The sequence below is a fragment of the Pan paniscus genome, chromosome 19, assembly GCF_029289425.2.
Source record: "Pan paniscus chromosome 19, NHGRI_mPanPan1-v2.0_pri, whole genome shotgun sequence".
Classification (NCBI taxonomy): Eukaryota; Metazoa; Chordata; class Mammalia; order Primates; family Hominidae; genus Pan; species Pan paniscus.
Genome location: NC_073268.2, coordinates 98,090,420 through 98,339,214, shown reverse-complemented (window position 1 = coordinate 98,339,214; position 248,795 = coordinate 98,090,420). Strand labels below are relative to the sequence as shown.

The 248,795-nt window shown below is 55.1% G+C and overlaps 12 protein-coding genes and 1 long non-coding RNA gene across 25 annotated transcripts; 7 read left to right on the top strand and 6 right to left on the bottom strand.

Annotated features, from left to right (window-relative positions):
- Nucleotides 1-28,034: 28,034 nt before the first annotated feature.
- On the bottom strand, nt 28,035-36,770 carry SLC25A10 (solute carrier family 25 member 10). Of its 4 annotated transcripts, none has more exons than XM_034943122.4 (11): nt 36,532-36,770; nt 34,003-34,122; nt 33,463-33,577; nt 33,314-33,362; nt 32,996-33,037; nt 32,192-32,235; nt 31,975-32,045; nt 31,556-31,648; nt 31,187-31,264; nt 29,166-29,222; nt 28,035-29,077 (listed from the first exon to the last, which is right to left on the bottom strand). In XM_034943122.4, the coding sequence occupies exons 1-11, from the start codon at nt 36,622-36,624 to the stop codon at nt 28,976-28,978; spliced, it is 864 nt and encodes a 287-aa protein (XP_034799013.2). In that variant the 5' UTR covers nt 36,625-36,770; the 3' UTR covers nt 28,035-28,975. The 4 variants fall into 4 exon arrangements, with proteins under 4 accessions (XP_034799013.2, XP_008954750.3, XP_034799014.1 ...); XM_008956502.4 differs by lacking the exon at nt 36,532-36,770 and adding an exon at nt 35,555-36,473; XM_034943123.3 differs by lacking the exons at nt 28,035-29,077; nt 29,166-29,222 and adding an exon at nt 29,268-29,487 and having other exon boundaries at nt 36,532-36,760.
- A 4,889-nt stretch (nt 36,771-41,659) lies between these two features.
- MRPL12 (mitochondrial ribosomal protein L12) lies at nt 41,660-45,907 on the bottom strand. The gene is made up of 5 exons (XM_008956500.6): nt 45,604-45,907; nt 44,749-44,935; nt 44,463-44,546; nt 42,140-42,274; nt 41,660-42,055 (listed from the first exon to the last, which is right to left on the bottom strand). The coding sequence occupies exons 1-5, from the start codon at nt 45,675-45,677 to the stop codon at nt 41,939-41,941; spliced, it is 597 nt and encodes a 198-aa protein (XP_008954748.1). The 5' UTR covers nt 45,678-45,907; the 3' UTR covers nt 41,660-41,938.
- Nucleotides 45,908-46,253: 346 nt separating this feature from the next.
- Nucleotides 46,254-47,066, top strand: LOC129394419 (uncharacterized). Its single transcript, XR_008621658.2, has 2 exons — nt 46,254-46,391; nt 46,539-47,066. It is a non-coding gene; the product is annotated as an uncharacterized LOC129394419 (long non-coding RNA).
- HGS (hepatocyte growth factor-regulated tyrosine kinase substrate) lies at nt 47,055-65,376 on the bottom strand. 2 transcript variants are annotated; one of them, XM_003831112.5, is made up of 22 exons: nt 65,174-65,376; nt 63,588-63,672; nt 62,890-62,965; nt 62,232-62,324; nt 60,275-60,398; nt 58,868-58,920; nt 58,360-58,428; nt 57,530-57,654; nt 55,566-55,644; nt 55,395-55,493; nt 55,182-55,277; nt 54,294-54,332; nt 54,080-54,223; nt 53,924-53,983; nt 53,143-53,356; nt 52,628-52,800; nt 52,410-52,550; nt 52,159-52,333; nt 48,557-48,690; nt 48,349-48,468; nt 48,032-48,118; nt 47,055-47,668 (listed from the first exon to the last, which is right to left on the bottom strand). In XM_003831112.5, exons 1-22 carry the CDS (start codon nt 65,208-65,210, stop codon nt 47,558-47,560), a joined length of 2,334 nt encoding a protein of 777 aa, XP_003831160.1. In that variant the 5' UTR covers nt 65,211-65,376; the 3' UTR covers nt 47,055-47,557. The 2 variants fall into 2 exon arrangements, with proteins under 2 accessions (XP_003831160.1, XP_063455557.1); XM_063599487.1 differs by having other exon boundaries at nt 47,055-48,118; nt 65,174-65,333.
- Nucleotides 65,377-65,457: 81 nt separating this feature from the next.
- Nucleotides 65,458-68,107, top strand: ARL16 (ADP ribosylation factor like GTPase 16). 2 transcript variants are annotated; one of them, XM_055101412.2, is made up of 5 exons: nt 65,458-65,585; nt 65,684-65,741; nt 66,151-66,264; nt 67,134-67,249; nt 67,402-68,107. In XM_055101412.2, the coding sequence occupies exons 1-5, from the start codon at nt 65,524-65,526 to the stop codon at nt 67,571-67,573; spliced, it is 522 nt and encodes a 173-aa protein (XP_054957387.1). In that variant the 5' UTR covers nt 65,458-65,523; the 3' UTR covers nt 67,574-68,107. The 2 variants fall into 2 exon arrangements, with proteins under 2 accessions (XP_054957387.1, XP_063455560.1); XM_063599490.1 differs by lacking the exon at nt 65,458-65,585 and having other exon boundaries at nt 65,715-65,741; nt 66,602-67,249.
- Nucleotides 68,108-75,357: 7,250 nt separating this feature from the next.
- CCDC137 (coiled-coil domain containing 137) lies at nt 75,358-82,577 on the bottom strand. Of its 2 annotated transcripts, XM_003831114.5 has the most exons (6): nt 82,388-82,577; nt 81,430-81,563; nt 78,841-79,069; nt 77,468-77,550; nt 77,139-77,218; nt 75,358-76,800 (listed from the first exon to the last, which is right to left on the bottom strand). In XM_003831114.5, exons 1-6 carry the CDS (start codon nt 82,567-82,569, stop codon nt 76,591-76,593), a joined length of 918 nt encoding a protein of 305 aa, XP_003831162.5. In that variant the 5' UTR covers nt 82,570-82,577; the 3' UTR covers nt 75,358-76,590. The 2 variants fall into 2 exon arrangements, with proteins under 2 accessions (XP_003831162.5, XP_063455558.1); XM_063599488.1 differs by having other exon boundaries at nt 75,358-77,550.
- A 53-nt stretch (nt 82,578-82,630) lies between these two features.
- On the top strand, nt 82,631-84,251 carry OXLD1 (oxidoreductase like domain containing 1). Its single transcript, XM_003831117.5, has 2 exons — nt 82,631-82,770; nt 83,703-84,251. The coding sequence occupies exons 1-2, from the start codon at nt 82,711-82,713 to the stop codon at nt 84,084-84,086; spliced, it is 444 nt and encodes a 147-aa protein (XP_003831165.1). The 5' UTR covers nt 82,631-82,710; the 3' UTR covers nt 84,087-84,251.
- Nucleotides 84,252-96,524: 12,273 nt separating this feature from the next.
- On the top strand, nt 96,525-102,646 carry PDE6G (phosphodiesterase 6G). The gene is made up of 4 exons (XM_003831118.6): nt 96,525-96,706; nt 99,838-100,042; nt 101,428-101,468; nt 101,964-102,646. Exons 1-4 carry the CDS (start codon nt 96,601-96,603, stop codon nt 102,038-102,040), a joined length of 429 nt encoding a protein of 142 aa, XP_003831166.5. The 5' UTR covers nt 96,525-96,600; the 3' UTR covers nt 102,041-102,646.
- A 1,700-nt stretch (nt 102,647-104,346) lies between these two features.
- On the bottom strand, nt 104,347-115,490 carry TSPAN10 (tetraspanin 10). Its single transcript, XM_034943115.3, has 4 exons — nt 115,279-115,490; nt 110,319-110,460; nt 107,462-108,099; nt 104,347-105,195 (listed from the first exon to the last, which is right to left on the bottom strand). Exons 1-4 carry the CDS (start codon nt 115,284-115,286, stop codon nt 104,802-104,804), a joined length of 1,182 nt encoding a protein of 393 aa, XP_034799006.2. The 5' UTR covers nt 115,287-115,490; the 3' UTR covers nt 104,347-104,801.
- An 81-nt stretch (nt 115,491-115,571) lies between these two features.
- On the top strand, nt 115,572-195,724 carry NPLOC4 (NPL4 homolog, ubiquitin recognition factor). Of its 2 annotated transcripts, XM_034943113.3 has the most exons (17): nt 115,572-115,769; nt 122,877-122,957; nt 130,402-130,514; nt 139,299-139,475; nt 142,220-142,268; nt 143,663-143,757; nt 145,671-145,794; nt 147,765-147,944; nt 152,054-152,140; nt 155,164-155,235; nt 156,239-156,365; nt 163,364-163,524; nt 180,509-180,580; nt 183,485-183,580; nt 185,065-185,181; nt 186,991-187,093; nt 193,196-195,724. In XM_034943113.3, the coding sequence occupies exons 1-17, from the start codon at nt 115,755-115,757 to the stop codon at nt 193,351-193,353; spliced, it is 1,827 nt and encodes a 608-aa protein (XP_034799004.1). In that variant the 5' UTR covers nt 115,572-115,754; the 3' UTR covers nt 193,354-195,724. The 2 variants fall into 2 exon arrangements, with proteins under 2 accessions (XP_034799004.1, XP_034799003.1); XM_034943112.3 differs by lacking the exon at nt 193,196-195,724 and having other exon boundaries at nt 115,603-115,769; nt 186,991-188,321.
- Nucleotides 195,725-196,970: 1,246 nt separating this feature from the next.
- FAAP100 (FA core complex associated protein 100) lies at nt 196,971-212,500 on the top strand. Of its 4 annotated transcripts, none has more exons than XM_034943109.3 (9): nt 196,971-200,475; nt 200,589-200,713; nt 201,438-202,393; nt 203,279-203,435; nt 204,935-205,290; nt 206,733-206,869; nt 208,490-208,606; nt 211,000-211,086; nt 211,444-212,500. In XM_034943109.3, the coding sequence occupies exons 1-9, from the start codon at nt 200,311-200,313 to the stop codon at nt 211,573-211,575; spliced, it is 2,232 nt and encodes a 743-aa protein (XP_034799000.1). In that variant the 5' UTR covers nt 196,971-200,310; the 3' UTR covers nt 211,576-212,500. The 4 variants fall into 4 exon arrangements, with proteins under 4 accessions (XP_034799000.1, XP_034798999.1, XP_034799002.1 ...); XM_034943108.3 differs by having other exon boundaries at nt 197,795-200,475; nt 204,935-205,704; XM_034943111.3 differs by lacking the exon at nt 200,589-200,713 and having other exon boundaries at nt 200,339-200,475; nt 204,935-205,704.
- A 143-nt stretch (nt 212,501-212,643) lies between these two features.
- Nucleotides 212,644-227,803, bottom strand: FSCN2 (fascin actin-bundling protein 2, retinal). 2 transcript variants are annotated; one of them, XM_055101983.2, is made up of 6 exons: nt 225,921-227,803; nt 223,176-225,464; nt 217,752-217,908; nt 216,089-216,210; nt 215,563-215,802; nt 212,644-215,477 (listed from the first exon to the last, which is right to left on the bottom strand). In XM_055101983.2, the coding sequence occupies exons 2-6, from the start codon at nt 223,999-224,001 to the stop codon at nt 215,272-215,274; spliced, it is 1,551 nt and encodes a 516-aa protein (XP_054957958.1). In that variant the 5' UTR covers nt 224,002-225,464; nt 225,921-227,803; the 3' UTR covers nt 212,644-215,271. The 2 variants fall into 2 exon arrangements, with proteins under 2 accessions (XP_054957958.1, XP_003831170.1); XM_003831122.5 differs by having other exon boundaries at nt 215,563-215,730.
- An 11,737-nt stretch (nt 227,804-239,540) lies between these two features.
- Nucleotides 239,541-242,451, top strand: ACTG1 (actin gamma 1). Of its 2 annotated transcripts, XR_010110737.1 has the most exons (7): nt 239,541-239,692; nt 240,066-240,194; nt 240,284-240,523; nt 240,800-241,238; nt 241,318-241,499; nt 241,592-241,946; nt 242,096-242,451. XR_010110737.1 is itself a non-coding variant. In XM_003831125.5 (6 exons), the coding sequence occupies exons 2-6, from the start codon at nt 240,072-240,074 to the stop codon at nt 241,733-241,735; spliced, it is 1,128 nt and encodes a 375-aa protein (XP_003831173.1). In that variant the 5' UTR covers nt 239,541-239,692; nt 240,066-240,071; the 3' UTR covers nt 241,736-242,451. The 2 variants fall into 2 exon arrangements, 1 of the variants encoding a protein (XP_003831173.1); XM_003831125.5 differs by having other exon boundaries at nt 241,592-242,451.
- Nucleotides 242,452-248,795: the final 6,344 nt, after the last annotated feature.

The following is a 248,795-nucleotide window of genomic DNA, read 5'->3' as shown; positions in this document are numbered from 1 at the left end:
TCGCCCCCACAGCGGCTCCCGGTTCCTTCCCCTGCAGAGCAGACGGCGGCTGGAGTAGGGGCCAACATGGGTGACATGGGTGGACCGGCAGGGCGGTCCCTGGGGTGCCCTTTAACTCTTTCTGTGCCACATCCCCGGTCTCTGGCCAGTCCTGTCGCGCTAAGGCCCCTCCAGCAGCGCTGACCCTGGTCCCCCACCTGCTGGTCCTGCAGCCGCGGGGCGCTCTCTCCTCCGTCCCACCCGCTCCTTCCACACCACCTCCTTTCCTGGGAGTGGAGAAGCCCCAGCCAGAACCCCTGCCTTCCCCAAGAGGCACGCTCAGAGGGACATTCTGCCCTTCCTCACTCCCCCTAGAGCCAACATCACACCTGGCTTTGGGGCCCTAGAACCTCAGCCCGCGCCCCTCCCCTTCCACCCCCAGCCATCCCTGCTCTGTGCCCAGTGATCTTGGGGTCACCACAACCCCATGGCGCCTTGAGGCCTCACCTTTCCTGGCCTCTCAGCATCCTGGGACACTGATGGTCATGCCTTCCTTCTAGAAAGTTCTCTCCGAGGCTGTGGCTTCCAGGATGAGCACTCTCCTCCTCCCACTTCCTCCCCTTCTCCTTCCCCCTCCTCCCTTCTCCCTGGAGAGGTCTTTCTCCAAGCCCCAGTCTTCCTCCCCACCCGGAGCCCCTCCCGCTGACACTTGTCTGCAGTGCCTGTCTCCGCTCCCGCTAGGAAGCCTCCCCTCCGGCATCTCCAATCCATCTCTGGGTCCTGCTCCACCTGCATTTCCCTAGACCTGTCCTGGCCACCCTCACCCTGGGACACCTCCTGCCCGTGGAGAGCTCCTCTGATAGGTGCCGTCCTTGGTCTTGGGGGTCCTTTCTCCCTAATTCTACTTCTGTTTTGGGGGCGTGGGAACCCAGGGTCTTAACCTCAGCCATTCCCCCTCCCAGGGGCCACTTCCCTCTGAAGCTTAGCCCAGCTCTGTGACCCCCACAGGCCTGCCCCCACCTGGTCCTCACTCCCCTGCATAGCCACACTGTGGGGGCTCCATGCTTCCCAGCCCATAGGAAGCCCTGTTCCCAGAGGGGGCCATTCTGTTTTAGTTGGAGCAGTGGCCAGAGGCAAAGGTCAGAAGGCAAAGGTCATAAAAGTTTATCTCTACCTGCCAGCATCTGCCCCTGCTACCGCATCTTCTCCCCTCTCCACCCAAACCCTCCCTCAGCTCCTGCCCCCACCTCTCCAGAGGCACAGACAACAGGGTTCTGATCTTGGGTCATGGTGCTCCCCCTGCCAGCCTCAGTCCGAGACCTCTGTGAATGGGGGTGATGGCTAATGGGATGAGGGGAACCACCTCCTGGTGGCTGCAGGGACTGGGGTGACGGTGCTGTAGGCTCTGCCTAAGTCAAGTGCCATGGGGCTGAAGAGACGGCGCACCGGCCCTGGAGAAGAGTCCTCCCTGCCCTCCTGTGTCTGGCCTTGTTTCCTGGAGGACACGTCCCCACGGGGCAGAGGCCCAGCAGTCCCAGGTAAGCGCTGGGTGGCCGGAGTCTGGTACCTGCAGGAAGAGAAGTAGAAGAATAAATTTGGAGTGTGTGAAGGGGGCAAAGCCTGAAAGGTTCGGACTCAGTGTGGGGAGGGAGAGGGAACAGATGGGGTGGGGCACCTCCCCTGGGCTGGGTGACCCTTATTTATATGACTGAATCCATGACAAGATTGTTTGCTTGACCAAACTGTAGTCCGGCTTCAGAACCTTCTCGCAGGCTCATCTGCATTCTGCCTTATAAAATCCAGATTTAGCAAGAACTCTGCTAAGTCAGTTTGGCAAGAAGCCTCCATCCCCCCATATCTGATCAGGGTCCTCAGCCTCCGCCACCCCCAGGCGATGTCTGCTTACCTTGCCTGCCTTCAGCAAGCTTCCTTTTACCTGGGTAGGGTCCTCAGTTTCTGCCACCCCCAGGCGATGTCTGCTCACCCTGGCTGCCCGCAGCAAGATTCCTGTTATCTGGGTAGAGTCCTCAGCCTCCGCCACCCCCAGGCGATGTCTGCTTACCTTGCCTGCCTTCAGCAAGCTTCCTTTTACCTGGGTAGGGTCCTCAGTTTCTGCCACCCCCAGGCAATATCTGCTCACCCTGTCTGCCTTCAGCAAGCTTCGTTTTACCTGGGTAGGGTTCTCAGCCTCCGCCACCCCCAGGCGATGTCTGCTAACCCTGCCTGCCCTCAGCAAGCTTCCTGTTTCCTGGGTTTAGCCAGAATCCTCCAGACAGGTGTTTCGTGCCAGTAAGTTTCCACCCACTGACCCCGCCCTGCTCCTCAGATCTAAATCCCCACTTGCCTGTGCCACATTGAGAGTTGAGCCCAGGTCTATACTAAAATCTTTTTTCCCCTATTACAATAGTCCTGAACAAAATATGTGTTTCAACTACTGTCCAGTTCTGGTTTCCCTTGACATTGCTGAGACATATAAACAGAGGGCAGCTGGGAATGGAGGGGGCAGGGCCTTCCCATGCAGCAGTGGGGGTGGGGGGACCTGCCCTCCATCCAGTCCCCAGGGTCCTACTCATTGCAGGGGGCCCTCCTGGAGGTGTCCTTGGTCCTGTACTGCAGGGTGGGCTGCAACGGGGCTGGGGGCAGGTCTGCACCCCCCACCCCTGAGATGTGGGTTTGTCTATCTGTGCTGGGGATTCTGGAGACGGCACCTGCAGAACTTAATTTCGGTGTCCGGCAAGACTTATGGAGCCCATACTGCCTGCAAGGCTCGGTGCCTGCCAGCGAGACTCAGAAGCCCCACCCTGGAGTTCTGCAAGGGGCTGATGAGGAGGAGGGATGAAAGCGACAGCCGGAAGCCAGGGCGGAGGGACCAGGGGTGGGAGGGGAGGCTGCATCTGGGCCCAGAAAAACGTGGAAATGCAGGAAGGGAAACAGGAGGGTGGTGGGGCTGCCCCTCGGAGAGAACTTCTGTGAGCATTAAAGGGCATTTTTTTTCCAGGTGTCTTTACTGTGCATTAATACATTTTTACTTTGATATAGTTTTGTAACCAGCGTTTCTCAGCACAACCTATAACACAAGCATTTCCTCACATTAATAAGAAGGCCCCTCCACATCACTACCCAGGGGCACTTAGTATTTGAGGGTGTGGGATGGTCAGGTTTTACTCAACCACTGCAGGACTAAGAAAGGCACAAACCTCACGACAAAGCGAATGGACCTCCACACTGCATCCTAGCGCCTTTTGCCCTTAGATGTGAATGCAAAGCAAGACCTCTAGGTATATGAGAGAGACCAATCACTTGGGAAAGAGGAAACTGGAGGAAACAGAGCTACTGCAGGGAACAGAAGAAAACTTCAAGAACATTTTAACCACTCTGATTATCCTTAGAGATATGAAAGGATGATGCTCCCATAAAAACTAGAACTGAATGCTTTGGAAAACAAGCAGAGCGCAGGAAGAGCCCTTGCTGGCTGCAAATAGAATATCTGGAATTTAAAAAATTTAATAGAAGGGTTGGAAAATTGAGTTGAAGAAATCTCTCAGAAGAAACAACAAAAAGGCTGGGTGTGGTGGCTCATGCCTGTAATCTCAGCACTTTGGGAGGCCAAGGCGGGCTGATCACCTGAGGTCGGGAGTTTGAGATCAGCCCGACCAACATGGAGAAACCCTGTCTCTACTAAAAATACAAAATTCGCCAGGCGTGGTAGCACATGCCTGTAATCCCAGCTACTTGGGAGGCTGAGGGAGGCGAATTGCTTGAACCCAGGAGGCGAAGGTTGCAGTGAGCCAAGGTTGTGCCATTGCACTCCAGCCTGGGCAACAAGAATGAAACTCCATCTCAAAAAAAAAAAAAAAAAAAGAAGAAGAAGAAAAAGAAAAGAAACAACAAAAATCCAAGAGGAATAAAAGATAACAGAGCATGGAGGGTTCACTAGAAGGTTGAGGCTGGGCGCAGTGGCTCACGCCTGTAATCCCAACACTTTGGGAGGCTGAGGCCAGTGGATTACTTGAGGTCAGGAGTTCGAGACCAGCCTGGTCAACATGGTGAAACCCCATCTCTACTAAAAAATACAAAAATTAACTGGGCGTGGTGGTGGGCTCCTGTAGTCCCAGCTACTTGGGAGGCTGAGACACAAGAATCACTTGAACCTGGGAGGTGGAGGTTGCAGTGAGCTGAGATCGTGGCACTGCACTCCAGCCTGGGCAAGAGAGCAAGGCTCTGTCTCAAAAAAAAAAAAAGAAAGAAAGAAAGAAAGAAAGAAAGAAAAAAAAAAGAAAGAAAGTTGAGTGTCTGAGGTTGGGTGGAGTGGCTCACACCTGTAATCCCAGCAGTTTGGGAGGCCAAGGCAGGAGGATCCCTTGAGCTCAGAAGTTCAAGACCAGCCTGGGCAACATAGCGAGACCTCATTTATACAAAAAAAAAAAAAAAAATACAAATTAGCCAGGCATGGTGGTACATGCTTGTAGTCCCAGCTACTTGGGAGGCTGAGGTAGGAGGATTTGCTTGAGCCCAGGAGGTGGAGGCTGCCGTGAGCCGAGATCGTGCCATAGCACTCCAGCCCAGGCAACAGAGCAACAGCCTCCCGAAGTGCTGGGATTACAGGCATGAGCCGATGCACCTGGCCGGTTTATTTGATATTTTTATCCATACTAGTAGGTGTGTCATGATATCTCGGTTTTTTTTTTTGAGATGGAGTCTCGTTCTGTGGCCCAGGCTGGAGTGCAATGGCGCGATCTCGGCTCACTGCAACCTCCACCTCCCAGGTTCAAGTGATTCTTGTGCCTCAGCCTCCCGACTAACTGGGATTACAGGCGTGCGCCACCATGCCTGGCTATTTTTGTATTTTTAGTAGAGACGGGGTTTCATCATGTTGGCCAGGATTGTCTCAATCTCTTGACCCATGATCCGCCTGCCTCAGCCTCCCAAAGTGCAGGGATTACAGGAGTGAGCCACCGCGCCCGGCCTTTCCTAGGGTTTTCGCAGACTCTCTTTATCAATTTGAAAATGTTTCCATCAATCCATAGCTGCTGAGAGTTTTTATCATGAATGGATGTCAAAGTTCATCAAATTTTTATTTCTTTTTTAATGAGATGATCTTATAGTTTTTCTTTCTTAGTCTATTGCTATGGTTGAATTACATTGATTTACAAATGTTTTACCAACCTTGGATTTCTGAGATAAATCTCACTTGATTATATATATATATATATACATATATATATATCCATATTTGATTTTCTAACATTTTATTAATAATTTTTTGTACCTATGTTCATTAAGGATATTTATGCAATTTTTTTTTCCTGTAATAAGGAAATGGCCCGGTTTTGGTACCAGGGTAGTGCTGATCTCATTAAATGAGCTGGAAAATGTTCCCTCTTTTTCTATGTTTTTGGAAGTTTGTGTAGAATTTCTTTTTTTCTTTGAGATGAAGTCTTAATATGCTGCCCAGGTTGGTCTTCACCTCCAGGCTTCAAGCAATCCTCCTGTCTTGGCCTCCCAAAGTGTTGGGATTACAGGCATGAGCCACTACTCCCAGCCCTATTTGGTTTTTAAATACGTGCATGTGTTATTTTCATAGTATTTTTTTTAAGTAAAGAGAAAAAAGAGCACCAGGTCACTCCTTGATGGAGTGCACTGCACTCCAGCCTGGGCAAGAGAGCAGGTGGAGAGGTCAGTCTAGCCACAGACAGGCCTGGGAGGAGCTCCCTTTCTCTGGAGATTGTGCGAGGAAGCCCAGCCTCTGACCCGCCCTGCTGGGAGGCACCCCTTGGACTCACTGCTCTGTCCACCACAGCCAGTTCTGCTGGCCAGAGGCAGAGATTTAAAGCCACCTCTGAGGAAACTCCCCTGGCAGCTGGGCTCTTCAGTTGCGCCACCAGCCCCTGGGCACCCGGACCTGCCCCAGCATCTGGATGGCTGGCTGGGGAGAGGCCGTCACTCTGCATCTGCCCCTGCCCCTCATACCTGCCCACGTCTGGAGACTGGCTTGTTCTGGCAGAGAATACGTATGTCTATGTGTCTATGTGTGTGTCTGTGTGTCTCTATGTGGGTCTATGTGTGTCTGTGTCTGTGTGTGCCTGTGCTTGTGTGCGTGCCCGTGTGTGTCTCTATGTGTGTCTTTGTGTGTCTCTGTTTGTCTCTATGTGTGTGTTTGTCTCTATTTGTGTCTGTGTCTCTATGTTTGCCAGTGTGTGTCTGTGTGTGTATGTGCCTGTCTCTATATGTATCTGTGTGTCTGTGTGTCCCTATGTGCATCTGTGTGTGTGTCTCTGTATGTAGGTCTCTATGTGTGTTTGTGTGTGCCTGTGTGTCTATGTGTGTCTCTATGTGCATCTGTGTCTGTATTTTTGTGTGTCTATGTGTGCCTCAATGTGCATCTGTGTGTGTCTCTGTGTGTGCGTCTGTGTCTATGTGCATCTATGTGCATCTGTGTGCATCTGTGTATGTGCATTTGTGTGCATCTGTGTGTCTGTGTCTGTGCATCTGTGTGCATCTGTGTCTGTGTCTATGTGCATCTGTGTGTGTCTGTGTGTGTCCGTGTGTGTCTGTGTGTGTGTCTCAATATGCATGTGTGTGTGTCTGTGTGCATCTGTGTGTGTCTCAATATGCATCTGTGTGCATCTGTGCATGTCGGTGTGTGTCTGTGTCCATCTGTGTGCGTCTGTGTGTGTGTGTCTCTGTGAGCCAATGGACTATGGAGAGTTTGGGCCAACCTTGGTGAGTCCCTTGGCCTGAGGGGCTGCCGTGGGCCTGAGCCTTGGGGCTGGGGCGGGGGGCTGAAGGCGCTGAGTGAGGCTGGGGGACACGGCCTCCAGAGGTACTGAGACCCTGGGTGCGGTGGAGCTGCCTGCAGAGCCCGGGGTCTGAGTGTGCCCAGCCCAGGAATCTGCAGGGAATGTGGCTCTTGACCCAAACTCTGTCTCTCCTTCTGTCGTGTGTGTGTCTGTGTGTCGTGCGTGCGGTGTGTCTGCCATGTTTGTGTCTCGTGTGTTGTGTGTGTCATGTATGTCATGTATTGTGTCTGTGTAGTGTGTGTCTCTGTGTGTGCCCCACGTGTGTTGAGTGTGGATGTGTCATGTGTGTTGTGTGTGTTGTGTGGTGTGCATGTGTGTGGTGTGTGTATCGTGAGTGGTGTGTGTGATGTGTGTATGTGTGTCGTGTGTGTATAGTGTGTGTTTATGTGTTGTGTGTGTTGTGTGTGTTGTGTGTATTTGTGTTGTGTGTGTGGCATGTGGTGTGTATTGCGTGTGTTCTGTGTGTGTGAGATGTGTGTTTGTGGGCTGTGTGTGGGGTGTGTGTGGTGTGTGTGTGGTGTGTGTGTGGTGTGTGTTTTGTGTGTGTTGTGTGTGTGGTGTTTGTGGGTGTGTGTGTGGTGTGTATTGTGCATTGTGTTGTGTGTGGTGTGTGTGATGTTTGTGTTTGTGGGGTGTGTGTAGTGTGTGTGTGGTGTGTGTGGTGTGTGTTGTGTATTGTGTGTGTTCTATGTGTGATGTGGGGGGTGTGTGTGGTGTGTGTGTGGTGTGTGTTGTGTATTGTGTGTTTTCTGTGTGTGGTGTGTGTGATGTGTGTGTGGGGTGTGTGTGGTGTGTGTGGTGTGTGTATTTGTGGGGGGGGTGTGTGCGCTGTGTGTTTGGGGGGTGTGGTGTGTGTATTTGTGGGGTGTGTGTGGTGTGTTTGTGGTGTGTGTGGTGTGCGTGTGGTGTGTTATGTATTGTGTGTTTTCTGTGTGTGGTGTGTGTGGTGTGTTTGTGGAGTGTGTGTGGTGTGTGTGTGTAGTGTGTTTGTGGGGGGTGTGTGTGGGGGTGTGTGTGAGGTGTGTGTGTGGTGTGTATTGTGTGTTTTCTCTGTGTGGTGTGTGTGATGTGTGTGTTTGTGGAGTGTTTGTGGCGTGTGTGTGTGTGGGGTGTTTGTGGAGGGGGGATGTGTTTGCGGGTGTGTGTGTGTGTGAGGCCCCCGCGTGTCGCTCACTCCTTCAGGGCCTCTTCGGAGCAGCAAGGATGCCAGGGCTCTGGAGGGGCTGCCTCTCCCCCAGAAGGCCTGGCCAGGGCGAGCCTCCAGGGCTGAGGTGCGAGGGGCTCCCGTCCAGGCACACCCGAGACCCAGTGCAGCGAGGTGGGGGAAGGGTGTGTCCCTCTGGCCCGGCTGCAAATCTGATCATGGGCCCCCAGCGACGGTGCCAGGTGCAGGCACTGGGGTAGGCAGCCTCGGAGGCCCCTGGTGACCAGGACTCTCGCTCCAGCCTCTCCGGCCACCTCAACCCTGCACGCAGCAGGTGTTCCCCAATCAGGGCACCAGGATGGACCCTCGGCCGAGATGGGGCTGGTCAGAGACCAGAATGTGTGTGTGTGTGACCCGGGTGTGGCCGCGCCTGGAGGTCCATCTCTGTGGAAGGCTGGGCTCCCCTCCCCGTTTCACAGATGGGGCGCCCAGGGATCTGGAGGTGGCTTGCCAGGGAAACCCTCAGACCCCCTGGAGCCGGGTCCTAGGGAAAGTTTGGTGGGCGCTGCCCAGCCTGGCCCTGGCTTGTGGGAAGCAGGCTGGACCGAGGGACTCAAAGTCGTCCTCCCATGGCCGCCCCTCCTCTCCCTGAGTGAGCCCCCCATCCTCCTGCAAAAGGGGAGGTTGTAATGAGGGCACCTGTGTCCCGGCATCTGCCTCGCCAGACACTCTCACCCTGAGCTACCATCAAGGTCATCAGGCTCTGCGAAGTCACATTAGGCTGCATCTGGCGAGGCTCGATCAAATCAGGCCAGTTGGCGGGATGGTGGAGGTGGACGGGGCCAGGCTCCGATCAGCAACAGGTGCGGGAGCTGGGGGTCCTGGGCAGCGCCGGCGGGGAGGCAGGGGCACAGGGCAGGGAGGAGCAGCGCGATCCCTGGATTCCCCACAGGGTGCGGGGGCAGCAAGGTCTGATGGGGATAGACGAGCCTCAGGCCCGGGGCTGTGAGGGGAGCCTGGGTTGGGGGGGGTGCCCAGAGGGGGCAGGCGTGGGTGCTGAGGGGTGGTCTCAAAGCCCCTGGTGCGGGGTGAGGACCAAGATGTGTCCTGGGTTCCCTGTGGCTTCAAGGAGGGGCTGGGGAGGGAGGCTGGGGGAGGGAGGGGCTGGGAGGGCTGGAGAGGGTCCCGCAGGAAGCCCGGGAGAGGCCAAGCCTGCACTGTGCAGTGGCCCCTGGGACCTCCAGACTGTCCAGGGCCAGGAGCACCACTGGGCTTCCTGCCCCCCGCCTCCCGCCCTGCCTGCCGCTCACGGCCTCAGTGCTCCCCCCGCCAGCGCGGTGGGTGTTTCTCCACCAACTTCCCTGCTGGGCATGGGGTGGTGGCAGCGCACGGCTGTAGGGCTCACCCGGGATGGCCTGGCCTGGACCCAAGTGGACGGGACTCACCACCAAGCCTGGTCTCCCGCGTTTGAGAGGTGCAGGGGTGTCACCGAGACTGAAGGCGAGAAAAAAGCTCAGGGCAGCCGGCAGCAGCTCAGGGCCTCCGGTGAGATCCAGAAGGCCCAGAAGACCCAATCGCGGCGGTGTTCTCTCCTCAGAATGTGTTTATTGAGGTCCTAACCCTCATTTCCTGAGAACGGGGCTGTATTTACAGATATGGCCTGTAAAGAGGGGGTTACAGCGGGTCCTCTTTCCACATGACCGCTGGCCTTGTTTTTTTTTTTCCTTTGAAATGAAGTCTTGCTCTGTCACCCAGTCTGGAGAGCAGTGTCACGATCTTGGCTCACTGCAACCTCCACCTCTTGGGTTCAAGTGATTCTTCTGCTTCGCCTCCTGAGCACCTGGGATTACAGGCACCCACCACCACACCCGGCTAAATTTTGTATTTTTTAGTAGAGATGAAGTTTCACCATGTTGGTCAGGCTGGTCTCGAACTTCTGACCTCAGGTGATCCACCCGCCTCGGCCTCCCAAAGTGATGGGATTACAGGCGTGAGCCACCGCGCCTGGCCCACCCCCACCCCCACCCCCATCCCCCACTTTTTTTATTTTTTGAGACGGAGTCCCACTCTGTCACCCAGGCTAGAGTGCAATGGTGCAATCTTGGCTCACTGCAACCTCCGCCTCCTGGGTTCAAGCGATTCTCCTGCCTCAGCCTCCCGAGTAGCTGGGATTACAGGCGCTGGCCACCACACCTGGCTAATTTTTATATTTTTAGTAGAGACGGGGTTTCACCATGCTGACCAGGCTGGTCTGGAACTCCTGACCTCAGGTGATCCGCCCGTCTTGGCCTCCCAATGTGCTGGGATTATAGGCATGAGCCACCACGCCCGGCCTGAGTAGTGTCCTGAGAAAAAGAGATAAGGGCCAGGCTCAGTGGCTCACACCTGTAATCCCAACACTTTGGAAGGTCGAGGTGGGAGGATGGCTTAAAGGCAGTTGAGCCTGGGCAACATAGTGAGACCCCATCTCTACAACAAAATTTAAAAAATTAGTCGGGTGTGGTGACACATGTCTATGGTCCCAGCTACTTGGGAGGCTGAGGTAGGAGCATCACCTGAGCCTGGGAGGTCTAGGCTGCAGTGAGCTATGGTAACACCACTGCACTCCAGCTTGGGTGACAGAGAGAGAGAGAGACCCTGTCTTCAAAAAAAAAAAAAAAGAAGCGAAAAGAAAAAGAAGAGAGACTAGGACACAGATACACACAGAGGGATGACTCTGTGTGAGGAGTCAGGAGAAGAGGGCCATCTACAAGCCACGGAGAAAGGCCTCAGGAGGAACCAACTCTGCAGACACATTGGTCTCGAACTTCCAGCCTCCAGGACAGTGGGAGAATGGGCTGCTGTTGGAGCCCTGTTCTATGGCACCTTGTTACAGAAGCCCCGGAAACAAATGCAGCTCCACCACAGCATTGACAGCGAGCCTCATTCCGAAAGCCAGAGTGCAGACGGGGCCAACCCTCGGGCCCAAGCTCTGATCCCAGGGCGGTGGCGTCTGGTCTGCCTCCCGTGTTGAAGTCAGGGCCCCGGTGGCAGCAGGGGATGGGACGCTATGACCTGGACGCGGTATTTGGGTAGAAGCCTCTTAGATCCCTGCCCTCTGTTCCCTCCGCAGTGGCGGGAGTGGCTCCCACTGCCGGGACCTTGCAAAGGTCTCACCTGAGGCAAGTGTCCGCCTTAGGGTCTGCCCCGTCCTCGTCCCCCGCAAAATTCTAGGCCAGTAACTAGGGTGTTCTGTCCCTGCGACTGGAGGGTGTGGGTTATTCTGCAAGGAGCTGTGGCCTGGCAGGACGGGGAGGACGGGTGGAAATGGAGATGGAGGATGCTGGAGGGGAGGGCGGAAGAAGGCCCGCGTGGGGCCTTTATTGATTGAAAGGAGCATTTTCTGGCCGGGCGCGGTGGCTCACGCCTGTAATCCCAGCACTTTGGGAGGCCGAGGCGGGCGGATCACGAGGTCAGGAGATCGAGACCATCCTAGCTAACACGGTGAAACCCCGTTTCTACTAAAAATAGAAAAAATTAGCCGGGCGTGGTGGCGGGCGCCTGTAGTCCCAGCTACTCGGGAGGCTGCGGCAGGAGAATGGCGTGAACCCAGGAGGCGGAGCTTGCAGTGAGCTGAGATTGGGCCACTGCACTCCAGCCTGGGCGAAAGAGCAAGACTCCGTCTCAAAAAATAAATAAATAAAAAAAGAAGAAGAAGAGTGGGTGACTCCTTGCCGACATTCCAGACCTGAGCCTGGTCTCAGGCAGCCACACAAGGAGAGAGGAAACCACACAGGTCACTTGTGAGCTGTGAGTATGGGCCAGGCACAGCGGCTCACACCTGTTATCCCAGCACTTTGGGAAGCCAAAACAGGAGGATTACTTGAGACCAGGGGTTTGAGACCAGCCTGGACAACATAGTGAGACTCTGTCTCTACTACAAAATTTTAAAATTAGGCCAGGTGTGGTGGCTCACGCCTGTAATCCCAGCACTTTGGGAGGCCGAGGCAGGCGGATCATGAGGTCAGGAGATGGAGACCATCCTGGCTAACACAGTGAAACCCCGTCTCTACTAAAAATACAAAAAATTAGCTGGGCGTGGTGGTGGACGCCTGTAGTCCCAGCTACCTGGGAGGCTGAGGCAGGAGAATGGCAAGAACCTGGGAGGCGGAGCTTGCAATGAGCGGAGATTGTGCCATTGCACTCCAGCCTGGACGACAGAGCGAGACTCTGTCTCAAAAAAAATAAAAAATAAAAAATTAGCCAGGTGCAGTGGTACGTGCTTGTGGTCCCAGCTAATTGGGAGGCTGAGGTGGGATGATCGCCTGAGCCTGGGAGGTCAAGGCTGCAGTAAACCATGATCGTGCCACTGCACTTTAGCCTGGGCAACACAGAGCGAGACTCCATCTCTAAAAAAGTATTAAACATAGGCCAGGTGTGATGGCTCACACCTGTAATCCCAGCACTTTGGGAAGCCAAGGCGGGCGGATCACCTGAGGTCAGGAGTTCGAGACCAGCCTGGCCAACATGGTGAAACCCCGTCTCTACTAAAAATACACAAATTAGCCGGGTGTGGTGGTGGGCGCCTATAATCCCAGCTACTCGGGAGGCTGAGGCAGGAGAATCGTGTGAACCCAGGAGGCAGAGGTTGCAGTGAGCCGAGATCGTGCCACTGCACTCCGGCCTCGGCGACAGAGTGAGACTCTGTCTAAAAAAAAAAAAAAAAGACAAGATGGCAATGCCCATCATATCCTTGTTAAATTCATGGGCACAATTCCCACAAAAAACCAGATGAACCCTGGCAGATGCCATGGACAGCCATAAACTCAGGGGAGCAGCAGCCACACAGCAGCGGCTGAGCCAACTTGCTGTCTTCCCTGGAGTGAGCTACGCAGCGCTGGCCCATAGTAGGTGGAGACGGACCTAGTGAGCATGTTCGTCCCAGCCTGGCTCAGCAGGGCTGGAAGCTGGCATTCGCCTGGAGCCCGCTCAGTCTGCAGTCCCTGCCCCGCCCCAGAGTGTGTTAACGCTCCTGCCGTCACCACAATTCTAGTGCTTGAAAAGCCCAAGTATCAGTTGAGATATTATTGGTTGTAAGTCATTGGAAACTCAACTGAAATGGGCTGGAAAGACAAATGGATCACATCACTAGATGATTTGGGGAGCACCCGCAGGAGCAGCTGACTCGGGGGCCGGGCTCCCTCTCCGAAGTTCCCTGTGCTCCGCCCACCGCTGTGTTGGTTTCAGCCCTAGGCAACGGCCACTGTCTTATCATCTGCACCGCCTGCGACTCACACCCCTGGAAGTTAGGAGAGTCTCCCCTCCACCAACCGTCAAACCAAAGTCCCCAGTTGCCAAAGACCAGCTCAGCCCAGGTCACGCACCCTCTGCAGCTCAGCCCGTGTGACTGAGAAGTCCCAGGAGAAGGAAGGGGAAGTAGGTGTCTCCAGGCATCACGAAGCCTGCTCTGCGGGGCTACGTGTGTAGACACAGGCTGGTGGAACGCCTTGCCGGAGAGCAGGGGTGGATCCAGGGAGGTTCCCAGGTCCCAGCTCCACTCTTGGCTGGAGGAAAGGCTAGGAAGATGCCCTCCCGTCTGCAGGATGGCGCGTGTGACTCAGCAGGGACAGAGCTGCCTTTCCGGGTGCCTGGTCCCACAGGGGAAGCCCCAGAGTCTCCCCGGGGAAGGGACTGCAGTGAGGTGCCAGTAAAGCTCAGACCCCTTGGGAAGCAGTGAGCCTTCCCAGCAGGGTCAGCGTGCCCTCTGCATCACACAGGGAACTCCCCCCAGGAGGTCCTGAGCCTGCAGGAGGGGACGGCGGGCCCTGGGTTCTGCCTGACCCGGACTCGGGGGTGGGTGGATGCCCCTGGAAGGGTGGCCTGCAGAGCCCCCAGTGACTGGGACTCTGGGGACCGCAGGGGCTGGGGCTGAGCTGCAGCCAAGAGACCTGCTGCGGAAGGGGGGACCCCTTGCAGACAGCCCATCACTGCCCTGTTCCTGCCGCCAGGTGTGGCCTCGGTGTTGCTCCCGGGTCCGGGCAGTGGTGGCCGCTGCACCAGTTCCGTCACTGGGGGCTCTCGGGGTTGGGTGCTGGGATAAAGGCAGGCCCCGAGCTTCCGGGATCATGGGTCTGGAGTTGTCCCTGGAAAATAGAGCTGGACCCCGTTTGTGCCCTGAGGGCGGGTGACCACACATGATCACGGGGCAGGAGGGTGGATTGCAAGCTGAAGTGGGTTGGAGAGACCCTGGAGGGGTTGGAAGTCCCATGTGGGAGACTCAGCTGAGCCTCCTCTGCACCCTGCCTGCAGCTGCTTCCCCTGCAGTGCCCACCCCCCGAGCCCTGCCAAGTCCCAACGGAGCCCCACAATCATCCCCCAACGTTACTCACCTCAGGCGGCCAGAGTCTCCCCTCCATACTCGAAGCTGCCGGGGTCTCCCTGCTGCAGACTCTCCCTAGCAGGGACCCAGATAGACGGACGCTGGTGGCTGGACAGATGGGCTCCCGGGTCTAGGTTGCCCAGCCCAGCCCCTCTGTCTCCAGCGTGGGGTCAGACCCCGGGAAGGATGCTGTGGCCTCCATCCTGTGGTCGGCCTGTCCTTCCAGGCTCAATCAGACGTCACCCCGCAGCCCTCCTGAGTCGCCCGGGCCTGCCATGCCCTCCCCGAGGGGCTGACGAGGCCTTTGCTCTGGCTCTGGCATCCGCCCATCGGCCCAGTGCCAAGTGGAGTCCACATGGTGCCCGCCCAGCACCGGCTGATGGTGACGGTGACGGTGGTGACTGTGCAGGGCCGTCTGGCCTGTGGAAACCTGATCCTACCCCTGGCCCCGGGGCCGGCTAAGTCCCCAAAAGCCCAAAGCCGGGGTTCTAGTGCTGCTTGGGCCTGGGCTGCCCTCTCACGGAAGCTCTGTGGGCACCTCCTCTGTCAGGCGGCCGCCTGGGCCGGATCTGGACCCCAGAGCCGTGTCATTGCGTATTTGCCAGACCATTCATGTCCCAAGCAAACTGGACAACACCGTCTTTGCCACCTCCCCTGCAGACAGCCTGCAGCAGGCTGGGGTTGGGTGGGGAGGACCCTCCAGCAGGACAGGCCGCCCCCACAAACCGAGCCTGATCACCCTGACCCTGTTTCACCCTGGACAGCCGAGGCCTCCCCCAGGGCTGGCTTGGCATAAAGAAGCCCCCACGCCAGCCCTGCCGGGCAGCATCCCATCTGTCCAGGCTGCACTGGGCGCTGGCACCCTCCTCACCCTGCCTGGCTGGCCATGTCCCAGCCCCATCCCAGCCCCAAGCCCTCCTGAGCCGACAGCGCCACGTGGCTGCCACCCAGAGGTCACTCAGGGAGTGACAGGCCACTGGCCAGCCGGGTGGACCATCCACCCCACCGCCTCTGCCGGTTTCTCCTCACTCACCTGTTCACACACTCATTCATTTGCTCAATGATTCGTTCATCCATCCTTCACAAGGCTGGGTCCTTGGCAGGCGGGGCACAGAGGAAGAACAGGCCTTGTGGCCACAGGGACGCAGCCAGAGAAGACACACCCAGCCCTGCTCCCCTCCAGCTTCCTAGTGGGGACACAGCCGATGCCTGTAGTTCTTTTGGATTTTTGGTTTTTCTCGAGACGAAGTCTCACTCTGTCGCCCAGGCCGGAGTGCCCTGGCGTGATCTCGGCTCACTGCAGCCTCCACCTCCTGGGTGCAAGCGATTCTCGTGCCTCAGCCTCCCGAGTAGCTGAGATTACAGGTGCGCGTCATCACAGCTGGCTAATCTTTTGTATTTTTAGTAGAGATGGGGTTTCACCATCTTGGCCAGGCTGGTTTCGAACTCCTGAGCTTAAGTGATCCGCCCGCCTCGGCCTCCCAAAGTGCTGGGATTACAGGCCTGGGCCAATGCGCCCGGCTTAGATGCCTGAAGTTTGCAAAAACAGATAATGTCACAGAGAGGGGAGGTCAATGGAGGAAGCAAACTGCCCCCTGGATGTGTGGGGGGCCCAGGGCAGACAGGAGGGGCCACGAGGGGCAGGAGGAGGGAAGAGCGTGGGACCCTGAGCAGGGCAAGGGCCAACAGGTGGGAGCGGGGCGGAGATGCACAGAGTGACTTCACATCCACTTCTCGGGTGGAGGGCTGGGGGCCAGGCAGAAGGTAGAGCCCGCATCTTCAGAGACCTCCTGGGCCGCAAGGAGGAGGGGCAACAGGTGAGGATGTGGGTGTGGCCTGGGCAACAGGTGAGGGTATGGTATGGCCTGAGCGGCAGGTGAGGTGTAGCCCTGGCCTGGGTGGCAGACGACATGGCCTGGGAGGAGGGTGGTGGGGCAAGGCGCTCTACACGTCTCTTTCCTGGGTCCACCTGTGCCCCAGCGTTCCCCTGACCCCCACCCCAGGGCATCCCAGGAGTCTCTGGAATCACGCAGAAGACTCAGGACTCTTCAGCTTTTACAGGCAGCCTCCCGTCCTCTGGAGGCTTCCCAGGGGAGGGGCCGCTGGTGTTACTGGTTGGAAGGTCTCGACTGTGAGTTGTTTAGGTTCTTGTGTGCAGAACAAAGAATTGAACACGCACAAAGAAAGCAACAAAAGAATGAAGTAACGAAAGACAAGACAAGCAAAAAACGGAGTGACGAAAGCACAGATTCATTGAAGACCACAAGGTGCAATTCACAGAGAGGCAGCGGGCGGAGCAGGCGGCCCCAGAGCCTCTGTGGCAGTGCTCCCCAGGGTTTTTAGGAAGCCAGGAGAATTTGGTAACACCCCAGGTGCCCTTTAGAGGCCTCCAACTGGTGACTCCTTATGAAGGACTGGCTCACAGCCAATCAGAGGCTGAAGTGGAAACTGTCTTGTTACCATAGGAGTGAGGCCCAGTGTTACCCAGAACCGGCTGCCTTTGCTGTTCTCTTGCTCACGCCTCAACCCTGGGTCACCCCAATTATTCCCTCCTCTCCTGCCTCACTGCGAGAGAACAAATCAGTCAATGCTTCAACCTGTGTCTCACCTGCAGAGAGGCTCCCGAGGCACTCGTCCTTCCCGGCAGCCCTGCCCTCTTGTCTTGCCTGGCCCTGTCTGCGCCCCAGTGCATGCCTGAACCCCCATGTTCTCCTTTGTCTCCTGCGTCTGGGCCCATGGGGAGCGCCCGGGCAGCCGGCAGGTTGGGGGGAGGGCGCGATTCTGCTTCAGGCCCCGCAGATTCTCCTCTGCCCCAGCGGGCGCACATTTGGGCACCAAGACTGTACTTCTGCGGGGCATGGATCCGGGGGAGGGCAGGTGTCTCTCTAGGCCTCAAATCCAGGCCAGGAGCAGGGGGCGACTGGGCTGAGAGTGGGGAGCACCGCCCGGAGCACCAGCAGACAGTGGGCGTCCTCAGCTGTCACCCCCTCCCTCCATTGTCTACTTGGTTGCCTGGCTGTTTTGTTTTGTTTTGTTTTTTTGAGACGGAGTCTCGCTCTGTCGCCCAGGCTGGAGTGCAATGGCGCAATCTTGGCACACTGCAACCTCCCGTTCCCAGGTTCAAGCAATTCTCCTGCCTCAGCCTCCCAAGTAGCCAGGATTAAAGGTGCCCGCCACAACACCCAGCTAATTTTTGTATTTTAGCAGAGACGAGGTTACACCATGTTGGTCAGGCTGGTCTCCAACTCCTGACCTCAGATGATCCGCCCGCCTCCGCCTCCCAAAGTGCTGGGATTATAGGCATGAGCCACTGCGCCTGGCTCCTGGGTGTTTTTTTTTTAACGGCTTTACTGAGACATAATTCACATACCACACAATTCAGAATGCGTCCAGCTCAGCGAGTTTCTGCATCTTCAGAGCTGTGCAGCCGTCACCGCAGGCGGTTTTAGATCATTTCCTCATCTCAGAAAGAGCCCTCCACCCTCCAGCTCCCGCCCCCTTCCCGCATCCCTCCCTCCCCAGCCCTAAGAGCTGTCTCCATAAAGTCGCTGAGGATGCCCCTGTAAGTGCTGCTACACAGCATCTGTCTGCTTATTTCACACAGCACAGTGCCCAAGGTCCGTCGGTGCTGCCGTGTGGATCGGAACTTCATTCTAAGGCCCAAGAGTCCACTGCATGGGCGCAGGACCCCCTGTGTGACCAACCTCTGTTGATGGACACAGCTGTTTCCGCCTCTCTGTGATTATGGATGTGCTGCTATGCACAGGCACGCACAATATTTTATGTGGACTTTTTTTTTTTTGAGACAGAGTCTCACTCTGTCACCCAAGCTGGAGCGCAGTGGCATGATCTTGGCTCACTGCCACCTCTGCTTCACTGGGCACAAATGATTCTCCAATCTCAGCCTCCAGAATAGCTGGGACCACAGGCACAAGACAACGATGCCCAGCTAATGTTTTTTTTTTTTTTTTTTGATATGGAGTTTCATCTTGTTGCCCAGGCTGGAGTGCAATGGCGTGATCTCGGCTCACTGCAACCTCCGCTTCCCAGGTTCAAGCGCTTCTCCTGCCTCAGCCTCCCGAGTAGCTGGGATTACAGGTGTTAGTCACCACGTCCAGCTAATTTTTCTATTTCTAGTAGAGACGGGGTTTCACCATGTTCATCAGGCTGGTCTCAAACTATTGACCTCAGGTGATCCGCCTGCCTCGGCCTCCCAAAGTGCTGGGATTACAGGCATGAGCCACCGCGCCTGGCAATTTTTGTATTTTTTAACAAGACAGGGTCTCCCTGTGTTGCCCAGGCTGGTCTTTAATTCCTGAGCTGAAAGTGATCCATCTGTCTAAGGCTCCCAAAGTGCTGGGATTACAGGTGTGAGCCAATGCGCCTGGCCGGACGTCTTCATTTATCTTGGGTCCTCACCTAGGAGTGGCATTGCTGGGTTGCACGGCCACTGTATGTTTAATTGTTTGAAGAACCACCAGCTGGGACGTCTTCTTTACGCCCAAACCTGACCCACTGCTGCCCTGTCCAGGCCCCTCCCAGCTCTTCACTGCGTGACCCAGCTTTGCCAAGGACTCAGACGTGGCCCTGGCCAATACCTCCCACCATGGCTTCCATTGTGTATATTTGTTTATAGAGTCTTGTGCCATCCATATTTTTAAAAATATTATATAATGAAATGTGTATCTTTTCTATAATTCATGGGTTTTAAATTTTGCTATATCTTGTTAAGGGAATGCTCTTTATCAGATCAAGGAATTGTTCTTCTACTACTAGGCTGCAAAGCAATTTTTTTTTTTTTTTGAGATGGAGTCTTGCTCTGTCACCCAGGCTGGGGTGCGGTGGCGTGATCTTGGCTTACTGCAAGCTCCGCCTCCCGGGTTCACGCCATTCTCCTGCTTCAGCCTCCCCAGCAGCTGGGATAATAGGCACACGCCGCCATGCCCAGCTATTTTTTTTTTGTATTTTTAGTAGAGATGGGGTTTCACCGTGTTAGCCAGGATGGTCTCGATCTGACCTCGTGATGTGCCCACCTCGGCCTCCCAAAGTGCTGAGATTACAGGCGTAAGCCACCGCGCCTGGCATTGCAAAGCGATTTTTAAAAATTGCAAATGAGGCCGGGCACGGTGGCTCACTCCTGTAACCCCAGCACTTTGGGAGGTTGAGATGGGTGGATCACGAGGTCAGGAGTTCGAGACCAGTCTGGCCAACATGGTGAATCCCCGTCTCCACTAAAAATACAAAAATTAGCCAGGCATGGTGGCGGTCACCTGTAATTCCAGCTATTCAGGAGGCTGAGGCAGGAGAATCACTTGAACTCAGGAGGTGGAGGTTGCAGTGAGCTGAGATCATGCCATCGCACTGCAGCCTGGGTGACATCGCGAGACTCTGTCCCCAAAAATATAAATAAATTAAAATTTTTTTTAATTAAAAAAATAAAAGTTGCAAATGAGTATTTTTCTTTTTTGAGATGGGGTTGCACTCTGTTGCCCAGGCTGGAGTCCAGAGCCACCATCACGGCTCACTGCAGCCTCAACCTCCTGGGCTCAAGCAATCCTCCCACCTCAGACCCTCAGTAGCTGGGACCACAGGTGTGCGCCCTGTGCACATATGCACCATGCTTGCCTAATATTTTCTTATTTTTTTAGATGGGGTTTTGCTACATTGCCCAGGCTGATCTTGAACTCTTGAGCCCAAGGGATCCACCTGCCTTGGTCTCCCAAAGTGCTGGGATTGCAGGCATGAGCCATGACCCCTGGGCCCTGCAAATCAGTATTGAATTGCACAAAATGCTGTTTCTGTAGCTGTTGAGATGACTGCAGAAATTTTCTTCTTTAATTTTTTTTTTTTTTTTTTTGACGGAGTCTCGCTTCGTGCCCAGGCTGGAATGCAATGGCGCGATCTTGGCTCACCGCAACCTCTACCTCCCAGGTTCAGGCGAGGGTCCCGCATCAGCCTCCTGAGTAGCTGGGACTACAGGCACCCTCCATGATGCCCGGCTAATTTTTGTATTTTTACTAGAGATGGGGTATCACCATGTTGGCCAGGCTGGTCTTGAACTCCTGAGCTCAGGTGATCCGCCTGCCTCGGCCTCCCAAAGTGCTGGGATTACAGGCGTGAGCCACCACGCCCAGCCTCCTTTACTCTTAATGTAACATGCAGATAACATTAGTTAGTTTCCTGACATTGAAATTCTGATATAACCCCTACGTGATCATGAGGTCTGACATTTCTTATATGCAGCTGACTTCAATTTATTAATAGTTTATCTAGGCTTTCTACATCTACAGTCATGAAACAGATGTGTCTTAATTTTCATTTTGGAGTTGAGATCATGCTAGCCTTCTGTGAAAATTTCAAGACACAGATTTTTCTGTTCCATGAATGTTTGGTAAAAATTCACCCGTAAAACCAGCTAGAGTTGGCCAGGTGCGGTGGCTCACGCCTGTAATCCCAGCACTTTGGGAGGCCGAGGCAGGTGGATCACTGGGTCAGGAGATCGGAGACCATCCTGGCTAACACGGTGAAACCCCGTCTCTACTAAAAATACAAAAAAATTAGCCAGGTGTGGTGGCGGGCGCCTGCAGTCCCAGATACTCAACTCAGGAGGCTGAGGCAGGAGAATGGTGTGAACCTGGGAGGCGGAGCTTGCAGTGAGCCGAGATCGCGCCGCTGCACTCCAGCCTGGGCGACATGGCAAAACCCCATCTCTACTAAAAGTAAAAAAATCAGCCGTGGCAGGCACCTGTAATCCCAGCTATTCAGGAGGCTGAGGCAGAAGAATCGCTTGTACCCAGGAGGTAGAGGCTGCAGTGAGCCAAGATCAGGTCACTGCACTCCAGCCTGGGTGACAGCGTGAGACTCTGTCCCCCCCCCCCAAAAAAAAAAAAAAAAAGAGCAGACACCCAAGAGTCAACAAACCCAGGAGCAAAACCAACACCACAAAACAGGCACACACAATACACCCAGGAAGTAAAACTCGGGCCCAAAGCCAGCAGAGCAAACATGAGAAGATACCAGGAAAAGTATAATGAACCCGGTCTCCAGAGAGGCGGCAGCATGTCACAGCCAATACACACCAAAGATCGGCTCTTTCTCCCTCTCCTCATTGTCTTCGCGTCGTCGGCTTCGGCCCGCGCTGACTTGCCTCATGGTCACAAGATGGCTGCCAGCAGCCTCCAAGGCCATTTGCTGCGTGGTTCACGCAGGACAGGAGCAGAGCTTCCGCCGGTAGGGCCCGGAGTGTCGTCCTTGCCCAACCCACAAGCTGGCAGAGAAGCTTCCATCCCGGAAGCTGCAATAAACATCTTACATATCATTGGCCCAGTGTGGGTGACAGGCCCATGCCTAAACCAATCACTGTGGGCCATGCCGACTGGTTTAAACCAACCCCATTCATGCTGGGAGCTGGGGTCAGGCCCTGGTGTCCTTGAGGCCCAAGGACTGGGGTGGGGTGGTAGCTGCTTGAATAAAATAGCAGGCATTTTACTAAGGGGTGGGGGGCAGGATGTCAGATGACCTGAAGCATCACGTGACTATTTATTTTATTATTTTATGACTTTATTTATTTTTCAGACAGTTTAGCTCTGTAGCCCAGGCTGGAGTGCAGTGGTGCAATCTTGGCTCACTGCAATCTCTGCCTCCTGGGTTCAAGTGATTCTCCTGTCTCAGCCTCCTGAGTAGCTGGGACTACAGGTGCGTGCCACCATGCCCAGCTAATTTTTGATTTTTAGTAGAAACGGGGTTTCACCATGTTGGCCAGGCTGGTCTTGAACTCCTGACCTCAAGTGATCCACCTGCTTCGGCCTCCCAAAGTGCTGGGATTACAGGCATGAGCCACTGCGTCCGGCCTGAATTGCCACATGAGTATTTATGCACACCCAAAACAAAATGACCCGGAAAGGTAGAACATAAGGCAGGTACGGTGATATTAACATCAGACAAAATAGAAGTGAAAACAACAATGATTACATAGGACCTAGAAGAATATTCCATCACTGAAAAAAAGAATGGTCTGCCAAACGTAACCGTGTGACCATCAGAAGTGTGTCCACAGAGGCTGGACTGCATCAGGGCTCCCAGGGCACCTCTCCTCACGTCTTGCCATCAGAACTGGGTCACATGGAGGCTGGGCACAGTGGCTCATGCCTGTAATCCCAGCACTTTGGGAGGTGCAGGTGGGTAGATCATTTGAGGCCAGGAGTTCAAGACCAGCCTGGCCAACATGGTGAAATGCCATCTCTACTAAAAATATAAAATTAGCTGGGCATGGCGGCGCATGCCTATAATGCCAGCTACTTGGGAGGCTGAGGCGGGAGAATCACTTGAACCAGGAGGTGGAGGTTACAGTGAGCCAAGATGATGCCACTGCACTCCAGCCTGGGCGACAAGAGCGAAACTCCATCTCAAAAAAAAAAAAAAGAACTGGGTCACATGGTTTGCCACCACTCACCGGCCTCTCCCCTGTCTGGGCAGACTGGTGGGCTCTGTGCCACTAAGATGTTTACCTGAGACTAAAGCGGCAAGCGCAGACACGGGGCTGGATCACGTCAGGAAGGACTGTGAGGTGCACAGAGGGTTGGACAGATCCAGAACCACAGGGAGAACCTTTCACATGCGATCTCAGAATTTACAAGGTTGGCTCAACACAACCAAGCAAGGACATAGAAGATTTAAACATTACGGCTGGGCATGGCAGCTCATGCCTGTCATCCCAGCAGTCTGGGAGGCCAAGGCAGGCGGATCACTTGAGGTCAGGAGTTCGAGACCAGCCTGGCCAACATGGTGAAACCCCGTCTCTACTAAAAATACAAAAGTTAGCCAGGCGTGGTGGCAGGTGCCTGTAGTCCCAGCTACTCGGGACGCTGAGGCAGGAGAATTGCTTGAACCCGGGAGGCGGAGGTTGCAGTGAGCCTAGACTGAGCCATTGAACCCCAGCCTGGGCAATAAGAGCGAAACCTTGCCTCAAAAAAAAAAAAAAAAAAAAGAAGATTTGCACATTACAATTAGCATGCCTAATCAAAAAGTCATGAATACCCAAATTAAGCTGTGTAACCGAGAGACAACACGTGTTCTTTTCAGACGTGCATGCAGCGGTTCACAAAAGTGTAGCGGGTACGAGACTGCAATAAAAATCTCCACAACTTCAGAAAACCAGCTGGGCCATGGCTCATGCCTGCTGTCCCAGGGCTATGGGAGGCCAAGGCCAGAGGATCGCTTCAGCCTAGAAGTTCAAGCTGCAGTGAGCTATTATTGTGCCATCTCACTCCAGCCTGGGTGACAAAGCGAGACCCCATCTCAAAAATAATAATAATTATTGTTATTTTTTGTTTTTTTTGAGATGGAGTTTCGCTGTTGTTCCCTAGGCTGGAGTGCGGTGGCACAATCTTGGCTCACTTCAACCTCCGCCTCCCAGGTTCAAGTGATTCTCCTGCCTTAGCCTCCCAAGTAGCTGGGATTACAGGCCTGGGCCGCCACACCCGGCTAATTTTGTATTTTTAGTAGAGACGAGCTTTCTCCATGTTGGTGAGGCTGGTCTTGAACTTCTGACCTCAGGTGATCGGCCCACCTCAGTCTCCCAAAGTGCTGGGATTACAGGAGTGAGCCACTGCCCTCGGCCACACACAAAAAAAATATTTTTAAAGTATGAGCTTCAGGCTGGGCGTGGTGGCTCACACCTAAAATCTCAGCACTTTGGGAGGCCGAGGCAGGTGGATCACCTGAGGTCAGGAGTTCGAGACCAGCCTGGTCAACATGGCAAAACCCTGTCTCTACTAAAAATACAAATTAGCCGGGCATGGTGGCTCATGCCTGTAATGCCAGCTACTTGGGAGGCTGAGAAAAGAGAATCACTTGAACCCGGGAGGCAGAGATTGCAGTGATCATACCTCCCGGGAGGCAGAGGTTGGAGATCGTACCACTGCACTCCAGCCTGGGCAAAAAGAGCAAAACTTCGTCTCAAAAAAAAAAAAAAAAAAGAAAGAAAATATGGAGAGCCAAGTGATTGATGATAAGGCAGACACTCAGGCCATGGTGGGGAGCAGAACCAGTGTTCCAGAAGCTTCCAGAAGCCACTGGTGCCACCTCCCAGTTACAGGTTTCCCAACCCACACCCTTCTGACTTTATGGGGACTGTTTCCCCTTTTTTGTTTTACCACCTCAGTATGTACTCCTAAATGCTACATTTCTTTTCTTTTCTTTTTTTTTTTTTTTTGGAGACGGAGTCTCTCACTGTCACCCAGGCTAAACTGCAGTGATGCAATCTCAGCTCACTGCAACCTCCACCTCCCGGGTTCAAGCGATTCTCCTGCCTCAGCCTTAGCTGGGGTTACAGGTGCCTACTACCACACTCGGCTAATTTTTTGTATTTTTAGTAGAGACAAGGTTTCACCACGTTGGTCAGGCTGGTCTTGAACTTCTAACCTCAGTATTCTCCCGCTTCAGGCTCCCAAAATGCTGGGATTACAGGTGTGAGCCGCCGCACCCGGCCCTACATTTTCATTTTGCTTCTTTGTTTATTGAGACAGGGTCTCACTCTGTTGCCCAGGCTGGAGTGCAGTGGTACAATTTCAGCCCACTGCAGCCTCCACCTCCCGGGCTCAAGTGATCCTCCCACCTCAGCCTCCCGAACAGCTGGGACCACAGGCGTGCGCTACCACACCTGGCTAATACTTAAAAATTTTCGTAGAGATGGAGTTTCACTAACTTGCCCAGGCTAGTCTTGAACTACTGGGCTCAAGTGATCTTTCCACCTTAGACTCCTGGGTAGCTGGGACTACAGGCACGCACCACCACGCCCATCTCCATTTGTGTCCAAGTTTCTATAAATACATGTTTTCTTTCCTCCTGGGTATGTACAGAGGCGTGGAATTACTGGGTTAGATGGTAACTGTGTTTAACACTTTGAAGAACTGCCAGACTCTATTCCACAGCGGCCACACCACCCTCCATTCCCAGTAGCGCTGGATGGTTCTCATTTCTCCACAGCCTCACCAACACTTCTCAGTTTCTGTCCTTTTGATTTTAGCCTAGTGGATGCTGCCGCATCTGTGGTGGTTTGGATTTGCATTTCCTTAACAACTGATAATGCCGAGTGGTGTCTCCTGTGTTTATTGGCCATTTGTATACCTTCTTTCCCATCCTGTGCCATTAACAACTTTCTTTCTTGTAAGAGTTTTCTTATATGTTCTAGACTGTAGTCCCTTATCTGATATGATTTACAGAGATTTCCTCCCATTATGCGGGCTGTCTCCCGCTTTCCTGATAGTGTCCTTTAAAGCACAGAAGGTTTTTTGTTGTTGTTGTTGAGACAGTTTTGCTCTTCTTGCCTAGGCTGGAGTGCAGTGGTGCAATCTTGGCTCACTGCAACCTCTGCCTCCCGGGTTCAAGCGATTCTCCTGCCTCAGCCTGCCGAGTAGCTGGGACTGGTGTGCTCCACCATGCCTCGGTAATTTTTTGGTATTTTTAGCAGAGACGGGGTTTCACCATGTTGGCCTGACCTCAGATGATCCACCCGCCTCGGCCTCCCAAAGTGCTGGGATTACAGGTGTGAGCCCCCACGCCAGGCGAATAGACTTTTCTTTCCCCACTGAATTGTCTTGGCATCCTTGTTGAAATTTCTTGACAATAAATGATTATTGTGTAACTTTTTGTAAACTATGAAGTCACTTAAAAAAATGCATGGAGGCTGGATGCGGCGGCTCATGCCTGTAATCCCAGAACTTTTGGGAGGCTGAAGGGGGTGGATCACTTGAGGTCAGGAGTTTGAGACCAGCCTGGCCAACATGGTGAAACCTCGTCTCTACTAAAAATACAAAAAGGAGCCAGGCTTGGTGATGTGCACCTGTAGTCCCAGCTACTCATGAGGCTGAGGCACGAAAATCGCTTGAACCTGGTAGGTGGAGGTTGCAGTGAGCTGAGACCTCACCACTGCACTCCAGCCTGGGTGACAGAGCAAAAAGCCATCCAAAAGGAGAGAAAAAAAAAAAAAAGCATGGAAATGACTGCTGACTCAGCAGGGTCCAGATCTCTCCCTGGCCCCCAAGCGTGAAACTGACTGGCTTCTGGCCTTCGGACCAGGTGGCCTGCAGGGCCTGTGGGTTAAGGGCCATGAAACCACAGGACTGACATCCCCTCTGACCTACCCCCACCCTGGGCCTGTGCCCTGGCCCTGGGGAGCTGTGGCTTCTGTGGAGGGTGGGTAAGGAGCCCTGCCCACTGGCCTCCTCTCCCACCCCACCCTCTGCACCCTGCCCTGTGGTGGCCCACTGCCAGGCCTGGCCCTGCCAAACCAGACTGGGCACTTTCATCCCCTGACTGGCACTGTCCCAGTGGGGCTGACTGCAGGGAGGGGCTGGGGGTGATGCCAGCCTCTGGGGTGGCCCCGGTGCCCTGGCATGATGGCCGCTTCCTCCAGGGCTCCCATCAAAGCAGCTCTGAGAATGTGGTCCCTGCATCTGCAGATTTTGGGATTTGCTGACTAGAGCTGCCTTTCTGAACCACCTGGTTTCTCAGGAAGCAGCAGCCTTCCCCCTGAACCCACCCAGCCACTCCCTGGGTGTGAATTTCCAACCTGGGCACTGGGTACCATGTACAAACCTCAGAGCTCCCACTGGTCCCCAGTTCAAACAAAACCAGCTCTTCACAAAATGCACATGGCAGTCAGAGAAATTTGAGCACTGAATGGATATTCAAGGATATCAAAGATTTTTTTTTTTTCTGAGACAGGGTCTTGCTCTGTTGTCCAGGCTGGAGTGCAGTGGCACAATCATGGCCCACCGTGGCCTAAATCTCCTGGGCTCAAGTGATCCTCCCACCTCAGCCTCCCAAGTAGCTGGGACTACAGGTGCGTGCCATGACGCTCAGGTAATTTTTAAATTTTCTGTACAGATGGAGATCTCACCATATCGTCCAGGCTAGTCTCGAATTCCTGGGCTCAAGAGATCTTGCCTCAGCCTCCCACAGTGCTGGGATTACAAGTATGAGAGATCACACCCAGCCCACCATTACATTCTTTTTTTGAAATGGGGTCTCGCTCTGTCACCCAGGCTGGAGTGCAGTGGTGCGATCATAGCTCACTGCAGCCTCGAACTTGCAGGCTTAAAGGATCCCACCGCAGCCTTCCAAGTAGCTGGGACTACAGGCTGTTTGCGCCACTGCACTCCAGCCTGAGTGACACAGTAAGACCCTGTCTTAAAAAAAAAAAAAAAGGGCATCTTTGGGAGGCCAAAATGGGCAGATCCCCTGAGCTCAGAAGTTTGGGACCAGCCTGGGTAACATTGTGAGACCCCAACTCTACAAAAACATACAAAAATTAGCCAGGTATGATGGTGCCCGCCCATAGCACCAGCTACTTGGAAGGCTGAGGTAGAAGACTGGTTTGAGCCCAGGAGGCCCAGGTTAGTAAGCCAAGATCGTGCCACTGCACTCCAGCCTGAATGACAGAGCCAGATCCTGTCCAAAAAAAAAAAAATTAGTGCTTGCTGTTGGTGGAGTCTACAATGTCTACACGGAGTAGCTGGGACCCCACGGAGTCTACAATGTCTGAGACCCTCAACCCCAGCCTCACCGTCTTGTTCCCTTCCCCCCACACCGGTTTTGGTTCCTCCTACTTCCCCAATTCCTTCATCCAAATGCACAGCGAGGACCCTGGCTCCTCCCCAAAAGGCCTTGGCCCGGTCCTCCTTAGGGGATGCAGGGGGTCCTGCTGGTCTGGACAGCAAGGCAGCCAGCGGGCAGGCAGCGCAGGCAGGAATAGATGTGGCAGCTCCCGGCATTTATTGATTGCAGCCCCCACAGAGCACACTGCCCTTCCCAGGTGGGGTGAAGCCCAGCGACCAGGGAAGCAGAGGATGCAGCATCCGCCCCGTCGGACTCCTTGTCGGGAAGAAGGCCCTGAGGAGGAACTGCGGCCCGCCTGGGCCATTCCCCCAGGGAGCCAAGCGGGGGGGCCCAGGGGCCCGAGGGACGCAGGCACAATCCCTGAAGACAGAGACCACCTGCTGGTGAGTGGAGAGGCTTTGGCAAAACTAACTGTTAAAGCCACTGCAGGGCAGGCAGCGGCGGGCGGGACCTCGGTGGTCCTCGACCCTCACCCACAATGGCTCCAGAACCACTCTGGGCCACTCCCTCCCAGGCACTCGCTTGTGGTCTGCGTTGTTTGTTCATCCCACCCAGCTGCGGGGTCTCACGGGGAGTTGCAGCTGCCCGAGGACATGGAAGGTCTGGTCGCTCTCAGCAGACACAAAGTGCAGAGCTAGCACTTGGGTGAGCAACAGCCAGGCTGCACCCACACTCTGCCACCCAAGTCCTCGATGGAAAGTGCTGGAAGATGCTGCTTTGGGCATCGGGGGCAGGAGGCAGGGATAATACCCCTCCCCTGGCCCAGGAGAGGGGAGAAATCAGCCTCTGGTAGCCCCTGTTCCCCTGAGGAGCTGCCAGCGGGAGAGGGGCAAGGCCACGCAGTGCCCAGCCGGGAGAGCCTGGTAGCCAGAGCGGGGGTGGTGCAGCTACAGCTGAGAGGGGACGAGGCCAGGAGGAGCTCAGCCAGCAGGTGGGGGGACAGCAGGGGCCTGCTGCGGAGGACGGGTGGCCACGGCCGGGGAGGTCGTGGCCCCAGGAGCAGGTGCTGGGCTTGGGACTCTTTGGAAGAACCTAGCGTGGCTGGCCTGGCAGCCCAGCCATTCCCACGGCTGGTCAGGATGGCACTTTGATGCCAAAGTTTTTGCGTAGCTGTTCCAGAAACACAAAAGTGAGCACGGTGTGGGGGATGAGGCGGATGCCAGCTGGGACGAGGCCCTGGAGGGAGACAGGGAAAATGAGAGACACAGAGCCCGAAGGGACCCGCTCCCCATTGCCCAAGCCGCCACTGCCGCCACCACTGCACCTTGTAAAAGGCCAGAGGCCCGAGCTTCGCTGTCTCCACGGCGCAGTGGAAAACGCCCTGCAGAAAACGCAGTGAAACAATCCAAAAGGCTGCTTCTCACGCAAAAGGCAACGAAAATCCCCTCCCAGGCACCAGCCAGGCACGGTGGCCTGGGCATTCTCAATGTGGGGTGTGGGTGTGGGTGGGTGTGAGCGGCGGCTGCTGGCTGGTAACAGGTGACCACAGGTCTGCAGGCACCAGCCAGGTCAACGGCCACCCTGCCTGCTCATGCGGTACAACCAGGGCCCGAGGGTGCAGCCCAGGGTCCAGTGGGCAGAGGGGGCTGTGAACAGAACCATGAGAATCAGGGATGCAGCACGGCAGGGTCAGGGAGAAGAAAAGGGACAGAGCCACGGGCTCTGCAAACGTGGAAGCCCCATGGAGTTGGCGGGGGCCCAAGACAGGAGACCCAGAGCACCTATGAGGCACAGACTGCCATGAACCGCACCACCTCTGTTAATCTGTGAAAGAAATGTTTTGGCTGGGCACAGTGACTCACGCCTGTAATCCCAGCACTTTGGGAGGCTGAGGTGGCAGATCACTCCAGGCCAGGAGTTCAAGACCAGCCTGGCGAACATGGCGAAACCTTGTCTCTACTAAAAATACAAAAATTAGCCAGGAGTGGTGGCACGTGCCTGTAATCCCAGCACTTTGGGAGGCCGAGGCAAGCGGATCACCTGAGGTCAGGAGTTCAAGACCAGCCTGGCCAACATGGTGAAACCCTGTCTCTACTAAAAATATGAAAAATTAGCCGGGCATGGTGGCGGGCGCCTGTAATCCCAACTACTTGGGAGGCTGAGGCAGGAGAATCGCTTGATCCCAGGAAGTGGAGGTTGCAGTGAGGGGAAAAAAAAAAAAAAGAAAAGAAATGTGTTTTTTTGTTTGTTTGTTTTTTAAGACAGAGTCTCGCTCTGTCACCCAGGCTGGAGTGCAGTGGTGCAATCTCGGCTCACTGCAACCTCCGCCTCCCGAATTCAAGCAATTCTCCTGCCTCAGCCTCCTGAGTAGCTGGGATTACAGGCATGCGCCACCAGGCCCAGCTAATTTTTTTGCATTTTTAGTAGAGACGGGGTTTCACCATGTTGGTCAGGCTGGTCTCCAACTCCTGACTTGTGATCTGCCCGCCTTGGCCTCCCAAAGTGTTGGGATTACAGGCGTGAGCCACCGTGCCTGGCTGAAAAGAAATGTTTTAAGACAGTCTCACTCTGTCACCCAGGCTGGAATGCAGTGGTGCAATCTCGGCTCACTGTGGCCTGGGCCTCCTGGGCTCAAGGGATTATCCCACCTCAGCCTCCTGTGTAGCCGGAACTACAGGCATGCACCACCAAGCCTGACTAATTTTGTTTTGTTTTGTTTTTTTGAGACAGTTTCACTCTTGTTGCCCAGGCTGGGGTGCAATGGTGTGATCTCGGCTCACTGCAACCTCCGCCTCTCAGGTTCAAGCGATTCTCCTGCCTCAGCCTCCCGAGTAGCTGGGATTACAGGTGCACGCCACCACACCCAGCTAATTTTTTGTATTTTTAGTAGAGAAGGGGTTTCACCATGTTGGCCAGGCTGGTCTTGAACTCCTGACCTCAGGTGATCTGCTTGCCTCGGCCTCCCAAAGTGCTGGGATGATAGGCATGAGCCACCGCACCTGGCCCCTAATTTTTGTAATTTTGGTAGAGACAGGGTTTCAGTATGTTGCCCAGGCTGGTCTTGAACTCCTAGACTCAAGCAGTCTGCCTGCCTCAGGCTCTCAAAGTGCTGGGGTTACAGGCATGAGCCACTGAGCCGGGCCAAGAAGTCTTCTCTAAAAACAAAAACAAGGCAAAGGTATTCAAAGGCACAACCCTCTCCCAAGGCAAGTGCTGTGCAGAGACAGGCAACTAGAAGGGAGGGACACCCTTCCCCGGGTCCCCAGTGCGAGTGTCCACCCCCCGCAGAGGTGAGGGGACTCACTGGGCTGTGCAGCCCAACTGCACAGGCAGGGCCCCACTCACCTCATACTCCCCCTTGGAGTTCATCAGGCGAGTCTTCAGCACATCCAGGGGCTGACACAGGAACGTGGCACATCCACCCTGAGGAGGGGGCTCGTCACCAGAGGCCTGTCAGGTACCCCAGGCACCATCGCCGAATCCCACCCACATGCCAGCCCCTCCACCTGACTCCTAGGGTGGGCCAGGAACATGCTGGCGGGGGCACCAGGCTGACCCATGAGCTCCCAAAGCCCTGGCACCCACTTATGAGCCCCAGGGGGCACTGCCAGATGCCCAAGGCCCCCGCCTCCCCCAGCCCTCGCCCCATCCTGGGTGCCCTCAGCGCCCAAGGCCGGCCCAGGGACGCCCGCCCTAGCCATGCAGGCCACTTACTGCAATAAAGCTGGCGACAAAGTGAGTGAAGATGTTGTCAGAGAGGTACCCGGTGCTAAGGACCAGCTGCTTGGCCTGGTCGTAGCAGGACAGCTGCAGGGGCACAAGGGCAGTCAGGGCAGTAGGGGGGACCCCAGCTTGGGGAAAGCACACAGGGCCCCAGGCGACACCACCTGGCAATGGCCAAGCACCTGCTCCGTCTGTCCGTCCGTGAGGCCCAGACAGGGGAGGCACCTGCCCGAGGTCCTTCACAGGCTGCAGCCCTGACCCACCCGTGCCCCCCACCCTGCCCCACAAGGTCACAGCTGGTGGCTCCCCAGGAGGGTTTCGGCGCCCAGTGCCTTGTTCTATGGCCCCTCTGAAGATGGAGGTCAGTGGTCGCAGGCACCGCCCACACCCACCCCACGCAGGAGGCCTACCTGCCCCACAGTGACTAAGGCCCCTCGGCTGGATGCCATGGTTGCACCCGAGAACAGTCTCCTGAGACCCTCTGCACAAGGAAGGGGTGAGGCAAGGGGTGAGGCCAGGGGTGAGGCCAGGCACCTGGCCCAAATCCCTCGGCGCCCAGTCTTCTACAGCGCTGCCCACCCTGCCTGCCCCCCAGAACCCTGCCTGTGCACAGCACCTGCCCCTCACCTTCGCGAGCTACGCGGTACAGGCCATCCAGCGCATGGGCGTAGCTGCCGGGGACACGGAATGACCACATGAGACTCCCCCTGACCACCGGCTCCCACAGAGGGTCCTCCCAGGCCCCGATGCAGGCCGGGGGTTCTCGAGGAAGCAGAGGCCTCATGGGCCTGAAGATCTCTCCCTGGGAACATGAGGCTGGTCCTGACGTCCCACAGCCACCTCGCCCGCCCCGCCCGGCCCTCAGGGCGGAGGCTCCATCTTTTCCAACAGAGTCCCTGGCTGGGCACCGCTCCTAGCATGCAGGCCTCCTGCCCGTCAGCCCCCGGGGTCCTGGGGGAACACAGTCTGTGCGCACAGCTAGAAGCCAAAACTCCCCAGGGGTCCTTGGAAGGGGCGGGGGAAGTGGCTCACACTGCAGTTGGAGCGGACCCCGGGCCCTGGAAAGACCCCAGGCCGTGGCAGGAGGGCACAGCTGCCCTGAGCTGGGCAGGGAGGCAGCGCCTCCTTCGGGCGTTTCTGTTGCATGCGCTCTCTCCATACCTGGGGCGTTCGCCTCCGCACTCACCACCCTGGGGTGCAAACAGGCCCAGCCCCCAATCCAACAAGGCTCTCCCCACAGGAAGAACCCAAAGGTCCTGGGGGGCAGAGTGACACCCCCGAGTCCAGAACAGCCGTCAGGACCCTCCACGGACCGTGCAGGCACCGCGGCCTGCTGGAGCCCCAGCTGGGTCACGGCAGAGCAGCCAGGGGTCCGCTCCCGCCCGAACCTCCTGCACCCCAACCACCCCGAGAAGGCCGCCCATGACTCACTTGCGCCGCTGACCCTGGGGCAGCTTCACGTCGTTCTGCATCCTGAAACAGAAGCAGGCGGCGGGAGGGGCAGGAGGGGCGGGCGGGCCGAGGGGCATGGGCAGCCCTGGCAGCACAGGGGAGCTCACGCTGGTCAGCGGGGCCCACAGGACAGGGCACGCCGGGGCTCAGGGACACCCACCCTCCTATGCCCAGGACACCAGGGTCTCAGTAGCTTGTTCCAGGCTGACCCCACCCTGCAAGCAGCCCTGGCAGGCCCTGGCCTGTCTGGGGACAAGAAAGCCCCTGGCCTTGCAGGTGGGGTGGGGGAACACCAACCTGACGTTGACCAAGTCTGCGGGCGTCCCCACGAAGCCTCCAGCTAAACCTGCGGTGACACAAACCCCAGAGATGAGCCGTGCTGACACACGGTGTCCTCGGCCGACTTGACCACCCCGCGCCCCTCCCCCTCCCGCCCGGCAGCTCACCGCTGACGGAGCCCAGCAACACCTTCTGGTGGAAGGGGAGAGGCCCCTGGCTGCCCTTGGCCACGCGGTCCCGCACAGTCTCGTAGATGGCGAACCGAGTCAGGGAGTAGGTCATCTGGGGGAGAAGGGCCTGGCTTGGAGGGACAGGCACGCCCCACACCCCTCAGCCTCGCCACCCGGCCCAGCCAGGGATCCCCCTCAGCCCGAGGGGCCACAGGGACCCTGAGGGGCCTTCCCAAGGCCACTGTGCCAGCATGCGGCTGAGCCAGTTCACAAATCTAGAGCTGCACCCTGCTTTCTCACTCCCTGGGCCTCAGCTTCCCCACCGGTAAGTGGCGGTCTCAGGCCCAGCCCTGCAAACTGGGTGGGTGCCCATGGGAGGCCCACCCTGGGGTCACCAGCTCTCGGCCTGGTGGGTCGTTCCTTGCACAAAGTCTTGAAAAGGGGATGGAAGTAGCTTGGATGCCACTGCAGGACTCAGCCCCAGTCTGGGAGCCCTGAGGGGCCATGGGGAGCCCAAGGCTGGCACACACCACGCACCTGTCTGCACAGCGAGGCGCTCAGGCCGTTGTAGAGTGCCAGGATGCCGTCGGTACGCACCACCCGCAGCGCCATGCCCGTCATGCGCAGCTTCACCTCCTGCTGCGTCTGCAGATGCACCTGCGGGAGTGAGTGCTCTCAGACCCCACAGCGACCCCGAGGGATCGGTGCCAGGTTCATCCAGAGAGGGGGAAACTGAGGCAGGAGGCAGTGATAAGGCCTCCCACGGCCCTGCCCGGGGACTCCACACCCGTGCCTGGAACCAGCTCACACCACTGCTTTCCAATAGCAACCACACCAGTGGACACGGAGCTGAGAGTGTCCGCGAGCCCCGCGAGCGCCCCGCGTACCACCTGAGTATTGGCTGCACTGGCCGCAGGGGCTCGCCATTCTCCTTCTACAGATGAGGAAACTGAGGCACGGAGAGGCAACGCACCCGCTGGTGCCATCAGGATTTGGGCCCGGCGAGGAGACCCCAGAGCCCTACTTTTTATCCACCACACCACGTCTCAAGAGGGACAAACGTTTATGGGCGCTCAGAAACGGCGAGGGAGCCTGCAGGACCATGGGAGACTGAGGAGGTAGCCATAGAAAGCCTTGAAAGGCAGCAGGAGCTCAGCAGCAGACAAGGGGACAGAGCATAGCGGCCTCCTCCGCAAAGCACCTAGGAGCTGTGGGCAGGCACTCGGGGGCTGTCAGCCCGACAACCTCCCATTCCGTTGGCCTCCACCACTCACAGAACCTCTGCCTCCTTGCCTGGCCAGCTGAGAGCTCCCGGCAGTAGGGGGATTGGCCAGGGCCAGACAGGAAGGCCAGCACCTGGCCCAGGATCCCAGCTCCTGGGTCCCACCCCCAGCACTGACCCCAAAGAAGTCCTTCCGCTGCTCAGTGTGACCTGCACGTGCGCAGCCCCTGTCACTCACGCCCAGGGTCGGCAAGGATGGGTGGGGACAGAGAGGGGCCTCCCATTGTGCGAGCCCAGCAGAACAGAGGGACTGGGCCACACAGGCAGCAGCCCCCGTCCCGGCCAGATGCGATGGTAGGTACTGTAGGGACATGGGACAAAGTGATCAAGAAGCTTTAAAAGATCTTTCCAACGGCCAGGCAGAGAGGCCTGGTGAGCCGTCCTCAGGAGCACACCCTGACCACAGCGCCATATGCTGCCAGCAGCTGGCTGCTCCCGCCCTCCCAGGCCAGAGGGCAGTCCCGCCTCCCCCAGGCGGTGTTCTGCAGCCAGAGAGCGCCTGGTGGGGGAGGGCCAAGGGGCAGTGGGGCTCAGAGGGCCCCGGACAAGGGACAGCAGCACGCAGGTCCCGCCTTCAACACCCAGATGAACGTGGGAGAGGCCCCGGGGGGGGGGGGCACCTGTGCGGCGCCCAGGAGGAAAGGAAGAGCCCGATGCCAAGGAGGGGCTCCTTCTGCCCATGCCAGCGCCTTCCTGTTGCTGTGGCTGCATCTCACTGGCCGTGGCTGCCTGTGGCCTGGGAGCTCTGAAGGCCTCTCCCAGGACCAGTGAGGTCTCAGGTGCCCCAAGACGCCCACATCTGCTCACCTGGCCTTCACTCAGCGGCCAGCATTGTTGCTCATTAGTAAAGCCAGTCCCCTCAAAGGCTGCTGGAATACAAGTCCCCTGGGCAGGCTGCTAAAATAAAGGTCCCCCAGACAGGCGGCTGCCCAGTGACCACAGCCAGGTTCACAGGGCAGGGCCTGCTGGGCAAACTGTGCAAAGCCTCAGGCCCTTTCTTCTTTGTTCTCTGTGGCAAGACACGGTCAGAAAACAATGCCCCTTGGCTGTCCCTGGGAAACAAGGAGAGCTCTGTCTTATTTTGCCCCACAAGCATTTAAAAAAAAATAAAAAAACGGTGGCTGCTTCTCTGAGAAATGCCCACTTTCATAGGGCCAGGACCACACGCGTGCAGGGTCTCCTGGCATCTCTCCTGGGGGTGTGCTGGTCCTAACATCGCTTCCAGTGCCCACCCAGCTCTCCGAAGGAAGCAGCCCAAAGCCGGGGCATCGGGTCACCCCACTTGCCCAGGGACACGTCCGGAGGTGTGCTAAACACCCTTGGGTGGGGGGCGGCTTGGCCCACACCCTGGGTGTGCTACAGCCAGCACGTCTCTAGATGCCAACACCTGTGCACCTCACAGAACTCCCCCCACAACTTCTAACTAGGCGGAAGGAGCGTTCTTGAATGTATGGAGGTGGGTGGCTCAGAAAGGCCAAGTGACTCGCCCAAGGTCACCAGGTATTAAAGTGTAGAGCTGGGGCTGGATCGCCACCTGCCGAGAACTGGGAAGCCGGCTGGGAAGCTGGGGAGCGCGGCTGCGCCCTGCAGGCCTCGAGCTCGGCGGCCACCACTGGAGGGCCACCCGGGATCGGCCATCCGGACGTCGGGGGCCTCCTCGCCCTCTCCAGGAGGGAGCCCCGGGCGCGGCGATCCCCGGGCGCGTGGGGCCGGGCTGCTGCCTTTGCAGGCGTATCGGCGGCGCCAGGGTCCCATCCGCCCCGCGTCCCGGGCCCCGGCCTCACCTTGAGCAGGTCCAGCGGGTGCGTGCAGCAGGCGGCCCCGCAGGAGGCCAGCCCCCCGAAGTACCAGCGCGACACGCGCGCCTCGGCTGCCATGGCCCAAGAGAGCCCAATCCCGGCCCGACCACAACCCGACCCCTGCCCTACCCCGGCGTGTACCGGCCGCAGCGCCCCGCGCCCCGCGCCCCGCTCCCGGTTCAAAGCGCCGCCCGCGCGCCCGCACCCCGCCCAGCCAATGCGCGCGCGCGCCCCGGGGGCGGGACCGCTAGGCCACGCCCCCCTGCGATTGAGGCGGGCCCGGCGCCTTAAAGCGGCCGCGAGGGGCGCCGAGCGCGGTGGGCCCGGCCTGCGGACGCGCGGGTGCTCCGGGGCTGCTGCGTGGCCGCCTCCACTCCCCCGGGCCCCTGGCGTCCTCCCTTCCCCAGGCCGGAGCGCAGGGCCGAAGGCCACCGCCCGGGGACCGGCCCCAGGCACACGGGACCGCGGCGGGCGCCCTGCCAATCCCCAGGAGGCCCGGCCCCTGGCCCTGAACCTGCACCCGGTGGCCACCCCGCCGCGCAGGCGCTGGCTCGTGAGTCACCTGGCGGGGGCCACGTGTGTGCGGCGTGGGCCCTGCGTCCACACAGGTCTGCAACCCCTGCCTCCACGAGGGCTCAACCCCGGCCCACCTGCAAGAGAACAGAAAACCGGCTTCGGGAGCCGGGCGCGGTGGCTCACGCCTGTAATCCCAGTTAATCAGGAAGCTGAGGCAGTAGAATTGCTTGAATCCGGGAGGCAGAGGTTGCAGTGAGCTGAGATCGCGCCACTGCACTCCAGCCTGGGCGACAGAGCGAGACTCCATCTCAAAAAAAAAAAAAAGAAAGAAAAAGAAAAGAAAAAAAAACCTGCTTGGGGCCAGACTGAATGAAAACTGGGAAAAAAGGCGGTTAGGAAGGACTTGCCTCTCCCTTCCCACACACAGATGCCTGGAAGCTCCTGCTCAGTTCTGGTCTGGCTCTGACCAGACGCCCCAGGCAACCACCCTGGAAGTGGGGCCCCGGGGTGGATTCTGGGGCTCTTGTTCCCAGGAGATGCCTGCCTGCATCTGGGCCCCTGCTTGGATTCCACTTCCCTGCGAAGAACAAGGAGGCGCTGGTGTGTTCCTGGCCTAGGTGCACCTGCTGGGCAAAATGAAATTTAAGTCCCCAAGGCTGCTTTAGGGCTGGGCCACAGGGATGAAGAACCTGCAGCTCCAGCTTGGTCACTGCTGTCCGGCCTCCCCCACCCTCCAGGGCGAAGGGTGAGGGGCACTGGAAAAACAACTCGTGGTCCCTGGAACCCCTCAAGCACCAGAATGTGTCCAGCCCTGCCTCTGCGCATCCAGCGATGCCCTGGCTGTGTCAGAAGCGCAAGACGCACACTTAGGATTTTCAGCTTGGCTGTGGGTTTATTGGGCCGTAACCCCAACGTAGGCAGGCAGGCTATTTGTCTAAATCGGCCAACTGGAGGAGACTGTTTTCTAGACCCTTAGGTGGCCTCTGACCCCAGAAGTCATCAGCAGAAGATTTGGGTTGGGGAGTGAGCAGCTAACCAGAGGCGGTACCCCTGCCAGGAAGTGTGTCCTGGACCTTGGTTTGGTTGGGTCCCTCAGGTGTTGCCCACACAGACCGTAACTACCTGGCAATCAAGAAGGGTGCCAGATGGACACTGGGGGTGAAAACACAGCCACGCCTTGTGGGGAAGCGGGTGGAGGTGCTCAGGAGGCAACCAGGAGAGTACGGTGCAGCACTGCCCGCACCAAGCCTGGGCTGGGGCTCAACAGGAAGCGTGGAGATGGCGCAAATGCACCGCAGGGACTCAGAGGGATCACGCTGGGCTTAAAAGGCCCAGAGCAAACAGATTCAACCGTTAGGAAGCAGGGGAAGTGGCCCGATCTTAATGGAAATTTCCCAGCAAGAGGACGGGCTTCCTTGTCCGGGGCCATCCAGGCTCACACCTGAGTCCCGCAGACTTGGCTGTGCCCACAGCGCCTGTCTCACTCAGTGTAAACCAAGATGAGTTGCATCCATCGGCTCCCGATTACCAAGAATCAGAGGCGATGGATGGAAACCTTGGGGGAAGCAGGGCCTGGAGGGCCAGTGTCCCCTGAGTCTGTGAGACACTCCAGGAAGGAGGGGGGCGGGCCTGGGCTGCAACCTGTCCCTCCCAAGGCCACCTGCAAGACAGGGCTGAAACTGGCTGCTGGCGGAGACCCCCCAACCCACAGAACACTGGCTCCCTGCTGAAGGAGGAACTGCTCCAAAGCAGAAAGAGCAGGGCCCAGCGGGTAAGGAGCGGGAACTGAAGAGCTTCACAAAGAACAAAAAAGGCTGGGCAGGGCAGCTCTCACCTGTAATCCTAGCACTTTGGGAGGCCAAGGTAGGAGGATCTCTTGAGGCCAGGCGTTTCAGACCAGCCTGCGCAACACAGTGAGACCACATCTCTAAAAAAAATCAAAAGATTAGCCGGGCATGATGGCACGTGCCTATAGTCCCAGCTACCTGGGAGGATGAGGTAGGACAATTGCTTGAGCACAGGAGGCTGAGGCTGCAGTGAGCCTTGATCAGGCCACTGCACTCCAGCTCGGGCGACAGAGTGAGATCGTGTCTATATTAAAAAAATAAAAATAGGACAGGTGTGGTGGCTCATGCCTGTAATCCCAGCACTTTGGGAGGCTGAGGTGGGTGATCACCTGGGGTTAGGAATTCGAGACCATCCTGGCCAACGTGGTGAAATGCTGTCTCTACTAAAAATACAAAAATTAGCTGGGTGTTGTGGCGGGCGCCTGTAATCCCAGCTACTAGGGAGGATAAGGCAGGAGAATCGCTTGAACCTGGGAGGTGGAGGTTGCAGTGAGCCAAGATCGTGCCATTGCACTCCAGCCTGGGTGACAAGAGCAAAACTCACTCAAAAAAATTAAAATTAAAAAAGATAAAAATAAGGTTCAAGACCAGCCTGGCCAACAGGGTGAAACCCTGTCTCTACTAATAAAAATACAAAATTAGCTGGGCGTGGTGGTACATGCCTATAATTCCAGCTTCTTGGGAAGGTGAGGCAGGACAATTGCTTGAACCCGGCAGGTGGAGGCTGCAGTGAGCCAAGACTGCACCACCAGCCCGGGTGACAGACTGACACCCTGTTTCATAAAAATAAATACATAAATAAGTAAATAAAACATTAAAAAAATAGAACAAAAGTGCAAGGAGCTGTAGAGGACTGAAGTTTGTGAACTCTGTGAGCTAGAGATGCCGGGAGAGCAGTCAGAAGGTGAGGAATCCTGGAAAACAGGAAATGCATCCAGGGCCAGAGGCTTTTTCAAATGATGAATCTAGAACTGCAGGTCGGGGACTCACAAGGATCCCTGATGGATTCTCAAACGGATCGTAAGTTATGTCGGTAGGCCCAAGGGGGTGGTTGGGGCAGACTGAGCAAGCTCACGGGACAGGGCTCCCCGTCCAGCCTCCGACTGCGGCCTGGCATCCACCGCAGTGTCCTGCTGCTTGGCATCCACAGGTTATTTTGGGGGTCCCCCGGCAGGGAGGAAAGGGCCTCTCGGTGGCTCCTGCGAGTGGCCTGGCAGACGCCTGAGCCAGGGTAGACAGTGAGGAGTCGCGGGCAGAGATTTTGCTGGTCTATCTGGCCTGGGTGCAGCCTGGATGAAGACAGCATGTCTGTCTGACCCCAAGCAGAGCTCGTCCCTGAGCTCAGATGTTCGCTGCCTTCCAGAGGGGAAAGGCAGTTGGGGTCAGCAGGGCACCAGGCAGAATGCACCCAGCCCCAGGTGGCAGTGTCACCTCCTGAGGGAAGACCATTAACCCCTCAAAATGGATACCATGGCCAATGGGGACTTCCAGGCTTGGCTTGGGACAGCCTTTCCTGGGGACAGCAGGTTAGTCAGAGAAACTCTACCAGAAGGCCTTGGAAAAGGACCTGGGCCAGGCAGGGTGTACATGCACAGTGAGCCTGAAACTCCCTGCCCCTCCCGCTCCCCCAGGAGTCCCAGCCAGTGGGCAGCTCCCAGACACACGCTGCCCCTTTCTGGTCCCATCCAAGGGATCCTTCCACCAGGAAAACTGAGGCTGGAGGGCATGGCAGCCTACGGGGCCATCACACCGGGCATGTTTCCCGAAGCAGGTGCGGAACATGGCCTGTCTCTGGCCTCGTTGTGGGCCTACAGCCTGGGGGCTGGCTTTGGTCATGGGCCAGCTGACACAGAAATCCGCTGATTCTCTCCCAGGCTTGGCTGAAAACAGGTGTGCCCAAGAAAAGGCGGCCACGGGTCCTTAAAGCAAGGCCCCGGCCGTTCCAGCCAGTCCATGGGGCCACACCCCCTGTACTCAGCAGTGGCACCAAGGGGTCTGCAGCCCGAGAGTGGCTGCCAAGGGCTGCCCAGCACTGGGCCACACCTCACCAAGTGCACAGTGACCAGTGCTCCAAGCTGACCCCAGCACTCCCGGTCCCCATGTCCACAAGCCCCTCCTGCCGCTTTGCCCAGGTCCCAGGATACCCCACTTAAGGGCCCCAGAGGAATAGCTGACACCCCAACCCTGCAGATGGCAGGTGCATCCCACACCCCTCCCCAATCCCCCTGCGCAGCCCCGTGGCCGGGTTTAGGTTCAGGGGTACTTGCAGCCTAAGCTAGGGGTGGCATCGCCGGCTCCAAGGCTGCCTCGGTTTCTCAGGCGAGTGCTGAACTTCCTGTTGCCTTAAAGAGGGCCAACACTGAAAACAGGGAGGGTTCCCGCTGCCCAGGTCCTCCACACCACTGCCGTCCACCAGGCCCACTGTGGGGTCTCAGGACAGGGCCCTGCACACCGGGGACCCGATGAATGTCTGTAGACTCTCAGATGTCTGCTGAGGAGGCAGGGAACAAGCCTCCCATCCCGTACCAGCCTCGATCCCTGCACTGGCCCCACAGCTCGGCCTGAGCACGGCAGTCCACATACTGCCCGGATCCCCGCACTGGCCCGGCAGCTCGGCCTGAGCACGGCACTCTACACACTGCCCGGATCCCCGCACTGGCCCGGCAGCTCGGCCTGAGCACCGCACTCCATACACTGCCCGGATCCCCGCACTGGCCCGGCAGCCCGGCCTGAGCACGGCACTCCACACACTGAGCTGCACAGTGTATTTTTCTCAGCAGCCACCAGAGGCACATTCACCGGTGGCGCGTCCTGCTGGGCCTCCGGGTGCCGTCACCAGGCAGCAGCCGCCCCTCCCTCCCGCCACAGTAGGTCTGTGCGGCCTGTCCGGCCCCGCTGCGTGGCGCAGGCAATTCTCCCAAACGGCTCCACTGGGCGCCTGGTGCTGGGGGCGGAGCCAGTGACCACGGGAGGGCGGGACCTCGCCCGGGGCCCAGGGACCCCTGAACACAAGTCCTCCGAGCTGGAGGCTACTCCAGAACCACGGTGCCGCCCACCGCCTCCAGGGCCGCCTTGATCTTCTCCGCCTCAGCTTTGGCGACATTGGCTTTGATTTCCTGGGGCAGGGACTCCACCAGCTTCTTTGCCTGCCAGAGAGAGCAAAGTCAGGGACTGGGGGCCCTGGGCCGCCACAACGGAACCTGCCTCGGAACCCCCACCGCGGCACAGACCTGGACGAGGTTGATGCCTTGGATGTAGTTCTTGATTTCCTTGATCAGCTTCACTTTGTCCACGGGCTTCGCCTCGGTCAGGCGGACGGTGAAATGTGTCCGTTCTTTCGCTATGGGGATATCTTCTTCCACTGCCTTAGGGAGCAGGAAAGAAGGGGAGCCAGGTGACAAAGGGCTGGGGGGAGCTAACGCCTCCACTGCTGGGCCACCCCAGTCTAAAGCCCGAAGGGGAGGTGCAGCGGAGGCCCCAGGGAAGCCTGGAGTTGGAAGTCACGTCTCCCAACTCATCAATCCTTAACCAGCTGGTGCTTTTTCTTTTCTTTTCTCTTTTTTTTGAGACGGAGTCTCACTCTGTCATCCAGGCTGGAGTGCAGTGGTGCGACCTCAGCTCACTGCAACCTCCACCTCCTGGGTTCAAGCGATTCTCCTGTCTTGGCCTCGCAAGTCCAGCTGGTGCGTTTTCTCTCATGCTAGTCAGAGGCAGGTCTGCCCAATAACTCTTTGTAACATGCCTCGGACGGGAGCGGTGGCTCCGGTGGCTCACGCCTGTCATCCTAGTGCTTTGGGAGGCCAAGGCGGGTGGATCACTTGAGGTCGAGTTTGAAACCAGCCTGACCAATATGGTGAAACCCTGTCTCTAGTGGTGCGCGCCTGTAATCCCAGCTACTCGGGAGGCTGCGGCATGAGAATTGCTTGAACCCGGGAGGCGGGGGCTGAGATCGCGCCATTGCACTCCAGCCTGGGTGACAGAGTGAGACTCGGTTTCATAAATAAATAAAAACATGCTTCACGGTCCTTCCCTCAATACTCTACTCCCCTCTCGCTTAGAAAGCGTAACTTATGAGACCGGAAAGAACGACACCAAAAGTGCTTTGTAGATAAAAGCAGCGCCATTCCTTTCTCAGCCACGCTGCAGTGCACGTGTGCCGAGAAAATGACAACCCGCCATGGGACTGACGGGCACGCTGCGCTTCTGACGTGGCGCATGGAGACCCAGCACCACCCGAGGGCAGGGGGCTGCGTGTCCCCACGGCCTGGGAAGGCTATTAATAACATCTTCTCCCTCCTCAAAAGCAATCCAGTTTACACAACAGGCTCTACAGTAATCCCAGCTATTCTTACCCAAACGCTCGGCCTGAATCTAATCAGCCTTTAAACTACCTTCCAGTTCTCAGGCATGAGTGATGCTGCCCCATGGGCACCCCACGCATCTGGAACATGGGACACTCTACAGTACACAACCTGGTTCCCCAGTGGGGGAAAGGGGCTGAGGGGAGGGCTCCGGTGGAGAGGTTCACGCAACCCGATGACCAAACGCAACTGGCGGCTTCAAGTTCGCTGGTTTCCTTGCAAAGACCCAAGGACAGAGCTGCTTGTTACACCCCTTCGCCTGCGCCAGCCCCTACCTCGCTGCTGCTCCCTGAATTGTCAGACACCCTCTTGCCTGGTGACCTTGGTGCCTCCCCGTCCTCCGCCAGGAAGGCCATGCTCTCTTCTACAATGTCTGCCTCCTCTTTGAAGCCCACCTTGAACTTGGAACTCTCCCTCCCACCTTGAGCCTCTTCCCTCCTTTTCCCCACAATGCTTACAATGTTCTATTTGGTATAATTTCTTCCTTTCTTTTTCCTCTTTTTTTTTTTTTTTTTTTTTTTTGACACAGGGTCTTGCTCTGTTGCCAGGTTGGAGGGCAGTAGTATGATCTTGGCTCACTGCAACCTCCGCCTCCCTGGTTCAAGCAATTCTCTTGCCTCAGCCTCCCAAGTAGCTGGGATTACAGGCACCTGCCACCACGCTGGCTAATTTTTGTATATTTATTTATTTATTTATTTTTATTTTTATTTATTTATTTTGTTTGTTTGTTTGAGACAGTCTCCCGGGTTCAAGCTATTCTCCTGCCTCAGCCTCCCGAGTAGCTGGGATTACAGGCATGTGCCACCAGGCCCAGCTAATTTCTTTTTTGTATTTTTAGTAGAGACGGGGTTTTACCATGTTGGCCAGGCTGGCCTTGAACTCCTGACCTCAAGTGATCCACCCGTCTCGGCCTCCCGAAGCGCTGGGATTACAGGCGTGAGCCACCACGCCCAGCCTCTTTCTCCTCTCTCAGCTTAGTGTCTGTTTCCCTCCATTAGAAACATGGTCTCCACATGCAAAGTCGTGCACATCCATGGCAGGGAGTAGGTCCCAGGAGGCTGCAGGAGGCCGCACAGGTGTGCAGGCTGCAGACAATGACGGTAGCTGCAGAACCTGAGATACGGGACCACGGCACATGAGGCCACAGGCGAACTGGGCACCCCAGAAATGCCTCATTCTGCTCAGGACTCACCTCCTGGGCTGCTGCAGCAGGGACAGCCCCAGGCATCACACCACCCATCGGCACAAGCCCGACATCCTGGATCTTCAACGTTTTCTGCAGAGATAGAGAACAGTGTCCACAGCTGGCCCTCACACCAGCCGGAACCTACTGAGGAGGGGCAACTAGCCTGGCATGGACCTTGCACCTGGACAAACACACTTTTGACAATTTACCAAACTCCCAAAATACACCAGGAACAAAACACAGGGGCCCCGAAACTTCCAGCCCCTGGGTCTGTGCCACCCTCTCACGATACCTTCAGGAGCTCGTTGAGGTCTGAGATTTCCAAGAGAGTGAGGCTGGCGATGTCCTGGACGAGCTGCTGTATCTTGGGGGGGTACTCCTTGGGGGCGTTATCCAGGGGTGCACCAGCGAGGGCCTCACACCTCTGATGGCCGCTGCTCCTCATATGTCGCACGGCACAGACACATGGCACCTGTCGCCTAGCCCCCACCCCCAATTAAAACAGACTTGTCAGTCCTGGAATGGAAGGGGCTGCAGAAACCAGGGGGGCAGGACAACTGGGGGACTGGTGGGTACCATAAGCTCAGGCTGGTAATCACTAGCGCCGGAAATTACCTAGCTCCTTGGTCCCAGTCCAGGGTTCTCAGACCTCAAGGGGTCCGTATTGGTAAGATTTGCAAGTTACTTTAAATTCTTCAAAGAGCCTTAGAAAGCCACGTGTTTATTTGCAGCCATACCACTCAAACCTCAAGTTTCTGGTTTGAATGAACTACATCAACCCAGCGGTGGCGAAACTATTACTTAGGTGCATCTTCCTGCGCAAAGCCTCCCAAAACATGGGGCCCCCTGGCCGCAAAACGCCGCACCCACAGATGGGCCTTTGCTGCGGAAAAGGCTGAGGCCAAGGGAGGAGCAGGGAATCGTCCAAGGTCATCTGGGGCCGACCCCGGCGCTTTCCACGGCCCAGGAGGGAAGGGGCGTGCGCACCGGGAGGCCTCCTCCCCGCGCCCCCGATGGGACCCCCAAGCCCGGCCTGGCCGCTGCAGGGAGGCCGGCCCCGCCGCCCTCCTCGCCCGGATCGACCCCTCAGTGCCCGGCCGCCCCCTAACCTGCCTGCCGGCCCGGCCCGCCCCAGGATCCCGCGTACCTGGCAAGGCGGAACGCAGCGGCCCGAAGCCCAAGGCAAGGCCCCCACAGGGGGCGAGCGGCCGCCGGCAGCATCGGTCCGCGGGCTGGAAGGTCACACGCGGTTCCCCGGGTGGAGGCGACGCTCTAGCCGCCTCGGCCGCCGGGCATTCGAGCTGGGGAGGAACGCTCTAGCCGCCACGGCTGCCGGGCATTCGAGCCGGAAATGACGCTCTAGCCGCACCTCGCGCTAGCCTCGTCTCACCCTGAGATTACCCACAAGGCGGCGCGCTGCGCAGACGCAAAAGCGTCGTCTGTGGCGGTAGCTGGACATCGGGCGACCCTCGTCCCGCCGGGTTTTGGGGTCGCGCAAACGAGCGACGGGGGCTGGGGCTCCGGATTCAGGCGTTCTTTCTTCAGCGCTCACGGGTTTCTGTCCGTGCGCGATGCGAGCGAACGTCGCGGTCGAGGCTAGGGCCCCGAAGCCCGCAGTAACCCGCGTCTCCCGCCCGCTCCGGGCCCCCAGTGCCGCCGTCGCGGGCGGAGGCGCGAGGTCTGGGCCTTGGCGCCTTCGCAGCCGCAGGCGACATCCTCTTTCCTAGCTAAAGCCCCAAACGCCCAGGTGGCTTCCTGGGAGAGCACGGCTGAGCCTCCGCCTTCAGATCAGAACAGGCGGAGCCTCCAAGGGCGGCTTGGGCCCAGTGCCTGCTTATCCTGCCCGCCTCTCCACACCTCTTTCCCTGTCCGTTGGAGTCCATTCCTTCCCGGAAAAGCCAAAGCCGCGCTCCCCTAAGAGGCCTGGATGTGAAGGTGAGTGAGACGCCCTGGCCTCTGGGTGCAAAGGCCGGCGCCTGCCGCTTTCAACACTCAGGAGGCGCGTTTCAGCCCCGCTCGCCCCCGGCCACGGACTCGGAGCGCTGAGCCCCCACCGTTCCCATCACCCGACTCCCTTCCCAGGAATGAGGAGCACCCGGGAAGCTTCAGCCACTACACGGAGGCGGCGCCAAGCCCAAACTCCTCCCCAGCTACCGGCGGGGTCAGTGCAGAGCCGCGGAGGGCACACATGAACCCTGGCACGCAGCCTCAGGGAGGGGCAGGCTGGAAATGACCCTGCCTGCAGCTGGGCCATCAGCCCGACCACCTGCCCCCTGAGCAAACGTTGATGCAGGTCGGGCGCGGTGGCTCATGCCTGTAATCCCAGCACTTTAGGAGCCCGAGGCAGGTGGATCACCTGAGGTTAGGCATTCACGACCAGCCTGGCCAACATGGTGAAACACCGTCGCTACTAAAAATACAAAAACTAGCCAGGCGTGGTAATGGCGTGCACCTGTAGTCCAGCTACTCCGGAGGCTGAGGCCCGAGAATCGCTTGAACCCAGGAGGCGGAGCTTGCAGTGAGCGGAGATCACCACTCCAGCCTGGGTGACAGAGTGAGACTCCATCTCAAAAAAATTAATTAAAGAAAAAACGCTGATGCTTTCTGAAATACATTTTATTATCGCTGTACCATTCTGGGGCACTGGAGATGGCAGCTGAGAAGCAGAGAAGCTGGAGACCTGAAGCCTCCACCCTTGGCTGTGGCTGCCGAGAGAGGCCCCTGCAGAGGGAGCCCCAGGCCACACCCAGACACCACAGCCAGTTCACAGTGCGGCCAGAGGGCACAGGCTGCTTGGGGGGTGAGGGTCCCCATTCCTGCCACCTCTCACAGACCATGACCCACAGGGCTGGGGGCTTCCCCTGGGAGAAAGTCCTTCCCTCCCTATGGCCCAGCCCTGGGGAAAGAAAGCAGAGACTAACTCAGGGACTGCAGTAGGCTGAGGACAAGGGAGGTGGGCTTGGGGTGAAGGCCCCCCCTCACTCGCAGAGAAGGGACACTACCGGCAGTAGAGGACAGGGAGGCAGGACGACGGCAGTTAGAGACGAGGCGTTTCAGGTGAACTGTATGTAGTGTTACTCCGGACGTGAGCATGGCCTGGGTCAGTCGAATGAAATGAGCTGGGCCTCGCTGCCCTGTGCCGGCGGCCCCTGTGCCTGCGGCTGCTGGGCCACGGGGGGCTGCTGCTGGGGGGGACCGCCAGAGGGTGCCATCTGTGCAGGAGGAAAGCAGGCATGGCCCTAGTCCTCCCTTCCCCAGCCCAGGGAGGAAGGCTTTTGTCCCAGCAGAGCCACAGACCCACAAGTGCTTGTAATCCATGTCCACTGACTGCAGCTCATGCGGCCTTTGCCTTTCAAGTAAATTCACGGTTTTTCCTGTCTACACTTGCGGACGCGTGTGTCTGCCCTAAGACTTGTGTCCTCATTCCGTCTGCTGAGAAGGGGCCTCGGGTATGCGTCTCCCCCTGTGAGCAGACGTACAGGACAATCCCCACTGGGGCCAGGGGACCCACTGCTAAACCATGAAGCTTGAGGGTGCCCTGCGGGTGCCGCTGTGAGGCCCCGGGAATGGCTCACCTGCTGGTACATGGGCTGCTGCCCCGCGATGTAGGGCTGCTGGGGTGGCAGAGACGCATCCTGGCTTGGGAGGGCGGTCATGAGATTCTGTTGTGAGTAGACGTCAGATGTGAGAGAGTAGCCCTGTGACCAGGCAGGCGGGGATATTTCTGGCTTGCAACAATCCAAAGGTGACCACAGGGAGCACCCAGAGAGTGGAGGGGGAGGAGCAGAAGGGGTGGAGCCCACCCAGTGCCTGCCAGCCTCACCAAAGGACCCTCAGCATCATCAACTGCTCCCCCACCCCGGCCCCCAGCAGGGCCTGGAGGTCACTGTACCTGCATGTTGTAAGGCTGGTAGCCCATGGAGACTGACTGGCTCCCCATGTAGCCCATGGTGCTGGACTGCGGAGGCTGAGCGATGGCCGGGAGGCTCTGTGGGGCCTGGGAGGCCACGTTCTGCGGAGGGAATGAGTGCCATGGGAGAAGGGGCTGGGGCTGGGGCTGGGGCTGGCCCTGGAAGGAGAGGAGCGGCCTTCCTGCATACCTGGTAGCCTGCTGTGGGAGTAGGCTGGTAGGATGAGTAAGCGGGGCTGGCGGTGGGTCCGGCCTGGGCCTGGGGGGCCGCCTGCGCCCCAGTGGCCCCTGCTGGGTACATGTAGGCACTCACCATGCTGGGATCTGTGACAAACAAGACAGGGGAGGTGGTTCAGCCAGGGCAACAGGAAGGAGAGGAAGGGACACCCTACTCTTGAGTTTTACTTTTTTTTTTTTTTTTTTTTGAGATGGAGTCCCGCTCTATCACCAGGCTGGAGTGCAGTGGCACAATCCTGGCTCACTGCAACCTCTGCCTCCCGGGTTCAAGCGATTCTCCCGCCTCAGCCTCCCGAGTAGCTGGGATTACAGGCGTGCGCCACTACGCCCAGCTAATTTTTTTTGTACTTTTAATAGAGACGGGGTTTCATCATGTTGGCCAGGATTGTCTTGATCTCCTGACCTTGTGATCCGCCCGCCTCGGCCTCCCAAAGTGCTGGGATTACAGGCGTGAGCCACCGCGCCCGGCCGAGTTTTACTTTTTTTTTTGAGACAGTCTGTCACGCAGGCTGGAGTGCAGTGGCGCGATCTCAGCTCACTGCAACCTCTGCTTCCTGGCTTGAAGCAATTCTCCTGCCTCAGCCTCCCGAGCAGCTGGGATTACAGGCGTGCGCCACCACACCCAGCTAAGTTTTTGTCTTTTTGGGAGAGACGGGTTTCACCATGTTGGTCAGGCTGGTGTCAAACTCCTGACCTCAGGTGATCCACCCGCCTCAGCCTCCCAAAGTGCTGGGATTACAGGCCTGAGCCACCGCCCGGCCAGGAGTTTTCCTTTTTGTTGTGACTTTTGGAACCAAGTTCAGGTTTCACGTTTCTAAAAAAAAAGGAACATAGGCAGGGCGTGGTGGCTCATGCTTGTAATCCCAGCACTTTGGGAGGCCGAGGCAGGCGGATCATGATGGCAGGAGTTCGAGACCAGGCTGTCTAACATAGTAAAACCCTGTCTCTAATAAAAATACAAAAACTAGCTGGGCATGGTGGCGGGCGCCTGTAATCCCAGCTACGCAGGAGAATTGCTTGAACCTGGGAGGCGGAGAATGCAGTGAGCTGACGTCGCACCATTGCACTCCAGCCTGGGCGACAGAGCGAGACTTCGTCTCAAAAAAGAAAAGAAGATAAACCAACAAGGATGGGAGGAGAATCCTAGAATGGAATGAAATCAGAAAAAATGAACCAAACTGTATTTGAAATGAGTGACATGGTCTGACCAATGGGATGGGATAGTGAATTCCAGTAACTTCTGAACCCAGAATCTGGACTCCACGGCCTCAGGCTACAAATGACAAGAACTACAGACAAATGTTACACTCCAGTTAGAAGGCATCGTCTCCACAGTGGGCCAGGTTAGCATTCTTAAAACTACTTTTTGTGTATTCTAGGGCTGAGCAATTGAGTATATTGAAAACAATGCAAAAGAAAACTGTGCTATTGGATTAAAATTGCAAGTACTGGAATTAACTCATGGATTTTTTTTTTTTTTTTTTTGAGACGGAGTCTCACTCTGTCACCCAGGCTGGAGAGCAATGGCATGATCTTGGCTCACTGCAAGTTCCACCTCCCAGGTTCCAGTGATTCTCTTGCCTCAGCCTCCCAAGTAGCTGGGATTACAGGTGTGCACCATCACGCCTGGCTAATTTTTGTATTTTTAGTAGACAGGGGGTTTCACCATGTTGGCCAGGCCAGTCTCCAACTCTTGACCTCAGGTGAGCCACCCGCCTCGGCCTCCCAAAGTGTTGGGATTACAGGCATGAGCCACCGCACCTGGCTGCACTCACGGTTTTTATCATATACAAAGACGCATGTATTCGCACATAAACAGACGCACCCACAACTGTGCACTTGTATTCACATACACACTTTCCAGCTCTGTCTGCTAACAACCTAGAGCTGTGAGCACACCCAGAATCTCCATCTTGGCTTCTACCCAAGATCCAGACCACCCTCCACTAAAGGGAACAAGGGCTCCTTGGAGAAATGGCTGCTTCCAGGGTTGAGAACATACAAGACGAGCACAGAGTATCTAGCAACAGAAACTCAGGAGCATCCCAAACCAATGGCCCTACGCAACAGAGAAGCCACTGACGCCTCCCATGGCCACACCTGGGAAACTTTGAGCATCAAAGTAACGGGGCCGGGCGCGGTGGCTCACGCCTGTAATCCCAGCACTTTGGGAGGCCGAGAAGGGCGGATCACTCGAGGTCAGGAGTTTGAGGTCAGCTTGGGCAACACAGAAAGACCTCATTTCTACATTTTTTTTGAGATGGAGTTTCACTCTGTTGCTCAGGCTAGAGTGTGGTGGCGCAACCTCGGCTCACTGCAACCCCCACTTCCCGGGCTCAATTCATTCTCTGCCTCTGCCTCCTGAATAGCTGGGATTACAGGCACGTGCCACCACGCCCACCTAATGTTTGTATGTTTAGTAGAGACAGGGTCTCACCATCCTGGCAGGCTGGTCTTGAACTCCTGACCTCATGACCCACCTGCCTCAGCCTCCCAATGTGCTGGGACTACAGGTGTGAGCCACCGCACCCAGCCCTTTTTTTTTTTTTTTTTTTTAATTAGCCAGGCATGGTGGTGCAATCCTGTAGTCCCAGCTACTCAAGAGGCTGAGATGGGAGGATTGCTTGAGCCCAGGAGGTCGAGGCTGCAGTGAACCATGATCATGGCACTCCAGCCTGGATGACAGCGAGACTCTAAAAATAAAGAGTGATGACAGAGGAGTGTCACCTTTGAAAGAAAAAATAAACACGTCTCCACGCCGCTGTGACTGACGACAAGCAGGAGAGTGGGGAGAGTACCTCCCGCCAGTGGAAAGACAACAGCAGAATTAGAAGGCGCTATTTGGCAAACACCGTAATAAACACAGGCAACATTAGCAAAAAATGCTAGACCTTGAGGAGTCCCAGGGTATTTGGAAGGCCTCCCCCAAGAGACATCTGATAAAGGGCAAAACAGTCACTTCACAGTGAAAACCCCTGGCAGACCCCGTCTCAGCCGAACAGCCAGCAATAGGACTGACGGGATGCACGTCACCTCGGCTGCCACTCTGAGAAAAGCACAGCCTTAGGTCACCGCGTGGAGACACCAGACAAACCTGAGCTGAGGACGGTCTGCCGAATGACAGGCCAGTGCTCTTGGGACAGTTGATGTCACAAAACACAAAAGCTGACTGGGGAACACTCTAGATTAAAGGCGGGGGGGGGGCAAATGCCACGCAGCAGGGGGCGTGCTGTTTACAGGACACCACTGGGACAGTCCATGAGGGCTGAGCCTGCTACAGACGAGGATCGGCAGCCCAGCACCTGCTGGTTTCAGGAAATGCTCGCTGTCGCATTCAGGGGAGATGGCAGTACCTGCCACGCACGGACTGAAACACGGCTCCAGCAGGAAAGCCTGTGTGAGCGCGTTTGCGTGGAAACAGGAAAAAGCAGGGACAACATTCACATCGGGGCAACTGGGAAAACCCTTCGCACCATTCTTACTGCTTTTCTGTAAATTCGGCTAAAATAAAGACGAGGGATAAAAAGCATGGTCTCTGCCCCGACCCGTCCTTACCAGCCGCAGTGCCGGGCATGCTGGGGTAGGGGCCAGCGGCAGGGGCCGGCTGGCTCATGTACACGCCGTGCATTGGGGAGCCCTCCACCGAGCCGGCGGGGCTGAAGGTGCTGGGGAAGCTGGCTGGTCCCGAGGGCTGGTAGAGCACGCCTCCGGCTGCGGGCATGGCCTGGAGCTGGGGACGAAGGAGACAGTGGTGAGAGTTGGTCCTCAGCCCACGAGCCTCTGGGTGGCGGGAGGATGGCACATGCCTGGGCGTAGGGCAGGGGGAAGGCGGGCATCTGCGCGCGCATCTGGACCGTCTGCTTCTGCTGCTCCAGCCGCAGCTGCCGCTCCTTCTCCTGCTCCTGCAGGCGCTGGATGGCCAGCTGCCTCTGCACCTCCAGGTACTCCTGTGCAGCAAAAACATGCTGGTTATGCTGCGAGGTCCCCCAGCCAGCCCCGGCCCGTGGCTGGGCAGCCACTGCACCTGCTTCTTCTGCCGCATTATCTCCAGCTTCTGGGCCAGCTGGATCTGGCGCTGGCGCTCTGCCTCCTCGGCTGCCCGGCGAAGCTTCTCCCGGTGCTCTTCGCGTAGGGCACTCAGCGCCCCCCGGGCATCGCGGATCTGTGCCAGCTTGTCCTGCAGCCCCTCATAGTACACTGTGGGCAGACGACAGAGCAACCCTGACCACTCCGGCACAGTGCCGAGAAGCTCCTGGGTGGAACGGACACGCAGATGGGCCGCCCTGTGCCCAACCTTCTGCAGAGGGCTCTGAAGGTGCTGGTCTCTGGGGGAGGCAGGCAGAGGGTCCTGGGCAGGGCAGGGCAGGGCAGGGCATGGTCATCACTGAGACCACCTCCCATTGAGACTCTCTGGAGGAAGCCACGGCCCCAATGAAGGACTCACAAGAGCTCAGCACCCTCAGGGGAGGCCCTGGCCCAGGACGGCGCTCACAACACCTGGCTGCCCCTGAGCCGAGGCCCCGTGGCGCGGGCACCTACGCCTGCGCTCGTCCAGCTGGTTGAGCAGCTCCAGCAGCTGCGGGTGCATGCCGTTGATGGACTGGAAGAGTGAGAGCACAGCCGAGTCATTGGTGATGCTGCGGCCCCGCATGTGGTTACTCTTCATGCGGTTCACGAAGGTGATGACGGCGTTCTGCAGCGCCTTCAGGAACTGCTCGTGGCTCTCCTCAGACTCGCCATTGTGGAACTGTGGCTGCAGGCGGAGCAGGGTTCTGGATGAGTGCGGCCACGCCCCAGCCAGCCTCCCTGGTGGGGCCTGGGATGGAGGCACCCAGCTATACTCAAGCCTGGAGCAGAGTCCATCTGCTCCTTATGCATGCAGCCCCTTCTACAGCCGAGGAAGGCGAGGCCCTGGAGGCGGGGTCCTTGTCCAGCAGCAAGCCCTGGTCAGGACGGAGCTGGCTCAGGGCCCCACTGCCAGCTCCCTCTCCAGGGACCTGTGCTCTGACAGCCAACCAGCCCACAAGCCCCAGGCAACGCCAAGGACTCATCTGATGGTTCTAGGCTGCTCTGGAATATTCAGGTCCATGTTAGGTCCACAGAGAGTGGCCCGAGCTCTGGACCACAGCCTGGTGTAGAGTTTCCATTGGGAGAGGCCACAAAGGGCAGGGCAGGGCAGGGCAGGCCAGGGCCGGGCTGGGGCAGACACCCTTGCTCTGCCACGGCCCTCTGGTTAGGGCAGGCACCTGTGCCACGTGCCTGGCGCTGTGGGCCAGGAGGCCATGTTTTGCCCTGGCCCGTGGAGGGAGCCACAGCTTACCTCACTAAAGGGGCCACCAGAGGGAGGAATGGGCTGAGAGTCTGTCTCCGGGAGGGGGTTCTGGAAGAGAGAGAATGAGTGGGGCCTCCAACCTGTCCCGCATCCACCCCTTCCAAGGGACCCTGCCACTAGGAATGCCGGGAGTGGCCCCCTCACCTCCACCACATTGGTGGGGGCTGCGTGCCCCTCCCCAGGCTGTGCAGCCGGCTCCGTCAGGGGCACGGGCGCAGATGGCGTGGGGCTCTTGCGAGCCTCCTCCTGCTTCTTCTCCCAGTAGTTCCGGTTGAGATACCGTGCGAGCTGCAGGCAATGAGGGGGTCACTCCCAAGGCCAGAAACCGTGAGAGGATGCACCCCATGCCGGGCCTTACCTCAGGGTCGATGTCCTCAGCCAGAGGCGCCGACGAGTTCTGGGGAGAAAGGGGCATCTGAGTCTCACAGGTGACAGAGCCAGTTGCTTCGGCAGGGACAGGGATGTCCCCAGTGCGACAGATCCTGGAGACCAGAGCCGCAGCCTGGGCCCTCCCTCCGTGCCCTCCTCTGGTTCCTGGCATCTGAGCAGCCATCTTTTCTCCTCTTCCAGATGCTTAGAACTCCACAGAGGCTGACAGCACTGCCGTCCTACAAGGCTCCTAACCTTGCTATGGGAGGAACAGGGTGGCACTGGGCCAGCCCTGGGGCCTCAAGGTGGACACTGGACAGCCCCCACGGTCCAGCGTGTGGGGCCCCAGCCGACAGCCCGGAAGGAGGGGAAGAAGGGAAGGGGTGGCTCACTGGGGCAGGGCTGTTCTGCGCCCCTGGGCCTGCAGCGGCCTGGCCACTCCACGGAACCTACAAAATGACTTTCTCAACCTGCTGTCCCCAACCCAACCCCCTGCAAAACAGGCTGCCTCTTCACCCTCTACTGAGAGCGGGGCTGAGGCCAGGGAGAGGTGACGTGATGCCCCAGAAAGCAAGTCCTTCAGTTCCTGTGGGGCAGGAGGGGTGTGGAAGAGACGGGGTCTCACCAGCAAGGCGCCTCCCCCACAGCCTGTCCCATGTCCTCAGTCCCAAGGGCCGAACCAGGGACCAGGAGCAACGGGTGCCTGGAGCCCGTGGGGCTCTGCCCTGATGTCCGCCCGTGTGCTGGGGCTGTCCTCTCTGGGAAGCCCGGGGACCCGCATCCCCCACCAACCTGACTAAATCAGCTCGGGGACCCGCGTCCCCCATCAACCCTACTGCCTTCCGGGAGAGGCAGCTCCAGCCCGAGGGCCGCTCACCACAGGTGAAGAGTATAGGCTGCTGGCGGGGGGCGCTGAGGAGGCCGAGGGCGTGGGCTCCGCCTTGGGGTACGAAGTGTACGTGGACTTCTGTCTCTGAGGCAGAATCAGAAGGGGCGACACTTGGGTGCACGTGACGCCCCTCCGGCCCCACCGCAGCACATCCAGGGGAGCTGGGCCCCTCCTGAGGCCGCCCCGCCCCACCTGGCTTACCAGCCTCTCCTTCTCCTCCGCCTCTGACTGTGACAGCGCCAGGGCCAGCTGCAGCTCCTCCTCCTCCTGCAGGGCCGTCTCGTCCCTCTTGGGGGGCAGCTGAGGACAAGCGGGGAGGGTGAGGGGGGGCCCCGGGGAAGAGGTGCCCACGGGATGGAGGGGGCTGAGTACCTGGGACTGCTGAGACAGGGGGCTGGTCAGGTACTCGGGGGGCAGCTCAGTGGTGGAAGTGGCCTTTCCCTCCGCTTTCCTGTGGGCACAAGGAATGCTGCAGGTCACCATGCGCTGACACCGCCCTGCCCCCGCCAAAGCTCTCAACCACACCTCTGCGGGCTCCTCTAAGTGTCCCCACAGAGTGAGGACAGTGGTTCCACAGCCACAGGTGTCCCAGTGGCCACACTCCAGAGCAGAGCAGGGCAGGACTCGAGGGCATCACACCAGCCACAAGGGCTCGGGTGAGTCCCTCAGGGTAAGCCCCAGTTCCTCTCCTGAAAATGGACATTCAGGACACCAGCCCGGCCTGCGAAGACCTTCCTACGGCACTCGGGAAACCAAACACAGCACCGCCACTGTGGGACGGGCCCCACCCAAGAAGGGGCAAACAGGGCAGTGACTGTCATGCCCAGTAAGCTCTTCCGGGGCGCCCCAGGCAGTCCAAGGGCCGCAGGCTCACAGCATGGTCGCAATTTCAAACCACGCACGCTGACCTTTGACCTGGGGCTCTTTTCTTTTTTTTTTATTTGAGATAGAGTCTTGCTCTGTCGCCCAGGCTGGAGTGCAGTGGCGTGATCTTGGCTCACTGCAATCTCCGCCTCTCAGGTTCAAGTGATTTTCCTGCCTCAGCCTCCCGAGTAGCTGGGACTACAGGCATCTGCCACCAAGCCCGCTAATTTTTTTAAGTATAAAATACTTAAAAAGTAGAGACGGGATTTCACCATGTTGGCCAGGATTGTCTTGATCTCTTGGCCTCGTGATCTGCCCGCCTCAGCCTCCCAAAGTGCTGGGATTACAGGCATGAGCCACCGTGCTCGGCCGACCTGGGGCTCTTTTCTAAGAGAAAAGTCCACACCGAGGCAGACCTGCACAGCCCCCAGCACAGGGAAACGGCAGCAAGTGTGTGTGAAGGCAGGAATGGCGTTGGGATGCCCTGCCATGGAGCCGCTGGGTCACAGCAGACTCACGCGTGTGGGCAGTGGCTGCGACGGACGGGACTTGACGTGGCTCAAGGCAAGTTCTTCTCAGTTACAAGAAGGAAAAGGAACTTTCCGGGCAGCGGCCCATCACCGGACATGGCTGGCTTGGATGGGATGTCCTGAGGAGGGCATGGCCTCACTCCTGGACTTCCCGAACCTAAGCAGGTGGGAGCCTCAGACCTGAACAGGGGGCCAGGTGGCCACGGCCTGACCTCCCAGAAATGTCCACGGAGCGAGCCAGGGAGGCAGTGACACGTTCCAGGAAAAGGGAACCAAGCAGGGAGCACGGCCCACATACAAAACACACGCAACCCAGGCCAGACCCACAGCGACGCTGCTGGGACCATGGCAGAAATGGAACGTGGACCACAGAGCAGAAGCCAGCACTGGGTGGCAGCGCAGTCCCGAGTGACTGCTGTGGCCAAGAGAGCACTGTCCCTCTCAGAGATCACAGGCGAAGACCTGAGTGCCAAAGGGCATGACATCTGCACTCACACAAATTCAGGATAAAACCTGTGTGAACACACGCACGCGCAGGAGAGGGGAGGCAGAGTAAACTCTGCGACAAAACACCGACCGCTGAGGCACCGGCCGCGGCCCCGCAGCTTCTCTGTGCTACTCTTGCAACTTTTCTGGAAGTTTTACTCCGAAAGTTGAAATGCAAACAAACCCAAACCCAAACCCAAGCAACAGGTTTGTCGGGGCAGGACAAACAGGTTTGTCCCTGGAGCCGCAGCGCCCTGTCTCACACACCCACCTGCCCTAGTGTGGGGCAGGGCCCGAGGGCACGCGGCCACCCTGGGTTTCCCTTGCCCTTCCAGCTGCTGTGCTGTGAGGGTCCTCTGGGGTCTGCAGGCCTCAGGCACCATGGCCAAGAGGGACAGAAAACCCAGCCTGGAGAGCCTGCCCCACCTGCAGCCCCAATGGGGGGCGGGGCCTCACCTGTTCAGCTGCTCGTAGCAGGGCTCGCACACGCGCACCTCCTTCTCGATGCCAAACTTGGGGATGGTGGAGTACTTGGAGGAACATTTTCCACAGAATATCTGCCCGCACGCCCGGCAGTGGTGCTGTAAGGTGGCGCGGGCGGGCCTGGTCACAGGCACTGGGGGACCCTGATGCGCCACCCGGCCCAGAACCACCCCGTACAACGCTGAGGCTGGGCCTCACGGGTGGGGGAAGGCAAGGGACAAGCAGAACAAGTGCCTGGGAAGACCCTAAGGCCGGGGAACCTGGACATGCTCCCGGGAGTCTCAACGCCCGCCACCGTTTTGGGGAAAATAAGGTAAGTTAAAAGTAAGGGCAAAGAAAAAATATACATCAATTCTGCTGATAAAACAAGAGCTTTTGTGAGTGCAGTGGGTGCTGGAAGCTGCTGACACCCCAAACCCCAAGCATTGCCGGTTGCCAGCCAGGAGGGGGTTTTGGTGTGAAGATGCCTCGAGGGGTAAGAATCCAGATGGGCTAAGCCACAAAGAGAAGGGGGCCCCACGGCCCTGGCAAGCAGCAGAGTGACTGTGGCAAGGCCTGTAGCCCTAGGTTTAAAACATTATAATTCCAGAGTGAGGCTGGGCCCGGCCCAGGCAGCGGCATCAGGCCCTTACGTGGGCCCTCACTGTCCCCCTCCTGACGCCACACTGCCACCCGCTGCGAGCTGCACTCACCTCCTGAACCACCCACCAGGAAGGAAAGGCCCAGCAGGGACGGTGGCCTTGTGCACGGCAGGGGACCTGGTGTCTGGCCGGGGCTGTAGAGCCCCCCAGGTGGGAACTCACCTTACGGGTCATCACCCCGAACTGCACCCTGCAGCGGTGGCATTCCTCAGCGTCCACCCAGTCTGGGGCCTGAGGAGGGGCAGCAGTCAGGACCACACGCTTCCCGCCCCACCAGCCCCAGAGGCACAGAGCCTCCCCTGCCCCACAGAAGGCAACGGACCCAGAGAGGACCCCAGCACGAGCGAGAGCAATGCCCCGGGCGGCCCTTCCCAGCGCCGTGGCCTGGGGTGAAGCTGCCGAGGCCTGAGGAAGGGACTTCCTTCCTCATCAAAGGTGCTTGTTTTCCTTTCCCGAGCCCCCTAGCCACTCTAAAGGCCCTCAAGCCACGTCTCCACCTCGCCCTGCAGAGACAGCTGCTACGCCTCCGCCCAGGACACACAGGCATCCTCAGGTCCCAGACAGACGAGAGCTCAGCCACCAACCCTCAAGCAAGCCGGGCTCCCAGCACTCCCCTTCACGCTTCCTGAGCAGCCCGACTCCAGAACCCCTGGCGGCCGCCCACACTCACTCTCTCGGCAGCAAACATGGCATCGCTCTCTTTGAATTCTGGAAAGACGTGCCCTGGAGAGATGAAGCCATAGTCACTGCCCGCTCCCACCTGGCCTGCAAGACCTCCGGGAGCCCCTTCCTCACTCTCGGCAGCTGCAACGCAGCAGTGACTGTGCACCCAAGTGAAGGTGTCTGGGGGCACCGAGACAGCCTCCTGCCCCCAAGATTGGGTGTCCCCATGGGGCCTCTGTCCTCACTGTGGTGGGAGACAAGAGCCAGGCCCTGCTGCCCTCTTCCTGAGACACTGCTCCCACTCCATCAGGGCATGAGGCCCCTGCGTGGCCCCGCCTGCTGAGTGGCTCCCTCACCCTCTGCTCTCTGGCCAGGGCTCCCACTGATCCTGAGGACAAGACCTTGAGCTATTCTTGACACACGACCCCAGAAAAAATCCAGGAGAGCTCCCACCCCAGGAAGGAGACAGGAGCACAGACCACCAGCATCCACCACCCCAAAGTTGAGGGTCCAAGGCAGCTCGTGCAGCGCCCCCTGCATTCTTCCCGTGTTCTCCACACTGGTCCTGCCCACCCTGCAGCCACAGGGCAAGCGTCCAACTCCTGCAGCGGGGACGCACCACCCCTGGTGCCTGCCCCATTCCCCACGCTCTCAGCCTCGTCTTCAGCAGACTCAGGGCCACAGAGGACCCGCACAGATGTGAGCAGCCATGCCCACCTCTCTCTCACTGAGTGGGCCCTGAGCACCAGCCAAGACTCCCAAATGCATCCTGAAGCCCCCACCTCTCTCTACACAATCCCCTAGTTCTCCACGGCCACAATGGCTGAGAGGGACCCTTAAGAAACACACCTTGGCTGCCACGGCCTAGACGAAAACCCACCAGAGGCCTCCTGCTGCACTGACAGCAACCCCGAACTCCAGCCCAACAGCCTGGAGGCCCTCGGCGCGCAGGCCTGGCTGCACTCTCCTCCGGCACGCTGGCCACCTTTCTGCCCTGGGGCCTCAACCCTGAGTGTCTGCCCACGGGTGCTGCCTGCCTGCTCACGCCGGCTCTGGCTTCTGTTCCAGTCTCCACACTTGGGACAGCTCCTTCAGAGGCCTTCCCTGACTGCACAGCCCAACCCGGCCCCCAGGAGTCCTGCCACTCTGAAACAGGCTGTCTGCTGCCTTTTCACCTGTCTGTTGTCTGCCATCACTGCCTGCCCCTGCCCGTGGGCCGTGGGTCCAGAAAGGCAGGAGCCGGTCTGAACCCGCCCTCACATGCACGGTCTTCCCTGGCTCCAGGCCACCGCTCTCCTCCCTCCCAACACAGGGAACAGCCCACCTTCCCAGGCCCCTCGCCACTGTGCCTGTTGAGCCTGACTGCCCAGCAGTTCCAAGCCTCAACCTGGTCCCAACCTCAGTCCTGACTCACCCTCCACCTTCATGATCTGGTAGGTGTCCTGGACCACCTTGTACTTGGGCTCGTTCCGGAAGGCATGCGCCCAGGCCTGGATCAGGTACAGGATCTTGTTACGGACGTTTACCTCCACTTGTCTCTGCAGGCAGGGAGGAGGGGGTGAGGGTCGCAGGACACTCCAGGCGCCAGAGGCCTCGGTGTGAGGAAGCAGCTGGCAGACCTCAGCCTCTGAGCAGATGGGGCTGACACAGAGGCCAGAGACGGCCCCCCGAGTGGGGCGTGGGGGCCATGCACCAACCTGTTCCCAGACCCTGAGTTCAAACCTCATGCCTGCCTTTACTTGCTGGAGCCAAACAACGCCGCGTCTCTGTGCCCCTGACCATCTGTCTCTCCCTTTCCCCACGGGACCTGCCCACCCCAGGATCCCCGGTTCCCGTCAGCCTCCAACAGGCAGGACCCGGCAGGCCTGACGGTGGCAGCGTGGTGTTGGGGCTGAGAACACAGGGGTACTGCGGGGCTCTGGCCACACCCCTCCTTGCAGTCACAGCCGGGGAGACGCGGGGGGCAGCCGCTCCAGAAATGCCTCCAAATTCAGAGCGGGCTCCAGACCCCCTGCAGCCATCCTCTCCCCCAGGTTCAGAGCGGGCTCCAGACCCCCTGCAGCCACCCTCTCCCCCAGGTTCAGAGCGGGCTCCAGACCCCCTGCAGCCACCCTCTCCCCCAGGTTCAGAGCGGGCTCCAGACCCCCTGCAGCCACCCTCTCCCCCAGGTTCAGAGCGGGCTCCAGACCCCCTGCAGCCGTCCTCTCCCCCAGGTTCAGAGCGGGCTCCAGACCCCCTGCAGCCATCCTCTCCCCCGGTTAGAGTGCAGCCTGGCCTCGCGTCTAGGGCCCTCTCGGGGACGCCGGCCCGGTGTGACGTGCAGGAGGGCGTGCGATCAGAGGCTGCTGCAAGCAGGCTCCGGGGCACTTGCACCTCAGCCTAAGCTCCTTTCCAGAACTCCTCTGCATCCTCAGCGGCGCCTTCCCTTCACAGCCCTACCTCACCCCAGAGGAGCGAACCGGCTCAGGATCTGCAGCCTGACTGAAGGAGCTCAGGAGCACCAGGGTCGGGCAGGGCCAGACTCCGGCACCTTCCGCCTCTCAGCCAGGACAGGACGGGACAGGAAGCCAGCCAAAGTGGCCAGTGAGGGCCTTTGAGAGGCCTGGCTGTCCACTGGGATCCCCGGGCAGGTTCTCAGCTGTGTGGGTCCAGGGAGTCTCCTATGAGACCCAGGTCTGGCCCACAGATCGGGACAGAAGGGGAGCAGCCTGACCACATGGGACACCCTTTCTCCTTGACACCTGCAACAGCATCCCCGCTGCATCACAGTCCACATCACAGTCCCTGCCGGTGTCCCCAGCACAATCCCTGCAGATGTCCCCGGCACAATCTCCTGAGGATCTGGAGGGCTTTTCCTCCTCTGCCCAGGAAAGCACGAAGCCCTCGCTCTCCAAAACAGCTCTTATCCCCGCCAGACACATCCGATCTTACAAGCCCCCACTCAGAGCCCTCCCAGGCCCCTGCCTGTGGGATGTGGCCAGCCTGCCCTCCGGACCACAGCCACTCTCACACATGATAGCCACCACCTGCCCTGCCCACCCAGTGGCATCTACTCACCTTCCCTAAGACAGCAGGTGCCCAAGCCCTGCCTCCCGGAAGCTTCCCCCAGGCCCCAGGGTCGCTGTCACCTTGGTCCTCCAGACACAGCACCCCAGGCCGGCTCCTGCTAAGCCCTGACCTCCCTGGATTGGGGCTCACGGCCCTGTCTCTCCGACTCATGAGTGCGAGCTTGTGCAGTGCAGGGACCACCGATCTGCACCTGCACATTTTCTGCCACACCTGGTGCTGTTCTGTCATCAGTGCCCAGTAAACACCCGGAGAAGCAAAGGTGCCAGCCTGGGTGGCCACCCGCGTGCCCCCGTCTCACCCACCTTCAGCAGGTCCTTCAGCTCCTCCATGGTCTGCTTGTTGGCCACCTCATCATGAACTGTCTGGCCACAGTTCTTTACCACAGATTCCATGACCTGCAGATGCCCAGGAAGGGAAGGGTTGGGCCAGTGGTCAGGGCAGGGCCCCTCTTCCTCCCGGACAGACCCACCTCCCTGTGGGACAGCAGAGCCCTTCAACAGGCCCGTCAGTGGCCGGTGGGGAACCCGGTGGGACAGCAGAGCCCTTCGACAGGCCCGTCAGTGGCCGGTGGGGAACCCGGTGGGACAGCAGAGCCCTTCGACAGGCCCATCAGGCCAGTGGGGAACCCACATCTGAGACTCAGCAGCCTGCACAGCACCGCTCCGTGACGCCAAGTCTCACTGCCAAGCACAGCAATGAGATCCGCCTTCTGGTGTTTACTCAGGCAGGACCGGCTGAAGAAGTGGTGCCCACTCCCTCCCCTATCTCCTGTCTCTCCCTCAGCGTGACCCTCTCCTAGGTGGCACTGTTCACACAGGCACTCAAGGCTGAGTGGAAACTCTCCTGCTTGATGTATGCCCAGGGAGGTGGGCAAGGCCACAGGACAAACTCTTCTCATGCTGTCGTGACTAGTAGGGGGTAGGGACCCTGGGGGCCACTGAGGCACGGGGGTCTACTTACCTCCAGGGCATACAAGGCGACGTGTGGGTTCTTGTCATTGACTTTCTTCTTGATGGAATTCACAGCATATTTTGCTCTGAAAAGGAAACATTGATAAAAGCAAAGAGAAACGGGAAAAAAATAGTCTCAGCAACTAAGATGAGAAAAGTTCATCTGCTGCCAGGTGCAGTGGATCACGCCTGTAATCCCAGTGCTTTGGGAGGCCAAGGCAGGAGGATTGCTTGAGCCCAGGAGTCTGAGACCAGCCTGTGCATTACGGCAAAAACCCATCTCTACCAAAATATAAAAAATCAGCCGGGCGTGATGGTGAATGCCTGTAGTCCCAGCTACTCAGGAGGTTGAGGTGGGACGATCGTTTGAGCTTGGGAGGCAGGGGCTGCAGTGAGCTGAGATCACGCCACTGCACTTCAGCCTGGGTGACAAAGCAAGGCCCTGTCGTAAAAAAAAAAGTCTGTCTGCCATCTTAGTCTCTGAGAACCCCGAAGCAAATACAAACATAACCAGGTATCTGCAAGCTGTACAGAGAAAACCCCTTAATCCTCCAAGATGTCAAAAAATCCTAGCATGTAGACCATGCAGTTCTCCACATAAGAGCCTAACATGGTCAGCTACGTCGTGGAGACCCAACGGGCACCAAGCGAGCCCAGCTTAGTGCACGGCTGCTCCTCCGCATCAGGGCACAGGCCCCGCTAACTCACTGTGTGTCCCCTTGGCGGATCAGGTCGCAGATCTGCAGAATGGACTCCCAATCTGTCTCCAACAGGAGCTGGCTGGTCGCCTTGTCTGAGAGAGAAAATGCCATGAAAGGGAGGGGTTATCCTGCTGGACGCCCCGTGCAGCACCCCAGCTTGGCAGCAGCTGGGGGGGGACTCTCTCCTTCCCCTTTAGACATTTGGACCAAATGAAAAACCATGACAGAATCCTCCTGAGCGTGCTGATGGGCAGGGAAGTGCCATCCTCCCCAGGGAAGCAGCAAACAGCGTAAGAGCACACGAGGTGCTGGTCCAAGCCCTCCCACAACCCGCGAGCGAGGTAAAGACACTCAGCAGAGAGGCGAGGGCACTGCCGTGAGTCACACAGCTCACCAGAGACAGAGGCTGATTCACTCTTAAACATCAGGCTCGGCTGCTTCTCAACAAAGAACCCTATCACCCGTCCCTTGGAGTCCCCGTTCGCCCAGATGCTCCGGGTTTCAATGGGACCTTAGCTTGGGCAAGGGCTAGAGAGGCCTGCAGTGTAGACTCCAGGCCCCTCGCTCCAAGCCAAGTGCTTTGGAAATAAGGGCAGAACGGGGCTCCAAGGAGGACTCGCCAGCATACCTGTCATCATACCACATCACTGCTGTCTCCAACAACTGGCCCCTCTGGGGGGGCAGCTCCAGCTCTGCCCACATCGCCTTTCCCGGATACAGAAACGATCTAACAAACCAAGCCACGTCCACTTTCTATACTGATTCAGTAGTTAACCTCTGGATTCATCCCTGAAGCACTGACTACCTGTGTGGCTGAGATACTCAGTCTGCTTGCTGGTTCCCTTGGCAAGGAAGGTGTCTCACTTGAAGTCTCCTTGAAAACCCTACTTGACAAAAAGGCAAGCTTGGGCAGCCCATTCGACCACCCAAGCGCCTACCCCCAAACATTAGACGCATTTTCCACGTGCTGCTGGGCACGTGCACATCAACATTCGTTTCCCTCCCAAAACGCGTCAATTCCAGGAGGCTCAGATAGGATCAGCTTTCACCTCCAAAAACGTGAGAAAACGCCTTCCTAAACCATTAGGCACTTCCCGAAGCCAGTGTGGGAACAAAAGGTGGGTCTGGGACCCGCAGCCCCCAAGAGAGCTCGAAGGTCCCAGAGAGAACACTGCCGGCTCCACCCTTCGAGGCCCAGTGTTTTGGGTCAGAAGCCCAAGTGCGAGCCTAACATCCGACTGAGTCACCCACTTTCATGACTCAGGCCTTGTGGCCCACTCGGCCGGGTGCTCGTCGGTCAAGAGGAAATCGGCCGAATGCCCGGGCCCGCGGAGGAGCGAGGTGGCCGAGCGCCCCTGGCGCCCTGCGCGGACCCTCGCAGAGCCCAGTTTGCCAACGCCCGACGGACGCCGACCCCACGGCCGCGCCGAGGGTCCAGGATCAGCGGCTCCGAACCCTGGAGGACAGCGGGCCGGGGAGAGGCGGGCAGGGCGGCCGGTCCGCGCCCCTCGGGCCCTCGGGGCCGCGCTGACTCAGCGCCGGGCGGAGGCTGCGGGCTGACCAAGGCCGAGCCGTCGGGTGGGGACGCGTTACCTAGGAGACGCTCGAAGGTGCCGCTGCCTCGCCCCATGGCGACCTCCAGCCCAAACCCGACGCCGCGGGCGCTCCCCTGCTACGAGCTGGCGCGCCCCCCGACTTCCGCTTCCGCCTTTTCCCTCCAGTGCGCGCACGCGCACGTCACCGCGCCGGCCCTAGAGCCGCGAGGAGGCGGGGTCTTCCGCTCTCCCGCTAACGCTGCGCGCTAATTGGACGCGCCCTTGGAACAATGAGCCCTAAGAACCAATGAGCAGTCCGAAGGTGAGAACTATCCAATGAGAGTGGCCGGTGGGCGGGCCTTGCTCCGGGGCGCCGAGCTACGGGTGCCGGGTGGAGCGAAGCACGGAATGTGTCTCCTGCTGGGGGCCACGGGCGTCGGGAAGACGCTGCTGGTGAAACGGCTGCAGGATATCCTTCCGCGCGGGGACGGGACCGGGGCGCGGGGGGCACCCGGACTGGGGTGGGGACTCACCCTTTAGCTGCTCGGGTCCTTGACCGCTTCGCACAGGTGAGCTCCCGGGATGGGAAAGGCGACCTGGGGGAGCCGCCCCCGACACGGCCCACGGTAGGTGTCCGCCCTCGCGGGTGGAGTTGCGGGGGGTCAGTTCTGCGCCTGGCGAAGAGCTCCGGGCTCCTGTAAGTGCACGCCGAGGCGCAGCGGGTCAGGTCGTGACCTAAGGTCAGCCTTCGGGAGCGGGGGTCGGCCCGAGCTGAGGATAATTGGCGCGGGATGAGGGGGCCTGCCGCCCTCCACGGGCACTTCCTCTCCCCTCGCAACGGGTTCCTGTGGCTGGTCGCCCCCACAGCGAGTCCAGCTACTGATGGGCGTCGGTCCCTGCTCGCCGTCCCTGCGTTAGGGAGAATGGGTCTGCGGGGTTCAGGCCACCGTGTAAGGTGTGGGCACGGTGCTCTTCAGGAGTTCACAACGGGACAGCGCTTGTGTTGTTCTCTTTGCATCGTGGTTTTTCCTATAGGTGGGCACCAATCTTACTGACATCGTGGCACAGAGAAAGATCACCATCCGGGAGCTTGGGGGGTGCATGGGCCCCATCTGGTCCAGTTACTATGGAAACTGCCGTTCTCTCCTGGTGGGTTGTAATCCTATATGGGCTTCTTTTAGGGAAGTGTGTCTACATTTCTGTGACGTCCAGTCCCCAACCTTGCTGTGTGTAGAAAGGGGTTTGGGTTATTTAGTGACTATACTACTCATGGAAATAGGTCTTAGCTAGTGTTGCTTCCTGCTGGGTACCCCGTCTGGTTTCTGGTGCTTGCGCTCCCAGGCCCCCGGTAGGAGCTCACAGAGGGCTTGCTGAGGGCAGGGCTGCTGCTCTGCAGAGAACAGACTTAGCCCTCTGTGTCACTCCCCGGTACGTCTGTGTTTATGTTGGACTTATACGTACCTCTGGTTGGTCTCATCTTGATAAGGCCTGTGCCGCGGATTCCAGTATGGAGAACTGATGGCCACATGAGGACAGAGACGAGTGACACCAGGTCGTCTTCATAAAACTCGATTCCTTCTGCTTCTGCTTCTGCTTGTTCCCAAAGCTTTGTTTAAAGCTACTTTGGGCTGGGCGCGGTGGCTTACTCCTGTAATCCCAGCACTTTAGGAAGCTGAGGTGGGCGAATCACGAGGTCAGGAGATGGAGACCATCCTGACTAACATGGTGAAACCCCGTCTCTACTAAAAGTACAAAAAATTAGCCAGGCGTGGTGGCGGGTGTCTGTAGTCCCAGTTACTTGGGAGGCTGAGGCAGGAGAATCACTTGAACCCTGAACCCTGGAGGCGGAGTTTCAGTGAGCCGAGATCGTGCCACTGCACTCGGAGCGAGACTCCGTCTCAAAAAATAAATTAATTAATTAAAAAATGCAGTTTTGCTCTCCCAGTGCCAGGCCTGTGAGGCCCAGGGGAGGAAGTTTGGCAGCGGGGCATTGCTGCTGTCTTTTTCTTTTTCCCCAGTTTGTGATGGACGCCTCTGACCCCACCCAGCTCTCTGCATCCTGTGTGCAACTCTTAGGTCTCCTTTCTGCAGAACAACTTGCAGAAGCATCGGTGCTGATACTCTTCAATAAAATGTACGCGTCCCTGAGCTGAGAGGGAGCACAGCGGGGGCGGGGGCTCCCTGGGGTTACAGCCGGAAGCATGGCTCGGTAGGGAGGTGGTGCGGCTGGGGGTCCGGGGCAGGTGTGGCTGCCACTGCTCTGATGGGGCACCTCTTTCTCTCCAGCGACCTACCCTGTTACATGTCCACGGAGGAGATGAAGTCATTAATCAGGCTTCCAGACATCATTGCTTGTGCCAAGCAGAACATCACCACGGCAGAAATCAGCGCCCGTGAAGGCACTGGCTTAGCAGGGGTGCTGGCCTGGCTCCAGGCCACCCACAGAGCCAACGATTGACTGCACGGCAGAGGCGCGGCTGGCCTGAGCTGGGGAGAGGTGGCAGAGGGCAGTATGGCTTTGCTGCCAATAGTTTCTTCTCACAGGGGCAGAATAACCCAAAGTAACCCTACATGATGGGGCTCTGTGCTGAGATGCAATGATGCGTAAACTGAGGCATGTGGAGATGGAAGTTGACATCTGGCCTCTGAAAAAAGTGTCCCTAGGGGCCAGGCATGGTGGCTCACACCTGTAATCCCAGCACTTTGAGAGGCCGAGGCGGGCGTATCACCTGAGGTCGGGAGTTCGAGACTGGCCTGACCAACATGGAGAAACCCTGTCTCTACTAAAAATACAAAATTAGCTGGGTGTGGTGGTGCATGCCTGTAATCCCAGCTACTTGGGAGGCTGAGGCAGGAGAATCCCTTGAACCTGGGAGGTGGAGGTTGCAGTGAGTCGAGATCATGCCATTGCACTCCACCTGGGCAACAAGAGTGAAACTCCGTCTTAAAAAAAATAAGAAATAAAAAAATAAAAACCTGTCCCCAGACTGGATGAGCAGGGCCTGCAGATGGCCGAGTGTTCTGTATCCTAGAGTGGTGCTATTGGGGTTGGCTCACCTCCTTCCTGGAGACCTGCTGGACTGCCCCCAAGGCGTATGGACTGCACAGTGCCACTGAAACCTGGCCTCTTGGCTGTAGCACAACCTCCAACCTGCTGAGCCGCTGGTACCCTGACCCTGCATCTGCCACAGACGGCATGAGGCAGGTGAAGTGAGTGTGGTAGTAAGAGCCAGGCCTCAAGTTAGAAACAAGCTGGTGGCCGGACGCAGTGGCTCACGCCTGTAATCCCAGCACTTTGGGAGGCCGAGGCAGGCAGATCACGAGATCAGGAGTTCGAGACCAGACTGGCCAACATGGTGAAACCCTGTCACTACTAAAAATACAAAAAATTAGCTGGGTGTGGTGGCTTATGCCTGTAATCCCAGCTACTCGGGAGGCTGAGGCAGGAGAATCGCTTGAACCTAGAAGGCAGAGGTTGCAGTGAGCTGAGATCGCGCCATTGCACTCCAGCCTGGGTGACGAGCAAAACTCGGTCTCAAAAAAAAAAAAAAAAAAACAAGAGCCAGCATTCTCACTGGTTCACTTGTTCAGTGAACAGGTATTGCCATGAAACGCCCCACAGGTGTGCCAGGTGGGGCTCAGATGAAGCACAGGAAATGGTGGCCGTGCCTCCCATGGTTCCCCAGTGCCCTTCCTTGACTTTGGTTTTCAGCCATGGCCACTTGTGGGAGTGTTGATTGACAGGTCAGTGTCCTGCAGCTGCCAAAACAACACAAATTTGCTCTCTTAGTTCCGGAGGCCAGAGTCCAAAGCTGGGCTTTCACCAGGGTAGTTTTCCTTCTGGAGGCTCCGAAGGAGCATCTGTGCCTTGCCCGCGTAGTGGCTGCGGTGCTCCTCGGCGCGCCTGGGCTGTGGCCTGCAAAGCCTGTTTCCGCCTCCACCTTCACGCAGCTTCTCTCCTGTGCCTCTGTGTTCTCTTACAAGGACATCTGTCGTCGAAAATCCAGGATGATTCCTCATTACATCTGCAAATGCCCTATTTTCCAAACAAGGTCGCTCTTGCTTGTTCCAGGGGTTATAATTTGGACACACCTTTTGGGGGCCGTCATTTGACTACAACAATTGAATAAGAAACCCTATAGTCCTGAGAATAGATGTGAATTTTCTACAGATGTTTTCCCAGCTGGCAGCCTAGGCTCCTTCGGTCATGGAAGGAGCCTCGCACCCACCACCCTCCTCCGTGGCACAAACCTGCTGCACTTTGCTTGTGGGGAAATGGGTCTTTATTCCTGTGGAGGGCTATGTGCGATGCCTGGGAAAAGCTCGCAGCACGACGTGTGCTTCAGGGTGTCTCGGGCTCCAATCTCTGCTTTCCAGTGTGTCATGGGCTCTCAACTGTACACAGCCTGTGTCCTGTTGGATGCCACCTTTTTTTTTTTTTTTTGAGACAGAGTCTCACTCTCGCCCAGGCTGGAGTGTAGTGGTGCAATCTCGGCGACTCACTGCAACCTCTGCCACCCAGGTTCAAGCAATTCTCCTGCCTCAGCCTCCTGAGTAGCTGGGATTACAGGCGCCTGCCACCGCACCCGGCTAAATTTTGTATTTTTAGTAGAGATGGTTTCATCGTCTTGGCCAGGCTGGTCTTGAACTCCTGACCTCGTGATCACCTGCCTCGGCCTCCCAAAGTGCTGGGATTACAGGCATGAGCCACTGTGCCTGGCCTGGATGCCACCTTCTTAGACACCACATGAATCCCCATGCACTGCTCCCCCTGCCCCTTACCACCACCAAACAGCTACTGGACACCTGAGGTCTCTGTCCTGTTAGTACCATGGGGCGGAAAGATACAATACCTTTTTACACCCATAAGGGTGACAGCCAACACACCTAACAAACTACAGGTGAGCAAGAGAAAAGCATTAACAAATTTACTTAATTATTTGAGGCAAGCTCTCACTCTGTCTCCGAGACTGGAGCACAGTGGTGGGATCACAGCTCACTGCAGCCTCAACCTCCCAAGCTCAGTCAATCCTCCCACCTCAGCCTCCTGGGTAGCTGGGATTACAGGCATGCACCACCACGCCTAGCTAATTTTTTGTATTTTTGGTAGAAACGGGGTCTTGCTGTGTTGCCTAGGCTGGTCTTGAACTCCTTGCCTCAATTGATCCTTCTGCTTCAGCCCCCCAAAATGCTGGGATTACAGACATGAGCCACCATGCCCGGCCTAAAAGCATAGCAAATGTATTAGTTTTACATGACAGCCGGGCACGATTGCTCACACCTGTAATCCTAACACTTTGGGCGGCCAAGGTGGGCAGATTGCTTGAGGCCAGAAGTTTGAGACCAGCCTGAGCAACATGGTGAAACCCCTTCTCGACTAAAAATACAAAAATTAACCCGTCATGGTGGTGCCTACCTGTAATCCCAGCTACTTGGGAGGTTGAGGCAGGAGACTCGCTTCAACCCAGAAGGTGGAGGTTGCAGTGAGCTGAGATCATGCACTGCACTCCAGCCTGGGTGACAGATTGAGACTCCATCTAAAAAAAAATAAGTAAATAAAGTTTTACATGACGCAGGAGCCTTCAGCAATAAAGACCCAGGGAAAACCTTTATTAATTACTTTATTTATTTTTGAGATGGGAGTCTCGATCTGTCACCCAGGCTGGAGTGTAGTGGCACAATCTTTGCTCACTGTAACCTCTGCCTCCCAGGTTCAAGCGATTCTGCTGCCTCAGCCTCCCAAGTAGCTGGGATTACATGTGTGTGCCACCACACCCAGCTAATTTTAGTATTTTTAGTACAGACAGGGTTTCACCATGTTGGCCAAGCTGGTCATGAAGTCTTGACCTCAGGTGATGCGCCCACCTCGGCCTCCCAAAGTGCTGAGATTACAGGCGTGAGACACCGTGCCCGGCGTGAAAACCTTTATTCTTATATTTAGGTTTGACGAGTGAACAGGCATGCAGAAATGTGGTTGGACACACAGGCTCTGGCCTAACGTCCGTCTAACTGGTGATGGACACAGTGGGGAAACCCAGCAAGGCCACTGTGCACAATTCCCCTTCCCCTGGGGATAGGGCAGGACCCCTCGGGAATGAGGGTCTTCCAGGGAGGAGGGAGTGACCTTGCTAGGTATTATGGCTGGCTTTGGGAGAGAGGAGTTCTAGTTTCTATGACCTGCTGTGGGGAAAAAGAATTGTGGTTTCTGGGACTCACTTTGCGGCAGAAAAGTGGGCAGGAACCAGGAGGGAAGGACACAGACCTGGCTTCTGAGGCCTTCCAGTCTCCTCTGGGTCAGAGTAGTCTGCATGCCAAGGTGCCATACTTTGGGGTTTAATGAGCCCTGACAGCAGGTCCTTGCAGATTTCACAGGCAACTTGTGATCCCAGTAATTGGGTTTCAGTCCCCCAATTTCAGAGGACTTTAGCAAAGCCTGGTTGAAATGGCCAAGTGTCGGCCAGGCACGGTGGCTCACGCCTATAATCCCAGCACTTTTGGAGGCCGAGGCAGGCAGATCACGAGTTCAGGAGATCGAGACCTGGCCAACACGGTGAAACCCTGTCTCTACTAAAAATACAAAAAAATTAGCTGGGCGCGGTGGCGGGCGCCTGTAGTCCCAGCTACTCGGGAGGCTGAGGCAGGAGAATGGCATGAACCTGGGAGGTGGAGCTTGCGGTGAACCGAGATGGTGCCACTACACTCCAGCCTGGGCTACAGAGCGAGACTCCATCTCAAAAAAAAAAAAAAAAGAAAAGAAAAGAAATACCCACCGTGACTTTTGCTGTGAGGCATGAAAATATAGGGAGGTAGGAGCCTGAGGTGCCTGTGGCCACCCAGCTGGAGGTGGGTGGGCTGCGCTTGTCAGCTTGCTTGGCGGAACGTTCCTTTAGTTGGGAGGGAGTGCCTTTCCTGAAGCAATCCTTGGGCTGGACATGCTGATCCTGAATGAGTCCTAAGAGTACGGGTTTCCCAATACCCGGAGAAAACAGCAAGCCTGTGTTCCCAGCCAGCGCTGGTGGCAGCTGGGTTCCAGGCAGGTGGAGCCGACGTGGTCTGGAGCTGGCAGCCACACTCTGGCACCTCCTTAGGCAGTTTTCAAGGGTGGGTTCCAGCCAGGGAGCCCTACGCAGGCGTGGCATGGTGCCACGGGAGGACTGTCTCGGGGTAGGTGGATAAGGACCCTCCTTGCCTGCTCCTGACAGGCCATGTGCTACAGGCCACTTTCAATAACCCACGTTCTCAAAACCATCAGGTCCCCACTTCGTTGGCACACAGTGTCAATTGGGGTGTCCTGCAGGGTGGGTGAGGGGTGCTGGGGACTCCCCTAGCCTTGTCACCCAGACCCCCACCCAACCTTAGGGTCCCTGCAGTCAGCGGCTGTTCTGGGGTGTAGGGACCAGCCCCACAGGGTCGGTGGGTCTCTCCCCATGTGCAGAGATGAGAGAGTGTAGAAATAGAGACACAAGACAGAGATGAAAGACAGCTGGGCCTGGGGGACCACTACCACCAAGTTGCGGAGACCCGTAGCGGCCCCAAATGCCAGGCTGCACTGATATTTATTGGATACAAGACAAAGGGTCAGGATAAGGACAGTGAGCCATCTCCAATGATAGGTAAGGTCACGTGGGTCACGTGTCCACTGGACAGGGGGCCCTTCCCTGCCTGGCAGCCAAGGCAGAGAGAGAGAGAGAGGAGAAGGAGAGAAACAGCTTACATTATTATTTCTGCTTATCAGAGACTTTTAGTACTTTCACTAATTTGCTACTGCTAACTAAACGGCAGAGCCAGGTGTACAGGATGGAACGTGAAGGCGGACTAGGAGCGTGACCACTGAAGCACAGCATCACAGGGAGACGGTTAGGCCTCCGGATAACTGCGGGCGAGCCTGACTGATGTCAGGTCCTCCACAGGAGGTGGAGGAGTAGAGTCTTCTCTAAACTCCCCCCGGGAAAGGGAGACTCTCTTTCCCAGTCCGCTAAGTAGCGGGTGTTTTTCCTTGACACTAACGCTACCGCTAGACCACGATCCGCTTGTCAACAGGTGTCTTCCCAGATGCTGGCGTCACCGCTAGACCAAGGAGCCCTCTGGTGGCCCTGTCTGGGCATAACAGAAGGCTCGCACTCTTGTCTTCTGGTCACACCTCACTATGTCCCCTCAGCTCCTATCTCTGTATGGCCTGGCTTTTCCTAGGTTATGATTATAGAGGGAGGATTATTATAATATTGGAATAAAGAGTAATTGCTATAAACTAATGATTCATGATTCATATATAATCATATCTAAGATCTATGTCTGGTATAACTATTCTTATATTTTATTATACTGGAACAGCTTGTGTCCTCAGTCTCTAGCCTTGGCACCCGGGTGGCTTGCCGCCCACATGGGGCCAGGCATGCTGGACCCCCCTCGGTGCACATGCCAGAGCCCAATTCACTCCTGAGTCTGGGGAAATTGATGCTGCTGAGGACACCACTGTTCTCAGAGTCGTCTCTGCTCGTGGACTCTTCTCAGCGCAGATGTAGCATCTGGATAGGAATTTTTTTCTTTTCTGTTTTAGAGATGGGGGTCTTGCTCTGTTACAGCCCAGGCTGGAGTGCAGAGACACAATCACAGCTCACAGGCCCAGACGGTGCAGCGGCCAGGCAGAGGTACTCCTCACTTCCCAGACGGTGGGGCGGCCTTGACCTCTCAGGTTTGAGTGAACCTCCCATTTCAGCGTCCCGAGTAGCTGGGACCACAGGCATGGTGCCACCACAGCTGGCCTGAATTTTCTTTAACAGTTTGGAGTTCCCATCAAACTAAACGCTAATCAAAGGATAGCATTATACGGTATGTGAAATTATAACATTAATATTTTTTTCTTCAAAAAAAATCACATCAATAAATGTGTGATAGGTTGGCTGGGAGAAAATCTGGCTAGTCTGGGAAAATTCTTTGTAGGAAAGTTGACAACTAGGGTGCTGCGAGACCTGTGTGTACGAGTAGGTGACCCATCTGGGATCACTGGTTTTGTCAGCACCCCGATTTTGTGCAAATTCAGTTTTCCCTTTATATGGAGAGAACAGCGCTGCCCCATGGAGAGCGGAAGGCCCAGGGAGGTCCATCCATGGCCTTCGCCTCTTAAACATTGACCCTGACATGCCCACATCACCTCCTCCTGAAGATTCCAGAAGTAAAGGATAAGTAAGAAAAGCAGGACGGCACTTTGGGAGGCAGAGGCGGGCGGCTCACCTGAGGTCAAGAGTTTGAGACCAGCCTGACCAACATGGAGAAACCCCGTGTCTACTAAAAAATACCAAATTAGCCAGGCATGGTAGTGCATGCCTGTAATCCCAGCTACTTGGGAGGCTGAGACAGGAGAATCGCTTGAACCTGGGAGGCAGAGGTTGTGGTGAGCCAAGATTGTGCCATTGCACTCCAGCCTGGGCAACGAGAGCAAAACTCCATCTCAAAAAAAAAAAAAAGTAGGAGGGGTGAGCTGGTCTCTCCTGGAACCCCAGCACTGAGGGAAGCCAAGGCAGGCTAATCTTGAGCCCAAGACTTGGAGACCAGCGTGCCACTGCACTCCTGCCAAGGTGACAGCAAGACCCTGCCTCAGAAAAAAAAAAAAAATGCCAAGTACAGTGGCTCACGCCTGTAACCCCAGCACTTTGGGAGGCCAAAGCAGGCGGATCCCTTGAGTCCATAAGTTCGACACCAGCCTGCGCAACGTGGAGAAACCCCATCTATACAAAAAGCACAAAAAATTATTTGGGTGTGTTGGTGAGCACCTGTTGTCCCAAGTACTTGGGAGGCTGAGGTGGGAGGATTGCCTGAGCCCGACAACTTGCTGCAATGTGCTTATGCCACTGCACCCCAGCCTGGGCAACAAAGAGGCCCTAAAAACCACCAGGGGTTTCCCTTCCAGCAGCTAAAACCTGAGAATCCTGGATGCAGTGGAGAGCATGAGCGCTTTCCCAGCCCTGTGGGATCCCTTTGCTTAGCCATACACGGGCCGATACTGACACCCAAAACCAAAGGCACTGAGCGAGTGGGAGTGCCACCCGCTGCTGTCCCAGCCCTTTCCCAGGGAAAGGCCACCCCCTTCCAGCTGCTGCTTGTGATCTGGGGCTGAGTTCTGGCTGCTGCAAAAACAACATCCCAACGCGAGGGCTGGGGCCGCCAGGTCCATCACAAGGTGGGAAACATGCCCATAAGAGGAAAACAGCCCTGACTTTAAATATATATTCTCCAATATAAAACTTTTAACTAAAAAGTAAACTTTAATGTCGAAAGTGCAAACTTGGGGAAGGCAGAAAACATCACACACAAGGCTGTCACTTCACACTTGGAAGGTTGCACAGCGGCCGGGCAGAGGCGCTCCTCACTTCCCAGATGGGGTGGCCGGGCAGAAGCACTCCTCACTTGCCAGACGGGGTGGCGGCCGGGCAGAGGTGCTCCTCACTTTCCACATGGTGTGGGGGCCGGGCAGAGGTGCTTCTCAGTTCCCAGATGGTGCTGGGCTGTCGGACTCCATTGCTGGATGTGTGACTTGGGTTTAAGCCTCTCCCTTCTGCTCTCATCTGGAAATGCTGACAGCCTGGGCATTTCCTCCTTTGGCACTGGAGACTGAAGCCTGGCAAGGCCCTGCCCTCAGCAGGAACTCCCCCTGGGCCCCACTCTGTGACCTCAAGCCCAAGACAGGATTTTTCCTTTACCTTCTTCCAGCCACTTTGGGCCTCCCGGCTCTCTCAGAGCCCTGTTAGGTAGGTGACAACTCTGTTCCCACTGTTTGTTTTTTTTTTCGTGTATTTTTAGTAGAGATGCAGTTTCACCATGTTGGCCAGGCTGGTTCGAACTCCTGACCTCAGGTGATCCACTCGCCTCAGCTGCCCAAAGTGCTGGCATTACAGGTGTGAGCCACCGCGCCCGGCCCCCGGTTCCCACCTTCTTAAGTGTATGTGTTGTCATCATGTTTCACCCCAACCAAACCTTGGGTGGGCAGCCTCTGCAGGGGACCACTCACAGCTGGCCTGTAGTCACGGTCCCCTGCAGAGCCCTGTCCCGATGCGTCGTCCCTGCCCGTGGCCTGCTCTGCCTGATGTGCACTGTACGCTCGGCTCTGCTGACTCCCGGGGGCCTCTGTCACACACTGAGCCAGCCTCATCAGCTGTCTCGGTAGTTGGTGTTCAGGGACAGGGATCCAGCCCTTCCTAAGGTCCACCTGGGCTGAGACTCAGAATGGACGTTCAAAACAAAGAGATGGAGCTGTGAGTGACACCGGGCCCCACGGGCCGTCTGTCAACCAGGCCTTGGCCCTAGTCCGTCGGGCACTCACCCCCTGCAAGATGTGGACCCACTAGTGCCCAACGTGTGAACAAGTAGCTGGAGGCCTCACCCCACACTGCTGGCATGGCCTGCCTCTCTCCTACCCAGGTGTAGCAGCTCCTGGTGCCAGTTGCCCCAGAGCGTGGCCAGGCCCCGGGTGTCTCTCCATCACAGCTGCGGCTCTGGCTTCTTCCGGGAAGTGAGGTGGGGTCGCTCCCCGTGCAGCCGCTGCTGCCGCTGCTTCAACGCTCTGTAGGCCTGCACGGCCCGCTCTCTCTCCTCCTCCACAATCCGCTGGCGGGCCAGGGAGGCGGTCAGAGGCTGGGACACACCACCGGGGCTCAGAAGCATCCGCAGCATCTGCGATCTCCTGCCAGGCTGAGGGAGAGAGGGGAGGGTGAGGCACAGGCTGGGAAAGGAGGGGACACAACAGAAAGCCTCACAGCTTCAACAGCTCTCCCGCCAGCGAGAACACTGCACTCTCAGGCCACACACCAGACAGCGCACATGTTGGCTGAGGGTTTTCTTTTTCTTGACACAGGATCTCGCTATGTTGTCCAGGCTGGTATCAACTCCTGGGCTCAAGCAATCCGCCTGCCTTGGCCTCCCAATGTGCTGGGATTACAGGTGTGACCCACCGTGTGCAGCCTGTCCAAGGCTTCTGTTCCCTGGCAGCACTGGGGGACAAACTCAAGTTGTCCCCATGCCCCACTTACCTGGTCCTTGCTTACACTCCTCCGGGGCCTGGCAGTCAGCTCTGGGGGCTGCAGGACAACCTCACCAAACTTCACCGTGTCTGGAGGAGCAGAATACAACCGAGGACTGCTGCCCACAGCCACTGCACCCCTGACACCCAGAGCCACCACCCGCCCAGCTCCCTCCCACAGGGCTGGGACAGAACACCAACTCATCCAGTGGTCTAACGGCTGTGGACCCCAGGGGAAACCACAGGCGCCCAGTGCAGCCAGGGCTGGTGGGGAACAGAAGGCCTGCGCCCAGGCCCCACCCGGACCACTGCTGACACCATCGCTTTGGGAAGAGCTACCTCGGAGCAACTCCTGCTCCAGCCTGTCTGCCGCCTTTTCCTCCTTTTTCCGTCGGACTTTATCTAGTCGCCGCTTCTGGAACCTGGGGAAGAAAGCACATGTCACTCAGATTCCTAAATTCTCTTTCCACCCAGGGAAGAGGCAGAGGCCGCCCCACCCACAAGGGATCCCCTGTGGCAGAGCAGGGACCCAAGAACAGGTGGCTGCCTCCAAGTCCCCGCTCCCCTTACCACCCCAAAACCCACAGCTGCCCACCAAAGAAGGCTCTGACCCCAACAGGCCCCTCACAGGTCCCCCAGTGGTTCTCAGCTGGGGACGGCTACCTGCCAGGGAATATCTGACAATGTGTGCAGACACGTGGGCAAGGGCTACTGGCACCTTGTGCATGAAGGCTGGGAATGCTGCCAAAGACCACCCAACAGAGACTCATCCAGCCCATCCGGTGCTACTGTGTCTAAAGGGCCTAACAAGTATTGTATATCACGTCTCCCTCAATGTGAATCTGGAAGCTTCACCTTCAGTGACAGCTCTGGAGATCACCGTGGCGCCAGGCTGTATCTGGGCCACGTTTTCTGTGATGAACTTTCATTGGCTAAGGTAACTATAAGTAATACAACAATCCAGAAACAGGGAATCTACAGAGCTGAAAGCAACCTCTCAAACCTTCAAAGCTTTTTTTTTTTTTTATTTTTTTTGAGATGGAGTCTCGCTCTGTCACCAGGCTGGAGTGCAGCGGCACGATCTCAGCTCACTGCAACCTCTGCCTCCCGGATTCAAGCGATTCCGCTGCCTCAGGCTCCCAAGTAGCTGGAATTACAGGCATGCACCACCACGCCCAGCTAATTTTTTTTTTTGTATTTTATTAGAGACAAGGTTTCACCGTGTTGGCTAGGATGGTCTCGATCTCCTGACCTCGTGATCCACCTGCCTCAGCCTCCCAAAGTGCTGGGATTACAGGCGTGAGCCACTGTACTCGGCCAAAGCTTTTAGAGAATTAGGAAGGTGTAGTCTCTTGGACGAGAGACATTCTGTTCTAATGGAAACAGAACCCCCGGGCACGTCACCCTCAGACCGACCCCCTCAGGGCTGATTCCCACAGGGCTAGGGCTTTCTGGTGCTTTTCCTGTGAAAGCAAGGACCAAGCGAGGTCTCCGCAGAGTTCCCAGGTTCCGCAGCCTCCTGGAGGCCACACCCTCACTGGCTCCCAGCTGGATGCTCGGACCCGCCAACTCCCAGGGCTCTGGCTTGGTCTCCCTGAATCCATGCTGCCCCATGGCTATGAAACAGGGTCCCTGCAGAGGGCCGTCATGGGAACCCAATGTCTTCCCTCCGGCTCCGAGGGCAGACCCCTCCCCCTCCCGCCTCCACTCACGCTTTTTTTGCTTTTTTCTGCTCAGACTTCTCCTTGCGAACTGCCTGCACCTCTGGCTGCCGGATGGCCTGGTTCTTGCTGAGGAACAGCACATGCTGGGCCTCTTGCTGCATGCGCTGGATATAGGCCCCGTCGGACTCCCCCTTCCTCTGTTTGAACTTGGGGACTGCGATGTCGGGCTCCTCTCCCTTTGCTTCCTTCTCCAATGTCTTTCTGAAGGTCACCTGGGCTGAGGACAAAGGGAGGCCTCAGAGGAGGCAGGAGGCAGACAGTGGCAGGCAGGTGACCCATGCTCATTTCCCCTCCCAAAGCCACAGGAAGGGAAGACCAGGCTGGCTGGAAGCACCCCAACGACAGCAGCTGAAGAGGATGTAGAATGCCCGGCCCGGCATCCCCGGGGATGTGACCCCCCAGCCCAGTGGCACCTGTCACAGATGTCCACTGCAGCACAGCTGAAAAAGGAAAGCAGAAACAACCTAATGTCCAGCCCTAGGTGGCTGGTTGAATGAATTCTCCTCTGATCACCCACAGACTCCATTGCACAGCTGCCGAAAGAAGCCCAGTGGAGCTACACAGAGAAACGTGGGCAGACCTGCCGGGCGCGGTGGCTCACGCCTGTAATCCCAGCACTTTGGGAGGCCGAGATGGGCAGATCACAAGGTCAGGAGATTCAGACCATCCTGGCTAACACGGTGAAACCCTGTCTCTACTAAAAACACACAAAAAATTAGCTGGGCATGGTGGTGGGTGCCTGTAGTCCCAACTACTCGGGAGGCTGAGGCAGGAGAATGGCGTGAACCCGGGAGGCGGAGCTTGCGGTGAGCCGAGATCACGCCACTGCACTCCAGCCTGGGCGACTGAGCGAGACTCCATCTCAAAAAAGAAACGTGGGCAGACCTACGACATCCACTGAGAACGCAAGCGCAGGACCCCGGGCGAGTGTAGAACACAGGAGGCGGACAGTGCCAGGCAGATGGTTGTGTTCATAAATATGTGAAGACATGCATATTGCCAGGCATGGTGGTTCACACCTGTAATCCCAGCACTTTGGGAGGCTGAGGTGGGCGGATCACCTGAGGCCAGAGTTCGAAACCAGACTGGCCAACATGGCAAAACCCAGCCTTTACTAAAAATACAAAAACGAGCCGGGCATGGTGGCACAGGCCTGTAATCCCAGCTACTGGGGGGGCTGAGGCACAAGACTTGCTTGAACCTGGAAGGTGGAGGTTGCAGTGAGCCGATATTCTGTCTCCAAAAAAAAAAAGGCCAGGCACAGTGGCTCACACCTGTAATCCCAGCACTTTGGGAGGCTGAGGTGGGGAAATCACTTGAGGTCAGGAGTTCAAAACCAGCCTGGCCAACATGGTGAAACCTCGTCTCTACTAAAAATACAAAAATTAGCTGGGCTTGGTGGCGTGTGCCTGTAATCTCAGCTACTCGGGAGGCTGAGGCAGGAGAATTGCTTGAACTGGAACTGGGACAGGGGAGGCAGAGGTAGCAGTGAGTTGAGATTGTGCCACTGCACTCTAGCCTGGGCTACAGAGCGAGACTGTCTCAAAAAAAAAAAAAAACACACACACACAAAATTAGCCGGGTGTGGTGGTGCGTTACCTGTAATCCCAGCTACTCAGGCGGCTGAGGCAGGAGAACTGCTTAAACCCAGGAGGTGGAGGTTGCAGTGAGCCCAGATCACGCCACTGCACTCCAGCCTGGGCGAGAAAGCAAGACTCCATCTCAATAAATAAATAAATAAACAAACAAACAAAGGTGCCAATTCAATGCAGCACGGTTCAGAACGTGCCATGTGCTACCCAGGCCAGTGCACCTCCTCCCTGCACCTTCCTCACCTCTATCTCACTATCCCTTTGGCAGCCATATAACCCCCAACAAGAAGCCTACAGTTTATACACAAATTATAAAACAGCTTTGCTGTAAAACCAGTGCCACGTTTGGGAAGAGAAATGTGTCTATTAGCAAAATATACACACAGTGGACTCCGTTTCCCAACGTGCCCAGAGTGTTACCTCTGGGTTGCAGCGGTGGACATGTGGACACCCTACCCAGACTTGGGGGAGGAAGGCAGACTTCTCAGAGGGGCCTGATCGAATTTCCTCCTTCAGCTCCTGACTCCACCCACTTCTCTCTACCATTGCTTCAGCACTCTTGTCCCAAGAATCATGGCTTCTCCCTGGCCGTAGCCCCACCAGCTGCCAGGTCCACTCTCCCTCACTCCATCACCGCTCGGTGACCTTTTTTTGCTTTAGAGTAAACATGAATTGGCCATGCCCTGCTAAAAACTCTGATGAATCTTCGCTACTTTTGGGGGAAAAAAACGCCGCTCCTTAGCATGGATCCTGAGGCCCCATAACGGGTCCTCCCGCCCACCCCACAGCCTCCTTCCAAGCCTCGTCTGGAACCACAGCGCCACCCGCTGCCAGCCACTGCTTTAGCTTTGGCCACGCTCCCCCACCTTCTGAGCACCGGGTCTTGGCATATTTTCTCTGCCTGAAACGTTCTGAAGTATTTGGGCGATTGGGCGGGTTGAGACACACAAAGCTTCACTGCCGCCCAGTATGGGCCTGCACACACCTGCTTTCTTCCTCTTCTTGTTACTGATCGGGTTTTTCATCTCTTGGCGGCTCCTCATAATCTCCCGGAGCCGGAAAGGGATCTCCTGTTCATCCTGGTTCTTCGGCTTGCAGTTCACTTTCTTCTTCTCTTTGCTGGGAGGAAGAACACGGGGGTGAGACCCGTCCCAAGTAAAGCACAAGCAGAATCAGTAAGAGAAACAATAGTTGGGTCTGGCAATAAAATCTACACGGGCTGGCCGGGCTTGGTGGCTCACGCCTCTAATCCCTGCACTTTGGGAGGCCGAGATGGGCGGATCACGAGGTCAGGAGATCGAGACCATCCTGACTAACACGGTGAAACCCCGTCTCTACTAAAAATACAAAAAATTTGCCGGGCGTGGTGGCGGGCGCCTGTAGTCCCAGCTACTCGGGAGGCTGAGGCAGGAGAATGGCGTGAACCCGGGAGGCGGAGCTTGCAGTGAGCCGAGATCGCGCCACTGCACTCCACACTCCAGCCTGGGCAACAGAGTGAGACTCCGTCTCAAAAAAAAAAAAAAAGAATCTATCTATACAGGGGCCACATCTGGCTTCTGTGGTGCGAGCCGGTCCAGCAGTCCAGGAAGCAGGGATCTTTCCTCTCGGTCTCACTCAGTGGCTGTCCCTGAACCGCTTCCTCACGGGACGCGAGGCCGAAAGGCACTCCGAAAGCCCAGGAGGCCTTTCCGCCCTGACCTCGTCCAGAACCGCAAAGACGGGACACTGGGACGCGGGAAAGGCAAAACCAAGGACTCGCTCGCGCCTCCATTCATTCAACCGATCCTGGCGGAGCGTGGGCCGCGGGCACAGACAGAGGAGGGCACTGAGCCCGACCTGGGGAAGGGGTCCGAGCGAACGCTCCCTAAGGGGTCCCGGGCGGAGCCTTCAAGGCGTCCCCTTCTCTGGGGAAGTGTGGCGGCCTCGCGGGGCAGCGCAGTCACCTGCGAAGCCCGGGCCACGGGGCTGGGCGCTGCTTCCCCAGCGGCTGCACTTGCTGCCGCCCCCGCGCTCGCCGGGGACTCCCAGGACCCGCCTGCACCCTGGACACCGCTGCTCCGCGACCAGCTCCCGCCATCTCCACGCCGGGAGGCTCCCTAGCGAAGCCACTTCCGCCTTCCTGCATGGTTCCGCCCCACCGATCGGCACTTCCGCTTCCTGCGCTCAGCCTCACGCTGGCTGGAGCGGCGCGACTTCCTGAAGGTCCGGGATTGGCCGGAGCGCCCGCCGCTCACGGTCAGGGGTTGCCGGATCCCGTCCGCGGGCGATGCTGCTGCGGAGGGCGGTCGAGGGAGGCCGGGCGGTAGCCGCCGCGGCCGGTGGCTCGGCAAGTACCAGGAGGGGTCTTGGCAGCGCCGAAGGGCACGTCCGAGAGGCCGCTGTCCGGGGGCCCGCACGTACCGGGAGGAGCCCCGGCCCCTCCACCCGCATGTGGGGACGGAGCCGGGAGGATCGCGCGCTGGTCGCCGCCGAAGGACCCCTCGCTCCTCTCCTCCATCGGCTCTTACCGAGTCCCCGCCCCGGAATCTGTGGAGGGGCCGCTTAGCCTCGGGAGAGGAAGCAGCCCGGTGAACGGCCACTTTCCTGTTTCTCGGTATCTGCCGAGCGCCTGTGTGCGAGCCCTCCTGGGCTCTGGGGACTGGCCGTGGACATGGAGCGGATGATGCTCCTCGCAGGACTAGTTAAATAAGTGAAGTTGGTAGCGTGTCAGTCCGTGATCCTGGGTAGATAGAGCAGGGGAGCGAGGGAAGACTGTCTATAGGACATTCACGCTGGGATGAGAGGGGCCTGAAAGGCCTGGGCTTTGTGACAGGGAAACTTGGATAAAGGGTGGTGCGATTCTTCCGGTTGGTCCCTCAGAGGTGGTGGGGCTTGGTTATACTGGTAGAGGTGTTCGGATGGCCAGAGCTTACAGGGTTACACCTCTCGTCTACTGGTGTCCGCAGAGCAGCCATCTTAGCTGGAGGTGGCGAGTGCCTCCCCCACCCCCCACCATCTGCTGGAGTGCACACCCGGCGCCAGGCCCTGATCCTGGCACTTCTTGTGAATCACACCGTGTCATACCCATGACTTCCATTGCACAGTGGGGAAACTGAGTCTAGAGAGGTGAAATAACATGTCTAAAGTCACAGGAAGTGAAAAAGCTGAGGACATGGAGCCAGTTGCCCAATGACAGGAGAGCTGAAATGTCCTCACTGCTGGGGGTAGACCGGGCCTCACCAGCTTCCTGGAGAGTCACATGTTTGTCTGCATCCTCAGGGGGCTCGCCGGTTCTCCAGCCCGGACTGCTGCCAGAGGCTTCCTGGAGGTGGCAGCTTTCTTCAAAGGCACCATCCCGGAGCGCAAGCCCCTGATGGGCGCAGAAAATTCGGGACAGACCACGTAGAGGTGGGCTCCCAAGCAGGTGCGGACGGCACCAGGCCGCCCAAGGCATCGCTGCCACCTGAGCTCCAGCCGCCCACAAACTGCTGCATGAGTGGCTGCCCCAACTGCGTGTGGGTGGAGTACGCGGACAGGCTGCTGCAGCACTTCCAGGACGGTGGGGAGCGGGCCCTGGCTGCCCTGGAGGAGCACGTGGCTGATGAGAACCTCAAGGCCTTCCTCAGGATGGAGATCCGGCTGCACACCAGGTGCGGAGGCTGAGCCAGCCCTGCTGGACTCCCTCCCACAGGACGGAGTCCAGGACGCAGCCGCAGCCTCCTTCCTTCACAGCCCCTCACAGACTCCTTGTGTCCAACGGGAATAGGAAGAATTAGTTACTGACTTCACCTGAGAAAAAAATAAATTCTCTATGGTGGTTTCACAGGAGGTTTTTGTTTTGGGGGTGCTTTTTTTGGCAGTATGTCTGCCAACCAGAATGGCTGCTGATTTGGCCTCAACAGGAGGCTTTTGTATGGTTGTCCATAAGGCCTGTGTTGCATCTTCAAAGCGAGCAGGTCCAGGTGGGCATTATGCACCTCCGGAGCTCTTGGAGCCATCACCCTGCTATGAGGGTAAGATAAGACCCCCGGCCGGGTGTGGTGAAAATAAGACCCCCGGCCGGGTGTGGTGGCTCACACCTGTAATCCCAGTACTTTGGGAGGCTGAGGCGGGCAGATCATGAGGTCAGGAGATGGAGACCAGCCTGACCAACATGGTGAAATCCCATCTTTACTAAAAATACAAAAATTAGCCGGGTGTGATGGCAGGCGCCTGTAATCCCAGCTACTCAGGAAGCTGAGGAACCCAGGAGGCAGAGGTTGCAGTGAGCTGAGGTCATGCCACTGCACTCCAGCCTAGGTGACAAGAGTGAAACTCTGACTCAATAAATAAATAGGACCCCTTTTTGTTGAACAGTCAAATGACAGTGACCCCAGCGCCCCTTCCAGGCCAGGTCCCAGCTTCCCCCAAGTCCTGGCAAAGGCCTGCTCTGGTTGGTCTCAGCGTGCAGCAGAGGGAAGGCCATCTGATCTCATTGAGTCGCTGTGGCAAAGCCTTTGGCAGGCACAGAAGCCCACAGGCAGCCTGGAAGTGCCCATCTGTCCAGCTGCCATCAATCCCTGGCAGGGGTCCTCGGGTACCCTTCCACCAGCCTGGCAGGGGCTGCAGATCAGCCCTCAGTGGCCCAAGCACTACCTGGAACCAGTCCTTCCAGCTCCTTCAGCCGCAGCTCCCAGGGGAGTTGGTAAGAGCAGCAGGACGTGGCCAGGCGTGGCGACTCACGCCTGTAATCCCAGCATTTTGGGAGGCCTAGGTGGGTGGATCACCTGAGATCAGGAGTTTGAGACCAGCCTGGCCAAACGTGGGGAAACCCCTCCTCTACTGAAATTACAGTAATTAGCTGGGCACGGTGGCGGGTGCCTATAATCCCACCTACTCAGGAGGCTGAGGCAGGAGAATTGCTGGAACCCAGAGGTGGAGGTTGCGGTGAGCCGAGATCGCACCACTGCATTCCAGCCTGGGCGACAGCGAGCAAGACTCCATCTCAAAAAAAAAAATACTAAAGTTAGTGGGGCATGGTGGCACACAACTGTAGTCCCAGATACTCGAGAGGCTGAGGCAGAATTGCTTGAACCTGGGAGGCAGAGGTTGCAGTCAGCCGAGATTGTGCCATTACACTGCAGCCTGGGTGACAGAGCAAGACTCTATCTCAAAAAGAAAAAAAAAAAAACCGGCCAGGCGCGGTGGCTCACGCCTGTAAAGCCAGCACTTTGGGAGGCCAAGGCGGGCTGATCATGAGGTCAGGAGATCGAGACCATCCTGGCTAACATGGTGAAACCCTGTCTCTACTAAAAATTCAAAAATTAGCTGGGCATGGTGGCAGGCGCCTGTAGTCCCAGCAACTCAGGAGGCTGAGGCAGAAGAATGGCGTGAAGCCGAGAGGCGGAGCTTGCAGTGAGCTGAGATCACGCCACTGCACTCCAGCCTGGGCGACAGAGCGAGACTCCGCCTAAAAAAAAAAAAAAATTAGCAAGGCTGACATGCCTAAGTTTAGCAATCCTGAAAATGTGGATTATTCCATAAGAAATCTAAGAAAACAAGGAAAGAAAACAGTTCTCAGTGACAGTCAGGGAAACCTGCCATAACCCAGTGGCCTGTTCTCCAATGTCACCTACATGAGTTTTTAATCTTTGCAGATTCATGTGTGTAAGTACAGGACGTGGGATTTGCAACCTTATACGTTCTCCCTGCTCAGCTAAGATGTGATCTACGGCTACCCTATTATCTAAGACAAGCTGAGCCGGTGAGTGAATTCCTCTCTGCTGGGCGGCCTTCCCGACGCACTTTTCTCAGCAAGAATTCCCGAAGTAAGATTCCTCATCCTGTGCTCATGGGATGCCACTCCCCACCAAGTCGCCCAAAGACCCAGGTCCATATTTTTGGTACCCAGGATCCCCAAAGCAAGTCTGCAGACTGCTTAGTTCTGCAGCCTCCGCCTCCTGGGTTCAAAGCGATTCTCCTGCCTCAGCCACACAAGTAGCTGGGACTACAGGCGCGTGCCACCACATCCAGCTAATTTTTTGTATTTTTACTAGAGACGGGGTTTCACCATATCACCCAGCTGGTCTTGAACTCCTGGGCTCAGGTAATCCACTTGCCTCGGCCCTGTAAAGTGCTGGGATTGCAGGCATGAGCCACTGTGCCCGGCCAACTGCTTAGTTTTCATGAGTTGTTAGTGAGAGCTATAAACCAAAAGTATCTGAGACAGGCCTCAATGAATCTACTTATTGATTTATTTGAGATGAAGTTTTGCTCTGTGGCCCAGGCCGCAGTGCAGTGGCGCGATCTCGGCTCACCACAACCTCCACCTTGCGGGTTCAGGCGATTCTCCTGCCTCAGTCTCCCAAGTAGCTGGGACTACAGGCGTGCCCCACAGCGTCTGGCTAATTTTTATATTTTTAGTAGAGACGTGGTTTTGCCATGTTGGTCAGGCAGGTCTCGAACTCCTGACCTCAAGCCATCTGCCCACCTCAGCCTCCTGAAGTGCTGGGATTACAGGTGTGAGCCACCATGCCTGGCCAATTTATTTATTTTTTATTTCAATACTTTTTGGGGAACAGGCAGGTTTTGGTTACAGGGATGAGTTCTTTAGTGGTCAATAAGTTTGGAAAGGTTATTTTGCGAAGGTTGACGACATGCCTGTGACAGCCTCAGGAGGTCCTGGCAACATGTGCCCAACGTGGTCACATGTTGCTTTTATACTTTTTAGGGAGACATAATACACCAATCAATACCTATCATATGTACATTGGTTTGGTCAGGAAAGGAGGGACAACTTGAAGGGAGGGGGCTTCCAGGTCATAGGTAGATTTAAAGATTTTCTTTTTTTTGAGACAGAGTCTCGCCCTGTCACCCAGGTTGGAGTGTAGTGGTGCGATCTTGGCTCACTGCAACCTCTGCCTCCCGGGTTTAAGTGATTCTCCTGCCTCAACCTCCCGAGTGCCTGGGATTACAGGCACCTGCCACCATGCCCGGCTGATTTTTTTTTTTTTTTTTTTTTTTTTTTTTTGAGACAGAGTCTCACTCTGTCGCAGGCTGGAGTGCAGTGGCCCAATCTCGGGCTCATTGCAACCTCTGCCGCCCAGGTTCAAGCGATTCTCCTGCCTCAGCCTCCCAAGTAGCTGGGATTACAGGCACCCACCACCACGCATGGCTAATTTTTGTAGTTTCAGTAGCAACGGGGTTTCACCATCTTGGCCAGGGTTGGTCTTGAACTCCTGACCTCGTGATTCACCCGCCTCAGCCTCCCAAAGTGCTAGGATTACAGGCATGAGCCACTGCACCCGGCATGCCTGGCTAATTTTCATATTTTTAGTGGAGACGGGGTTTCACCATATTGGCCAGGCTGGTCCCGAACTCCTGACCTCAGGTGATCCACCCACCTCTGCCTTCCAAAGTGCTGGGATTACAGGCATGAGCCACTGTGCCTGGCTGGCTTTCAGGCTTTTTTTTTTTTTTTCTTTTTTATTGATCATTCTTGGGTGTTTCTCGCAGAGGGGGATTTGGCAGGGTCACAGGACAATAGTGGAGGGAAGGTCAGCAGATAAACAAGTGAACAAAGGTCTCTGGTTTTCCTAGGCAGAGGACCCTGCGGCCTTCCGCAGTGGTTGTGTCCCTGGGTACTTGAGATTAAGGAGTGGTGATGACTCTTAACGAACATGCTGCCTTCAAGCATCTGTTTAACAAAGCACATCTTGCACCGCCCTTAATCCATTCAACCCTGAGTGGATACAGCACATGTTTCAGAGAGCACAGGGTTGGGGGTAAGGTCACAGATCAACAGGATCCCAAGGCAGAAGAATTTTTCTTAGTACAGAACAAAATGAAAAGTCTCCCATGTCTACCTCTTTCTACACAGACACAGCAACCATCCGATTTCTCAATCTTTTCCCCACCTTTCCCCCCTTTCTATTCCACAAAACCGCCATTGTCTTCATGGCCCGTTCTCAATGAGCTGTTGAGTACACCTCCCAGATGGGGTGGTGGCCGGGCAGAGGAGCTCCTCACTTCCCAGTAGGGGCGGCCGGGCAGAAGCGCCCCTCACCTCCCGGACGGGGCGGCTGGCCGGGCGGGGGGCCGACCCCCCCCACCTCCCTCCCGGACGGGGCGGCTGGCCGGGCGGGGGGCTGACCCCCCACCTCCCTCCCGGACAGGGCGGCTGGCCGGGCAGAGGGGCTCCTCACTTCCCAGTAGGGGCGGCCGGGCAGAGGCGCCCCTCACTTCCCCGACGGGGCGGCTGGCCCGGCGGGGGGCTGACTCCCCCACCTCCCTCCTGGAGGGGGCGGCTGGCCGGGCAGAGGGGCTCCTCACTTCCCGGTAGGGGCGGCCGGGCAGAGGCGCCCCTCACCTCCCGGACAGGGCGGCTGGCCGGGCGGGGGGCTGATCCCCACACCTCCCTCCCGGACGGGGCGGCTGGCCGGGCGGGGGGCTGACCCCCCCACCTCCCTCCCGGACGGGGCGGCTGGCCGGGCGGGGGGCTGACCCCCCCACCTCCCTCCCGGACGGGGCGGCTGGCCGGGCAGAGGCGCCCCTCACCTCCCGGATGGGGCGGCTGGCCAGGCGGGGGGCTAACCCCCCCACCTCCCTCCCGGACGGGGCGGCTGGCCGGGCCGGGGGCTGACCCCCCCACCTCCCTCCCGGACAGAGCAGCTGGCCGGGCCGGGGGCTGACCCCCCCACCTCCCTCCCAGACAGAGCGGCTGGCCGGGCAGAGGGGCTCCCCACCTCCCAGTAGGGGCGGCCGGGCAGAGGCGCCCCCCCCCACCTCCTGGACAGGGCGGCTGGCCGGGCGGGGGGCTGACCCCCCCACCTCCCTCCCGGATGGGGCGGCTGGCCGGGCAGAGGGGCTCCTCACTTCCCAGTAGGGGCGGCCGGGCAGAGGCACCCCTTGCCTCCCGGACGGGGCGGCTGGCCAGGCGGGGGGCTGACCCCCCCACCTCCCTCCCGGACGAGGCGGCTGGCCGGGCAGAGGGGCTCCTCACTTCCCGGTAGGGGCGGCCGGGCAGAGGTGCCCCTCACCTCCCGGACGGGGCGGCTGGCCGGGCGGGGGGCCAACCCCCCCCGCCTCCCTCCCAGACGAGGAGGGAGGACGCTCCCCACTTCTCAGACGGGGTGGCTGCCGGGCGGAGGGGCCCCCCACCTCTCAGACGGGGCGGCTGCCAGGCAGAGGGCCTCCTCACCCCTCAGACAGGGCGGGCGGGCAGAGACACTCCTCACATCCCGGACGGGGCGGCAGGGCAGAGGTGCTCCCCACATCTCAGACGATGGGCGGCCGGGCAGAGACGCTCCTCACTTCCCAGATGTGATGGCGGCCGGGAAGAGGCGCTCCTCACTTCCTAGATGGGATGGCGGCCGGGCAGAGACGCTCCTCACTTTCCAGACTGGGCAGCCAGGCAGAGGGGCTCCTCACATCCCAGACGATGGGCAGTCAGGCGGAGACGCTCCTCACTTCCCAGACGGGGTGGCTGCCAGGCAGAGGCTGCAATCTCGGCACTTAGGGAGGCCAAGGCAGGCGGCTGGGAGGTGGTTGTAGCGAGCCGAGATCACGCCACTGCACTCCAGCCTGGGCGCCATTGAGCACTGAGTTAACGAGACTCCGTCTGCAATCCCGGCACCTCGGGAGGCCGAGGCTGGCGGATCACTCGCGGTCAGGAGCTGGAGACCAGCCCAGCCGACACATCGAAACCCCGTCTCCACCAAAAAAACACGAAAACCAGTCAGGCGTGGCAGCGCACGCCTGCAATCGCAGGCACTCGGCAGGCTGAGGCAGGAGAATCGGGCAGGGAGGTTGCAGTGAGCTGAGATGGCAGCAGTACCGTCCAGCTTCGGCTCGGCATCAGAGGGAGACCGTGGAAAGAGGGGAGAGGGGAGAGGGGGGAGGGGGGAGGGGAGAGGGGGGAGGGGAGAGGGGGGAGGGGGGAGGGGAGAGGGGAGAGGGAGCTCTATCTACCACACAGTCCTTCTCTGAATATCGGCTTTCAGGCTTTTTGTCTTTGGCTTGAAGGTGGGGTTTCACTGGGGACCTGCCCCTATCTGCCTAGGCATTCGACTGCCTCCTGCCACCATCAGGCATAGCTCACTGCAGCCTCAACCGCCAAGGCTGAAGTGATCTTCCCATCTTAGCCTACCAAGTAGCTGGGACTACAGGCAAGTGCCACCATGCCCGGTTCATTGTTTTTTGTCTGTGTCTGTATGTGGAGATGGGGGTCTTGCTACGTTGCCCAAGTTGGTCGTAAACTCCTGGGCTCCTGCCTTGGCCTCCAAAGTGCTGTGATTACAGGTATGAGCTACCATGCCCAGCCTACAAAACAATTTTTAAAAACTTAGCTGGGCATGGTGGTGTGTACCTGTAGTCCCACCTACTTGGGAGGCTGAGGCAGGAGGATCACTTGGGCCAGGAAGTCAAGATGGAAGTAAGTCATGATTGCCTCACTACACTCCAGCCTGGGTGGCAGAGTGAGACCCCTGTCTCTAAAAACAAAACAATCACACACACAATCATATTCATAGTTCAACATGAGCACTTGAAGTAATTAAAGACCCCAGGGCAGCACACAGAATCTGCTTAGCCTGTAGATAGAGAACACAAGAAAAGCCATGGCAAAAAACTACGTATGTCCGGCCGGGCACGGCAGTTCACGCCTGTAATCCTAGCACTGTGGGAGTCTGAGATGGGTGGATCACTTGAGTCTAGGAGTTTGAGCCCACCCTGGGCAACATAGTGAGACTCTATCTTTACAAAAAATACAAAAATTAGCCGGGTGTGGTGGTGAGCACCTGTAGTCCCAGCTACTCAGGAGGCTGATGTGGCAGGATTGCTTGAGCCTGAGGAGATCAAGGCTGCAGTGAGTTTGTTTGTTCTCAAAAAACAAACGAAAAACAGTTTATAGTCTTTATACACAGCCGCTTTGGGAAAGCTCCATTCCTTAACTTGTGCTTGTCTTGGTCTTCCTGTGTGTAGTTACTGCTGTAGAAAAGTATTAATAGCTTCATTTTTTTGTTTTGAGACAGAGTCTCTGTCACCCAGGCTAGAGAGCAATGGCACAATCTCTGCTCACTGCAACCTCCACTTACCGGGTTCAAAAAATTCTCCTGCCTCAGCCTCCCCAGTAGCTAGGATTAAGGCACCTGCCACCACGCCTGGCTAATTTTTTGTATTTTTAGTAGAGAGAGGGTTTCGCCATGTTGGCCAAGCTGGTGTCGAACACCTGGCCTCAGCTGATCCACATGCCTCAGCCTCCCAAAGTGCTGGGTTACAGGTGTGAGCCACCGTGCCCAGCCTAATAGTCTCATTTTGTTTCTTTTCTTTTTTTCTTTTCTTTTTTTGAGATGAAGTTTCGCTCTTGTTGCCCAGGCTGAAGTGCAATGGCACGATCTTGGCTCACTGCAACCTCTGCCTGCTGGGTTCAATCGATTCTCCTGCCTCAGCCTCCTGAGTAGCTGGGATTACAAGCATGCACCACCATACCCAGCTAATTTTGTATTTTTGTAGAGACAGGTCTTCTCCATGTTGGTCAGGCTGGTCTCCAACTCCTGACCTCAGGTGATCCGCCCACCTTGGCCTCCCAAAGTTCTGGGATTACAGACGTGAGCCAACGTGCCCGGCCTAATAGTTTCATTTCATGTAAACATAAGTAACTTCCAAGCAATTACGTAGAGGGCTAAAATTTTACCTGGTATTTAAGTCATCAGAACCGGTTCTGCAAGTGACTGTGTTTTGCATTACTGTGAAGATATGAAAATGTGGTGAACGACAATTTAAGGAGTGTTCCACATCACCGCTTAATTTCTTTTTTATTATTTATTGATTGATTTTTGAGATGAAGTCTTGCTCTGTCGCCCAGGTTGGAGTGCAGTGGCGCCATCTCAGCTCACTGCAACCTCCGCCTCCCGGGTTTAAATGATTCTCCTGCCTCAGCCTCCGTGGCAGCTGGGACTACAGGTGCCAGCCACCACACCCGGCTAATTTTTGTATTTTTACTAGAGACGGGGTTTCACCATATTAGCCAGGATGGTCTCAATCTGACCTTGTGATCCGCCCGCCTCGGCCTCCCAAAGTGCCGGGACTACAGGCATGAGCCACCGTGCCCGGCCTGTGTTCCTTCTTAGTAGGAATCAGCTGTATTAGATTGAATGGAAAAGCACTTGTCACCTCTGGGCTGGGGTCACAAATTGAAACACCTCCTATGTCACATCTTACGGGGTCATGTCTATCTGTGGCAACAAGGAGTCTCCTCACTCACGCTTCATTTGCTGCTTTTTAACTTGACAACCTCCGTTCCCAATAAAAAGTCAAACGTACTTTGGAGTTCTGGTATTCACTTTACTATGTAATAAAAGTAGCCTGTTGGCCGGGCGCAGTGGCTCACGCCTGTAATCCCAGCACTCTGGAAGGCTGAGGCAGGTGGATAACCTACGGTCATGAGTTCGAGACCAGCCTGGCCAACATGGTGAAACCCTGTCTCTACTAAAAATACAGAAATTAGCCCGGCATGGTGGCTTGCACCTGCAATCCCAGCTACTCTGGAGGCTGAGGCAGGATAATTGCTTGAACCCAGGAGACAGAGGTTGCAGTGAGCCAAGATCATGCCACTGCCTTCCAGCCTGAGTGAAACTGTCTCAAAAAAAAAAAAAGAGACCAAGCACGGTGGCTCACGCCTGTAATCCCAACACTTTGGGAGGCTGAGACTGGCGGATCACAAGGTCAGGAGATCGAGACCATCCTGGCTAACACGGCGAAACCCCATCTCTACTAAAAATACAAAAACATTAGCCAAAAAGAGGCTGGGCATGGTGGGTCACACTGTAATCCCACTTTGGGAGGCCAAGGTGGGTGGATCACGAGGTCAGGAGTTCAAGACCAGCCTGGCCAACATAGTGAAACCCCGTCTCTATTAAAATACAAAAAAGTAGCCAGGTGTGGTGGCGGGCACACACCTGTAATCCCAGCTACTTGGGAGGCTGAGGCAGGAGAATCGCTTGAACCCAGGAGGCAGAGTTTGCAGTGATTTGGATCGCACCACTGCACTCCAGCCCAAACAACCAGTGTGAGATTCTGTCTGAAAGAAAGAAAGAGAGAGAGAGAGAGAGAGAGAGCGAGTCTTGACTCTGGGAAACAAAAAATCAGTAACATTTCAAACAAAAAGTCAAAAATATTTATCATAGTCCTTTATTAGTTTATTCTCATTCCCATGTAATTAACTCTTTTTTGTTTGTTTGTTTTTTTGAGACAGAGTCTCACTCTGTTGCCCAGGCTGCAGGCTGGAGTGCAGTGGCATGATCTCGGCTCACTGCAACCTCCGCCTCCTGGGTTCAAGCAATTCTCCTGTCTCAGCCTCCTGAGTAGCTGGGACTACAGGCGCCCGCCACCACGCCCCACTAATTTTTTTAGTTTTAGTAGAGATGGGGTTTCACCATATTGGCCAGGCCGGTCTCAAACTCCTGACCTCAGGTGGTCCACCCACCTCGTCCTCCAAAAGTACAGGGATGAGCCACCATGCCTGGCCTATTTTACTATTTTAGAGTTGAGGTCTCGCTCTGTCACCCAGGTTAAAGTGCAATGGTACAATAATAGCTCTCTGCAGCCTTGAATTCCTGCAGCCACCGATATTTCACTTCTGCATTCCAGCCTAGGTGACAGAGCCAGATCCTCTCAAAAAAAAAAAAAAAAAAAAAAAAGATATGGATTGCAATCTTGTTTCCTCTGGGGCTGAGTGAGGGATTGAGCCATGTGGGACAAGAGGTTTTTGACTTGTTCCATTTATTGCGGCATAACTTGAATCCAGCTGTCCTTTCTGGACTAGTGATTTTTGCCAGTCTCATGGCTAGAGTTTTACAATCAAGGCTATAGGGTCTTTGTTTAGGTCTATTTGGAGCTTTATGTATTTTCATGTGATTGTCTTTGTATATTGTCTGTGATACATGATACCAAAAAAGGAGTACTCATACATTTTATTTTATTTTACTATTTATATTTTTATTATTATTTTTTGAGACAGAGTCTCACTGTTGCCCAGGCTGGAGTGCAGTGGTGCAATCTCAGCTCACTGCAACCTCCACCTCCTGGGTTCAAGCGATTCTCCTGCCTCAGCCTCCTGAGTAACTGGGACTACAGGTGCATGCCACCACGCCCAGCTAATTTTTGTATTTTTAGTAGAGACAGGGTTTCACCATGTTGGCCAGGCTGGTCTCGAACTCCTGATCTCAAGTAATCCACCTGCCTCGGCCTCCCAAAGTGCTGGGATTACAGGCGTGAGCCACCATGCCCGTCCAGGTTTTATTTTTAATGTTTCGAAATTTTCATATTTCTTCAGAGATAGGGTCTCTCTGTCCCCCAGGCTGGAGTGGTTTGACCATGGCTCGCTGCAGCCTCGAGCTCCCAGGCTCAAGGGATCCTCCTGCCTCAGCCTCCCAAGTAGCTGGGTCTATAGAAGTGAGCCACTGTGGCCGGGCGCGGTGGCTCACACCTGTAATCCCAGCACTTCGGGAGGCCAAAGTGGGCAGATCACGAGGTCAGGAGATGGAGACCATCCTGGCTAACATGGTGAAACCCCGTCTCTACTAAAAATATTAAAAATTAGCTGGGCGTGGTGGTGGGAGCCTGTAATCCCAGCTACTCAGGAGGCCGAGGCAGGAGAATCACTCGAACTCAGGAGGCAGAGGTTGCAGTGAGCCGAGATCATGCCACTGCACTCCAGCCTGGGCAACACAGCGAGACTCTGTCTCAAAAATAAAATAATAAAATAAGAAGTGAGCCACTGCACCTAGCTAATTTTTTCTATTTTTTGTAGAGATGGGGGGGTCTTACTATGTTGTCCAGGCTGGTCTTGAACTCCTGGCCTCAAGTGATCCTCCTGCCTCAGCCTCCCAAAGCGCTGTTTGAGAGCCACTGCTCCCGGCCAAGTTATGGGTTTTTATTTATTTATTTATTTGAAACAGAATCTCGCTCTGTCGCCCAGGCTCTAGTGCGGTGGCGTGATCTTGGCTCACTGCAAGCTCCGCCTCCCGGGTTCACGCCATTCTCCTGCCTCAGCCTCCCAAGTAGCTGGGATTACAGGTACATGCCACCACGCCCGGCTAATTTTTTTGTATTTTTAGTAGAGTCGGGGTTTCACCATGTTAGCAAGGATGGTCTCGATCTCCTGACCTTGTGATCCACCTGCCTCAGCCTCCCAAAGTGCTGGGATTACAGGCATGAGCCACCACACCCGGCCTGAGTTATGGGTTTTTAAAGGTGCAGAGGCAGAGGTCACAGGCAAGTCATAAATCAGTACATGGAGGTTGTACACTGGTTTTGCCATAAATAGCAAGGAGATCTTGAAGCCAGGGACCACGGGTCATAGGTGGATTCAAAGGTTTTCTGATTTGGTGCAGAAGCAAATCTTTGTCTAAAACTTTGGGATCCGCAGGAAAGAATGTTAGCTCTGGGTTGTGGGCATGGCCTCCTTCAGGCCCCTCAGGAAGAAATTTAGGTAAGAGAAGGGTGGTCAGAGGCCAGTCCTCAGCTCCCGCTCATCTGAGGTCTGTGTGCCAGCACACCCCTTTGGTGGGAGTCCCTGTTTCTGGAAAACAACTGAGGGGCACCTGCTAAGATGGCATGGTTTGCTTCTATGGAGACTCTCGGGACTCTGGCTTCCATCTGTTGTTCTAAGCTCCTGTGACCTTCTTGTGACCTTCCTGTGGATCGGCTGCTCATTTCCTTCTCTGGGCTGGCTGGGGGCCTGGCTTGCCCTTGAAGGAACTCAACATTGTCCTTGCTTCTGTGCTTGGGAAGACCCACAGGCCCCTAAGCGGGGGGGTCCTTGTTTGGTTTCAGGAGCAGCAGGTGCAAAGGCCCTGGGGTGGGAGGGGCGAGATGTGAGGCCACAGCAGCGGGTGAGGGCCAGGCTGCAGAGGGTTTTGGGGACCATGAAGGTGGGCCCTTCAGAGATCAGGCGGGGTCAGGAAAGGCAGTAGGGAGGCCCAAGACAGCAGACGCTGTGGTTGCTTCCATCTGGAAGATGGGCAGCTGCAGGAGCCTGGCTGTTCAGGGTCACACTTCTCTCCCTGTCCTGGCCCCATCTGCTGGGTGTCCTTCCTTGGAGCCCTTGACAGCACCTGAGCCCCTCCTCCACATCCCCTGAACCTTGGTGGTTGTGCCCCCCCTCGGGGCCCAACAATCTCATTAGGGTGGCACTGAGATGCCTAATCAGCTCATGAAGCAGCGAGATAAAGGCCGGGGCTGGCACCCTGCGGAGGAAGGCCCAGCACTCACAGCACAGCCCCCTGAGACCCGCCCTGCACTTGGTGAGTAGTGGCCAACCCCACTGTCTTTCCTGGCAGCCACTTCCCCCAGTGAGTTAGTGGGGGTCTGCTCATCACCCAAGGGGCAGGGAGCTGACAGGCTTTTACCACCGTGGCTGGGGTCTGGGTCTGCAGAAGCCTACCCGCCACCCTGTTATTCAGAGGGGACTCCCAGCCAACCTCCTCCTCTGCTCCCCCATGGTAACCAGTGCTTCCACCATCCCCAGGCCAGTGATGGTCTGGGAACCTCAGGCCACATGGGCTCAGCTGACCTGAGTGGATGCCAATCACAGGCTGGGTCGGGCCAGGGCAGCGCAGGCAGCGGTTTCCACGTGGATGGCATCTGATGGTTGGAGCTCCATCAGGGCCCAGAGCTGCCCAGGACAGCCCATGTCCCAGGGCTGGGGAAGCAGCTGGACGGGGCCTGTGCTATCTAGGATATGAGGATTGGGTGCCATGGGATCTGAGAAGCTGGGACCACCGGGCTCCTGAGTGCTGGTTTTGCACAGGCTGGTGCTGGTCCCAGTCCCGGGCACAGAGGCTGAACCTTAGTGAGGGAAGGTGCCATGGCAGGGTCCACCCCAATCCCAGGTGCCCAGCACCCCTTGCAGAGCCCGCGTCCCCGAAATGGGCCACCTGCCCTTGCTTTCTGATCACTCTCACGCCTGAAGCTCAGCAAACAGCTGGTGGTAGCCCAGGGCTGGAGTCAGGAATCCCAGCCAAAAAGACCAGGGGCAGGAAAGGGGACCCCAAGAGGTGGTCCCTGGGGCATCCAGTGCGGGCAAGCAGCCCCTCCTGTCTGCGTCATGTGCCTCCTTCTAGAACTTTCCGGCAGCATGTGCAGCTGACAGCAGCTCGATGGGAGATTAGGAATTCCCCTCTGCTGTTAATAGGCTTAGGGGAAGCTGAACTGCCCTTGGCCCAGGTCACTGGGGCTTAGGGCATCTGGGGAGAGGCTGTAGGGAGAGGAGGAGGAGAGGCCGCCCTGTGCAGCAGTGCGGAGACACTGATCTCGTCCAGAGCGGCCGAGGCCCCTCAGCCATGCCACGCCATGCCAGGCGGGTGACCCTGCTCCCCGAGCTGACTCCAGACACAGAGAGGGCCTGGTGATTCCCCCAGCAGGGGGAACACATGCCCAGCACCCTCCGTCCCCGAGCCCCAGCTTGTCCCTCTATGAAGTGGGGTTGGGGAACGCAGGGCTTCACAGCTCAGCACCGAGTCTCTGAGACAGGCCCCTTTCCCAGGGGTGCCGTGCCTGGGGACCCTGCCCCCCATTTTGTGGGTCATTCTCCATCAGCACTGCGGGGTGCCCGTCATGGTGCTGAGGGGCTCAGGGATGCCTCCGTGAGTGGGTGAAGGGAACTGACAGCACCCCAACTGCAAAGCACAGACAAGAGGCAGAAAGCAATAAACCCATCAATAAGAATCAGAGGGGTTGGCCGGGCGCAGTGGCTCACGCCTGTAATCCCAGCACTTTGGGAGGCCAAGGTGGGTGGATCACGAGGTCAGGAGATCGAGACCATCCTGGCTAACATGGTGAAACTCCATCTCTACTAAAAAATACAAAAAAAAAAAAAATTAGCCGGGCGTGGTGTCGGGCGCCTGTAGTCCCAGCTACTGGGGAGGCTGAGGCAGGAGAATGGCGTGAACCCAGGAGGTGGAGCTTGCAGTGAGCTGAGATCGTGCCACTGCACTCCAGCCTGGGCGACAGAGCGAGACTCCGTCTAAAAAAAAAAAAAAAAAAAAGGTGAGATTCCAGCCACAGCTCTGGAATAGGATCCTAGGGGGCTACTTTGGCAGGTATTAAAACTTTTTTAGGCCGGGCGCGGTGGCTCATGCCTGTAATCCCTGCACTTTGGGAGGCCGAGGCGGGCGGATCACAAGGTCAGGAGTTCGAGGCCAGCCTGACCAAGATGGTGAAACCCCATCTGTACTAAAAACACAAAGAAAAATTAGCTGGGTGTGGTGGCGCATGCCTGTAATCTGAGCTACTCTGGAGGCTGAGGCAGGAGAATTACTTGAACCCGGGAGGCAGAAGTTGCAGTGAGCCAAGATCTCGCCACTGCACTCCAACCTCGGTGACAGAGCAAGACTCCGTCTCAAAAAAAAAAAAAAAGAAGAATCAGAGGGCAACAGCCCGGGAGACGCCCACCAGCCTGGAATCAGGGCTAACTCGACGCGTGATGAGAAGCGGCAAATCAGAACCTAAGGACACAGTGGCTGCAGGGCGGGGGTTCAGGGGAAGCCTCCCTGAGCGGGGACCTGAGATGGAGGCAGCCCACTAACCATCAGGAAAGGCAGCTCAGAGGCAGGCTCATCTGCTGGGCCTGGCAGGCCTATTCCCAGCAGGAGCCACAGAGGACTTTCAGCAGAGTAGCAGCTGGGCCAGGTGCGGTGGCTCACGCCTGTAATACCAGCACTTTGGGAGGCTGAGGCGGGTGGATCATGAGGTCAGGAGTTCGAGACAACCTCGTCAACATGGTGAAACCCCGTCTCTACTAAAAATGCAAAAATGCAAAAATTAGCCGGGCATGGTGGCAGACGCCGGTAATCCCAGCTGCTGGGGAGGCTGAGGCAGGAGAATCACTTGAACCCGGGAGGCGGAGGTTGCAGTGAGCCGAGATAGTGCCACTGCACTCCAGCCCAGGCAACAAGAGCAAAACTCTGTCTCAAAAACAAAACAAAACAAAAAAAACCCCAGAGTAGCAGTTAAATGCCGACTGGAGTCACGCTCCCCTGGGGTGGGGAACGCAGGGGAAGGGGCAGGAAGTTGTCAGTGGTCACCCACAGGGAGGTGGTGAGGACTCCAGGCTCAGGACCTGCCACAGGTTGGGAGGCTAGGTTTGCTGCGGATTGTGGGCCGGGGCGAGGGAGGCCAGGACAGGGGAGAGTCCGGAGCTGTGTGTGGCCAGCGTTGCAGGGGGGCATCCACTAGGCAAGGGGAATGGGAGTGTGCGGGTGGACCCAAGCAAAGCTGGCAGGCTGGTTACCCCAGGGCAGATTGCAGGGGCTGCTGTCTGGATGACGCTGGAGCTGGGGGGGCTGGGTCTCAGCCCCTCCACCGGTGGGTTGAGACCCCCCCAAGGGTTGGAAGCAGGAGGGCTGACTGGGACCCGGGCCTGGTCTGCCCCCAGACCGCAGCAGGAGGGAGTCCAGGAGCCAAGGTTGCCGCAGTGTCTCCGTCAGCCTCACCATGAACCTGGAACCGCCCAAGGCTGAGTTCCGGTCAGCCACCAGGGTGGCCGGGGGACCTGTCACCCCCAGGAAAGGGCCCCCTAAATTTAAGCAGCGACAGACCAGGCAGTTCAAGAGCAAGCCCCCAAAGAAAGGCGTTCAAGGGTAAGCAGAGCTGGGGGATGGGGCCTCTGAAAGGGAGGAGGCGGCCCTGAGGCTGCACAGGAAGGGGAGGGCGGGGCAGGGCCTGGGGCCACTACTCTGGGTGAGTGGTCCCAGCCTCACAGCTGGGGTAGGTGGGGCGGTGCCTGAGGGCCTGAGCAGGGATGGAGGAGGGGGAAGGGGAAATGGGGGCTCCTGTCACCCGCTCCAGATGCTACTGCCAACCATGCTTGAAAATACAGCCACTGCTGGCCAGGTGTGGTGGCTCACGTCTGTAATCCCAGTGCTTTGGGAGGCTGAGGTGGGCAGATCACCTGAGGTCGCGAGTTTGAGACCAGCCTGACAAACATGGAGAAACCCGTCTCTACTAAAAATACAAATTTAGCCAGGCATGGTGGTGCACGCCTGTAATCCCAGCTACTCAGGAGGCTGAGGCAGGAGAATCGCTTGAATCTGGGAGGCAGAGGTTGTGGTGAGCTGAGATCGCGCCATTGTACTCCAGCCTGGGCAACAAGAAGAACAAAACTCCGTCTCAAAAAAACAAAACGGCCGGGGGCGGTGGCTCATGCCTGTAATCCCAGCACTTTGGGAGGCCAAGGCGGGTGGATCACGAGGTCAGGAGATCGAGACCATTCTGGCTAAGAAGGTGAAACCCTGTCTCTACTAAAAAATACAAAAAATTAGCCGGGCGTGGTGGCAGGCGCCTGTAGTCCCAGCTACTCGGGAGGCTGAGGCAGGAGAATGGCGTGAACCCGGGAGGCAGAGCTTGCGGTGAGCCGAGATCACGCCACTGCACTCCAGCCTGGGCGACAGAGTGAGACTCCGTCTCAAATTAAAAAAAAAAATACAACCACTGCCACCCAGGGACAGCCATGGCACAATGCACCCAGGAGTGTCCACTCACACATGCGCACACACAGGCATCTCGCTCCCATCAGTGCACCGAGGAGTGTCCACTCACACGTGTGTGCACACACGGGCATGACACTCTTATGTGCGTGCACAAACACGCTCACACCTCCACATATGCACGTGAGGCACACTCACAGACAAGCCACTTTCACAAATCTACACTCAGACCATGCACCAACCACGCACCCCCTCTGTACTCCCCCAGGGCACGCACCTGCCCAGCATCCTGGGACTTGCACCTCCTTTTCTAGGCCTCAGCCCCATGATGCTCTGGGTAGCAGACTCACCCTGGGTCTGTGAAGGAAGCCTCCTCAGACGCACCAAGCCCTGGGAGGTTGGGGAGGAGGCGGGTCTCTGCCCACTGGGCTCCCAGCCAAACGCCTCATCTCCTAGGAAGGCTAGAGATGACCTCGGGCCTCAGGCTGACTGAGCCAGGGCTGGGCCCGGCCATGTCCCTGACTGCTCTGTCCTTGCAGGTTTGGGGACGACATCCCTGGAATGGAAGGCCTGGGAACAGGTATGACGGCTGCCAGTACCAACCCGAGGTCTGCCCAGGTCCCCCCAGGCACACCCAGCACGCCCGGGGCCCATTGCAGCCCACCTCGGCCCCCACCTCCCCTGCTTTTCAGTTAGGGACCCCCAGCCTGTCCATCACTTCTTCCCCCAACACTGAGCTCCAGATCCACTGGATCTAGAGGGTGGGGCTGTCCCCATTTGGGACACTTGCACCAGGTGAGGGGAGGGGTTTGGGAAAGAACAGAACCCCTCGCTGCCTCCTCCCCCTTCAGCAAGCCCCACCCTCCTCTGGTTCCCTCCCCTGGACCTGCTGCACCCACCCTCCTTCCCCCACAGCCAGTGTGTCCCCAGAGGAGGGCCCCACGCCAGCGTCTGCACGTCCCCACTCAGCACACTGTAGGGCTACACCTGGGCTGTGGGAAACAGGGCCACAGGGGATGGGGGGGGTCCCTGGGCCGTGGGATCCTCTCTGATCTGTGGCCCGTTTCTCCCACAGACATCACAGTCATCTGCCCTTGGGAGGCCTTCAACCACCTGGAGCTGCACGAGCTGGCCCAATATGGCATCATCTAGCACGAGGCCCTGCTGAGGTCCAGACCCTCCCCCTCCTGCCCACTGTGCTCTAAATCCTGCTCAGGATTCCTGTTGAGGAGATGCCTCCCTAGCCCAGATGGCACCTGGACACCAGGATGGGACTGCAACCTCAGGTCTCCCCCTACATATTAATAACAGTCACCAGGAGCCCACCACCTCCCTCTAGGATGCCCCCTCAGGGGCTGGCCAGGCCCTGCTCAACATCTGAAGACACAGGCCCACCCCTCAGTCCTGCCCACAGAGAGGCTTGGCCGGTCTCCACTCCCAGGGAGAATGGGAAGTGGACCCCAGCCCGGGAGCCTGCTGGACCCCAGATCGTCCCCTCCTCCCAGCTGGAAAGCTAGGGCAGGTCTCCCCAGAGTGCACCCCAGCCCCCTGTCCTGCCTGTAAGGGGATACAGAGAAGCTCCCCGTCTCTGCATCCCTTCCCAGGGGGGTGCCCTTGGTTTGGACATGCTGGGTAGCAGGACTCCAGGGCGTGCACGGTGAGCAGATGAGGCCCCAAGCTCATCACACCAGGGGGCCATCCTTCTCAATACAGCCCGCCCTTGCAGTCCCTATTTCAAAATAAAATTAGTGTGCCCTTGCCTGTCCGTGGCATATTTGTGCATGGGACAGGGCCTGTGGTGGGGTCACTTGAGCAGGAGCACATGGGGGAAGGGGTGGGCAGTGGGGCAGGAGGGGCTGGCCTGCCTGAGTGGGAAGACAGCCCTTGGGCTCACACTCTAACTGAGCCTTGCTGGTGGCCCCAAGACACGCAATGTCAGGCCATGGCTGGGTCAAGGCAGAAGGCCTTGGTGCACACCCAGGGGCCATAGTCAATGAAGCGTGCAGGTGGCTGGAACAGGCCACACAGAGAAGATGAGACTGGACATGGCTTACACCACACGCCGTGAGGCCGGAGCTCCTACTCCCACCTCACAAGAGAGAAACTGAGGCACAGTGACACTAGCAACTCCCCCAGAGCACCCAGCCAGCTCGTCCTTAGACAGTGCCCACTAAAACTGGCTGTATCTGGGCACAGTGGCTCATGCCTATAATCTCAGCATTTTAGGAGGCCAAGGCGGGAGGATCACTGCAGTCCAGGAGTTCAAGACCAGCCTGGGCAACATAACAAGACCATGTCTGTATTTGAAAATAAGAATAGGCTGGGCGCGGTGGCTCACGCCTATAATCCCAGCACTTTGGGAGGCCGAGGCAGGCAGATCACGAGGTCAGGAGATCGAGACCATGCTGGATAATGCGGTGAAACCCCGTCTCTACTAAAAATACAAAAAAAAAAAAGCCGGGCGTGGCGGCAGGCGCCTGTAGTCCCAGCTACTTGGGAGGCTGAGGCAGGAGAATGGCGTGAACCCAGGAGATGGAGTTTGCAGTGAGCCGAGATCGTGCCACTGCACTCCAGCCTGGGTGACAGAGCGAGACTCCGTCTCAAAAAATAAAACAAACAAACAAACAAACAGAAAATAACAATAATGAGGCTAGGCACTGTGGCTCACACCTGTAATCCCAGTACTTTGGGAGGCCAAAGTGGACAGATCATTTGAGCTCAGGAGTTCGAGACCAGCCTGACCAACATGGAGAAACCCTGTCTCTACTAAAAATACAAATTAGCCAGGCAGGCATGGTGGCCCATACCTGTAATCCCAGCTACTTGGGACGCTAAGGCAGGACAATCACTTGAACCCGGGAGGCAGAGGTTGTGGTGAGCCAAGATCGTGCCATTGCACTCCAGCCTGGGCAACAAGAGCGAAACTCCATCTCAAAAAATAAAAATAAAAAAATACAAAAAATTGTCTGGGCATGGTGGCGGGCCCCTGTAGTTCCAGCTACTCAGGAGGCTAAGGTGGGAGATTGCTTGAGCTAGGGAGGCGGAGGCTGCAGTGAGCTGAGACCCTGCCACTGCACTTCAGCCTGGGTGACAGAGCGAGACCCTGTCTCAAAACAAAACAACAAAAACAAACATGCCCATTTGTAACCAAGATCCCACTCCTGACACCACATCCAGGGGAAGCAAGAGCTCTGCAAGCTGGCCCAGCAGCAGGGGCCCTCACAGTAGCCCCCTGTTCACATGGACCAGTCCATTCGCAGCAAGGGCCAGATCTGACTCTGCACAGACCCTCTGGGATTCCGCTTATGTGAAAGCCCGAAACAGGCCCCGCTGGCCCTGGCAATGTAGTCACTGCAGGGCTGACTTGGGGTTGAGCGCGCCGCCAGGGGCTGGAACTCCCCGCTCGGACCTGTGGTGGTTCACGGTCTTCGATGGGTAAGAATTCCCCACGCTGCCTCTGAAGATTGGTTTCTTTACTGTATGAATGATACACCCAAATAAAACATTTACTATCTCCCCAAAAATGCACTCGGGAGGGAGAGGCCTGGACCTTAGCTCCACCATCACGAGCCCAGAAGGGGTGGCGGCCCCAGGGGAGGGAGGTGCCAGGAGGTGGGAACTGTGCGGCTGGGGTGGGAGTGGGGGCTCGGAGGTGAGGGTCAGCCCCGGGATTTCCTCCGGCCCCGCGTGCTCCTCCCGCCAGTCCCGTGGCTTCGCCGGGCGCCCTGCGTTGGGGGCTGGCATGGGGGACGCGGAGCGAGCGAAGTGAGCGAGCTGAGTAGGTCCTGCGGCGAAGTCACCCGAAGCCCGAGCGAAATCAGGCGGCGGCGGCGGCGCAGGCAGCGCTTTTTAGCCGGGCGGAGGCGCCCCCTGTATCCCTGTGCGTGGCGGTCTCGGACCTCGGGGCGTGCGCTCAGCCCCGGGCGGGTTTGGCAGCGGGCGGGGCGCCGGGGCTGGGGCTCTGGGGGCCAGCGCGGTCCTCCCCGCGCGCTCCGGGGCCGTACGCCGCCCCCCTGCGGGCAGCGAGGGCCCCGAGTAGCCGGACGGCCAGCAGGAGCTCCGCGCCCTGCAGCAGCACCACCGCGATTGCGTAGCCGCCCGAGGCCGCCAGGTTCGCGCGCAGCCACCGCCGGAGCGGCGGGCCGCAGCCCTCCAGGTACACCACTCTCTGAGCTGCGTCCGCATGCAGGCGCAGGACCCCGAAGCCGCACTGGTCGTTGACAGAGGCTCCATCTTCGCGGGGGTCGATGCAGCAGGAGGCGGGAAGGCTGCAGGCCTGCACCCCGGGGGAGCTGCAGTTAAAGTACCTGCAAGGCGCATGGAATCGTCAGTTCTGGCGGGGAGGGCCCGCTCTTCTGGGACCAGGCACAGAGGCGAATGTGGCCTACCCACCTTCACCCTTCCATGGCCACAGAGGCACATGCACACACGTGCATACGCCCTCATATTCGCACACACCTGCACACACGGACACACACAGCACCTGGCTCTCTATAACGTATCCCTGTGCACGGCAGTCCTCTGCGCTTGCAGGTAGGGGTGGTGGCTGTGTTGACTAGCAGGAGGATATTTTATGAGACGGTTGAAGGGGGAACAGACAAGCATTGATAAGAGGACCTCCCTCCGCAGAGGCTGCTGAGCTCATTGAGAAGGTAGAGTTGGAGCAGGGGAGGGTGGATGGAACTCTGGCAGAGGCTTCTGGAATGGTCCACAGGTCTTACTGGGAAGAGCAAGGGCTTGAGAGGCAGTACCCGGCAGTGACAGAAAGCAGGGGTGGGGGAGGAGCTCCCAGGGTAGCTAGGGAGTGTTGATCTCATCACAGCCCAGGTCAGGCAGTCCCCAGGTGCCCTAGGCATCCACTGATGTCTGGGGCTCTGCACACGGGCCCAGCAGACCTGCAGGCTCATCCCCATGCCCTCTCCACTCTAGAAGAGTATGCCCCACTTAGGCAGGGGATGGGGTCGAGGCCAGCAGCCGACGTGGCATCACGACACTCTAGGGGGGCTGCCACCAACCCAGTCACACGTGGCCAAAAACCAACCTATGTGGTGCTTTGCAGAGTCTGGAAGGACCCGCCTGTTAGCCACTGCTGGGTCCCAATGGCCAGTTTTCAGGGTCGCCTATGACTTCATCTCTTGTGTTCAGCTGCCCCTGGATACATGCACCAAGAAGGCTTGGGAGACAGAGTGCATATCGTCTGTCCTGGGTGTGGCATGGAGAGTAGGTGCTGCTTGGGGTGTGCATGCAGTGGGTATAGCTGATAAAACAGACAGCTACCCTCTTTGCAGTGAGCCAAGATTGAGCCACTGCACTCCAGCCTGGGCGAGAGGGAGACTCCATCTCAAACAAACAAACAAACAAACAAAAAGACAGCTACCCTTGAGCAGAATATAAGAAAATCCTGCACTGGCTCCTAAATGCACGGCGTTTAATGACACTCACGGTGGAGGGAAACTATGGAGTCAGATTCCAGAATAATGTCCTGAATTCACCTAAAAGTCATTTTCTTTTTTTTTTTTTTTGAGACAGAGTCTCCCTCAGTCGCCCAGGCTGGAGTACAGTGGGGCGATCTCGGCTCACTGCAAGCTCCGCCTCCCGGGTTCACGCCATTCTCCTGCCTCAGCCTCCTGAGTAGCTGGGACTATAGGCGCCCGCCACCACACCTGGCTAATTTTTTCTATTTTTTAGTAGAGACGGGGTTTCATCGTGTTAGCCAGGATGGTCTTGATCTCCTGACCTCGTGATCCGCCCGCCTTGGCCTTCCAAAGTGCTAGGATTACAGGCGTGAGCCACCGCGCCCGGCCTTTTTTTTTTTGAGATGGATTCTCACTCTGTTGCCCATGCTGGAGTGCAGTGGTGCTGTTTTGGCTGCAACCTCCACCTCCTGGATTCAAGTCATTCTCCTGCCTCGGCCTCCTGAGTAGCTGGGATTACAGGTGCCTGCCACCATGCCTGGCTAATTTTTGTATTTTTAGTAGAGATGGGGTTTCACCATGTTGGCCAGGCTGGTCTTGAACTCCTGACTTCAGGTGATCCGCCTACCTCAGCCTCCCAAAGTGCTGGGATTACAGGTGTGAGTCATCGTGCCCAGCAGAAAAATGACTTTCTAAGTTTGTGGGCTCAGCTTCTCAACTAAGCTCCTGGGTAGTCCTCCTGGCCCTGGCGGGGGGAACAGAGTCACGTTGCACGTTGTGGGGGCCGCAGGGCTGATTGGGGCCCTGAGCCCATGGAACAAGGAGAGGCAAGCACCCCTATACCTTGTGTGCATGACAAGTGTGTGTATGAACATGTTTGAGTGTGAGTGTGTGCCTGAGTGTGAGGCTGTTTTGTGTGTGCACGAGAACATGTTCATGTCAGTGTAGAGGAGTGTGTAGGTGTGTGTCCACACACGTGAAACCTGTGAGCACAAGACGTGCCAGTGTGGATATGCGTGTACATGTGGGTATACGTGTGCATGCATGTGGGCATGCACGAATGAGTATGTACGTGTGAGTGACTGTGTGTACACGCACAAGGGTGTGTGGCCTCTGCGACCCTGTGGTGGCCCTGTCCCTCGCCCACTCCAAGACTCACAGGTTCTGCTGCCAGTCCTGGTAGGAGGCAGCTCCGCAGCACCTCAGCCCGAGCTGGACTTGGTCGAGGAGGAAGCGCAGGTCTGGGTCGTCCTGGTAGTGGGCGATGGCCACACGCAGGGTGTGCTCCAGGCTGTCTTGCAGCGGGCCCCAGAGGGCCACCACCAGGGCCCCCGCCACGGCCTCAAGCACCAGGAAGGCAAGGATGCCCCCGGAGAAGCCACGTAACAGGCAGGTGTTCTCACAGAGGGCGCCCAGGCAGCCAGCCAGGCTCACTGCGCTGACCACCAGCCCTCCCAGTGCCAGCCCCAGCATGGGGTCTGCGGGCAGGGGCCCCCCCAGATCACTTCCCAGAGACCCCTTGACAGCCAGGCCCCAGAGCCCGATGGCCAGGGCCAGCAGCCCCAGCAGGGAGAAGGGGAAGTTGGAGAGGAAGATCAGATACTTGACGCAGTTGCTCCCTGGGGAGAGGGAAGGGGCTGGTCCTTTCCTGGGGGTGCCACTCAAGGCCTGGTGCTTGGTCTCCGGGGGACAGCAGCTGCAGCCCCAGGCCTCCGCCTGGTCCTCCCTGGGCACTGGACCTAGGCAGCCTGAGGTGAGTGGACTGTGCACAGATAGGGGCTTCTGGCCTGCAGTTTCCTGCAGAGGGAAGAGGAACAGGGTGAGACCGCATTCACCCAGACTCTGTGACAACTGGTGAGGGGTCAGGGAAGAGCATGGTGGCAGAGCCTTCGAGGGATGGGAGGATGCCGGATGGCGGAGGGCAGCACTGGAGCTCAGAGATGCGGACAGCCAGGGGCAGGGGGCCCTCAGGGCCGTCCCGCTCGGTTGAGCAGCAGAAGGGGCAGTGAGGGTCCCAGCTCTGGTGGGACCCCACCTTTAGAACAGGGTGATGAGCAGAGCCTGAAAGGCTGTGGTGAAGACCAAGCAGGGCGGTGCTCAGTGAACACACCCACTCCCTCCTGGTCCTATGCGTGGGTGTCTGCGGCCTCCCCGGGTCAGGGTCGCCCTGGCTTTCCCGCAGCACACAGGCGGGGCTGCGTCCCCAGAGTTTGAAACAGCGTCTGCGTGGATCAGTCTGTGTGTGCCTGCAGCATGGAACTTGTGTAGAGGGGCTTCCTCACCAGCCACAGGGGCTGGCCCACATGGCTGCCCTTTTCTTTCCCCTCTGAAACCAGTCCTCACATCCCAGCACCCATTCTTCAGCCCCACCAACAGCCCGCACTGAGTGTGGACATGGCACTGGGCCCTGCTGCCGAGGACAGGACAGTGCCCTGCCCAACAGGCTCCCAGGACAGGGAGGAGGGTGCCCAAGAGCCCAGGGAGACCGTCTGGGGGCTGCAGGGCCTTCAGAGGGGACCCCCTGGCCCACTGGCAGGAAAGGCCTGCTGGTCTCTCTCTGTGGGGGAAGAGGCAGCCCCGCAGGTGCCCAGTTCTGCCGGGAAGAGTTTTTTAAAAAAGGAGAATAAGAAGCTATGGCCGGGCTGGATGTTGTGGCTCACGCCTGTCATCCCAGCACTTTGGGAGGCTGAGGTGGGTGGGTCACCTGAGGTCGGGAATTCGAGACCAGCCTGACCAACGTGGAGAAACCTCATCTCTACTAAAAAAAAAAAAAAAAAAAAAATTAGCCGGGCGTGGTGGCACACACCTGTAATCCCAGCTACTTGGGAGGCTGAAGCAGGAGAATCGCTTGAACCCAGGAGGTGGAGGTTGCACGAGCAGGAGGCAGAGGTTGCATGAGCAGAGATCGCGTGACTGCACTCCAGCCTGGGTGACAGAGCGAGACTCCATCTCAAAAAATAAATAAATAATAAAAAGCAGCCATGGCTGTGTGCTGGGCAAGGATCCCATTCCAATCCTGTTTCACCAGGAAGAAGCTGATCGCAGCGTCAGGCTCTCAGCTCACTGCAGCCTCAAACTCCTGGGCTCAAGCCATCCTTCCTCCTCAGCCTCCTGAGTAGCTGGGACTACAGGCACTGCCACCATGTCCCGGTAATTTTTTAAAATTATTTTTTGTAGGCCGGGCACGGTGGCTCATTCCTGTAATCCCAGCACTTTGGGAGGCTGAGGCCGGTGGATCACGAGGTCAGGAGATCGAGACCATCCTAGCCAACATGGTAAAACCCTGTCTCGACTAAAAAAAATTAGTTGGGTGTGGTGGCATGTGCCTGTAATCCCAGCTACTCAGCAGGCTGAGGCATGTGAATTGCTTGAACCCAGGAGGGGGAGGTTGCAGTGAGCCGAGGTTGTGCCACTGCACTCCAGCCTGGTGACAGAGCGAGACTCCATCTAAATATATATATATATATATAATATTTTGTAGAGACAGGGTCTCGCTACATTGCCCAAGCTGGTCTTGAACTCCTGGGCTCAGGCAATCTTCCCTCCTCAGCCTCCTAAAGTGCTGGGATTACAGGAGTGAGCCACTGTGCCCGGCCCCAGAGGAGGGTTATTTATCACCCCCAAGACCTCAACAAGTCACTAGAAGCAAAAGGACAGGCTGTCAGTGCCTGGTTGGCCAGACTGGGGCCAATGGGGGCCAGAGGCCGTTGGAGGCTGGCTGCAAGGGACATTTGCCTTCACCCCCTCCTGCACCCTGAGCCAAAGATTGCCCCCAAGGCCCTCAGGGAGATCCGGCAGATCCCTTGACCAGAGGCCAGCATGGGGCTGAGAGAACTGTGCAGTGGGGAAGGGGGAGGGGGCTGCCTAGAACCACCCCCTCAACCCAATCTCAGCATTGAGGTGTGGGGTGGCACCAGGGGCAGGGGTGGGTTTGAACCCAGCCCAGGGACTTCCCTTAGGACTTCAGGGCTGGGGACATCTCCAACCTCGGGGCAAGGCCACTTGGCACGGCTCACCTGGGACAGTAAGGGGCTCCTCTCCCCCTCCTCCATCCTTGACGCTGGAACAGAAAGCCCCCAGCACAGGCGCCGGGAGAGGTTCGCTGGCTCCTCTGTGGCTGGGCTGCTGGGCTGGTCCTGACTGCGGCCCTGGGCTAGTCTGTGAACAGTGCAGCCCTGGGCATGGGAATGGGGGAGGTGCGAGCCCCACCCAGATGCCGGAGTCACAGTTGAGTCATGTGAAGAATCACGTTTTAGAGCTTAAGGAGGCCTCTGCTTGTGGAGATATATTTCTCCCCAGCCCTGGCTCTGTGGGTCCCCTAAGCTCAGCGCAGGTGTGACTCAGGCAGGCATGTTTGGGTGCCAGCCTTGTGGCTCTCACTGCAGCCCCCCATGCGGACTTCAGCTCTGCAGGGTCAGCAGCCGCTCCATCAGCTCCCAACCAGGGAATCAGATCCTGGTAAATTGGTTCACAACCCCAATCCCAAGAGACCCATGGGCAGCCCCAGCGCCAATCTATCCCCCGGCTTGTTCACTGCACGAATGAAACAGCGTCCCCCCACCAGATCACCTCCTTCCTTGTTTTTGTTTTTGTTTTTGAGACTGAGTTTCGCTCTTGTTGCCCAGGCTGGAGTGCAATGGCGCAATCTCGGCTCACTGCAACCTCGCCTCCCGGGACTACAGATGTACGCCACCTTGCCTCACTAATTTTTGAATTTTTTTGTAGAGACAGGGTCCTGCTGTGCTGCCCAGGCTGGTCTTGAACTCCTGGACTCAAGTGATTCTCCTGCCTTGGCCTTCCAAAGTGCTGGGATTACAGGCTGGAGCCACTGTGCCCGGACTCAGCCACCAACACTCTCAGCAGTCCAAAGAGGTGGTCTGGGTGGTGCAGCACAGCAGGCAATGTACCGATGGAGCAGGCAGAGGGTTTCAGGCGCGCGTGAGACGCCTGGGTGGGAGCACACCCGGCAAGTTTTAGGAGGAAAGGTCACCTGGCTGTGTGGGGCAAGCGGAGATGGGGGTGGGAGGGAGGTCCATGAGGTGACAGGGCTGGATCAGGTGAGGCCTTGAAGGCCACTCTGAGTCTTCAGATCTTCCTCGGAGAAGTGGGATGTGCTGCAGGTGGGAAGTCGGGGCGAGGACCAGAGCTGCAGGCTGAGCTTCTGGGCTCCAGCTTCCCTTCACCTCCCCAAAGGTGACAAACCCAACCTCATGGGCCCTGCAGCAGCTCCACGGCCAGGGTCACAGTCACAGGGACTGTCCACGGCCTCCATCTCAGTCTGTTCTAAGGATGGGTAACCTTTTTTTTTTTGAGACAAGAGTCTCGCTCTGTTGCTGAGGCTGGAATGCAGTGGCGCAATTTTGACTCACCGCAACCTCTGCCTCCTGGGTTCAAGCGATGCTCCTGCCTCGGCCTCCTGAGTAACTAGGATTGCAGGCGCCACACCTGACTGATTTTGTATTTTTAGTAGAGATGGGGTTTCACCATGTTGGCCAGTCTGGTCTCGACCTCCTGACCTCAAGTGATCTGCCCGCCTCCTCCTCCCAAAGTGCTGGGATTACAGGCGTGAGCCACCACGCCCGGCCAAAGTCTGGGTAATCTTTTAATGAAACGATCATCATCTACCACTGTTATGGCTGAATTGTGCCCCTTACATTCTTATGATAAAGTTCCAGCCCCCCGGACCTCAGAATGGGACTTGGAGACAGGGCCTTTAAAGGCCATTAGGGGCTGGGTGCGGTAGCTCACACCTGTAATCCCAGCACTTAGGGAGGCCCAGGCAGGCGGATCACGAGGTCAGGAGATTGAGACCAGCCTGGCCAACATAGTGAGACCCTGTCTCTACTAAAAGTACAAAAAATTAGCTGGGCATCGTGGCGCATGCCTGTAATCCCAGCTACTCGGGAGGCTGAGGCAGGGGAATTGCTGGGACCCAGGAGGCAGAGGTTGCAGTGAGCCGAGATGGTGCTGCTGCACTCCAGCCTGGTGACAGAGCAAGACTCCATCCCTAAATAAATAAATAAGTGCCATTAGCGTGGGCCCTAATCCAACATCCTTACAAGAAAATTGGGACACATGGTGGGACACATGGAGAGACACGAGGGATGTGTGCACAGAAGAAAAAACATGAGGTCTCGGGGAGAAGCTGCCATCGTCGAGCTAAGGAGAGAGGTATAAGAAGAAACCTGGCTGGGTACAGCGGCTTATGCCTGTAATCTAAGCACTTTGGGAGGCTGAGATGGGTGGATTGATTGAACCTAGTAGTAGTTAGAGACCAGCCTGGGCAACACAGCAAGATCCCGTCTCTACTAAAAATACAAAAAGTTAGCCAGGTGTGATTGTAAGCACTTGTGGTCCCAGCTACTCAGGAGGCTGAGGTGGGAGTATCATCTGAGCCTGGGAAGTCGGGGCTACAGTGAGCCACGATTGTGCCACTGCACTCCAGCCTCGGCAATGAGAGTGAGACCCCAGTCTTTTCTTTTTTTTTTTTTTTTGAGACGGAGTCTTGCTCTGTCGCCCAGGCTGGAGTACAGTGGGGCGATCTCGGCTCACTGCAAGCTCTGCCTCCCGGGTTCACGCCATTCTCCTGCCTCAGCTTCCCGAGTAGCTGGGACTACAGGCACCCGACACCACGCCCGGCTAATTTTTTTTTAATTTTTAATAGAGACAGGGTTTCACCGTATTAGCCAGGATGGTCTCGATCTCCTGACTTCGTGATCCACCTGCCTCGGCCTCTCAAAGTGCTGGGATTACAGGCGTGAGCCACCACGCCTGGCCAAGACCCCAGCCTTAAAAGAAAAAAAAAAGAAGAAAACAAAGGAGAAACCACGTCTACTGACACCTTGATCTGGGATTCTAACTTCCAGGACTGTTAGGAAGTAATTCCAGGCCGGGCATGGTGGCTCATGCCTATAATCCCAGCACTTTGGGAGGCTGAGGCGGGTGGATCACGAGGTCAGGAGATCGAGACCAGCCTTACCAACATGGTGAAACCCTGTCTCTACTAAAGATATAAAAATTAGCCAGGCGTGGTAGCGCACGCTTGTAATCTCAGCTACTCAGGAGGCTGAGGCAGGAGAATCGCTTGAACCCACGAGGCGGAGGTTGCAGTGAGCTGGGATTGCGCCATTGCACTCCAACCTGGGCGACAGAGGGAGATCCGACTCAAAAAAAAAAAAAGAAAAGTAATTCCAAACCACCACCCAGTCTGTGAGAGATTTTGTTATGTTATATTTTCTTATAACTGAGATAATTATTACAGTTAAAGAGATCGGACTTAACTGAACCCATCTTGCTTCTAACCTCCAAGCTGTCCTTGTTCATTCCTGGGTGTAGGCTGAAATAACTTCGGGAGGCGCTTAGTTTATAGTTTAGCTTTGAAACAAAGATGATAACAGCCCTTTGCAAAACAAACTCCCTTCCTACCTGGGGACAAGACTGCCTTTTCAGGACTAACAAATTAGCCATAAGATTAGAAATTATGGTTTAGGAGTCATGTAGCTGGAGGCTACAAGATTCTAAACCTCCCAAATTGCTTCTCAGGATAACATCACTATTAAAAAACAGATCAGTGCTTGAGATATTTTGCAGACTCTGCACTCCATGGATCAGCTGGCACCACCCAGATTGATAAACTGGCTCATATCTTGTGGCCCCCACCCAGGAACCGACTCAGCACAAGAGGACAGTTTTGACTCCCTATCATTTCACCTCTGACCCAACCAATCAACACTCCCTACTTTCTGACCCCATACCCACCAAATTATCCTTAAAACCGCGGATCCCCAGCCGGGCATGGTGGCTCACATCTATAGTCCCAGCACTTTGGGGAGGCCCAGGTGGGCAGATCACCTGAGGTCGGGAGTTCAAGACCAGCCTGACCAACATGGAGAAACTCCGTCTCTATGAAAAATACAAAATTAGCCAGGCATGGTAGTGTGCGCCTGTAGTCCCAGCTACCCGGGAGGCTGAGGCAGGAGAATCACTGGAACCCAGGAGGTGGAGGTTGCAGTGAGCCGAGATCACGCCACTGCACTCCAGTGTGGGTGACAGAGTGAGATTCGGACTCAAAAACAAAAAACAAAAAACAAAAAACTCTGATCCCTGAATTCTCAAGGACACTGATTTTTTTTGAGTAGTAATAAAACCTCAGTAACCTGTACAAGCTGGCTCTGTGTGAATTAAACTCTTTATTGCAATTCCCCTGTCTTGATAAAGTCTAGGCAGTGGGCAGGGACAATATGTTGGGTAGTTACAATGGCACCCTGAGCAAACTAATACAATTACTAACATAATTTAATCAATTAATGAAATTTAACATAGTTTAAAAAAACTGTCACGGTAATTGTGATGTTGTGAAATATGTATACATTTAGTCTTCCGGTTTCCTGGCATCCAACTCCAAAAATCCTTAGAATCTGTGATGTGATGTCTTTTTTTTTTTTTTTTTTGAGATGAAGTCTCACTCTGTTGCCCAGACTGGAGTGCAGTGGCACCAACTCGGTTCATTCTAACCTCCGCCTCTTCGCTTCAAGAGATTCTCCGGCCTCAGACTCCCGAGTAGGTGGGATTACAGGTGCCCGCCACCACGCCCAGTTAATTTTTGTATTTTTAGTAGAGATGGGGTTTCACCACGTTGGTCAGGCTGGTCTTGAACTCCTGACCTCAGGTGATCCACCTGCCTCGGCCTCCCAAAGTGCTGGGATTACAGGCGTGAGCCACCGCGTATGGCCTAATTTTGTATTTTGAGTAGAGACGGGGTTTCACCATTTTGGCCAGGCTGGTCTCGAACTTTTGACCTCAGGTGATCCGTCCACCTTGGCTTCCCAAAATGCTGGGATTACAGGTATGAGCCACCGCGCCCGGCCTGAAATGCAGTTTAAACTCATTTGTTTTTCTTATGTTAAATTTAAAAAATACTTAAAAAAAACACATGAAGGTGTGATCCTGCCTTCCTGAAATTGTTTCTCTACTTACCTGCGCATGGAGAGAAGATTGGAATGCTGTTTCCCCAATTATAATACGCTATAATACGCAGCAGTAGTTATTTTTGGGTGAGACTTCGGATGCTCGCCTTTGCTTCCTTTTTGGACTTTCCTGTGCCGCTAGGGTTTCCGAGGACGAGCATAAGTAATCTCAGGCGCATCTTTCCAAAATCCCCACCTCCAGTTGCAGGGATGGCGGGGGCGGGTCAGCGGCGCCGCCCTGCGCATGCGTTGAGCCGTTGGTGGGGCCGGAACCTGGTTTCCCGGCCTCGCGCCCGAGGGGAGCGTATTGAGCGAGGCACCGGGACGTCGGCGGCTGGCGGAGCCGGGCGGGCGAAGCTGGAGCGGCGGTGGCGGCGGCGTAGGGAGGCCGGGGCCGGGGCTGAGGCCGCGGCCGGGTCTGCGAGGCCCTTGGGGCGGCAGGCGGCGGCGGCCCGGGGCTCGAGCCCGGAGGCAGGAGCAGCCGCCATGGCCGAGAGCATCGTGAGTGCGGCGGCCGGGCGGGAGCGGGGACGCCGGGATGAGGCAGCAGATTTGCCGGCCTCGGCCTGTGGGGGAGGCGGGCCTGCCGGTGCCGCGACTCGGACCCTTTCCCTTCTCTCGCCAGGGCTTTCTCTGTAGTGGCTGGGCCCCTCTCGGGGACTTTCACCCCCCTCGGCTGCTTCCCGTCCCTGTCCCTCCCCGGAGGACTTACGACCCCGGTTGCCCGCCCTGGGCAGGGAAAGGCCGAGCCTTTCTAAGCAGGGAGAATGGATTGTGGCGAAGAGAAACCGCCCTCCTTCCCCACCCGTTTCCCGGCTCCAGGAGACTTCCTGGTCTAATTCCAGGGACTCCCAGCCAGTCCTGCCCCTCTCAGAGCCAGGGACACCTCTTATCCTAATCTCCCTCTGATTCTCTCCTCCTGCTCTCCCCCTTCCCAGCAAGTGCCTTGTCATGAGTCACTAAGGAGAGCAGCTCTGCAGACGGGGACGTTACAGAGCTCCCTCCCCACCAGAAGACCTGGGAAAATGAAAACACAGTAACTTGCCGGCTTTGCTCCTTGCTTGGAAGGACAACTTGACAATTCCTCTTTAAAAGGAATGTTGTAAATGATGTTGATTTCACTTTTTACCTGAAATTGTCGGCCCGGCGTAGTGGCTCACGCCTGTGATGTCAGCACTTTGGGAGGCCGAGGCGGGTGGATCACCTGGGGTCAGGAGTTCGAGACCATCCTGGCCAACATGGCAAAATCTTGTCTCTACTAAAAATACAAAAAATTAGCCGGGCGTCATGGCGCACTGTAATCCCAGGTACTTAGGAGGCTGAGGCAGGAGAATTGCTTGAACCCGGGAGGTGGAGGTTACAGTGAGCTGAGATCCCTCCATGGCACTCCAGCCTGGGCTATAGAGCGAGACTGCGTCTCAAAAAAAAAAAAAAAAAAAAATTGTCACACACTCCGCCTTAACGTAAAAAATATCAGTGACAAATCAGAGAAAACCAGTCCCTCGTTAAGTTGTGAGAAGTTTCTCCCCAAAAGTAAATGTGATGGGAAAAAAACTAACTGACCATTGGACAGGAGCATTTTGGTTAATATTAAGGAAGATTTGGGATTTCTGGCGGAAGCTTAGCAGTATTGGGTGAAGAGTAATGTTCATACTGTAGCATTGTGACAATCTCTGCAGTTTTGCCAGGTGTTGTCTAGAATAGGTCTCCAGGCCCCGCGCGGTGACTCACACCTGTAATCCCAGCACTTCGGGAAGCCCAGGTGGGTGGATCACCTGAGGTCAGGAGTTCAAGACCAGCCTGGACAACATAGTGAGCCTAGGTGGCGTCACTGGACTCCACCCTGGGCGACAGAATGAGACTGTCTCACACACACAAACAAATGGGTCTCCAGGAGAACCGAGCACTTATGTGCAAGGCTTTTCTCTGGTGGTTCCATCATCTCTCCAGTCAGGGGCCCTCTTGGTGCCTCCATGTTTCCCAACCTGGAGATGAGTGGAATGAATATATGGCCCAGGAGAAACTTAGGAAACGTCGACTCCTTTTTTTTTTTTTTTTTTTTTTACCTTATTTTATTTTTTTGAGATGGAGTCTCACTCTGTCGCCCAGGCTGGAGTTCAGTGGTGCGATCTCTGCTTACTGCAACCTCCGCCTCTTGGGTTCAAGAAATTCTCCTGCCTCAGCCGAGTAGCTGGGGTTGCAGGTGCTCGCCAACACGCATGGCTGATTTCTTTTTTATTTTTAGTGGTGATGGGGTTTCACCGTGTTGGCCAGGTTGATCTCGAACTTCTGACCTCGTGATCCGCCCGCCTTGGCATACCAAAATGCTGGGATTGCAGGCATAAGCCACCGCACCTGGCCTTTAAATCTTTTTAATTAAAAAAAATTTTTTATAGAGATGAGGTCTTTACTATGTTGCACAGGCTGGTCTCTGAGCTCGAGAGATCCTCCTACCTTGGGGTCCCAAAATTGCTAGTATTACAGCCCTGAGCTACCATGCCCGGCCAAGAAACCTTTGACTCCTTTGAAAAATAAAATGTGGCCATGCAGTGGCTCACGCCTGTAATCCCAGCACTTTGGGAGGCCGAGGCGGGCGGATCACGAGGTCAGGAGTTCAAGACTGGCCTGACCAACATGGTGAAACCCTGTCTCTACTAAAAATAAAAAATTAGCCGGGTGTGGTGGCATGCACCTGTTATCCCAGCTACTCTGGAGGTTGAGGGAGGGGAATCGCTCAAACCCGGGAGGTGGAGGTTGCAGTGAGCCCAGATTGCGCCACTGCACTCCAGCCTGGGCGACAGAGCAAGACTGTCTCAAAAAAAAAAAAAAAAGTGTTAATCATTGGTGACTTTGCCTAGAAATAGGTTAGGAATTAGCACTGAAACCTTCTTTCAAACTACCTTTGTACTTTTAACTGAGTTAAAATAACCATTGAGAAGTGAAAAGTGTTTCAGACAAGGCCATTTTTTTTTCCCACTAGTGTATAAGGCTAGGCTCTCATTGACAGCATTGGATCTCGTTGAATGTCTCAGATTGTGAGGAATTAAAACACTTCTTTTGAAATTGATTTAAAAAGTTATTTTGAATTTAAGGAAGAGATCTTTTGAAAAGTTTCTCGGCTGGGCATGGTGGCTCACACCTGTAATCCCAGCACTTTGAGAGGCCGAGGCAGGTGAATAATGAGGTCAGGAGTTGAGACCAGCCTGGCCGACATGGTGAAACCACGTCTTTACTAAAAATACAAAAATTAGGGCGTGGCGGCTCACGTTTGTAATCCCAGCACTTTGGGAGGCCGAGGCAGGTGGATTGCCTGAGCTCAGGAGTTTGAGACCAGCCTGGGCAACACGGTGAAACCCCACGTCTACTAAAAAAAAAAAATACAAAAAATTAACCGGGCGTGGTGGCGTGCACCTGTAGTCCCAGCCACTCAGGAGGCTGAGGCAGAAAAGTTAGAACCTGGGAGGCGGAGATTGCAGTGAGCCGAGATCGCACCACTGCACTCCAGCCTGGGTGACAGAGTGAGACTCTTAAAAAAAAAAAAAAAAAAAAAAAAATTAGCTGGGCGCGGTGGCGGGCGCCTATAATCCCAGCTACTTGGGAGGCTGAGGCAGGAGAATTGCTTGAACTCGGCAGGCAAAGGTTGCAGTGAACCGAGATCGCGCCATCGCACTCCCACTCCGGGTGACAGAGCAAGACTCTGTCTTGGGGGGGAGAAAAGAGTTTCTGTGGGTTTAACTGTATCTCACCAGTTCTTCAACTTCCCCAAGAAGCGTTCTAGTCTTATTTTCTTATAAATAGGGAAACTTAAGTTACCAAGAGGCTGTGTGTTCATGTTGTCAGGTCTGTCTCTTCCTGTGTATTTCATTTTGTAGTCTGTGTCAGAGGCTAGGCCAGAACTTTCCATCGTACAAATTATGTTTGTCTCTTGTTAAATACTGGAGTTGGCCTTGGAAACCTGGACTCCCATCTTCTGTGGTAGAGGATCAAGTAGGATGACTTCTTCACCTTAGAATTCTGCAGCCTGAACCATTTAGCTCTGTAAAGAATGGCGGTAACATGCTCTTGTTCCAGAATCATCGTTTGAAGGAACATTCACATGTTCCCCTTCATTAGAACAGAGCTTTCCTTTTTAAGATAGCTAAGTGTTGGCAGACAGATTTTAGAAACAAATAAGTGGAAGTATTTACCTAATGCTATATATTGTGAAAACGTTTTTCTGGGGTATTGAATCTAGAATGAAGTATACTAGACGTTAGAAGTATAAAGAATTGTATTTCTTTTTTTTTTTTTTTTGAGACGGAGTCTTGCTCTGTCGCCCAGGCTGGAGTGCAGTGGCGCGATCTGCTCACCACAAGCTCTGCCTCCTGGGTTCACGCCATTCTCCTACCTCAGCCTCCCAAGTAGCTGGGACTACAGGCGCCCTCCACCATGCCTGGCTAATGTTTTGTATTTTTAGTAGAGATGGGGTTTCACCGTGTTAGCCAGGATGGTCTCAATCTCCTGACTTAAAAGTTGAGAACATATTGGGTGGAGCCTTTTCTGCCAAGTGAAAGTTATGGGAAAATGCAGGACAGGGTTATCCTATTTTAGGAAAATCTAGATTAGGCTTAGTTACTTTACTAAAAGCGGACAAATCCCAGTAGACTCTGAGCCTTTATGGTGTTTTGTCCTGTATCAGTGGAAATCTTTTTTAGACAATGGCTTGTGACAGTTTTCATCTGCATAGTGGTTGAAGAGGATGTTTAGTGTAACACTCGTGGTAACCTCACAGAAAATAGTTATAGAATTTACAAAAAAGGAAATAAGGGAGGCCGGGTGTGGTGGTGCACACCTGTAATCCCAGCACTTTGGGAGGCCGAGGTGGGTGGATAACTTGAGGTCAGGAGTTCGAGACCAGCCTGGCCAACGTGGTGAAATCCCATCTCTACTAAAAATACTAAAAATTAGCCAGGCGTGGTGGCAGGCACTTGTAATCCCAGATACTCAGGAGGCTGAGACAGGAGAATCGCTTGAACCCGGGAGGCAGAGGTTGCAGTGAGCCGAGATCACGCCATTGCACTCCAGCCTGGGCAACAAGAGCTGAAAAAAAAAAGAAATAAAAAAGGAAATAAGGGAATTGAAATGTTTCACTATAAAAAATCAGCTAGGCCAGGCTTGGTGGCTCACGCCTGTAATCCCAGCACTTTAGGAGGCTGAGGCAGGTGGATCACCTGAGGTAGGCGTTTAAGACCAGATTGACTAACATGTTGAAACCCCGTCTCTACTAAAAATACAAAAATTAGCTGGGCTTGGTGGTGCATGCCTGTAATCCCAGCTGCTCAGGAGGCTGAGACAGGAGAATCGCCTGAACCTGGGAGGCGGAGGTTGCAGTGAGTGGAGGTTGCAGTGAGCCGAGATTGCGCCACTGCACTCCACCCTGGGCAATGGAAAAAGACTGTCTCAAAAAAAAGAAAATTAGCTGGGTGTGGTGGTGGGCGCCTGTGATTCCAGCTACTCAGGAGGCTGAGGCAGGAGAATCACTTGAACTCAAGAGACAGAGGTTGCAATGAGCCAAGATTGTGCCATTGTACTCCAGCCTGGGCCACAAGATTGAAACTTCATCTCGGGGAAAAAAAAAATGAGCTAAATACAAGAGATGGTAATGCAGGAAATGAGAGAGAAAGAAGCTATAGAATGCACCGTCAGTCTTTGCTGAGAGGAGAAGCTAGGACACTTATGGGCATGTTCCTGTCTGCCTTCCTTCCCGTCCCGCAGATGGTTGGAGCAGGTCTTTGTTTGCTGCAGAGCATGCCATTTCATCCTCCTTGTCTAAAGCAGGGGCCTGTGCTGTTGGCCAGGCATGATAACTCACCATCACGATGGCTTTCATCAGCATAAACATCAAGTTGTCTTAGAAAGTAATGCCCTTTGTCCAGTAGTCTTCCAGATCTGCCAACCTTTTTAGGCTTGCCGTGGGGGAAAAAAAAAAAAAAAAATATATATATATATATATATATGTACACTTTAATATGCATATATGCACACACACGTTATTAAATTAGGATGGGGTCTCGCTGTGTTGGCCAGGCTGATCTCGAATTCCTAGGCTAAAGAGATCCTCCTGCCTTGGTCTCCTGAAGTGCACGGATTATAGGTGTGAGCCACTGTGCCCAGCTGAAAATATTTTTTCAAAACCCTACTAAATTTTACCATTAAAGACCTTTATTGCTTTTAATTTTAATTTCTTTTTTAAGTTTAAATTTTTATTTTTTTTTTGAGACGAAGTCTTGCTCTGCGTCACGCAATGGCACGATCTTGGCTCACTGCAACCTCTGCCTCCTGGCTTCAAGCGATTCTCCTGCCTCAGCCTCCCAGGTAGCTGGGATTACAGGTGCCCGCCACCACGCCCAGCTAATTTTTGTATTTTTAGTAGAGACGGGGTTTCACCATGTTGGCCAGGCTGGTCTCGAACTCCTGACCTCAGGTGATCTGCCCGCCTTGGCCTCCCAAAGTGCTGGGATTACAGGCAGGAGCCACTGTGCCCAGCCTAATCTCTTTTTTTGAGACAGGGTCTCACTTTGTCACCAATGCTGGAGTGCAGTGGCACCATCTTGGCTCACTGTAGCCTCGACCTCCCTGGTTTAAGTGATCCTCGTGCCTCAGCTCCCCAAGTAGCTGAGACCATAGGCATATGCCACCATGCCTGGCTAACTTGTATTTTTAGTAGAGATGGGGTTTCCCCATGTTGCCCACTGGTCTTGAACTTCTGAGCTCAAGTGATCCACCGCCTTGGCCTCCCAAAGTGCTACAATTACAGACGTGAGCCACTGTGTCTGGCCATTTTTAAACGTTTTTTAGGGAAAGTAATAGCTGGCGTGGTGGCTCACACCTGTAATCCCAGCACAGTGGCAGGATCACTTGAGCCCAGGAGCTCGAGATCAGCCTGGGAAATATGACACTCCGTCACTACAAAAAAAAAAATTAACCTGGTGTGGTGGTGCAAGCCTGTGGTTCCAGCTCTCGGGAGGCTGAGGTCAGAGGATCACTTGAACCTTGGATGTCAAGGCTGCAGTAAGCTGTGATTTTGCCACTGCACTCCAGCCTGGGTGACAGCAAGACCCTGTCTCAAAAAAGCAAAAAAAAAGTAACAATTAGAAAATTTCCTGTGATTCTTTTAAATTGTAGGACTCTCGAAGACTGTCTAATGTTTGTATATAGATCCTGGAACAAAGTAACATCTTTTTTTTTTTTTTTTCCCCAAAGTAACATCTTTTTTAAAGAACACAGTTCATTCATGGTTCATGGTGGGTTTTTCTCTGTTTTAAGTCTGAAGAGACAAAAAGTGTTTTACATATACTCTATAAATAGTGATTAGGAATTAAAGTTGTTTTCTGAGTGAAACTAAGAGTTGAGAGGACAGTACTCTTAAAATATCTCCCCATATGTTGATGAATCTCACCCCTCGGCATCATCTTCTAGAAGGATTGAGCTGGGTATTGAAAGGTGAAGAGTGAGGTTTGGCTTTAATTTTCAGTGACCCAGATGCTAAAAGAACACAGATGGAAGCCGTAGTATTAGATCAGGACCTCACTAGGCTGTGCAGTAACCATCATGTTTTGTTTGCAACAGATAATTCGTGTCCAGTCCCCGGATGGAGTGAAGCGGATCACAGCAACAAAGAGAGAAACAGCAGCAACATTTTTGAAAAAGGTATCTGTGGCCTGGGTATTGACCCTCAGGATATTTTTCATCCTCTACTCTTACTGCCATCGATACCTTTTCGCTTTTCCTCATTTTCTTATTTTCCCTATTCCCAAATTGCCTTTTGCATTGCCTTTCTCTATCACAGTTGGGTTGGATTGCTATAGGATGAGATGTTTGTCACAGCTGATCACTGCTCAAAATTATAGGACCAAGAGCCCAAAGGTAAGTGTAAAAATATTTCACGGCTGGGCGTGGTGGCTCACACCTGTAATCCCAGCACTTTGGGAGACCAAGGCGGGTGGATCACGAAGTGAGGAGTTCAAGACCAGCCTGGCCAAGATGGTGAAACCCTGTCTACTAAAAATAAAAAAATTAGCCAGGCGTGGTGGCAGGTGCCTGTAATCCCAGCTACTTGGGAAGCTGAGGCAAGAGAATTGCTTGACTCAGAAGGCAGAGTTTACAGTGAGTCGAGGTGGGGCCACTGCACTCCAACCTGGGCAACAGAGTGAGACTCCATCTCAAAAAAAAAAAAAAAAAAAAGTATTTCATAAGAGTGGCCAGGCGCAGTGGCTGACGCCTGTAATCGCAGCACTTTGGGAGGCCGAGGCGGGCGGATCACAAGGTCAGGAGATTGAGACCATCCTGGCTAACACGGTGAAACCCTATCTCTAGTAAAAATACAAAAAATTAGCCGGGCGTGGTGGCGGGCACCTGTAGTCCCAGCTACTGGTGAGGCTGAGGCAGGAGAATGATGTGAACACAGGAGGCGGAGCTTGCAGTGAGCTGAGATCGCGCCACTGCACTCCAGCCTGGGCGACAGAGTGAGACTGTCTCAAAAAAAAAAAAAAAGTATGAATTGTAGATATGACTACAGTTGACTCAAAGAATCATCCCTGGCTCCTCCCTGGTCTCCTGACCTGCATTGTGTCCAGGATTCCCATGACAGTTTTTCTTTTTTTAACCAATCACAAAATATTTCATTTACTGTGATAGTTGCATATTATGTACTTCTTAGCTTATCTTCACAGTTTCTTCCTTATTTACTTTTCCCATGGATTCCCCCAGACTATTTCTGTCTGGTGTTGTTTCTCTTCAGACTGAAAAACATCCATTAGCCTTTGTTGTAGGTAGGTTTGTTGGTCACAGACCTTTGGGTTTTTTTGACCTGAAAATGTTTTCGTTTTGTCCTGTGTTTATATGAGGGATATTTTCTTTTTTTTTGAGATGGCATCTCACTCTGTTGCCCAGGCTGGAGTGCAGTGGCATGATCTCGGCTCACTGCAACCTCTGCCTCCTGGGTTCAAGCAGTTCTCTGCCTAAGCCTCTCGAGTAGCTGGGATTACAGGCGCCCGCCACCATACCTGACTAATTTTTTGTATTTTTAGTAGAGACGGGGTTTCACCATCTTCACCATGCTGGTCTTGAACTCCCGACCTCGTGATCCACCCGCTTCAGCGTGAGCCACCGTGCCCGGCCATGAAGGATATATTTTCTTTTTCTTTTTTTTTTTTCTTTCTTTTTTTTTTTTTTTATGAGAGGGAGTCTCGCTCTGTCTCCCAGGCCGGAATGCAGTGGCGTGATCTTGGCTCACTGCAAGCTCCGCCTCCCGGGTTCACGCCACTCTCCTGCCTCAACCTCCCGAGTAGCTGGACTACAGGCGCCCACCACCATGCCTGGCTAATTTTTTGTATTTTTAGTAGAGACGGGATTTCACCATGTTAGCCAGGATGGTCTTCATCTCCTGACCTCGTGATCCGCCCGCCTTGGCCTCCCAAGGATATTTTCATTCAATACAAATTTCTTTTTTTGAGATGGAGTCTTTTTCTGTCGCCCAGGCTGGAATGTGGTGGCGTGATCTCGGCTCAGTGCAACCTCCGCCTCCTGGGTTCCAGCAGTTCTCCTGCCTCAGCCTCCCAAGTAGCTGGGATTACAGGTGTGCACCACAATACCTGGCTAATTTTTGTTTTTGTTTTTTGAGACAAAGTTTCGCTCTTGTTGCCCAGGCTGGAGTGTGATGGCATGATCTTGGCTCATTGCAGCCTCTGCCTCCTGGGTTCAAGCAGTTCTCCTGCCTCAGCCTCCCGGGTTCAAGCAATTCTGCCTCAGCCTTCCGAGTAGCTGGGATTACAGGCATACGCCACCAAGTCCGGCTAAGTTTGTCTTTTTAATAGAGATGGAGTTTCACCATGTTGGTCAGGCTGGTCTCGAACTCCTGACCTCAGGTGATCCACCCGCCTTGGCCTCCCAAAGTGCTGGGGTTACAGGCGTGAGCCACTGAACCTGGCCTCAAAACAGATTTCTGAGTTGACATTTCATTTTTGTTCCCCACCATGCATCAATTTTTTTTTTTTTTTTTGAGACGGAGTCTTTCTGTCGCCCAGGCTGGAATGCCGTGGCGCGATCTCGGCTCACTGCAAGCTCTGCCTCCCAGGTTCATACCATTTCCCTGCCTCAGCCTCCCGAGTAACTGGGACTACAGGCACCCGCCACCACGCCCGGCTAATGTTTTTTGTGTTTTTAGTAGAGATGGGGTTTCACTGTGTTAGTCAGGATGGTCTCGATCTCCTGACCTCATGATCCGCCTGCCTCGGCCTCCCAATGTGCTGGGATTACAAGAGTGAGCCACCACACCTGGCCCTTTTTCTTTTTTTTTTTGAGACGAAGTCTCATTGTGTCGCCCAAGCTGGAGTGCGGCGGCACAATCTTGCCTCACTGCAACCTCCGCCTCCCGGGTTCAAGTGATTCTGTTGCCTCAGCCTCCCGAGTAGCTGGGACTACAGGCTCGCACCACCATGCCCAGCTGATTTTTGTATTTTTAGTAGAGACGAGGTTGGCCAGTCTGGTCTCGAATTCCTGACCTCAGGTGATCCGCCCGCCTCGGCCTCCCAAAGTGCTGGGATTACAGGTGTGATCCACCCTCACCCAGTCCATTTTAAAATTATTATTATTATTATTTTTGCCTAGGTTGGAGTGCACTGGCACAGTCACAGCTCACTGCAGCCTTGACTTCCCGGGCTCAAACGATCCTCCCACGTCAGCTTCCTAGCTAATTTCTTAATTTTTTGGTAGAGATGGGGTTTCGCCATGTTGTCTAGGCTGGTCTTGATTTCCTCAAGTGATCCTCCCCACTCTGTCTCCTGGATGCTGGGATTCCAGGCGGGAGCCGCGGTGCCTCCTGTTGAGCATTTGAAGCTGTCGTTCCAGCGTCTTCTTGGTCTTCTCGTCTTCATTGACCTCTGGCTTTCAGTAGGGTGACTTTGGTGTGCCTTGCAGTGGTGTTCTTTGTATCCTAACTTGAGAGAGTTTGCTGAACTTCCTGGAGTTGCTATTTGATGTTTTTCATTAAATTTTGGGGTTTTCCCCACTCTTAAGTATTTTTCTGTTCTATTTTCATTCTTTTCTTTCTTTTTTTTCTTGATATGGAGTCTCGCTCTGTTGCCCAGGCTGGAGTGCAGTGGCGTGATCTTGGCTGACTGCAACCTCCGCCTCCCGGGTTCAAGCGGTTTTCCTGGCTCAGCCTCCCGAGTAACTGAGATTACAGGCACGTGCCAGCTCACCTGGCTAATTTTTTTTTTTTTGAGATGAAGTCTCACTCTGTCGCTTGGGCTGGAGTGCAGTGGCGCAATCTCTGCCCACTGCAACCTCCACCTCCCAGGTTCAAGCGATTCTCCTGTTTCAGCCTCCTGAGTAGCTGGGATTACAGGGGTGCACCACCACACCTGTCTAATTTTTGTATTTTTAGTAGAGATGGGATTTCACCATGTTGGCCAGGCTGGTCGCAAACTCCTGACCTCAGGTGATCCGCCCAACTCGGCCTTCCAAAGTGTTGGGATTACAGGCTTGAACCTCCGCGCCCAACCCTCATTTTTTTCTAGTGAGGAGCATTTGATCCTGTACCATGGGTTCCTAAGGCTGTTTTTTTTCCCCCCAAATCTCTGCCTTCAGATTATATAGCTGTTATTTTTATTGATTCATTTATGTTTTTCTTTTTAGAGTTGGTTGGATTCTCACTCTGTCGCTCAGGCTGGAGTGCAGTGGTGTGATCATATCTCATTGTAGCCTTAAACTTCTGGGCTCAAGCAGTGCTTCCACCTCAGCCTCCCGAGTTGCTGGGACCACAAGCTATTCACCTATGTTTAGGTTGACTCTTCTGCTCTCTCCCTTCTGCTGATAAGCCCATTCAGTGAATTTTTTATTTCTGTTCTTGTGTTTTTCAGTTCTAGAATTTCCATTTGATTGTTCTTTTATGATTTGTTTCTTTACCGAGATTCACATTCCTTTTATTTGGGTACATCTACTCTGATGACCCCTTGGTGTAGAGCTCTTGCTCTGGCCCCTTGCCTGGGCTCAGACACAGATGCGCCCACCTGCCTGCTGGACGGCTTCACTGCAGTGTGTCTGGTTGTCACCTCCGATCTCAGTGTCAAATGGAGGTCCTGATTTTCCCTCTAGTCTTCTTCCTTTTTTAGCCTTTCCTTTCATGGTCCCTGCACAGGTGTTACCTCCACATAGTTTCTCAATCTAGAATTCTCAGCTTTACTCTGACCTCCTTCCTTTCTCTCATTCCATTCCTGCCCCTGGTCCTGCTCATCAGCTGGGCCTGGCGATGACCACTGCTGGAAGGTGTGCTCTTGCCTTCATCCCCACCATCCTGTCCCATCTCATCCCGTCTCAGCCCATCTCTCTTGTCTCTAATTGGCACTCTAGCTTCCTCTTCAGTGTGGTGTTGAGCAACAGGGATTTTGTGGATGATGATTCCCCCTGCCTTTCGGCTGTGTGGCTTCCCACGGCCCTGTCTGCCTCGCCAGCCTCATCTCTTTCCATCTTCCTTTTTGTTTATTGGCCTCTGGCCTCCGTGTTTCCAACACCCTTCCTGCCTCCTGGTCTTTGTGCTTGCTCCTGCTCCCTGTGGCCTTTTCTCCCAGCTCGCGTGTGGCAGGCTTACCCACCGCTGGGTGGGCCCTGCTCAGTTGAACCTCTTCAGAGAGACTTCTAGCCTCCCATCTGAGGTTTCTTTTCCTTTTCTGTCATAGTGCTTATTTCGACCTTTGTTGACTTTGTCTCCCCCATTTGTTGGTAAACTGCTTGACAGCAGGAACCTTGTCTTTTTTTTTTTTTTTTCTTTTCTTTTTTTGAGGTGGAGTCTTGTTCTGTTGCCCAGGCTAGAGTGTAATGGCGTGATCTCATCTCACTGCAGCTCCACCTCCCAGGTTGAAGTGATTCTCCTGTCTCAGCCCACCGACTAGCTGGGACTGTAGGCGTGCACCACCATGCCTGGCTAATTTTTGTCTTTGTTTTTGTTTTTGTTTTTCTGAGACGAAGTTTCACTCTTGTCACCCAGGGTGGAGTGCAATGGCGTGATCTTGGCTCACTGCAACCTCTGCCTTCTGGTTTCAAGCAATTCTCTTGCCTCAGCCTCCTGAGTAGCTGGGATAACAAGCGTCCGCCACCACGCCCAGCTAATTTTTGTATTTTAGTAGAAATGGGGTTTCATCAAGGTGGCCAGGCTGGTCTCGGTCTCCTGACCTCGTGATCCGCCCACCTTGGCCTCCCAGAGTGCTGGGATTACAGGTGTGAGTCACCGCATCTGGCCTAATTTTTGTATTTTTAGGAGAGATGGGGTTTCACCATGTTGGTCAGGCTGGTCTTGAACTCCTGACTTGAAGTGATCCACCCGCCTTGGCCTCCCGAAGTGCTGGGATTGCAGACATGAGCCACCACGCCCGGCCAGAAACCTTGTCTTTTCTAGTTCATTTTTGTGATCTGAACACCCAGAATGGAGCTGAGCACATAGAACTGCTTAATATTTGTTGAAGGAATGAGTGAATATTCCCAGCATCTAGCAAAGTGCCCTGCACAGTGGACATTTTATGATTTAGTCGCACCATTCTGTGTTAGATTTCAGAATTGGAATTGAGTTTTTTTTTTTTTTTTGAGACGGAGTCTCGCTCTGTCGTCCTGGCTGGAGTGCAGTGGCGCGATCTCGGCTCACTGCAAGCTCCACCTCCCAGGTTCACGCCACTCTCCTGCCTCAGCCTCCCGAGTAGCTGGGACTGCAGGCGCCCACCACCACGCCCGGCTAGTTTTTTGTATTTTTAGTAGAGACGGGGTTTCACCGTGTTAGCCAGGATGGTCTCGATCTCCTGACCTCGTGATCCGCCTGCCTCGGCCTCCCAAAATGCTGGGATTACAGGCGTCAGCCACCGCGCCCGGCCGGGTTTTTTATTTTTTTGAGACAGAGTTTTGCTTTTTTTTTTTTTTTTTGAAACAAAGTCTTGCTCTGTCACCCGGGCTGGAGTGCAGTGGCATGATCTCGACTCACTGCAGCCTCTACCTCCCAGGCCCAAGCAGTTCTGCCTCAGCCTCCCGGGTAGCTGGGATTACAGGTGTGCGCCACCATGCCTGGCTAATTTTTGTATTTTTAGTAGAGACGGTTTCACTATGTTGACCAGGCTGGTGTCAAACTCTTGGCCTCGTGATCCACCTGCCTTGGCCTCCCATAGTGCTGAGATTACAGGTGTGAGCCTCCACACCCGGCCAGAGTTTTGCTCTTGTTGCCCAAGCTGGAGTGGAATAGCACAATCTCGGCTCCCTGCAACCTCTGCCTCCCAGCTTCAAGTGATTCTCCTGCTTCAGCCTCACGGGTAGCTGGGATTACAGGCATGTGCCACCATGCCTGGCTAATTTTGTAGTTTTAGTAGAAACAGGGATTCACCATGTTGGTCAGGCTGGTCTCGAACTCCTAACCTCAGGTGATACTCCCACCTCATCTTCCCAAAGTGCTGGGATTACAGGCATGAGCCACCACGCCTGGCCTGGAATTGGGTTTTTACAATTGAATTCAAAAATGGAAATTGAACTTTTCAAACATAGCCATTGGCCATGCATGGTGGCTCATGCCTGTAATCCCAGCACTTTGGGAGGCCAAGGTGGACGGATCACCTGAGGTCAGGAGTTTGAGACCACCGTGGCCAACATGGTGAAACCCCATCTCTACTAAAAATACAAAAATCAGCCGGGTATGGTGGCAGGCGCCTGTAATCCCAGCTACTTGGGAGGCTGAGGCAGGAGAATCACTGGAACCTGGGATGTGGAGGTTGCAGTAAGCCGAGATCATGCCACTGTACTCCAGCTTGGGCTACAGAACGAGACTGTCTGAAAACAAAACAAGGATAGCCATTAACTCTTGTTTGCTTCAAAGTCTTAAATGTTTTACAAAGTTTCATCATTGACAAGACGTTTGCTTTTTTGGCCACTTTATTCATTTTAATTGACACCTTTGTGAACAGTACAAATTTCTTTAAAAGAGCAAAATAGCAAGAGGAATTTGGTAAATGATGGGCACTTTCCAAATTTGGTGAATACTCTTCTAGTAATGTCTGGTGTGTATGGTATATGTAGTGATACTTTAGCATTTCATTAAATTTCTGTTCTTTGGGCCTTGTTTTAGGTTGCAAAGGAGTTTGGCTTCCAAAATAATGGCTTCTCGGTTTACATCAATAGAAACAAGACCGGAGAGATAACAGCCTCCTCCAACAAATCCCTCAACTTGCTAAAAATCAAGTAAGTGTCCTCTGAGGAGGAAGCAGGGAATGGGGGGAAATGAGGTCCCCATGATCTGCCCGAGGTTGCCGAGTTTTATTCTCTTTCCTCATCACACCACTCATTATGGTCTTATCAACTGACCAGAATACACATGACCGTGTTGCTTGCCAGGGATTCAGTAATTACCCTGAATCTGCAGTTACTATTGAGCAGATTTGATTGACTTTGCAGAATTCTGGAATTTGTGTCGCTGAGGAGAAAGTTATTGTCTTTGTCCATGTACGGCGTGGAGTGAGCTGCATACTCAGCTGCTTGTCTGGAGTGAAAGACCTTGAACACAGCTGTGTGCCGGGAAATCATGTTAGCCCTGCTGGCTTGGGTAGGAGTGCTGGCACTGCAGTGGCCCATGCCACCCTGTAGAGTTGGTCATTCAGGACCATCAGGACTCAGAGACCTCTTGTCACAGCCTGGCTACTGCCTGTTTTTGTAAAGTGTTATTGGAACACAGCCAGGTCGCGTTGTTGGTGCCAGTTTTCATGTTACAAGGGCAGAGTTTAGTTGTGATAGACCGTGAGACCTGCAAAGCTGAAAGTATTGACTGGTCCTTTACGGAACACGGGTGCTGGCTCCCATCGAAACCATCTGGGCACTTGCTCACGTGTGCCTTAGATCAGTTCAGTCCTTAAGGAGCTAGTGGCCAGTTTTCCTCTCAACGCTGCAGGTTGCATGTGCTGTGGCCACTGGCTCAGTGGTGGGCCTGGGACCTGCTGGCAGTTGGCTGTGAGCCTGTTTACCAGCCAGAATGATGGGCTGGTTTTGCACTTGGTCACTTTTAGATTCACAAATTACTATGTCTAGGGACACAACATGCAATCGTAGCATTCATTTGTTCTTAACAAAGATTTATTGGGCACCTACTGTTTGCCTACCCATGTGATGAGGTGAAACGAAACCTCTTGTTGATGTTCATTTCCAGAGTGACACTGGTTCATCCTTTTGAGCTGGTGAGGGGTTTTGCATCTTGATATTTTTCTTTTTTTTTTCTTTTCTTTCCTTCCTTCCTTCTTTCCTTTTCTTTCTTTCTTGAAGGGTTTTGCATCTTGATACTTCCTTCCTTCCTTCCTTTCTTTTCCTTTTCCTTTCTTTCCTTTCTTGAGACAGAATCTCACCGTGTCACCCAGGCTGGAGTGCGGTGGTGCGATCGTAGCTCACTGCAGCCTCGACCTTCTGGGCTCAAGTGATCCTTCAGCCTCAGCCTCCCGAGTAGCTGGGACTACAGGCACATTTTTCACTTTTAAATCAAATCTAGCTGGTAATTTTTTTTTAAAAAGTTTAAATCTGGAACACGTAACCATTATCTAAAGGTAAAGAGAATGACTGTGAGTGCACACGCTCTGTTCCAGCCAGAGGAACTCTCAGCTCACGACCACGCTTGTCCCGCTGCTCTTGCCCTCCTTCCTTCTCTTCTGTTGCTTGGCCTTTTTTTCTCCCTCCTCTTTTTAATTATTAAACAAAATGCATACTGAACACCTCAGAAAACAGTGTATGCCTTGATGGATGAACCTTATGTGTCACCATTGCAAGCACCAAGCAGGTCTGGGGACAAGGCATTGGCAGCCACTGCAGAAGCTTCCCTAACAGTAATCACCGGTTTGCATTTTTTTTTTTTTGAGATGGTGTCTCGCTCTGTCGCTCAGGCTGGAGTGCAATGACGTGATCCCAGCTCACTGCAACCTCTGCCTCCCGGGTTCAAGCATTTCTCCTGCCTCAGCCTCCTGAGTAGCTGGGACTATAGGCTCGTGCCACCATGCCTGGCTAATTTTTTTATTTTATGTAGAGGTGGGGTTTCACTAAGTTGGCCAAGCTGGTCTCGAATTCCTGACCTCGTGATCCACCCGCCTTGGCCTTCCAAAGTGCTGGGATTACAGGTGTGAGCCACCGTGCCTGGCTCTTTATTCTTTCGTTACTTGAGTGTCTATCCCTAGACACTGCCAGTTAGTCTTGCTTTTTAAGGAAATTTGTATGTCTTACTTCTTGTAATCTTCAGGTTCCCCTTCCATCTCTTTCCTTTTGAAATTTATCTGTTGAGGAACTTGGTCCATTGACCTGTAGAGTTTCCCACCTCTGAGGTCTTGCTGATTTCACATTCACAAGACCCTGCAGCATGACCCTCTGTGTCCTGGATTTCCTGCCGATGCAAAGCGGTAAACAGAGGCCTGACAGACTCAGGCCATTCCCTCAGCAGGACCATGGGGTGCTGTACCCCCACCTTTTTTTTTTTTTTGAGACGGAGTCTCAATCTGTTGCCCAGGCTGGAGTGCAGTGGCGCGATCTCAGCTCACTGCAACCTCTGCCTCCCAGGTTCAAGCGATTCTCCTGCCTCAGCCTCCTGAGTAGCTGGGATTACAGGTGCCCACCACCATTCCCAGGTAATTTTTGTATTTTTAGTAGAGACAGGGTTTCACTGTGTTGGCCAGGCTGATCTCAATCTCTTGACCTCAAGTGATTCACCCGCCTCAGCCTCCCAAAGTGTTGGCATTACAGATGTAAGCCACTGCGCCTGGCACCCCGCCTTTTTTCTTTTCTTTTCTTTCTTTTTTTTTTTTTTTCTTGAGACAGAGTTTCATTCTTGTTGCCCAGGCTAGAGTGCAGTGGCATGGTGTCAGCTCACCGCAACCTCTGCCCCACCGGGTTCAAGCGATTCTCCTGCCTTAGCCTCCCGAGTAGCTGGGATTACAGGCATGTGCCACCAAGCCCAGCTAATTTTGTTTTTGTTTTTGTTTTTGTTTTTTGAGACGGAGTCTCACCGTGTCGCCCAGGCTAGAGTGCAGTGGCGCGATTTCAGCTCACTGCAAGCTCCACCTCCCGGGTTCATGCCATTCTCCTGCCTCAGCCTCCCGAATAGCTGGGACTACAGGCGCCCGCCAACATGCCCGGCTAATTTTTTGTGTTTTTTTTAATTGATCATTCTTGGGTGTTTCTCGCAGAGGGGGATTTGGCAGGCTCATAGGACAATAGTGGAGGGAAGGTCAGCAGACGAACAAGTGAACAAAGGTCTCTGGTTTTCCTAGGCAGAGGACCCTGCGGCCTTCCGCAGTGTTTGTGTCCCTGGGTACTTGAGATGAGGGAGTGGTGATGACTCTTAACGAGCATGCTGCCTTCAAGCATCTGTTTAACAAAGCACATCTTGCACCGCCCTTAATCCATTTAACCCTGAGTGGACACAGCACATGTTTCAGAGAGCACAGGGCTGGGGGTAAGGTCATAGATCAACAGGATCCCAAGGCAGGAGAATTTTTCTTAGTACAGAACAAAATGAAAAGTCTCCCATGTCTACTTCGTTCTACACAGACACAGCAACCATCCGATTTCTCAATCTTTTCCCCACCTTTCCCCCTTTTCTATTCCACAAAACCGCCATTGTCATCATGGCCCGTTCTCAATGAGCTGTTGGGTACACCTCCCAGACGGGGTGGTGGCCGGGCAGAGGGGCTCCTCACTTCCCAGTAGGGGCGGCCGGGCAGAGGCGCCTCTCACCTCCCGGACGGGCCGGCTGGCTGGGCGGGGGCTGACCCCCCACCTCCCTCCCGGACGGGGCGGCTGGCCGGGCGGGGGCGCTGACCCCCCCACCTCCCTCCCGGACGGGGCGGCTGGGCGGGCGGGGGCGCTGACCCCCAACCTCCCTCCCGGACGGGGCGGCTGCCGGGCGGAGACGCTCCTCACTTCCCAGATGGGGCGGCTGCCGGGCAGAGGGGCTCCTCACTTCTCAGACGGGGCGGCTGCCGGGCGGAGGGGCTCCTCACTTCTCAGATGGGGCGGCTGCCGGGCAGAGGGGCTCCTCACTTCTCAGATGGGGCGGCTGCCGGGCGGAGGGGCTCCTCACTTCTCAGACGGGGCGGCCAGGCAGAGACGCTCCTCACCTCCCAGGCGGGGTCACGGCCAGGCAGAGGCGCTCCTCACATCCCAGACAGGGCGGCGGGGCAGAGGCACTCCCCACATCTCAGACGATGGGTGGCCGGGCAGAGACTCTCCTCACTTCCTAGATGGGATGGCGGCCGGGAAGAGGCACTCCTCACTTCCTAGATGGGATGGCGGCCGGGCAGAGACGCTCCTCAGTTTCCAGACTGGGCAGCCAGGCAGAGGGGCTTGTCACATCCCAGACGATGGGCGGCCAGGCAGAGAGGCTCCTCACTTCCCAGACGGAATGGCGGCCGGGCAGAGGCTGCAGTCTCGGCACTTTGGGAGGCCAAGCCAGGCGGCTGGGAGGTGGAGGTTGTAGCGAGCTGAGATCACGCCACTGCACTCCAGCCTGGGCACCATTGAGCACTGAGTGAACGAGACTCCGTCTGCAATCCCGGCACCTCGGGAGGCCGAGGCTGGCGGATCACTCTCGGTTAGGAGCTGGAGACCAGCCCGGCCAACACAGCGAAACCCCGTCTCCACCAAAAAAATACGAAAACCAGTCAGGCGTGGCGGCGCGCGCCTGCAATCGCAGGCACTCGGCAGGCTGAGGCAGGAGAATCAGGCAGGGAGGTTGCAGTGAGCCGAGATGGCAGCAGTACAGTCCAGCTTCGGCTCGGCATCGGAGGGAGACCGTGGAAAGAGACGGAGGGGGAGGGGGAGGGGGGCTTTTTTTGTGTTTTTAATAGAGACGGGATCTCACCGTGTTAGCCAGGATGGTCTCGATCTCCCGACCTCGTGATCCACCTGCTTCAGCCTCCCAAAGTGCTGGGATTACAGGCATGAGCCACCGTGCCCGGCCTAATTTTGTATTTTTAAGTAGACTTGGGGTTTCTCTGTGTTGGTCAGGCTAGTCTCGAACTCCTAACCTCAGGTGATCTGCTGGCCTCAGCCTCCCAGAGTGCTGGGATTACAGGAGTGAGCCACTACACCTGGCACCCTCTTTTTTTCTTTGGAGACAGGGTCTTTGTCCACACTGTTGTGAACTGTGATTGTGCCACTGCACTGCAGCTGGGCAACAGAGCAAGACCCTGTCTCAAAAGTATATAAATAAATACGTAATCTGATTTTTTTTCCCCCTAAATCTGTCTGTTGGCTTCAAGTACTCACAGGGGCCATGTGGCTCCTGGTTTCTCCTAGTTTCTGCTCTGCTGCCACATTGGCCCACTGGCCTCCAGTGAAGACCACTGGGTGGTTGAGGACTCCCTATCCAGGCTGTGAGACATGGGGGCCTGCCTCTTGGGTCTCGTGACTGTTGGCATCTGTCTGCCCCCACTTGTATCCCTGCCCCCTGCATTGCTGTAGATGCATCGGTGGGACCTGGCATGCGGTCTAGCTGTCTGCAGGAGGGAGATTTGGGAAGAGCCACTGACTTTGGTGCCTGCCACTTCCATGTCCTAGAATCCCGCCTGGTCATTTTGGATAGCCTCTGTCACTCACCCTCTTCTTCCATTCCATTGTTCATTTAATATCCCATGTAGAGGTTGATATTCGGTCTCATAATTTCTGTGTCTGAGTCTTTGTCAGTCTAACTCTCTGTTAATTATGTCTCTACCCACTCTTACTTGCGTGGTAGTGTGTTACTCTTTTTTTTTTTTGAGATGGAGTCTCACTCTGTCGCCCAGGCTGGAGGGCAGTGGCACCATCTTGGCTCACTGCAAGCTCCGCCGCCTGGGTTCACCCCATTCTCCTGCCTCAGCCTCCTGAGTAGCCGGGACTACAGGCACCTGCCACCATGCCCAGCTAATTTTTTGTATTTTTAGTAGAGACTGGGTTTCACCGTGTTAGCCAGGATCGTCTCAATCTCCTGACCTCATGATCCTCCCACCTCGGCCACCCAACGTGCTGGGATTACAGGTGTGAGCCACTGTGCCCGGCCCGTGTGTTACTCTTCTACATTTGGATTTTTGGTTCTTATGACAGGTTATATTTGACCAAACTTGGTCTTGAGGAATCCTGAAGGATCCAGATTTAGCAGCTTTTCTTTTCTGTTTCTTTTTTTTTTTTTTTTTTTGAGACGGAGTCTTGCTATGTCGCCCAGGCTGGAGTGCAGTGGCGCGATCTCAGCTCACTGCAAGCTCTGCCTCCTGGGTTCATGCCATTCTCCTGTCTCAGCCTCCTGAGTAGCTGGGATTACAGGTGCCCGCCACCACCCCCGGCTAATTTTTTTTTTTATTTTTAGCAGAGACGAGGTTTCACTGTGTTAGCCAGGATGGTCTCAATCTCCTGACCTCGTGATCCTCCCACCTCAGCCTCCGAAAGTGCTGGGATTACAGGCGTGAGCCACCACGCCCGGCCCAGATTTAGCAGCTTTTCTACAGAGGTTTGCATTTGCTTTTGTTGGCACAGGGGGGTCTGATGAACCTACAACTCTTTTGAGTTAATTTCTGTCTTTGGGCTTTCTGAACCAAATGGCATCATCCCTGGTTCTGCTCCAGATGCATGGCCCAGCAGGCCTTTAGTTACAGAGTCTCAGAGGTGACTTTGTTGGGTTTTTTTGCTGTGTACTGGATAGAGGCAGATGGGATTCCTCCTTGGTTACTATTTTCAGCTGGTGGGTTTTTCACAGCTGTTCAGGCGTCCTTTGGTTATCTGCATTTATGTGGAAGTTTCGGACTCAGCTGCCCCCTCTGGGCAGGGAAGCCCAAGTTCTTGTCTCCCAGTGCCCAGCAAACCGCTGTAGGCCCAAAGCTGTGAGTGAATTACTGAGAGTGGCCTTGGCCCCACAAGCAGCTCTGAGTTCTGTGTTGCTGGCTGCTGTCTGAGTGCACTGCTGGGTTTGTCCCCTGGGGATTTCCTCCACTTTCTTTAGAGCTTATCAATTGATTTTAGAGTATATTTGTTAAAATTGATCTTGTGTGTAAGTCAAGTTTTTTGTATTAGTAGTTAGATGATGTTTAGGAATATGTAATCTGCTATTAGAAACAGACGTCTCGGCTGGATGCGGTGGCTCACGACTGTAATCCTAGCACTTTGGGAGGCCGAGGCAGGTGGATCACCTGAGGTCAGGAGTTCGAGACCAGCCTGTCCAACATGGAGAAACCCCGTCTCTATTAAAAATACAAAAAGTATCTGGGCGTGGTGGCACATGTCTGTAATCCCAGCTACTTGGGAGGCTGAGGCAGGAGAATCGCTTAAACCCGTGAGATGCAGGTTCCAGTGAGCCAAGATCACGCCACTGCACTCCAGCCTGGGTGACAGAGCAAGACTCTGTCTCAAAAAAAAAAAAAAAAAGAAAGAAACAGACGTCTCTGATGTGGTAATGTTCGGTAATGTTCGGTAATGTTCATCACCCCCAAATTAGGGAGGAAGAGGAGGAGGAAAGAAATTAGTTGAAGAGCTGCACCTGAGCCCCAGTGTCTGTGTGTCCTTGAGGGCCTGCACTTTGGCCTCTGCTCTTCCTTCACCGTGTTGGTTTAGAGCTGTGGATCCTGCCCTCTCAGTCTGTCCCCTGTGTGTGTGTCTTGTTGGCAGCAGTTAGATATCTGTCAGAGGACATGCTGCAGCCTTTCTTCCAAGGCTGGCCTGGAGGGTTAGTGTTGGCAGCCATCTCTGGTCACTTGGGACCCCAGGCGGCTTCTGTGGACTGTGAGTGGAGATGCTTGTTAGCCTCTGAGGTCAGCAGTTTGCCATGCCAGTCAAACTTGGCACCAAGTTGGCAGCATGACTCTGACCAAGGGAAGAACACACTTCAGACTGAAAGTGATAGAAAACCAGATGTGACTTTTGGCAACCTTTTTGGAAAGCAGTACTTCAGTAGCTTCAGAGACAAGCAGAAACCCTTAAGTCTGACGCCTGGGAGTTTGCCCTTTAGAAGGAAAACCACAGGGACGTCTGTCCGTGGGCCTTTTTGGGTGGTGGTGATGATGGCAGAAGCTGGCAGACGGTGTGCATACTTGTCATTGTGGGAGTGGCTGAGGGGGTGGTTAAGCAGCCTCACTGGGGAATTGAGGCAGCCATTGTCATAGCAATTAGACGTGGACTCGTTATATTTGGAGGATTTTATGAGGGGTTGTTGAAATAGAAAAGTATGTCTCTGGTAATCCCACTTTTTTTTTTTTTTTTTTTTTTTTTTGAGATGGAGCCTCCCTCTGTCACCAGGCTGGAGTGCAGTGGTGCGATCTTGGCTCACTGTAACCTCCGCCTCCTGGGTTCAAGTGATTCTCCTGCCTCAGCCTCCCGAGTAGCTGGGACTACAGGCGTGCGCCACCACGCCCAGCTAATCTTTTTGTATTTTTAATAGAGACGAGATTTCACCCTGTTGGCCAGGATGGTCTTGATCTTTTGACCTCGTGATCCATCTGCCTCAGCCTCCCAAAGTGCTGGGATTACAGGCATGAGCCACCGAGCCTGGCCAGTCACACTTTTTAAAAGCAGTGACAGCTCCTATGCGTGTCTGTGCTTACATGTGTATGTGAACGCCGAGAAAGCAGTGGAGATACATGCAACCAGCACATGCAGTGTTGGGAGAGGAGAGAGCCTCCCAGAGGCCAGAGGAATGGCTGAGGGAGGTGGGGGCCAAGCAGAGGGTGAGAGGCGGGAGGAGAGGCCCTGAAACCCAGCAGGTCCATTGTGGCTGTGTGTGCAAGCAAAATCATTTGGGTGTATGGAGGCTTCACAGAGTTACGAGATTAAATTACAGAGAACCTGCATACTGGTCTTTATAATGCCAGGAAACATAGGGGAGATGTTAGAAGAGAATTCTCATCTTAAAAGTTAGAAACCTCATTATTTAGGCCTACAGGGGTGGTTGGCATTTGCTTTTTGCAGATATCCAAGTTGGGCTTCCATGAAGCTCAGGTGGTAAGGGAAGGCATCAGCCTCTGTTTATCATTTGAACAGGCATGGCGATTTGTTGTTCCTGTTTCCCTCGAGCCTTGCTGGGCCCTCATCTGAAATGGAGACGTCAGCTCCACCGGGCTTCAAGGTCTTTGGCGCTCCCAACGTGGTGGAGGATGAGATTGATCAGTACCTCAGCAAACAGGACGGGAAGATTTACAGAAGCCGAGACCCACAGCTGTAAGTGATCCATGAGATTCCAGGGTCCTACATGTGGTGATCTTAATGGGTGAATAAAGGGAAATATTTATAACATGTCTTGTTTTAATAAGTATCTGATGAAGAAATGTTAAGTCTTAAGTTTTACTATCTTCAGATTAAACTTCAAGTTATCTTGTTAGCTTTTTATCAGTTTTTGTTTTTTGTTTTTAGCTTTTTATCAGTTTCCACCTCAAAATATGTTCCCATAAAAAATTTTGAAGCATTTGGGTACAAAGAGACTGGAAAGGTATTGAGGGAGTTGGGGGCCTCACACCAAGTCTTTACTGTGATGTCCCCTGGAGATGCTGATTCCCGTGCAGAGTGGGGTGTTAATCAGCAGCTGCAGGGGAGGGAGGAGGGAAGGGGCAGGTGGTTGTGTGTGTGCATCCATGTGAGGTGAGTGCTGTGTCTCTCATTTCATAGCGGTTGGATGATTTTGACCTGCCACACTAGTGTGCGCTCTCCATCCCTGCAGCAAGCATTTCACTTGCAGAAGATGCTGTGCCTTGGAATATTCCCTCCTCACCTGGGGCTATATGAAGTGCTTGTGCATATGTACATTTGTTTATTTTAGATTTTTTGCAATTCCTTTTAAATCAGTGAGAAGGATCTGAGTTTATACTTGGCTATGTGAAATTGTCTGAGCGAAGGTTGTGTCTGCAGTGGGGTCTTTTTTAAAATGCATCACTCTGTAGATGTGACGGGGTGCTGACTTTGAGGTATTGGGATTCCAAATGCTGCATTAGCAACTTTTATGTCTTAGATCAGAGAGCCATAAATGGCGCTCTGCTGCCATTGGCATGGAGCCACTTTGTAGCCATAGCCATTAGCCGGCATGCCTCTTCCATTTGTGTCTCCTCCCAGGGGCCTGGCACTGGCTTGCTTGCATGATCTGTGTCTTCATGGCTTCATTAGCAGCTTTTGAGAGCGTGTGTGTGTGAGAGAGAATTCTGAGCCATCATCACTTAGATCCTGCCTATTAGGAAGCACAGAGGCCACCTCTGTTCCGCAGCACAGGGCTCATCCGCGTGTAAGAATTCTGACCCCACTTAGAAAGGGGCCTGACTGAGCCCCAGAGGGATGGCCGCCGGCGGCCTCGTAAACCAGCATGCCTCTCCTTCAGATTGTGCGTGTTGTGCTCCCAAGGCTTCTGTGACTGAAAATGTCAGAAAGCCGTGGGACAAGGTTTTTTCATTGTTGTGATTTCCCAGAATGCATGTGAAGTAGGTATTTTCCAAACTTGGATTATTTATGCACCGCTCTCAGGCCCTTTGCCATGTTCACGTACCAGCTTTGTTATTATTTATTTAACACTTTTCTTTTCTTTTTTTTTTTTTTTTTTTTGAGATGGACTCTCGCTGTGTCACCCAGGCTGGAGTGCAGTGGCGCGATGTCCGCTCACTGCAAGCTGCGTCCCCCCGGTTCACGCCATTCTCCTGCCTCAGCCTCCCAAGTAGCTGGGACTACAGGCGCCCGCCACCACGCCTGGCTAATTTTTTTGTATTTTTAGTAAAGACGGGGTTTCACCGTGTTTGCCAGGATGGTCTCGATCTCCTGACTTGTGATCCACCCGCCTCGGCCTCCCAAAGTGCTGGGATTACAGGGCGCAAGCCACCACACCTGGCCTATTTAACACTTTTCTTTAAATGGACTTGGCCGGGCGCAGTTGCTCACGCCTGTAATCCCAGCACTTTGGGAGGCTGAGGCAGGTGGATCACCTGAGGTCAGGAGTTTGAGACCAGCCTGACCAATACGGTGAAACCCCGTCTGTACTAAAAATACAAAAATTAACTAGGCATGGTGGTGTGCACCTGTAGTCCCAGCTACTTGGGAGGCTGAGACAGGAGAATCGCTTGAAACCAGGAGGCGGAGGTTGCATGGAGCCGAGATCATACCTCTGCACTCCAGCCTGGGTGACAGAGTGAAACTCCGTCTCAAAAAAAAAACAAAAAAAAAACAAAACTATTTTATTTATTTATTTATTTGAGTGGAATTTCACTCTCGTCTCCCAGGCTGGAGTGCAGTGGCACAATCTCAGCCCATCGCAACCTTTGCCTCCCAGGTTCAAGCAATTCTCCTGCCTCAGCCTCCCTCGTTCCTGGCATTACAGGCGCTTGCCACCATGTCCGGCTAATTTTTGTATTTTTAGTAGAGATGGGGTTTCACCATGTTGGCCAGGCTTGTCTTTAACTCCTGACCTCAGGTGATCCACCCATCTCAGCCTCCCAAAGTGTTGGGATTAGAGGTGTGAGCCACTGCCTTTGGCCAATAAACTACTTACATTGACTTTGAGTTCATTCACTTTTATCTTTGGTTTGTGTCATTTTAAGCAGTGGATACCCATGAAGTCACAGGTTTGATGTGCGGGTCAGTTTTTTCTAATTCATATCAACATAAGTAGTAAACTTCTGGGTGTGGTGGTGTATACCTGGAGTCCCAGATACTCGGGGAGGCTGAGGTGGGAGTGCTTGAGCCCAGGAGGTGAAGGCTGCAGGGAGCCACGATCACCACTGCACTCCAGCCTGGGCGATAGAGTGAGAGCCTGTCTTTAAACAAAACAAAACAACAATTAAAATATAAATGTTTATCCATGTGCCATCTGGAATATAACTCCACGTGGGCAGGGAAACACTCTGTTAAAGTAGGACGTGCGTGTGAGACGGCAGCAGCGGAACACAGACATCCTCACTGCTCTGCCTTTTTCTGCCTTGTACTCTCCTCAGATGCCGCCACGGCCCTTTGGGGAAATGCGTGCACTGCGTCCCTCTAGAGGTGAGAGTCTCTGCGGAGTAAGTTCTGGGCCAGTGTGGGGGGCTGCGGGTAGACAGCTGTCTTAAGTGCTTGCCCTGAGTCCACGCACTTGGCTGCAGTGGTTCAAAGAACTTACCTATTTATTGCCCTGGGCCTCATATTCCCCTAGTGCAAGCTGCACACAGGACGAGCCTTTATTTATGGGAGTGACCTTCTCACTGGATTATGAATGGCTGAAGCATTTGTGTGGCTGTGATAAAGGGGCAGCATTTACAGCGGGCTCCCTGGACAATCCTTTTCCGATCTGACACAAAGCTGAGCCTGTCGGCTTCCGTGCTTATCATTGTTGATTTACTTTGCCTTGAATCTCACATCTCTTCTACTGGTTTGTCCTGGTGAGATTGAGAGCTACCATAATAATGCTGACTGGAACTGTTAATGCGGGATTTACAGCAGGAAGGCCAACCTGATTTTCTTCATGAGGCATCTCTTGCCTCATCTTGTGGCATTTCTTTTTGCACAATTTTCCTGAAACTCATTTGACTTAGAGCGTTTTGTGTTTAATAGAGATTCATTTTAATCTTGAAAAGATAACTGGCACACAAAGAAAAACTTGCTTCTGGCTATGTGCAGTGACGCCTGTAGTCCCGACACTGGGAGGCCAGGGCCAGAGGATCATTTGAGCCTAGGAATTGTTCAGCCTGGGCAACTCTTTTTTTGTATACCCTGTCTCTACAAAAAATTTAAAAAATTAGCTGGGTGTGGTGGTTCACGCCTGTAGTCCCAGCTACTCAGGAAGCTGAGGCAAGAGAATCACTTGAGGCTGGGAGGTCGAGGCTGCAGTGAGCCATGATTGCACCACCATACTCCAACCTGGGCAACAGCATGAGACCTCATCTCTAAAACAGTTAAATTGGCCAGACTCAGTGGCTCACGCCTGTAAAGCTAACACTTTGGGAGGCCAAGGCGGGTGGATCATGAGGTCAGGAGTTTGAGACCAGCCTGGCCAATATGCTGAAACCCCGTCTCTACTAAAAATACAAAAATTAGCTGGGCGTGGTGGCGTGCACCTGTAGTCCTAGCTACTTGGGAGGCAGAGGCAGAAGAGTTGCTTGAACCCAGAGGTGGAGGTTGTAGTGAGCAGAGACTGTGCCACTGTGCCACTGCACTCCAGCCTGGGCGACAGAGTGAGACTCCGTCTCAAAACAAACAAACAAAAAACAATTAAATTAATTAAAAAAAGAAAAACTTGGTTCTGACTCAGAGTGGTAAGGGAGACCCTAGTACCTGCTTTCACTGTGGGCCTTGACTTGCCGAGGCCATGCTGCTGGCCTCTCCCTGTGCGTAGCAGAGGCTCGGCGCCTGGAGTGACCGGCACGTGTGAGACTGCACTCGCTTACTCTGTGTCTTGGCAGCCATTCGATGAGGACTATCTAAACCATCTCGAGCCTCCCGTGAAGCACATGTCCTTCCACGCCTACATCCGGAAGCTGACTGGAGGGGCTGACAAGTAAGCAACTTGCTGTAACCTGGTTGTGCGTAAATTCCTTTTTGTGTAGCTGGCAGTTGTTGCTTATAGCCAGTGAACGTGTGAATGAGAGAAGTAAAGATGAGAAGGGGTCACACGCCTTTGAAAGTTACCGTGGTTCTATATTTATTTATTTATTTTTTATGTACACATATATGTTTTTAAGAGATGGGGTCTCACTATGTTGCCCAGGCTGGTCTGGAACTCCTTGGCTCAAGTGATCCTCCTGCCTTGGTTTCCCCAAAGTGCTGGATTACAGGTGTGAGCCACCTCGCCTGGCCAACCTGGTTCTAGAAGGGAGCTAGCAAGGCAGAGCGACTGTGCAGGCGCCTGGCTGCGTGGCCACAGTGCAGTATCAGACAGAGGCTGTCCCCACACACACCGCCCCAGCAAGTTAGCATCTGTGATGGTGGCCTGTTGATTCTGTGGTCTGAGTTCATTCTCTGCTTTTCAGAAAAACAACTACCCTGTGAGAATCTCAGCTTCCCCACATCAGTGCCTGGTAACCCTTTCCCCAGAGCCTGGCCTCTGAGTCAGCTTGGTTTTCAGCCACAGCAGGGGCTGCAGCCACTAATCCTCATGGTACCACAGTAGTTGCCCACAGGCTCAGCCAGGTGGGCACAGGTGGTAACAGTGGCCAGAAAGGGGTGAACTGAGCATTTTGATTTCTTTTAAGCCATGGCAAGCCCTTGCCTGTATGACCTTCTCCTGTTGGCTCTCTGTACACCCTACCAGAAAGTAGCAGGCTTCAGCTATTATTTTATAATTCCTGTCAGTGCGACGAGGAGATGGTGGCTGAACTGAAGTCAGCAACATTTTGTGAAGGATGTCATATTCGCCTGATTGTAGCTTTTCTCTGACAACCCGCTGACATCCTAAAATGACTTTTTAAAAATGTTAGACCAGAAGAAAAAACCTGCTAGAAACCCACCATTGCTTGTCAGTGGGGAAAGCCGTGGAACTCTGGACTAAGGAGTGGGTGCAGATTGATTGTAGTGGAAGAGACTTGGTCAGCCTTTGTCAGTCTGGGTCAAGGAACACAGTCTCTAGTGGGGGCGTGTTTGTGGCTGCTGTTAACATGCAGATTCAGTGACGAGTCTTTGCTTCCTAGATGCTATGATACCAAAAATGGCTCACCACCAAAAATGATCAGTATGTGAGGTAATGCATATGTTAATTAGCTCAATTTAGCCATTCCACAGTGTGGACATGTTTCAGAATATCATTTCGTACACTGTAAATATATCGTTTTTATTTGAAAAACAAAACCTCACGTCCACCTTAAAGTTACAGATTTCTTTCTTTTTTTTTTTTTTTTGTCAGTTATATTTCAGTAAAGCTGGAGAAAAAGTTCAGAGTAGGGTCCAGGATTTTCTCATTGACAGTCTTCAACAGTAGTTTTTATTTTAGCCTAAAGCAGAGTAAAGATGCCTTAATTACATATCCTAATCAGATTTTTCCCACAAATAAGAATTTTTTACAAATATCTAAGTACTGGGCTAATGTCAAAGTTTCTGACAATTTAATGAAACCTGTAGGAGCCTCATGCCCGCTCAGTGGCACAGGTGAGATCAGTAGATATTCTACAGTATTCTTGAAAGCTTTCTTGGATGTTAGTGATAGATGGTAAAAAACACCACAGTTTGGTAGGAAAGTAGTTGTGTGTTCCTGTATGGTTGAAGTATGTGGGACAGAAGCTGGGATTTGGAATGTGCTGGAACTGTAGGTAGAGCTTCCATTAGAATCATCCTTAGCCCATCTTCCCTGCTGCTGCCACGTGCTTAGCTCCTGAGACACTGTTCAGGAGGTATAAGATACTTAGCATGTCATTTCCAGCCTCTTGCTCAACTTTTCACCAATGTGATGTTTAATTAAGTTGCTTCTCTTCTATGTAGGGGGAAGTTTGTTGCCCTGGAGAACATCAGCTGCAAGATTAAGTCAGGGTGTGAGGGGCACCTCCCGTGGCCGAATGGCATCTGTACTAAGTGCCAGCCGAGCGCCATCACGCTGAACAGACAGGTGAGATGTTCCCTGTCTGTCTAGATTTGTTTTCATGGCTGAGAAACGGATATTTCCAGAAGAGCCCCTTGGAGTGGAATGCTATTAGCACTATGCGTGGTGGATTTTCAGTACTTGTTGATGGATTGAATGATCCTTTTGTGGAAGTGGTACACTGAATATATCATTTTTAAGGCTTCTTGCTCTTGGAGATATGGAGTGCGCACCCTCAGTTCTCTGTTTTGCTGGCTCATATGGAGGCAGAATGTTCCTGGTGATTATTTAAAATCCTCAGTGGTTGTGAGGAAACTGGCTCTGAAGGTTGGTAAAGGGGCACCCCTTGGACCAGCTCTGAGCACCTGTCCAGGCTGGCTTAAGGAGAGAATGTGGCTCAGGAAGGAGGGAGCGTTCCGGCCTTTCTGGATGTTCTGCTGTCCTTGTCCCGCCTCTGAGAGTAGCCTGCCTCGCCTTCCTCCTGCCGCTGTGCCCTTAGAGAAAACGGCTCCTTAGAGAGAATTCCGTGGCCTCCTCGACTTTTTTGGAAACCTCCTATTCTCTATTCCTTTTTTCTTCTTGAAAACTACTTTATTTTGGCCGGGCAAGGTGGCTCACACCTGTAATCCCAGCACTTTGGGAGGCTGAGGTGGGCGGATCACCTGAGGTCAGGAGTTCAAGACCAGCCTGGCCAATGTGGTGAAACCCCATCTCTACTAAAAATACAAAAAATTAGCTGGGCGTAGTGGTGGGCGCCTGTCGTCCCAGTTGCTCAGGAGGCTGAGGCAGGAGAATCACTTGAACCTGGAAGGCAGAGGTTGCAGTGAGCCAAAATCACACCACTGCACTCCAGCCTGGGTGACAGAGCGAGACTCCGTCTCAAAAAAAAAAAAAAAGTAAACGTGTTTGTTTTTTGCCCTAGAGATTGTGAAAACCTGTATTTTAGGTTAAATCACAATGGAATTATTTTGAATTTATTGATAGATGAAACCCATCTCCATCCTCCTATAACCCCCTGTCCCGCCACTGGACTCTGAAGTGGTCTAAAGGGCAGAGCATTTTTTTTTTTTTTTTTTTGAGACAGAGTCTCACTCCGTAGCCCAGGCTGAATTACAGTGGTGCAGTCTTGGCTCACTGCAACCTCAGCCTCCCAGGTGCAAGTGATTCTATTGCCTCAGCCTCCGGAGTAGCTGGGATTACAGGCATGAGCCACCATGCCTGGCTAATTTTTGTATTTTTAGTAGAGACAGGGTTTCACTGTATTGAATAATTTTTGAGGTTTAACTCCTGGACTCAAGAGATCCGCCTGCCTCGCCTCCCAAAGTGCTGGGATTACAGGCATGAGCCACCACGCCTGACTGGTTTTTTTCTTAAGTAATGTTTATTGTTTTTATTTTTTGAATAGAATAGCAGATAATTATTATTATTATTATTTTTTTTTTTTGAGATGGAGTTTTGCTCTGTCGCCCAGGCTGGAGTGCAGTGGCGCCATCTGAGCTCACTGCGAGCTCCACCTCCCGGGTTCACGCCATTCTCCTGCCTCAGCCTCCCGAGTAACTGAGACTACAGGCACCCGCCACCACGCCTGGCTCTGGCTAATTTTTTGTATTTTTATAAAATACAAAAAAAATAGAGACGGCATTTCATCACGTTGGTCAGGATGGTCTTGATCTCCTGACCTCATGATCCGCCCGCCTTGGCCTCCCAAAGTGCTGGGATTACAGGCGTGAGCCACTGCGCCCAGCCCAGATGTTTATTTTTTAAGATACAAGGGGTCTCACTCTGTCACCCAGGCTGGACTTGAACTCCTGGGCTTAAGCGATCCTCTAGCCTCGGCCTCCTGAGTATCTGGGACCACAGGCATGCACCATCACACCCTATTGGTTTGTTTTTTAAAGAACTAGGTAAAAGATATTTATGAATGGTTTGTGTTAGAAAAACAAGTGATTTCTTTTTGATGGCATGTTTTCATCAGCCCACTCTTGTTAACTCTACAGAAGTACAGGCATGTGGACAATATCATGTTTGAGAATCACACCGTCGCTGACCGCTTTCTTGACTTCTGGAGAAAGACAGGGAACCAGCATTTTGGGTACTTATACGGACGGTACACGGAGCACAAAGACATTCCCCTTGGCATCAGGGCTGAAGTGGCTGCGATTTATGAGCCACCTCAGGTAAACATGACGGGATTCAAGTTCCTGAGTTTCTGTGTTTGGAGGCTGTGGGGGATGCCCTTTCGGAGAGGCCTTGCCCTGTTCGCTTTGTTGTTTGTGCCCCCTTTGTCACACACCGGTGCACGTGCACAACATTTTCTGAGTTATTGGAGAGTGAGATCATGGCTCCTAAAACCTTCAGTGTATGTTACTAAGGATAAGGATATTTTCTTACACAACCGGTACATTTGCCACTATTGATCCAGTGTTTTTATCTCGTCTGCTGTGTCCAGGTTTGCTCATTGACTCCGTAGTGTCCAGGTGCTCAGTCCTCCTTGTGTCATTCTGTGTCTCTTCCACCATGCAGCAGTCACTGTCTTAGGAACCATGGAGAAGGCCACAGACACACCTCAGCACCAATCACCAGAGTGTCACCAGAGTAACAAAAACTGCCACCAAAATAGGACTGATAACAATTTAAGATTTGTTTGGAGGGGAAAGAAGTGTCCTGAGGGTATATCCCGCAGGGTGTGTGCACAGCTAGTCACTGTGCTTGGAAGTCATTGGAAGGCCCTCTCGGTATGATTATGCCACCAACTAGTTACACATTGTATTTCTGGTTTTTGGGAATTGGGCTGTGTGTGTATATTTATATAAATTTCAATTTGTTTTGTAATTATGTATAATATTGATGTAGTGTATTTTACATACATTTTATTGCAAAAGTAAAAAAGTAAGCAAATATTGAATGCTAGTTAATGATACGCATGTTGTACTATTTAGGGAGAAGTACATTTATGTCTGTAATACACTTGAAATCCAATAGAAAAATAAAATGAATTGATGGGTGACTAGAGGGATAGATAGTGCATAGGAAATGTTCATGCTGAATCTAGTGGTGGGTATATGAGTATTCACTGTAAAATTCTTTAAATTAGCTGTGTTAGAAATTTTTAATTTTTATTTATTTATTTTTTAGAGATGAGTCTTGCTCTGTTGCCCAGACTGGAGTGCAGTTGTGCAGTCATAGCTTACTGCATCCTTGACCTCCTGGGCTCAAGCGATCCTCCTGCCTCAGCCTTCTGAGTAGCTGGGACTACAGGTGCATGCCACCATGCCAAGCTAGTTTTTAAATTTTTGGTAGAGTCAGGGTCTCGCTATATTGCCCAGGTTGGTCTTGAACTACTGGCCTCAAGTGACCCTCACATCTTGGCCTCCTGAAGTGTTGAGATTACAGGTAGGAGCCACTGTGCCCAGCCAGAAATATTTTTAAAAGTTAGAAAAGAAAAAAAAGTGCACATTTCCAAAGTCATGTTTACAAACAAGGTATATTCATTTCCCTTTACCCTGCTTTCCTCTACAGGTAGCCCCTAGAATTTAAAACCTTTTTCTTTTTGAGACAGCGTCTCACTCTGTTGCTCAGGCTGGAGTGCAGTACTGCCATCACGGCTCAATGCAGCCTCAATTGCAGCCCTCTTGGGCTCAAGCAATCCTCCTGCCTCAGCCTCCCAAGTGTCTGGGACTACAGGCGTGCACCACCATGTCTGACTTTTATATGTGTGTGTGTGTGTATTTGTGTATATATATGTATGTGTGTATATATATGTGTGTGTATATATATACGTGTGTGTGTATATATACATATATATGTATATATGTGTATATACATATATAGTGTGTGTGGAGACAGATCTCGCCATGTTACCCAGGCTTGTCTGGAACTCCTGGGCTCACACAGTTCACTCGCCTCAGCCTACCAAAATTCTGGGATTACAAGCATGAGCCACCATGCTCAGCCTAAATCTTTTTAGTTGGACTTCCTGAAGTTTGATTTTTTTTTTTTTTTTTAATTTTGAGACGGAGTTTTACTCTGTCACCCAGGCTGGAGTGCAGTGGCATGATCTCCACTCACTTCAACCTCCGCCTTCCGGGTTCAAGTGATTCTCCTGCCTCAGCCTCCTGAATAGCTGGGATTACAGGTGCCGCCACCATGCCTGGCTAATTTTTGTAATTTTAGTAGAGACAGGGTTTCACCATGTTGGTCAGGCTGGTCTCAAACTCCTGACCTCGTGATCCACCCGCCTCAGCCTCACAAAGTGTTGGGATTATAGGCGTGAGCCACTGCGCCCGGCCTGATTTTTTTTTTAATTGTTTAATTGTTTAATTTTTTTTTTTTATACAGGGAGGGTCTCTGTGTGGCCCACGCTGGTCTCAAACTCCTGGCCTCAAGTGATCCTACTGCCTTGGCCTCCTAAAGTACTAGAATTACCAGCATGAGCCATTGTGCTTGGCAAAAGTTTGTTTTTTGTTTGTTTGTTTGTTTGTTTTGTTTTGTTTTGAAACAAGTTCTCGCTCCTGAGCGAGATCCTCTTACCTCTTTCTCCCAAGTAGCTGGGACTATCGGTGTATGCCACTGAGCCTGGCTAGTTTTGTTTTTTTTGTATGTGACATTTTTAGTGTAAGCACATACACACACGCATGCATGCACGCACATTCATACTATCCCCCTTCTTTGTTTCTTTGTACGTATAATATGTGCACTTTTTCCACCTAACACTGTCTTGTGGAGATCACCGGATGGCTAGCCTCCTATTTAGATAACCTGAGTGGGAGGCAGGCTGGGGTGCCCTGCAGCTGCTTTCGGAGTTTGCTGATCAGAGTCTGAAACTGCAGGCTATGCATGGGTAACAGCTGGTGTACAGGGTTGCTAGTGGCCCCTGCACAAATGTGTGTCTTTCTTGGCTGTATTTATACGGATTTTCAGTGACATTTTTGGTATCTTTGTATAGCAATAGATGTAGTGTTTCATGAGGCCTTTGCCATGGTTCTTTTAAAAAGAGACACTAGATGGCAGTAGAGACCCCGCCAGTGAAGTCTCAACCCTTAGGTCACTGTGCTGTACTCAGGATGCTGCTTTTCGAAGCACACAGTATTCAGATTCAGTTTTTTTAAAGGGTCTCTTTCATGGAGAGCTCAACGGTTCTATTAAAAGTATAATTGAGGCCAGCCGTGGTGGCTCACATCTATAATCCCAGCACTTTGTAGGGGCAAGGCAGATCACTTGAGGCCAGGAGTTCAAGACTAGCCTGGCTGACATGGCAAAACCCTGTTTCTACTAAAAATACACACACAAAAATTTGCTTATGCAGCTTATGCTGCCACATGTCATTAAACAACTCCTTTTCCTTAGCTTTTTCTCTGAGTTTGTGATTTAACCTACATTCTGGAGGTATTAATGACCTCCATATGGGTAATACCCAGCAAACGTAAACTTCTTTGTGGTTTGCCAGATTTTGACTAATTTACAAGGATATGCCCAGTTACTGTAGCTCAATTTGGGATTACCTTTACCTTTCCTATTCTTATGGCTGGGGTTTCTGCATAGAATGATACCTATTAATGACCCGCAAGCTACATTTAAGTGAACATTAATGATTTCGGTAAGCTTGGTCCACTCTGGGAAGTGATGTGCTGTGGCTGGTTTCAGTTGCATGGGAGCCAGTCGAAGCTACAACTCATCGACCGCCCTGTGCCAGATGAAAGGAGGTGGTTGATTTTTGAACACCTTTTCCCTTCCTTAGGGTTGGTGAGCTCATCGCTCTCTGTGGAGTTCATAGTGTCCCTGTAACTGAGTATCTTAGCTGTGAAGCCAAGCATTGTCTCTGCAGGAGTGGCACACAGATTTTCCAAGGCTGTTTTGTGGGAATGGATGTTACCTTACAGTTTGAGTCTTGCCTAATTTAGCCAAACCTGTTTGGAGTGAAGCTACTTATCCAAGGAAGTTTGAAAGTAACTTAATTCCCTGATGAAGGAACTTTTAAAACAGGCAGAGTGTGTAGACCTTGCCTTGCCTTAGTCCTGAGCGCTCCTGATGCAGAGCTGTGCAGCACACATCAGCTGGGCCCTGCGTGCCACATGTTTTGCAGCCCTGGTAAAAGGTGCAGCACAACCCGAGAAGGAGAGAAGCCGGGAGGCATGTCGCATGTGTTTTATCTGTGGCTATAGTTCTCCTTTCTGACAAGGAGGCCCCCAGCACTCCTTGTGACCTAGAGCTGGAAGTGGAAGGGCTTGGGGTGCTGCTTCCTGAGCCCTCTGCTCTAAGTCCATCTTCTCCCTTTGATTCCCTGCAGATTGGTACACAGAACAGCTTGGAGCTTCTTGAGGATCCAAAAGCTGAAGTGGTCGATGAAATTGCTGCCAAACTTGGCCTGCGGAAGGTACTGAGGCATCCGGCAGCCAAGCAGGGGGCGTGGCCAGGCTCTGTTGGGCATCCAGGCCAGGGGAAGTTGAGGGAGTGGCCGGGCTGTGTCGGGGACTGGCTCTCCCCGGCTGCACAAGGTCAGGTGCAGGCACCATATGTTTTGAAACTTCACATATGTTTGTTGGGCACCAATAACCTTTATGTTCCTCTGACTTAAACTAAAATGAGAACATTTTCTTGAGCATAAAAAAAAAAATCTCAGTGCAGATCTGGCTGTTATATTTCAGCCTTCCAGCCACACTTCATGAGGACTGCTTCAAGTGGGAAACTGACCCCAGCCGCACCCCTGCTGGCTCTTCTGTGCATGTGTGTCCCTTCTGCCTGAGCTCTCCCTTCATGTAGCTTGGAAGCCAAGGACAGTCAAGGCTGGCATTCCATTGACAGTGTTCATGTTCTGTGCCATGCACTTGGAGCTTCTGCTGCTCCGTCATCAATCATCATTTAATTTCCTGTTTATAATTTAGCTCTCTGAGCCTACAATTCTTCCTAGTTTCATGGAACAGTTAGAAGATGAGAAAAGGATTTCCTTTTTTATTCTATTGATCTGGTTTATCTGACATTGATACAGTTCCCAGGAACAATTTTAATAAATTCATGTAGAGCCATGAATTTGAACATATCTTACGAGTTTAATGTTAATAAGTATGTTTTATCCTTTATTTCCTAATCAACTCAGACCATGAAAAATAATCTCTAGATTATTTAATCTTCTCTACAGATGAAGGGGGTGAGACTGCAAATGTGACTTAAAACCTAGTAGTGTCAGTGAGCAGTCCACACAGTTTTACTGTCTTTAGGAAAGAAACATCCTGTTTCTAACAAGGAGTCAGCATCTTCATTTAGGGGCATATTTAGGTTCAAATTCTGGAAGTTCTCTTGTTTAAAAGAGATTGGTCCAATTTTTTGACCTAATTTGTTATAATCTTACAGTTCATAATCTTGAAATTACTTACATAATTTTCTGCAAGACACAAGTTTCTCTTTTTATTTTATTTTATTTTTTTTTGAGGAGTCTTGCTCTTTCACCCAGGCTGGAGTGCAGTGGCACGATCTTGGCTCACTGCAACCTCTGCCTCCCGGGTTCAAGTGATTCTCCTGCCTCAGCCTCCCAAGTAGCTGGGATTACAGGCACCCGCCACAACGCCCAGTTGATTTTTGTATTTTTAATAGAGACGATGTTTCACCATGTTGGCCAGGCTGGTCTTGAACTCTCGACCTCAGGTGATCCACCCGCCTTGGTCTCCCAAAGTTCTGGGATTATAGGCGTGAGCCACCGTGCCTGGCCTAAAATATGAGTTTCTAAGCCCTTATTTTTCTCAGTTTGATTTTGATTTTGCTTTATTTACTGCATAATTAACCCTTTAAGTTTCATTTTCTCTGTTGCCACCACCTTGGGTTTTTCATTCATTGGGGCATCTTTAAAGACAGTGAAAGTCTCCCAGTGGGCTAGTCATGTCTGCTGGGGGTGGATGGGAAGAGTTGTGTGTCAGGTAGTGCTGGAGAGGGTCATGGGCCGCAGATCCTTCCCGAGGACAGAAGTGACAATTGCCGGGACTCAAGTGCTGCTCCTGTGGCCTCGTGACGGGCTTCTGGTGCAGGAATTCACAGGCAGAGGCGGGCCTAAGGATCACACAGCACACAGGCACTGCCACACTGAACGTGCAGGGGTTGCTGGGTCACAGGTTTCAGATCCTCATACCCTCAGATGCTTCCTTCCGGCCTTGAGGTGGAGCTCCCAGGAGCAGCTTTGTGAAGTCTGCATTATATTACCCCTTTTATATTATGTGCCTTTCTCTAGGAATCCTTTTTCTTAGCTTGTCAGGAAAGACCTACTCTCTGAAATGTTTATTTGCTTGCTTGTTGTCTGTCTTCCTCTTGGGAGTTTAAGTGCCTTTTTCACTCACCTTCTGTTGGTCTCACTCACTGCTGTGTCTCTTGCACCCAGCATGGTGCTGGGCAGAGCTGGTGCTGAGGAAACTCATCTCTAACCCAGCAGCACCAGAGGGAGGGTGGCCAGTTTCTACTGAACAGAGATGGAGATCCCTGGGTGTGGCCTGGCATCTTACTTGAGGAACCTGTTGATGTAGATTCACCTGGCTCACAAAAAGGAGTTTCTGACTGAGAACATTCTTTTTAAGCTCTCTGGGCAGAAGCCAGAAAACATTCATCATCTATCTTTTTTTTTTTTTTTTTTTTTTTTTTGGAGACAGAGTCTTGCTCTGTGGGCCAGGCTGGAGTGCAGTGACGCAATCTCGGCTCACTGCAAGCTTCACCTCCCGGGTTCACACCATTCTCCTGCCTCAGCCTCCTGAGTAGCTGGGACTACAGGCACCCGCCACCACGCCCGGCTAATTTTTTTCTATGTTTAGTAGAGACGGGATTTCACCGTGTTAGCCAGGATGGTCTTGATCTCCTGACCTCGTGATCCACCGTCTTGGCCTCCCGAAGTGTTGGAATTACAGGCGTGAGCCACGGCGCCCGGCCACGCCCAGCTAATTTTTTTTTTTTTTTTGAGATGGAGTTTTGTTCTTGTTGCCCAGGCTGGAGTGCAATGACGCGATCCTGGCACACTGCAACCTCTGCCTCCCGGGTTCAAGTGATTCTCCTGCCTCAGCCTCCTGAGTAGCTGGGATTACAGGCATGCGCCACCACCCCAACTAATTTTGTATTTTTAGTAGAGACAGGGGTTCTCCATGTTGGTCAGGCTGGTCTCGAACTCCCGACCTCGGGTGATCCACCTGCCTCGGCCTCCCAAAGTGCTGGGATTACAGGCGTGAGCCACCGCACCCGGCCTAATTTCTGTATTTTTAGTAGAGATGGGGTTTCACTGTATTGGCCAGGATGGTCTCGATCTCTTAACCTCATGATTCTCCTGCCTCGGCCTCTCAAAGTGCTGTGATTATAGGCGTGAGTCACTGCGCCCAGCCATTCATCGTCTATCTTGAGGAGATGTTTAAAAGCTACTTTCCTTTTTTTAAGGTTGGCTGGATATTTACAGACCTTGTCTCAGAAGATACCCGAAAGGGTACAGTCCGCTACAGTCGAAATAAGGTGAGGTGGAGACAGGACTGTGCGTGTGGCCCTATGGCTTGGTTACAGATGGTGTTGGCCTGCATTATCAGGGTCTCTTTGCACCGCTGGTTCTAGCTTTCAGGCCCCATTATTTATTTATTTGTATTTTTTGAGACGGAGTCTTGCTCTTTCGCCCAGGCTGGAGTGCAGTGGCGCAGTCTCTGCTCACCGCAAGCAGTGCCTCCCGGGTTCACGCCATTCTCCTGCCTCAGCCTCAGGAGAAGCTGGGACTACAGGCGCCTGCCACCATGCCCGGCTAATTTTTTTGTATTTTTAATAGAGATGGGGTTTCACTGTGTTAGCCAGGATGGTCTTGATCTCGACCTTGTGATCTGCCTGCCTTGGCCTCCCAGAGTGCTGGGATTACAGGTGTGAGCCACCACGCCCAGCTCTCAGGCCCCATTATTTTTCAAGAAGTTCTTCTTGATCAATGAAGGCTGGATCTCTTGGTCTCATAGAGCTAAACCCATCTTACCTTTATAAAGCAGTGACTTTCAGGGCTCAGCCCATGGCGGGGTGGTTTGCATAGTGCTTCTGGCCTTTCTCGTTGTGAGTGGTTTTAGATGAGGAATTGGTAATGGTTAGGAATTGTAGATACTTGTTTCAAAGTGGTTTTGAGTTTTATAGTTTGGTTCTTATTTTTTATTTTTATTTTTTTGAGACAGAGTCTTGCTGTGTTGCACAGGTTGGAGTGCAATGGCACAATCTCGGATCACTACAGCTTCCTCCTCCTGGGTTCAGGTGTGCACCACCATACCCAGATAATTTTTTTATTTTTAGTAGAGACCAGGTTTTGGTGTGTTGGCCAGGCTGGTCTCGAACTCTTGTCCTCAAGTGGACCTCCCGCCTCCACCTCTCAAAGTGCTGGAATTAGAGGTGTGAGTCACTTGCTCCTGGCTTAGTTCTTATTTTTTAAAGAAGAAATAGAAGTATATTTTGGCATGATGCTGTAAAATTTGATAGGCTGCTTCTCTTGTCTTAGGACACCTATTTCCTAAGTTCAGAAGAGTGCATCACTGCAGGAGACTTCCAGAACAAGCATCCCAACATGTGCCGGCTCTCTCCAGACGGACATTTTGGATCCAAGTTTGTCACTGCAGTGGCTACAGGTATAACAGGGACAGTATGTACTGTAAATATTACCACCTCGTTAATATATTTTGTTCCTCTTTTTGGTAGCTTTTTATCCTTAACTTAGTTATACTGGACTTTCTTACTGGGCTTGTGGGATATAAATTCCTCCTTTCTTTTTATGGTAAAAATTCTGAACTTAACAGCATAAAACTATATAAACACAAACCCCAAAACTCATAACAGAATCAGGACCTCCACAGAGCTCTCCTCTAGGCCAGTGCTCTCATTAAAAGTCCACTTTTTTGGCCGGGTGTGGTGGCTCACGCCTGTAATCCCAGCACTTTGGGAGGCCCAGGTGAGTGGATCGCTTGAGGTCAGGAGTTCGAGATCAGCCTGGCCAACATAGCGAAACCCCATCTCTTTATAAATATAAAAATTAGCTGGGCATGGTGGTGGGCGCCTGTAATCCCAGCTACTCAAGGAGCAGAGGCAGGAGAATCACTTGAACCCATCAGGCGGAGGTTGCAGTGAGCTGAGTTTGTGCCAGTGCACTCCAGCCTGGGTGACAGGGTGAGCCTCTGTCTCAAAAAAAGAAAAAAGAAAAAAAATATATATATATGTATATGTATATATGGACAAGGATGTTCCCCTGGGCGACAGAGTGAAACTCCATCTCAAAAAAAAAAAAAGCAAAAAAGCGGGTTTTTTTTTTTTTTTTTTTTTTTGACAGTCTTACTGTCATTTAGGCTGGAGTGCAGTGGCGCAATCTCGGCTCACTGCAACGTCCGCCTCCTGGGTTCAAGCGATTTTTGTGCCCCAGCCTTCAGAGTAGCTGGAATTGTAAGTGCACACCACCACGCCTGGCTAATTTTTGTATTTTTAGTAGCGACTGGATTTTGCCTTGTTGGCCAGGCTGATCTTGAACTCCTGACCTCAGGTGATTCACCCTCATTGGCCTCTCAAAGTGCTGGGATTACAACATCTGTAATCATAGCATTTTGGGAGGTTGAGCCAGGAGGATCCCTTGAGACTGGGAGTTTGAGACCAGCCTGGGCAACATGGCAAGTCCCCATCTCTACAAAAAATAAATAAATAAAACATTTAGAAAAAAAGAAAGAAAAGTGTTCAAGCTGACTGCGAAGTTTTTGCACTTTGCTGCATATTCTTGAGCTTGCCGGGTTTTTGTGTTTTTTGTTTGTTTGTTTGTTTTGAGACATGTTCTTGCTCTGTCACCCAGGCTGGGGCACAGTGGTGCAGTCATAGCTCACTGGTGCGACTCCTGGGCTCATGTGATCCGACCCCAACAGCCTCCTATGTAGTTGGGACTACATGCGTGCGCCACCACGCCCAGTTAATTTTTAATTTTTTTTTTTTCCCCTAGAGACGGAGTCTCGCTCTGTCGCCCAGGTTGGAGTGCAGTGGCGCGATCTCGGCTCACTGCAGGTTCCATCTCCCGGGTTCACGCAATTCTCCTGCCTCAGCCTCCCGAGTAGCTGGGACTATAGGAGCCTGCCAGCATACCCGGCTAATTTTTTGTATTTTTAGTAGAGATGGGGTTTCACCATGCTAGCCAGGATGGTCTCGATCTCCTGACCTCGTGATCCGCCCACCTCGGCCTCCCAAGTGCTGGGATGACAGGCGTGAGCCACTGCGCCTGGCCTAATTTTTAAATTTTTAGTAGAAATGAAGTCTTGCTGTGTTGCCCAGCCTGCAGTTCCTTGATTTAAGGTGCATTTAGATTGATTTTTGAAATGAATATACTTTTTGAGGGTAATAGGCATCTTTCACACGTTAATTATGTTAATAATTAATACATGTTAACTATTTTACATGTGAATTAGTTGAGTCAGATTTTTTTTTTTTTTTTTTTTTTTTGACACGGAGTCTCGCTCTTTCGCCCAGGCTGGACTGCAGTGGCGCTGTCTTGGCTCACTGCAAGCTCCACCTCCCGGGTTCACGCCATTCTCCTGCCTCAGCCTCCCGAGTAGCTGGGACTACAGGTGCCCGCTACCATGCCCGGCTAATTTTGTGTGTATTTTTAGTAGAGACGGGGTTTCACCGTGTTAGCCAGGATGGTCTCGATCTCCTGACCTCGTGATCCGCCCGCCTCGGCCTCCCAAGGTGCTGGGATTACAGGCGTGAGCCACTGCGCCCTGCCGAGTCAGATTTATTTTCCTAAGTTGTTGCTTGGGTTGAGTGCTTAAGGGAAGGGTTGGGAATTTGGGCTAGGATTGAAGGAGGGTCTGGGAATTCTGCATTACAGAACCTGTTAGTGAGGGCACCCTGGGAAGGGTGCTGTCATGGTGGGGGACTCAGGGTAGCTGGAGAGCAGCTGGGGCATCAGGCAGTGGGCACTGGGCACCCAGGAGGGGAGCAGAGAACAAAGGCGCTCATGTCATTTAGAATTCTGCCTGCCCAGCGTTGTATTTAGAGACGGGGAGAAAAGTGTCGTCATACTCTTCTCGGTGTCACATCCCCACACCCCTGCCACATGTAGGCTGATATCTGGGTACAGTAGTGTAGGCTGGTAGTTTCCAAGCCTATCAGACTCAACTCCTGTTTTTAGAACACTTTGTGATACCCCTTTACTATGCAGAAATAAAATTCATGGGTAACATAGTTAATGTAGGCTGCCGACACACAGAATTCTGAAATGGAAGGCAGAGTAGTATCCTAACTGTAACATCAAGGGAAAGTGATAGGAAAGAAACAGAATAAAGTCATACGTTTAGGTGTGTCAGTGCTTCTGGACTGACTCGTGAGGACAGCACAGCGGGATCCGTACTGGCCTGTGTGGGCAAGGGCTGAGCACAGGGCTGGGTCCAGGCCTCTCAGCTGGCCTTGCCGTCAGCAACATGGCTTTCTGAGAGGCTCAGCAGCTCCCCACCCAGTTCCAAGCGGAAGAGTGTGCCCTTGCCTCAGCTTACACTATTGTAGTCCCAGAGAATTCAGTGTGCATTACAACTGTGCCTGTCTGTTTTGTGGCTATTTATAAAATAGAATTGCTTCTAATCTCATATCATTGTAAGTAGTGGTTTTTGCCTACACAAGTGTGTAGCGGGCATTGAGAGTCTTGTGGGATATGGAACAGTTCCACAGTATTTCAGTGTGGTTTTAATGTCTATTTTATTCTGAGTGAAATCGAGGATCTTTTATTTTTATTTTTAATTTTTTTTGAGACAGTCTTGTTCTGTCACCCAGGCTGGAGTGCCATGGCACAATCTTGGCTCACTGCAACTTCTGCCTCCGGGTTCAAATGATTCTTGTGCCTCAGTCTCCCAAGTAGCTGGGATTACAGGCACATGCCAACACACCCGGCCAATTTTTGTATTTTTTGTAGAGACGGGGTTTCACCATGTTGGCCAGGCTGGTCTCGAGCTTCTGGCCTCAAGTGATCCGCCTGTCTCGGCCTCAAAAAGTCCTGGGATTACAGGTGTGAGCCACTGTGCCCAGTCTAATTACTGTTTCTGTGGAGAAATTATTCCATGGGCCAGAAGAACTGGCACATTTTTAGAATTACAGTTTCTAACTTGGGGGCTACCACCTTGAATTTGAGTCATACCTCTTGTTGAGAGTTGAGAGATTATATAGATCATCCTTGGGCTTTTTTCGCCTCTGGAATTGGTATTTACTGAAAGGTTTTAGAACTGAGAGATAATAAATAACCTAATTTATAAGCAGATAGGCAGTGACAGCCCCTTTGTGTCTGTGTGAATCACCCCTCTTGGTGCTCAGACTTGCCGTGGTCTCCCTTTCCCGAGGGTGGTGGCCGACTGAGGAGTGCTTATCCTCATGTGTGCTTTTAATCACTACAGCTTGGATGAAGGTTTTCTAACTCAAGTAAAGTGTGCTCTTTCCCCTGTGTTAGGGTTTCTTGGTCACGGCCATGCGGGGACCCCATAGCGCTGTTGGAAATTGTACTTGTTGCATTCCCGTCCCACGTCCCTCCTTAGACAGGAAGGTTCAGACTGAGCCATGTGGCATAGGGTGCGGGGCGCCCCTGCCGACAGCACTCAGGTCCTGGCAGGGATGCGGAGGCCTCGCCTCTCCCTCTGCATCTGTCCTTCCTCCCCTTTCCCCTTTCATTGTACTCAGGTATTCTCTGGCATGAGGCTTCAGAGTATAAGAGCCCCAATGAAGTGTGCGCTTTGCTCGAGTGACCCTGAGGGGCCCTGTGGAAGGACAGTGCAGTGTAGAACTTACCCCCCACGCTGGGCTGGGCATCTGTGTCCTCATAGTCTAGCATACTCTACATTTACAGGCTGTTAAAATTACTTGCTGGGGATCTGGTTAAAAAACCAGAAATGCATTCAGATTCAATAGCAGCTGAAGTTTTGCTGTCACTGCCTCTTTGTAGGCCCTGTGATCCTTCCCACCTAGGGATTTCCTGACTGGCTGATTTGTGAAGGGAATGATAGTTAACTTGTCCTGCCAGCCATTCCGGCAGGGTTACACAAACCCATCAGGACATGTATTTCCTGCTGCTGCATGTGGAAAGGGGAGTTTGCAGTTCATCTCAGTGAATTTACCCTTGAAGATTATCCATATGGCCAATTTTGCTGTTTATAAACAGCCTTCAGTTTTATAAATACTGCTTTCCATTATTCTCTTATTCTCAACTGCTAGATTTTTCTTTCTTGAATGACCTATCGTGTTAATGACCAGTCTAAACACCAGAGCAGGTTTTTTTTTTTTTTCTGTTTTACTCCAGAGATGGAGTCTTGCTCCATTGCCCGGGCTGGAGTGCAGTGGTATGATCTCAGCTCATCGCAGCCTCTGCTACCTGGGGTCAAACGATTCTCCTGCCTCTGCCTCCTGAGTAGCTGGGATTACAGGTGCAAGCCACCATGCCCAGTTAATTTTTATATTTTTAGTAGAGACAGGGTTTCACCATGTTTTCCAGGCTGGTCTTGAACTCCTGACCTCAGGTGATCTGCCTGCCTCGGCCTCCCAAAGTGCTGGAATTACAGGCGTGAACCACTGCGCCAAGCCCAGTCCAGGTTTTCATGGTGTCCTAACCAGATGTCTGCACCGTGGCTCCCCGGCGCTCTGTCCAGCCTTTGCCGCTGCTCCCTCTGAGCCCTGCATTCTTTCAGTGTCATTTATGCCACCAAGCACACGGGCAAGTGAGGTGCCTGTATCTTTGCTGAGATATTAGTGGTCATTTGTGCAGGGTTGGCTGCCTCCTGAGCATTTGAGTTTGGGGCAGGGAGAAAATCCTATGCTGGTGAACTGTGCCTTTGGAGCGAGTTTGACCCAGGGTTTTGAAGCCAGCCATCACTTGCCTCCTATGTGTGTTGAGAGCTTCATGGCGGCCAGCTCTATCTCCTCCCTCACCTTTTTTGATTGTGTGGCCGTCGGGTTTGCTTTCTGATGCATGTTTGACAGCCATGTGCACTACGTTTCTGTTTTCTGATCATAAGTGATTCTTTTTGTCAAAGAAACTGAAATAGAGGTATTGAGGGTTTTTTTTTCATCCAAAACTATAACAAATGTTGAGGGCTGGGCACAGTGGCTAACACCTGTAATTCCAGCTCTTTGGGAAGCTGAGGCAGGAGGATCACATGGGGCCAGGAGTTAGAGACCAGCCTGGGCAACATAGTAAGACCTTACTTCTAAAACAATAAATAAAACCTAAAAAATAATGAGATTGTAGTCAGCACGTAACTTCAGTTCTGGAAGCACACTTCTGCAGTGGTGGGCATCTCCCCCATGCCTGCCTCCTCCAAAGGCTCAGGCTGCCCCCATGGCATCATCTGCCCAGCTCACTTCAGGGACCTGGTCTAACTGGACCACACTGCCGCCTCTCTGCCATGATCTGTAGTTCTCCTGTCCCCACATGAAGTCATTCTGGAGGCTTCGATGGAGTGGAGACTGGGAGAGAAGGATGGGGTGGGCAGTGTGGAGGGTGAAACCGTGGAGGAGCTGGGCTCCCAGGTCTGCCCACGGCCGTGGAGTGGCACCTGCACCTCCACACTGTGTGATGACGCCTGGTGGCATTGACTGTGCGTGGCGGCCGTGTAGGTTTCTGGAAGACAGAGGCTGCTGTGTATACAATACCATGACTGGATTTGTATTAAAAATAGTTTCCGTCTTGCTCTTCTCCCACCCGCTCCCCCATCTCTCTGCCTCCAGATGAATTTATCCTCCCATCCTTACCGTGAGCCTAGGGATCTATCTGCCGTTTACACCCCTGGTGTTATTATGAACCAGGAGCCCAAGTGCTGATGACACTAAGCCTGGTTTTAGGGGCAGATGCTAGACAATGTTTAACAATCTTTTTTTTTTTTTTTTGATTGATTGATTTATTGTAAAGATAGGGTCTCACTATGTTGCCCAGACTGGTCTCAAACTCCTGGGCTCAAGCAGTCCTCCCGCCCTGCCCTCTCAGAGTGCTCAGATTACAGGCGTAATCTGAGCCTTTTCTTTTCTTTTTTTCAAAAGTTTTAACAGTCTTGATTTCCAGATTCTGATAGAGCATGTCCTTAGTGGCACCTGTTTGTGGAGCCAAGTGTGTGCGGAGCTGCAGCGTGTCCTGACCTGCGTGTCTAGGTCTTGTGCTGTGGCTACCCATCTGTTGACTACTGAATTTTTTTTTTTTTTTTGAGATGGAGTCTGTCACCCAGGCTGGAGTGCAGCGGCACAATCTTGGCTCACTGCAAGCTCCACCTCCCGGGTTCACGCCATTCACGCCATTCTCCTGCCTCAGCCTCCCGAGTAGCTGGGACTACAGGCGCCCGCCACCGCACCCAGCTAATTTTTTGTATTTTTAGTAGGGACGGGGTTTCACCGTGTTATCCGGGATGGTCTCGATCTCCTGACCTCGTGATCCGCCTGCCTCAGCCTCCCAAAGTGCTGGGATTACAGGCATGAGCCACCGCACCCGGCCGACTACTGAACATTTTTTAACTCTTACCCCCGACAAACTCTTGAGGGTTTGTTTTTTCTGTTGATCAGAGGTGAAGAGTTAACAGATATGGACTGGTTTTGAATGCCGTTTGGTAGACTCTTTTTAAAGGTCTCTCTCTTGCAGGTGGTCCTGACAACCAAGTCCACTTTGAAGGGTACCAGGTGTCCAATCAGTGTATGGCACTGGTCCGTGATGAGTGTTTGCTGCCATGCAAGGACGCCCCGGAGCTTGGCTACGCCAAGGAGTCTAGCAGTGAGCAGTATGTGCCTGATGTGTTTTATAAGGTAAAAGTATGGTAAGAAAAAGAACTCTGTACATGGAGAATGGTGTGAACCTGTCTTGGACCTTTCTAATTTGGGTGCATTCTGCCTATAGCAGCCGTTCGTCAGCTGTGGTTGAACCCTGCTTGTCACTAAAGGCTTCTGTCACGTTTCTGGGGCTGGATATTCGCTACTCATGCTTCCATGGCGTAGGGCTTCTCACCAGAAGTGGAGCTACATGCACTGGCTTTGAGATCAGTAATACCAAATCCGACCATTGCAACACAGACAGTCTCAGTTTCTAAAGATGAGAAGATGATGCCTTGGCATGGTGGCTCATGCCTGTAATCCCAGCATTTTGGGAGGCCAAGGCAGGAGGATTGCTTGAGTCCAGAACTTCAAGACCAGCCTGGGCAACATAGCGAGACCGTGTTTCTACAAAAAGTAGATGTGGTGGCATGAACTGTAGTCCCAGCTACTCAGGAGGCTGAGGTAGGAGGATCACCTGAGTCTGGGGAGGTCAAGGCTGCAGTTAGCCATGATTGTGCCACTGCACTACAGGCCTGGGTGACAGAGCGAGACCCTGTCTCAAGGATAGGGGTGGAGATGAGAAGACCGTGGGAGATGTTTCGGGACCTTTTTTAGAATCCTGCCAATTGCAGCTACTCAATGTTTTCTCTTTTTGGTGTTTCCCGCTCCTTTGGGGGCTCCAGTTACACATGTATTTGGCTGCCTGAAGTTGTCCCGCAGTTTACTGATACTCTGTTCATTTCATTTCAGTCTTCTTCAGTGTTTCATTTTGGATAATTTCTTTTAGTCTTCACATTCGTTGATCTGGACTTCTACAGTGTCTCATCTGCAGTTAATCTCATCCAGCATATTGTTCATCTCAGACATTGTAGTTTTCATTCCAGAAGTTTAAGTTGTTAATTGCTTCCTGTGTTTCTACTTAACTCTTTGAACATAGGGGATACAGTTATATTAACTTTTTTCGGCCGGGCGCGGCAGCTCATGCCTGTAATCCCAGCACTTTGGGAGGCCGAGATGGGCGGATCACAAGGTCAGGAGATTGAGACCATCTTGGCTAACACGGTGAAACCCCGTCTCTACTAAAAAAAAAAAAAATACAAAAAATAAGCCGGGCGTGGTGGCGGGCACCTGTAGTCCCAGCTACTCGGGAGGCTGAGGCAGGAGAATGGCGTGAACCTGGGAGGCGGAGCTTGCATTGAGTTAAGATCGTGCCACTGCACTCCAGCCTGGGGAACAGAGCTAGACTCTGTCTCAAAAACAAAACAAAACAAAAAAAACAAAACCAACTTTTTTCTTTGTTTCTTTTTTCCTTTTTTTTTTTTTTTTTTTTTTTAAAGAGACAGGGTGTCGGCCGGGCACAGTGGCTCACGCCTGTAATCCCAGCCCTTTCGGAGGCTGAGGCGGGCGGATCACAAGGTCAGGAGATCGAGACCATTCTGGCTAACACGGTGAAACCCCGTCTCTACTAAAACTACAAAAAATTAGCCGGGCATGGTGGCAGGCGCCTGTAGTCCCAGCTACTCGGGAGGCTGAGGCAGGAGAATGGCGTAAACCCGGGAGGCAGAGCTTGCAGTGAGCCAAGATTGTGCCACTGCACTCCAGCCTGGGCGACAGAGCAAGACTCCGTCTCAAAAAAATAAAAAATAAAAAAATAAAGAGACAGGGTGTCACTATGTTGGCCAGGTTGATCTTGAACTCCTGGCCTCGAGCAGTCCTCCCGCCTCAGCCTCCAAAAGTGTTGGGTTTATAGGCGTGAGCCACTGCGCCCGACCCATATTAACTTTTAATGTTCTTATATACTAACTCATATCACCTGCTTATTTCTGCATCAGTTTTAATTGATTGATTTTTTTTTCTAATTATGGGTTAGCATATGTGGGTCTGCAGCTGCAATGTGTTTTCTGTGGACCATCTGTCTGTCTGTCCTTGTTACTGGCGTGCTGAGTGTGTGTGGTGTGCTGCTCATTGTGTATCACAAGCCAGAGACTCCAGCAGGGTGTTTTCTTCCAGACAGGGCTTTCCTTTCCTCCATGGGAAATGTGGTGGTGGTGAGCTGTCCATCTCCATCCAGGTGGCAAGTAGCTGGTCAGAGCCGACTTGCATTTTGATGAGACTTCGTCTATTGTTGATCCTTCCCTTTTTCTACAGTGTAACCCCTTAGGGGTGCCATCTGAGAGCCTGGTAGAGCTCTTTGTGAGGTGACAGTCTTCCTTAAATCTTTGTCTCATTGGCCCTGAAAGGCTGGGAGATACAGTCTGTCCAGAAGTTTCTTGTTTTCCTCATGCCTCATACAGCTTAAATATGTAGGTATCCCATGTACCTTAAAACTTTTGCAAGCATCTTTTTTTTTTTTTTTTGAGACAGTTTTGCCCTGTTACCCAGGCTGGAGTACAGTGGCGCGATCTCGGCCCACTGCAGCCTCCGCCCCTTGAGTTCAAGCGATTCTTGTGCCTCAGCCTCCCGAGTAGTTGGGACTACAGATGTGTGCCACCTGCCCGGCTAATTTTTTGTGTTTTTAGTAGAGACTGTGTTTTACCATGTTGGCCAGGCCGGTCTTGAACTCCTGGACTCAAGTGATTTGCCCACCTTGGCTACCCAAAGTGTTGGGATTATAGGCGTGAGGCCACCCAAAGTGCTGGGATTACACCACACCCAGCTGCAAACATCTTGAGGGGGGAGAATGGCTGCATGTTTGAAATTCCTGTGTCTCCAGAGTCTCTGCCAGACCCTCATCTCCCAGCACTCACTTCCTGCAGGAGGGGAGGGAAGGGGCTTTCCATCTCAGTGCCACAGTCCCCTTTGCTGGGGGTCTTCTTATCTGGTTTGGATTCAGGCCCCTGCCTCCCCTTCCTCCCTCCTACGCAGTTGGGCAGGCTGGTCTCGAACTCCTGATCTCAAGTGACCTACCCACCTCAGCCTCCCAGAGTGCTGGGATTACATGCATGAGACACTATGCCTGACCTATATTTTTCTTTTGAAACAGCATCTCGCTCTGTCACCCAGACTGGAGTGCAGTGGCGTGATCTCAGCTTGTTGCAGCTTCTGCCTCCTGGGCTCAAGCGATCCTCCTGCCTCAGCCTCCCGCGTAGCTGGGACTATAGGCACACACTACCATGCCCACCTAACTCTTTTGTATTTTTAGTAGAATCAGGATTTCACCATGTTGCCCAGGCTGGTCTTGAACTCCTAGGCTCAAGCAATCTGCCTGCCTCGGCCTCCCACAGTGCTGGGATTATAGATGCTGGGATTACAGATGTGAGCCACTGCACCCAGCCTCTGATTTCTTTCTTCCCCCCCCCAGAAACGGAGTCTTCCTCTGTCTCCCAGGCTGGAGTGCAGTGGCCTGATCTCGGCTCACTGCAACCTCTGCCACCTGAGTTCAGCGATTCTCCTGCCTCAGCCTCCCGAGTAGCTGGGATTACAGGTGTGCACCACCACGCCTGGCTAATTTTTAAATTTTTAAATTTTTAGTAGAGATTGGATTTCACCATGTTGGCCAGGATGGTCTCAAACTCCTGACCTCGTGATCTGCCCACTTTGGCCTCCCAAAGTGCTGGGATTACAGGCGTGAACCACCACACCCGGCCTTGATTTCTTAACGACGTGGATAATCAGCTATATGAGCACAGTTTTGGGAATAAAAGCAAACTTTTGTTTCCCTTTTAATCTTTGATGCTTCTCTGTCGTCAGTCATCTCCATGAATCATGGATGTTACTGGACTCTGTTCTATTCCATTGGCTGGTTTTCCTAAACCAGAACTAATACCATACTCTTTTTTTTTTTTTTTTTTTTTTTGGCAACAGAGTCTCGTTCTGTCGCCCAGGCTGGAGTGTAGTGGTGTGATCTCAGATCACTGCAACCTCCGCCTCCCGGGTTCAAGCAATTCTCCTGCCTCAGCCTCCCGAGTAGCCAGGACTACAGGCGCACGCTGCCACGCCTGGCTGATTTTTTGTATTTTAGTAGAGACAGGGTTTCACCATGTTGCCCAGGCTCGTCATGAACTCCTGAGCTCAGCAGGCAATCTGCCCACCTCGGCCTCCCAAAGTGCTAGGATTACAGGCGTGAGCCACCGTGCTGGGCCTCGTTCCCATGTTCTTTAATGTCTCTTAGAAAGGTTTTCAGTTTTCTCTGTGGAGGTCTTACCTATCATTTGTTAGGTTATTCCTAGGTACTTTAATTTTTTTTAAGCCTGTTACAAAATAGCACTATCTTAAAATTACATTTTTAAACTGTTGCTGTTTGAAACAGGTAAATTTTTGTATCCAGCAACTGCTATCTGTTCCTCAGTATTATTATTTATAAGTTTAGTCTTTCGCATTTCCTACACGTATTATCCTTTCCATCATCAGCCCTTCTCATTCTCTGGGCTTTTCCCAGTGTTGCCTGGGATCTCCCAAACAGCACTCATGACAGTGGAAGTCTCTGGCACCTTTGTCTTGCTTTTAATTGTAAAGCAAGTGCTTTTAGGATTTTACCGTTAAACTGTGAGTTTGCTGTAGGATTATTTTTAAATACCCTTTTCAGATTGGAAATTGGCTTTTTTATTTCCATGCGTTATTGTAAGTTTCTTGCACTTAGGAATGGAGCTCCCTTTTGTCATGAAATATGTGACATTTCCTTAATCATTCTGTTGTTTTCATAGAGTGCTTATTTGCCCTCTGTTAGCGAGAATAGGCTAGAAATACTTCCCAGAATTGTTTATAGCCCTGTAGGATTTGAGACAGATTTCTCATGTTTCAGGAAAATATCAGTTGGAGCAAAGAGAACTGTAAAAGCAAACATTGAGGTCATCCTTTTAGTCCTCCCATGGACTTTGCGGTTGAAGGTAACATATGCCTTGTAAACAAAACCTGCACCAATATTTGTCTAAGGCTGTTGTTTATCATGTTGTTGTCTCTGGCAATAAAAATTGGAAACAATTGAAAAGCCCCATCCCAAGGGGATATTAAGTTACAGCTGGACTCTGGGATAGCATGTGGTTACTAAAGGTATGTGTTTGCAAATTATTTAAAGATAAGGGGTAAAACTTAGAAAGTAAAATTAAAAGTGCATCTATACCTAGAGTATAATACCAATTTTTTTTTGTTGTTTTTTTGAAGACACATATAGGCATTTGCACATGGATGTGGACATACATTTACATGCACTCACACATGGGGTGGGAGTAGAAGCTTCCTGACTGTCCTTCAGGAGGGAGGAGAGTCTACAGCTTTGCCCTGTCCCATATGCAGCCAGTAAGAGAACGAGGAAGAGCCTTGTGGACAGATGAGGGGAGCTGTGCAGATGCTGGCCTTGGAGAAGTGATTTGAAGGCACATTTGTGTCATCGTTCACGTGTAGTTTTTTAGGAAAGCATATGGGTGTACACATAGTCCTGTGAGGACCAGGAGCTTCCCGAGGGACTAGGGCCAGCCAGCCTCACTCATCTCTGGGGCAGCCAGGTGGCAGGACGTGGGGCTTTTTTCTTTCACCTTTCTTGTGAAAGGGAACACTTGTCCCCTGCAGAAAAACATGAAGAAAACATATTTAATGATAACTACTCTTTGCATCTGGTAGAGTTCTTGTTTCCTTTTCTATTCTTTTAACTTCAAAACAAAGACTTGTAATTATGGAGAATAAATGAGTGCATTTATTGACTGTATGGCCAAATCAGAATGTATTTAATTGGTCTTGTGTTGATGGCCTTTGGTTCTTCCTGGTTGTTACAGAAAGTGCCACATTTAACACCCTATACATCCTCCTGTGACATCTTTGTATATCTTCAAAATAGAATTGCTGGGGAGGAAGGTTTTTTGAGTTTTGATAGATATTTCCAAGTCGCTCACTAAAGTCATACTAACATCTCTCTTGATAATTAGGAAGAAGAGTTTAAAATAACTTTCCAGCCATGAATGCACATGGGTGTGTCACACACACTCTGCATCATGTGGCAGTGGCTGCTGTGCTGGCGCAACGGGCGCTCAGTTGTGAGTGCGCAGGGGCAGCGCCGCAGGGAGGAGGCCTGGCCCTGGCCGGGAGGCTCCTTGGGTTTTTGTGTGTTTCTTCGAATCGGGAGGCTGGCTGTGGCTCACTGCCCATCAGCCCCAAGAGCCTGCAGCTGTGGAGCCTTATGTGCAGCCCCAGAGCCCAGCTGGTAGGGGTTTTGTTTGGGCAGGCTGGGACCTCCTGCCCATCACACAGGGACAAGACTCACACTCGTAGACTGTTGTACAGCCAGGAGGCGCTTGACTGTCTCCTGTCTTTTCCTTTAAAAAGAATACTAATAGACTAGGTGTGGTGGCTCACACTTGTAATCCCAGCACTTTGGAAGGCCAAGGTGGGAGAATTGCTTGAGCTCAGGAAGTCGAGGCCAGTCTGTGCGACATAGCAAGACCTCATTTCTACAAAAAAAAAAAAAAATTAGTCGGGTGCTGTGTCATGAGCCTGTGGTCCCAGCTACTCAGGAGGCTGAGTCAGAAGGATCTCTTTAGCCCAGGAGTTCACGGCTGCAGTGAGCTATGATTGTACCACTGTACTCCAGCCTGGGCGACAGAACAAGACTCCTCCAAAAACATGCAGACATACAGACACACACAGAACACCGCTAGATGCTTAGGTGTTCAGCTGCTTCCCACTGAAGGTGAAACTCAGGTCCATGCCCCTCATCGGGCATCATAGCTGAAAACCTCCTGGTACGGATGTGACGTGCAGGCATCTTCAGCTTTGCCCTTTCATGCCCGTCATGCCACAGCTCGCTTACCTCACGGCCCTCCTGGTTGTGCTGCTGCAGCCTGCGGGACAACCACTGGGCCTCAGCTTGGGCTCCTAGAATCATAAGTTCTCTGGAAATGTTCCCCAAGTAAGTCTTCCGACTGGCTCTGTCTATGCTCCATGTTTTCTGGTGATTCGCTGTGGTGTCTGGGCCCCTCGGGTGTTCTTTGGTACAGAGGAGCCCTCCTCATGTTCCCTCTCTGACACTTGGGTGTGGTGGGTCCACCATGGAAGCATGTCTCTGCTGTCAGCACGTCCCAGAGACATTTTGAGATGGTCTGGGACTCCATCCAGGGCATAGCGAGGCTACTAGCTCTGCCCAGAAGGTCTAAGTTATTCCTGCGCCTCTGCTTTCAGGATGCTCTTTCCTGCGTCTGTGTGATGTGTGAGGATGTGGCAGGCTACGACCCTTCTGCCACAGAGATCACACAGCCTCCAGTCCTTTTATTCCCACTCCTCTGGACATGGGACCGTGGCTCTAGTGTCTGGAATCTGACTTGGCTTTGTAGCTGTGCCCTTACCACCTTGCTGGCTGGCGCCCCGGGAGTATACTGTCTTCCCATGGACTGCCTTCACTGGCTGATTTCTGTAATCGTTGTGGGGGAGTGAGGAGAGGTGGCCTTGGTGCTCTGGAGGACTGGCTGCCCCTCTGGCTGGAGCCAGTTGTCTCCTCACTGCCCGCACCTATGCCAAGGGTCTGGGCGTCCACAGGGCTTATTCCTCTGGGGCAGGGAGAATTGGTTGATTGGGTTTGAGGGAGCCTCTTGAGGACAAGTAACAATTGGGCACTTTGACAAGGGGCTGGCTTCCAGTTCTTTTGTGACATGGTGATTTTATTAACTGACTTTTTTTTTTTTTTTTTTTTTTGCGTTGGAGTCTGGCTGTGTTGCCCAGGCTGGAATGCAGTGGCCCAGTCTCGGCTCACTACAACCTCCGCCTCCCAGGTTCAAGCAATCCTGCCTCAGCCTCCCAAGTAGCTGGGATTACAGGCACCCGCCACCATGCCTGGCTAATTTTTTTGTATTTTTAGTAGCGACAGGGTTTCGCCATGTTGGCCAGGTTGGTCTCAAACTCCTGACCTCAGGTCATCCACCCGCCTTGGCCTCCCAGAGTGCTGGGATTAAGGTGTGAGCCACCGCTTCCAGCCTTACTGTGTTTTAAAATCTCTATTTTCTTCTCCTTCAGCCATGAGGAAATAGTCTGCCGGGCATAAGCCCACGGGTGGGCTGGCCCAGGGCCACTGGGGATTTTGTACTTCCATGCCATGTCTCTCCCAGGCCCCCAGCTGTGGGCGTGGGAGGCTGGCCCTGGGCCCTTCAGAGCTGAGCGGGGAGCGAGAGCTATTGTGTTTGGGTGGCCAAGCCTTTGGTAGCACTGACCTGATTCACTGTGCGATGCTCTCACAGCATCCATTCTCTCATGTTTAGAGAACACCTGTGAATTGCCAGGCCCTGGAGTTCATGGAGAATGGAGAAGGGCTCCCTGCATCGGGGAGACTGCTGCAGCAGGGGAGGTGGGCCACCCCAGCGGAACGGGTAGAGAAGCTTGAAGTGCCCTGGTGGGTCGAGTCCTGAGAGGGGAGAGAAGGTGTCAATTGGCAGAGCAGCTCTGGGGGTGTCTGGAGGAGATTGTTCAGACAGAGGCAGCAGCCTGTTCCCCACACAGAGAGTGATAAGCAGGGTGGCCTGCTGGGGTAGAGGTGGGAGGGGCCCCTGGAAGCTGAATCTATGGTTGGAAGTGAGATGAGGGCTTCTGAAAGGTGCTGAAGGGAGATGGCTGTGCCGGGGCTGTGAGACGATCACTCTGGCTGCTGGGCTCGGAGCTGGAAAAGGAGACTAGGGTAGAGAGTAGAGATGGCTGTGCAGTAGTGAGGGGGTTGAGTGTGTGGTGTGATCGAGAGAAGAGGCAGGCAGACTCCAGGGTGTCCAGGCCAGGCTGGAAGGCTGGGGATCTGTCGGCGATGTGCTAGTGCAGAGGCACCACCCGGGGTGAGCGCATTGCTTGGGAGAGGCACATGGTACAGATGGTGTTGGGGTGGTGCTTGAGGCCTGGTGAGAGGCCGAGTTGTCCATCCTGGAGGGGATGGCTGAGGAGAACCCCTCCTTGGGGGAATGAGGTGGAGAGCACCGGGAGGCAGGAGCTGGGGAGGAGGGGCAGGAGCATAGCGCCCTGGAAGGCAGGCAAGAAAGGAGCTCCCTGGTGAGTCAGGAGAGGAGGCTTTGCCTTCAGCAGCTCAGGGGTGTTGGGAGCTTTGATGAGCCTGGCTGAGTAGTAGATAAGCGGCTGCCGAGAGTGAGCTCACAGAGGAGAATGGGGGGTGAGCTCACATCAGCAAGCTGCATGACTCTTTCGGGGGGTTTCACTGCAAGGGAGAGCAAAGGACAGTCACCAGTATGGGAAGTGGGATTGAGAAGTTTTCTTGTTTGGGTTTTTATTAACATAAGGGAAATACTGACATGGGCATGTACTGCTTCCTGGTGTCCAGCAAAGGAGCTAATTGGCACACAGAGAGGAAGGGGCATGGTCCGTGTGTCAGGGACAGCTTTGGGGCATCTGGAGACAGGTCAGTACAATGAGGATGGGAGGTAGAGGTGGGTGGAGCTGGCAGGAGCGATGGGATGCAGGTTTGGGGATCAGCTTGCTCACAGGAAGCCACAGGGTCAGCTGAAGGGGGAGGCTGGAGTGGAGACCACCTTTTAGACCAGGAACTTGTGAAGGGGGTGTTGTCCAGGCAGGAGGGAGAGGCTGGCAGCAGGAGGGTCTCAAATCTAAAGATCCACAGGCATCAGACAGCTCGAAGTCTATTTATTTTTGAGATGGAGTCTCGCTCTGTCACCTAGGGTGATGTGCAATGGCACGATCTTGGCTCACTGCAATCTCTGCCTCCCTGGTTCAAGCAGTTCTTCTGCCACAGCTTCCCAGGCACTTGGGATTACAGGCACCCACCACCACGCCCAGCTAATTTCTTTTTTGTATTTTTAGTAGAGAGGGGTTTTGCCATGTTGGCCAGGCTGGTCTCAAACTCTTGACCTTAAGTAATCCACCTGCCTTGCCTCCCAAAGTGCTAGAACTACAGGCGTGAGCCACCACGCTAAACAGTAATGCATGCAGTCTATGCTGTGTGCACCTGTGGCCCCAGGTACTCAGTAGGCTGAGGCAGGAGGATCGCTTGAGCCCAGGAGTTCGAGGCTGCAGTGAGCTTTGATTGCACCACTACACTCCTGCCTGGGCAACATAGTGAGACCCTGTCTCTAAATAAATAAATATGGAACATTTTAAATATGAAATGAAATGTATGTTTATTATGAAAAAATTAAATATTGTAGATTGGTAAGAAGAAAATGGACGCCCCCAGCACCCTTTGTGATATGGGTAGGCTTTGTGTCCACACCCACACCTCATCTTGACTCAGAATCCCCAGGTGTCACGGAGAGATGAGGTGGAGAGAATTGAATCATGGGGGTGGTTCCCCCATCCTGTTCTCAGTGACAGTGAGTGCATTCTCACAAGATGTGTTAGATTTATAAGGGGCTCTTCCCCCTTTGCTCGGCACTTCTCTTTCCTGCCACCTTGTGAAGAAGGTGCCTTGCTTCCCCTTCCCCTCCTGTCATGATTGTAAGTTTCCTGAGGCCTCCCCAGCCATGCTGAACTGTGAGTCAATTAAACCTCTTATAAATTACCCAGTCTTGGGCAGTTCATTATAGCAGTGAGAAAACGGACCAGTCGTACCGTTTATCTGTTGAGAGCTTCCCGTGGGTCAGGTGTTAGGCCTGGGGCGCCATGGTGAGCAGGTCCCTCATGGTCCCTCTTCTTGGAAACTGTGGAGGTGTCCTGTTGGGGAGCAGGGTGCGCCGAGGTGGCCATTCACAGTGCTGAGACTAGAGTGTGTGAGAGGAAGCCACGTGGAGTGGAATCTGCTGAAGCTATGTACCTGGAGAGCACAGCATGCACCCGGCGGGGCCAGTCTAGCTGGAGTGGCTTGTGGTGGACAGTGGGAGGCCATGGAAAGACTTATGGAAAGTGAGTTCTGGAATGTTCCTGCTGGAGGTGTCAGGAGGGGTGATCTGGAGGCAGGAAGCTTTTGCAACAATCCAGGCATTGGATGCCAGTAGCCTGAGTCAGGAGAAGGCAGCAAGTTTAGAGGAGTGAGTGGGGCTGAAATCCAGGTAGGAGAGGCAGTGGACAGGTGCTGACAGCCGGATGGGGTGGGCAGGGGAGGTCCCCGCTGTAGAAGACCCATCCTGGGCTGCAGTGTGGGGGACGGTTTGGAGTTGGGGAGCCCAGTGAGAAGCTGGTGGTGTTGGCAATCCAGGCCACATGTCAGTTCCCTGTGGCCTTGGGGACAAGGATGGTGTGCTGGGACTGAGAGGTTCGGAGGCCTGGCAGGTGTGCAGAGAGGAGCACAGGCTCAAGCCAGGTTCCTGGTTTTGGGGAGCAGGGTTGGCACTGGTGCCAGAGTAGAGCCATGGGTCTGTGTGGGAGGATGGTGAGTCCAGGTGCCAGCACACGGAGTTTGAAGATGGAGCAGGACAGACGGTTGCCAGGACTCAGGTCTGGAAGCTCAGGCAAGAGATACAGGCCAATAGTTCCCTTTTCAGACTATCTGTGGAGAAAGCCTAAATTAACCCAGAAGTAGATGAGCCAAGCCGTGGTTCAGAGGGAGAAGAGTGCGTTGAGCTAACCCGGAAGTAGATGAGCCAAGCTGTGGTTCAGAGGGAGAAAAGAAGAGGGCGTTGAGCTAACCCGGAAGTAGATGAGCCAAGCTGTGGTTCAGAGGGAGAAAAGAAGAGGGCATTGAGCTAACCCGGAAGTAGATGAGCCAAGCCATGGTTCAGAGGGAGAAGAGAAGAGGGCGTTGAGCTAACCCGGAAGTAGATGAGCCAAGCTGTGGTTCAGAGGGAGAAAAGAAGAGGGCGTTGAGCAACTCCAAGGATGGCTGCTCTAAAGAGGTCAAGGAGAAGGGTCTGGGAGAGGTGGGAGGGTGATGTCCTGGTGCCAAGGGACAGTGCTGGGGTCCTCTGTCTGGAGAGCTGTGCGGACAGGCAGTCTGGCGAGGACTACACAGTGATGGGGTGGGGCGGGTCAGAGCGCCGTGGGGAGCTGAGGGGACATAGGAGCAGCAAGGGAACAGCGTTCCTTCAAGGAGCCGGCTGTGGAGGGGCCAGAGGGCATCTCTGAGGAACCCACTGCCCCTTGCTGCGGCCAGGCATTGCTTACTCAGCAGGCCGTGGGGTTTGTTGGCATCTGGCACTGTGAACAGCACTTGGTGGACCCTGTAACTCATTCTTAGTGCATGCTTTAAATTACTTGGGATGAATTGCTAGAACTAGGATTATGTTGCCGAAGCTTACTATGTACTCGAAGGGTCTGTGTGTCCTCCCACGTTTTCTCTGGGAATGTGGCAGGGTGGACACTTGCAGGTGGTGCTGCAGACCAGCCTTGCCCTCGCGCCCGTGACTCTGGCAAGGACCAGGCAGGCCCAGGACCCCGCTCTCTGTGCTTCTTTGACCACAGGGAGTCTCCTGTGTTTACTGACTGTTTTCTTTGTGAGTAGCCTCTGTGTGCACTTAAGTATTTGTAAAGTGAGTCATCATTTTTGGCATTCATTTGCGAGGTCTTTGTATATAAACCCTTTGTCGTGTGTTGCAAACACACGCCAGGTTTTCATTCTTTGTCTTTTATACAAAGAAGCTGAAATATTTTCTGATTTCAAAGATACCTTAACTCTTTTTCTTGTAATTTCTGCCTTTGTCATCGTACTTTGGAAGTACAATTGCCCCTCAGTTGACACAGAGGATTGGTTCCAGGACCTCCATATATAGTCAAGTCCACATGCACTCACGCCCCAAAGTGGACCCTTCCAACCTGCTTATATGTAAAGTTAGACCTCCGTATACATGAGTTTCCTAGCCCTCGAATACTGTATTTTCAATCTGTGTTTGGTTGAAAAAAGTCTGCCTATAGGTGGACCTGCTCAGTTCAAACCCGCGTTGTGCAACGGCCAACTGTAATTCTTTCCCCCAGAACTATGCATCTACCTACATACTCTTTCCATGCTTTTAGGATTTAATTTTACTTTGAGATCCATAATCCATTTATGCATGGTACTGGTACAGGTAGGAATCTAGCTTTTGTGCTTCTCTAGATGTTTGCCTGGTTGACCTAGTCCCACTGTTCATTGTAAAACAAGGTATCTGTGTCTCCTCATGTCTTACTTCTGGTCATCGTCCTCTGTGCCACTTACCTACAATCTATTCCTTTGTTGTTACCAAACTGCTCTGTTTGCTATAGCCCCGTAACCCACTGTTGTATTTGCTGGGACAAGACCCAGCAGCACGCAACTTTTTAAAATAAGCCTTTTCACTCATAGGAGATTGTGTTTGCTTCCAGCATTATTCAGGCAAGTTTATCAATTAATCAAGAAACTGCCATCGACAGAAGAGATTCTGAATCACTTATTATAGCATATTCCCAGTCTTAAGAGAAAATTTTGCATCTTCCCTTGCGGTGGAGGTGGGAGAGTCTTACTCAGTGTGACACGGCTGTTGGGGTCCGAGCCTCAACTTCAAGGTTCCCCAAAGGCAGGAGGGAGGCCTGCGTGTGCCCTGGCCCTGCAGCACCGGCACTGACTTGGGAGGCGGGGAGCCTGCGCACGTAGTGTGGGGGACCAGTCTCTACACGGCTGTCCAGCTGTCCTTGCCGATCGCTTTAGGAGGTTCACTCATCTTTGTAACCCTTCCTGTCTTGGACAGCAGTAGTGCCTGTGACCAGTGTGTTTGTGGGGACGAAGTGGCTCTGTGCACACAGCTGGCCCCTGAGAAATGCCAGCTGCCAGTTCTGTGTGCATCCAGTCGTTGCACACGGACTGGACTATTTTCTAAGTGGTGCTTTTAAGAAACCAAGTGTCAGCTGGGCGCTGTGGCTCACGCCTGTAATCCCAGCACTTTGGGAGGCCAAGGCGGGTGGATCATGAGGTCAGGAGATCGAGACCATCCTGGCTAACACGGTGAAACCCCGTCTCTACTAAAAAATAGAAAAAAATTAGCTGGGCATGGTGGCGGGCACCTGTAGTCCCAGCTACTCGGGAGGCTGAGGCAGGAGAATGGCTTGAACCCGGGAGGCGGAGCTTGCAGTGAGCCGAGACTGCGCCACTGCACTCCAGCCTGGGCGACAGAGCGAGACTCCATCTCAAAAAAAAAGAAAAGAAACCGAGTGTCTGAAAGCTTTGTTTTTTCTGAGTTATCCTGTGGCGGCTCAGATCCTGGTGTCATTTGTGCCCCTTCTTGCCAGTTCTTAGAAAAGCAACACATTCAGGATTTCATTTACCTTTTCTAAAGCAGGGTTGATGCCATTCAATCAATGGAATTCACTGTTGTCCTGGCATAAAGCCCACATGCTTTTGTGTTTGTTTGTGTGTGTGTGTGTGTGTGTTTTGGTTTGTTTGTTTTGAGACAGTCTTGTAGAGACGGAGTTTCACCACGTTGTCCAGTCTGGTCTCAAACTCCCGACCTCAAGCCGTCTGCCCACCTCGGCCTCCCAAAGCGCTGGGATTACAGGCATGAGTCACTGTGCCCTGGGCATCCCCATTGCTTTTGAGCTAACAAAGACATCGATCCCTGGATTTCTCTTGGTGTCAAGACCTTGGCGCCACTGCTTCCAGAAGTGGCCTCTGGCGGGTGGCGAGGTGTTGGGGCCACAACCTCCGACCTCCTGGTGCCTCGTTCCAGGTGGAGATAAAGCTGCTGACACTTTGACGGCTGCCAAACTTAGAATTAAGACATCCTCCTCCCAGCGCATTCCAACTGACATTTGCTAAGGCCCATAAAAAGTAATTGCCTTTTAAAATGGCGTGTAGGCCTAGGGATTGGCTGGCGAAAACATCTGAGTGAAGGCTTGGGGGAGAGGTAGAAGTGACCTGTTTCCCCAGGGAGGAAAGGGGGATACAACACCTTTATTTTCTTGGGGAGTGGAAAAGATGCAGTTGGGTAGTTAAGTTTGAAAGAGAATAGCATGACACAAAAAAGAGAGAGGGGCATTTAACAAGAAAAATCCCTAGAGGGGGAGATTAAAGTGAACAGGTGCTGGAAAAATGTTTCTGCATATTAGAGCTTAATTAGATTTGAAGATGAATTCCAGATGGGCTAATTATGTGTGAGTTGTTGCAGGTTATTTCTTGTAGGGGCAAGCGTGTATTTTTGGAAATGGTGATTGAGTTTGATTGGATTTGGTTTTTGCCTCCTACCAAATCTCCATTGAGAAACCACCTCTTTTGGGGCCCCAGGACCCCGTGCAGTAGGCCCTGTGTCTTTAGCGCCCCCATCACAGCCAGCAGAGCGCAGAATGTGGAAGCCCATCCTGACTGGCAGCCACTCGTCACGTGGAAGGAGGACACACGACCCTCACCCAAGTCGGTGGAAAGTCATTTCAGTGTCCAAGGAAGGCAAACAGAGCAGAGCTGTGTATTTGCAGGAATGTAGCCTTTGATGGGGCGGGGAGCAATACGTGAAATGGAAATAGAGTCCAGGTTCGTTCTCCTGCCCTCCTGGAAACATCGGTGGGATCTATTTGGACCATTTTTCTCTGGGAGGGTAGAGGCAAGTTCTTGTTGGCAGCTCTCTAGCTGTGAGTAGAGAAAAGGTGTGAAGGTATGGAGAACTGAGACACATTTCAGGCCAGAAATTGAATTTAAAATTTTTTTATTATTTTTTAAGACTAGTCAAGTACAATAGTGAGGAAGGGGGAGAGAGTAGAACAAGGAGTTGGATCTGTAACTGACTGTTAACAATCATCTGAGGTAACTCACCACCTTCGGACCAGCCAGAAATTTAATTTTCAAGCAAGAAACAGGGCCAAGGGCCAAATGGGGCCTGGGGCTTCTCATTAGGATAATGGACTTGGTTTGACTTGGGAACAGCTTGTGATGATTGTCTCAGAAGACAGCGGGGCTCCCTGACATCCCCAGGAAGGTGTGGTTGTGCTGGGGGTGGCTTGCCGTCACCCTGCACACCTCAGGGAGATTTGCTTGGCAATCATTTCGGGTCTGAGAGCTCCAATAAACGCAAACTTTTATGTAAGGCCCTATAATTGGAAATTATGGATGTATAATTTATATATGACTTAATGAATGATTTATATAATGTTAAGTGATGATTTAGATAGAAAATATGACCCCCTCTTGCAGAATCTTTAATGAAAAGCTTTGGTTCTTATGAATTTATTTCTGGAGCTCTGTTTGAACTCAGCATGTTTGACATAAATCAGATCTAATTGTCATTTTATGATTAATGAACATATGCTGGCCGTTTTTCCCCATAATTAAACTTTATGTTCTGTGCATCTGACAAAGCAAAACAAGTTGAGACTTTGACAGATTGGTGTGGGGTTCCCGTGTCTTCATATTTGTGTGTGCGCTCATTTGTGCATGCCTTTATTTTATTAATGTCCAAGTACTCGGTTTCTGGAAAGTCGGGTTTTCAGAGGTGTGAGTAAGATTCTAAGAGTTAGCATTCAGACTGTGAGGCTTCATGTGCTTTCGGAGGATAGACAGGGCACAGGTCCAACCTGAGGGGAACGCAGACCCTTCTGCCTGTCGCAGATCGCGCCTGAGTGCCAGGCCAAGCGCCATGCGTGGAGAGGAGGCATTTGATGTGCTCTCCCAGTGGGGAGTCCCAGTGCCCGAGAGCACGACTGCTTTCTCAGGCTGTGGTTATAATGAGTTCCAAGAAATGGTGGAAGGTGGTTTCACTGCAAAAATATGCACGTTTTCCTTTCTGCTATCCATACACTTCAATAAGATTTGAAGTAATTTAAAAAGTGAAGGCCGGGCACGGTGGCTCACGCCTGTAATCCCAGCACTTTGGGGGGCTGAGGCGGGTGGATCACGAGGTCAGGAGATCGAGACCATCCTGGCAAACGCAGTGAAACCCTGTCTCTACTAAAAAACACAAAAAAAATTAGCCGGGCGTGGTGGCGGGCGCCTGTAGTCCCAGCTACTTGGGAGGCTGAGGCAGGAGAATGGCGTGAACCTGGGAGGCAGAGCTTGCAGTGAGTGGAGATCACGCCACTGCATTCCAGCCTGGGCGACAGCACAAGACTCTGTCTCAAAAAATAAATAAATAAATAAATAAATAAATAAATAAATAAAATAAAAGGTGAGACAAGCATGTGAAAGGAAAATCATTACCACTGATCGTCTTTGCTCACCGCTGTTCCCCTCTGACTATTGCAGGACGTAGACAAGTTTGGCAACGAGATCACCCAGCTGGCTCGGCCCCTGCCTGTGGAGTATCTCATCATAGATGTAAGTGCCCCCCATGCACAGCTTGGGCAGGTGGACCCATCGGGCGCCTTGTAGGTGGGACTGCTGGGTGGTGGCTGCTCAAGGGAGGAGGCTGCAATTTAAGGCACCCTCTGCCTTGAGCAGTGCCCACCCCAGAACAGGCACCCAGGAGGTGGTTGTAGAATCACTGAGCATGCGGTGTTGCTGAAATGCTCACAGTTTTAAGGGCTTTTTGTTTTAGCCTCAGGTTTTTATTTCCTTGACGTCAACCTAGGGGTTAACTGTCCCCATACTAAAGTACAAAGGACCACTGACCCCAGGCTAGGCAGCCTCTGGAAGGCAGCGAACCCCCATTGCTTGGGTCTCCAGTCACCGGAGCATCAAGCAGTCTTGTCCAGATGTGCTGTGCTTGGTGTGTGGCTGTCAGCTGTCCTGCACGTGCAGGTGCTTGCCCTAGCCCCAGCACAGCTGCCACAGCCCACAGTGTGTCTGGGTCACTCCGTCCAGGGTGGTCCCCAGGGGACCACTGTAACTCAGTGTTCTTGAGTGAGGGCTCAGCGTGGTTTACTGGGTGGAACTCCAGGAGCCACAAAGGCCTCTGGCTCTTCCACATCTTCCCTGTGTCTCAGCTCCTTTTTGGAGGCATTTTATGGTCATGGAGACATGGCTGTACCATTGGCCACAGGGCAGCAAGGATGGCAGGATGAGCCTTTGCAGAAGCCAGTGCATCAGCCCCACCGGAGCTCTGTCCAAAGCGGACGGGAGGCGGCTCATTTCCTACGCTGCTGCCACGCCAGGATCTATTCAGGCTGCATTTGAAATCGGATGGGCACGTGATTCAGGCAGTAAAATATCACTGCATTCGGAGCAGCAGGTCCCCACGAGCCAAGCCCGTCGATGCACCATTCCAACTGACAGCTCCCGAGAACATATTTATTACCTAGGCCGTGAAGGCATCTGGTTTTTAGACTACCTAGGGTGTAATTAAGATGAAAACAGATTGATGGAGCATGCACCCAGGAGGAGCAGGCATGATTTAAAACCAGCTTTCTCAGGTCTTCTACCCCAAGCAGCCTCCCCACCTCTTTCCTCTTCTTTTATAAAGGAAGTTAAGTTTTTGCCTTAGTGCAGTTTTTCAGAAGTACTTGTTTGTGGGAGAGCATTCTGCTCTGTGATGCCCAGGCTCCTTGACCCTGTGGAAGTGAGGCATGGGGAGTCCTTGAGAGCAGGTGCCCAGAGAGGTGTGTCAAGCTCCATGCCCAGCCCTGGGCCACAGGCGCTGGCCTCGGCCAAGGTTCTTAAACCTTGGGATGGGATGGCTAGGCAGGCAGGAAAAGGCACCAGCCAGTGTTACTGGGGTTTCTTTGTGGGTTCTGGGGGCATCATCTGGCTGATAGACGATGGGTAGGGTAGGGAAATGGCTTCAGTGTAAGATGGGAGCTGATGCCCTTCCTTGGGACATCTGGGATGGGCTGTGTGGACTTTGGTTCTGTTCCCCTCCAAGGGCCAGTTACAAGGCCAGCAAGAGCCCCCATCAGTCCCACTAGCTCACTCACTAGCACGTGTTCTAGGGGTGCCGCCCTCTTCATTTCTAGGCCTTCCCAAGGGACGCGCCTGAGCAGGCCAGGCTTTTGTCTCTGCAGGAGGTCAGCACCTCCCTTGTCTTCAGCTGGGACCCAGCACTGTGTGTACCAACACTATGTGTACCAGCCCCGTGCTGGGCACCCAGGAGGCGAGTACTCCGATCATCTTCATCCTGAGGAAGAGTAAAGTGAGGCCCAGGAACCCTAACTGACGAGGCCATGTAGCCGACACGTGGCACCGCGGCGCGAGTCTTCATGACCCACCCCGCCGCTTGCCCATGAAGGGCCAGCTCAGGCCAGAGATGCTGCTGGTGGCTCAGCTGTCCTTCCACAGCGGCTGGCGCTGGCACAGCAAATCCTGGGCCAGCCAGCTCAACAACTCACTGCCTTTGCTGATGCAGAAAACAGACCAGAACCACACTCATTCTTTAGAAATAGTCCCAAAGGAACCAGAATAGTTCCCCTAAATCTGGAAGAGGTGTGACCTCTGCTGCTGCTGTTGTGTTGCAGAGAAAAGCAGCATCAACTCAACTCGGTGCTTCTTTGGGGAGGGGTGTCTGTCACGAAGAATATAAGTTGTATTTCTATTGATTCTTGCACATTTACCACTGTCCCTGTAGCATCTATTGATTATATCTTAGGTGCAAAGTGCCCTCTGTTGTCATTAAGGCCTGTCTGAGCCAGTGAAGGACTGAAGGACTTAGCTGGCCTTTGGGTATCAGCTCTGAGGGAGAGAGAAGAGCTGAACCCTGTGTTCCTCAAGGGCCTTACATTCACCCCTGCCTGGAAAAGCCCACAGCTCCGTGGAGTGGCTCCCAGCATTCAGAAGGGGCTTAGCGAGCTGCTGAAGGGTGCTTTGTTTCTTGAAAGCTGGCTGATTCCTCATTTGCCCTCCAAATCCAATGACACGAATTTCTCTTGAGCAAAGTCAGCTCCTGAGACGGCCTCCTGGCCCCTTCCGTTCCTTTCTTGTCACCGGGCCAAGGGGTCAAACCAGCCTTTAGTTCCTCCATAGCAGAGGGAGAGAACCTGTGTGACTCTGAAGGGAAGCTGTGCCACGAAGGGAGTCCCAGTGCCCTTTTTGTCCGACGTCGAGGCCGGTGCACAGGCCGGAGGCTGCCCGGATATGGTGTAGTTTGTCTCCAAGATGGCGGAGTTTCCAAGTGTTCGTTTAGAGATGACACTAATAGATAACGGTTCCCTTTGATGGAGAGCTTGTAGAACATTCTCAGAATTGCTGGGAGTCGTTAATTCGGGCTCTGGGAGATGCTCTGGGCTGGCTGGGAGTCGGCCACACCATTTTCAGCCTCATTTATCATGGGTTTGTGTTTTTCTTCATTAGATCACAACAACTTTCCCCAAGGATCCAGTTTACACTTTTTCTATTTCGCAAAATCCATTTCCTATTGAAAACCGGGATGTATTGGGTGAGACACAGGTGAGCTCTTTGTCTTTAGAAACATAATTTAAGGTAACTGCTGATTGTTTATCTAGTGTCAGTATTGTTTTTCCAGAAAACATCAAGCTTTCAAACGCTCCCGATTCATTCTTGTGACAGGCCAGCTAGGGCCTACTGTGGGGCACTGCTGGTCACGTGGACGCCCTTCCCATGGTTAGGTGATGGACGGCCACAAAGGCTAATCCCCTGACGTCCTGACTGGCCACATCTTCAGTGGACCTCGTAATTTTCCCAAATGTGTTGCTTTGTGTCTTCTGCCAGCAGCCTCGTCACTGTTGGTTTGGCCTGGCCCCTGCCTGGTCACCTGCTGCCCTTCTCAGGCACCTTGGGGCTGTGTGGCCCCTCTCGGCCTGGCCTCGGCTTTCCCGTGTGTAGTGTTGATCTGCTGCTTAGCGTGGCTCCCGTGTTGGCCTCTGCTCTCACTGGCAGATCAGGCCAGGTCCGATTTGCTGTCACGCCTGCGTACTGTGTAGACAGGCTGTGTACACACGGTTGTTCTTAAATCATAACTTGCTAACAGACATTTCAGAAGGTGGTCAAAGAATGTCTATAATGAGGTTTTCTTCAGTGGCTGACAAAGCTTCTTCTATGCTTTGATCCCCTCAGTGCCCACCCGCCCAGGGGACTTGGGGTGCTCACAGAGGTGCAAAGCCAGTTATTGGGGTGCACTCTTGAAGCTCTGTGTTTGGTTCTGCTGAAGATGTCCGTGCTGCATCACGGCTGCCCTGCACATTCCTCCCTCTTGCCACCCTAGATGGAGAATACAGCTCGACAGGAAAAGTCAGACCTGTCTCCCTGCCATGAATGGGGCCCCAGGCCCCTCCCGCAGCCCACTCTCCACCTGCGGACTGGGGCGCATTTCCATCTTTGTGTCTCTGTCTGAGTCAGCCTTTTTTTTTTTTTTTTTTTTTTTTTTTGGGAAGACAGAGTCTCACTCTATCACCCAGGCTGGAGTGCAGTGGTGCGATCTTGGCTCACTACAACCTCCACTTCCTGGGTTCAAGCGATTCTTCTGCTTCAGCCTCCTGAGTAGCTGGGATTATAGGTGCGCGCCACCAAGCCTGGGTAATTTTTTTTGTATTTTTAGTAGAGACGGGGTTTCGCCATGTTGGCCAGACTGGTCTCGAACTCCTGACCACCTGCCTGCCTCGGCCTCCTAAAGTGCTGGAATTACTGTGTTAGCCTCCACACCTGGCCAGTCTGAGTCAGCTTTATAAGCATGTCTCCTTGCACATCTGGGTAGTCAGGTGTGCTGAGAGCATCTTCTTGGGAGAAGAGAGCAAGAGCTTGCTTTGCAGCTGCCTGCTCCTCTTTCTTGGACCCTGTTCGTGGTTGCAGAGGCAGAGGGAGAGGTGTCTCAGCATTCAGTGTATTGAGTTGCGTCTTAGTAGGAAACAGCTCTGTTTCGGGGTCTGGCACTGGGGAACTGTATGGAACATTCATGTTTATTCCCATTCCTCTAGGACTTCCATAGCTTGGCCACCTATTTGTCTCAGAATACCTCATCTGTGTTCTTGGATACCATCTCAGATTTCCACCTCTTGCTGTTCCTGGTCACCAATGAAGTTATGCCTCTGCAGGTGCGTGTCCAAGTGTGGTGTCCGCTTGAGCAAGTGGGCTTTGGCTGCAAAGAGACGCCTGTGTCTTGCTTTCTTTCCTCCCAGACCAGAGCATGATTGGGAAACTGGGTCAAAGCTCGGGGTCACAGGTTGTCCCCCTCATTTGTCCTGTGGGCAGAGTGTAGGCAGCAGCTTTTCACAAGAAGCTTGTTGATAGAAAGATTAATTTTTTCACCTTTAGCATTTTCATTGAGTGTCTGCACCTCTGTGAGGAAGTACGGTTTCATCTGTTACAATCGAATGGGAAGCAGAGGTGATTTAGCTCTGCCTCCAGCATTAGAGTTAGACAGTTTAAAAAATTCCTGTTCTAACAGTTTCAGAGTCACAGCCTCTGCTTTTTACTCATATCTCCCCTCCTCCTAAATCAACTCTGGTTTTATTGCCTTGGCCCAGAAGGCTTGGCCAGCTTCCAGACCCCAAGCTCACAGCTGCACAGTTGGCATTTTTAAGAGACACCGTGGGGGGAGAAGAGGGCGAGTGCTTTGCAGAAGCGGCTGCTCTGGGTAGTGGGGGCCAGTGGGCAGCAGCCCCCAGGAGGTTCTTGCCGTGTGTAGGGGTCCGACTTTGGCTTTTTCTTCACTGTTCAAGCCAACAGGAAATGCCAAAGAGAAAGGAGCAAATTCTTTCTGAGCTGCTCCGCCACTGACTCAGAACTTTTCCCTGAAGGAGACAGAATAGAGAGGCTCCTCCTCCCCCGGCCTTTCTCTGTCAGGAAGCCTATAGCTGTTCTTGTATCCTGCTAGTTTATTTTGTGTCTGTATTTTGTCTCAAAACCACTCACTCGGGTATTTGACATCAGGCACCCTGTGCCTCTTCCCTGCCTGTGCCTTCCCTAGTCAGCCCAGGGAACTGCACCTCCTGCTCCGAGGTTCAGCTGCTGCCCATCTGTCTGGACAGGTGGTGAAAGGTGAGGCTCCCTCTACACCAGAGCCACCTTGCTAGTATACTGCACTATTTTTGCAGTCATCTGTTGGGAGACATTCTCTGGAGGTACTGAGAGCTCCTGAAGGCTTTATCCGTTTCTCATATATGAATTATTTTTTTTTAAGACGGAGTCTCGCTCTGTTGCCCAGACCGGAGTGCATTGGCGCAATCTTGGCTTACTGCAACCTCCGCCTTCTGGGTTCAAGCGATTCTCCTGCCTCAGCCTCCGGAGTAGCTGGGATTACAGGTGCCCGCAACCACGCCTGTCTAATTGTTGTATTTTTAGTAGAGACGGGGTTTCGCCACGTTTGCCAGGCTGGTCTCAAACTCCTGACCTCGTGATCTGTCTGCCTCTGCCTCTGAAAGTGTTGGGATTACAGGCGTGAGCCACTGCGCCCATCCTTAATGCATTAATCCCCTGCAGTTTGACTCGGAAGGCTAGGATAGAGAGTGCATTTTTCCAGACACGAGAGGAGAAAGAGGCAGGGGGATGAAATGTGAGGGAGGAGGACACGTCTCACAGCCAAGACTTCCGCCCTCCATCCCAGCCTCCAGGACGAGAGGCATGAGCTCCTATCCTCCGGGCTGTTGAGCACCGTCAGCGCAAGGCAGAGGCACAGATGCCCGCTTGGGCCTATTTGGGAAGAATTTAAGTTCTAGTTCAATTTAGCACTTGCGTTTATAGATGTAAGTTGTGGCAGTTTGCATTTTATAGTGATAGCCTGTAAGATTTTTAAAATGTCCTCAGAAATACGTCTTGGTGTTGGGGAAAAGGAAACCTGTTCTAGCAGGAAGCTGCTCACCTTAGGCACAGCGAAGAGGAACCTTCCTTTTGGCTTCTTGTAGGACAGCATCAGCTTGCTGCTGGAGGCCGTGCGGACCAGAAATGAGGAGCTCGCCCAGACATGGAAGAGGTCTGAGCAGTGGGCCACCATCGAGCAGCTGTGCAGTGAGTACCCCCACCCCCTGCCCCGGCACCCTGTGGCTGGGGCCGGAGAGCAGCCCACTCTGCACAGCTCCCCACTGCCAGTGGTGCCCTGGATTCCGCACCCAGCTGCATCCTGGCAGGTGCCATCGGCAGTGCAACGAGTAGAGACTCGGCCTCCCTGCCAGGCACGTGGCAGGCTCCGGTGATGGAGCAGACATGTTGTCCAGGCCGTACGTCTTAGGTACACAGCCCTGTAAATTTTATAAACCTGTACATCAGAGATACTAATCTCCAGGCATCCTAGGAGCACTTTGAACATCATTGTCTTAAGAGAATCAGAAACTTTATGGAAGCGCCGGAAGTGTGGGACCTTTTGGTCTCCTTGAGAATTTCCCTTTAGTGCTTAAAGCTGTAAGGAGGAGAAGCCTACAGCATCCATGTTCTTGCTGGTGGACACTACGGAATGGACTGCAGGCATTGCGTGTCTTCCGGACCCTCAGTCACCAAGTCCTGAACGATTCCCCACTCGTGAGAACCTTCTGTCAGCATTGCTGCAGGGACTCCTCACGCACCGTGGTGCCCTGTGCAGCCCAAGTGCCCTGAGTCCATGCAGCTGAGAGCACCAAAGTGCCCGAGAGCTACAGCCTTGGACAAATGCTAGAATCCTTCTATTAACACAGCCTTCAAAAGACACATCAAACACCTTTATACCATTTCCTCTTTTTTTTTTTTTTTGAGACGGAGTTTGGCTCTTGTCACCCAGGCTGGAGTGTGGTGGCGTGATCTTGCCTCACTGCAACCTCCACCTCCTAGGTTCAAATGATTCTCTTGCCTCAGCCTCCTGAGTAGCTGGGACTACAGGCATGTGCCACCACGCCTGGATAATTTTTGTATTCTTAGTAGAGACAGGGTTTCACCATGTTAGCCAGGCTGGTCTCGAACTCCTGACCTTGTGATCTGCTTGCCTCTGCCTCCCAAAGTGTTAGGATTACAGGTGTGAGCCACCACGCCCAGCCGAGGTTTTCTTTTCATACAATTCTTTGTTTATTATTTTTATTTTTGTAGAGACAGGGTCTCACTCTATTGCCGAGGCTGGAGTGCAGTTGCACAATCGTAACTCACTGCAGCCTCAAACTCCAGGCTCAAGTGATCTTTCTGCTTCAGCCTGCTGAGTAACTGGGACCACAGGCTTGCAACACCACACCCAGCTACTTCTTGGGGCTTTGTTGTTGCTTTTTATTTGTTTGTTTTTTAAAAATAATTTTAACTTATTTCAGATTCACAGGGTACATGTGCAGGTTTGTCACCTGGGTATATTGCCTGATGCTGAGGTTGGGGTATGATTGATCACATCACCCAGGTACTAAACATAGTACCTAATAGTTTTTCAGCCCGCCCCGCTCTGTGTGTGTGTGTGTGTGTGTGTGTGTGTGTGTGTGTGTGTTTTGAGCTGGAGCCTCACTCTGTCTCCCAGGCTGGAGTGCAGTGGCGCAATCTTAGCTCACTGCAAACTCTGCCTCCTGGGTTGAAGCAATTCCCCTCCCTCAGCCTCCCGAGTAGCTGGGATTACAGATGTGTACCACCACACCTGGCGTTGCCATCTTTATGTACATGAGTAACCATGTTTAGCTCCCACTTATAAATGAAAACATGTAGTATTTGGTTTGCTGTTCCTGCATTAGTTTGCTTAGAATAATGGCCTTCAACTGCATCCATGTTGCTGCAAAGGACATGATTTCATTCCTTTTTATGGCTGCAAAATTTTTTAATATTTTTGTATCAATGAGGTCTCACTGTGTTGCCCAGACTGGTCTCAAACTTTGGCCTCAAGCATTCCTTGCACCTCAGCCTCACAAAGCCCTGAGATTATACCTGGGAGCCACTGCACCCAGCCCTTTGATGCAGTTCTAACAATGACACCAGTCTTTTTTTTTTTTCTTTTTTGTTTCCCTTTTAGAGACAGGGTTTCACTCTGTTGCCTAGGCTGGAGTGCAGTGGAGTGATCATAGCTCACTACAGCCTTCAATTCCTGAGCTCAAGCGATCCTCCTGCATCAGCTTTCGGAGTACCTAGGAGTATAAACATGAGCCACTACACCCAACTAATGTTTTTGGTTGGTGTTTTTTTTTTTTCTTTAAGAGATAGGGTTGGCCAGGCCCGGTGGCTGGCTCACACCTGTAATCCCAGCACTTTGGGAGGCTGAGGCAGGTGGATCACAACGTCAAGGGATTGAGACCATCCTGGCCAACATGGTGAAACCCCATTTCTGTTAAAACTACAAAAATTAGCTGGGCATGGTGGCGAGCGCCTGTAATCCCAGCTACTCAGGAGGCTGAGGCAGGAGAATCACTTGACCCAGGAAGCGTAGGTTGTAGTGAGCTGAGATCGTGCCACTGTACTCCAGCCTGGGCGACAGAGCGAGACTCTGTCTCAAAAAAAAAAAAAAAAAGATGTGGTCTTGCCATGTTGCCCAGGCTGGTCTCAAACTCCTAGGCTCAAGTGATCTTCCTGCCTTGGTTCCCAAAGTGCTGAGATTACAGCTGTGAGCCACTGCACCTGACCTTTTTTTTTTTTTTCCCCCCCTCCTTTTTTTTTTGAGACAGGGTCTCACTCTGTCACCCAGGCTGAAGTGCAGTGGCATTTGAGGTCAGTCTCACCTTGACCTCCCCAGGCTCAAACAATCCTCCCGCCTCAGCCTCCTGAGCAGCTGGGACTACAAGCATGTGCCACCATCCCTGGCTGATTTTTAAAATTTGTTGTAGAGATGAGGTCTCACTATGTTGCCCAGGCTGGTCTTGAACTCTTGGGCCCAAGCGATCCTCCCGCCTCAGTGCTGAGATTGCAGTGGTAAGCCACCATGTCCAGCCAACTCTTTAATAATAGGCAGTTCTGACTGGTGTAAGTTCTGACTGGTATCTCACTGTGGTTTTAATTTGCATCTCTGATGATTAGTGATGTTGGGCATTTTTTCATGGGTTTTTTGTTTGTTTGTTTTGAGACAAAGTCTTGTTCTGTTGCCCAGGCTGGAGTGCAGTAGTGTGATCTCAGCTCACTGCAGCCTCCACCTCCCGGGTTCAAGCCATTGTCCAGCCTCAGCCTCCTAAGTAGCTGGAATTACAGGTGGCTGCCACCACACCCAGCTAATTTTTTTAGTTTTAGTAGAGACAGGGTTTCTCCATGTTGGCCAGGCTGGTCTCAAACTCCTGACCTCAAGTGATCCACCCACCTCGGCTTCCCAAAGTGCTGGGATTATACGTGTGAGCCACCGCGCCCGGCCCTCATGGGTTGTTTTGTTTTGTTTTGAGACGGAATCTCACCCTGTCACCCAGGCTGCGGTGCAATCGCATGATCTCCACTTACTGCAACCTCCACCTCCTGGGTTCAAGCGATACTCCTGCCTCAGCCTCCCGAGTAGCTGGGACTACAGGCGTGCGCCCACGCCTGGCTAATTTTTATATTTTTAGTAGAGATGGGGTTTCACCATGTTGGTCAGGCTGGTCTGGAACTCCTGACCTCAGGTGATCCACCCGCCTCGGTCTCCCAAAGTGCTGGGATTACAGACGTGTATACACAAGACACAAAGATCAGCTCAGGATGGGTCATAGGCCTAATGGTAAAAGGTAAAACTATGAAGCAGGCTGGGCATGATGTCTCATAGCTATAATCCTAACACTCTAGGAGGCCAAAGCTGGAGGACACTGTAGCTCAGAAGTGTGAGACCAGCCCACACAGCATAGTGAAGCCCCGTCTGTACAAAAAAACAATATTAAAAAAAAAAGAATTAGCTGGGCATGGTGAGTGGTCCACGCCTATAATCCCAGCTTCTGGGGAGGCTGAAATGGGAGGATCCCATGAGTCAGGAGGTCGAGGTCACAGTGAGCCATGATTATACCACTCCAGCCTGAATGACAGAGCGATACCCTGTCTTAAAAAAATAAAAACTGTAAAACAGTTATTAAGTTGAATCTCTTCAGGGCCTTGGGGTACGCAAAGATTCTTTTAGGCTGGATGCAGGACCTTGGGGTAGAACACAGAAAAACACTGGCATAAAAATAGGTAAATTGATAAATAAATTTATCTAAACAAAACACTTGTGCTCATCACAGGGCACTGTTAGAAACATGAAAAGGCACCAATGGGGGACGCAGTATTAGCAGTACATACACACAACATGACTTCTATCTGAAACTTAAAAATAACTCTGCCTGTTGATGATCAAACAAATAGCAGAAGAAGAAGCTGGGCGGAGGGTGAAACGTTTCACAAAAGGAAATGCAGGTCGGGCATGGTAGCTCACGCCTGTAATCCCAGCACTTTGGGAGGCCAAGGCGGTGGATCATTTGAGGTCAGGAGTTCGAGACAGCCAGGCCAACGTGGTGAAAACCCATCTCTACTAAAAATAAAAAAAATTAGCCAGGTGTGGTGGCACGTGCCTGTAATCCTAGCTACTTGGGAGGCTGAGGTAGGAGAATCGCTTGAACCCAGGAGGCAGAGGTTGCAGCAAGCCGAGATTGCGCCATTGCACTCCAGCCTCGGCAACAACAAAAAAAAGGAGATGCAGGAACAGTCACTATCATTAGTCATCAGGGAAATGCAAATTAAAACATGAGAAGCCATTACACATTCATCAGTGTGGCTGAAATGAAAAAAACGCGACAATGTCAAGTGTGAGTGAAGATGTGAAGCAGCTGGGACCCTCGTACCTTGCGAGTGAGAGGCAAAACCGTGCCACCCTCGCGAGAACTGTGTCTCAGGGTCTTAGAAAGTTCAGCACACAATTCATTACCCTGTGGGCCGGCAGATTCATTCCTAGGTAGGTTTTTTGTTGTTGTTGTTTTTTGTTTGTTTGTTTGTTTTGAGATCTCGGCTTACTGCAACCTCGGTTCACTGCAACCTCCGCCTCCCAGGTTCACGCCATTCTCCTTCCTCAGCCTTCCTAGTAGCTGGGATTACAGGTGCGCACCACCACCCCCAGGTAATTTTTGCATTTTTAGTAGAGACGGGGTTTCACCATGTTAGCCAGGATGGTCTCCATCTCTTGAATTTGTGATCTGCCCACCTCAGCCTCCCAAAGTGCTGGGATTACAGGCGTGAGCCACCGCGCCCGGCCTGTTGTTTGTTTTTGAGATGGAATCTCGCTGTGTCGCCCAGGCTGGAGTGAAGAGGCAGGGTCTCGGCTCACTGCAGGCTTCCCCTCCCGGGTTCATGGGATTCTCCTTCCTCAGCCTCCTGAGTAGCCGGAACGGCAGGTGTCTACCACCACGCCTGGCTAATTCTTGTATTTTTAGTAGAGACCGGGTTTCGCCATGTTGGCCAGGCTGGTCTCAAACTCCTGACTTCAAGTGATCCACCCGCCTCGGCCTCCCAAAGTGCTGGGATTACAGGCGTGACCCACTGCACCCAGCCTCACTCTTTGTTTTTATCCAAGAGAAATAAAAACACAGGTCCACAAAGAAATTGTAGAAGAATGATCCTGGCAACTTTGTTCATATTAGCTCAAAACTGGAGGCTGGGCATGGTGGCTCATACCTATAATCTTAGCACTTTGGGAGGCCAAGGTGGGTGGATCACCTGAGGTCAGGAGTTCGAGACCAGCCTGGCCAACATGGTGAAACCCTAGCTCTACCAAAAAATAGATAAAATTAGCCAGGCATTGTGGTTCATGCCTGTAATCCCAGCTACTTGGGAGGCTGAGGCAGGAAAACCGCTTGAACCCGGGAGGTGGAGGTTGCAATGAGCCGAGATCATGCCACTGCACTCCAGCCTGGGTGACAGAGCAAGACCCTACCTCAGAAAAAAAAAAAAAAAAAAAGCTGGAAACAACCCAAATGCACATCCCCCGGGGAGTTACGTTATTCACAAGAAGAAGCACCCTCTGCAACAAAAAGGAACCAGCAAGCACAGGCTCCCTGTTACTCCCCGTGGTGCAGGAGGCATTTTTCTGAGGGCATTAAGCACTTCAAAGTGTGCCTGTGGTGGGAGTGCTGTGTGGGCAGGACCAGCACTGGGTGGAATGTTGGGGGCGGGGAGCTCTCAGCTGCCTGCCCCTGCCCCCATGCCCACACTCTGGCAGTTTCTGGTGGGCCAGAAATGATGAGTGCTCATTTCTCTTCCACCCTGCAGGCACAGTTGGCGGGCAGCTCCCAGGTCTCCATGAGTACGGCGCCGTCGGGGGCTCCACACACACGGCCACTGCAGCCATGTGGGCTTGTCAGCACTGCACGTTCATGAACCAGCCAGGCACAGGCCACTGTGAGATGTGCAGCCTCCCCAGGACCTAGGGCGCCTGCCCTCTGCTGGCTAGGACCGGGCCCAGCCCAGCCCTTCCTGAAGCCAGAAGCGTTGCTGAGTGTGTTCCCTGTAACTGCCCCATAGTGGGCAGCCCTGGAGGAACAAGGGGCTGGCTGTCCTGGGCTCCCTGACCCACTGAAGCTTCTCAGCACGTTCCTCCCTGGAGAGCGGGCACCACGGCTGGTATTCTGCAGGCTGAATGCAGTCTCCAGACTGGAAACGCAGAGTGGCTCCTCACGCCTAATCCTGTTGACAAGTCCCCCACTGTGTTGGAAAGACCTCTCACCTCTACATGGCACCTGGAATTGGGGAGCATAGGGAGGGGCTGATGCTGCCACCACCCAGCCTTTTCTTTATTTTCAATGCTTTTTGTTTGGCCTCCCTGCCCCCCACGTTTTTCTGGCTGGGAGCTCTTGGTTACCCCCTTGTCTGACTGCTTGGTGGCAGACACCCTGCCTGTGAGGGCCACTTTCCTCTTCCAGTAGCTGTTGTCTGGTGGGGACGCAGTGGCCCTGGACACAGCTCCCCTCTGCAGGTCTGCAGGTCGGTTTGCTGCCTGCCCTCCTCCTCTCACCCGATGTCCAGGTGGGATTTTAAAGTCTGCATTGGTTATAATAACAGTTATCAGTAATTCCTGCCCAGAAGACTTTTATTTATTTTTTTTTAAGATAAAAACTGCACAAAAGGGGAGTGAGAGAGACTAGTTTCCACATCCTTCCCTCCTTTAGCGAAGCCCCCGAGGTTGTGTCCAGGGTGATGAGTGTGGACGGGGGCACCAGTCAGTTCTCCCTTGAAGTAAACCTCAGTGCCTGAGACTTTTCTACCAAGCCACACAGCTGCAGCAACTGCAGATACTGCGGGCTGAGCAGGAGCAGTGGTGGCGCCTGCCGAGGCTGCCCTGCGATGGCCTGGGTGGGAGAGCTGGGTCACCGGTGCCGATGCTCTGGCCCTCCCCAATACGCTGCTTCGTCCCACTGCACCGCCTGGCTGAGGGCGTTAGGGGCTGTGCCTCTTGTGAGGGCCATTTGGGACCTCCCTGGGGCACTGCACAATTGATAGTGTACCAATAGAGGGAGACTGGGCGATCTGGAACAGCACGTGGTGGGGTCCTGCGTGTGTGCTCTGCGTTCCTCTGTGGCGTGGCCAGGCCGGGGCATGGCTCTTACCCGGGGAGTGGTGGGCATCTCGATGCTTCTTTGCCTTAATGATGGCCACATCTGGGCTGCTCTGCACCCACGGGAGAGGCTGGCCCAGCTGCAGACTGCTTAGGGACTTCTGTGTCCATCCTGGGGGGTAAGCCCACGTGACCCACATTCTTGGCACTATGAACAGAGAACATTTGCCTGTTGGCTTCTGAAGTGGTCAGGGCCATGGCTGGCACCTCCAGGTCCGCCTGGCATGGGACACCAAGTGGAAGGCCCAAGCAGCTCATCTGCTCTTGGGACCAGGGGCCAGTTGGGTTGGGTCTGGTCACGGCAGAGCTGTTGTGGAGGGTCAGGAAGGGTGGAGAGGGGCTGGGTTGAAGCGGACTGCTGCGGATGCAACTCCCAGCTTGCCCACCACGGGCTGTCTGCTCTCCCTCCTAGCAGCTGTCACGCTGAAGTTTTGTCATCTGCTGTCTCCTCTGGTCCTGAGATGAGCTGTGAGCCTAGGTGGCCAAGGCTTCCTGCATTGCTTCCCTGTGAGTCCAAGGCCTTCCCCCACCACTGGGCAGAGGCTGGACAGCACGGACTTCTAGAGACAGCCGCGTTGCCAGTTCCTCTCCCATTCGCTTGTCCTTATCCACCACGCTATTATAGTTTACGTTGTCCTCCACCAGCATTTCCCTTACTCTGAAGTTCCGGCATTCACATCATTCATGTTTTCTTTTGTCTTTTAGCTAAAGGAAAAGCATTGGCGATTTGTCTGATTCTGGTTTTGAGTTACTCTTTGTTCAGTAATGCACTTTATTTTATTGTCCAAAGAGAGTCAGAGCTAAGCATACAGGCTTGGGGGTGAGCCCTGCTGTGAGAGTTCAGGCCCTGGGAGGCTCAGCCACCTCCTCTTGTGGGAAGGAGGTCTCAGCCCCACCTCGCATCTTCACCTGCCCTTGGTGTGGACACACCCTCTCATGCTACCAGCACCATAATCCAGTGGGGGTGACTGGGTGCACACCTGCCCAGGTGAACACAGCGGCTGCCAGTCTCCTGGTCCCGAGAGGAGGTGGGGCCTGGCCCTGGCTCCCTCCAACCAGCTGCTCCTGGGACACAGGTGCTCCTGCTTCGGCTCTGTTTCGGCTCACAGGTGTGCATCACTGGGCTTGGATTCGCATTACATTGACCCCAGCCCTGCAGTGGAACCTAATAAAAGCGCCTGAAGCAACTGCCTGGTCCTGGTGTGTCCTTCCTGCGCACTCAACTGTTGTCTGGCATCTGCTCAGTGTGGGGGGATTTGATAACTTGTCTCCAAGATATCACTGTTTTACGTGTATGTGCATGGTCCATTTAAAGGTGGGGATCCCACTTCTCCAGCCGATCCCTCCCAACCTTGGCTCCTCGATAAGTTTCTTAAAGTGCTAACATCTGGGGGAGGAGGAGAGTGCGTCAGTGTTTGACGGCCCCGCTGCCCTTGGGTGCCTCTTCTGCCTCTGCCGCACCTGTCAGCCCTGCGACTGCCCCACAGTCACTGCTTTGTGGACAGGTACATGTGGTCAAACAGCAGGTGAAGGACAAAGCCCAGGAAGGCCAGACTGCACAGGTGCAGCAAGGAGTGAGGCCTGGGGGTGACACGCTGCCTGTGTTCCTGCTTGAGCTGTCTTTCCCTGTGACAACAGAAAGCGTCTAGAACAAGTGCTCTCTGAGCCTCAGATAAGAGCCTGGCAGTCACTGTTCAGCACCACTTCGTCCTTTGGTCAGTGACTCATAGCTGACTTGAGCAGTTACTAAAAAAAACTCCAACTAATTCCTGAAGGAGGGCCCTGGGGTGAAGCAGGCCACAGGACAGTGACCAAGGTGTCCTGGCTTCTGGACTCCAGGAGCGAGAGGGTGAGTCCCCCAGCACCCGGACTCCAATCCTGCACCTTCAACACAGTGCAGTTCACTCGATTTACCCACAGCTCCTGGGATCGCTTGAGCCCAGGAGGTTGAGGCTGCAGCCAGCTGTGATCGCAAGTCCAGCCTGGGCCACGGGGTGAGACCCTGTCTGAAAAAAAAATTTAAAAAGCTGAGGTGAGGAGGCTCGGGAGGTTGTATCAGAGAAAGCAGCAGCCTGGGCCATGCAGTGAGCCAGTACCTGATCATGGCCGTCTTATGTGAGAGCCAGTGAAGATCCTTGGCATCCTCTTTGGTTCGATGTAAAGATAAAAGCCGGGCGCAATGGCTCACACCTGTAATGCCAGCACTCTGGGAGGCCGAGGCAGGTGGATCACCTGAGGTCAGGAGTTCTGGCCAACCCGGTGAAACCCTGTCTCTACTAAAAATACAAAAACTAGATGGGCCTGGTGGTGCACACTTGTAATCTCAGCTACTTGGGAGGCCCAGGCTGGAGGATCACTTGAACCCCGGGGGCAGAGGTTGCAGTGAGCTGAGACTGTGCCACTGCACACTCCAGCCTGGGCAACAGAGCAAGACTGTCTCAAAAACAACAACAACAACAAAAAAACAAAAACAAAAAAACTGGGTGTGGCAGCTCACACCTATAATCCCACCACTTTGGGGAGGCCAAGGCTGGTGGATCACTTGAGGTCAGGAATTCAAGACTAGCCTGGTCAACATGGTGAAACCCAATCTCCACTAAAAATAGAAAAAATTAGCCAGTGTAGTGATGTGTGTGTGCCTGTAATCCCAGCTACTTGGGAGGCCAAGGTAGGAGAATTGCTTGAACCTAGGAGGCAGAGGTTGCAGTGAGCCGAGTTTATGCCACTGCACTCCAACCTGAACAGTGTAAGACTCTGTCTCAAAAAATAGGCCAGGCGTGGTGGCTCATGCCTGTAATCCCAGCACTTTGGAAGGCCGAGGCAGGCGGATCAAGAGGGCAGGAGATGGAGACCATCCTGGCTAACACGATGAAACCCCGTCTCTACTAAAAATACAAAAAAATTAACCGTGCATGGTGGCAGGTGCCTGTAATACCAGCTACTCGGGAGGCTGAGGCAGGAGAATGGCGTGAACCCGGGAGGCAGAGCTTGCAGTGAGCCGAGATGGCACCACTGCACTCCATCCAGCCTGGGCGACAGAGTGAGACTCCATCTCAAAAAAAAAAAAGACTGTCTCAAAAAATTTAAAAAAAAATTTTTTTAATCTGTCGCCCAGGCTGGAGTGCAGTGGCGTGATCTCAGCTCACTGCAAGCTCGCCTCCCGGGTTCACACCATCCTCCTGCCTCAGCCTCCCGAGTAGCGGGGACTACAGGCGCCGCCACCATGCCCAGCTAATTTTTTTGTATTTTTAGTAGAGACGGGGTTTCACTGTGTTAGCTAGGATGGTCTCGATCTCCTGACCTTGTGATCCTGCCCGCCTCAGCCTCCCAAAGTGCTGGGATTACAGGCATGAGCCACCGTGCCTGGCCAAAATTAAAAAATTTAAAACATAGTTCTGGATGCCACTCCCCCATTAAATCAAGCAAATTGTACTGCTTAGAAATAGAACTCAGGCCCGGGGTTCGAGACCAGCGTGGCCAACATGGCGAAACCCTGTCTCTATTAAAAAAGACAAAAAATTAGCCTGGCGTGGTAGTGTGCACCTATAGTCCCAGCTTTTCGGGAGGCTGAGGCAGGAGGTTGGCTTGAGCCTGGGGTGTTGAGGCTGCAGTGAGCCGAGACTGTGCCACTACACTCTAGCCTGGGAGACACAGTGAGAACCTGTGTGTGTCAAAAAAAAAAAAAAAAAGGGAGAAGTCGGGTTCCTGGGTCCCTGCCTCACCTTCCTGCTGTGTTCTCCTTATTGGGCTGTGCTGCTCTGAGGAGAGGTCCCTCAAGGCCCAGCCCTCCTCGCCCTCAACACAGCCTGAAGCTTCATGGTTTTTCTCCCCTCAGTCTGACGTAAATTGACTCCTTCATATAATTCGTGCTTAGGGAGATGATACCACCTCCAAGTTGGGCATAGAAACGCAGTGTCCAGCGGTCTGCGCTGCTGTCTCGAAGGCTTCCGCTAGGAGTGTGTGCATCTTCCACACCCACGGACAGAAAGGCTGCCTCAGCCCTCATCACTCTTCGCCAAGTACAGGTGGGGCACGGCACAGCCCAGCAGCTGATGGAGAGCCGGCCTTCAGCCCTTCGCTTGTGTCTAACTCACCCCCTTTCCCCTGGGATCCATGCTTAAGGTCCCCCACATGACTACTGATCATAAATCTTGTTGCAGATAGGAGGAGCTGGGCTTGGCGTGGGGCCAAAAGCCTGCCAGCCCCCGGAGCAGAGTGGGGTGGGCAGCGGAGTAAACCGCGGGGTGAGGCTGCTGGTTTGGCGGGCCTTCTCCCACGTCCGTTTCCTCCTCCACGTGATCGTGATCATTTCCTCTAGGACAGTCTTGGCATGTTACCATCCGTATGGAAGAGATGGCCTGGGAGGACTGGATGGGGTTGGTGTGTGTGAGCGAGTGACTCACAAGGCTTCAGAGGGTTAAAACTAGCAGTCAGAAGACCTGCGGATTCCTGTGGGGAAATTCGGTCAGAAGACCAGCGGAGGATCCCTGTGGGGAAATTCACAACGATGCGGCATCTGACTTCCTGACTCTGAAGGCCAAATGAGATGCACCTGGCCCTCCTCTCCCCACTCCCCAGCATCAAAGACAGCATTTCCAGCCCAAACACCTTCAGAGCAGCCCTGGCGAGAAGAGAGGAGCAAGGAACTGACTCCAGGTGCCGCACTTGAGTCTGTCTAACCCAACATTCAGAATCAGACATCCCCGTTGCCTTGGGGTCAGTCCCCACCCCAACCTCAAAGGGGGGCGGTCAGGATGTCTGCAAGTGGTGCTTTGTGCTCCAGCAGGTGCACCCGGACTCCACGATGTCTCTGCCTAACTTCCAAGCCCAGTTTTGCAGCCCTGCCCCTAGACTCTCCCTCGAGGGTGTCTGGCCTTAGCGCTCTTCAGATTGGCTTCTTAAACGGAGGGAGGCGGGCCGGGGGCGGGGTTCCTTGGTCATTTACTTGTGAATGGTGTGCCTGGTTTCCGCTCTCTTCCGGGCATGGAGCAGGTATCCGTACTGCAGGCCCCTCCACGGGCGTTCTCTGGTCAGTACTTCTCTCCTGGAGGAAGTGGAGAGCTGCCAGGAGGGAAAGGGTGGAGGTATCTTGCCCTGGCTCACAGTCATTTTCTTGTCCTCTGCCCCCAACCCAGAAACCCCATTGGTGTACTCCCTGTCCCCACGTGTTCAGCCACGGAGGGAGGGACGCACTTCCACCTAAGCTGGCTCACTCCGCTGGGCCCTGAACGTGGGGGCGGCCGGGGGCGGCTCGCAGAGCACAGGGCAGAGACCCATCCCTAGGACGACAAGAGCCGGCGTTGCCCCACCCCGTCCCCGGCTGGAGTGCGCTCCGGCAGGACCCAGCTGCTCTCCGAGAGCCCAGAGAATCGAGGCGTTTACGCAAAAGCCCTAGTAGCTGAGCGCTTGCTCCGGGGAGACGCCCCGCCCAAGAGCAACCTCCGCTCGGCCAGGACCCGCTTCCCCACCCTGGGGAACCCGTGCAGCAGCCGGGGCCATGAAGCCGCCGAGGGCCCCCACCAGCCCGGCCGGGTCAACCTCGACCTGCGGCACGGTGCCGCGGCCCCTAGGAAGGCTCCCCTGCTCCCCGCGGGTCCCAGCGGCCGCCCCAGCTCCCGGAGCCCCTGCAGCGCGTCCTTTACGGCCCGCCCCCGGCACCGCCGACCGCTTTACGGCGGAGGTCGCGCCGCACAGCTGGCTGCCGTAAAGCGCTCCGAGGCGGAGCCGCCGCCGCGCGGCCGGGGCTTCTCACTCTGACGGGCCCGCGCGCACGATGGCCGGCGCCGCGCCGCGGGTCCGCTACCTGGCGGGCTTCTGCTGCCCTCTCGGGGGCCTGGCGGCGGGCAAGCCCCGCGTGCTGTGCCATGAGGCAGAGGTCTTCCTGTCCACCGGGAGCGAGCTCGTCTACGTGTACGACCAGGAGGGCGGGCTGCTGACCGTGAGCGCCGGCCCGCGGGGGCGGGAGGGACCGGGCGGGGGCGGCGGTTCGCGTGAAAATGAAGACCGCGGGCCCGCGCGTCGCGTCGGCCTGACCCGCGCCCCGGTCCGCAGGCGGCGTTCCGGTTCCCCGACCAGGTGTGGCACCTGGAGCTGCTGGCGCCGCGCAGGTTGCTGTACGCGCTGTGCGCCCGGAGGGGCCTTTACTGCCTGTCGCTGGACCACCCGGGCAGGAGCAGGTGAGGGCGGGCCCGCGGCCTCCCTCCCGCACACTCCTGCTGCCCCCGGACTGCTTCAGAGCGAGCAGCCCCACCTCATCGCGCTTGGGGACCCGGGCTGCCGCCAGCTCTAAAGCCTCGGCCGCCATCCCTGCCCGATTATCTGGAGCCCCTGCCCCCAGCACTCTTTCTGCAAGTGTCTTGCTCACAGTCCTTAGTAAGTGGGGTTCACATGGTTAAGCCCACGGCGGGGCGCGGGATCCTGTCCTTTGGGCCCTGGTGGCCCGGTGCTGTCTGGTGAGACACGCCCCCGAGGTTGGGTCTTTATTGGAGGGAGGAGACAGCAAAGGCACCGTGACCCCGAGTCAGTGATCAGTGGACACCATCTGGGTTGGAAGGAAGCGAGCTCCGGGCAGCCAGGCCTGTCTTCAGTGCAGAGCCAGCAGCTGCTGACCGCGGCCCAGGCTGTAGAGGGGGCAGCCTGTGCACTTTGCAGCCTGGGCCTCAGCCTGCCGGTTCTATGCTGACAGGTGTCCGTTCACGCTGGTTTTGGATGCCTGGTACTTCCTGTTAAGAGTATCCTTCGTGGGGAAGGTGGGAGGCCATGTGGCAGATGGACTGCTGAGCGGCCTTGGGGGTCACTGCGGGAACCCCTGAGCCAGACTGTTCCATGCCAGGTTATTGTGAAGAGAACGTGGGAATCCCACCCTGCCCAGGCCTGACCAATGCGTCCCTGTTCTCAAAGGTCTACGAGCCAGGATGACAGGGACAGCGAGGACGGTGACCAGCCTTCCCCCGTGATCCCTGTGGACCCCGATGCCTGCATCCTTCCCGATGCTGCGCTGTGTGCGTTCACCTTGCTGGACAGTGTGCTGGTCACCCTGGTGCAGGGCCCTGCCCGATGGAAGATGCAGCTGTTTGAGCAGCCCTGTCCTGGGGAGGACCCCCGGCCAGGAGGCCAGATCGGTGAGGTGGAGCTGTCCTCCTACACGCCCCCAGCCGGGGTCCCAGGAAAGCCTGCAGCCCCCCACTTCCTTCCAGTGCTGTGCTGTGTGTCACCATCAGGCTCCAGGGTCCCGCACGACCTCCTCGGGGGCTCTGGGGGCTTCACGCTGGAGGACGCCCTCTTCGGGCTCCTCTTTGGAGCTGATGCCACCCTCCTGCAGTCACCTGTGGTCCTCTGTGGTCTCCCTGATGGCCAGCTCTGCTGTGTGATCCTGAAGGCCCTGGTCACCTCCAGGTCAGCCCCTGGTGACCCAAATGCCCTTGTCAAGATCCTCCATCACCTGGAGGAGCCCGTCATCTTCATAGGGGCCTTGAAGACAGAGCCACAGGCTGCAGAAGCTGCAGAGAATTTTCTGCCTGACGAGGATGTGCACTGTGACTGCCTGGTGGCCTTTGGTCACCACGGCCGGATGCTGGCCATCAAGGCCAGCTGGGATGAGTCCGGGAAGCTGGTGCCCGAGCTGCGGGAGTACTGCCTCCCAGGCCCTGTGCTCTGCGCTGCCTGTGGCGGGGGTGGCCGCGTGTACCACAGCACCCCTTCTGACCTCTGTGTGGTGGATCTGTCTCGGGGAAGCACCCCGCTGGGCCCTGAGCAGCCCGAAGAAGGCCCGGGAGGCCTGCCCCCCATGCTGTGCCCAGCCAGCCTGAACATCTGCAGTGTCGTCTCGCTGTCCGCGTCTCCCAGGACGCATGAAGGTATGAGCTGCTGTCTAAAATGAAAGATGAGAGCCCAGGGTGGAGCACCCTTTTTGGCTGTCTGCTACTATCAGGCCGCCTTCCTTTCCTGGGCTTGTTCTTTTGCAAGGCTGACGGATGCTGGTACAGCCTAGTGGTTAACTGTCTTGTCTCAAGGTCAAGCCAGGGGCTGGTGGTGGGTCTACCTGTTGCTCTGCCTCTGGGGTCTAGGGTGTGGCCCTGGGCCTGGTAGGATCTGAGTTTGCTGCTTGCTGGCTGTGGACTTGGAGGAAACTGCATCTTGGGGGTCCGCCGCAAGCGCCTCCTTGGCAGGTCTTATGTGGCAAGCAGCCCAGGGAGGTCTGTTCCGGACTTGCCTTTCTTCCAAAGGCTGCAAACGCTTGCTCGTGTCATGGTGTGGCCTGCCCGTGAGTCTGCTCTGGACCAAAGGCAGATGGCATTGTGGAATTCTAGTTTTGTGTTTTCCACAGAAAAAGCCAGAGAGGGTTTTAGCTGTGTGTGCCCAGTGTTGGGGTGAGAGGAATAGAGCCACACACCTCCTACCAGTGCACTTCCCCAAGTGTGCTCACGTTGTGAGCATGCTAATAAATCTCGCCACAGAAAATACATACACAGCAGAAGAGAAGGGCTTTGAAGGGAAACGCCAGACTGTCTCCACTGCGGAAGAGAGGGCTACGGGTGGGATCAGAGATGGCGTGGCTCGGGGCCACTGACAGAAGCCCAGGGTGGGGACAGTGCATTTGCCTTGGGACTTTCTCTTCCTCACTGGACACTGGCCTTGGCCGTCTTCCAACTTCTTTCCTGGAGTCCAGGGAAACACCACCGAGTGTCATGCTGCTTGCCCCTCCCAGCCGCTGACCAGGCCCGATGTGTGTCTGTCACCAGGTGGCACCAAGCTCCTGGCCCTGTCCGCCAAAGGCCGCCTGATGACCTGCAGCCTGGACCTGGACTCTGAGATGCCTGGCCCAGCCAGGATGACCACAGAGAGTGCAGGTCAGAAAATAAAGGAGCTGCTGTCTGGAATTGGCAACATCTCTGAGAGGTGAGCAGCTCAGCTCGGACCGGGTAGAGGCTGGCGCTGCCATCCTTGGGAGGTAGCGTCCCTGTGTGGGGTCGTCCTGGGTGGCAACGGTCCAGGCCAGGCCATTACTTGGCCTCTTTTTTTTTTTTTTTTTTTTTTCTGAGACGGAGTCTCACACTGTCACCCAGGCTGGAGTGCAGTGGTGTGATCTCGGCTCACTGCAAGCTCCGCCTCCCGGGTTCACGCCATTCTTCTGCCTCAGCCTCCCAAGTAGCTGGGACTACAGGTGCCTGCCACCACGCCCGGCTAATTTTTTGTATTTTTTAGTAGAGATGGGGTTTCACCTTGTTAGCCAAGATGGTCTTGATCTCCTGACCTCGTGATCCGCCTGCCTCAGCCTCCCAAAGTGCTGGAATTACAGGCGTCAGCCACCGGGCCCGACCCTACTTGGCCTCTTTTTTTGAGAGAGAATTTCACTCTGTCGCCCAGGCTGGAGTGTTGTGGTGCGATCACGGTTTAATGCAACCTTCGCTTCCTGGGTTCAAGCGATTCTCCCGCCTCAGCCTCCTGAGTGGTTGGGATTACAGGCACCTGCCACCATGCCCGGGTAATTTTTGTATTTTTAGTAGAGATGGGATTTCGCCATGTTGCCTAGGCTGGTCTCGAACTCCTGGGTTCAGGTGATTTGCCTGCCTTGGCCTCTCAAAGTGCTGGGATTACAGGCGTGAGCCACCGTGCCCGGATGTTACTTGTCCTCTTAAGATGTCTTGAGAGCCTCATGCGTCCCACTGTTTGGTGACAGGCTACCCGGCTACCTCTGGAAGATAAGCCGGGACTGCCCCCCAGCAGCCCACCCTTTCTCCCTAGTGGGGCACGGGAGACGTCCCCTGCTGAGTCCTCACCCTCCCTGCTCTCAGCACAGGATCCAGTGTGCTTTTCCTCCCGCAGCACTGGCTTCGGGACGTTCAGAGAGAACACACTGAGTGCGCGCAGCCTCCCCTGCTCCCCTCACATAACCACTGGGGTCCCCAGAGCGAGGGGCCTGTCACTCCAGGTCCCTGTGGTTTAGGGCTGTTTCTGTAGTGCCTGCGACCCCCCTGGTTTTCACTGTGAAGGCTGCAAGGGAGAAAAGAGGCCCGCTAGGAACATTCTGGGGAGCCAAGGGGAGGGTAATGCACCACCTGGCCCCTGCGTGGCCCAGATGTGCGTGGTGGGCTTCTCATACCTGGCAGATTAGCCTAGGCCCCCGGAGCACCAGCTTCACCCTCTGTCCTCTTTCCTCCTGTGGCCCAAGAGGAGAGGTCAGGTCAGATGGCTGGAGGCAGCTTCCAGAGAGGCTCGGTGTGGGTGGGGCCAGGAGAAACATGCCCCTGGGGCGGGGGCTCACTCTGGCGTGGCTCCACACCCACCGTGTGCTTGTCGTGGAGCCAGGCTCGGTGCCTACCAGGCCTGAGTCAAGATGTGGCACCTGGTGCTGTGGGTGTCCCCCCCCTCCTGGGGGTCATGTCTGTCCTTCGCAGAGTGTCTTTTCTAAAGAAGGCGGTTGACCAGCGGAACAAGGCACTGACAAGCCTCAACGAGGCCATGAACGTGAGCTGCGCACTGCTGTCAAGCGGCACGGGCCCCAGACCCATCTCCTGCACCACCAGCACCACCTGGAGCCGCCTGCAGACACAGGATGTGCTCATGGCCACCTGCGTGCTAGAGAACAGCAGCAGCTTCAGCCTGGACCAGGGGTGGACCCTGTGCATCCAGGTGCTCACCAGCTCCTGTGCCCTCGACCTGGACTCGGCCTGCTCCGCCATCACCTACACCATCCCCGTGGACCAGCTCGGCCCCGGTGCTCGGCGGGAGGTGACGCTACCCCTGGGCCCTGGTGAGAACGGCGGGCTCGACCTGCCCGTGACCGTGTCCTGCACGCTGTTCTACAGTCTCAGGGAGGTGGTGGGCGGGGCCCTTGCCCCCTCAGACTCTGAGGACCCCTTTCTGGATGAGTGCCCCTCCGACGTCCTGCCCGAGCAAGAGGGTGTTTGCCTGCCCCTGAGCAGGCACACAGTGGACATGCTGCAGTGTCTGCGCTTCCCTGGCCTGGCCCCGCCACACACACGGGCCCCCTCCCCACTCGGCCCCACCCGAGACCCTGTGGCCACTTTTCTGGAAACTTGTCGGGAGCCTGGCAGCCAGCCAGCAGGACCCGCCTCCCTGCGGGCCGAGTACCTGCCCCCATCTGTGGCTTCCATCAAGGTGTCGGCGGAGCTGCTCAGAGCTGCCTTGAAGGACGGCCACTCAGGTTGGTGGCACTGCTTGGCTTTGCTCAGCCTTGGGGATTTTTTTTTTTTTTTTTTAAGAGACAGGAACTTGCTCTGTTGCCCAGGCTGGAGTGCAGTGGTGCAATCATGGCTCACTGCAGCCTCGAGCTCCTGGCCTCAATTGATCTCCTCTGGGCCTCCCAAAATGCTGGGATTACCTGCACGAGCCACTTCACCCCACCCACCTCGGGCCTGTGGACATGGGCTGTTCCTCCCTCTCCCAGCTGCTCCTGGGGCATCCTGGCCCCCCAGCCCAGCGAGCTCTGCTCAGGAAATGAGCTTCGCCTGCGTTCTCTCTGCTGTTGGGCTCTGGCCTTATGTGGAGCCCTCTCACCATGTATTTCTTTTCAGTTATGTTTTTTAAACCTATATATGGAAGCGTAACCTAAATACAGAAGAGTCACAAAGGAGCAAACTGTGAGCTTCACAGTGCGGGCACCCGGGGAGGGAGGCAGCTGCGCTCACCCCAAAGCCCCAGCACCGTTCATCAGGCATCTATGAGCTCCACGAAATGGAGTGTGCAGTCCCTTCTTTGTGTCTGTCCTTTGCTCCCCCATGTGTGTGAGACCCTCTGTGTCGCAGGTGCAGATGTCACCGTTCTGCTGCAGATGGGTATTTGGATGGTTTCTGGATTTGGGCTTGTGCAGAGAGGGCAGCCGCAGCCATCCCCTGGGGTGTTTCTGCCCAGTGCCGGGCGGAGCTGCCTGCTCCTAACGTCGGCTCCCAGGAGCATTAGCAGGTCCCCCAAAGTGAGGTTTTCACCTTCCACAGATCGTAACTGCCACCACCCATCGTAGGACTTGTTCAGCAGAGAAAGTTGAGCAGTGGCCTCCTTCCTCTGGGTCAGCTGGCCACGCCGCAGCTTAGGGTGGGGCTGGGGACAGCTGGGATGCTTAGATGGCTCTGGGAAGGGCACTTTGGGGCAGGTATGCAGATGCCCACCTGGTAGGATCGGCTGAGCCCACCTGGTAGGATCAGGCTGAGCTCTCGGCTGATGCCTCCCCTCCAGGCGTGCCCCTGTGCTGTGCCACCCTGCAGTGGCTCCTTGCTGAGAATGCTGCTGTGGACGTCGTGAGGGCCCGAGCACTATCTTCCATCCAAGGAGTGGCCCCTGACGGCGCCAACGTTCACCTCATCGTCCGAGAGGCAAGCAGGGGTTCAGGGAAACGAGCCACGGCACCAGCAGTTCTCGGGGTGGGGCCCCTGGGCCGGAGCTCGGGAGGACCCCTCACCCTGGGTGGGGGCCTGGCAGCCTTTTCCCAAGCTTCCCGGAGGATTCTGATGTGACAGTTTCCCCTCGCACCAAGCAGACCCCACTCAGGCAGGGAGGGCCTTGCAGCTCAGATCCCCGAGGACTGACCCTGTCCATCCCTGTCTGCCATGGGGGCCCCCTTCCCCTGCACAGGACTGAAGTCATAGCGGGTTCCACAGTGCTGCCACCAACACCTGTACCCCAGGAGCAGCAGCCCCGCTAACCCTCTGCACTGCCAGAAGGCTCCAGACCTGTCGTGGAAGCCGCTGAATGGCAAATGGCACTGCTGGTCTCCAGCCCCTGTCGTGCACACCTTTCCAGAGACTCATGACTGTGGTGCCTCCAGCACACTCTCAAGTCCCACCAGCAAAGGCTCTTGCAGGGTAGCCCAGGCTGCCAGGACACGTGTGTCCCTGAGGATGGGCAAGGCTGCCTGGGGCTCAGAGTCTGCACTTGGTTTTGGTTTTCTTTGAGACAAGGTCTCGCTCTGTCTCCAGGCTGGAGTCCAGTGGTGCGATTTTGACTCACTGCAACGTCTGCCTCCTGGGTTCAAGCGATTCTCCTGCCTCAGCCTCCTGAGTAGCTGGGATTACAGGCACCCACCACCACACCCAGCTAATTTTTGTGTTTTTAGTAGAGATGGGGGTTTCACCATGTTGGCCAGGCTGGTCTTGAGCTCCTGACCTCAGGTGATCCGCCCATCTCACCCTCTCAAAGTGTTGGGATTACAGGCGTGAGCCACTGTGCCCGGCCCAGAGTCTGCACTTGGAATCAAGCCTCGGCCCTCGGGTACCTTGGCTGCCCTCTACACAGCCCTTTCAGCCCTGATGCTGGGGTCTGTTGGTGGCCCTGCAGGTCGGTGCTGGCGGCCCCTGTGGGAGAGCCGCAGGTGACCGTGTCCTCTCTGGGCTCCCCAGGCCCCTGGCGTCTCACCTCATGTGCTGTGTGTGCAGAATAAGCCCGGCTTCCTGGCTCTTGGCCTGTTCTTGCCATTTGTTGTCCAGCTCAGCTCAGTCCAACCTTCCTAAGGGACAGGTGGGTGTCCCATAGATAGGCCCAGCAGCTCCCAGTGCCCACAGCGATGCCCTAACCCTGCTGCCAGAGGTGATCTGTGATGCCTGGTGTGGGGGGACGGATCTGGGCCCCCCAAGGGCATGGCAGGATCTACATGTAGGTTGTCCACAAGGTGTGTCACAGTAGTGGTCTTCTGGAGCAGGTCCCAGTGTGGCTCGAGGCCCTGCGTGAATTCCACAGGTCTGAGGGATGGTGTCTTCCTGGACACATCTGGGTACAGAGCAGGTTCTTGCCATTGGTTGGTGGCTGGTTTTTCAGGTGGAAAAAGCTAAACCAGGGTACTGAGCTCTGCTCCTTCAGGGTATAGGACAGCCCAGGGCAGGGGGTTGGGACCATCTCAGGGCCACGTGCTGCCAGCTGGGGAGGCTCCTGTGTAGCCTGAGCCCCCCGGGCAGGTGGGAGTGCCATAGGCAGGCAGTGAGGTGGCTCCTGTGTTGCAGGTGGCCATGACCGACCTGTGCCCAGCAGGGCCCATCCAGGCCGTGGAGATTCAAGTGGAAAGCTCCTCTCTGGCCGACATTTGCAGGGCGCACCATGCCGTTGTCGGGCGCATGCAGGTATGTCGGCCCGCTCGGGAGGGTGGCCAGGATCTTGGGTCGCTCACTAAGGTCCCTGCATGGGACCCTGTACCTGCTGGCCACGGGGTCTGCGGCTCCCTGCCAGGGAGTTGTAGGAAGATCCAAGCCCGCTCTGCCGCTGAGTGCGGTGTTGTGCATTGGGGCTGTGGGCGATGAGAGGCATGGGGTGGACCCTCTCAGGAGGCCAATGCTGCTCCCCAGGTGTGCCGTCACCCCCTGGGCACCTGTGTGAGTCCAAGGACTGCCCGGGCTACAAGGCCAGTGGGTTTCTATTTGTGACCTGCGAGGTCAGCCCAAGGTTTCCTCCCTTCTCTGGCTGGGCAGAGGCTGCCTGGAGAGGCCGTGGCCTGGGCGTGGATCCTAGAACGAGGTGGTAGGAGCCTCCACATCTTTGCCAAGAGAGTGGAGTTTGCAGTTCCCCCCACTCACAGCCCCAGGAGTTCCCTGGCACGGGAATAGCTGCTTCCATGCTGTGCCCAGAGCCAGCTTGGGTCAGCGGCTGCCAGATCTGAGAAGAAGCTCTCCAAGTTCCAAGCTAAAGTCTAAGCTTGTGCCCGCGGGAAGGCATCTGTCACGCCCGCCCGCTAGGACTGTAGCGCAGCTTTGGCCCATATGGTGGGTCTGCAGCGACCCTAGAAACCGGTTCTGGAGTTTCTTTTTAGGGGTGGTCCCTGCCTCAGCTCCACCTGGGCTTGTTATCAATGTGCATGCCCAGGCCTGCCCAACCCTGAGACCCAGGGCCTGCAGCCTGACGCCAGCTCGACTCCCGTGGGCACTGTGGTAATGCTTGGAGACCAGGCCTTTCTGTGAACAGTGGCTCTGCCAAGCCCTGGCAGGTGGCTCAGATGGCCGACCCCAATGAACACATCAACTCACGCAGCACCATGACCCAGAGATCTCATTTGGTGCAAGGACCCTGTGCCCTGCACTGTGACACTGCCATGACCCTGATGAGCATGTCACGCAGCACCACGACCCCAGTGATCTCACGGCACCACGATGGGGCTGCCTGGGCTTGGGGGTCTAGTCCTGAGTGCTGGGGGCACCAGGGGGTTTTCCAGAGCTGAGGTGTTGCCTGTCAGAGGAAACTCTGCCCACTGGACCATCTGGTCCCCAAGAAAGTCCCATCCCCTGCCAAGAGCAGAGCTCCAGCCCCTGGGTTTGTGTCCAGATATCCTTTTTCTTACAAGGACACAGTCGTGTGGGGTCAGACCCACCCCAGTGACCTCATCTTGATCATCTGCAGATACCCCATTTCCAGACACAGCCAGGCTCTGAGTGCTGGCACTAGGGCTTCCGCATGAATCTGGGGGGCCTGAGTCAGCGCCCAGGAGCCCATGCACTGCTGCTGCCTCCTGGACACAGATCTCATCTCGGGCTGCAGACCTTAGTGTCCCCCAACAGCTAGGTGCCCGCCCCACGAACAGGAGTGCTCAGGACCCTGCCCAGCACACAGTGCAGCCACCAGCACTTCTGGAGCCCCAGGCAGGCCAGTGCTGCCCCTCAGGGTGTCGTCTCTTCGCAGTTGCTTTGCTCCAAAAGCCTGCAGGAGCCTCACTGCCCAGGCTCATCTGGAAATTTAGTTTTGTTTGTTTGTTTGAGATAGAGCTCTGGCTCTGTCACCCAGGCTGCAGTCCAGCGGTGAGATCTCTGCTCACCGCACCCTCTGCCTCCCAGGTTCAAGCAATTCTCCTCCCTCAGCCTCCCGAATAGCTGGGATTACAGGCTCTGTCACCACGCCCGGCTAATTTCTTTATATTTTTAGTAGAGATGGGGTTTCACCATGTCGGTCAGGCTGGTCTTGAACTCCTGACCTTAAGTTATCCGCCTGCCTCGGCCTCCCAAAGTGCTGGGATTACAGGTCTGAGCCACACCTGGTCCCATCTGGGAATTTAGATCCAAGCCCAGGGAGCCAGTGCTGCAGCCCACACGGGGCTGGGCTGCGTGAATGAGTGAATGGCCAGGCCAGGGTCTCTGCACAAGACGCCGAGGCAGCTCCCTGGCTGGTCTGTTCTCCTGAGCGGCCTTCAGGCCTGAAGCCCAGGATGGGAGAAGGGGGCAGTAGGCAGCTCTGGATCTGCACAGAGTGTGGCTCTTGGGGACAGGGAAGCTCCCAGCAGTGGAGAGAAAAGAACCAAACGAGTTCGCTTCCAAGAAACTGTCAGGCCAGGGGCTCTGTGCCCTGCCGCTCTGGAGGGCAGGAAGTCGAGATGAACAGCAAGATGGAAAACAGCAAAGTGCTGGGGTGGGGAGGGGTGCCAGGCAGGGAGGCAGCACCAGGCAGATAGAGGGAGAGGGTCACCCTGCTCCAAGGGGTGTGGGGGCAGGTGCTGGGGCACACCCTCTCCAGCATGTCTCCTGTGTCCCCCCAGACGATGGTGACAGAGCAGGCCGCCCAGGGCTCCAGCGCTCCTGATCTCCGTGTGCAGTACCTCCGCCAGATCCACGCCAACCACGAGGTGAGCACCCGGTTCCCCGGGCAGTCCCCTTCACCTGGGTAACCAGGAGCGCCCATCGCCAGGCCCCTCTCCAGTCACTCGGGGTCCGCAGAGTCCTCACAGCGCATGGGCTTCGCTCCCATGGGCCTGGGGCAAAGTCCGAGCGGCCATGGCTGTTCCTGCCCCTCATCCTACTTGAGGGGCTGGGTGTCCAGGCCAGGCTGCATGTCCCATGTTTTAAGGTTCCGGATGAGTGTTCTTCCTCGGACCACCTGCCACTTCCCAAGTAGGGTCCTGCGAGTGATGGGTCCCCCAGAGGTACCCAGTGACATCCCCAGGGCCAGGTGGGGGCCTGAGCTGTGTCTGCTTCACCTGCAGACACTGCTTCGGGAGGTGCAGACCCTGCGCGACCGGCTGTGCACGGAGGATGAGGCCAGCTCCTGTGCCACCGCCCAGAGGCTGCTGCAGGTGTACCGCCAGCTGCGCCACCCCAGCCTCATCCTGCTGTGACCAGGCGGGCCTGCCCCTGGGCTCTGGCCACGCTTCCAGCCTCTGTCACAGCCCCCCAGGCCTCATGGGTTAGAGGGAAACCGAGCTGGCCTGGCCAGAGCCGTCAGGGAAGGTAGGACCTGGCCACGTAGGAGCAGAACGCTCATGAAAGTGCTTGGAGGCCGTGGAGCACAAAGCAGATTCTGATTGGGAGCAACCGAGGCGGGCTCTGAACCTGGCCGGTCCAGCTTCGCGTCCTCTGCTGGTGTCTCTCCTTCTCTGACCACGGCCGCAGCCCCTGCACTCGCCTTCCTCACTGCTGGGCAGCCTTCCCGCCACCGCAGCAGCCCCTGAGGCCAGGAGGCAGTGCAGTGCATTCTGGACCCGGAGGGCCAGAGAAACAGGATTTCTGGGGTTTGGACTTGGGGTGAGTTTGTAACTGTTGCTGCCACACCACCAGGAGCACCGGCTGCCCCTCTGGGTGGCAGTACCAGGTGCCCCACGGTACCCTTGTCACACTGTTCACACCTGCCCGGCTGCCCACTCTGGGACCCCGAGGTAGGAGGATGCTCCCTGAGACCAAAGCACAAAACAGCATGCAGGGAGCTCCTGCAAGTGCCCGTGGCCTCGTGCCACACCAAGGGCCATCGGGTGGCCTGTGGCCGGAATGCTCAACAACTAGGTGCCTCCGGCCGGGGCAGTACCCAGCACTGTGCACTATTTTCAGGGCCACTCAGGGTGGCGCTGTGGCCCGGGGGGGCGCCCTGAGCCCCAGCCCCCAGCCTCCTCCCTCAGCCTGGGCTACGGCCCACCTCCTGGTGCTGGTGTTTTCATCTGGGGAGGGTGTTCGCGCCGCTCCCGCTGCAGGCACTGTCCGCGATGAGTGCGGGTAGGAGCCGTGAGGTGCTTCTCTGCTGTGACAAACGACCCTGTCTGTGAAACTTCAGGCCTCGGCTGTTTTTTCTCGCCCCTTCCCACCCTCTCTCACTGGGCTCCTTCCAGAGCCATGGCACTGCTTGGGAGCCCCCACCACCGGGGTGGCCTCCAAGGAAGACGTGTCCCTGTGACCCAGTTACCCCTGAGGAGGGCTCTGCTCCAAGGGGGTGTCTGGGAAGCCTGGGGCCCCTGCCTGGCTCTCTCGTGCGTTCCTCTCTGTGGAGTGGGAGGGGCCTGTGGGGTGCTCCTAGTCAGGGTTTGTCTCCCTCAGTGGTTGCCACATCTAAGGGAGCACGGCCCCCCTGATGACACTCCAAACCCGGCCTCTTCAGCGGGTGGAGACATTCCAAACCCAGCATTTTCAGTGGGTGGTGACACTCCAAACCCAGCCTTTTCAATGGGGCCATGGCCCCGTGCTTGCTGGGAGAGCTGGGGCCAAGCGAGCCACCCACCGAGGCAGGCCTGCGCACCCTTAACGGTCCCATCCCTGCTGTACTCCAGGGCTGTCCTCTGCCACCCGTGGGCAGGAGCTTCTGGCTCTGACCTTTGTACAGCGCTTGTGCCCGTGTCTTGCTCTGAGCATCAGGGCTCGGAGAGTGAGGGGCTAGACCAGCCCGTGGAGACTCCCAAGCAGGCCCTAGATGAGCGGGCGGAGGACTGTGCAGGGTCTGTGTTCACACGCCTGGGGGAGGGGTGTGTGTCCAGGGCTGTGCCAGCCCCTCCCTCGCCATCACAGGCCACAGGGATCCCAGAGCGGACAGATCTGGGTCGCCTTCAGGACTCATCTCCCCACCCTCAGCTGGATGCCAGTAGGTCTCTCTCAGGAGGCTGGGAGCCTGAGGGGCCTTCCACGGGGCTGCTGTCTGTGCAGAGCAGTGGCACCATCCAACCCTGTCAGCCTCAGCTGTGCAGGGGGTGTGGGGGCACCACTGTGGCTTGTGAAAGAGCAGACACAGGGATGAGCCGCACTGGTGTCCCCACACCCCCGGGCACACACTGGGGGTTTAGGTAGCTTGCTGTCCTTGGCACTGCAGCCTCCTGACCTAAGGCGGTGCTGGCCACCAGGGCTGAGACGGCGTCCCCAGCTGTCCTGACCTCTGTTGGGGCATTCTCCAGGGCCACCCATGTGGAGGCATCAGTGCTGGTGTGTTTACAAACGTTCATGCCCACCTGCCAGCCCGAGATCCTGCTGTGGGGACGCCTAGTTCAAGACGCCCTGTGGTCCCCCCGAAAAGAAAGCTGCGACACAGACCCTGAGGGGCCAAGAGAGCAGGTCACGTGGAACAAAAAGGAGATCTACAGAGGCAGGAAAGCAGGGACCACAGTGGGCAGTCCCCAGCCCCGCCAGAGTGTACAGGGACTGGGCGAAATGTACCCAACTCACATGCACCTCCAAGGAACCTGCTCTCAACACTCGGCATTTGAGGAGGGCCTGGCCTCAGAGGCAGGTGGCAGGTCCACAGTCAGCTTCTCGGGGAGCCTGCGGACCACGGTGTGGCCGGGCCCTGTTGCCCATCCTGGGCCTCCCTGCCCTCACCTCTTCAGTGCACACCTCCTGGGCTCTCAGCACCTGAGCTCTCACTACGTGAGGCCCTTCCCCGGTGGCAGGGGCGGCCTCTCGACCTTTCCAGCTTCCTCCACCTGCTCCAACTCCGATCCTGGCTTGACACCGTAGCCTTGCATGACCCTCAACCCAGCTCACACATGGGGTGAGAGCAGCTCTTCTTCACCCTCCTCCTAGGGGCACCTGCTAGACACCACCTGGCAGCTGTCTCTGCATGGAGTACCACCTGCCTCAGCAGCAGCAGTGGGCCCCCCCCTTCCAGGCCCAGCCATTATTCCGTTCCCACCCCACCCTCCGCTTCCTAGCCTCTGCCTCCTGCCGTGCCCCAGGCTGTGGATGTGGACGGAAGTGGGGGTTCCTGCAGTGGCAGGCCAAGTTCACGTCAGGCAGGGCAGTGCAGGGAGACAGACCCTCTCCGAGGCTCTGCTGAGGGGGGAGCCTGGAGGTGCTGAGTGCCAGCCACTGCGGTTCCACCTGGTGCCCCCAGTCCTGCCCCAGCCACAGACTCCACCTCACCTTGGCTGCCACCAGGGGACACTGCAGGCTGCAGGGACAGCCCGAGCTCCAGGGTCACTGCCGTTCCCTGCCAACTTGGACCAGGTGGCACCTGGTCCTCCAAGGGTTAACTCGGACCCGCCTTGCCCACGTGGCTCGGGGAGTTCCAGCCTCTTACCATGGAAACCTGCCCTTCTTTGTCCCTAAGGCTGGTGGGCTTAGTGGAGGGGCATCCCAGCCAGTTCCTCCCCTTGCTGGCCGTGCTGGTCCCACCTCCCCAGGACTGGCTCTCCCCTACCCTCTGCCGCTCGCCTGGCCTTGAGCAGTGCACAAGGAAGGACGAGCACCGCAGGGGCTGCCGGGGGCTAGGAAGGGTTGAGGACCTAGGTTGGGGAGGGGCGGTGTCCAGTGAGGTCATCTGTGGCCGGTGTTGGTGGCCTCAACCCGCCCAGGCTCAGTCCCCCACCCACCCCCAGCCGCCGTCCTCCCCACGTCCTCGAGACCTCCCCTCCAGCGGCCTGGGTCACCCGGCCCATCCACAAGACCACCTCCCAGACGGGAGTCCCTGGGCACTGGGAAGTTCTGGGCGCTCTCTGGTTTGGGGAGAATTGTGGGCCTCCTCCACCTCCAGCTGCAGGACCCCCAAGCGGCGCCCCGGGGCCCACCCACAGCTGCGGGAGAGACACGGTTTTAATGCGCGACAGGCTGGTCTGGGCGCGGCCTCAGTACTCCCAAAGCGCGGTCCCGGCCGGGGCGTCGGCGTCGGCCCGCAGCAGGCCCGAGGCGCCGCCGCGCAGGTACTTGCCACTCCGGGCGCGGATGGCCAGGCGGCCGCGTTCGCGGAACTCGAAGACGAAGTCCTCGGCGCGTTCGCCGTCGCTGCACACGCTGCCGTGGCTGCCCGTGTACCAGAACCCTCCGTCGCGGCCTGGGGGACGGGACAGCGTCGGCGGGGGTCCCCACCTGCCCGCTGCCACCCCTGCTCCCGCGTGGCCACCCGCCCCGCCACGCACCTCGGATGTGGTAGGCGCCGTCGCTGAAGCTCAGGTGGAAGACGTCGTAGACGGAGCGGTTGGTGTCCAGCTGGTTGGAGCCGCGGTGGTGGCAGACGAAGCCGTCCAGGCCGCGCAGCACCAGGATGGGCCGGTTGATGAGCTTGAGGGTGAACTCTTCGTCCTTGCCTGGCGGGGAGAGCGTCTGCTGCGCTGCCCCTCCCGCCACCTTCCCTGTCCAGGCCGGGCGGGGTGGGGCCCCTGGGAAACGCCACACCTGGACTTAGGGACCCAGGCCTGCCATTGCCTCATGTGCGGCCTTGGCAAGGCGCCTAGGGGGTTCCCAGCAGCGGAGATAAGGACACTCAGACCTAACTGTTTCCCTTGCCAAGACGAGTTATCTTGACTAGCAAGTATGACTCCATGACAGCACCCGTTCCGTGGGCTGGGGAGGGTCCAGCTCTTGGTGGAGATGGGGTGTCTGGGCAGGTCCTTTCCCTGGGTGGAGACAGCCCCTGCCCCAGTACCTGGCAGGCAGAGTGCTCACCGACAAAATCGCTGATAGCCGCCAGCTGCCCATTCTTCTTCATGCACACGTAGCGCCCATTGCTGGCTTTGAGTGCTACCCGCCGGCCACGCCACTCCATCTCAAACATGGTGTTGGCGGAACTGGAGGGAGCAGCAAAAGGTCTCCTCAGGACAGCAGGAGATGGGGGTGCAGGGTCTCGCTTCCCCATCCTCCTCAGGTTCCAAGGAGTGGGACAGGAGCCTGCCCTCCACTGACACACCCACCACCATCAGGCGCTACCCCGCCCCAGTGGGCTTTCCTTTCTGACTGAGCTGCTACGGCAATCCTCATGGCTGAGGCAGTGATGGTGGTGGGAGTGATGGTGCAGGTGATGGGAACGATGGTGGGGATGGTGATGGAGATGAGGATGGGGATGGAGAGGGGGATGGGGATGGAGAGGGGGATGGGGATGGAGAGGGGGATGGGGATGGTGGAGATGGTGATGGGGATGGGGATGGGGATGGAGAGGGGGATGGAGATGGGGATGGGGATGGTGAGGGGAATGGGGATGGGGATGGAAATGGAGGTGGAGATGGGGATGGTGGAGATGGTAATGGGGATGATGGGGATGGTGATGGGGATGGTGGTGATGGAGATGGGGATGGTGATGATGGTAATGGGGATGATGGGGATGGTGATGGTGATGATGGTGATGGAGATGCTGGAGATGGGGATGGTGGTGATGGGGATGGTGATGGTGGAGATAGAGATGGGGATGGTGATGGGGATGGTGAAGATGGAGATAGGGATGGTGATGGGGATGGTGGTGATGGTGATGATGGTGATGGAGATGGTGGAGATGGAGATGGTGATGGTGGAGATGGTGATGGGGATGGCAGAGATGGGGATGGAGATGGGGATGGTGGAGATGGTAATGGGGATGGTGGAGATGGGGATGGTGATGATGGTGATGGGCATGGTAGAGATAGAGATGGGGATGGTGAGGGGGATGGTGGTGATGGAGATGGGGATAGTGATGATGGTGATGGAGATGGTGGAGATGGGGGTGGTGGTGATGGGGATGGTGGTGATGGGGATGGGGATGGTGGTGATGGGGATGGTGGTGATGGGGATGGGGATGGTGGAGATAGAGATGGGGATGGTGATGGGGATGGTGAAGATGGAGATAGGGATGGTGATGGGGATGGTGGTGATGGTGATGAGGATGGTGATGATGGTGATGGAGATGGTGGAGATGGAGATAGGGATGGTGGGGATGGAGATGGGGATGATGGGCCCTGAGCCCCAGCCCATGGATCATGGGTATAGTGATGGGGATAGTGGTGGTGGGGACTGAGATGGGGATGGTGGGGATGGGGATGATGGGGATGGTGGTGATCGGGATGGGGCTGGTGGTGGTGGGGGTGGTGGGGATGGGGATGGGGATGGTGGTGATGGGGATGGTGATGGTGGAGATAGAGATGGTGATGGGGATGGTGAAGATGGAGATAGGGATGGTGGTGGTGGAGATGGGGATGGTGATGGGGATGGGGCTGGTGGTGGTGGGGGTGGTGGGGATGGAGATGGGGATGCGGATGGTGGGGATGGTGATGATGGGGATGGTGGTGATGGGGATGGGGATGGTGGGGATGGTGATGGTGGTAATGGGGATGATGGAGGAGGAAGGGATGTGTGCACTCACACTTGTGTGGCTGTGGCGTGAATGCCCCCATGGGTGACCAGTGTCCAGTAGCCCCCAGTGCTGGAATAGAAGGTGCACTTCTTTGTCTCCTGGTCAATTTGCATCAGGAAGGTCTCGTGGTCTAGTTCATCATCCTGATTGGCTGAGACGTTGACCCCTGGAGGGAGGAGATGGGGAAGCCCCTCACGCCTCTCCTGGGTAGGGAGCAGGGGAGGGGGCATATTTTGGGGGGCACCCCTGAAGCCAGAGGTGGGTCTCATCTAGAACCCTCTTGACTTGAGAAGATTTGGAAGGCACCTCTCAGAGACCCTGGGAACCCTGCCCCAGGGCCGTATGTGCCGTCTGTGGACCCTGCACACTGTCCCCAAGGGAGCCCTGACCTCCCTCCACATCCCCAGGAGCCAGGCCCTTCTGCTTGGCACAGCCCCCACTCTCTGCTAATCAGTAATCAGCTGGTAATCTCCTTGCCCTGCTCTCTTGACCCAGGGCTTACACCAGCCTCTATTTATAACTCACCCTAAGCTGCTGGATGGGCACAGGCAGGACCTAATGAAGGGGATGGTGCGGATGGTGATGGGGCACCCCTGGGCTCCAGCCAGGGGCTGGTCCCTGTCACCTCTGCAGCTTTCCCCAACCATCTGTGCTTGGTCTCCCAGGACCCCTGGGGGAGGACAAGACTGCCCCGGGCTCCATCTGGGGTTCCTCCGAGGGGATGGAGGGGCACCCATGCCCAGCATGGGGACAGCAGGCACCAGAGCCTACCCAGGATCTTCTGTGAACTGAGTCCCTGGCTCCTCCCACAAACCACCTCCCTGTTTGCATGGCAACCAGACACTGGGAGTGGTGTGTCAGATTGCGGAGCCTCCCACAAGGCCCAGGGACTCTGGTGGCCTGTCCAGCTGGGGAGCGGGAGGGAGTGGTGGGCAGAGCCCCACAGGGCCTGAGGGTGGGGCCAGATCCCATCCCACGCTGTCCCCAGGGGAGAGGATGCCAGGCTGTGACCATGCCAGACAGCTTGGGACCTTTTGCCTTCTGCCAGCCCCAAAGCTGCCCCTCACGCCCCAGGCTGGGATCTCCCTCACACTCATCACTGATCAGATGCAGAGGAGCACCCGGCATGTCCCCTGCACTGTGACCGAGTATTCGTGCCAGCATCCCCACTGCCACCAGCTCTAGATCCTGGCAAATACTGAACTAAAAGCAGCTGCCTGGGCCCAGTGGAGGGCAACACTGACACGGTGCCCGGGGGCAGCAGGAGCCCGCAGGAGGGGCCCATGAGAGGTGTGGGAACGCTGTCCCTGCGGGCACTGAAGGAAGCCACAGCATCGCAGGGCTCCCCCCGCCACTGCACCTCCCAGGCCAGCACTTTGGTGTCCCCAGAGTTGCCCCACACCCCCTTCAGACAGGATGCTGTCTGGGGCTACTTATTCAGCCATCTGCTTCCGGGGACATGGCCTCAAAATAGGAAAGGAGTGGAGTCCGCCTTGGTCTGGGCAACACTGGTTTTACCCCCCTCCAGAGGGGCTAGCTGAGCAGTTGGGGGACTCAGTTCTGGCAAATGAGCGTGAAGAAGTGTCTGCTAGGACTTAGGGGAGAAGTTTTCTTACTCCTGTGAAAACACAAGCAGAGCCAGTGCCTCTTTTTCCTCTGGACTTTGTCCTGCCTGGATGTGAGGCCTGGAATACCAGCAGCCACATTACTACCGTGAGGGCATCAGGCTGAGGTCAGAGCTGACCCAGGAGAGCGGTTCGGTGAGGAGGTAAGAACGGAGGACTCCGGGGAAGCTGCTGAGTGGGTGATAGTGGCTGCCTGGGAACCCACCATGCCCAGGGCTCTCTGGACTCCCGTTTCAGGAGATGATCAGTGTCACTGCTTGAGTCAGCCTGTGGCCAGTTTTCTGTTACTGGCAGCATCAGACATTGCCTGCCATGCTGTCTGTTGGCAGAAATGAGCAGGCTCTGGCCGATGGGGGAGGATACATGCAAGCCTGGGTGCTCACTCCCCTCCCAGGGGGAAGAGAGGGTTAGGGGCCGCCCAGCCAGGGAGATGCCTCGATGAAGGGCCTGCCATGTGGCCACTCCACAGAGGCCAGGTAGGGGTGATGCTATGGCACCACCCATGCTGCAGCTGCCTTGGAAGCTGTGAGGTTCCATGCCCCAGGACTGAGATGCCATGTCCCGCTCCCTACAGCCCTGGCCGCCAATCCAGAGCCAGAAACACCTGGTGGTTGGGTCCTCACCCTCAGCCCTGTTGAAGGCAGGGAGGTGAGTGGCTGCTGCTTCCTGCTTCTAAAGTGGGAGATGGGAGCTGGTCTTGAGTAGGGGATTCTCCCCTCAAAGGGATGATAGGGTCAGATGCAGGGTGGTTGAGGATCAAGAGACTGAAAAATGGTCCATACAGTCCCCATCCCTCCACTATGGTGATGGTCAGTACCCCTCCATCACCACCATCACCATCATCACTGTCATCACCATCACCATCACTATCACCACCACCATCACTATCACTATCGCCGTCACCATCACTATCATCACCATCATCATCACCATCATCATCACCATCACTATCATCACCATCACCACCACCATCACCATCATCATCACCATTATCATCACCATCACCATCATCACCATCACTATCACCATCATCGCCATCACTATCATCACCATCATCACCATCACCACCATCACCACCATCACTATCATCACCATCACCATCATCACCATCACTATCATCACCATCACTATCATCACCATCATCGCCATCACCACCACCACCACCACCACCATCACCATCATCACCATCATCACCATTATCACCATCACCATCATCACCATCACTATCATCACCATCATCGCCATCACTATCACCATCATCGCCATCACCATCACCATCACCACCATCACTATCATCATCATCATCACCATCATCACCATCACTATCATCACCGTCATCGCCATCACCACTATCACCATCATCACCATCACTATCATCACCATCACCATCATCACCATCATCGCCATCACCACTATCACCATCATCACCATCACTATCATCACCATCACCATCATCACCACCATCATCATCACCATCACCACCACCATCACCACCATCACCATCTCCATCATCACTATCACCACCACCATCACCATCATCACCATCACCACCACCATCATCACCATCACCACCACCACCATCACCATCATCACCACCACCATCACCATCACCACCATCACCATCATCACCACCATCACCATCACCACCATCGCTATCATCATCACCATCACCACCATCATTATCATCACCATCATCGCCATCACCACTATCACCATCATCACCATCACTATCATCATCACCATCACCACCACCATCATCACCATCACCATCACCACCACCACCATCACCACCATCTCCATCATCACTATCACCACCACCATCACCATCATCACCATCACCACCATCACCATCACCACCACCATCATCACCATCACCACCATCACCACCACCACCATCACCATCACCACCACCATCACCACCACCACCACCATCACCACCACCATCACCATCACCACCACCATCATCACCACCATCACCATCACCATCATCATCACCATCACCACCACCATCACCATCATTGTCGCTGCTGCCACCACACTGTCACCACCATCCTCACCTCCACCTCCACGCCACCATGCACATCACACCACAATGCCACGGCCACGGCCATGACTGCCGCTTTGAGTCTGCTTTCCAAGCTGTCCATATACAAATGCCTAAAGGTCTAGCGTCTTTGGCTTCCACGGAAGAAGCATTTTCACTGCCACTGTCCCACTTACCCCCTTTAACCACCTAAGGATTGCCACACGCCCCGGCCTGGGCCCAGGCCAGCAGGCATTACAGCTGGACTGTGGGCTGTGATAGGAAGGAAGGGTCATGGCCGTGCATCCACAGTTGAATCCTCACTCCTGGGACCCTGTCACTGCTGGGACAGGCCCGAGGACACCGACTGCAGATGCAGGACCCCATAGCCATGGCTGGGCTCCCCTCTCCGTGCACAGGGTGGGGCCTCTGCCATCTGGCCCCAGAGTATCAGTGTGCCCAGGGGGCCTGGACATCCGTCAGGGTGGGGGCTTGGTGGGCACCTGGGAGCTGCCAGGAGACAGGGGAGCTCTCCTTGCCCAGCTGATGCTGGTCTGGAAGGACCCGAGTTGGGAGGAGGAGCTCCATGCACCCGGCTGTCCCCACCTCGCCTTTTCAGACCACCTCCGAGCCACTCTGGGGTGCATGGAGCCAGGAGCCCAGGTGGGTAGTGACTGCCCAGGCCAGGGCTTTTCCCTCAGAGCTCAGCTTGTGGGGAAGGAGGAACTGCTGGGGTTCACCCCATAGGCGGTAGAGGGAGTCACACAGGCAGGCAACTGGTGACCTGGGAACTGGGGAGAGCCAGGCCACGCCCCACTGGGGCAGGGAGGTGCCTCCCCACCAGGAGCCCAGGCCCCGGGTAAAGCTGCCTGCCCACCGTGTCCTCCATCACTGGAGCTGACCTTAAGCCCCCCACTCCTGAGGACATGAGGCTCCACTGGTCAGGTACATGAGGGTGCTATCCCCGCCCGATCCCCAGCTTGCTGCCCTGCCCTGGGCTCCTCCCCAATTTCCTTTAAAGTCCAGAAAATGCAGCTGGGCACAGTGGCTCACGCCTGTAATCCCAGCACTTTGGGAGGCCGAAGTGGACAGATCACAAGGTCAGGAGATCGAGACCATCCTGGCTAACACGGTGAAACCCCGTCTCTTCTAAAAAATACAAAAAATTAGCTGGGCGTGATGGCGGGTACCTGTAGTCCCAGCTACTCGGGAGGCTGAGACAGGAGAATGGCGTGAACCCGGGAGGCGGCACTTGCAGTGAGCCGAGATCACGCCACTGTGCTCCAGCCTGGGTGACAGAGCGAGACTCTGTCTCAAAAAATAAATAAATAAATGAAGTCCAGAAAATGGGGTGGAGGAAAAGAAGGGGAGATATGGACCCCCCACAGCCTCCTGCCCACATGCCCCTCATGGCACCAGGCCAGGCTGTGGGCCTCCTGCCCCTGCTGGGCACTGCCCATCGCCTGGCCCAAACCTCTCCAGTCTCAGACTCCGCAGCTGCCCAGGGCTTGGCTGAGACATTCTCCAGCTATGCTGAGAAAGGCCAGGAACCCTTGCCTCTGACCCTGAAGCCACGACCCCTCAGTGGGGGTCGCCTGGGCATGGCCCGAGGCCCACCCACCTACACCCTGAGTGGCCACACATGTCCCACATGGACCCCCAGCCCAGAACAGACATGTGAACGCACAGACACGATATCACTCCCCGTGAGACCCCCACGGCCTCCTCCCCGAAGCAGGGGGGTCCCAGCACCCCTCAGGAGGTCGCCACCTGTGCCCTCCCTACCTTGCCGCACAGAGACGTAGCGGTGGTTGGCAGCCACCAGCACCACCTGTGGGTGACTCTCCTCCAGATCAAAGAGCTCATCCTTGCCGGGTCGCGTGTTTCGGCCGGCCTTGAGAGTGCCTGCGGGCCCCACGGGTGCCAGGTAGTGGCCGTCGCAGTCCTTGAAGGCCAGCCTGCCCGCCTTGAACTCCAGCGTGTAGCAGGCGCGGGGCTCAGGCTCCCAGACCAGGCGGCCGTCGCTGCGCAGGTAGCGGCTGTCACAGGACTTGAGGCAGTACCGTCGGCTCCGGAAGATGAGGGTGAGGAGGGCGTCCACGCCCCAGGGCTTGTCTCCGTCTGCGGCCATCTCGTCCTCCCGCGGGCACAGGTGCACGTAGCGCCGCCGGCTCACGCTCAGCAGGTGGGCCTGCGGGTGGATGGCCAGGTGCACGGTCCACAGCTCGGCCGGGGAAACGGCTGTGGCGAAGCAGGACAGCTGGTCCTCGGTGCCTCCGAAGAAGCGGCCGTGCGGCTCGGACCGCAGCACCCAGCGCCCGTCTGGCTGCGGCAGGACCAGGAAGCGGCAGTCACGGCCCGGCTGCTCTGCCTCGCAGGCCACGCGCCCGTCCTCTCCTGCCGACAGGTAGCGGCCCAGGTGGCTGCTGCGGAGCAGCACAGCCGTGCCTCGTCCTGGGTCGGGTTCCAGCACCCAGGTCTGCTTCCTCTTGAGGCTGGGTGCCGAGGCATTGACCTTGAAGCCGAAGCTCTCAGCTGTCAGGTAGCGGTCAGTGTCGTTGACGAGGCCAAACTGGATCTTCAGCACCTGGTGCAGGCCGTTCGTCGGCATCTTCAGGCTGGCCGGGTCCCCGGAGGGGCCTGGGATGCGCCCTCTGAGTGCTCACGGCCCCCGCGGTCCCCCAGAAGCCCGGGTCGGCTCGGCTGGCCCACAGCCCCCAGACCCAGCCGGCGTCATGAACCCCCTGCCTGCTCTGACCCGCCTCTGACCCGCGGCAGCAGCCTGGGCAGCTCTTAGAGGGCCTGCGGGCAGCAGAGGGCGGGCGGGGAGGGCGGATCAGAGACGTGCGGCTTAGGAGCGGCACCTTTCATTACCCTCAGCTTGGATTTCAGCCACTCCCGGATTGCACAGAGCCCAGAGCCCGAGGGCCTGAGGGCCTACGGGGCTGGAGGGCAGGGTTGATCCCCTTTTCCTCATAGCGTGGGCCCAGCGCCCCTCTTCACGGCCCTGCACCTTTTGGCCTCTCTCGTTCCTGCCCCCCTCCTCCAACCCCGTGTGGGCTCCCAGCCCGGCCCGGCCCTTCCGGATGTAGAAGCCGTCCAGTGGAACGCTCACGGCTCGGCCGCAACCTGATCGCCGTCTGTACCCTTGGTGGCCGCCAGGCCCTCAGCTGGATCCAGTTACTGCTTCTCTGATTCCTGCTGCCAGAAGCATAGCAAGGACCCCACCCACAACCTGCAGCCCAGGTCGCCTCCACCCCAGACCGGCCTCTGACCACACTGCTCAGGCCCCAGAATGACGCACTGGACTGCTGCCCACGCTGGAGGGTGGAACACAGTGGCCGTGTAGCCCTGCAGGCAGGGGGCAGAGTCAGAGGCCCTGGGCTAGGCTGGCCTGGCCCCAGCACACTCCTGTGCGCTCTGAGCAAGTTGCTGGGCCCTGAGGCTGCCCCCTCCTCTGCTGTGAGCTGGAGTGAAGCCAGCCTCACTTCACTTTGGAGTCTTTACGGATGTGGATCCAGGAGGCTGGTGGGACGATGTCCACCCCATGCTTCCAGCGGTGGCCCTTGGAATCTGGGAGAGGATGAAGGCCAGCAGGCCGGGAGAGACTGGAAGTGGTCACACCTGTCTCCAGCACCTCCTTGCTCTGGGCCACCTGGCTGTACCCCTTCCCCAGAGCCTGAGGGGCACTGGGCCCTGCTCACCGTGCCTGGCTCCTGCACCTGCCTCAGGGGCTCGGGGCCAAGTAGTGAAACCAGAGCTGGCCACCCTGGGCCAGGACCAGCCCGGTGTCCTCTTCCTCATAACAGCGTGTGACCCTCCCATCTCCCTGGGAACAGGGGCCACAGGCCACTTCCGGTCATGGCCTGGAGTCACTCCCCTGTCCTCCTGGGCCCATCTCCTGAGTGGCCATCATGGGGGTCCCCGTAGGGCAGGAGTCTAGCCAAAAGCAAGGGGCCTGGGCTGGGCACCTGTGGGCTCCAGAGGTGGGCAGGGCCACGGTGGCAGAGTGTGCACAGACTCAGGGGCTCTTCCTCTGTCCTCTAAGCCCTGGACAGCAACCGTGCCAGGCACCTGCAGACACAGGGGAGGAAAAAGAGGAGACCTGTCCCCACTGTCCCCACGCTCAGGGGCCAGGGTGGGGGCAGAGAGACTCCCACATGCAAATATCTGCCAGGGCACAGTGTACGCCATGACGCCAGGGCCTGCTCTCGCCTCTCCCTGTGTGCTGGCCTCATCCGCCTCTATGATTCACACGCATTTATGAGGCACCAACTGTGTGCGAAACCAGGTCACGTGCCAGGCACCATCCTAGGGAGACGCAGTCTGGGGTTTCACCCCCTTCCCAGAGACGATGCCCACAGACACTCTCCCACAGTTTCCAGGGAACTGAGGACACAGGCCTAGCACTGATGCCAGGGAACTGTCTCTGGTTTAGGGACACAAGCTAGGGTGCTGCCTGCACCTCACTTTCCCATTGGATCTTCTTTTTAAAAAACTTTTTTCTTGAAATAGGGTCTCGCTCCTCACCCAAACTGGAGTCCAGTGACGCAATCTTGGCTCACTGGAACCTTCGAGCTCAAGCAGTCCTCCTGCCTCAGCCTCCCAAGTAGCTGGGATTACAGGCACTTGCTACCGTGCCCGGCTAATGTTTGTATTTTTAGTAGAGATGGGGTTTCACCATGTTGCCCAGGCTGGTCTTGAGCTCTTGACCTCAAGTGATCTGCCCGCCACGGCCTCTGAAAGTGCTGGGATGACAGGCGTGGCCACCGCGCCCGGCCTCCCATTGGATTTTGAGGGTACAGCTCAGTTGGTCCGTGAGCAGTGGGGGAAGCCGGAGGGGCAGCTGTGCCCATGGTCCCCCCACCCCAGGCACAGACACTGGCTTTACCTCCATACCCCAACGCCCAGCCAGGCTGAGAAGGAGCCAGGCGGCCTGCCCCTCTGACTGGCATGACGGCCTCATTAGCGCTGTCTGGGCTGGCAGGGCGCTTAGGCATCGGGTGCTCAGCGGGGGGAAGCCTGGCCGCCCGGCACTAAGTGGGCCTGGCTCTGGGCAGCCTCTTGGTGGCAGAGCCAGAAATGATGGCGGCTCCTCAGTTCTAGGGCCCCACAGCTCCACGTTGGGTGGGGCTGCCTGGCACTGACCCAGCTGTGTGAGCTAAACAGGGGAGGGTGACTGAAAGGTGGGCGCCTGGGCCAGGCTTCCTTGGAGGGAGGCCGTTTACAGGGATTCCAGCCCCTCCTGCCTCCACCTCAGGACCCCAGGCTGTTGCCCAGCCACCTGCTAGGATCGCTTCCTCTGGATTCTCAGCAAAATTTCTGGCACACAGCAGGTACTTAATAAGTGCCTGAGATTGTTGGATGTCAGGAGTCTGGTTATTATTAATTATTATTATTTTATTTTTTTCAGACAGAGTCTCACACTGTCACCCAGGCTGGAGTGCAATGGCACAATCTTGGCTCACTGTAAACTCTGCCTCCCAGGTTCATGTGATTCTCCTGCCTCGGCCTCCCGAGTTGCTGGGATTACAGGCGCCTGCCACCATACCCAGCTAATTTTTTTGTATTTTTTAGTAGACACGGGGTTTCATTATGTTGGTCAGACTGGTCTCGAACTCCTGACCTTGTGATCTGGCCTCCTCAGCCTCTCAAAGTGCTGGGATTACAGCCGTGAACCACCAGGCACAGGCTTTTTTTTTTTTTTGAGACAGAGTCTTGCTCTGTCGCCCAGGCTGGGGTGCAGTGGCACGATCTCAGCTCACTGCAACCTCCACCTCCCAGGTTCAGGCGATTCTCCTGCCTCAGCCTCCCAAGTAGCTGGGACTACAGGCGCCCGCCACCACACCCGGCTAGTTTTTGTACTTTTAGTAGAGATGAGGTTTCACCATGTTGGCCAGCATGGTCTCAAACACCTGACCTCAGGTGATCCACCTGCCTCGGCCTCCCAAAGTGCTGGGATTACAGGCATGAGCCACCGTGCCTGGCCGTCTGGTTCTTTTTATTTATTTTAGAGACAGGGTTTTGTTCTGTCACCCAGGCTGAAGTGCAGTGGTGCTGTCTTGGCCAGTGGCAGCCCCGACCTCCTGGGCTCAGGCGATCCTCCCACCTTGGCCTCCTGAGCAGCTGGGACCCCAGCACAGGGCCGGGTTCTTGTATGATGGGCTGAATCTCTGCCCATGGGTGCAGCGTTGTGCATGTGTGTATGTGGTGTGTGTGTGTGGGCGTGAAGGTGCTCATGGATGAGGGTGGGCAGAGGTTGCCAGAAGGGTCGCCTGCTGGGCCAACTCTGGACCCTGAGAATGTCATCCTGGATCCCAGCCTGAGAGCCTACTCAGGGCTGCCCAGCAGGGAGCCCAGGTTGTACACTGCCCAAGGGAGGCTGTTTCCAGGGTCCCACTCATACTCCAGACATACACAACTCACAAGAGCATATGGTGGGCTGGGGCACTCTAGCCCCCTGCAGTGTTCTCAGGCAACAGGAAGCACCCCTCCCACTGACCCCCACCAAGCCCTGTGGCCACACCTCCGGAGGTGCCAAACAACCACTCACACGGGATACACACGTGCCTGCCACCCTGACCTGTGCAGGCTGCACTGTGGCGACATTCAAAGGCGCTGCCACGCTGAGAGCTCCACACCCCACCCTCGCCCACCTCTGAGGCTGGTGGAAGCCCCTGCCCGGTGTGTGCCTGAGGCCCAAGCTGAGGTCTGCACCTGGGAGGGGGTGCCTTGTCCTGGTGGGCACTGAGAGGCTGTTTGGGGTAGCAGTACCCCCAGCCCCCTGGTCCAGGGAGCAGCCAGCTGTGACAGACTTCCTGGCCTCACCTGAGCCCAGAGGGCAAGGAATGCCTCAGCCATCAGAATCCCCTGGCAGCCTCCCAAGGCCTGAGCCTCAGCCTCCATCCCTCTCAGTGCGGGGCCAGCTGGGCAGGACCAGGAAGCCATGCGCCCCCACCGGCCCCTGGTGTCCACCCTCAGGTTTCCCGAGAGCCTTTAGGAAATCGTTCCCTTTCTGAGGTGCTGGTGGATGGGCTGTCCTGGTGCTCCAGGGTCCCCCTTCCCCTCCCCCAGTTGGCCCCTCTGGTGCTCCAAGGGGAAGGACCCCAACCCCCCCATGCCTAGACCACTGATCCTGGATGCTTGAGCCCAGCCTGGGCTCCTGCTGGCACGCTGTCTGCTGCCATGGTGACCGGCACGTGCTCCAGGCTGGATGCCCTGCAACACTGATGCTGGTGGTGTGAGCTGGCACAGGCCTGCGTGTGTGCAGCTGGGGTAGAGGTGGCTCCTCGCCCTGCTGGACTGGAGCCCTGAAAACTGGGAAATGGAGCCCTGGGGCCACCCCGCGGCTGAGGACCACGCCTTTCACAGGCCAGCAGCGCCTGCAGCCCTCCCTGCAGGCATCGGAGGAGCCCCCACCTCAGTGCCAGGCCCTGACCGCTGCCACTCCTGTTGGCATCCCTGTCTCCAGTGATTCCCAGGTACTCCACCCTCCCCCTTGTCCCCGTGCCAAGCCCCTGCCCAGGCTCTGTTGTCCCCTTGGCCCTGCAGCCAGGTGAGGGCCACCCTGCTGGGCATACCGGGCCTTGATGTCCTCACTCCTGGCCCAGCACCTACTCCCAGGGGCCCAGCCCCGGGTGTTATTCCTGAGCACAGACCTGCAGCCTGGCGACCTCATGATTTTTTCATGGCTGAGCTATCGGCTCCGCTGCAGTTCCACTTACACGGGCGAGGGGGCCGCACTTCTCTTTCTCTGGCCTGGGTTGGTTTACTGAGGCCAGGTTTAGGGTGACAGGCTCCATGGGCAAGGCAGGGGGCAGGGCAGGGCTGGAATGAAGAGCTTGGGGAGGGGCTCTCCAGCGTGGCTGCCTGCCTGCTCCGAGAATCCCCCTCCCCTCCCTGCCCCTCCCCGAAAGCAGCTTCCCGAACTGCAGTTGGGGTTCACGGCTGGCTGCTCTGGAGCCTCGCCTTGGAACTCTCAGGGCAGACAGCCCACACAGTCTGCTGGCTTTTGTCTTCTGTGAAATCATAAGGTGCTGGTGGGGGGCTGTGCCTGGAAGGGGAGGGGAGGAAGAGCACCTGGCAGAGGGCTCTAGGCCTTGCCAGAAAAGTCTGGACTCCAGCAAGGACAAAAGTCCCCAAAGGGACCCCGAGGGCAGAAGCGAAGGTGTCTGGACAAGCCCAGATGCCTCACAACCACTGGGGCGATGGAGCCTCCAACCCCTGAGCCCCAGGACCTTTGCACATGCAGGGGACAGGAGGAGAGTGTTCATGAAAATCCCATGAGCCCCTGGCTGCTTGGGGCTTAGAGTGACGAACAGATCAACTTTCAGAGAAGAGATGGCTGTCTACAGCCCAGCTGGACTTACACACAGGTGCACACCACAGACATGGACACCTGGCGTGAACGAGCCCACAGCTCTGCAGGTGGCGGCCTCTGCCCAGCCCCTGTGCACCTGCATCTACACACACACACAGGTGTACATATGTAATGCCACGTCCACCCGCAAGTTCAGTCACGTAAGAACCAACCATCACAGGCACTTAGGGAGTGCCAGGTGTGCCAGGAACTGTGCTGGGGAAAGGAAAGGAATTAACTCTACCTCTGACTTCTGGGACAAAACAGAAACGGACCATTTATCACTCTACAGTGAGAAGGGCTCTGCACATGGTCACCATCGTGGTGTCACCCAGCTCCCTTGGGGACAACGCCACGCCACTCAGCTCCATGCATTCAAGTTGGTCTGCTTTCTAAAAAAGTCTCATTGCCTATAGTTAATGAAATGGTGCAGAGAACAAGAGAGGCCTTGGGAATTAAAAGTATGATAGTTTGGCCGGGCTGTAATTCAAGCACTTTTGGAGGCCGAGGCAGGCGGATCACGAGGTCAGGAGTTCGAGACCAGCCTGACCAACATGGTGAAACCCCATTTCTACTAAAAATACAACAAATAGCTGGGTGTGGTGGTCCACGCCTGTAATCCCAGCTACTCAGGAGACTGAGGCAGGAGAATTGCTTGAACCCAGGAGACGGAGGTTGCAGTGAGCCGAGATCGTGCCACTCTACTCCAGCCTGCGCAACAGAGTGCAGAGTGAGACTCTGTTTCAAAAAAAAAGTTTACGACAACAAAATGTTATAACGTGATTTTGGATTAGATGAGGAAAACACACTACGGAGGACATTTCTGGGACAAGTGTCATTACCGAAGTTGTATGATCCAAGCCATCATTGCCTGTCAATTGGATAAACAGTGTGATACTGATGTTGCCTGATTTTGATCACTGTTCTGTGGTTATAGAAGAAAACATCCTTGTTCTTAGGAAACACACCCTAGAATAGTAAGGGCATCGTGCCTGAAACCTGCTTCCAAAGGGCTCAGAAATAGAAGGAGAATGATAAGCAAATGTGTCAAGATGTTTAAAACTAGGTAAGTTTGAAATTTCAAAACAAAGGCTGGGTGTGGTGGCTCACACTTGTAATCCCAGCATTTTGGGAGGCCAAGTCCGGTGGACTGCTGGAGCCCAGGAGTTCGAGACCAGCTTGGGTAACATGGCAAAACCCTATTTCTACTACAAATACAAACATTAGCCAGGCATGGTGGCATACACCTGTAGTCCTGGCTGCTGGGGGATGGAGAGGGCCGAGGTGGGAAGTTTGCTTGAGCCTGGGAGGTTGAGGTTAACAGTGAACTGAGATGGCACCAATGCACTCTAACCTGGATGACAGAATAAGACCTTGTCTCAAAAAAATAAATAAATAAATAAATAAAGCTGGGCTTGACTTATGCCTGTAATCCCAGGACTCTGGGAGGCCAAGGTGGGTGGATCACCTGAGGTCAGGAGTTTGAGACCAGCCTGACCAACATGGAGAAACCCCGTCTCTACTAAAGATACAAAAATTAGCCAGGCGTGGTGGCACATGCCTGTAATCCCAGCTACTAGGGAGGCTGAGGCAGGAGAATCGCTTGAACCTGGGAGGCAGAGGTTGCGGTGGGCCAAGATCGCACCATTGCACTCCAGCCTGGGCAACAAGAGTGAAACTCTGTCTCAAAAAAAAGAAAAAAAAATTTCAAAACCAAAAGGTTAAAAACTATAATAAATAAAATGAAAAACTCCGCTGAAGAGTTAGAAGTCAAGGAAATATCCCAGAAGGTTTAAAAAAGTAGACAGAAGAAAAAAACTGGAATATTAGAGAATAAATCCAGAAGGTATAATGCCCAATTAACAGAAATCCCAAAACAGAAGAACAGAAAACAAAAGAAAGAAATTGTAAAAGAAATAATACAAGCAAATTAGCAAGAACAGGGCCTAGGAAGTAGTCAAGATAATGAATGCAAAAGCATCACCAGGGACATGAAGCAGTTTTAGATCAGCAAGGAAAAGCCTGAAGGCTCTTAGAGAAACACAACACCTGGACTCTGGATCAGGAATCCAGTGACGTTCATTTCTCATCAGCAGCAGTGCCAGCAAGACACAGGGACTAAGCGTTCAAAATCCCAGGCCAGTTCTCAACTTGAAATTCCATCTCTCACCAAACTGCCAGTTCCAGGGGTGTGAGCTCAAGGCACTTGCCGATACGCAAACTCAACACTGACTCGGGGGCTCACCTTCCCAGCTTGGCGACGCCCCCAAAGGATGCCTTGTCCTAAGGACTGGAGGAAATGGGGCTTGTCAAGGTGCTGGGCACAGTTAACCTTCAAGAGAGCCCAAGGTGTGTGTGGGTGGGGGCCAGGCATAGGGGGCTCCCCAGGGTGATTCCCTCCCACAGACCAAGTGGACACATGGGTTGGGCCAACCACGGTCCTTCCCTGGGCGTGGTGTGACCCCAGCTCGGGCCTCTCCACCTTCAGGGTCACCTCCTGAGTCTGTTCTCCCCCCACCCCTCCCCTAGGCCTTCCTGTGTCTCCACGGCCCCAGGAGGAAGTGTGACTGCCCTGGTGTGGCACTGGACATCCCCTGTCCGGCAGTGCCCCCTCTGACTTTCCCGGAGCCAGCCCAGCCGCAAACAACCTGGCCCCTTGGGACACAGGTCTGGGGCGGCCCCTGCCACGGCCTGGCCCAGCCCTGGGAAAGCCGGAGAAGCCTCTGTCCCCAGCAGGTGTATGTAGTGAGAGCTCTGAGTCCCACCCCTCCAGCCCTGGAGCCACCTTTTCCTGCTGTGTTGCCTCCATCCAGCCTCTCAGCCCTTTCCTTTCTTCTGGGAACTGGTGCTTAGCAGGGGCCATCTGCTAGGGGAGCAGAGTGCGGGAAAAACGCCCCGCACTCAGGGCCAGGGTCCCCGTGTTGGGGTCCTCTGTGGGTGCCTCCTGTCCTCGGTCGCAGGAGGGACCCCGGACATCTAGCGTGGGCAGCGAGTGGAGGCCCGGGCCACCCCCTCATCCACTGCCATGGGTGACCCCATCCCACTTTTCCGCGTCAGCCCTGGCTGAGGTCACCGGCCCCTCCCCAGGCAGCCCTGCCTCTGTCACCGTCCGGTGTGCGGCCGTGACTCAGCGACCGGCCCCGCCCAGTGGCGGAGGGAGGAGCGGGGGTCCCTCCTGGGCAGGCGCGGGCTCCGGCAGCGCGACAGGTGCGGCCTCGCGGCGATAGCGGCACCCACCTGGCGGCCCAGGTGGGAACGACAGCGGCCCGCCATTCCCGGCCTTCTCGCGGGACCCACTCCACGGGCGCCATCTCCCGGCCCCAGGCCTCCGAGCTCGTGGTCCTGGGGGTGCGTCCCCGCTGCCAGACAGTGCTCGGCGGGGGAAGTGCGTGCTGAGTGCGGGTCCTGGGCCCACCCGAAGCCCCGGTGCCGCGTCCCCGGGGGAGTGCGCGGAGCTGAGGCCCAGGCCCGCGCCCTGCGTGCACCTGGGGGTCAGGAGAGGCCGACTGCGTGGGGCGGGGGCGCAGGAGCGCGGGGTGGCCGGCTGGGAGCTGCAAGGAGCGCGCGACGACGTGCAGCCGGGCTGGACCGCCGCGACCCCGCACCAAGTTAGGGCGTGCAGCCCTGGGCCCTGCCTGAGAGACATCCCGGGGCTCACCTTGCCCGAATGCAGACCAGCTCAAGTCCCAGCTTCCCGGCCTGGGACGGGCGGGGCGGCGAGGCACAGCCGGTCTCCCAGCCACGCCCGCCCTGCTGTGCCCGCCCCCGCGGCGCGCTGGGGAAGGATGGCGTGGCTAAGACTCGGGTACCCAGACGGAGTCCGGGCTTGACCCCCAGCACCCTCCATTCTCCGCAGACAAGAGGCAGCCCTTAGGACACAGCGCCCAGAGCAGTAACCTCTTGCCCTTGTCCCGCCCTGACCCGCTTCCCCTTTTCCGCGTGGCGCCAGCCGTCCCTCGAGTGGAGACACCTGGAGAGGCCCTGACCTAGTCGCTCTGCAGAGCTGCTTGGGCGAGCTGCAGGCCAGAGCAGGAGGGGCTGGACGGGTTAAACAGGCTTTCCCTACCTCGGTGCCCCGCGCACACTGGACAAGACATCCGCTCCCTGGCCTGCTGCCGCGGGGAGAGCTGGAGGAGCTGACCAGCTAGCGGGCAGGAGAGGGTCCGTGCGGAGAGTCAGCAAAAACGACTCCCCTCCCTCCCAGCCCTAGAGTTATAGCCCCTTCCACGTTTTTGAGATAGGAGGCAGCTGCGAGCCTTCCTCTCCGCTCCCTCCTCCAGGGCTGGGAACTCCTCCCTCTCTATTCCACCCCTACTTGGGCTTCCTGCACGAGCAGCTGCTGGGCAGGTGCTATGCCAGGTACAGGGGCTATGCCAGGTACAGGGGCACCAGCTTCACTGTGGAGGACAAGGATGCTGTGCCCCAAGAACCAATGCTCTAGGGCAGAGAGTGGGTGAAAAAGCTAATAATCAATAGTTGATGGGACGTCGTGGGTGGCATGGGGGCGTGCCAGGAGGAGGCAGCCAGTGGGAGAGCTTTGGGGGCAAAGGAACAGCCAGGCGGTGGTCAGGGCGCTGAAGGAGTGGAGGGACAGGCAGCGCCCACCCTGTGGGCCTCCAGCACCAGGGGAAGGAGCTTAGATTCTACCCCAAGGCAGCAGGCAGCCTTGGGAGCAGCGGGGATTTGAAACATGGGGATTCATTGCAGAAGCCGAGGCCCTGGGGTGGGAAGGGTTGCAGGACGCGCACTGCCAGGGAGCAGGCATGGCCACATGAGGCAGGCTGTGGCCTGGGACGGTGGTTTCTGGCTTTAGCCCTGTGAAGAGGGTGGGGGCTCCTCGGTTTCATCTCCGTTTCTGGCTCCTCCCCTGCAATCTGTGACCGCAGCTAAGAACCACCCTGAGGGGAAACACAAACTTCAGGCCTCGCGGCCTCTGGGGAGGAAGGAGTGGGACTGGGTGGGGGGGGTGGCAGGAGCTCCTGGGGTGGGGCCCACAATGGCCAGGTGGAGAGCAGACCCTCCCCACTCCGTGCGGCTCTGGGAGGCCACAGGGGAATGAGGCCTGGGGAAAGGAGCCTTCTTCTCGGGCCCAGTGGAGGGTCACAGACGGGCCTGGGGCTATGCCCTTGGGAACAGAGGGAGGAGCAGGCACCCTGGTCTCAGGTCTCACACACGACACACAGAGGCACTGAGCACGTCTTACTCATCACCGAAAACTGAACCCCTGGGTGTCAGGCAAGACACCTGGGGGGTTTGCTGGGCCACCTGACGGCCTCCTGTCCCCAGACTTCCTGTCCACACAGGAGGGCAAGCAGCCTCAGAGCCCCTGATGGGCCACACATCTCACATCGCAGACCCCTCTCCTCTTTTTTGATAGGAAATGGGGTACAGAGAGGTCACGTGGCAGGCACAGGGCTGAGCCGGGACCAGAACCCAGGTGTCCGACTCCCAACTCAGGGCTCTTCCAGGGGCCTCCTTGGTTCCTGCTCACAGTGGGGATGGGGAGCCTCAGGTAAACTGCAACAGGGATCCTGTCTCCAGAAGGCCTGGAGCAGCGGGGGTGGGGCGGGGCAGGGGAGTGGGGTTGAGGGACTCTTGGCCTGAGTGTCTGTGTGCATTCAAGCCCCTAACCCTCGTGTGGAGTGCCCACACCGCCCTCCAGAACCTTCTGACCTCCCAGAATGTGACCTTGTTTCTGGCTAATTACCCTGACCCAGGAGACTGCCTCAGTTTCCCTCCCTGTGAAACTGCACGGTCTGGGACTCTCCTCCAGTGGTGAGAATTGGACAAAACATGCAGAGACCTGGTCTGGGGACCAGGTGAGAATTGGACAACACATGCAGAGACCTGGTCTGGGGACCAGGTGAGAATTGGACAACACATGCAGAGACCTGGTCCTGGGACCAAACAAGCAGCACCTGGCCACTCATAGCCAGCTGCCCAGTGACTCCGCAGGGGTGGGGTGGGGGGCAGCCAGCTGAGCCTTCTGAGCTTCAGTCTGCGCAGTGGGGCAGGAGAACCAAGCCCCAAGCTGGGCACCAGCCAGGAGACAGAAGTGTGGGACCCTGGCCTTGTCCCTTGAGCCAAAACTCAGAGGCAGCCAGGCCGAGTTGCAGGAAACCAGCCTTGCCCACCGGGACCAGCCTTGGGACCACTGTTCCTGAAGAGGCAGAGCCCACTCCAGACCTGCCCAAGGGAGCCAGCCAGGCCCTGGAAAGAGCTTCAGGAAACAGGGCCATCACCTTGCATTTCATCTGTCCAAAAGGGTGTGGGAGAAGAGGGAGGTGGGCTGAGAGTAGGGAAGCTTTGCTTGCCTTGGATTCAAGTTAGCTTTTTATTATGGGAGAACTTTAAACTTACAGAAAAGTTGCAAAGACAGTGGGAAGGTTTCCCAATGCTCTATTCCCAGTGTCCCCTAACCTGGCATCTTACACGGTCATGGGACAACTGCCATAACTGAGAGATTAACCTTGATACGACCAAACTCAAGGCTGCAGGCTTTGCTAGTTCTTCCACCACTGTTCCTTTTTCTGTTCAGGGTCCATCGTTTCATTTAGTGGTGGAAGATGAGACACTCCAGGCTGGGTGCGGTGGCTCACGCCTGTAATCCCAGCACTTTGGAAGGCCTAGGCGAGTGGATCACTTAAGGTCAGGAGTTCAAGCCAGCCTGGCCAACATGGTGAAACCCTGTCTCCACCAAAAATGCAAAAATTAGCCAGGCATGGTGGTGCATGCCTGTAGTCTCAGCTACTCGGGAGGCTAAGGCCCGAGAATCGCTTGAACCCCAGAGACAGAGGTTGCAGCGAGCCAAGATCGCGCCACTGCGCTCCAGCCTGGGCGACAGTGAGACTGTCTCAAAAATACAATAAAATAAAATATAAAGAAAAAGTAGACATTCCAGGCAGGTAGACTGACAGAGGCAAAGGCTAGGGGTGGGGACCCATGCCCAAGCTCCCATGTCTGTCTGACAAGTAGCCGGCCAGGTGGTTGGCGGTGGGGACTGGGGGGCCCTGTCAACAGGTGTGGAGGTGACCCAGAGTCCGGGGGCTGATCCGGTGCAGAGGGAGGAACAGGGCAAGGAGCTGGAGGTGGGGCAGTGCAGGCCGTGGAGGGCGCAGGCCCTGGGCCACTGTTGTCGTATCCACTAAATGGGCCGAAACTAAAATAAGACATAACAAGGTCATAATAAAAAGCCATCAAAGCCAGCACTGAACTAGAAAAGAAAAATCACATCGCTTCTCTATGCCCCAAGTCTCCCTTCCTGAAATGTGAAGGACACACCCACCTCTGGCGGAAGTGCAGCTGCCGACTCTCCCGGCTCCGGAGGCCGCCCAGCTACCCCCAGCTCCATCCATGCGGTCCCCTCCCCAGGCCCAGCTGCCCGGCCCTCTCCGGCACTGGTTCCAGAAGGGTGGCGGCTGCCCTGCGCCACTGGCTTCCCGGAGCATATCCAGGACAGGCCCCGCGCGACCTTGGGCGAGGCCCCGCTGCAAAACAGAAAAATCACAGCGCGCGGTCCAACCCCCTGCGCCCCGCGGGCTCCAGGCCTCGCCCTGCCCGCCCGCCCGCATCCCAGGGACAGGCAGACCCGCATCCCCGCCGCCGTCGGTCCCGGGACTCCCCAGGCTCCGAGGCCCCCCACGCCCGGCTCCCGCCCCGACCCCTCGGAGGCGCCGGGCCACTCCTACGCCCCGAGGCTGCCCGGCCGCCGCCCCTTTGTCCCGCGCGCCAATCGGCGGCCTCCTTGACTAAATAAGGCCAGGAGCGCCGGGCGGGCGCCCCCCGTCCGTTACTTCCGCCCCCCGCCCGCCGTGACTCAGGCCCGGCGGCGGGCGGGGATGGCGCTGCCCCGGGCCGGGCTTCCCGGCGGAGGCGGGCGGGGCTCCGGCGGCGCCGAAATCGCCAAATATGGCCGCGCCACCGCCCCCCGCCGCGTACCTGGGCCGCACCTTGACCCCTGCCGCGTGACGCGGCCGCGGAGGAGGAAGTCGCTCTCCACCCCCGGCCCGCGGCGGCGTCCCCTCCCCGCCCCTCCCCGCGGCTCAGGCCCTGCGGGTGGCGGGGAACCCGGGGGTCTCGAGGCGCCAGCCTCGCCCCCGCCCCCACGACCCTGGCGACCTCGGGTCCGCAACGTGGGGAAGAAAGGTGGGGGACGGGGACGCGCGCCCGGGGCCGGCACCTCCCCGCACTTCCCAGACAAAGAAGCTTCGGAGGAGACCAGAGACCCGGAGGGGCAGGGTCCCCAGCCGGCCCGGAGCAGAACGTAGTGTGGGGTGGACGCAGGATGGAGGGGCTTGCGGCTATTGTCCACCCGCCTCGTGTCCCTCGGTGTGTGACGTCGCATCTTGGGACTCCCCAAGTGGAAGTCCTCACCCGGGGGTCGAGCAGGCTGTGTGGTTCTGCCCAGGGACGCGAGTCCGGGTGGGTCTGTTGGAGGCCCAGCCCCGGCTTCGCCACGGGAGGGAACACACCTGACAGCCTTGCCCGGGCCCCCGGAGATTCTGGGCCTGGGGGGGCTCAGCACCCCTGGGAGGCCTGGGGCACGGGTCTCGGCGTCCGGGCTGACTGCAGCCCGCAGGTGAGCTGGGCCGGCCGCCTTGCCCTGACTCGCTGTTCTCACTCCCAAACACGGGGTCGCGAGCTAACGTTGCAGGGCTCCGGACTCCGCGTGGGGACCCCGGCCCCGCCCCCCAGCCTGTCGAGTCAATCTGAACGCCCTGCGACCTCGGGCGAGTCCGTCCCCTCACTGCGCGGCCTCACTGCCACCCCTCCGAGGCCGGCGCTCCAACCCTGAAAATTCCAGCAGCGCACAAGGAAACCGTAGTGCCGGGCGCCTCTCGGGGTGTAACCAAAGCACCGGCGCCGCTCCTGGCGAGGAGTGAGCGCCCTGGACAAGCCTGTGGCTAAACCCACGCCAGCCCTGATCGCTGCTCTTAACTAGTATCGTAAATAGAAGAGGGTATCCCCCCGAGCGCCCGAGGCTGGGGAGCCGACCTTCAAAAAAGTCAGGGTTCCCGTTGTCTACCTCAGTTTCCCTATAATGTCTCCAAGTGACCAGAATGAAACAAAGGCCTCACTCCACACCACCTTCTCAGCACATAAGGGGGCGGGGTAGCCCCAACCCAGAGCGCGCGCCTGGGGACAATCAGGCCTGTGATTTAAGGGGCAGGGATGTGTCGGGTCGGGTAGAAAGGGGCCTCGGTCTTAAAACGAACGGAGATCCGGGGCAGGGCGCCCCGTGGAGGGACCTGCATGGTGGTGGCTGCGCTTGGGGACGGGCGGGCTGTTTCCTATGGTGACCGGGGCGAGGTGAGGGCTCCTGAGAGCTCCCCCGCGCCCAGGGACGCAGAGCGTCGCGGATCCCCGCCGCGCCCCTTCCTCAGCCCGGCACTGGCGCCCGGGATCCTCGTGGAGCCCGAGGGGAAAGACTGCAAGGGACGTCCCAGGGAGCAAAGCCCCGCAGCGTGGCCGGGGACTCGGGGACCCACCCCAGCTCCGGCGCGGCCCCGCCCCGGGTCAGGCAGTTTCGGGGCGCAGCAGGGCCCTCCCCACGGCGCGGCAGTCCCGGGGAGGGGCCAGGCCCGTCAGCCCTTCGGCCCTCCCGGCGACCCTCGGAGGGCGCCCCAACCCAGACCCGCCCGCCGGCCCGCGCAGGGTCGCGAGCGCGCGGGGGTGGCGCGGGCGGGGCCGTTGGGAGGCGGTGCGGGCTGGGGGCGGGGCGGGCCGGGGCCCCACGTGTCCCTGCCGGGCGGGCCAATGGGTGCCCGGCTTTCGGAAAGATCGCCATATATGGACATGTTCTGGGGCCGCGCGCGCCGCCGGGCCGCGCGGGCGCGCCGCTTCCGCTTAAATAACGGCGGGGGAGGCCGCGGTCGGTCTCAGTCGCCGCTGCCAGCTCTCACGCTTTGTTCTTCCGCCGCTCCGCTGTCGCATTTCTCTGCCGGTAAGCGCCCCGCCCCGGGGCCTGAGCTGGATGTCTCAGGCCTGCGCCCCCCGACCCCGGCTGGCCCCGCTTCCAGCTGCCGCGGCCTCGTCGCGCCTTACCCGGGAACAAAAGGCGGGGTGGGCCGGGTCAGACGGACGGGGCTGGGGGGGCGCCGGGGGTCCAGGGCGGGGCCCGGCCGCAGTGCAGAGTTCCGAGCCGTGGACGTTGCGTAAAAGGCCCGGCCTTCGGTTCTAGGCGGTTGCGATCTTGGAGGCCACGGCCGCTGGGGTTGGGGCAGGGCTGATGCTTCCCCGCGGGAGGGCATTAGTTGGCTGTGGGGAGGGGACTGCGTTACAGACGCGCCCGCCTGAGTCTATCCTTTTCTGGGCAGGTCGCAATGGAAGAAGAGATCGCCGCGCTGGTCATTGACAATGGCTCCGGCATGTGCAAAGCTGGTTTTGCTGGGGACGACGCTCCCCGAGCCGTGTTTCCTTCCATCGTCGGGCGACCCAGACACCAGGTGAGTGGATGGCGCCGCGGGGCTCCTGGGTTCTGCGTTGCGGGGTGGGTTCGGTGTCGCCGGCGAGGCTGACGGGTCGTCCCCTGCAGGGCGTGATGGTGGGCATGGGCCAGAAGGACTCCTACGTGGGCGACGAGGCCCAGAGCAAGCGTGGCATCCTGACCCTGAAGTACCCCATTGAGCATGGCATCGTCACCAACTGGGACGACATGGAGAAGATCTGGCACCACACCTTCTACAACGAGCTGCGCGTGGCCCCGGAGGAGCACCCAGTGCTGCTGACCGAGGCCCCCCTGAACCCCAAGGCCAACAGAGAGAAGATGACTCAGGTGAGGCTCGGCCGACGCCCGTGCTCCTCCCGTCCTTTCCCCAGTCATTTTCTGCCCGGCTTGATTTCTGACATTTAAGTGTTTCTTTCGCTGTTCCAGGCTCTGTTCCTCTCCCGGCATTTCCTCCCTGAAGCCTCCAGGTTTCTCATTTGGTTTCTGCCTGCGTTCTTTTCTTTTCTCCACACATCACACTGGCATGCGGCATGTTGTGGCGTGTGAGCATGGGGTGGCCGTGGGTCTCTGTCCCTGACTAAGCCGCCCCTTGTCCCTCCTCAGATTATGTTTGAGACCTTCAACACCCCGGCCATGTACGTGGCCATCCAGGCCGTGCTGTCCCTCTACGCCTCTGGGCGCACCACTGGCATTGTCATGGACTCTGGAGACGGGGTCACCCACACGGTGCCCATCTACGAGGGCTACGCCCTCCCCCACGCCATCCTGCGTCTGGACCTGGCTGGCCGGGACCTGACCGACTACCTCATGAAGATCCTCACCGAGCGAGGCTACAGCTTCACCACCACGGCCGAGCGGGAAATCGTGCGCGACATCAAGGAGAAGCTGTGCTACGTCGCCCTGGACTTCGAGCAGGAGATGGCCACCGCCGCATCCTCTTCTTCTCTGGAGAAGAGCTACGAGCTGCCCGATGGCCAGGTCATCACCATCGGCAATGAGCGGTTCCGGTGTCCGGAGGCGCTGTTCCAGCCTTCCTTCCTGGGTAGGTGCTGTGAGCTAAAGGTTTCTGCTCTTTCATCCTGGGCGACACGGCATCACTAAGGGAGGGCTCTGTCCCCTAGGCATGGAATCTTGCGGCATCCACGAGACCACCTTCAACTCCATCATGAAGTGTGACGTGGACATCCGCAAAGACCTGTATGCCAACACGGTGCTGTCGGGCGGCACCACCATGTACCCAGGCATCGCCGACAGGATGCAGAAGGAGATCACCGCCCTGGCGCCCAGCACCATGAAGATCAAGGTGAGTCGAGGGGTTGGTGGCTCTGTGCCTGGCTCGGGAGAGCTGACTGGGGGGCGCTCTGCGAGCTGAAGCCATGCTGGCTGTCTTTGCAGATCATCGCACCCCCAGAGCGCAAGTACTCGGTGTGGATCGGCGGCTCCATCCTGGCCTCGCTGTCCACCTTCCAGCAGATGTGGATTAGCAAGCAGGAGTACGACGAGTCGGGCCCCTCCATCGTCCACCGCAAATGCTTCTAAACGGACTCAGCAGATGCGTAGCATTTGCTGCATGGGTTAATTGAAAATAGAAATTTGCCCCTGGCAAATGCACACACCTCATGCTAGCCTCACGAAACTGGAATAAGCCTTCGAAAAGAAATTGTCCTTGAAGCTTGTATCTGATATCAGCACTGGATTGTAGAACTTGTTGCTGATTTTGACCTTGTATTCAAGTTAACTGTACCCCTTGGTATTTGTTTAATACCCTGTACATATCTTTGAGTTCAACCTTTAGTACGTGTGGCTTGGTCACTTCGTGGCTGAGGTAAGAACGTGCTTGTGGAAGACAAGTCTGTGGCTTGGTGAGTCTGTGTGGCCAGCAGCCTCTGATCTGTGCAGGGTATTAACGTGTCAGGGCTGAGTGTTCTGGAATTTCTCTAGAGGCTGGCAAGAACCAGTTGTTCGTCTTGCGGGTCTGTCAGGGTTGGAAAGTCCAAGCCGTAGGACCCAGTTTCCTTTCTTAGCTGGTCTTTGGCCAGAACACCGTGGGCTGTTACTTGCCTTGAGTTGGAAGCGGTTTGCATTTACACCTGTAAATGTATTCGTTCTTAATTTATGTAAGGTTTTTTTTGTACGCAATTCTCGATTCTTTAAAGAGATGACAACAAATTTTGGTTTTCTACTGTTATGTGAGAACATTAGGCCCCAGCAACACGTCATTGTGTAAGGAAAAATAAAAGTGCTGCCGTAACCGATGAATGGCTCCTGTTTGGGGAAGTAGCAAGTGGGCTGGGAAAGACAGACCAACCTGGAAGTATTGGGTAGTCTTGGGGGTGGGGGTGGTGGGTGCTGCTCAGCTTGGCTTCGTGGGCTGGTGAGAAAACGGCTTAACAATAAACTGAGCAGTTTGATTTCTTCCAAACCGAAAGTGCAAGAATAAGGCAGCCTAGTGGGTTTGGGTGTTGGAAATAACTGAAGCAACATCATAAGCAGGCTGGGAGGGAAGTCCTGAGACGGCTTTTTCCGTTATTTAGGAAAAACTAGATGTCTTGACATCTTGGGTAAATATTTGGCATAAAATAACCACCTGAATCAGCAGGGGCCTGCCTTAGTCTCCCCCCAGCCCTCAGGTGGACATGGGATATGAGATAGTTTTACTTTGTGTAAAGAGCGCAGCAGTCATGGAGTTGGCTAGTTACTGAATCCTGGAACTCAGTATCTACCAATAACGAGGGCCTCACCTGGTGTAAGAGGCTCAGCCAGTGCCCTTTGTACTTCAGCTTTTCTCCCCGCAGGTGCCAGGGGAGAGCCTCTGTAGATGGGATTGGGAGTCCAATGCATAGCTCCTATGAACTGCTTACAGCTGCAGAAGTCATTTGGAGGTTGGGACAGGGAAGGAAGATCTCTACCAGTTGAAAAGAGATTTGGAAGAACTATTTCATGTTAAGTCGGGTCAAGGGATCGTTCTGCTGTTGGAAGAGATTTTACTCAAGCAGAAGTGGTGGTGCTTCCTAGCTCCCCCTCCCATATGGGGATGGGGGAGAGGAGGCTCAAGCTTGGTGGGGGTCGGGGTGGAGGCAGACATGATAAATTGCAGAGAGCTTACTGAGCTCCAGGCTCCCACCCTACCTTGTTCTGTGACCTCACATCACAGCATGACTCTTCTCAGCGACTCTGATACCTGCAAAAGATAGAAATTCTCTTTGTCCTGTGAAGCATTGCACTTACAGGACAAACTGTGAGATGCTCATGGACACTGGGCATCAGCAAATGCACATTAAAACAAATTAGATGCCAGTTTGTGTCTATCAGATGAGCAGAAATCAGGAGATGGGTAGTTCTGAGCACTGGCCAGGGCATGGGGACCAGGGACAGTCACGCACTCTCCAAGCGTTGAAAGCTGCAGCTCTTCTGGAACTGCCCAGTGCAGGTTCCCTGGGCAACTTGGCAAGACCTTGTCTCTACAAATTTTTTTTTGTTTTTTTGAAACGGAGTTTCCCTCTGTTGCCCAAGCTCGAGTCCAATGGCGTGATCTTGGCTCACACCACAACCTCCACCTCCTGGGTTCAAGTGATTCTCTTGCCTCAGCCTCCCGAGTAGCTGGGATTACAGGCATGCGCCACCACACCCAGCTAATTTTGTATTTTTAGTAGAGGCGGGGTTTCTCCATGTTGCTCAGGCTGATCTTGAACTCCCAACCTCAGGTGATTTGCCTGCCTTGGCCTCCCAAAGTGCTGGGATTACAGACGTGAGCCACCGCACCCAGCCAATTTTTTTTTTGTTTTTTTTGAGATGGGGTCTTGCTCTGTCACCTAGGCTGGAGTGCAGTGGTGTGATCTCGGCTCACTGCAAGCTCCACCTCCCGGGTTCATGCCATTCTCCTGCCTCAGCCTCCCCAGCAGCTGGGACTACAAGTGCCCGCCACCACACCTAGCTAATCTTTTTGTATTTTTTAGTAGAAACGGGGTTTCACCGTGATAGCCAGGATGGTCTCGATCTCCTGACCTCGTGATCTGCCCGCCTCAGCCTCTCAAGGTGCTGGGATTACATGTGTGAGCCACCATGCCTGGCCCCAATTTTTTTTTTATTAGCTGAGCATGGTGGTGCCTGCCTGTGGTCCCAGCTACTCAGGAGGCTGAGGAGAAAGGATCTCTTGATAGGAGTTTGAGGTTTGAGACTGCAGTGAGCTGTGATTGAGCCACTGCACTCTAGTCTGGGTGACACAGTGAGACCCTATCTCAAAAACAAAAATCCCCAAACCCCCACAAAATTATGTCTGATAAGGATCTAGCATCCACAATATGTAAAGAACACCTACAAATCAATAACAAAAAAGAACCCAATTTAAAAATGAGCAAAGGACTTTAAGTTATTTTCTCCCAAGCAGATATACACATGGCCAACCGGGAGATGAAAAAGATACTCAACATCAGGGGATCATTAGGGAAGTGCAAATCAAAATAACAGTGAGATATCACTTCACATCCAGTAGGATGGCCACAAAAAATAAAAAAAAAAGGAAAATAGTGACAGTGAGGGCATGATGGCTCACACCTGTAATCCCAACACTTTGGGAGGCTTAGGCAGGCAGATCGCTTGAGCCCAGGAGTCCAAGACCAGCCTGGACAACATGGCAAAATCCCACTACAAAAGATACAAAAAATTAGCCTGTCTTGGTGGCACACGCTTGTAGTAACCCAGCTACTCAGAAGGGTGAGGTGGGAGGATCACTTGAACCTGGGGAGATTGAGGTTGCAGTCAGCTGTGATTGAGCCACTGCACTCCAGCCTGGATGACAGAGCAAGACCCTGTCTCAAAAAAAAAAAAAAAAAATGCTGGGAGCAGTGGCTCACACCTGTAAATCCCAGCACTTTGGGAGGCTGAGGCTGGCAGATCACGAGGTCAGGAGAACGAGACCATCCTGGCTCTGTCATCCAGGCTGGAGTGCAGTGGTGCAATCTCAGCTCGCAGCTTCTGCCTCCTGGGTTCAAGCGATTCTCCTGCCTCAGCTTCTCAAGTAGCTGGGATTAGAGGTGTGTGCCACCACACCCAGCTGATTTTTGTATTTTTAATACAAACAGAATTTCGATACGTTGGCCAGGCTGTTCTTGAACTCCTGACCTCAGGTGATCCACCCTCCTTGGCCTCCTAAAGTGCTGGGATTACAGGCGTGAGCCACCGCACCCAGCCAATTGTACACTTTTTTTTGAGACAGAGTCTTGCTCTGTTGCCAGGCTGGAGTGCAGTGGTGTGATCTCGGCTCACTGCAACCTCTGGCCCCTGGGTTCAAGCGATTCTCCTGCCTCAGCCTCCCGAGTAGCTGGGACTACAGGCGTGTGCCTGTGTACCTGGTTAATTTTTGTATTTTTAGTAGAGACGGGGTTTCACCATGTTGGCCGGAATGGTCTTGATCTCCTGACCTCAGGTGATCTGCCTGCCTCGGCCTCCCAAAGTGCTGGGATCACAGGTGTGAGCCACTGCGCCTGGCCTGTACACTTTTAAATGATTAAAATGGTAACTTTTATGTTCCATATTTCTTTTTCTTTTTCTTTCTTTTTTTTTTCTTTTTTGAGATGGAGTGTCGCTCTTGTTGCCCAATTGGAGTGCAATGGCGCAATCTCGGCTCACCACAACCTCCACCTCCTGGGTTCAAGCGATTCTCCTGCCTCAGCCTCCCGAGTAACTGGGATTACAGGCATGCACCACCACACCTGGCTAATTTTGTATTTTTAGTAGAGACGGGGTTTCTCCATGTTGGTCAGACTGGTCTCGAACTCCCGACCTCAGGTGATCTGCCCGCCTTGGCCTCTCAAAGTGCTGGGATTACAGGCGTGAGCCACCGTACCCAGCCTACATATTTCCTTTTATCACAATAAATATTTTAGGTTATATGCATGTCTGAGGACATGTAGCAAGCACACGATTTGTGTCTACGGGGAGAGAATAGGATGGGAGGGAGAATGAAGTGTGTGTTGGGGAGAAATAAAATGAGAAAACCAAGGAGGATTGTGCAGAAGCAGCTGGTGGGTGAGCTGTGAGCTTCAGCACACAACTTTCCAAGCCGACATCTAACAGCAAAGCCAATCAGATCAAATTGGTTCCAGGCTTGGAGTGCTCCCCAGCCTTGGCGGGGTCCCCTGCCCACTCCACCGCAGCCAGCCCTGTTGCAGGCTTTTGATTGGTGAGGACCAGGTCATGCCTTCAGCTCCAGACCAGACAAGGCTCCATGCCAGCCCTCAGGGGAGCTCTGTGGAGTGCAGCAGCCACTGGAGCACGGGCGCAACCCCCAGCCCAGCACATACCTGGCCCAAAGTCAGCCCCGTGTGTGTTTCCAGATCACAAGACATGCTAATGGGAAGGCTTTCATTCAGTTTTGTTTAGCAAGAGCCATATATATATATATATTTTTTTTGAGACGGAGTTTCGCTCTTGTTGCCCAGGCTGGAGTGCAATGATGCGATCTCAGCTCAGTGCAACCTCTGCCACGTGGGTTTAAGCAATTCTCCTGCCTCAGCCTCCCAAAGTGCTGGGATTACAGGCATGAGCCACCGCGCCCGGCTGCAACAGCAATATATTGACTCAGAGGAGGACAGGTGCTGCTGAAAGGGGCTGAGAGAATCTGATCCTGGCTCAGCACAGCTGGGGATTGGCCTCCTCCATGGCCTTTTGTTTGTTTGCTTTTGTGTTTTTTTTGGAGACAGCATCTCACTATGTTGCCCAGGCTGAACTCCTGGACTCAATGGTCCTCCTGCTTAGGCCTCCCAAAGTGCTGGGATTACAGGCATGAGCCACCGCACCCAGCCTAGGACTCTTTCTGAAAAAACAACCACAAGCTGGGCGCGGTGGCTCATTCCTGTAATCCCACCACTTTGGGAAGCCGAGACGGGCGGATCACGAGGTCAGGAGTTCAAGACCAGCCTGGCCAACATGGTGAAACCCATCTCTACTAAAAATACAAAAATTAGCCAGGCATGGTGGCGTGCGCCTGTAATCCCAGCTACTCCAGAGGCTGAGGCAGGAGAATTGCTTGAACCCACATGGCAGAGGTTGCAGTGAGCCGAGATTGAGCCACTGCACTCCAGCCTGGGTGACAGAGCAAGACTCTATCTCAAAAAAAAAAAAAAAATCACAGTATCATGCCCCCACCCACCAATTATTGATCGATACTTAGTATCATCTAATGTCCAAATTTCCTTGGTTGTCTTAAATTTTTTGTTGTTGTTTTGTTTGTCTGTTTTTTTGGGGGGACAGGGTCTTGCTGTGTTGCCCAGGCTAGAGTGCAGTGGCACAATCACAGCTCACTGCAGCCTCGACTTCCTAGGCTCAAGCAATCCTCCCACCTCAGCTGCTTGAGTAGCTGGGACTACAGGCGTGCACCACCATGCCCAGATAATTTTTAAACTTTCTGTAGAGATGGGGTCTCCCTATGTTGCTTAGGCTGGTCTCAAGCTCCTGGTCTCAAGAGATCCTCCCACCTCAGCCTCCTAAAATGTGGCGATTACAGGTGTGAGCCACCATGCCCAGCCTTAAATTTCTTTCTTTCTTTCTTTTTTTTTTTTTGAGACGGAGTCTCACTCTGTCACCCAGGCTGGAGTGCAGTGGTGTGATCTCGGCTCGCTGCAAGCTCCGCCTCCTGGGTTCATGCCATTCTCCTGCCTCAGCCTCCCGAGTAGCTGGGACTACAGGCGCCCACCACCACGCCTGGCTAATTTTTTTTTGTATTTTTAGTAGAGACGGGGTTTCACCGTGTTGGCCAGGATGGTCTCGATCTCCTGACCTTGTGATCCACCCGCCTCGGCCCCCCAAAGTGCTGGGATTACAGGCGTGAGCCACCGCGACCGGCCTAAATTTCTTTTAATGGTTGGTTTGTTTCCAATCATTGCACTTGGTCACTATGTCTCTTAAATCTCTTTTAACCGCGGGATTTACCCTCTTTCATTTTTCTCCTTTCAGGTTATTTGTGGAAGAAGGCAGGTCTTTTGTTCCAAAGGGTTCCACCTGTCTGGATCTTGCTGATTTCATCCTTGTGGTTGATGTGGCACGTTCCTCAACCCTTATATTTCCTATAGTCAGTTAGCTCTAGGTGTAAATGTCCAAACTGGTCTGTTTAATCTCATTCAGGTTGATTTTTTTAGCAAGAAGATGACCACAGGGTGGGTGCAACTTCATGGAGAGGGAAAGAGTCCCACAGAGCCTGATGTTGTGATATTAGCAGCCATTGGAAATCCCTGCCAGGACCTGCTATTTCATTAGTGGTTACAAATGATTCTCCCCCTCCACTCCCCTCCCCTCCCTCTTTTCTCCTCTCCTCCTCTCCCTCCCTCCCTCCTTCTCTCCTTCCCTCCTTCCCTCCCTCCCTTTCTTTTTCGATGGAGTCTCACTCTCTCACCGCTGGAGTGTGGCCTCCGCCTCCAGTTTCCAGCAATTCTCCTGCCTCAGCCTCCTGAGTAGCTGGGACTACAGGCGCCCACCACCACGCCTGGCTAATTTTTTTTTTTGTATTTTTAGTAGAGATGGGATTTCACCGTGTTAGCCAGGATGGTCTTGATCTCCCGACCTCGTGATCTGCCTGTCTCGGCCTCCCAGAGTGCTGGGATTA

Excerpts from the sequence above, each read along its gene's own strand:
- TSPAN10 (XM_034943115.3), bottom strand. Across the intron at positions 108,100-110,318 it reads GGAGCCCCTTACTGTCCCAG|GAAACTGCAGGCCAGAAGCC; the intron begins GTGAGCCGTGCC and ends TTCCCTCTGCAG. Across the intron at positions 105,196-107,461 it reads CAGGACTGGCAGCAGAACCT|GTACTTTAACTGCAGCTCCC; the intron begins GTGAGTCTTGGA and ends TGCGCCTTGCAG.
- FSCN2 (XM_055101983.2), bottom strand. The coding sequence starts at position 224,001 with ATGCCGACGAACGGCCTGCACCAGGTGCTGAAGATCCAGTTTGGCCTC. Across the intron at positions 217,909-223,175 it reads CTACGTCTCTGTGCGGCAAG|GGGTCAACGTCTCAGCCAAT; the intron begins GTAGGGAGGGCA and ends TCCTCCCTCCAG. Across the intron at positions 215,803-216,088 it reads GGCTATCAGCGATTTTGTCG|GGGCCCCACCCCGCCCGGCC; the intron begins GTGAGCACTCTG and ends GGCGTTTCCCAG.
- ARL16 (XM_055101412.2), top strand. The coding sequence starts at position 65,524 with ATGTGTCTCCTGCTGGGGGCCACGGGCGTCGGGAAGACGCTGCTGGTG. Across the intron at positions 66,265-67,133 it reads GAAACTGCCGTTCTCTCCTG|TTTGTGATGGACGCCTCTGA; the intron begins GTGGGTTGTAAT and ends CTTTTTCCCCAG. Across the intron at positions 67,250-67,401 it reads CTGATACTCTTCAATAAAAT|CGACCTACCCTGTTACATGT; the intron begins GTACGCGTCCCT and ends CTTTCTCTCCAG.
- ACTG1 (XM_003831125.5), top strand. The coding sequence starts at position 240,072 with ATGGAAGAAGAGATCGCCGCGCTGGTCATTGACAATGGCTCCGGCATG. Across the intron at positions 240,524-240,799 it reads ACAGAGAGAAGATGACTCAG|ATTATGTTTGAGACCTTCAA; the intron begins GTGAGGCTCGGC and ends GTCCCTCCTCAG. Across the intron at positions 241,500-241,591 it reads CCAGCACCATGAAGATCAAG|ATCATCGCACCCCCAGAGCG; the intron begins GTGAGTCGAGGG and ends CTGTCTTTGCAG.
- NPLOC4 (XM_034943112.3), top strand. Across the intron at positions 180,581-183,484 it reads TGGAGTATCTCATCATAGAT|ATCACAACAACTTTCCCCAA; the intron begins GTAAGTGCCCCC and ends TTTCTTCATTAG. Across the intron at positions 185,182-186,990 it reads ATGAAGTTATGCCTCTGCAG|GACAGCATCAGCTTGCTGCT; the intron begins GTGCGTGTCCAA and ends GGCTTCTTGTAG.
- SLC25A10 (XM_034943122.4), bottom strand. The coding sequence starts at position 36,624 with ATGGCAGCCGAGGCGCGCGTGTCGCGCTGGTACTTCGGGGGGCTGGCC. Across the intron at positions 31,265-31,555 it reads TTGTCGCCAGCTTTATTGCA|GGTGGATGTGCCACGTTCCT; the intron begins GTAAGTGGCCTG and ends CCCCCTCCTCAG. Across the intron at positions 29,078-29,165 it reads GGCCTCTGGCCTTTTACAAG|GGCCTCGTCCCAGCTGGCAT; the intron begins GTGCAGTGGTGG and ends GTCTCCCTCCAG.
- MRPL12 (XM_008956500.6), bottom strand. The coding sequence starts at position 45,677 with ATGCTGCCGGCGGCCGCTCGCCCCCTGTGGGGGCCTTGCCTTGGGCTT. Across the intron at positions 44,547-44,748 it reads ACCTCAACGAGCTCCTGAAG|AAAACGTTGAAGATCCAGGA; the intron begins GTATCGTGAGAG and ends CTATCTCTGCAG. Across the intron at positions 42,056-42,139 it reads AAGGCATCAACCTCGTCCAG|GCAAAGAAGCTGGTGGAGTC; the intron begins GTCTGTGCCGCG and ends TCTCTCTGGCAG.
- FAAP100 (XM_034943108.3), top strand. The coding sequence starts at position 200,311 with ATGGCCGGCGCCGCGCCGCGGGTCCGCTACCTGGCGGGCTTCTGCTGC. Across the intron at positions 200,476-200,588 it reads AGGAGGGCGGGCTGCTGACC|GCGGCGTTCCGGTTCCCCGA; the intron begins GTGAGCGCCGGC and ends CCCGGTCCGCAG. Across the intron at positions 211,087-211,443 it reads AGATCCACGCCAACCACGAG|ACACTGCTTCGGGAGGTGCA; the intron begins GTGAGCACCCGG and ends CTTCACCTGCAG.
- PDE6G (XM_003831118.6), top strand. The coding sequence starts at position 96,601 with ATGCCTAATCAGCTCATGAAGCAGCGAGATAAAGGCCGGGGCTGGCAC. Across the intron at positions 100,043-101,427 it reads CCAAAGAAAGGCGTTCAAGG|GTTTGGGGACGACATCCCTG; the intron begins GTAAGCAGAGCT and ends CTGTCCTTGCAG. Across the intron at positions 101,469-101,963 it reads AATGGAAGGCCTGGGAACAG|ACATCACAGTCATCTGCCCT; the intron begins GTATGACGGCTG and ends TTTCTCCCACAG.
- HGS (XM_063599487.1), bottom strand. The coding sequence starts at position 65,210 with ATGGGGCGAGGCAGCGGCACCTTCGAGCGTCTCCTAG. Across the intron at positions 53,357-53,923 it reads CTGGTGGCCCCTTTAGTGAG|CCACAGTTCCACAATGGCGA; the intron begins GTAAGCTGTGGC and ends CTCCGCCTGCAG. Across the intron at positions 52,551-52,627 it reads TAATGCGGCAGAAGAAGCAG|GAGTACCTGGAGGTGCAGAG; the intron begins GTGCAGTGGCTG and ends TTTGCTGCACAG.
- CCDC137 (XM_063599488.1), bottom strand. The coding sequence starts at position 82,569 with ATGCAGGAAGGCGGAAGTGGCTTCGCTAGGGAGCCTCCCGGCGTGGAG. Across the intron at positions 79,070-81,429 it reads CAAGAAGAGGAAGAAAGCAG|CCCAGGTGACCTTCAGAAAG; the intron begins GTGTGTGCAGGC and ends CTTTGTCCTCAG. Across the intron at positions 77,551-78,840 it reads CAGAAAAAAGCAAAAAAAGC|GTTCCAGAAGCGGCGACTAG; the intron begins GTGAGTGGAGGC and ends TTTCTTCCCCAG.
- OXLD1 (XM_003831117.5), top strand. The coding sequence starts at position 82,711 with ATGCTGCTGCGGAGGGCGGTCGAGGGAGGCCGGGCGGTAGCCGCCGCG. Across the intron at positions 82,771-83,702 it reads CCGCCGCGGCCGGTGGCTCG|GGGGCTCGCCGGTTCTCCAG; the intron begins GCAAGTACCAGG and ends CTGCATCCTCAG.